The 276238-nt window shown below is 31.6% G+C and overlaps 13 protein-coding genes, 4 long non-coding RNA genes and 2 other non-coding genes across 27 annotated transcripts; 11 read left to right on the top strand and 8 right to left on the bottom strand.

Moving 5' to 3' along the window:
• Positions 1-65851: 65851 nt before the first annotated feature.
• Positions 65852-143022, top strand: LOC123271151 (homeobox protein cut-like). 8 transcript variants are annotated; one of them, XM_044737386.1, is made up of 9 exons: positions 65852-65973; positions 70821-71960; positions 105180-105365; positions 133621-133936; positions 135086-135823; positions 139267-139618; positions 139710-140364; positions 140425-140698; positions 140768-143022. In XM_044737386.1, exons 2-9 carry the CDS (start codon positions 71850-71852, stop codon positions 142372-142374), a joined length of 4239 nt encoding a protein of 1412 aa, XP_044593321.1. In that variant the 5' UTR covers positions 65852-65973; positions 70821-71849; the 3' UTR covers positions 142375-143022. The 8 variants fall into 8 exon arrangements, with proteins under 8 accessions (XP_044593321.1, XP_044593316.1, XP_044593318.1 ...); XM_044737381.1 differs by having other exon boundaries at positions 134702-135823; positions 139279-139618; XM_044737383.1 differs by having other exon boundaries at positions 134702-135823; positions 139734-140364.
• Positions 143023-149931: 6909 nt separating this feature from the next.
• On the top strand, positions 149932-151836 carry LOC123271691. Its single transcript, XM_044738075.1, has one exon. The coding sequence runs from the start codon at positions 149932-149934 to the stop codon at positions 151834-151836; it is 1905 nt and encodes a 634-aa protein (XP_044594010.1).
• An 829-nt stretch (positions 151837-152665) lies between these two features.
• On the bottom strand, positions 152666-154522 carry LOC123271690. Its single transcript, XM_044738074.1, has one exon. The coding sequence runs from the start codon at positions 154520-154522 to the stop codon at positions 152666-152668; it is 1857 nt and encodes a 618-aa protein (XP_044594009.1).
• Positions 154523-154577: 55 nt separating this feature from the next.
• LOC123271689 lies at positions 154578-156317 on the bottom strand. Its single transcript, XM_044738073.1, has one exon. The coding sequence runs from the start codon at positions 156315-156317 to the stop codon at positions 154578-154580; it is 1740 nt and encodes a 579-aa protein (XP_044594008.1).
• Positions 156318-156385: 68 nt separating this feature from the next.
• Positions 156386-158167, bottom strand: LOC123271687. Its single transcript, XM_044738072.1, has one exon. It carries the CDS (start codon positions 158165-158167, stop codon positions 156386-156388), a length of 1782 nt encoding a protein of 593 aa, XP_044594007.1.
• Positions 158168-158261: 94 nt separating this feature from the next.
• LOC123271672 lies at positions 158262-160099 on the top strand. Its single transcript, XM_044738059.1, has one exon. It carries the CDS (start codon positions 158308-158310, stop codon positions 160063-160065), a length of 1758 nt encoding a protein of 585 aa, XP_044593994.1. The 5' UTR covers positions 158262-158307; the 3' UTR covers positions 160066-160099.
• Positions 160100-163359: 3260 nt separating this feature from the next.
• LOC123271452 lies at positions 163360-164895 on the top strand. The gene is made up of 2 exons (XM_044737786.1): positions 163360-163525; positions 163588-164895. Exon 2 carries the CDS (start codon positions 163594-163596, stop codon positions 164827-164829), a length of 1236 nt encoding a protein of 411 aa, XP_044593721.1. The 5' UTR covers positions 163360-163525; positions 163588-163593; the 3' UTR covers positions 164830-164895.
• Positions 164896-173451: 8556 nt separating this feature from the next.
• On the bottom strand, positions 173452-183701 carry LOC123271789. The gene is made up of 5 exons (XM_044738201.1): positions 183685-183701; positions 182927-182941; positions 180145-180470; positions 175516-180073; positions 173452-173752 (listed from the first exon to the last, which is right to left on the bottom strand). The coding sequence occupies exons 2-5, from the start codon at positions 182927-182929 to the stop codon at positions 173501-173503; spliced, it is 5139 nt and encodes a 1712-aa protein (XP_044594136.1). The 5' UTR covers positions 182930-182941; positions 183685-183701; the 3' UTR covers positions 173452-173500.
• A 1982-nt stretch (positions 183702-185683) lies between these two features.
• Positions 185684-241930, top strand: LOC123271778 (ankyrin repeat domain-containing protein 6). Of its 2 annotated transcripts, none has more exons than XM_044738194.1 (7): positions 185684-186070; positions 200954-201059; positions 202552-202650; positions 211577-211678; positions 239912-240121; positions 240180-241626; positions 241712-241930. In XM_044738194.1, exons 2-7 carry the CDS (start codon positions 200967-200969, stop codon positions 241864-241866), a joined length of 2106 nt encoding a protein of 701 aa, XP_044594129.1. In that variant the 5' UTR covers positions 185684-186070; positions 200954-200966; the 3' UTR covers positions 241867-241930. The 2 variants fall into 2 exon arrangements, with proteins under 2 accessions (XP_044594129.1, XP_044594127.1); XM_044738192.1 differs by lacking the exon at positions 185684-186070 and adding an exon at positions 196546-197661.
• On the top strand, positions 204954-205026 carry Trnar-ucg. The gene has a single exon. It is a non-coding gene; the product is annotated as a tRNA-Arg (tRNA).
• On the bottom strand, positions 209172-210158 carry LOC123271784. Its single transcript, XR_006510953.1, has 2 exons — positions 209455-210158; positions 209172-209393 (listed from the first exon to the last, which is right to left on the bottom strand). It is a non-coding gene; the product is annotated as an uncharacterized LOC123271784 (long non-coding RNA).
• Trnal-caa lies at positions 213901-214016 on the top strand. The gene is made up of 2 exons: positions 213901-213938; positions 213972-214016. It is a non-coding gene; the product is annotated as a tRNA-Leu (tRNA).
• Positions 241931-241994: 64 nt separating the features above from the next.
• Positions 241995-243792, top strand: LOC123271782. Its single transcript, XM_044738198.1, has 6 exons — positions 241995-242372; positions 242540-242629; positions 242695-242731; positions 242797-243263; positions 243336-243482; positions 243545-243792. The coding sequence occupies exons 1-4, from the start codon at positions 242322-242324 to the stop codon at positions 242934-242936; spliced, it is 318 nt and encodes a 105-aa protein (XP_044594133.1). The 5' UTR covers positions 241995-242321; the 3' UTR covers positions 242937-243263; positions 243336-243482; positions 243545-243792.
• Positions 243793-245118: 1326 nt separating this feature from the next.
• LOC123271785 lies at positions 245119-245931 on the top strand. The gene is made up of 2 exons (XR_006510954.1): positions 245119-245304; positions 245825-245931. It is a non-coding gene; the product is annotated as an uncharacterized LOC123271785 (long non-coding RNA).
• Positions 245932-245998: 67 nt separating this feature from the next.
• On the top strand, positions 245999-251315 carry LOC123271686 (prion-like-(Q/N-rich) domain-bearing protein 25). Its single transcript, XM_044738071.1, has 4 exons — positions 245999-246068; positions 246144-246413; positions 250679-250945; positions 251062-251315. Exons 1-4 carry the CDS (start codon positions 245999-246001, stop codon positions 251313-251315), a joined length of 861 nt encoding a protein of 286 aa, XP_044594006.1.
• A 196-nt stretch (positions 251316-251511) lies between these two features.
• On the top strand, positions 251512-252157 carry LOC123271786. The gene is made up of 3 exons (XR_006510955.1): positions 251512-251794; positions 251962-252051; positions 252117-252157. It is a non-coding gene; the product is annotated as an uncharacterized LOC123271786 (long non-coding RNA).
• A 5628-nt stretch (positions 252158-257785) lies between these two features.
• On the bottom strand, positions 257786-258171 carry LOC123271787. The gene is made up of 3 exons (XR_006510956.1): positions 258145-258171; positions 257888-257977; positions 257786-257822 (listed from the first exon to the last, which is right to left on the bottom strand). It is a non-coding gene; the product is annotated as an uncharacterized LOC123271787 (long non-coding RNA).
• Positions 258172-266169: 7998 nt separating this feature from the next.
• LOC123271783 lies at positions 266170-269357 on the bottom strand. The gene is made up of 3 exons (XM_044738199.1): positions 268840-269357; positions 266522-266647; positions 266170-266418 (listed from the first exon to the last, which is right to left on the bottom strand). Exons 1-3 carry the CDS (start codon positions 268918-268920, stop codon positions 266311-266313), a joined length of 315 nt encoding a protein of 104 aa, XP_044594134.1. The 5' UTR covers positions 268921-269357; the 3' UTR covers positions 266170-266310.
• A 331-nt stretch (positions 269358-269688) lies between these two features.
• LOC123271779 (prion-like-(Q/N-rich) domain-bearing protein 25) lies at positions 269689-272224 on the bottom strand. Its single transcript, XM_044738195.1, has 7 exons — positions 272058-272224; positions 271751-271996; positions 271452-271700; positions 271051-271296; positions 270744-270989; positions 270050-270295; positions 269689-269981 (listed from the first exon to the last, which is right to left on the bottom strand). The coding sequence occupies exons 1-7, from the start codon at positions 272218-272220 to the stop codon at positions 269731-269733; spliced, it is 1647 nt and encodes a 548-aa protein (XP_044594130.1). The 5' UTR covers positions 272221-272224; the 3' UTR covers positions 269689-269730.
• Positions 272225-276238: the final 4014 nt, after the last annotated feature.

Raw genomic sequence — 276238 nt, 5'->3', positions numbered from 1 at the left:
AATTGCCGAGCCTACAAAATCTGAAGATCATTTAAATAACGGGGATTTTAGGTCAAATTAACGAAGAAAACGGAATTTTCATTTCTTTAACAGAATATTTTAGTAAGAAAATGTATTAAAGAGCTTTAAACAGTGAAAATTTTATTAATTTGTCTCAATTGGCACTCGAACAAGGGACTAAGCTCTCTTTAAGGGTCAAGGATTTAAATTTTATAGTTATATTAATATTCATTTAAGCACTTAAATTTATTAGAAAATACCCGAAACATTTATGAATAAAATTATTTACCAGACATTCCATAAAAAAAAAGTTATTGTCAGAAAAATTTAAGCTAGAAAATTTTCTCTAAATTGGCTAGAATATGAAGTGAATATATTTCGGCTTTTAAAGAATCATTCGACCAAAACAACAAAAAAACTAAAATTGAAAAATAAAAAATAAATTAAATTTTATTATCTATTTTTTTCATATCGAAATAAAACTTCAATTAAATTTAAAGTAAATCGAGCAAAGCTTAGTTTAATTTCGAACGAAAATAATTGTCTAACATTTAGAAAAAATTATCAAATCAAGTGTGAGAAGAAAAACCTACAATTTAATAAAAATTGAAATTGATTATAAAAACTTGGTTTGAAGTTTCTGAAAGCGAGAAGAAAAAGCGCCACGGCGCCGCCTAGCGGCCATTTTTAGAACTAATTTTTTTTCTGCCGTAAATTGCTATAGTAACTTAATTATGATGGTGTAAAGGTTAATATTAAAAATAATTCTTTTAAAAAATAAGTATTTTTTTATTAATAAGAGATAATCAAATAATCTAATTTTTTTTTATTTTTTAAATTATTATTAGTTATTTTAGAAAAATTCAATGAGAGACAAGGCTAACCTTAAATTTAGTCATGTTAAATTTTATTATTTTTATTTTTCGATTAATTGTTTATAAATTTCAAGGGATGAAATTATATTTAAGTATTATTATTTCATAATACATAAATAAAAATTCAAATTAATTTAATTGATCTCAAAATGTTCTCAAACATTTAGATTTATGACAAAAATATTTAAACAATTTATTGACATCAAAATATTGCGCCTGTACAAATAATGAGAACATTTTAAATCGTGGTAATTTTGAGTAAACAAAATAATAATGCACTGGAAAACATTTTCTTTTTCTATGAGAATATCTTTATTAATAAAATGTTTTAGAGACGAGAAAAGAGTGTAAAATTTTATTAATTTTTCTAATTTTGGCGCTCGAACAGTAATTAAAATTTCTTGTTAAGAGTTTAATTTTTCATAAATAAATTTTTAATTCACAACACTATTAAACATATTCTAGAATATTTAAAAACTTGATAAATTAGTAAGCAAATCTTTAATTTAAACTATAAAGTCATTCCATACAAAACCAGTGTGTCAATTAAAAATTTTGTCTCAATTTGTTAGAATGTCAAGAGGATTCTTTTTGGCTTTTTCTAAAACTTTAGAAAAACTGGAATTTTTTAAAATCTTTTTTTTGAATGTCTTAAGATTTTAGTAAATCAAAAAAAAAAGATTGTGTAATTTTTAATTCAACAAATAACCATTAAAAGTTTAACAAGTTTATTAATAAAATAATAAGAAACAATGAATTCCACTTTAATTTAATGAATTCAATAGCAAAAAAAAACAAAAAATTTAATTCTTCCTTTTTTATAACTTCAAAGAAAATAAATTTCAATTACAATCAAGATAAATTGATTTAAACGCAATTTAATGTCTAACGAAAATTATTTTCTAATAATAATAATAAATTATAAAATTATTAAGCTTAAATTAAAAGAAGAAAAACGCACAATTTAATAAAAATTAAAATTGATTATAAAAACTTGGTTTGAAGTTTCTACAAGCGAGAAAAAAAGCGCCACTGCGGCGCCTAGCGGTGATTTTTAGAACTAAATTTTTTTCTGCCGTAAATTGGTAGAGTAACTTAATTATGATGGTTTAGAATTTAATATTAAAGAAAATTCTATAAAAAAAGTAATTATTTTTCCATTAATAAGAAATAATCAAATAATTTTATTTTCTTTAATTTTTTAAATAATAATTAATTATTTTAAAAAAATTTAACGAGAGACAAGGTTTACTTTAAATTTAGTAATTTTAAATTTTATTATTTTTATTTTTGGATAAATTGTCTATAAATTTTAAAGTATGAAAATATATTTTAATAATATTTGTGGTTCTGTAACAAGAGGTATAAAAATCAATATACAAATTAATTTAATTGATCTAAAAAGGTTTGTAATGATTTAAAATTGCAGAAAATATTTTCATGATTTATTTACAACCAAATCATCGTGTCTACAAGGCCTTTGATTCACACAGCCCGTAAAATTATTTTTTTTTTTTTTTTTCTAATATAGAATATTCTATTAGGAAAATATTTTGGAGAGCTTGAAACAGTAAAAATGTTATAAATTTTTAATATTTTGGCACTTGAACAGGTACTAAGCTCTACCAGCCATCGTTATTAAATAAATTCAAATTAATTTAACACTATTAAATATATTTTAAAGTAATTCATAACTTTATAAACTTTTAAATGAGATTATTTAAATGATAAAACATTTTGAAATGGAAAAAAATATGCCGATAGTAATCAATTTCGTCTCAATTGTCCAGAATGTTTGAGAATTCTTTTTGGCCTCCACTAAAGACAGCAGATGAAAAAACTCATAAAAACTGGGAAAATTTTTAAATTCTTCTTCTCAATATTTTTTAAAAACAACTAGACCACAATTACGAATACCAATTTCAAAATTGTTACAATATTAACGGCTTTTATGAAAATTCTTCTGACAAAATTACAGTATTAAAAATTATCTTAACCAAAAAAAAAAATCAATAATCACAAAATTTAATTGTAACAATTTTTCTAACATCAAAAGAATTAAATACCAATTAAAATTTAAGTAAATTAAAAATAATGCAATTTTTTTCCGACTAAAATTATTTTTTAACAATTAAAATAAATTACTAAATCAAGTGTAAGAAGAAAAACGCGCAATTTAATAAAAATAAAAATTGATTATAAAAATATGGTTTGAAATTTCTGCAAGTGAGAAGAAAAAGCGCCACTGCGGCGCCTAGCGGTGATTTTTAAAACTAAATTTTTTTTTTGCCGTAAATTGCGTGAGTAACTTAATTTTAATGGTCTAGAGCTTTATATTAAAGATAATTCTATTAAAAAATTAGTATCAACTGATTATTGTTATTCAGTGACATCCGCAAATTATTTCAAAATTTCTTTTAATGGATAGAGTCACAAGCAATGACAAACTATTTTACTAAAAGAAGAACAAGGGTGAAAAAATTCAATTCTTCTTATTTTCAATGAAGAAATAAGTATATTGAATTAAATCTCTCTGATTGCAATTTATTTTCTAACGAAAATTATTTTCTCAGAATTAGAAAAAATTATTAAATCTTACTGATTAAAAAATTATTAAATCTACATGTTCAATTCACTGTCGTTAAATTATTATTTATAAAAAACTAATATAAGACTGTTAATTTTTTTGTATATTTATCTATACATTTTTATTATAGTATTTTTTTTCCTCACCTTAGAGTTATGGCGCCACTAAACCATAGCAAAGTTTTCTATTTTTTATTATTTTGCTTTTTATCTTTTATTTTAATCAATTTTATTGTGAAAGATGAGATTATGAGGCGTGCACTTTTGGATTTTCCAAACTTTTATAAATTACTAGCCGTTACCCGCCCACTTCGCGTGGCGTACAATATACGCCAGGCGCAAAAAATATTAATTTTGTTATCTAACTACGTAAGTAGTTATATCATAAATGAATTTTATGAAATTTACACACTCAGATAATAAATTAGGGCATTATAAATTTATATGAGTTGAAAATAATGATTGACACAGCTTTCCACATCACCATGGAGGTACGTCATATCACTCCGTGTATTTGTATATCTATATTCACAAATATAGGTATACAAATACAGAGTGATCATATAATGGTACATGATCATCTATTAGGGCTTTTACCTTATATAAAAATTTTTAATTTTTTTTATATTTAATGCCTTCTTATTATCCTTTAGGAATTGAATTTTATAATTTTTTAATTAACGCCCACGCAAGGATTTGTGAGGGTGGCATTTCGTAAAATTAATTCTTTACAGCTCAAAAACTCCAAAAAAATCAATCTGGCCAAGTTTCAATCCTTTAGCTGCTATAGATTAAAAGGTACAATTTCTTTTAATTTTACGCCCACGCACGGACATGTGGGGGTAGAATTTAATGAAATTTATTCTTAACAGCTCAAAAACGCCAAAAAAGCATTCTGGCCATGTTTCAAAGTATTAATAGCTATAGATTGAAATTTACGAATTTTTTCTTAATTTGACGCCCACGCACGGGCACGCCAGGGGTGTGGAATGTCACAGAATTCGTTTTTAAAAAATTTCTAAATGTAATTTGAAACATTCTGACCAAGTTTTGAACTATTAAAAGCCATAATTGAAAAATATGAATTTTTTTTCGTGAACACCCCCGCAACCCCCCTTGTGGGTGGAATTTCGTGAAATCCGTTCTTAGCTGACCTCTACTTGGCAAAAGGAATATTCCTGCCAAATTTCAAGTCTCTAGGCCTTATAGTTCCAGAGATATCGTGATGAGTGACTATCTATATCTATAGAAAGTCTCCTATATATATATATATAGATTTTAAATAACAACACTTATGTAAACATGAAATTATCACGTAAACATCCCATACAAAAAATGAAGATCGGCCCGATACTGGGCCAAGACTGGTAACCGATCTTTAAGTATCGGCCGACTATCGTGAAATATCGTTGGGCCAAGACTGGGCGAGCATCGGATGGTAATATACATAGTATAGACCGGATAGCTCAAATGGTAGAGTAGCCGACATGTCTTCGGAAGGTTCTGGGTTCGAATCCCAGTCCGAGCTATCTAATAATTTTTTCTCGCATATTCTATAAACTCACATTAAGATTATCCTCTCCACATTCCTTTCTCAATCCTTTCCTACCAATATCCTGTTACGTGAATGTGGAACGCTTTACGTAATAATTACCGTAACTCCTATTCTTTCCCGCTTCACAGCATTATTTATATTTGTAAATAATACAATAAATACATTTACACCGGATTTTTACACGGATTTATTACACCGGATTTATTACACCGGATTTTTAACACCGCAAAAGAGCACTGCTACACCGGTGTTAAAATACACAGATGTTACATAGCGGTGTTAAAATGAGTCCATTTTAACACCGCTTTTTTTACAGCGTAATAGATGACCGAAGTCATTTATTGATGGTACAACGGTGTTTTATTGTGCCAGTATCTGACCGGTCGTTGAATTGCTATTTATTTGATTGTTTTTGTCAAATCTTATTAAAAGATTTGCTAAGAAACTATTAAAGAATACTTCAGAATTTAATTTGGCAAGATTAACCTAATAGAAACTTTTTTGTTAACTAAAACATGTAGTCGCCTCTCAGATACTCTACTATAGTAATTGACCGATTTTAGTCAGATCATGCGGTGAAAAATTTTCATGAATTATTTTCGATGTTCTAAAAATTTAATAATATTTGGAATACCTATTCATTGTAATGATTATAAGTTTAACAATAGTTAAAAATAAATTTCAGGGTCATAAAAAATGCAGTTAATAATCATTTTTGGACTTTTTTATGAAAGCGGTCAACTACTGGAACATTTACCCTAGGTAATTAAAATTTTTTTTTCTCTATTAGAATATTTTTATTTATTAAGAAAATGTTTTAGAGCAGTGGAAGAAGTGAAAAGATTTATTAATTTGTTTCTATTGGCGCTCAAACAAGAATAAAGATCTCTTGTTAAGAGTTTAATTGTTCATAAATGAATTTTAAATTCACAACAATCTATAAAACCTATTTTAGAATTTCTAAAAACTTGATAAACTACTAAACAAATTTTTAAACTATTGAAACATTTCACCCGAATAGAATATGTCAATCCAAAATTGTGTCTCAATCGGTTAAAATTTATTTAATGTTTTTTAGTAATAAAAAAATTAAAATTAGTAATTTTTTATTCAACTAACAATGATTAAGGATATTATTTCACAGCAAAATGTCTACATGGTCATGATATTAATTATTTTAACGAAATTTATTATCGGAATGGAAAACTGTCTTCTTACAAGAAATGTAAGAAACTATAAATTTTATTCTTAAAATTAGAAGTAATTTTTAACGTCAACCGTAATAAATTTCAATTAAAATTCAAGTAAATTAGAGATATTGCAATTTATTTTCCGAATAAAATTATTGTCTAACAATTAGAAAAAATTATAAAATTTGTAATTGTGAGGAGAAAAATCTGCAATTTAATAAAAATTAAAATTGATTATAAAAACTTGGTTTTAAGTTTCTGCAAGTGAGAATAAAAAGCGCCGCGGTGCCGCCTAGCGGTCATTTTTAAAACTATTTTTTTTTCTCTCGTGTAGAGCTTTATATTAGAGATAATTCTATTAAAAAATTATTATGCTTAAAAAAATAGTATTTTTTTATTAATAAGAGATTATCAAAAATAATTTTATTTTTTTAAATTATGATTAGTTATTTGAAAAAAATTTAATGAGAGACACAAGACTAACCTCAAATTCAGTAGAGTTAAATTTATTTAATTTTACTTATGTAATAATTGTCCATCAATTTCAAAGTTATATATTTTGTGATATTTGTGGCGAGCCTAACAAAATAAAAATTATAAACATAAAAAAAGAAATTAAAAGCCCTAACAAAGTTTTCAGGCCTTAAAAAATACTACAACAAATTGTCATGGCATATGTGCACAGAATTGTGAATAAATTTATCATTTTTTCACGCTTTAGTAAAAAATAAAATCGTTCAAATCTGGAAGATTCGAAAAAGTCGTGGGAAATATTGAGGATTTAAATTATCATTGTATTAAAAAAATATTGTAAAACTCATGAAGAGTTGTTAAATCCTTTCGGCTTATTAAGGACAAAGCGATTCTAAAAAGTAAGATTATTAAAAAATTTTATCTTACTAAATTGTTTTATTTGGGTCTTTTCGATAAATGTTTCAACTGAGAATTAAAAATTACTCAAACATAAATTTGAGAGGCATACATAGATTCATCAAAAATTTTTAATCTAGCTAACACAGTTACGGATATTGTTTCACATTAACTACTGAAGCTATTGTTTAATATTCTTTCAATGAATTGCTTGCCAAAGGATGAAAAACTATTTCATTAAAATCAACAAAAGGAAATTTCTAGTTTTATTCTCCTTTTTCAAAGCTCAATCCAGAAATTTTATTTCATAAAAAAGTATATCCACACAACCGTTATTTATATTCGAACGAAAATTATTTTCTAACAATTAAAATGAATTATTAAATTTTAAAACGTGAGAAAAAAAATTCTACAATTTAATAAAAATTAAAATTGATTATAAAAACTCGGTTTGAAGATTCTGCAAGCGAGAATAAAAAGCGCCACTGCACCGCCTAGCGGTCATTTTTGGAACTAAATTTTTTTCTGCCGTAAATTGATAGAGTAACTTAATTATAATGGTTTAGAGCTTAATATTAAAGATAATTCTATTAAAATATATGTATTTTATTATTTATAATAATGATCAAATAATTCGATTTTTTTCAATTTTTTTTTTTTTTTATTTATTTATTTAAGGTCGCCTTGCAACTACAAGATTATTGACGACCACCTAATTCGTTACATAATATTCAACAAATACAAAGAATAACAGAACACAATTAGAGTTGTTTTTTTATTTTTAAATTTCATTAATTATCTTGACTTCTTTGAGAAACCTGAACGTCTTGTAGCATCCACTTGTTGTGTTGAGACAGTCCTTGATTTTTTAAAAATTATAATTAGTTATTTTAGAAAAATTTAATGAAACACAAGGCTCACCATGAATTTAGTATTGTTAAATTTTATTATTTTTGTGTCAAATTCAAATTAATAATTAAATTGATCTAAAAAAGTTTTTAAGCTTTTAGAATTTTTACAAAAATACTGTTATAATTTATTTACACCCAACTATCACGTCTACAAAAAAGGAAGACTCTCAAGGTCATACAAAGATTTTAAGAGAAAATATACACAGTATATCTAATTGTTTTTTCTGCAATAGAATATTTTATAAATAAAATATTCTTAGAGAGCTGAAAAAAGTAAAAAATACAAATTTTCTCATTTTGGCGCTCGAACAGAGGCTAAGCTCTCTTGTAAAGGGTTTAATTGTTCATAAATATATTCAAATTTAATTAAACACCTAAATATATTCACAACTACCTAGAAAATTGATAAACTGTTGTATCAAATTTTTTGGCAAATAAAATATTGCAAAATAGATAAATATTGTATCTATGAGTTAAATTTACATAATTCTTTTCGCCTTTTGTTTATTAAATGTTTTTAAAAAAAAATCTAGAAAATATTCTTAAGTTTTTAATCCAACCAATAGCGATGACGAATATTATTTTACAGTAATATTCAAGCCGTTATAATAATTCTTTCAGTGAATTTGTTGACAAAATATCAAAAATTAACTTGTCTACAAAAAATTAGTAAATAAACAAACTTAATTGTCTTTTTATTTCATATCGAAAAAAATGCTCTACTAATTTTAAACTACTAAAACTTTTCAATTTAAAAAAAACTCCAAAGAAAATTTTTAAAAGCGGACTAGAATACTATATCCAAAAATTAATTTAATATTAAAAAAAAAAAAATAAAATCAATTTTAAAATTATTAATGTTCAGTTCCATTTAGTAATTATTTCGATGAATTCATTGTTAAAGTATGGACAACTATCTTATTGAAACATAGGTAAGAAAACAGAAATTTAAATAAATTAATAATATTGCAATTTATTTTCCAAATAAAATTACTTTCTTACAATTAAAAAAAAATTATTAAGTTTTTAATTGTGAGAAGAAAAAACTACAGTTTATTAAAAATTAGAATTGATTATAAAAACTTGGTTACAAGTTTCTGCAAGCGAGAAAAAAAGCGCCACGGTGGCGCCTAGCGGTCAGTTTTAGAACTAATTTTTTTTCTGCCGTAAATTGCTAGAGTAACTTAATTATGATGGTGTCGAGCTTAATATTAAAGATTATTTTAATAAAAAATAAGTATTTTTTTATTTATAAAAGATGATTAAGTAATTTTATTTTTTTAAATAATGATTAGTTATTTTCGAAAAATTCAATGAGTGTCAGGACTAACCTTAAATTTAGTAATGTTAAATTTTATTATTTTCACTTTTACATTCCCGTGTAAAAAAAAAAAAGTTCCGGAAACATTCCTCAGTAAAGTTCTGATTATGAGACGATCCTGAACTTTTCCGGAACTTTTCCGGAATTTTTCCGGAACTTCTCCGGAACTCTTTGGAAACAACATTAAAAAAGTTTACTTACAAATTTTTGAGTAACTAAAAATTAGAAATTCTTAAAATTTTTAAGGAACTTTTCCGGGACTTTTGCGGAACTTTTTCGGAACTCTTTGGAACAGTATTAAAAAAAATTTATCTACAAACTATTGAGTAACTAAAAATTTGAAATTCTTAAAATTTTTTAGGAACTTCTTTGGAACTTTTGCGGAACGTTTCCGGAACTCTGTAGAAACAGTTCAAAGAAAGTTCCAAAAAGCATTTAAAAAAAATTCCGGAAAGATTCCTGAAAAGTTCCAAATAAGTTCCTAATAAATTTTAAATTTTTGGTTGCTCAAAAATTTTTAAGTAAACTTTTTTAATGTTGTTTCTGCAGAGTTCCGCAAAAGTTCCGGAGAAGTCCCTAAAAAAAGATTAAAAAAGAGTTTTTTAAATGTTTTTAAGTAATGAAATTAATAAAACTGAAAATTTTTAATCTAACTAATAACGATTTCGGATATTTATTTACAAAACATCGCTTTGCGATAATAAAATTTCTTAATACATTAAAGATTTAATGAAATAAATGAACAATTGTTACGAAAATTAAATGAATCAAGTGTCAAGGTAAACATAAATTTAATTCTTTTTTTTTATTCAACGTCAAGTAAAATAAATATCAATCAGAATCAAATTAAATTGACTAAAACGCAATTTAACTTCTAACAATAAAATTATTTTCTAATAATTATACTAAATTATAAAATTATTAGACTTATATTAAGAAAAAAAAATCGACAATTTATTAAAAATTAAAATTGATTATAAAAACTTGGTTTGAAGTTTCTGCAAGCGAGAAGAAAAAGCGCCACTGCACCGCCTAGCGGTCATTTTTAGAACTAAATTTTTTTGTAGCGTAAATTGCTAGAGTAACTCAATTATTATGGTTTAGAACTTGATATTAAAGATAATTCTATTAAAAAATAGGTATTTTTTTATTGATAAGAAATAATCAAATAATTTTACTTTTTTTAATTTTTTAAATAATAATTAATTATTTTAGAAAAATTTAATGAGAGACAATTACCTTAAATTTACTAATGTTAAATTTTATTATTTATACTTTTGGATATAAATTTCAAGGCATGAAAATATATTTCAGTATTATTATTTAATAACATTTTTGGTTCTTTTAACAAGAGGTATAAAAATCAATATTCAAATTAATTTAATATTTAATAATGATCTAAAATTGTACGAAATAATGTTCTAATTTATATCCACTAAATTGTCGCGTCTACAAAATAATAAAATTCACCCTAATAGGGTAATTGTTTTTTTTTTCTAATATAGAATACTTTATTAATAAAATATTTTAGAGAGCTTAAAACAGTAAAAATGTTATGAATTTGTGACGAGCACGTAATCTATGTAAATTATTAACGATATTTATTATTTTAAAAAGGTAATAAAGATGTATTTATTTTATTGAAATAAAAGTGAAAAGAATTAAAATAAATAAGAAAAAAAAAAAAAGAGAAAAGAAATAGAAAGAGACGAGCCAGCGCGAGCGACCCGAGAGACGAGCGCGCTGAACGAAGATGAGAAAGCAGAAACAAGAAGAGTGGGATTGGGAGTTAGTGTGCGCGCGCCGCTGTTGGAGAGAGAGAGAAAGTTAGTTCACCGGCCGCCGCTAGGCGTCGCAATTTAGCTCGCGCCGTCCCAAGGCAGAGCGGCTCGCCGAGTACTTAACTGCGATTTCTCCGGCAGTTTTAGTCAATCTTATCTGAACTGTGCAGTGTGGTGTGTCTCGCTGAGCAGGACTAGAGTGTCGAGAATCGGAAACAGGTATTGTGCTCCAGTGTTCCTTCACTCTTTTTGACCGCCGAACGGCCCGTGTATACTTTAATTGAGGGTATTCCCCACGATTAAATATACACCCTAGTAGGAGAAGTTGCCTGGAGGGTGGTATTACGCTCTTCGAGGTAATTCTCATTTATCGTGTGATAGCTGGAGATTACGATCCAGGTGTCTCTGGAACGTATCTTCATTGACGCGTCTTTGCCCAGAACCTAGGCGGGGTACTTCCTGGATTGGTTTGTCTAATCGGGGTACTCAGGTGGGTACGGAGAGGTTGTGGGTGTTTCCTACGTCTCCCGTGACTCTTTTGGCTACAGAGCTTCACTCTGTAGGTAGAGGGGAAAGGTACAAGTCCGTTAGAATCGAGTAAGGGTTAGCTTTTCGTGGAACGCGTCGCGAATCCCGGTATAGAGGTCGCGGCTCGTCTCTCATAACACGTGTACAAAGATTGTGTATGTTACTTGTATATATATTTATTTAGTCGTTATTATAATTATTAGAATATTTCAATCAACAAGTTGTAAGGTGTGGCTAAGTCGCGAGATTAAAATGTTTATAACCTTTTCTTATTATTTTATCATCTAGTTATTAATTATTATTTAATAAAAGTACACTATCATTTTATTCTCATTATTTATTTAATTAATAAACCTGACACCTTAGGATTAGAAGCATGGCTTTAGTGTAAAATTAGTAAAGTTATCTGTAGTTGTGTGATCCTCCAAATGAACTCTGGGTCCGGCGAGCTATCCCACCGGAGGAAACCTTCGATATACTTTCGGGGTGAGGCCTTCCAGCCTTCCGCAACGTTACAGGTTAACTTTTGGCGCTCGAACAGGGACTTAGTATGTAGATATTTGCTTAAAGTAGTCTTAGTAATGAATTAATATTTCTTACGGATTTTGTTATTATTAAATTAATTGCTCTCTTTTTGAAAAAACTAAAATCACGCACTGAAAAGTCGAGTCAAGTTCCTTATTCAAAAGAGATTGCATCGGACTCTTATTAAAATTCAAAACGACCACACGGTCACTTGAAAATTCAGTAGAGTACGACTCATGTAGATTCTATATCACCTCAGATGACCGAATCTTTTAATTTAAATACAAAGTCCAGATATTATCCCAATTAATTACTGAGACAAACTTATTCTTAATTTAATTTATTTTTAATTTAATTTATCAGTTAGCATTTCTGTAAAAATGTCGGTCAGACATAGTCCCCCGTGTAAAACGTCTTTCCTTTGGAATTTGAAAAAAGCGGATATTATTGAGGAGTTAAATAAGTATCAAATAGAATTTGATCCAGCAGCAACGCTGGCGGAATTGAAATTACAATTACGCGATTTCCTAAAATCTAGTAGCAAATTAGGTAGTAAAAATAGTTTAGCTGACAAAGACGACACTATAAAAGAGACCGACAGAATACATTCAGATAATAAAAGCGAATTTCCGATTAACGCAGATGTACGCGTTTCGCGCAAGACAAACTCCTCACAGTCGACACCGGTCCTACGTAGGTCAGAACGTGTTGAAAACGCAGCACAAGTCTCAGCGTCGGCTGAGAATTTAACAGAATTTCAATTCTCGGAAGAGTCAGAGGATGATGACGAAGTAACTCTTCACGAGTTAGAAAAAGAAGTAGAGGCTCAAGCTAGAAAAGAGCTGGAGAGAGAAAGATTAGTTCGTCAAGAAGCCGAGAGAAGACTGAGAGCCGATTTTGAAAGAAGAGAAGCGGAGGAACGCGAGAGACAAAAGAAAGCTGACAGAAAACGTAAAAAGACCGAGTTGAGAGAAAGACTGTTAGGGTTATTAGGGAGACGTTCAAACACAGAAAAGCAAGTTAAGCGGACGGAAAGTCCAGAGGAAATGCGAGCTAGGATAGAAAAAGAGGTTAGAGCCGAGTTAGAAAAAGAGTATAACTCTAACCGTAATCAGCAGGTAATTAATCAATCTACAACGAGTTATGTACCGATTAGACGCAATGATTTAGATATTCGCGATCAAGTTCGAAAATGGGGGGTAGCATTCGACGGTGGTAAAGGCATCTTAGATTTCATCGAGAGAATAGAAGAGATGAGTCTAAGCTACGGAATTGACAGCGATCAATTAGTCAAATGTATTCCAATTTTATTAAAAGAGAAGGCTTTATTATGGTACAGAAATAATAAACAAGACTGGAAAACATGGGAAGAGTTCGTAAAAGACCTTAAAATGTTCTACATTCCAGCCGGTGTAGACATACAGTTAGAAGAAGAAATTCGCAATAGGACGCAAGGGTTAAAAGAACCAGCGAAAGAGTATATTACGAAGCTCCAAACTTTAATGCGTAGACACGGTAGCATGAGTGAGAGTGCGAAAATCGAACGTCTATACCAGAATCTGCGTCCAGAATACAAACGGTACATAAAACGTACAGAATTCACGAATGTAAATGGTTTAATGTTGCTATGTGATTCTTACGAGCAACTATTAGTACAAGAAGCTGCATATAAACCTCCGAAGAATCAGTCGGTGATGCCAGAGACTAGTTACAACAACAACCAATCGAAAAAACGCAAAGAGAATGATCCGATAGTAATTAACGAGTACGATCATCGTTCAGATTGTTGGAGATGCGGGGAAAAAGGACACAGACAACCGGCATGCCCAAATCCCAAAATTCTAATGTGTGTTTTCTGTGGAACAAAAGGAGTCAGTACGAGTAATTGTACTTGTAAGCCATCGGGAAACGGACAGAGGGCCGACACGCAAAAGGGGGGTCGGCCCCAGAGTCAAGAAGAGAACGAGAACGAGACAACAGGTCAGGCAAACCAAAGCAACCTGAAAACAAGCCAGTCATTCGCGAGACCACGAGGAAAGAAGTGGATTCCTCGAAATCAGTACCAGTCGTTCCGACAAACACAAAACCCGCATATACAGAACCAACAATCCCAGAGCCAGCAGTCCCATCAACATCAACAGGACCAACCGTCAGCGCCTTCCACCGATTCAACGCTGAATTAAAACCGGTAGATCCCCGGCCATATATCGTTGCACAAATGGGAGACAAAACATTATGGTGTCTCGTTGATACTGGGGCTACAAAATCAGTAATTAGTCAAGAGCTGTGGAATCATATCAGAGCTAAGAATTGGTACACTCATTATGTACCAATTAATCAAACAGCTACGGTCATTGACGGTCACGAAGTGCAATGTATAGGATTAGCACAAGTAAAAATAAAGGTAAAAAATGAGGATCGCGTGTTACCATTTCTCGTTATGCCCAAATTTAGTAGAGACATTCTGTTCGGGGTAGACAACCTGAGAGAAATTAAATATAGTATCAGTTGGGACCATCACGTTAGTAATTCGCAACCTGAAGTGAGTATGTACACATTCGTTGACCCCATGACCAAAGCTAGAAACGAGATTCAAGCTGAATTATGTAAAAATTCAGAGGTCAAAGGACCAACAACCTTAGCAGAGCACAAAATCAAAGTCAAACCAGGTGTTGAACCGATTAAGTTCAGGTATTCACCTAGAAACCCGGCTATGCAGAAAGTAATTGACGATGAGGTAGAGTCAATGTTACAAAAAGGAGTGATAGAGCCGTCGAGTAGTCCATGGAGCTCACCAGTAGTCCTGGTGAAGAAAAAAAACAAAAAGTATAGATTTTGTATTGATTTTCGCAAAATAAACGAGGTTTCAGAAAGGGACGCCTATCCACTCCCACAAGTCAACGCTACCCTCGACAAATTACGCGATGTTAAGTATATTTCGACTATCGATCTAGAGAATGGATACTGGCAAGTACCTTTATCCGAAGAAAGTAAACCGATAACCGCTTTCACCGTACCTGGTAGAGGGTTATTCCAGTTTAAAGTAATGCCGTTCGGGTTACACTCAGCATCCGCGACGTTTCAACGGTTGTTAAACAGTATCATAGGGCCAGAGTTAGAGCCATATGTGTTTGTATATCTCGATGATATCATAGTAATTGGCAATACGTTGGAACATCATATGAGAGTGTTAAAAGAAGTCTTTAGACGCCTGGAAGAGGCCAACTTGAAAGTAAATAAAGAAAAAAGTAAATTTTTGGAGACAAAATTAGTTTATCTAGGTCACGTAATAGACGGTAACGGGATTAGAACAGATGAGGAGAAAGTTAGGGCAATAAATGAATTGAAGACACCCACTTGTGTCAAGGAAATACGACAGTTCATCGGAATGGTGTCCTGGTATCGTAGATTTATCCCTAACTGTGCCGACCTGACGAAACCGCTAACCGCTCTATTGCAAAAACGTAAGAAATGGCAGTGGGGAGAGAAAGAACAAGCAGCGTTCGATGAATTAAAAAATCGATTAAGATCCGCCCCTGTTCTGATACCACCGGATTTTGATAAGCCATTTAAATTGCAGACCGACGCAAGCAAAGATGGGTTAGGCGCCGTACTAACTCAAGAAATCGAAGGAAACGAACACGTAATAGCATACGCGAGTCGTTCGTTAAATAAAAGCGAGTTGAACTACACAGTAACCGAGAAGGAATGCTTAGCTGTAGTTTGGGGCATTCAAAAGATGCGCCCATATTTAGAAGGTTATACCTTCACCGTGGTCACTGACCACCAGAGTTTAAAATGGCTAACGACACTAGAGAGTCCAGCAGGTCGGGTAGCCAGATGGAGTTTGTACTTGCAACAATTCGACTTTGTTGTTGAGTATCGGAAGGGTAAACTAAATAAAGTAGCGGACGCGTTATCCCGAAGCAACGAAAGGCAAGCCGAAGAAGATAATGAGAACCTACAAGAGACCATAGTGATGGCTTTCTCAGAGGTTAAAGACAAGTGGTACGCCCGGGTCGTTGAAGGAGTAACGAAAAATCCAGAGAAATACCCTTTATTTTGTTTAAAGAACGGTAACTTGTACAGACACGTACACCACAGCCTAAATTACGCGGAGCGTTGGGATGTGTGGAAATTATGCGTTCCGGAGCAATTGAGAGATAAAGTCATGTATGAGAACCATGACTTACCTACAGCAGGACACCTTGGAGTAACGAAAACAATTAATAGGATCGCGAGAACGTATTATTGGCCGAGAATGTATCAAGACATAGGGAAATACGTACGTAGTTGTAAGAAATGTCAGGAGTACAAACCTGCACAAACACTGAGTCCAGGTAAAATGGGGACAGTGAACGCTACGCGCCCTTGGGAAGTGGTCTCGGTAGATATAATAGGTCCAAAGCCCAGATCCTCAAACGGAATGTGTTATGTTCTAGTTCTCCAAGATAAATTTACAAAGTGGGTAGAAATGCAGCCGATGAGGCAAGCTAAAGCAGAAGTCGTAGTCAAGATCTTGAAAGAGAGAGTCTTGCTACGATTTGGTCAAGTCCGAGTTGTCATGTCCGATAATGGCAGTCAATTCATTAGTAAAGAGTTTACGTCATTATTAAAAGAGTATGGTATCGAGCACCTACGGACACCGCCCTATTCACCACAGTGTAACCCTGTGGAGAGGATGAATAGAGTCGTAGGTACAATGATATCCCAATTCATTAAGAAAAATCAAAGGTCATGGGACAAATTATTGCCAGAACTAGCGTTCGCAATAAATACGTCAAAACACGAGTCGACACAATTTACGCCTGCATACTTAAACTACGGACGTGAATTGTCACCACCAAATACGTTACGCGACAGATTAGAGAAAGGGCAACCAATATCAGAGTATAATCATACAGATAGTCTCAGTAAATTATCAGAAGCAATGGAATTAGTTCGTCTAAATTTAGCCAAAGCATTTTCTAAACAGAGTTATCATTATGATCAAAGACATAGCTGTTGGGAACCGAAAGTAGGTGATTTAGTCGCGAAAAGAGAGCATTATTTGTCATCAGCTGTTGACAAATTCTCAGCAAAACTTGCAAATAAGTATACTGGCGGTTTTACGGTTAAAAAGGTCGTCAGTCCGAATGTATTCGAAGTAACCCGAGGTGAGGAATCACACATAGTACATATTAAGGATCTCAAACCGTTCATTGAACGAGAGACTCCGTTAGTTATTATAGATTCATTTGAGAACGATTTTTAAGCGCTTAGACACAACCATTTTGTTATTTCTCATGTTAAACATTGTTATTTTTGTTTATTTTGCTTGTATTATTTTTTGTGTTTTGCTTTTTGCTTTAAAATACCAAACAGCATAATGGGTGGAGATAATTCATCGTCGGTGATTCAAGAGGGGTCGTTAGAGGAGGAACTGAGAGCATTAGAGGCAGTAGTAGTCGCCGGGGTAAATTCTGAAGTAACAGTTGGTGAAAAAAAGGAATCTAAAGGCAAGAAGAATCTAAAACAAGTGCTTTTCAACCACCGGTGGGAGCAGCAGAAGCAAATCCTTAAACGTCAAATGAATAAACGCCTCGAGGAACACAAATTGAAGAGGGTCGCTAAGTCCGCGAATTTGTCTCAAACTATCGCGCGATTACATAAATTGGCCAATGATCGAAACGTCCCAGAAGAATCTGGCTGTAGTAAAGCCAACCCTACGACGAAGAAGGACTTCACTCGGCACGCCACCATCGCCTTAACAGACCGAAGGCGCGACAAGTGGGCCCTCGAGTCCTTGTCCGCAGCACCAGTTCAAAGGCGATCGGTAGGCAAACCAATCAATCAAGCGGCATCGGGTAAGAAGGCGATCTTAATCGACAACCCGCCCTTACCCGCGAGAATTAAAAAGTCTGTCAAGCTACTAAAGGAAGTTAATCCAGGGCGTGTAGATCCCGTCCAGGCATCCGGTCCAGTTGTTGAGGCCGCAGAATCCAAGGTGGAATCGGAAGTAATGGAGGTGGATCCTCCTAGTCAGTTAAACATGAAGGAAGTAGCCATCTTCCCACCGAACCAACCAGTAGTAAATCTTTTACCCCGATCAGGGTTAGTAATAGGTGCTATCCCTCATCAAAGAGTCCGAGAAGTCAGAGCATATGAACCCATTCCAATCACGGGACCAGCTCAAGTAGTTTTACCAGCAATCGCTTCACCAGCTGTTAACATTTCAGACCCCATGCCCTCGACGTTCTGCAGTCAGAAGCGGAAACGCAAGCCTCGCTCGAACCGTCAGCAGCGACACGTCCGGGTGAATGAGGACGGCATGCTGATACAGTCATATCGGAAGAAAGATGGTACTCTGGTAGAGTATGTAAAGGGTCCCGATACTCGCCAGCCAAAGGGAGCAACGCAACCCAAGAAGTCATAGTCCCAGAGACTTTAAAAAAAAAGTTTTTTATTATTATTATCATTTTATTTTTTTGTTTTTTTTTATGTAATTTGAAAGTTTTATCATGTATTTATTGGTTAATGATTAGTTTTATTTCTTTTTTAAAAGAGTTTTGATCTCAGTAACATGTATTTAAAGGTTAAGAATTGCGCTCTAGTTTTAGAATAAAAGTATTACTTGTTTGTAAGAAAGAAAAAAAATATATATAAAGATATCGAGATTAACCTAAAAGACATGTGATACTAGAAGTAAGTCATAATACAGAGTGTTAAAGAAAAGAATAGAAATTAATTTTTCCCAGCCATTTTTAAATATAGTAAAGAAAAAGACCGCAGAAGAGTTCACAGCCTTTTTCTTTTTTAAGAAAGGGGGGTGTGACGAGCACGTAATCTATGTAAATTATTAACGATATTTATTATTTTAAAAAGGTAATAAAAATGTATTTATTTTATTGAAATAAAAGTGAAAAGAATTAAAATAAATAAGAAAAAAAAAAGAGAAAAGAAATAGAAAGAGACGAGCCAGCGCGAGCGACCCGAGAGACGAGCGCGCTGAACGAAGATGAGAAAGCAGAAACAAGAAGAGTGGGATTGGGAGTTAGTGTGCGCGCGCCGCTGTTGGAGAGAGAGAGAGAAAGTTAGTTCACCGGCCGCCGCTAGGCGTCGCAATTTAGCTCGCGCCGTCCCAAGGCAGAGCGGCTCGCCGAGTACTTAACTGCGATTTCTCCGGCAGTTTTAGTCAATCTTATCTGAACTGTGCAGTGTGGTGTGTCTCGCTGAGCAGGACTAGAGTGTCGAGAATCGGAAACAGGTATTGTGCTCCAGTGTTCCTTCACTCTTTTTGACCGCCGAACGGCCCGTGTATACTTTAATTGAGGGTATTCCCCACGATTAAATATACACCCTAGTAGGAGAAGTTGCCTGGAGGGTGGTATTACGCTCTTCGAGGTAATTCTCATTTATCGTGTGATAGCTGGAGATTACGATCCAGGTGTCTCTGGAACGTATCTTCATTGACGCGTCTTTGCCCAGAACCTAGGCGGGGTACTTCCTGGATTGGTTTGTCTAATCGGGGTACTCAGGTGGGTACGGAGAGGTTGTGGGTGTTTCCTACGTCTCCCGTGACTCTTTTGGCTACAGAGCTTCACTCTGTACGTAGAGGGAAAGGGTACAAGTCCGTTAGAATCGAGTAAGGGTTAGCTTTTCGTGGAACGCGTCGCGAATCCCGGTATAGAGGTCGCGGCTCGTCTCTCATAACACGTGTACAAAGATTGTGTATGTTACTTGTATATATATTTATTTAGTCGTTATTATAATTATTAGAATATTTCAATCAACAAGTTGTAAGGTGTGGCTAAGTCGCGAGATTAAAATGTTTATAACCTTTTCTTATTATTTTATCATCTAGTTATTAATTATTATTTAATAAAAGTACACTATCATTTTATTCTCATTATTTATTTAATTAATAAACCTGACACCTTAGGATTAGAAGCATGGCTTTAGTGTAAAATTAGTAAAGTTATCTGTAGTTGTGTGATCCTCCAAATGAACTCTGGGTCCGGCGAGCTATCCCACCGGAGGAAACCTTCGATATACTTTCGGGGTGAGGCCTTCCAGCCTTCCGCAACGTTACAAATTTTTCTCAGTTTGACGTTCGAATGGACTCAGCTCTATTATGCAAAAATATATCGTTCTTAAATAGATTCGAATCAATTAAACAGTCTATTACATATATATTTTGAAATAATTGGTTCTAATGAACTACTTACAATAATTATATCAATAATAAAACATTTTTAAATGACGAATTATATTGCAACAGCAATCGATATGAAATTTTGTCTTAATCGCGAAACAGTTCCAGAATTTTTTTCGGCCTTTAATGAACCCTATAATTATAATTAAATCAGTTATTTTTAATCCAACCAAAGATTACGGATATTTATCTTATTAACGACTGCTAAATTCAAAATTTTTCCAATAAATTCACAAAGTATGAATAATTATCTTAACCAAAAAAAGTTATTGAAGGAAAAGTCAGTACATATAGATTTGATTCTTCATATTGCAATATACCAAAAGAAATAAATTTAAAATAAAATTCAAGTAAATTAAGGAAATTACTAATTATTTTCCAGCTTAAATTATTTTTTAACAATAAGAATAAATTATTAAAGCAAGTGTGAGAAGAAAAACCTGCAATTAAACAAAAATTAAAATTGATTATAAAAACTTGGTTACAAGTTTCTGCAAGCGAGAAGAAAAAGCGCCACTGCGGCGCCTAGCGGTGAGTTTAAGAACTAAATTTTTTTATGCCGTTAATTGCTAGAGTAACTTAATTATGATGGTTCAGAACTTGATATTAAAGATAATTTTATTAAAAAATAAATATTTCTCTATTAATGAGAGATAATCAAGTAATTTTATTTTTTTTAAATAATAAATTTTTTTTTTTAAATTTAATGAGAGACAAGGCTTACCTTAAATTTAAAAATGTTAAAAGGAAAAGATTTTTAAGCTTTTAGAATTTTCACAAAAATATTCTAATAATTTATTTTTTTGCCCTCCGGGCGGAAAGTGGCAACTTTCGTCCCGCTGCGCTAAACTAAGTTGCCGCTTTCCGCCTTCGTCGGACAAAAAAATAGTATACACTCCTCGGGAAGTAAATAAGAAAGCCTCAGATCACATGTTTGTTGACCTCGGCTTCGCCTCGGCCAACAATTACATGTGATCTGAGACCTTTCTTACTTTACTTCCCTAGGTGTGTAATATACTATTACACCTAACTATTGCGTCTAGACAAATAATAAAGACAATTTTAATCTATTCGTTAAATCAATGCGTTTTATTTCTGTACTATAATAATGCTAAATTAAAGAAATGTCTTAAAGAGCTTAAAACATTTAAGCACCCAAACAGCGCCAAGATTTTTGATAAAGAATTTAATTGTTCATATATAAATTATAAACAATCAAATATTACTAAATATATTTTGAAATACAAAAAAAGGTTAAATAAACTGTATTATTTAAAGAAAAGTAAGTAAAAATAAATTTGATTCTCCATATAGCATAATAACCAAAAAAAATAAATTTCAATTAAAAATAAAATTAAATTAATAATATTGTAATTTATTTTCCAGCTGAAAATATTTTTTAAAAATAAGAATAAATTATTAAAGCAAGTGTGAAAAGAAAAACCTGCAATTAAACAAAAATTAAAATTGATTATAAAAACTTGGTTACAAGTTTCTGCAAGCGAGAAGAAAAAGCGCCACGGCGCCGCCTAGCGGTGAGTTTTAGAACTAAATTTTTTTCTGCCATTAATTGCTAAAGTAACTCAATTATGATGGTTTGGAACTTGATATTGAAGATAATTCTTTTAAAAAATAGGTATTTTTTTATTAATAAAAAATAATCAAATAATTTTACTTTTTTTAATTTTTTAAATAATAATGAATTATTTTAGAAAAATTTAATGAGAGACAATTACCTTAAATTTAGTAATTTTAAATTTCATTATTTTTACTTTTGGATATAAATTTCAAGGCATGAAAATATATTTAAATTTTATTATTTAATAATATTCTCGGTTCTTGTAACAAGATGTATAAAAATCAATATTCAAATTAATTTAATAATTAAAAATGATCTAAAATTGTACGAAATAATATCCTAATTTATATGCACAAAATTGTCGCGTCTAAAAAATAAAACAATTCACCCTGATAATAAAATTGTTTTTTTTTTTTTTTCTAATACAGAATATTAAGAAAATATTTTAAAGAGTGTGAAACAATAAAAATGGTATGAATTTTTTTTATTTTAGCGCTCGAACAGGATCTAAGCTCTATTATGCAAAATTCTATCGGACTCAAATAAATTCAAAAAAATTAAAACCTCTATTAAATATATTTTCATATAATTAAAAATATATTAAACTGTTTAATATAATTATTTAAATGATAAAACATTTTAAAATGACGGAAAATCTACAGACTGTACACAAATTCTTCTCGTCCTTTAATCAACACAAAAAGGAAAATATAATTAGCAATTTTTAATTCAACCAACTGTTACAGAGATTTATTTTAATATTTTACATTGTTTACTACCAGTATTAAAATTCTGCCAATAATTTTACAAAGTATATAAAATTATCTTAGCCAAAAGAAAATTACGCCATAATAAATTTAATTGTCATTATTTGTCTAACGTTGAAAGCATTGAATACGAAAATAAGTTCAATTAAATTAAAAATGAAACAATTTCTTCTCATCTTAAATTATTTTCTAACTATCAAAATAAATTGACAAATTAAATGTAAGAAGAAAAAACCTAAGATTACATGAAAATTATAATTGATTACATAAGAATATCACAAAAACTAAAATATTTTTAACCTCTTTCAGAATGTTTCTTAACACTAACAAGGAACGAGTTCAAAAATTTTTTATCCTAGAAACGACGAATTTTGCTAATTGTTTGCGGAATTATTTATGCAATCTGATAATTCTTTTAATAAATTTATATTCTACTTTAAAAAAAATACTGGCTTATTGAAAAAAAAAAATTAATAAACATAAATTTGATTCTTCATATTGCAATATACCAAAAGAAATGAATTGCAAATAAAATTCAAGTAAATTAAGAATATTACTAATTATTTTCCAACTTAAATTATTTTCTGACAATAAGAATAAATTATTAAATCAAGTGTGAGAAGAAAAACCTGCAATTTAATAAAATTGAAATTAATTATAAAAACTTGGTTACAAGTTTCTACAAACGAGAAGAAAAGGCGCCACTTCAGCGCCTAGCGGTCATTTTTAGAACTAAATTATTTTCTGTCGTAAATTGAGTGAGTAACTCAATTTTATTGGTCTGGAGCTTTATATTAAAGATAATTCTATCAAAAAATAAGTATTTTTATTAATAAAGGATGATCGAATAATTTAATTTTTTTTTATTTTACTAATAATGATTAGTTTATAAGAGACAAGGCTAACCTCAAATTTGACAATGTCAAGTTTTATTGTTCAAATATCAAAAATAATAAAACCAAATTTTATTATCTATTTTTGCCATATTGAAAGATATAGACTTTCATTAAAATTGAAGTAAATCGAGTAAAACTCAGTTTAATTTTGAACAAAAATGATTTTCTAACATTTAGAAAAAATTATTAAATTTTTCAGTGTGGGAATAATGTGCAATTTATTAAAAATTAAAATTGATTATAAAAACTTGGTTACAAGTTTCTACAAGCGAGAAAAAAAGCGCCACTTCGGCGCCTAGCGGTCATTTTTAGAACTAAATTTTTTTCTGCCGTAAATTTTTAGAGTAACTTAATTATGATGATTTAGAACTTGACATTAAAAATAATTCTATAAAAACATTAATATCTTTTTCATTTATAAGAAATAATCAAATAATTTTAATTTTTTTAAGTCATAATTTATTATTTTAGAAAAATTGTATGAGAAACAAGGCTTACCTTAAATTTACTTATATTAAATTACTTTTAGATAAGTTGTCTATAAATTTAAAGTCTTTATATTAAAAAAATTCACCCTTATGATAAAATAATTTTTTTTTTCTATTATAGAATATTTTATTAAGAAAATATTTTAAAGAGCTTGAAACAGTAAAAATATTCTGAATTTTTTTTAGTTTAAAGCTCGAACATCAGCTAAGCTTTACAAATATCGTTCTTAAATAAATTCAAATCAACTTAACACTATTAAATAAATTTTAAAATAATTTACAAATTAATAAACTGTTAATACTCTAAAATCAACAAAAAATTAATATCAAATTAAAATTTTATCGAGAATGTTTGAGAATTCTCTTCAGATTTCAATGAAGAAACCATAAGAAATATATGGAAAAAAATGAGAAAATTTAGAATTTTTTTCACTCAATATTTACTAGAAATCAAAGAAAATGAATTCAATAATTTTTATCAAACCAGCAATCACAAATATTTATTTCAATATTCTACAATATTTACTACCTTTATTAAAATTCTTCCAATTAATTTTGAAGAAGTATAAAAAATTATCTTATCTAAAGAAAACTATGGAATCGTAAATTTAATTGCTATTATTTTTTTAACATCAAAATAATTAAATTTCGTTTTAAATTCAAGTAAATAAAAAAAAACAAAACAATTGATTGACGACTTAAATTATTTTCTAACAATCAGAATAAATAATTAAAATAAATGTAAAACGAAAAACGTGTGATTAAATTAAAATTAAAATTAATTATAAGAAAATATATTAAAAACTGAAACTTCATGAACCTCTTTCTCAATGTTTCTTGGGGAAAGTGAAGACAATACCGAAATTTTTTATCTTAAGATAAATGGCACGATGGATATGGATAATTATTTGCAGCATTATTTATGCAATCTGATAATTCCTTTAAAAAATTAATATTCCACTATAAAAAATACTGTCTCATTGAAAAAAAAGTCAGCAAACTAAATTTGATTCTTCATATTGCAACATATCAAAAGTTATAAATTTCAACTAAAATTCAAGTAAATTAAGAATATTGCTAATTATTTTCCAACTTAAATTATTTTCTAACAATTAGAATAAATTATTAAATCAAGTGAGAAGAAAAACCTTCAATTTAATAAAAATTAAAATTGATTATAAAAACTTAGTTACAAGTTTCTACAAGCGAGAAGAAAAAGCGCCACTGCGGCGCCTAGCGGTGATTTTTAGAACTAAATTTTTTTTTGCCGTAAATTGCTATATTAACTTAATTATGACAATGTAAAGCTTAATATTAAAGATAATTCTATTTAAAATTAAGTATTTTATTAATAATAAGAGATAATCAAATAATTTTTTTTTTATTTTTTTAAATAATCATTAATTATTTTAGAAAAATTTAATGAGAGACAAAGCTAACTTTAAATTTGATAGTGTCAAGTTTTAACTTTTTTATTTTTGTGTCAATTGTCTATAAATTGCAAAGCATAAAAATGTATTATTTTATAATATTTGTGGTTTCTGTAAGAAGAAGTACATAAATAATAATTCATTATAATTTACTTGATCTAAAAAAGTTGTCAAGCTTCTAGAATTTTTACTAAGTTACCATGAAAATTTATTCAAACCGAATTTCCGCGTTTGCAAAATTTGAGGACTAAATCACGGGGATTTGAAAAAAAATTGTGCGGAGACAAAAAAATGTTCATTTCACTATAAAATATTCGATTAATAATATTTTAGAGAGCTTAAAACATTGAAAATTATATTAATTTGTCTCAATTGACACTCGAACAAACACTAAGCTCTTTTGTCAAGGGTTTAATTTTTATCAATATATTAAAATTCATTTTAGCACTTTAATTTATCAAAAAATACCTAAAACATTTATAAACTGTTAATGAATAAAATTATTTACCAGACAGAACTTCAGACAGATTTCCACAAAAAAAAAAAAAATTATTATCAATAAAATCTTAGCAATAAAATTTTTTCTAAATTAGCTAGAATGTGAAAAAATTATTAAATTTTTAAATGTGAGAATAATGTGCAAGTTATTAAAAATTAAAATTGAATAAAAAACCTTGGTTTAAAGTTTCTGCAAGCGAGAATAAAAAGCGCCACGTCGGCGCCTAGCGGTGATTTTTAGAACTAAATTTTTTTCCGCCGTAAATTGCTAGAGTAATTTAATTATTATGGTCTAGAGCTTAATAATAAGGATAATTCTATTAAAAAAAATTCTATTGAAAAAAGACAAGGCTTACCTTAAATTAAATTTAGTAATTTTATATTTTATTATTTTTAGGATTGGGTCAATTTTTTATAAATTTAAAGGCATGTAAATATAATTTAGTACCATTATTTCATAAAATTTATAGTTCCTGTGACAAGAAGTAAAAAATTTAAATTAATAATTAAATTGATCTAAAAAAAGTTTTTAAGCTCTTAGAATTTTTACAAAAAAACTGTTATAATTTAATTATACTCAGATCATTAAAAAATAAAGACAATAAAATTTATATGAAGATTTTAGAAGGAAAATTAAAGATAGCAATGGTATGAATTGTTTTTTCTCCAACAGATTTTATTATATAAATGTATTAGAGAAGTTAAAACAGTGAAGATTTTATTAATTTTTCTTATTTTGGCGCTCAAATTAGGGACTAAGATCTCTTGTGAAGAGTTTAATTGTTTACAAATATATTTAAAATCTAACAAACATTCCATTAAATATATTCAAAAATACATAAAAAGTCAAGAAGTTGAACAAAATTATTCAACTTACAAAACATTCAAAAAAATGGAAAAATTAATAAGTTTCACGTAGTAATTACCGTAACTCTTATTCTTTTCCGCTTACAGCATTATATATATATGTTTTCCTAAATTTGGTGCCGTAAATGTCTACAATATTAAGTGATTTCTTTTCGGCTCTCGATGAATCTATCAAACGAGAAATCATAAATTATTAACAAATCTGCCAGCGTAAAAATTCTTTCAATGAATTTATTATCAAAGTATAAAAAACTATCTTATTTAATTAACGCTGAGAAAATGAAAATATAATTCTTCTATTTTTTAATGTCAAAAGAAGTAAATTTCAATAAAAATTTATTTCCCTGCTAAAATTATTTTCTAAATAAGAATAAATTATTAAATTTAATTGTGGGAAGAAAAATATACAATTTATTAAAAATTAGAATTAATTTTATTTTATAGTTGTATTAAAATTCATTTAAGCACTCAAATTTATCAGAAAATACCTAAAATATTGATTAACTGTTATAAATAAAATTGTTTATCAGACAGAACATTACATAAAAAAAAAAAAATTATCAACAAAATCTTAGCAATTAAATTTTCTCTAAATTTAGTAAAACTCAGTTTCATTTCAAACAAAAATAATTTTCTAACATTTAGAAAAAATTATTAAATTTTTAAATATAAAAAGAAAAATGTGCAATTTATAAAAAATCAATATTGATTATAAAAACTTGGTTTGAAGTTTCTGCAAGCGCGAAGAAAAAGCGCCACGGTGGCGCCTAGCGGTGATTTTTAGAACTAAAATTTTTTCTGCCGTAAATTTCTAGAGTAACTTAATTATAATGGTCTAGAGCTTATTATTAAAGAGAATTCTATTTAAAAAAATTTTATTGAAAAAAAACAAGGCTTACCTTACATTTAGTAATTTTTAATTTTATTATTTTTAGGATTGGGATAATCGTCTAAAAATTTAAAGACGAAAATATAATTCAGTATTATTATTTTATAATATTTGTGGTTTCTGTAACAAGAAGTAAATAATAAGAATTTAAATCAATAATTAAATCGATGTAAAAAATGTTTTTAAGCTTTTAGAATTTTTACAAAAATATTATTATAATTTAATTATACCCATGTCTCTAAAAATGAAGACAAAAAAGTCATATGAAGATTTTAAGAGAAAAAGAACAGATAATTTTAAATTAATTATTTTTTCTTCAATATATTTTGGTATAAAAATGTTTTAGTTATTAAAACATGTTACATTTATTTTTCTCTTCGAACAGTGACTAAGATCTCTTGTGAAGATTTTAATTCTTCACAAATTTATTTAAAATCGATTAAACGCATAATTAAATACATTTGAAAATACATTAACCTAATAAATTGTTAAATATAATTCATTTTCCGTCGTATTAAAAATTAAAAAATCAAGAAAAATTTATATATAAATTTTGTTGCAATTTTCTACAATGTTAAGTAACTTCTTTTCGGCTATCGATGAATCACCGCCAAAAGATCTGAAAAACTGGAATTACTTTCAATTTTTCTGGTAAATTTTTTTCGAACCAAAACAAAATGCAATCAGTAATTATTGATGTCCATTTCAATCCGGTAATTTTCTTAATAAATTTATTGACAAAAGATTAAAAACTACTTCATTAGAAAAAATGGAATGGACAACACAAATTTATTTTTCTCTTTTATCCATGTAGTAATGAATAAATTTCAATTAAAATTAAAGTCAATTGAGTATCACTCAATTTAATTTCAAACGAAAGGATTTTCTAATAAATAAAAAAAATTATCAAATATTTAAGTATGAAAAGAAAAATGTGCAATTTATTAAAAATTAAAATTGATTAAAAAAACTTGGTTTGAAGTTTCTGCAAGCGAGAATAAACAGCGCCATTGTGGCGCCTAGCGGTCATTTTTTAAACTAATTTTTTTTTTTATTTTTAATTAACAGTGCTTAAAGTACATGTAAATTTTTATGTATTATTTTTTTTTATATTTTTAAGGAAAAAAAAATTAAACATTGAAAAAAATAATTTCCGCTACGTAAGCTTTTTAATTACAATAATTCCCATAATGTTCCATCGATTTCCTAAAATTAAAATTGATTATAAAAACTTGGTTTGAAGTTTCTGCAAGCGAGAATAAAAAGCGCCACTGTGGCGCCTAGCGGTCATTTTTGGAACTAATTTTTTTTTAATTTTTTTTTAATTAGTAGTGCTTAAAGTACATATAAATTTTTATATATTACAATTTTTTTAATATATTTTTATGACAGAAAAAAATGAATTAAAATTGACAAAAAAAATTTTACCGCTACGTAAGCTTTATAATTATAATAATTCCCATAATTTTTTATTGATTTCCTTGGAGGATTAAAAAAGAAAATTTCAGTAGCTATATATATATATATAATATATAAAAATATTTTTTTCTATACAAATTGATTGATTACCACCCACCGGAAACGGATTAAAAGTATTTTATTTACTTAATGATAGTTTAATATTTAAGATGAAAAATAGCCTAAGAAATATATAATAAGAATGAAAAAAAATAACAAATATCCAACGTCAGAGTCAGAGAGTCGAATAATGATCAGTAAAAGGTCGGGGCAGGGGGAGGAGGAGGGGGATAAAAGAAACAGGTAGTCATCCACCTGTTCAGTTATGGGAATTATGGGTAGTATGAGTAGTGAGTAGTGAAGATTATGCCAGCTGTTTAGGTATGTCGTTACAATTCTTATTATTTGAGGCATTAGAGCGGCTTAGGGCGACACGAAGACCTTGTTTGAGGGGTGGAGGGGAAAGAGAAGGAAAATGGGGAGAGAATGCAGAGTGTAGATGGTTAATTGATTGCGGTATTGGGTATTGGTAATAATAATAATAATAATATGTAAGAGTGCACCGGGTCAGGCAGGTGAATTTCTTTTTAACGGTGGCTTTTGCACCTGAATCTTGGAAGTGTTTTTACAAGAATTTTTTTAATAAATTGGAAAATTTTGAATTTTGTACGAAGTTTTTGGAAAATTACAGAAAAGTGGAAGGAGCTTGTAAAAAAATGGAAATTTTTGGGAAATTATTCGGGTAAGATTTTTGGGAGTTTGGAGGAAAATTTGGAGAAAGTAGAGGAGGAAATTTTCCGGGAAATTATTTTAAAAAACATGAAATTTTTGTAGAAGTTCATTTTTTATGGAGTTAGGAGTGATTTTTAAAGAAAAATGTTGAATTTAGGGAATTGTAGGGTTTGAGGTGAAAATTTTAAAGATTTTGAGGGAAAATTTGGAAATTTTTGAGTTGAAAATTTTCCAGGATATGATTTTAACATCCTCCACATTTTTCTTGATTCTTGATTTTTAAGAAAATGTAAAAAATTGAAAAATTCGGGAAATTTTTAGGTTTTTAATTGGAAATTTTCCGGACTACAATTTTCAATTCTAAAAAATTTTTCGAGTTATAGTTACTTCAAAGGAAAACTCACTAATTTTCAATGTTTTATATCAGAATTTTCTGGAAAATTCAAAAATTTTTCATTACAGTTGAGATGATTTCAATTGTAAATTTTTCAGACTTTGACATTGAATTCTTAAAAAAAAATTTCATGGAAATTTTCCGGGAAAATCAAAAAATTTTCCATTACAATTGGAATGTTTTTGATTGTGAATATTTTGGACTTCAATTTTGAATTTTAAAAAAATTTTCCATGTTTAATGACTACCATGCATGATTTGGTAACTATCATGCATGATTTTTTAATTTTATGCATGATTCGAGAACTACCATGCATGATTCGAGAACTACCATGCATGATTTTTTAACTATCATGCATAAATTAATAACTACCATGCATGCTTTAAAGAATACTTTGCATGATCATGTTAATACTATGCATGTTTTGTAACTAACATGCGTAAATTGATGACTACCATGCATAGTTCAAAAAATTCTTTTCAAGATCATGTTATTACTATGCATGATTTTATAACTATCATGCATAAATTAATGACTACCATGCATGGTAACTGACTACCATGCATGATTGTATGACCATCATGCATGATATAAAGACTACTTAGCATAATTTTGTTACAAGTATGAATGGTACCGTAACTATTATTGATTTTAAGCCTATGATGCATGATTTTTCAATACTATGCATGATTTTGAAACTACCATGCATGGTTACTAACCACTATGCATGATTTCATAACTACCATGCATGGTTACTAACCACTATGCATGATTTCATAACTACCATGCATGGTTGCTGACTACCATGCATGATTTTATAACTATCATACATAAATTAATAACTACCATGCATGATTGTATGACCATCATGCATGATATAAAGACTACTTAGCATAATTTCATTAATACGCATGGTATCGTACCTATTATTGATTTTAAGCCTACCATGCATGATTTTTTAATACTATGCATGATTTTGAATCTACCATGCATGGTTACTAACTACCATGCATGATTTCATAACTTCCAAGCATGGTTACTGACTATCATGCATGATTGTATGACCATCATGCATGATATAAAGACTACTTAGCATAATTTTGTTACTACTACGCATGGTATCGTAACTATTAATGATTTCAAGCCTACTATGCATGATTTTGAAACTACCATGCATGATTTTATAACTACCATACATGATTTCATAACTACCATACATGGTTACTGACTACCATGCATGATATTGCATTTATTTATGGCTCAGAAAATACTTAGCATGATTTTGTGACTACCATGCATGATTTTAAGACTACCATGCAATGTTTTTTACTAACTATTGCTACAATTAAATACTTTAAGACTATTATGTCACATTTTGTCACAACTACTAAAACTATATCTTACTTCGGATCAATTTCATGAAGACTTTAGACTCAAACTTTTAAAAATAATTGATGAATAATATTTTTTATCTCAATAAATTAATAAAAAATTCTCATTAAAAACTGAAGAAAAATTTAATGGAGAAATAATAATAATATATCAAGAGTTGTTTGAGTATGCGCTTTCCGGTAAAATTACTTTGCGGTAGATTGTCATTACATCTGCGATAGGGTTATAAGGGAATCCCTTTAGTTTTATCGTTTCTTGTGTATTTCTCTTTTACTTTTTTTATTTCTTAGCTTGGGTTATTCGCAACAGTCTAAACTATTTTTTTCTTGTGATGCGAGAGACGCTCGGAGCCAGCCTTGAATCCTCAAGAAACAAGAAAATGAGCAGTCATGTCAGAATTGACCTCTGGAATAATAGTTTTACGGAGAATGTGGAACCGAGAGACTCATTGCTGTTGCTCTACTCGGGTTCAATAACTTTTTTCAATTATTCTCAGGGTATGATTCGCATAATGAGCCGCGGTAGGTCGCGTTTTAAAGCTAAGATCTCAAGCTACAAATTTTGTTTTAGAAATTTTTTTCTAAAATTAATATTTGTCGAGATATTTAAAATTTAAGTTACTTTTTGCGAACCGAAAATTGATAACTTGCTTTTCCAATTTTCGGATTTAAAAATTGCTGTAACTTATGAACTAATCAAAATAATTGATCGTTTAAGGACTCATTGGAAAGGTCATATCTTAAGCTACAATTTTTGTTTGAAAATTTTTCCTCTAATATCAATATTTTCCAAAATAAAAATTATCAAAATGACCTCTTGCGGAAAATGCAAAATTTGGATTTCCAATTTTCGGATTGAAAAATGGCCATAACTTTTGAACCAATCAAAATAATTAATTGTTTGAGGACTCATTTTTAAGGTAAGAATTCAAGCTACAATTTTGGTACTTAACTTTTTTTTTACAGTCGAGAATTTTCGAGTTATCAATTATTAAAGTGGCCTCTTGCGAAAATTTAAAAATTATTATTTCCAATTTTTGGATTAAAAAATGGCTATAACTTTTGAACCAATCAAAATAATTGATCGTTTGAGGACTCGTTTGAAAGCTAAGACCTCAAACTACAATTTTATCCCAAAAATTTTTTTCTAAAGTCAATAAATTTGGAGTTATCAATTATCGAAGTGACCTCTTGCGGAAAATGCAAAATTTGGATTTCTAACTTTCGGATTGAAAAATGGCCATAACTTTTGAACCAATCAAAATAATTAATCGTTTGAGGACTCATTTTAGAGGTAAGATTTCAAGCTACAATTTATATCAATTTTATTTTCTAAAGTCGATAATTTTCGAGTTATTAATTATCAAGTGACCTCTTGCGAAAATTTCAAATTTATCATTTCCAATTTTCGGATTGAAAAATGACCATAATTTTTTAACCAATTAATATAATTGATCGTTTGAGGATTTATAAGAAAGCTAATATTTTAAGCTACAACTTTTATTTGAAAATTTTTTCTCTCATGTCAATATTTTTCAATATAAAAACTATCAAAATGACCTCTTGCGGAAAATGCAAAATTTGGATTTCTAACTTTCGGATTGAAAAATGGCCATAACTTTTGAACCAATCAAAATAATTAATCGTTTGAGGACTCATTTTAGAGGTAAGATTTCAAGCTACAATTTGTATCAATTTTATTTTCTAAAGTCAATAATTTTCAAGTTATAAATTATCAAAGTGACCTCTTGCGAATATTTCAAATTTATCATTTCCAATTTTCGGATTGAAAAATGACCATAATTTTTGAACCAATTAATATAATTGATCGTTTGAGGACTTATTGGAAAGCTAATATCTTAAGCTACAACTTTTATTTAGAAATTTTTTCTCTAATGTCAATATTTTTCAAAATAAAAATTATCAAAATGACCTCTTGCGGAAAATGCAAAATTTGGGTTTCCAATTTTCGGATTGAAAAATAGCCATAACTTTTGAAGTAATCAAAATAATTGATCATTTGAGGGCTCATTTGAAAGCTAACACCCTAAGCTACAATTTTTGTTTGCGTGTTCTCTACTTCCGACGTCTTGTTTTCGAGATATCAGGCCCGAAATCATCCGAGTAAAGAAAACAATAGTCGTGACTGTTTATTGGAGAGTAAAAAAAAGTGTATGCGTAAGTAAAGTTAATAAAATAATTATTTAGTATTTAATGTATTCTTCGAAGTCATGATAATTCAATACTCCCGTCCGCTCATTGTCTGTTTTATTTTTCTATTCAACGAGAAATCTTTCGAATGGAAATTATTACGTGCTAACTGGAGGTTATTTTTTTCCTGTTTAGTGCCCGGTGAGTGAACAGAAGAGGACAATAATAAATATAATATATAATAATCGAGAGTACGAACAATCAGGTTAAATCTTTTTGTTTCTTGGTAAGAATTTTTAGTCACGGAGTCACGCGCAATAACTGTTAACCTCTTATTTGTCATTGTTATTTTATAAGACACTACTGTTATAAATTTTTAATGATAATTATCTTAGATAATTGATTATTATTGTTATTACTGTAATTATCCTGAGTCTATAAAGTGTGAGAAATTTTGGTGAAAGTCAACTTTTTTGTGCTTCGATATCTCCGAAGCTACTGGTCAGAAGGAGACGTTTAACGAGTGAAACTCGAACGCCAGAGTCTCACCTGTCGAATGAACCCTTCAGCGACCTTCTGGCTTAATTAGTTCACGAGTTATAGGCTTTTGAAATCAAAAAGCTGCAAATTTGGATAATTTTTAATCTTAGAATTTTTGGAGTTAAATTTTGTACGAATTTACGAAAATTTTTGGAGAAATTGGGAGTGTTTAGGATCGGAAATTTTCCGGGCTATAATTTTGTAATTTATCAAAATTTCCAGAAATTAAAATTCTCCGAGTTATGAGCAATTGAAAGAAAAAAGTAACAATTTTAGAAGAGTTCTAGGAATTTTAGTTTTTGTACTTGAATTTTAGGAGAATTTAGAAAAATTTTTTAGAAAGTAGGAAGTGTTTGGGATTGGAAATTTTCCGGACTATAATTCTGTAATCAATAAAAATTTTCCAGAAATTAAAATTTTTCGAGTTATGAGTGATTAAAAGAAAAAAGTATAAATTTTAGAAAAATTTTAGGAATTTTAGTTTTTGAACTTGAATTTCAAGAAAATTTATGGAAATTTTTAGGGAAGTGGGGTGTGCTTAAGATCGAAAATTTTCCGGGCTATAATTTTACCATCAATGAAAATTTTCCGAAATGAAATTTTCCGAGTTATAGCCATTTAAAGTGAAGAATCATCTTAAAATTATGGGAAAAATTTTCAATTTTTTCATTTTAGTACTTAAATTTTCAGGAAAATATGGAAATTTTCCAGCATAATTGTAATTAATTAGATGGAAAATTTTCCGGGTTACAATTTTTCATCCTTAAAAAATTTTCCAACTCAATATTTTCTGAATTACAGCGATTTAAAGTAAAGAAAAATTTTTTAGTTTCAGAAAAATTTTTAATTTTTCATCTTAATATTTTAGTTTCTAAGAAAATATGAAAATTTTCCAGGAAAATTGTAATTTATCAAATAGAAAATTTTCCCGGCTACAATTTTCGATTCTTAAAAGAATTTTCCAAAACTTTATTTTCGGAGTTACAGCCATTTAAAATGAAGGAAAATTTTTAAAAATATTTTTAATTTTTCATCTTTGTGTCGAAATTTTCCAGGAAAATTGTAATTTACCAAATAGAAAATTTTCCGAGCTACAATTTTCCTTCCAAAAATCGATATATTCTCTAGTTACAGCCATTTAAAGTAAAGGAAAATTTCATAATTATCAAAAAAATTTTGAATTTTTCAATTTGTATCCAAATTTTCCGGAAAATATGAAAATTTTTCAGCATAATTTAAAATAATCAGATAGATAATTTTCCGGGCTACAATTTTGTATTCTTAAAAAAGTTTCTGAAACTTCATTTTCCAATTTACAGCTATTTAAAGTAAAGAAAACTTCCAAATTGTCAAAAAAATTTTCAATTTTTAATCTTTGTTATCCAATTTTCTCAAAAATACTAAAATTTTCCAGGAAAATTGTAATTAGTCGAATAGAAAATTTTCCGGGCCACAATTTGATTCTTAATAAATTTTCCCCTTTAATTTTTAAAAAAATTTTCAGTTTTTTATCTTTGTAATCAAATTTTCCGAAAAATATGCAAATTTTCCAGGAAAATTGTAATTTACCAAATAGAAAATTTTCCGGACTACAATTTTCCTTCGTTAAAAAATTTTCCAACTGAATATTTTCCGAATTACAGCCATTGAAAGTAAAGGAAAATTTTAAATTTTTGAAAAATTTTTTTATTTTTCATCTATATGATTAAATTTTCCAGAAAATATGAAAATTTTCTAGGAAAATTGAAATTAATCAGATATAAAATTTTCCGGGCTACAATTTTTAATTCTAAAAAAATTTTCCAAAACTCTATTTTCCGAGTTACAGCCATTTAAAGTAAAGGAAAATTTTTTAATTTTTCATCTATTTAATCAAATTTTCCCGAAAATATGAAAATTTTCCAGGAAAATTGAAATTAATCAAATATAAAATTTTCCGGGCTAAATTTTAGGTTTTTAAAAAATTTTCTAAAACTTAATATTTTCCGCCCGTGTAAAAAAAAATTGTCCCCAAATTTTCCCAAAAATGTCCCAAGCGTGGGACATCCAAACGTGACACAATTTGGGACATTTTTGGGACAATTTTGGGACATCTTAAAAAAAATTAAAAGTTTTAAAATAGTGCGTTTAAGTAATTTTTCGTCGATTTTAGGTATTTTTTTGAAGATTTTCAGAAAAACTTCATAATTTCATGACAATTTTACTACAATTTTAAACGGTTTTTAAATGATTTTGAAGAAGATAATTTATTTTTGCACAGCTGTAGATTTGTCTAGAAATTAATGGATGAAACATTTATTGAACATTTTTGGGACAATTTTAGGACATTTTTAGGACATTTTTGGGACAATTTTAGGACATTTTTGGGACAATTTTAGGACATTTTTTTAATATTTTTAGGACAATTTTGAACGTTTTTCAAATAATTAAAAAAAAAAACAATTTATTTTTGCACAGTTGTAGATTTGTCCTAAAATTAATAGATGAAAAATTTTAGGACATTTTTGGGACAACTTGAGGACATTTTTGGGACAACTCTGTAATGTTTCAACAACAAACTTTGAACATTTTTAGAACTATTTCACGACACTATTGAAAAAATATTTAAAAAAATATTTAAAAAATATTAAAAAAATGTTCCGAAAATTTCCTAAAATTGTCCTAAAGTTGTCCCAAAAATGTCCTAAAATTGTCCCAAAAATGTCCTAAAATTTTTCATCTATTAATTTTAGTACAAATCTACAAGCGTGCAAAAATAAATTATCTTTCTTGAAATCGGTCAAAAGTGTCGTGAAATAAAAGTGTCTAAAAATGTTCAAAGTTTGTTGTAGAAACATTACAGAATTGTCCCAAAAATGTCCTAAAAATGTACTAAAATTGTCCCAAAAATGTCCTAAAGTTGTCCCAAAAATGTCCTAAAGTTGTCCCAAAAATGTCCTCAAGTTGTCCCAAAAATGTCCTAAAATTTTTCATTTATTAATTTTAGGACAAATCTACAACCGTGCAAAAATAAATTGTTTTTTTTTTTTAATTATTTGAAAAACGTTCAAAATTGTTCTAAAAATATTAAAAAAATGTTCCGAAAATATTCCAAAAATGTCCTAAAATTGTCCCAAAAATGTTCAATAAATGTTTCATCCATTAATTTCTAGACAAATTTACAGCTGTGCAAAAATAAATTATCTTCTTCAAAATCATTTAAAAACCGTTTAAAATTGTAGTAAAATTGTCATGAAATTGTGAAGTCTTCTGAAAATCTTCAAAAAAATACCTAAAATCGACGAAAAATTTCTTAAACGCACTATTTTAAAATTTTTAATTTTTTTTTGAGATGTCCCAAAATTGTCCCAAATTGTGTCACGTTTGGATGTCCCACGCTTGGGATATTTTTGGGACAATTTTTTTTTACACGGGCGAGTTACATCTCTTTAAATGAAAACAGACCCCCGAAAAATGAAAAGAAAATTTGGTAAAATGGAAAACAAATACTCGTAAATTATATCCAGGGCGGCGAAACACTTGAGTATACGCGATGTGAGAACGAGCATGAGTTCTGGAATGAAATTAATCTTATTCAGTGGCTCCTGTTGTATTACTTGCCCGCGGTAATAGCAATAGTAATAATAATAATCGTAACAGTATTGTAATATTGTATAGCAAAGTTGGGTCAGTTATTACTCATTCGACAGAAGCATAACCGGGAAGTGAACTCCAGTTGTGTTTTACGTTCTCAGTAAATTGTAATTATAACATTGGTAAGTAAATTATAATATATAATATGATATAGAATTTGTGAATTACCTAGAGTAGGTAGATTTAGGTATTCATAAGATAAACACGGGGTTTTACTTACCGAGCCGTTGACTGAGAAGTTGTTGATTTGGTCAGTCGAGTACTTCTCCTTCCTCCTTCCCAGCTTCAATGCTATTCCTTCATTCCAAGTCGACAACTTCCACCACAAAATGGAACCCGCTTGACCTCCGGCACTTTCCCGGCCTTTTCCCTATTATTTAACTCCTGCAATAATAATACCCTCAGTTATTGTTATTCTTTTTCCGGGAAAACTACAATTAAGTACCTCGGAAAATTTTTTTTTTAGATTTTTCTGGGTGTATTAGTGTAGCCTGCAAAATTTCAGATTTAAAATATTTTTATTGTAATGGAAAATTTTATTAGATTTTCCGAAAAATTTGGACATGAAACATGAAAAATTTTCTTCAGCATTAAAAATTTAAGTTCGGAAAATTTCAGATTGGAAAAATTTGTAATTTAATAGAAAATTTTTTTGATTTTCCGGAGAATTCTGATATGAAATATGAAAAATTATTTTTAGCATTAAAAATTAAAGTCCGAAAAATTTCAAATTGGAAAAATTTTAAATGTCATGTAAAATTTTTCGAATTTTCCGGAAAATTCTGATATGAAATATAAAAAATTTTTTTAGTATTAAAAATTAAAGCCCGGAAAATTTCAGATTGGAAACATTTTAATTATAATGGAAAATTTTTTTAGAAGTTCGGAAAATTTCCAACCGACAATATCTTAATTGTTATGGAAAATTTTTCGAATTTTCCGGAAAACTCTGATATGAAATATGGAAAATTTTTTTTAGTATTAAAAATTGAAGTCCGGAAAATTTCATTTTAGAAAAATGTTAGTTGTAATAAGAAATTTTTTGAATTGCACTATTATGCATGGTAGTTACGAAATCATGCATAGTATTAACAAAATCATGCATATTATTAACAAAATCATGCAAAGTAGTCTTTACATCATGCATGATGGGCATACAATCATAGTAGTTACAAAATCATGCATGGTAGTCATTAACTCATGCATGATTGTTATAAAATCATGCACGGTAGACAGTCACCATGCATGGTAGTTTCAAAATCATACATAGTATTAAAAAATCATGCATGGTAGTTACGAAATCATGCATAGTAGTCATGAAACCATGCATTGTAGTTACGAAATCATACACAGTATTAACAAAATCATGCAAAGTACTCATTAAATCATGCAGAAATGCATGATTACCCATGATAGTTACGAAATCATGCATGGTAGTAGCAAAATTATGCATAGTAGGCTTGATATTATTAACAGTTTTGATACCATGCATAGTAATAACAAAATCATGCAAAGTATTCTTTACATCATGCATAATAGTTACAAAATCATGCATAGTATTAACATGATCATGCAAATTATTCTTTAAATAATGCTTAATTGCATTATTGTGCATGATAGTTACAAAATCATGCAAAAAATTCATTAAATCATGCATAATGATTACAAAATCATGCATAAATGCATGATTACACTCGGCAGTTACTAAATCATGCATAATAGTTACAAAATCATGTACAGTATTATCATGATCATACAAAATATTCTTCAAATCATGCATAATTGCATTATTTTTTATGGTAGTTTCAAAATCATGCATGGTAGCTACTGAGCCATGCATGTAAATTATAAAATCATGCATGGTAGTTATGAAATCATATATAGTATTAACAAAATCATGAAAAGTAGTCATTAAATCATGCATGAATGCATGATTACGCACAATAGTTACTTAATCATGCATGGCAGTAACAAAATAATGTATGGTAGTCATTAAGGTATGCATGATAGTCATCAAGCCATGCATGGTAGTTACAAAATCATGCAAAAAATTCATTAAATCATGCATAAATGCATGATTACGCATAGTAGTTACTAAATAATGCATGATGTTTACAGAATCATGCATAAATGCATGATAGTTACTAAATCATGCATGATAGTTACTAAATCATGCATGATAGTTACTAAATCATGCATAAGGGCAATATTGTGTGCATGATATAATCATTATATCAGGCATGATAGTAACACAATCATGCATGATAGTAACACAATCATGCATGGTAGTGACAAAAGTAATAGAAAATATCAATATAGTAACTCTAATAAAAAATATTTTGTATTATTAGTAACTAAAAAAGCATGCACAGTAGTAGTATTATTACTATTACTACTAAAGTAATCGTATTAAATTTATTCCACCATTAAATGTAAATATATTTATCGGTTTAAAATCACAAGTTTTATAATTTATATAAATAAAGTATGACTCCTTAGCGGGTGCCCGCGGGGTTGAGGAGGGGGCCAGGGGGTGGGAGGCGTGAGCTGTGGAGCGGATCAGTTTTAGCGCGAAGAAACTCACGACGCCCGATTACAATCATCGTTGGTTGTTGGTTGGTTTGTTGTCGCGGATCGCTGGTCAGACATATGCGTCCACGCGTGACGCTACCACTATACATATATATATACATATATATATAGATATATATGTTATTCTTGTTCCCCATATGTGTTATATTTAATATATATGTATGTGGATTATGCCAACTGATTACAATTAAAGATGTTGAGTAAGTAAGTCGGAGGGATCGGAATTATTTTAAGTGCCGATGGCTTTATTGAGTTAACTTATATATATAAAAAAAAAAAAAAAAAAAAAAAAAAAAAACAACTTTGAAAAAAGTTTCTGCAAGCGAGAATAAAAAGCGCCACATCGCCTCCTGTCGGTGTATTTATGAACTAATTTTTTTTTTAATTCTAAAGTTTTGTAATCTAATCTTCTTTTCAAGGTTTAATATCATTCGCACCAACAATTAATTTATGACTATAAGTATTTAAGCTGCATTCAAAAATGCTTTATCTCTAGATACAAAATTAAGAAATGACCCTGTATCTCGTGAACTATTGACATTTTTAAAGATATAAGCTCATCATAATGTTACACTCATCAAGACCTTTCATTTGAGTACCCACATCAATTTTTCATATATTTTATATATTTATATATATCACATATATGTATATATGAAAAATATATCAAAAATGCATTTGGGTACTCAAATGAAAGCTCTTGATGAGTACAACATCGGGATGGGCTTATATATTTGAAATATATATTATATATATGTATATATGAAAATATATCAAAATTAAATGTTATTAAAATAAAAATAAAAATAATTTTTAAAAAATTGCATATTTTAGTTTTAAAAATTTTTTTTGCTATTGTTTATTTGTTATAAATTCTATAAAATTATTAAATATATTCTCAAATAATTTTTATTAATTAAGAAATGACCTTGTATGTTGTGAACTATTGACATTTTTAAAGATATAAGCTCATTCTAATGTTACAATCATCAAGACCTTTCATTTGAGTACCCACATCAATTTTTCATATATTTTATATATTTATATATATTATATATATGTATATATGAAAAATATATCAAAAATGCATGTGGGTACTCAAATGAAAGCTCTTGATGAGTGTAACATCAAGATGAGCCTATATTTTTGAAAATGTTAATAATGAAGAAATGACCCTGTATCTTGAGAAATATTAATATTTTTAAAGAAATAAGCTCATCCTAATGTTACAATCATCAAGACCTTTCATTTGAGTACCCACATTAATTTTTCATTTATTTTATATATTTATATATGTTATATGTATGTATATATGAAAAATATATCAAAAATGCATTTGGGTACTCAAATGAAAGCTCTTGATGAGTACAACATCGGGATGGGCTTATATCTTAAAAAATGTCAATGTTTAAGAAAGTACAGTGCAATTGAACAAAAATCATTATTTGATAAAACAAAATTTTGTAAGTGAATTGTAAGCAATTTAAATAGATTTTTAATAATTTTTATAAAACTAATAATAATTATAAAATTTTACTAAAATTATAAGCAAGAATTATGAGTTATAATTTTTTTAAGATATTCTAAAATAAAAAATTAATAAAAAAACTTTAGGAATAATAATAATAATAATAATAATAATAATGTGGAGGGAATATTACGGTTTATTATTTCTCGCAAATAAAGGAATTCCGATGATGGATATATAAAAGAGTTTAAGTTGTGAGCTCGATGTAAAAATAACGACCAATGTTGGCGAATGGGAAGAGGGAGAAGAAAAAAAAATAAACGAAATGAAAGAGACGTTGTTAATTGTTGTCGTTGTAATTGAAAAGAGTAACATATGGATTTCTTTGTATCTTCTCCGGTGGGAATATCCCTCAAAAATTCCCATTTAAATTTTTTTTATGACGATTAATTATTAATTATCTGGGGACAATGGAAGGAATGATGCTACTATGGAGGTCATTGGGGCGTTTGAGGACTTTTATTTGAGGTTTTATTGGTTATATTCAAGATTTTTGGATTATTATGGTAGTTTTAGTAGCTACAATTGCGAATAAGTCATTTATTAGGTCTACTATGATAATTTTTAGAACTACTATAATGATTTTTAGGACTACTAGGATAGTTTTTAAGGTTACTATGATACTAATAATAACTACTAGTGGAAATTTTTATTTATTAGGGCTACTATGATAATTTTTAGGACTACTAGGATTATTTTTAGGACTACTAGGATTATTTTTAGGACTACTAGGATAGTTTTTGGAACTACTAGGATGCTCCTAGTAACTACTACTGCAAAATTTTTAATTATTAGGACAACTATGATAATTTTTAGGACTACTAAGATAATTTTTGAGACTGTTATAATTATTTTTAAGACTACTAGGATAGTTTTTTCGACTACTAGTGCGAATTTTTAATTATCAGGACTACGATGATAATTTTTAGGACTACTAGGATCATTTTTAGGACTACTATAATGATTTTTAAGACTACTAGGATTGGTTTTAAGATTACTATGATACTATTAATAACTACTAGTGTAAATTTTTAATTATTGGGCCTTCTATGATAATTGTTAGGACTACTAGGATAATTTTTGAGACTACTATAATGATTTTTAGGACTACTAGGATAGTTTTTTGGACTACTAGTACGAATTTTTAATTATCAGGACTACGATGATAATTTTTAGAACTACTTTAATGATTTTTAGGACTACTAGGATATTTTATCGGACTACTAGGATGCTATTAGTAACTACTATGGCGAATTTGTATTCATTAGGACTACTAGAATAATTTTTAGGACTACTAGGAAAGTTTTTAAGACTACTATGATAGGTTTAAGGACTACTAGGACAGTTTTGAAGACTACTATGATGCTATTAGTAACTACTATTACGAATTTTTAGAATTTATTAGAAATTATTAGAATTATTTTTAAGACTATTAGGACTGCAAAAATATTTTTTCAGACTATATAATAGTTTTAGTGCCTACTATTCAAATCTTTAGTGTATTAGGACTACTAGGAAGTTTTTTATGACTACTATGATAGTTTTAGAGTAATAATTGCGACTATTAGGGTCATGATTGGTTGCAAAAAAGGTCATATTAGCTACTACGAGGTTCATAGTAACTACTATGAAGGTCATAGTTGCTACTAGAAGGGTCGTAATTGCTATTAGAGTCACAGTTTATACTATTAGTGGCGTAGTTGTTACTATTAGGAACATAGTAGCTATTAGAAGAGTAATAGTTGCTGCTATAATTAAAATAAAAACTATAAAAATGTAATAGTATATCTTAAACACTAATAATATCAATAGTTGTGACAAAACTTGCCATAGTAGCACTAATAAACGTCATAGTAGCCCTAAAACTCTTCCTAGTAGCAATAGTAACCCCAAAACTATGCATAGTAGTTAAAATACTATGCATAGTAGTCATTATGACTACTAAAATCACCAAAAAATCATCCTAATATTTAAAAAAAAATTAATTTAGGCTAAAAAAATATCAATTTTGAAAGCTACACTCTTTCTCAAGAAATCCTCTGTTCTTAATTACGATGAAGTCACTGATTAATAGAGAAGATAATCAGAGGAAGTAAAAAAAAAGTCCCCTCTATTCCCTCTCCCCTTCTCCGCCTACAGGCGGCCTCGGTCTTGATCTTTGTCTGGTCTTTGTATATTAGCAAAAAATGTATTTAATAATATCATAATGTTCGTATCAATTGTTCGTAGAATAAAGACCAATTTTAATGAATTTATTGCGAAATAAATTTTTATAGAGAGGGGGAAGGTACTGTATTTTTTTTATATTCATCAATAATAATAATAATTTAAAAGTCATATATTTTATGAAATGTACTGTGATCTAGATCCGTTTTTGAGTGGTTGAAAGGTTTGTTTGATTGTTGTGCAGTTCAAAGCCGAAGATCTATCAGAGATGATATAAAGGAGGGGGAGCAGTAGTGTGTAGGCAGTTTTCCTGTCATTAGTCGAGTATTTCAGAGTGGAAGAATGTAATGATAGTGGCGATGCCGTTTCTGGGTGATCGCTGGTGTGTGAGAGGGTGAGAAGTGATGGAAGATAAAATAGATATAGTTTAAGAAGTCGGGACTGAGGTCACTGACTTTTTACTGATCAGGAGTCCTTTACAAATTAGGAGTCCTAATAATTATCCTAGTAGTCCTAAAAATGATCCTAGTAGTCCTAATACATTGAAAATTTACAATAGTAGTTACTAAAACTATCCTAGTAGCAATTATGCTCTTTTATAGTATCAACTATAACCCTAATAGCAATTATTACCTTCCTAGTAACAACTATAATCTCCCTAGTAGCAACTATGACCCTGCTAGTAGCTACTATAACCTCACTAATAGCAATTATGACTTTAATAGTCATAATTATTACCCTAATAGTGTCAACTATGACCCTAATAACAATTATTACCTACCTAGTAACAACTATGATCTCACTGGTAGCAACTATGACCCTTCTAGTAGCTAATATGACCTTACTAATTGAAATTATGACTCTAATAGTTGCAAATATGACACTTAGTCGCAATTATTACCCTAATAGTATCAACTATGACCCTAATAGCAATTATGACCATCCTAATAACAACTATAATCCTCCTAGTAGGAATTATGACCTTCCTAATAACAACTATAATCCTCCTAGTAGCAACTATGACCGTCCTAGTAGCTACTTTGACCTTGCTAATAGCAATTATCACCCTAATAGTATCAACTATGACCCCAATAACAATCTTAACTTTCCTAGTAACAATTCTGACCCTCCTAGTAGCAACTATGAGCCTCCTAGTAGCAACTATGATCCTCCCAATAGCTACTATAACCTTCCTAATAGCAATTACGACCCTAATAGTATCAATTGTGACCCTAATAGCAATCATAACCTTCCTAGTAACAACTTAGATTTCACTAGTAGTAACTATGACCCTCCTAGTAGCTATTATAACCCTCCTAGTAGCTACTATAACCTTCCTAATAGCAATTACGACCCTAATAGTATCAATTGTGACCCTGATAGCAATCATAACCTTCCTAGTAACAACTTAGATTTCACTAGTAGTAACTATGACCCTCCTAGTAGCTATTATAACCCTCCTAGTAGCAACTATGACCCTCCTAGAAGTAACTAATACCCAAAATTCATCTCCTTAAATTCTTCTAACTTATCAAATAGTCCTTAAAAAAAAAAAAAAAAGTAATTTTAAGGTAAAAAAAAAATCAACTATAGACCCGAAGAAGCGAAATAAAAATGTCCGATTGTTGGACTGTTTGACATTGAACCAGTTGGCAGGTGGAACAATCGCTCGTCAACGAATGAATCGAGACTCTTTTTCTCTCTTTCTCACATATGTTGATATATGTACTGTACCCATACCCATACAGTCTACAATGTAGAGTCTATAGCCGAGTAAAGGCTGATATTTACAAGTAAAGAGACTCTTTATGTATCTATATATCTATAGATCTATGTATATACATACTATATAGATATACGGCTATATAGAGCTATAGACAGTCATATCCGGCGGGTACCGGCAATTAATAACTCGCCGGGGCCTATTAATGCCATTGTTCAGAGACGCGTGACGACGTATTAACTCCTCGTATTATATATATATATATATGTTTCTATACATCATGTCTATATTCTCTACACTACTACATATTCTATATATCAAGCACATTCGTGATATATTTACACTAAAATTAGGAAATTCAATTTGTAACCTTACAAATAGCTTTTTTCAATTTTTTTGGAAATTTTCTCCCTTTTTCTGGAAACTTATGGAAATTTTTCTAAAATTGTTATGAAATTTCAAAGAAAATTTTTCACTCTAAAGAAAATTTCTTATAAATTTTCCATAAATCGCTTTATTTTCCAGATATTTGGAGTCAAAGTATGACTAATACGGAAAATTAGAAAAATTCTTGTAGTTTTTGGGAAGTTTTTTTTTTTTTCTAAAAATTGATAAGCTTTTTTGGAAAATTTAATATGAATTTTGATTGAAAATTTTCCGAGCTACAAAAAAAGTCTTTTGAAAAATAGTATTTACAAGTTTTTTTTATTTTTTTTTTAGAAAATAACAAAATTTTCCGGAAAATTATCAAGTTTTTTTATTCAAAATTTTCCGTACTACAATTTAATTTAATTTTAATTTAAAAAAAAATGGAGTCTGAAAATTTTCTCATTATTTTTACCGTTTCTTTTTTGTTTTAACCCAGCTAAAAAAATCTCTAAAATCAAAATTTTTTAAATTCCGTACGTGCAACAATAACTACATTCTTACTGATTAAAAATCAATTTGGGTTCTTATGTTCAGATGATCCGTTTTTGAGTTATCTAATTTTTTCTAGTGCTCTACGAAATTGTTAATAACTTTGTAATAATTAAATATTTTTTAATAAAAATTTAGAGTAATAATTTTTAATGTACCCTTAATAAAATAAAGAAAATTCGATCTCTAAATTCCTTTATTTTCCCTGTCAAAAAAATTCTCGAAAATCACGTTTTTTTTCGCAGTTTTAGCCTCTATGTGCGCATAATTGTGTACATATGTGTGTATATGTGCGTCGACACACAAAATAAGGTCGATGATCGTCAGGAATGGCAACAGACAGCGCCAGGTGATCCAAATAACAAACCGTTCTAGGTTTAATCGCGTCGAACATCTATCGATCGATATCAAGATCAATATGTATATGTATATATACATTTATAAGCACGCCGGAGATTTTATCGCAACTCTGGCACCCGATGTGTTGCGGCAGCTGACTGTAATTTTAGTTCCGTTCATTACGGGCGTGTTTTTCGGGTAATTATGACATTAGGGAGAATTTTTAATAGAAACTTTCGAAATGTTTGATGTCTTTTTTTTTGTTATGGTCAAAGATGAACGAAATTTTATTTATTTTTTTAGGTAGTAGACGGCTTAGTAAATAGTTGGACTTTAAGGCTGCTGGCGCCATCTATTGGGAATATTTGAAGAATTGGAATTAGATTGCAGGATAGAGAATAAAAAAAGAATTTTTAAGAATGTTATTCCGAAAATAAACAATGTAATTTTTTTTTAAATTGATTTATAAAAATTTCAAAATTACCCATAAAAATTTCCTCAAAATAACCCATAAAAATTCTTCAAAATAATCCATAAAATTCTTCAAAATGACCCATAAAAATATTCTTAAAACAATTGATTAAATTTCCCTCAAAATGACCCATAAAAATTTCAAAATAGTCCCCAAAAAAAATTACTCAAAATTACTTATAAAAATTTAAAAATGATCCATAATAATTTACTCAAAATAACTTATAAAAATTCAAAATCAATTCTAAAAAAATTCTTCAAAATGACCCATAAAAATTTTCTTAAAAAAATTGATTAAATTATTCTCAAAATTACCCATAAAAATTTCCTCAAAATAATCCACAAAAATTTTTCAAAATCAATCCTTAAAAAATTCTTCAAAATGACCCATAAAAATTTTCTTAAAACAATTGATTGAATTTCCCTCAAAATAACCCATAAAAATTCAAAATTGATCTAAAAAAAGTTCTTCAAAATGACCCATAAAAATATTCTTACAACAATTAATTAAATTTTCCTCAAAATGACCCATAAAAATTTCAAAATCGTTCCTGAAAAAATCCTTTAGAATTACTTATAAAAATTTTAAAATGACCCATAAAAATTCAAAATCAATCCTAAAAAAATTTTTCAAAATGACCCATAAAAATTTTCTTAAAATAATTGATTAAATTCTCTTCAAAATTACCCATAAAAATTTCAAAATTATTCATAAAAATTCAAAAATTACCCATAAAAATTTCTTAAATTTAATTACGAAAAATTCCTCAAAATAATTCACAAAATTTTTTTAAAATAACTGATTAAATTTCCCTCAAAATTACCCATAAAAATTCTTCAAAATTACTCATAAAAATTCAAAGATGACTCATAAAAATTTTCTCAAAATAACCGATAAAAATTTCAAAATGCCTCATAGAAATTTCAAATGGTCCATAAAAATTCTTCAAAATGACTCATAAAAATTTCTTAAATTTGATCCAGAAAAATTCCTCAAAATAATCCATAAAATTTCCTCAAAATAACTGATTAAATTTCCCTTAAAATTCTTCAAAATTACTCATAAAAATTCATAAATGACCCATAAAAATTTCCTAAAAATTCCCCATAAAAATTCAAAAAAAATTCTTTAAAAATTATTCACAAAAATTTCTTAAATTTGATCCAGAAAAATTTCTCAAAATAGTCCACAAAATTTTTTTAAAACTGATTAAATTTTCTTCAAAATTACCCATAAAAATTCTTCAAAATCACTCATAAAAATTTAAAAATGACTCATAAAAATTTCCTCAAAAATTCCCTTTAAAATTTCACTTCCATTTCCAGAAAAATTATCCAAAAATTTTTTCTCATTACCTTCACTCTATATAACAAATTTTCTTTGTAAAAATCCACTCCAATAATCCAAAATAACCAAAAATCTCCATTCAACCATAATAATTTAATCCCCACCACCCAAAAAGTAGCCTTAAGCCCCAGCTGAAAACTTGCAATTAATCACAAAGAAACTCCCGAGCACAAGAATAATTAGAGGCCATAAATAATTATAAGTCCCCGAGAGTCTCACGGTGCCGAACAGCCGAAGAATCTCTCAAGTGGATGCTAATCCTAATGACGGATTTCGACCCTAAAACTCAATATTAAAGCAATAGTGTCACCGCGATCACTAAAACTCCTCTTATTCCTTATAACCCCCTCTCCCGGGGCCCTTTGGATCCACCTGGCCCAATAAAATACAAATGGGCCCACTGTGTACATTAATATCAACAACAACAAACAAGATAACACACGAGTATCTCGAATATGATAATTAAACCCCGATATGGAAATAAGGCCCAAAATCAGGATTGGGCCTCATGGGCCCAATATGGGAACTCCCGAGATTTATTACCCAAAATATCTATTGGTACATTTTATTATCCCAAACTTGTAAGGCCCGGGGCCTTATCGGGCCCGGTTTGAAGTTTCGAGTGGCGCCGACGTTTTTTTTTTTTTTTTTTTTTTTTTATTACTTAACAATCATCTGCAGGTTCAATTGTAAGAACTTTTATTGTTGGGATTGGTGCAATATTTGGTTAAGATAAAAACTCAGAAAATCGAGAAAATGTTTACGAGAAATACCGGATAATTTTGATCTTATCTGGCAAACACACCTGTCCACAAAAATATACTTTTGAACCTGTTTTTTGGATCAAATATGCCGCTGAGACTTTGTGAGTAATGTTTGAAAAATTATCCAGAGGTTTATGTGTTTGTTTGGGTGATAAAAGCAATTGATGGCATTTTTAGGGATAAGGGGGTGTTAGTAGTGAAGAGAGAAACAGATTTTAAGGAAAATTTTTTAAAAATGGTTGGATGCAAGCCCTCGAAGGAAAATTCAAACGGAAATTTTAAAATAGATTAATTTTATCATTTGAAAAATATTTTTTAAATTTTAGACCATAGTAGTGTTTTAGAACGGAAATTTCCGGGTCTAATGGAATAAAAAATTTTCAAGAGAAAAAATATTTTTTTCTTCAAAATGACCCATAGAAATTTCAAAATAACAAATAAAATTTTTTTTTTTATTTTTCTAAAAATGACCCATAAAAATTAATTTAAAATTCCCCACAAAAATTCTTTCAAAATGACCCATAAAAATTTGCTCGAAAATTATTAAAAATGACCCATAAAAACTAATTCAAAATTCCCCATAATAATTCTCTCAAAATGACCCATAAAATTTTTTTTTTATATTTTAAAAATGACCCATAATAACTAATTCAAAATTCCCCATAAAAATTTAGTCAAAATGACCCATAAAAATTTTTTTTTTAATTTTTTAAAAATGACCCATAATAATTTAATCAAAATTTATTAAAAATTACCTATAAAAATAAACTCAAAATTTACCATAAAAATTATCTCAAAATTCTCCATAAAAATTTTCTCAAAATGACCCATAAAATTTTTTTTTAATTTTTTAAAAATGACCCATAAAAATTTACTCAAAATTTATTAAAAATTACCTACAATAATTAACTCAAAATCAACTATAAAAATTTTCTCAAAATGACCCATAATTTTTTTTTTTAATTTATTAAAAATTGCCTATAAGAATTCATTCAAAATTCCCCATAAAAAATTTTTCCAAATGACCCATAAAAAATTTCTTTAATTAAATCTTACAATTTCACTAAAATATTACATAAAAATTTCAAAATGACCCATAAAAATTCCTTAAAATAATTTATTAAATTCTCTCAAAATTACCCATAGAATTTTCATTAAAATTTTATTAAAATGACCGGTAAGATTTCCTAAAAATATTCCATAAAAATTTCAAAATAAAAATTTTTTTTTTCAATAAATCTCTTAAAAATCGATATTAAAAAATCTTTAATTAAAGTTTTTATTTTTTTTTCATTTAATATTTCTAACGATAGATTCCGTTTAAGATTTTGACATGGATAGTTGAGCTGTTGACGTAAAAAAACAAGCAAAGTCAAAAATTCCTCCAATCACTTCGGAATAAAAACTGACTGAGAGTAATAAAAAAAGTTAAAACCGATGACTCGCCGGTGCATTATTGAAGCTCAGAGAGCGTACCTATGTTAATCTAAAAAAAGTGTAAACAACGCTGACAAAGACTCGAGCAAACTGAAGTAAACTCAAGCAAAAGATATTGAGTGTAAGCGTAACTGGAATAGTACCTGGGATTGATTATTGTGAGGGTGCGGGTGCGTCGATACCGAGATCAAGATCCTCAGGGCCACAGAATAATGTATAATATATAATACTGCATAATAAGAGACACCGAAGTTGAGTGATGTAAGAGTGGGAGAGAGAGAAAAAAGTCAGGTAAGAGCTTATTGTATTACTCACCAATGGGATAAGAATATAGAAGGTGGGTTATGGCTTAGTTATATATCCTCCAGCACAAAAGGACGATAGCCAACAATGGGACCAGGTAAAAACACTTTTACAGACGACGCAACTCGAATTATTTATTAAAATTAATATCATCTGATCGGCATTCACTCGGCTCCCGATTCTCGAGTATTTGGGTCACCCTTCGCATACTTAACTATGAGAAAATCAAACACCGTGAATTATTTCACGACTAATTTTATTTACTTTCAACCCTTTTTCTTATTCATTTTTATCAGTTATTATAAATCGTCATTTCGGAAAATTTCTTATGGGTCATTTTCAGAGAATTTGAAATTAATTTTTATGGGTCATTTTTTATTAATTCTAAGCTAATTTTTATGTGTCATTTTGAGGGAATTTAAAATAAAAATTTTTTTTTATTTTGAAATTTTTATGGATCATTTTTAAAAAATTCAAATTTTTATGGGGAATTTTGTAGAAAATTTTATGGGTCATTTTAAGAGGATTTTTATGGGAAATTTTGAGAAATTTTCATAGGGAATTTTGAGAGAATTTTTATGGCTAATTTTTAGTAAATTCTAAGCTAATTTTTATGGGTCATTTTGAGAGAATTTTTATGGGTCATTTTGAGAGAATTTTTATGGGAAATTTTGAGAGAATTTTTAGTAAATTCTAAGCTAATTTTTATGGGTCATTTTGAGAGAATTTTTATGGGTCATTTTCAGAGAATTTTTATGGGTCATTTTGAGAAAATATTTATGGGGAATTTTGAGAGAATTTTTAAGAGTAATTTTTAGTAAATTCTAAGCTAATTTTTATGGGTCATTTTGAGAGAATTTTTATGGGTAATTTTTAGTAAATTCTAAGCTAATTTTTATAGGTCATTTTGAGATAATTTTTATGGGGAATTTTGAGAGAATTTTTATGGGTAATTTTTAGTAAATTCTAAGCTAATTTTTATGGGTCATTTTGAGAAAATTTCTATAGGTCATTTTGAGAAAATATTTATGGGGAATTTTGAGAGAATTTTTATGGGGAATTTTGAATTAATTTTTTTGGGTCATTTTTAATAAATTTCAAGAAAATTGTTGTAGTAATTTTTAAAAAAATTTCATGAACTAATTTTAGGAAATCTGATGAACCATTTAAAGACAATTTTATGAGTTATCTTGTAAGAATTTCTAAGTTATTTAAAAATTTTTATGGAATATTTGAAAGAAGTTATAAATGGTTTAATATAAAGAATTTTTTATAGGCCATTTTTAGGAAAATTTAATAAATTATTTTGAAATTTTTATGGAATATTTTAATAGAATTGTATGATTTAATCAAAGAAATTTTTTATGAGTCATTTTGAGGAAAAATTTATGGGTAATTTTGAACTTTATATAAAAACATCTAATAAAAATAAAAACAAGTAAACCGACTAATGAATAATTCAAAAAATTCGATACTACAATCAGAATAATTATTCACAAATAATCTCAAAAATTAATTATTAAGTTAAGCCACGACATTGATTAGCATTAACTCCAAATAAATAGCACAAAAAAAATAAAACTAAACAAAGACAAGTTGTGTTCGATATCGCAACTATAACTTTAAAAAACTCGCTCCAATTCATTATTTCACTTCCCCTTTGCCTGATAAAAAATATACACAAATATATCAGACGCCTAAATGTCTCGTACTATTTTTCTCATGTGTTGCGTCGGTTGGGGGAGGAGGTGAAGGGTGGGGGGATATGGTAATCGGTGGCGGGTATCAGCAGACAGCCCACGTAGGCAAAAAAAGCTTTGATAGTTTGCCGAACTGGTTTCGTGCTCACGTAAACAAATTACCATTTACTTTTAAGCCGTTTTCAGTCTATTTCTATCGGTACTTGCTTTTTCGGCGATTAAAGTACCGGAGTGGGAGGGGGAGGGGGGAGCCTTGATTGGGAACATGTGGGGAACAATCTTTTTATTTTTTTACTCTATATCTTGCGAACGGTAAGCCCGATTGTCGTGTTATAGGGGTGATTTCGAACAGAAATTTTCTGGAATAAAAATTAAAAATAAATTTTCTTAATTATTTTTAAATGGCTCAAAAAAATTTTATTCAAAAGTGACTTTAATGTTTCAAAAAAATTACCTCAAAATATTTTTCAAAAATTTTTTTAAAATGTAACCATAAAAATTTTGAAACAATTTGAAAATTTACTATTAAATTTTTCTCCAAAATAACCCATAAAAATTTCTACAAATTTTGAGTCATAAAAATCCCTTGAATTGACTCATTAATTTTCTCAAATTAATTCATAAAAATTTCCTCAAAATAACTCAGAATTTTTATTAAAATTTTACTAAATTAACTCGTAAAATTTCCTCAAAATATTCCATAAAAATTTCAAAATGACCCATAAAAATTCCCTAAAAATGGCCCATAAAAAATTCCTTAAATTAACTTATTAAATTCTCTCAAAATTAATCATGGCATTTTTCTTAAAATTTTACTAAAATAACCCGTAAAATTTCCTCAAAATATTCCATAAAAATTTCAAAATGACCCATAAAAATTCCCTTAAAATGGCCCATAAAAATTTCCACAAAGTAATCTGAGAAAATTTTTTCGCTCTGACTAATAAAAAATTCAAAATGACTCATAAAAATTCCTTAAATTAACTTATTAAATTCTCTCAAAATGACTCATAAAAATTCCCTAAAAATGGCCCATAAAAATTCCTTAAATTAACTTATTAAATTCTCTCAAAATGACTCAGAATTTTCCTCAAAATTTTATAAAAATGACTCGTATAATTTGATAAAAATATTTCATAAAAATTTCAAAATGACCCATAAAAATTCCCTGAAAATGGCCCATAAAAAATTCTTTAAATTAAACCATAAAATTATCTTAAAATATTACATAAAAATTTCAAAATGACCCACAAAAATTCCTTAAAAATGAACCATAAAAATTCTCTCAAAATAGTCCATAAAAATTCCTTAAATTAACTTATTAAATTCTCTCAAAATGACTCATAATTTTCCTTAAAATTTTATAAAAATGACTCGTATAATTTGATAAAAATATTCCATAAAAATTTCAAAATGACCCATAAAAATTCCTTAAAAATGGCCCATAAAAAATTGTTTAAATTAAACCATACAACTATCTCAAAATATTCCATAAAAATTTCAAAATGACCCACAAAAATTCCCTAAAAATGACCCATAAAAATTCCTTAAAATTAACCTGTTCAACTCTCTCAAAATGATTCATAGAATTTTCATTAAAATGACTCATAATTTCCAAAAAAATTTCAAAATGACCCATAAAAATTCTTTAAGCTAACCAAATAAATTTTCTCAAAATATCTCATAGAATTTTTCTCAAAATTTTATTAAATTAACCCTTACAATTTTCTTAAAATATTTCATAAAAATTTCAAAATGACCCATAAAAATTCCGTCAAATAATCTTACATAATTTTTTTCTACTAAACAAAATCCCAAAAAATAAAAAAAAATTTTTTAAGTATTCTTTAGCTTACCATAGATAGTATAAAATAAAATCCGTCCAATCGAAGCCCTTGAAAAAAACTTACAAAATTAAAATAAAAAAAAAATCTCAGAAAAAAAACAGAGGGAAGTTTAAAATTCGTATGGAAAGTAATAATGCGCATTAGTTCACTATTTAACCCACAGAATAATGATATTAAACATATATAGAAAGGAAATGTATGAAAGGATAAAAGTGCCCGACACCCTTCATAAAGAAAATAAAAAAAAAACTAAATAAAATAAAAATAAAAATAATAAAATGATTGAAATTGATAAAAGTTGCGGATGAGGATGCAAATTTGTTGTTCCGATCGTAAAAGAAATATTCAAATAAGGGAGCATGTGCTCGAACCCTTTCTTATATATTTTTATTGTCAATGTAAGAATAAGTTGGGAAGAGTTTTTTGTGCCCGATCTGGCCGGTCAATAACAATGATAATAGTTATAATAGTCGAATGAGGGGAAAGTGGGGGGAAATATAAGCGTCCCTATTAAACCGTACGATCGAATATTTGCATACAGCGCGTTTATTTCCTGTCATTTTATTTATACAGGGGTTAGTCCTTTTCTCTCTTTCCTCTCTTTACTCCTGAATCAAAGGATCTGATTTAAGAGAAGAAAGAGAGAGTACTAAATATCTTATAGACCTTGAGGTGGCTATTGAGTTTTAGTTTGGTCCAGATGCTGATCCATTAATCCATCCGTGTCACAGTAATAATATTATATTTATAAGAGTAAGAGATTTTTCATACATATATATGTACAGTTTACACGTATAGTTCCCATGACGGGGACCTAGTTTTTTGTTTTTTTCGGACCAGTTCGACGGGTGATATCATTTAAAAATCTAACTGTGGTTTTGATTCAAGAAAATTTTTTCAATTTTATTTTTTACAAGAAAATTTTATGGCGAATTTTGAGAAAAATTTTTAATAAATTTTAAGCGAATTTTTATTGGTCATTTTGACAAAATTTTTATGGGGAATTTTGAGAGAATTTTTATAGGGAATTTTGAAGTTTTTTTTTGAGGAAACTTTAATAAATTTTAAGCAAATTTTTATGGGTCATTTTGAGATAATTTTTATGGGCAATTTTGAGAGAATTTTTATGGGTCATTTTTAATAAATTAAAAAAAAATTTTTATGGGTCATTTTGAGAGAATTTTTATGAGGAATTTTGAGAGAATTTTTATGGAAAATTTTTAATATATTTTAAGCAAACTTTTATGGGTCATTTTGAGAAAATTTTTATGGGGAATTATGAGAGAATTTTTATGAGAAGGTTTAAAATATTTTTTTTTGAGGAATTTTTAATAATTTTTATGGATCATTTTGAGAGAATTTTTATGGGGAATTTTGAGGGAATTTTTATGGGTCATTTTTAATAAATTAAAAAAAAATTTTATGGGTCATTTTTAGAAAATTTTTATGGGGAATTTTTAATAAATTTTAAGCAAACTTTTATGGGTTATTTTGATAGAAATTTTATGGGGAATGTTGAGAGAATTTTTATGAGGAATTTTGAAATATTTTTTTTTGAGGAATTTTTAATAAATTTTAAATAAATTTTTGTGGGTCATCTTGAGAGAATTTTTATGGGGAATTTTGAGAAAATTTTATGGGTCATTTTGAAAAAATTCTTATAGGGAAATTTGAAGTAATTTTTAAGCAAATTTTTATGAGTCATTTTTAATAAATTAAAGAAAAATTTTATGAGTCATTTTGAAAAAATTTTTATGGGCAATTTTTAATAAATTTTAAGCAAACTTTTATGGGTCATTTTAAGAAAATTTTTATGGGGAATTTTGAGAGAATTTTTATGGGTCATTTTGAGAAAATTCTTATAGGGAACTTTGAAGTAATTTTTAAGCAAATTTTTAATAAATTTTAAGTAAATTTTTATGGGTTAATTTGAGATAATTTTTATGGGGGATTTTAAATTAATTTTTATGGGTCATTTTTAATAAATTCTAAGCAAATTTTTATGGGTCATTTTGAGGAAATTTTCAGAAAATTTTTGTCATTTTCAGAGAATTTCTATGAGGAAATTTGAGAAAATTTTTACGTGGAATTTTTAATGAAATAAAAAAATTTTATGGGCCATTTTGAGAGAATTTTTAAATAATTTTTAATAAATTCTAAGCTAATTTTTATGGGCCATTTTGAGAGAATTTTTAAATAATTTTTAATAAATTCTAAGCTAATTTTTATGGGTGATTTTGAGGGAATTTTAATTTGTTATTTTGAAAATTTTTATGGAGCATTTTTAAGAAATTGGAATTTTTATGGGGAATTTTGAGAGAATTTTTATGGGGAATTTTGAAGTAATTTTTATGGGTCATTTTTAATAAATTCTAAGGTAATTTTTGTGGGCCATTTTGAGAGAATTTTAATTTGTAATTTTGAAATTTTTAAGTGTTATTTTCCATTTTTAATTTTTCCAATAAATTTTCTTAATTAAAATTCATTAGGATAATTTCCACCCCTTAAAACTTTCCCACGTTTGCGCGAATAACTTCAATCTGAACAAACTAAATAAAAAAAAAAAAGAATTCCCGACATCGATCACCGAACGTCTCGCAATTTGAATTGTAATTCACATAGAAATGACTAAACAATAAAAACCTTAACCGGTAGCTGGTATGCAAAGCAGCCCTTAGATACCTTCAGAAGCCTCCTCGCATCCGAACAATATTATATATTTATATATAATATATATCATAGGACGTACCAAAACGAACCAGTTTGTTCTTTTATCTTGTTCCATTAGCAGACAAAGCGGCTCAATGTTCTCTGTGAGACTCAACGAGCAGCGCCTTTATTAAAATGTGACGCTGCACCCGATATTACATCCACCAAATAAACTCAAGGGTACTTTCTGATATTTATACACCCATCATTATTAAATTATTAAATTATTAAATTATTCTCGATATGCTAAAACATACTCCACATTATTCTCCAGTTAAATTAATACCAAATTAATATTTATGCCAAATTTTAAATACTAAAATTCCCCTACCCCCCTTAAAAACGCGTTTTAAATCCTGGACCAGAAATAATAAATTACAATTAAAATAAAACCGTAGCGATTTTATTTGAATTTATTTATCAGAGCTGCCTTTTTTTCTCACGTTTATTGGACATAAATTAATTATTAAATTTAGGGCCCTATTTTTGGGCCCTTGGATGCAATTTTAAGGGGTAAGATAATTTATTTATTAAATTTATTTAATGATAATTAATTTTTGAATTTTAACGGACGATGGTGAGAATTTTTTTGTCCTGGATTTAAATTGAAAAATTCGCGGAAGGGATCGAGAGATTTAGAAAACTAGGGAGTGTTTAAGTTAGGAAATTTTCTGGGAAATCATTTTGGAATCAGTGAAAATTTTTCAGAAATTGATAGGTTCTGAGTTATAGCGATTTTAGGAAAAGAGGAATTTTTTTAGGAAAATTTTGAGAATTTTTTAGGATTTAAAACTTGAAATTTTAAAGGTTAGATTAAAATTTTGGGAGAATTTTGGAAAATTTTAAAAAGGAAATTTTATAAGCTACAATTTTGTATTCTGTAGAAATTTTCCTAAAATCAATATTTTCCGAGTTACAGCCATTTAAAAGAAAAACATAATTTTCTAAGTTTTTAAAAATAATTAAAAAAATTTTTAAAATTAAACTAATTTTCCAAAATTTTTCTACACTTAGGTAGTGTTTTGAATCGGAAAATTTCCGGGCTTTAATTTTCTATTTTTCAAATTTTCCTAAAATCAATATTTTTCGAGTTAGAGGTATTTAAAAGAAAAACTTTATAATTTTCTAAGTTTTTAGGAATAATTTTAAAAATTTTTAAAATCGCACTAATTTTCCAAAATTTAGTTTAGACTTGAGGAGTGTTTGGAATCGGAAATTTTCCGGGCTATAATTTTCTATTATTAAATTTTCCTAAAATTAATATTTTCCAAGTTATAGCCATTTAAATGTAAGAAAAATTCTTTATAATTTTCCAAATTTTTAAATTTAATATTTAAAATTCAAAATTCAACCTAGTTTTCCAAAAATTTTCCAGACCTAAGTAATGTTTTGAATCGGAAATTTTCCGGGCTATAATTTTCTTTTTTTTTTTAATTTTCCTAAACTCAATATTTTCCGACTTATAGCCATTTAAATAAAAGAAAAATTCCAATTCTCCAAATCCTAAAATTCAATTTTAAAAATCCGAAATTCGAGCTATTTTTCCAAAATTTTTCCAGACCTGAATAGTGTTTTGAATCGGAAATTTTCCAGGCAATAGTTTTCCATTTTAAAAATTTTCCTAAAATCAATATTTTCCGAGTTACAGCCATTTAAATGTAAAAAATTCTAATTTTCCAAATTTCTAAATTCAATTTTAAAAATCCAAAATTCAAACTAATTTTCCAAAATTTTTCCAGACCTGAATAGTGTTTTGAATTGGAAAATTTCCGGTCTATAATTTTCAATTTTTAAAATTTTCCTAAAATCAACATTTTCCGAGTTAGTTAGTTTTAATGTAAAAAAAACTCGGAAAAATTTCGGAAAATTTGATAAAAAACTCTTAAATTTTCCATAAAAGTACTAGTAGATTATTAAATACATATATAATTTCAAGATATGGAAGCATAAAAGGTGGGATAATAAAAAAAAGAATAAAAGAGTAATAGGATTTAGCAAAGATGGATGTTTGTTAAATATTAAATATTAAATCGTGCTGTGACTTGAAACCGTTGTTTATAATTATTATTAACAGCATCAGCAGATCTCTTAAGTCATACTCTAAGATCGGTTGTGTGTATATATATATACATAAATATATATATAGAGTAAAAGAGCGGAATTCTTTAGCAGCAATTATTTTGTTGGGCATTACAAAACAATTGGGTTGTGTTAGATTATTCGATGCAATGTAGACGCTACTGCAAATGAAACGTGAGGAAACGCCACTGTAATGGATGAATAAATTACTTTTGTTATGTAACTTCTATTAAATACTTTTTTATAAATGTTATTATTACCTTTTATTACATATTTTATTTTTTATTCCGTTTTACTAAAATTGAGTTTCGCTTTCCTAACTTGGAGATTATCTTTTAATTGGCTGTAACTTGGAAAATATTGAGTGTAGGAAAATTTTTGGGATAGAAAAATGTAGCCCGGAAAATTTACGATTTTAAATACTACTCAGGTCTGGAAAAATTTTAGAAAATAAGCTTGAATTTTTTATTTTTAAAATTGAATTTAGAAATTTTAGAAAATTATTAAGAATTTTTTTATATTTAAATGGATATAACTTGGAAAATATTGAGTTTAAAAAAATTTTTAAGGAATAGAAAATTGTAGTCCGGAAAATTTTCTATCTTATAGTAGGCTTAGGTCTAAGAAAATTTTGAAAAATAAGAGGAATTTGTGAATTTGAAAAGTGAATTTTAGAAATTTTTAGAATTATAGGAAAGTTTTTTTTGTTTAATTAGCTGTAATTTAGGAGAAGTATTGAATTTAAGGAAAATGTTTAGAAATAGAAAAATGTAGCCCGGAAAATTGACTTTTAAAATACTGAAGAATTTTCTGAAAATATTTATTTAAACTCAAAAATTTCAATTTTAAATTGATAAAATTTAATAAAAAATTCCAGTTTTTTTTTAAATCTGCCATAAATCGGAAAATATCTTTAGGAAAATTTTCAGTCAATACAAAATTATAATCCGGAAAATTTTCTAACCTAAAACGTCCCATGTAAAAAAAAATTGTCCCAAAATTGTCCCAAAAATGTCCCAAGCGTGGGACATCCAAACGTGACACAATTTGGGACATTTTTAGGACAATTTTGGGACATCTCAAAAAAAAAATTAAAAATTTTAAAATAGTGCGTTTAAGTAATTTTTCGTCGATTTTAGGTATTTTTTTGAAGATTTTCAGAAGACTTCACAATTTCATGACAATTTTACTACAATTTTAAAGGTTTTTAAATGATTTTGAAGAAGATAATTTATTTTTGCACAGCTGTAGATTTGTCTAGAAATTAATGGATGAAACATTTATTGAACATTTTTGGGACAATTTTAGGACATTTTAGGACATTTTGGGACAATTTTAGGACATTTTGGGACAATTTTGAACGTTTTTCAAATAATTAAAAAAGAAAAACAATTTATTTTGCACGGTTGTAGATTTGTCCTAAAATTAATAGATGAAAAATTTTAGGACATTTTGGGACAACTTTAGGACAATTTTCAGAACATTTTTTAAATATTTTTGTAAATATTTTTTCAAAAAGTATCGTGAAATAGTTCTAAAAATGTTCAAAGTCTGTTGTAGAAACATTACAGAATTGTCCCAAAATGTCCTAAAATTGTCCCAAAAATGTCCTCAAATGTCATCTATTAATTTTAGGACAAATCTACAACCGTGCAAAAATAAATTGTTTTTTAGTATTTGAAAACGTTCAAAATTGTCTCAAAAATGTTCCAAAAATGTCCTAAAATTGTCCCAAAATGTCCTAAAAATGTCCTAAAATTGTCCCAAAAATGTTCAATAAATGTTTCATCCATTAATTTCTAGACAAATCTACAGCTGTGCAAAAATAAATTATCTTCTTCAAAATCATTTAAAAACCGTTTAAAATTGTAGTAAAATTGTCATGAAATTATGAAGTTTTTCTGAAAATCTTCAAAAAAATACCTAAAATCGACGAAAAATTACTTAAACGCACTATTTTAAAACTTTTAATTTTTTTTAAGATGTCCTAAAATTGTCCCAAATTGTGTCACGTTTGGATGTCCCACGCTTGGGACATTTTTGGGACAATTTTGGGACATTTTTTTTTTTACACGGTACCTTCTGATTTTTCCAAAAATTTTGATTTATTTCCAAGAAATTCACGATTTACATCAAAAATTCCTGGAAACTTCCTGAAACTAGTTTTTCATTAAAACTTTCCATAACTTAAAATTTCTAGAGTTGATAGTTTAGAAAAATTTTTAATCAATACAAAATTATAGCCCGGAAAATTTTCTATTCAGAACATTCCAAAGTTTTCCAAAAATTCCTATTTATCTCGTAAAATTTCTAATTTAAAATTCAAAATCCTCAAAATGTTACTTTTTTTTTTTAAATCGCTCATAATTACTTACCAGCAAGTTGTTCGTCGCAGCCTACGTTAACAGACTTCCGGAGAGTGTGCTACGAGTATTTTTTGAGTGAGGACAATTAGTGACTTGTAGTGTTTTAGAATTATGGAAATTATTAAGATTTATTGTATTTATCTTATTTATGATATCGATCTAATTTAATTTAATATTCAAATTATTTATTTTGTTTTCACTACGTTGATTCAATATAGTATTGAAATAATTAATATTGTTTAAATAAAAATAATAGTAATAATAATAGCTAAAAAATTATCAATTTCTGGAAAATTTTCACTGCTTCGGAAAATTTACCGAAAATATCTTAATAATCTCAAGAAATCCTTAGCCAAGCTCCGTAATTTTATCCAACGGCGTCTAACGTAAAAATTTTTTAAAAATTAGTGTAAAACTTTTAATTTTCCTTTTTCCGAAACAAATAAAAAAAAAGAAAAACGGAACAACACAAAGGTTACATAATAACTTCGTCCACATAAGATCCAAGGGCTTTAGGGAAACGGTAAGAGCCATAGACCGACTTGAACTTGGTTTTGTCTGGATTGAAATTTAAACGGTTCGTATCCGGAAACGTGTTGAGATTAAATAAGGGAAGAAAGAGTGACGTAAACTCAAGTTTTAGATTTTTCAATGGCAGAGAGAGAGTGAGAGTAGACGTGGCAAGGCTCGACCCGAGTAGAGGGCCTTCGAAGGGATAGAGAATAAAAGAAAAGGATATTTTGTACAGTTTTAGAAGTGAAGTCTAGGATTTGGTTCACCTCACCACATGACACTTAACTGACCATTAAACGCTACAGTTACCCAAATTTTAGAATCATTATTTATGGCCGGTAGCCGCAGAGACAAGATAAATTTATCTGTCATAAAAATATTTTTACGCTCCATTTTCGATTTTAAAATATTCGTTTTAAACTCGGTGAAAGTTATTTGGAATTTTTTTATTTTATCAAGAACTATAAGTTATTTTTTTATTATTAAGGAGTGTTTTGGTTAGGAAATTTTCCGGGCTACAATATTATTTTGGTTAAAAATTTTCCTAAAATTGATATTTTATGAGTTGTAGAAGGTTTTAAGGAAAAACTGGATTTTTTGAAAATTTCGGATAAAAATTGTAAATTTCTTGAGAATGAATGAAAATTTTTGGAAAATTTAGGAATGTTTTGGTTAGGAAATTTTCCGGGCTACAATTTTGGAGTCAGTAAAAATTTTCCAAAAATTGATATTTTTTTAGTTATGAGCGATTTAAAAAAAAAAAAAATAAAATTCTGAATTTTAAACTGGAAATTTTGAGAGAATAATAGGAATTTTTTGAAAACTCTGAAAAGCTTGGAGTAGGAAATTTTCCGGGTTATAACTTTGTATTGATTGAAAATTTTCCTAAAATTTATATTTTAGGAATTATGAAAAATTTTAAAGAAAAATGGGAATTTTTTAGAATTTTTGATAAAAATTGTGAATTTCTTGGGAATGAATGGAAATTTTTGGAAAAGTTGGGAGTATTTTGGTTAGGAAATTTTCCGGGTTTTAATTTTGTATCGATTGAAAATTTTTCTTAAATCAATATTTAACGAGTTATGGAAGGTTTTAAGGAAAAAACGGGAAGTTCTTAGGAATTTTTGAAAATTTTGGATGAAAATCGTGAATTTCTTGGAAATGAATAGAAATATTTGGAAAAGTTAGGAGTAATTTAGTTAGGAAATTTTCCGGGTTACAATTTTCTATGGATTGAGAATTTTCCTAAAGATATTTTCTAAGTTATAGAAGGTTTTTAAGAAAAAATTAAAAATTTTTAGAAAATTTTGAGAATTTTCCATAAAAATTGTGAATTTCTTAGGAATAAATGAAAATTAAAAAAAAAAATTAGGAGTATTTTAGTTAGAAAATTTTCCGAGTGACAACTTTGTATTGATTAAAAATTTTCCTAAACTTCCAGAGTCAAATGTCCCACCAGTCATTATGGAATGCCCCATAAGTATTTCGGCTGCGTTTGAAAATGCTCTATCTATAGATACATAATTAAGAAATTACATTATATCTTGTCAACTATTGACATTTTTAAAGATATAAGCTCACTTTGACATTACACTCATTGAGATTCTTCATTTGAGTACCCACATCAATTTTTCATATATTTTATATATTTATATATATTATATATGTCTATATGAAAAATATATCAAAAATGCATGTGAGTACTCAAATGAAAGCTCTTGATGAGTGTAACATCAAGATGAGCTTATATCTTTAAAAATGTCAATAATTAAGAAATGACCTTGTATTTTTTGAACTATTGACATTTTTAAAGATATAAGCCCATCCTGATGTTACCCTCATTAAGACCTTTCATTTGAGTACCCACATCAATTTTTCATATATTTTATATATTTATATATATTATATATGTATATATGAAAAATATATAAAAAAATGCATGTGGGTACTCAAATGAAAGCTCTTGATGAGTGTAACATCGGAATGAGCTTATATCTTTAAAATATATATTATATATATGTATATATGAAAAATATATCAAAAATGCATGTGGGTACTCAAATGAAAGCTCTTAATGAGTGTAACATCGGAATGAGTTTATATCTTTATAAACGTCAATATATAAGAAAGTACAGTGCAATTTAACAATATTCATTATTTAATAAAGCAAAATTTTTTTTTTGATAATAGTTAGACGCCGCTGGATAATATTACTAAGCTTGGGTAAAGATTTCTTGAGATTATTAAGATATTTTTCGGTAAAAAATTTTCCGATCTACAATTTTGTATTTTATAAAAATTTTTCTAAAATCAATAGTTTTTAAATTATGACCTAAAAATTAAACCAAGTCCCTTAAAAAAGAATTGTAAATTTATAAATCCGCGACTTCACGGCTTTGCACCTTTCCAATCACCTATTGAACTCACCAATATCGCCAATAACTCGTCTCCAATACCCTTAAAGTCTCCAATCACCCATCAACGCATGCGTACCTTCACTCCTAAAAAATTCCCTGGAATAAAACCCAAAAATTAAACTGCAAAAAAAAAAAACATTTTTTTTTTTCATTTTCTTAAAAAAAAATTTCCTAAAAAAAATGACCAATCAATTTCTCTGGAATTAATTCTCCAGGATATCGCCCTATAAAATCCCCTAGTTCCTATTTTATCCACCAGGCGGCGCCACTACACGGGCTTTGTAAAATCGAGCTCTCACTCGGCAAACTCCGGCGGATAAATTATTGTCCAGCGCTTCGCGCTCCCGCCGACAAAACTTCGCTGAATTCCGGAAGAATTTTCCCCACTTGAGAATAAAATTTTTCTTCTTAAAAATTAGAAAATTTTTCTGGAAAAATTTTCTCAAAATATTGAATTTTAAGGAAAATGTTAGAAAAAACTTTTGAAGAGTTGGGACAAAATTTTTCCGTGGAATTTCATGCGTAAGAGGGATGACCCGTGAGGGGGCTGACAACACGCCTCGCGGTTAGTCTTGGCCAGAACGCAGGCCGTGTGAGAGTTCGTACTCAAGCTCGTGTTGTAAAAATTTTCTTGGAAAATTTTTTTATGGAAAATTTTTTTTAATTAATTTTCCAATAAACGGTCGCGATAATTTTTAGTGGAGGTGAATTTTTTATATTTTATTTTTTTGTGATGTGACGTGTTGTGAATTTTATCAAAAAAATTTTTTAAAAAAATTTTCCGGAAAATTCCGGTTTTTTTTTTAAATTCCCGTGAATTAATTTTCAACCTTAATTTTCTCGGAAAATATTACTCGGATCGAAAAATACATTCCAGCAAAATTTGTAGGAAATTTTCTAAGCTTTTAAGAAATATCCCTAGGTCTTCAAAAAAATGGCCCTAAAGGCCCTAAATAGGCCCTTAAGGCTCAAAAAATAAATCCGTGGATTAAAAATCCGTAAATTAATTTTCAACTTTAATTTTCTCGGAAAATTTTCATTCGAATTGGAAAACTCCTAGACAAAATTTCTAGGAAATTTTCTCAGCTTTCTAAAAATATCCTTAAATTTTTCAAAAAAAATTTCCTTAAGGCTCCTCAATGGCCAAAAAGCCCTTCTCGGCTTAAAAATCCACTTCTCAACTTTCAACCTTGATTTTCTCGGAAAATTTCACTCGGAACGGAAAATTTATTCAAACAAAATTTCTAGGAAATTTTCTCAGCTTTCCAAAACACACTCCGGATTTCCAATTTGACTTTTCCAAGCCCGGAAAACTCGGAAAAACCCGACCGCGAAAAAATCCACGGATAAAAACCGCGGAATTTGTTCTTTCTTGATTATCTCGCGAACTATAACTCGGATCAAAAAAATTTAAAGGACCAAAATTGTAGCCCAGATCACGGCGTTTCCAAAAAGTGGGTTAGGATAATGGAAATTTTGAGTCAGAGCCGAGTTATGAGCTGAAGAATTTAGAGATTAAAAAATAAATCAAGAATCAGCGAATTGAGTGTTTATCATTATACATACCGAGTTTGTGATAATAGAGACTTAAATACGAGACAGGAGGATCTTGACCGCAAAGTAGAATTTTTAATCTGATAAACGCGATAGTTTTTAAGAGCTGCTGAGGTTTATTGTTACAATCGTCGGCTCGGATTGTCATGAGTTGTTATTTTAAATGAAGTTGTTTTAAATATTTAATACAAAGATGATATATTAGTTTGTTTTTTTTTTTTTTATTGTGATGTTGTTAGTGGCATTTAATATTTTTTTATCGGGGTATATGGATATGGAGACACGGAGATAGAGATAAAGGATAGGTAGAAGCAATAGTAGAGAACTAACTCGCTATTGAGTACCGTGTGACCGAAGAAATGATGAGTATAGAGTATTTATTCCGCGTAATTTATGAGATACATACTTCAGCAATTTTTATTTTTTTTTTTATTAGGAATTTTTTTTTTTTTTTTATCTGTGAAGTGAGAAAATTTTGTGTTCCTTTTGTTAAAAAGGAAAAATTGAGAATTTTTTGGAAAATTTAGAAATTTTTAGGAAAAGTCAAAATTTTTTGTAATTAAAAAAAAATTTGGAAAATTTTTAGAGAAAATTTTGGAAAAAGTAAAAATTTTATTGAAAATTTTTAGTTAAAAAAAATAGTGGAAATTTTTAGGAAAAGTGAAAATTTAAATTTTTTGTAATTAAAAATTTTGGGAAAATTTTTAGAAAAAATATTTTTTAGAGGAAAAAATAGTGGAAATTTTATTGTAAAATTTAGATCGAAAAATCGTGAGTTATAAATTAGAAAAATTCGAGGAAAAATAAAAATTTAATAATTTTTTAGTAAAAAATTATTTTTTATTTTTGACAGGTGAAAAGTGGAAATTTTTTAGTTTAAAATTTTCGGAATACTAAGAATGATTTTTCGAGTGCAAAAAAAAATAAAACGTGTAAAAAGTGGAAAATTTATAGAAATAAATGTTGGAATTTATTAAAAGCAGAAAAATAAATAAAAATGGTTGAGAATTTTCTAAGAAAGATAATTTGTGATTTTGGTGGAAAATTTTGAAAATAATGAAAAAGAAAATAAAGAAAAAGATACATTGAAAAATTGAAAGTTTAAAAATTAACTTGAATTGTTTTGAGAATTTGCGGTAATAATAAAGAGTTAGTATAATTCGTGTGAAAATTAGAGAAAATTATTCGGTGAGTTTTCTTACGTAAGAATTTAAGAATTTTCTCGGGAAAACAATTGAATTTTGTAGTGGAAAAGATTTATGAAATTTTCGTAGAAAATTTTTAGTGTGTTAATTAAATAGAATAAACAAACGAAAATAAATTAAATTGATTAAAAAATTTATTGAAGAAAAATTGTGGACTTAAAAAATATCCGAGAAAATTTTCTAGTATTTAAATTCGGAAAATATTTAATTTTATAAATTTTTTAAAAAGACCAGACTTTTCTTAATTTTACGAGCGATAAATTTAAATTGCTTCTTAGAAAATATTTGTTAACTTTGTATGAAAGATCTTCGAAAGAAAAATTACGTGAAAAATTTGTCGTTAAAAAATACGATAGGCAAATTATATTATCGAAAAACTGAAAAGTGAAGTTTGAAAAATTTTTACTAGTGATTCTTTAAAAATAACAATTGTATTTTTAAGTAATAAAAAGAAATTTCAAAACAAAATTAAAAAATCGCAAAATCGTGTGATAGTATACAGTGACTTTAATGAAAAATGTAAAGAAAAATTACATTTATTTTACGGTGAAATTTAAATATTGGTGTTCAATTTTCCTAAAATTTCTTGGATATTTTATTAAATGTAATTAATAAAATTTTTATCGTAAAAAGTTGTAATAAAAATCGAACAAATGTCCGTCTACAAAATCGAAATTTTGTGAAAAGTGTTGAAAAATTGTAATGTTCAATTGAAAAGTTAATTTTCCGATAGAAATTCCGAAATTTTCTCGAAATTTAACAGAAATTATTTAGCTGTTTTTATTTTCCGCTGACGGGACCTCTATTGAACTCTTTGACTTATTTAAAAATGTCTTCATAAAAATCACTTAATTTTCCTCAAAATTTTCCAATTTTCTTACAAAATATTCCCACAAAAATTCTTCAAATTTTCTTCTGAAAAATTTTGTCACAAAAAAAAATTTTGTCTTCAAAATTCTTAAAAATTAAAAATATCAAATAAAAATTTTCCGTAAATTTTCTTCCAGCAAAATGCGATAAATTTTGCGATAAATCTTCCAGAAAATTTTCTCAATAAAATTTTCTCCAAAACTGCGTAGATTTTCCAACAATCACTTCGGCCCGTAACAAAATTCCGCCGTCTTATAATCATTAAACTTTCGTAAAAAATACGAAATTTCTCCATGAATTTTCCAGATTTTTCGGTAAAATAAAAATTCTGTGAAAACTTGTCGTAAAACCACGTAAAGATGAATTTTTTTAGTGTACGTGTGTTTAAATAGTGTGTTGTTAAAAATATCTTCGAATCCAATCTAAATGTTTCTCAATACATCGCACAGTATTATTGCGAGCGATTGCACAATATTATCATTATTCGTTTAATTTACAAAATAAACGTATCGAAACATTGAAAGTGCGTGCCAATTTACGTCTGTTACGTAAAAAAAAAATTAAATAAAATACATAAAATATATAAAATAACAATAATACGGAAAGATATATTAGATTATTATTTTTTTGATAATATTTTCACAACCGTCACATATAGTTTTATTTTAAATTATAAGTTTTTCCTTCTTACAATCGACAATTTTAAATTTTCTTTAGAAAATTTTAATTATCTTTACAATTTTCCGTAAAAAAAAATTTTTTAAAGGAAAAGTGTCTTAAATTTTGGAAAAATTATTTTTTTAACAAAAAAAGTGTTACAATTTTTCCATAATAATTTTTCTAGCCGGAAAAGTGTCAAAATTTTTTAGAATAAAAAGTGTCTTAAATTTCTACAAAAAAAAATTTTTTAAGTAAAATTTTTATGGAGAATTTCAGGAAAATTCAATTTCCTGGAAAATTTTTCCAGCTGGAAAAATTTCAAAATTTTCCGGAATAAAAAGTGTCTTCAATTTTGCCAAAAAATATTTTTTCTGAAAAATTGAAAATTTCCTGGACAATTCCAAGAAAATTTTAATTTTCCTGGGCAATTCTAGAAAAATTGAATTTTCCAGAAAATTTCTCCAGCTGGAAAAACATTAAAATTTTTCGAAATAAAAAGTGTCTTAAATTTCTACAAAAAAATTTTTTTCTAGAAAATTGAAATTTTCCTGGAAAAAAAATTTTTGGTACTAAAAAGTGTCTTAAATTTCCACAAAAAAATTTTTTTTCTGAAAAATTCAATTTTCCAGCCGGAAAAACATAAAATTTTTCCGTAACAGAAAGTGTCTTAAATTTCCACAAAAAATTATTTTTTCCGGAAAAAACTGAAATTTTTCTTAAAAATTCAAAATCCTCCCTAAAATATTTAGTATATAAATAATCCTTAAAAAAATCTTATCTAATAAATAAAATAGTCGATCGTAAGAAGGAGAAGGTCGGAGGCGGGTAGATCTTTATTAGAGTTTTTGCCTGTTGTGTGCCCCCTCTCCTATCTCCCCGGCCTCTGGTGGTCCCCTCTCGAATAATAATGAAAAAAGGGGTTACAAAAAAAGGAGAGGGAAGCAATAAGTCCTCAGTGGGGGAGGGAAATATATCGAGATACAGAAAAGGAACCAGCCTCCGATTCCGTCCCAATGTAACATAACGTCTTTACCCCGATCCTTTATAACTCCAACCCGTTACCCGTTGATCCCTCCCCACTCCCTACAGATCATAGCATCCGTAGCTTTGGCACGTCTGGGAGGCGGAGTTAGCCGGTAGTGGGGCGTTGAACGGCGCTCTGATTGGCGGGGACGGCCCCTACCTCTCTAGGTCACGCCTCTTCCCCACCACCGACAAGCACCGCCTACTTGATCTGCATCAAACCGTTGACTGGCTCTTAGTTTCAGGTTAGAAGCCTGTCCGAGCGGGTCATCCAGCCGTTCCAGTTTATTAGTATCAATACTAATCAGTTTATCAACCGATTCTGAAGATAGTGTTAGTGTTTTGTGATTATAACGTTGATTTGTCAAGTTTACATCAAGCCAGCTGATTGGTTTTTAACATTCTGGTTGATAATCACCTTCAGACAGTCATCCAAACCCGGTACCACTTGATAGAACCCAAAATCACCAACATCATCTGGAATCTCCAACAAGTTTCAGGATTCCTGATCGTCTGGTACTTCGGGTAAACTCGGACAACATCGGAAAAGTTTTGGGTGGTGCTAACGAAGAGATTGATACCCATAAATTCTAAGTTCCATGCACCAGACACCTGGAAATCCTAGATTTCATCAAAAAACGTTGGATCCCTGGAAGACTATCAACAAGTTGGACGTCTTTTTTGTTCCTACACCTGGAAAAAAGTGTCCCGAAGGTTCTCCAGCTGGAAAATCCTAACTTGGAAGCATTGTCTGTGCTACTAAGCCGTTTAATTGGTGATAAGTTGATGATAAGCACCAAGGATTTAAAGTGATGGTGTACAAACAGTGAGTGAAGTGATAAGACAGTGGTAAAATGCTACGTCATCGAGTACGTCGCCGTTTTAAAGTGTGATAAGTGGTTTTTGTCGAGGTTGATAGTACTTATTTAAGTTTTGTTGATTTTTTGTTTGTTTGTTTGTTGTTGTTGTTGTTGTTAATAGTTGCTGTTAGATGATAAATTTAATGGTAAAGGCGTTATAAAAACGTCAAAGTGGCTTCGTCACTGGGTCTACAGGGGCCGTCAGCGCCTATCGGTGCCCAATTATTGGCATCATCTGCGTCCGCGGCCTCAAAGAACGATCATGATAATATTTTACCTTATCACGGGAATTTATTGACTGGTGTTAATAGCACATTTGTAGCAACACTTGCTAATAATAATAGTTCTAGTGGTAATAATAATAATTTAAAAACGGTTGTTAATCCGCCGGGATTTAAGCCAAATACGATGCAGGCCTCGGCTGCAGAGGCCAATACTCTCGATCTACAAGCTATGCAGTCTATGGATTGGCTGTTTAAGAAGGAGAGGATTTTTCTGCTTGCACAATTCTGGCAACAGGTAAGAAATTTTTATTAGATTAGAATAGTGAAAAAAAAGTCCTGAGGATACTTTAAGGGGTTATATCTCCGGAAATTGTGGAGCAAATTTACGACCTAGGGTGCTTTTTTAGACGGAAATTTTCTGCTCTTTAAGATACCGGTGACCGTTTTTCCCGGTGGAACATCAAATTTTTCCAGATTTGATGGAAAATACAAAAAAGTCGGAAAATTTTAGGAAAATTACCGGAGAAAACTTCCGCACAATCTATTTTAAGTTAGAAAATGTTGAGAAGTTTTGCGATCAGAAAACCGGGTGGAAAAATAAGCGTTTGCTGGAAAACTGCGAGTGCGCGAAGGTAAAATAAATATATTGTTAACATTACAATCGTTCGGCAGTGATTGGTCCGGTTAAAAGTGCACTACGCCTTTCGGGTTTTGTTTTTTTCTTGTTGGAAATTAGTGGAGATTTTCCGAAGAAAATTTTGGAATTTTAAGGGACCTAGGGAGGTTTTCAGATAGGAAATTTACCGATCTAATGATCGCTGTCGTCAAAATCCCAAAATTTTTGTAATGAGTAGAATAATTTGGATTGAAAGTTAAATTATAAATTTGCAATTGAATATTTTGGTGGAAAAATATAACGAGAGTAATAAAAAATGATGTATTGTAATAAGTTGAGACATGAATTTTAAAAGTTTAAATTGTAAATTTCCCCTTCTCAGGTCAATCCCGCTCCCGACCCCTTTCATCTTGTCTGCCCCTACTTTAAGGGAGAGAGAGAGAGTAGTAGATACCAGCAGTTCGAGAAATTCCCATCTGGTGGCGACACCTTACAAGCTGGAGCGTTTGTGCGTATAAGACTCCCGGCAGAGCCAGATCGCGGATCACACTGAATACAGGCTAGGGTAATTCAGAAAGATTCTATGGATTATGTATGCTAAATAAGGAGAGAGTATTACAAGAAATCCTGTTGATGAGTCATATACTCATTTATTTATTCTTTTTAAATTTTAACCCCTTCAAATTGATATTTTTCTGAATATTAAGGTGTTATTTTCTTCAACGTAAAATTCTCTACAAAAAATGTGTCTTTGAATTTTCCTCTAAACTCAATAATTTTCCCAAAAATCGGCATTTTTCATCTTAAATTTTTTCTAAATCAAGTTTTTTAATATTTAAACTTAAAAAACTTTTCCTGTAATTTTCCTAGAAGAATTTTCTATGGCTTATTCGCTTCCCCGGAAAATTCTCTACTAAAAAAGTGGCCTAGGTTACTATCTTAAACCCGAAATTTTCCCGGAAAAGCTCGATTAAAAATTGGCTAATTTTTCAAAATTCGTAAAAATTCATTTTTTTCATTAAATTTCCATAACTTCCGTTCTAATTTTCCTGGAAAATTCGGCCTAGACTCATTTTCTTCTTCGGAAAATTTCCTATGAATTCATCCATTGAATTTTCTCGTAAATCTAATAGTTTTTCTGAAAACTGCATTTTTGTATCTAGAAATTTTTCTAAATTAAGTTTTTCACTCTTTTAACTTGAATAACTTTTTCTGTAATTTTCCTAGAAGAATTTTCTTGGTCTCATTTTGTTCCCCGGAAAATTCTCTACTGAAAAAGTGGCTTATCTTGTCATCTTAAACCTCATAGTTCCCTTGAAAATCAGCGTCAAAGTATCGGAAAAAATTAAATCGTAATTTAATGATCTGGGAGTTAAAAATTAACACAATACTCCCGTATCTTTGAGAATGTCGCTTATTATTGATATATATCATTATCACTATTGTTATTAATAGCCCGTATTGACACGATTATTAGCTGATACGATTATTATATATGTATTTCCTAAGAAACTAATGAATCTCATGTTTAAAGATGACTCATCTCCAACTTGGTCTTTCTCTCATTCGTTTCTATTATATTTTATTTTTTGTTTCGTCTCCTTCCATCTCTTATTCTCCCAGCTGACAATGAGAACAAAGAATTCAAGTTTTAGTTTTTATTTCAATAAAAAATCATGAGAGATTATTTTTAAATATGATTTACTTTAAAAATATTTAATTTAGGAGAAAATTTTAAGAGACCTTTTTTGTAGAGAATTTTCCAAAGAAGAAAATGAGCTATGACCAAATTTTTCACAACAATTATAACAAAAGTTATGAAGATTTAAAAAATTAAAAAAAAATTAATTTTTACGAATTTTGAAAAATTAGGTAATTTTTAAATGAGCTTTTCTGGGAAAATTATGGAGTTAAAATAGCAATATAGGCCACTTTTTCGATAGAGAATTTTCCGGGGAACAAAATGAGACCAAGAAAAATTTTCTAGGAAAATTACAGGAAAAGTTATTCAAGTTTAAAGAGTGAAAAACTAATTTTAGAAAAATTTTTAAAATTATAATGGCGATTTTTGGGAAAATTATTGACTTTAGAGGAAAATTCAGAGATTTTTTGTAGAGAATTTTCCGACGAAGAAAATGAGCCCAAGAAAAATTTTTAAGGAAAATTGGGAAAAGAGATATGGAAATTCAAAAATTAAAAAATGAATTTTTACGGATTTTGGAAACAGGTGATTTTTAATCGAGCTTTTCTGGAAAAATTACGGGGTTAAGATAGTGACCTAGGCTAGTTTTTTGATAGAGAATTTTCCGGGGAAGCGAATAAGCTAAAGAAAATTCTTCTAGGAAAATTACACAAAAAGTTATTCAAGTTTAAAGAGTGAAAAAATTAGTTTAGAAAAATTGCTAGTTGCAAAAAAAGCGATTTGTGGAAAAATTATTGACTTTAGAGGAAAATTCAAGGAAAGCTTTTTTGTAGAGAATTTTCCAACGAAGAAAATGCATCCCTATTTGACTATATTGAAACAATAAGTCTTGAAATAATTTATTATTAAAAATCAATTTATATTTTTTGTGTTAAATGTAAAGTAGTTATGGAATGTGTCTCGATGTTTGAGTATATTTTTGGAATTAGGATGAATCATTGGCCGACAGTAAGAGCCAAACACACAGAGTATAACTCCCTCGACTACATTAAATCACTCATATCAGAAATAACGCTTTTAAATTAATAATCTCACAGTTAAATTTCACAGTTACTGACTAGGGCCAACGTTTATTTCAAATTTTATTTATTACATTTACTCACTCGCTCCCTCTTAAATATAAATTATTTTTACATTAACATTACTTTTATACCGAATAACTACATCACACATAACATTTCATACTTCGATTTTCTATTTGGCAATTAAACAAATCTTGTTTATAAATAACAATCTTACAACACGTGTATTTATCGTTAAAATCAATCCTTTCTGTTCATATTTTTTAACATTATTATACATCATTTTCTTCTTCGAAAATTTCTCTATAAATGCTTTTTTTGAATTTTCCTCTAAACTCAATAATTTTCCCACAAATCGCCTTTTTTGTAACTAGCAATTTTCCTAAACTTAATTTTTCACTCTTTAAACCTCGATAACTTTTCCTGTAATTTTCCTAGAAAAATTTTCTTTAGCTTATCCGCTTCCCCGGAAAATTCTCCATCAAAAAAGTGGCCTATATTGCTATCTTACCCCCGTAATTTTCCCGGAAAAACTCATTTAAAAATTACCTAATTTTTCAAAATCCGTAAAAATTCATTTTTTAATTCTTTTAATTTCTCTTTTCCTAATTTTTCTAAAAAAATTTTCTTGGGCTCATTTTCTTCGTCGGAAAATTCTCTACAAAAAAACTTCTCAGAATTTTCCTCTAAACTCGATAATTTTTCCAAAAATCGCCATTTTAAATTTAAAAATTTTCTTAAAATTAAGTTTTTCACTCTTTCAACCTCGATAACTTTTCCTGTAATTTTCCTAGAAAAATTTTCTTGGTCTCATTTTGTTCCCTGAAAAATTCTCTATCAAAACAGTAGCCTAGGTTACTATCTTACTCCTATAATTTTCCCTAAAAAGCTCGATTAAAAATTGCTGGTTTCCAAAATCTGCAAAAATTAATTTTTAAATTCTTTTAATTTCCATAACTATTTTCCTAATTTTCCTAAAAAAATTTTTTTGGGCTCATTTTCTTCGTCGGAAACTTCTCTACCAAAAATCTCTAAATTTTTCTCTAAACTTAATAATTTTTCCAAAAATCGCAATTTTAAATCTAAAAATTTTCTTGAAATTAAGTTTTTCACTCTTTAAACCTCGATAACTTTTCCTGTAATTTTCCTAGAAGAATTTTCTTGGTCTCAATTTGTTCCCCGGAAAATTCTCTATCGAAAAAGTGCCCTATGTTGTTACTTTTAATCAAAAAGTTTCCAAGCTAGAGCCTTCCGAAGTTTTCCAAAAAAAAATTTAGAATCTAAAAATAAGAAAACCGGAATTTTCTCGGCGACTTTTGTAATTAATAATCTAATTATCAGATGCATAGAGTAGCGACAAGTACAAATGTACTAAAAATTCCATCGGAAAATGGAGAGGTAGAATAAAATAAAATAAAAAAAAATAAAATAAAATTTGTTATTATTTGCAACAATTAACATGTGTAACATATGTGGTATAACAAGCGAGCAAATGTATATAAACTTCGAGGAGTATTAGACGAACTACGAGCCGGAAGGTCCGAAGTTCGCGACCCTAATGTCCCATAGAAGCCACGGGTTCGCGTGTTTGCCGCATCTGTTGCGCACACGCAACACACACGCACACACATATCTATTTGTGTGTCTCGCTTTGGTCTTTGATAGTGTTTCTAAGGGGAGAAGAGAGGGGACGCCAAGTATTTAACGTGCGTGTGGTCAGTGCCAATTTGCCTTCGATAAACGCTACGAATCAACTTTGTTAATGTGTTTAATCTTGTAAATACATTTTTTTTAATTAGATTAGACAAATAATTACCTTGCAGTCACTACGTGACTGCCGTGACTTGTGAAATAAAAATAAATAAAATTTTGATTTATTAAATAGTGACTTTTGTTAAATTGCACTGTATTTTTTTTAATATTGACATTTTTTAAGATATAAGCTCATCTTGATGTTACACTCATCAAGAGCTTTCATTTGAGTACCTACATGCATTTTTGATATATTTTTTATATATACATATATATAATATATATAAATATATAAAATATATGAAAAATTGATGTGGGTACTCAAATGAAAGGTCTTAATGAGTGTAACGACAGAATGAGCTTATATCTTTAAAAATGTCAATAGTTTACAAGATACAAGGTCATTTTTTAATAGATCATATATATTTTGAAGATATGAGCTCATCCCGATGTTAGACTCATCAAGAGCTTTCATTTAAGTACCCACATGCATTTTTGATATATTTTTCATATATACATATATATATAATATATATAAATATATAAAATATATGAAAAAATGATGTGGGTACTCAAATGAAAGGTCTTGATAAGTGGAATGTAAGGATGAGCTTATATCTTTAAAAATGTCAATAGTTCACAAGATACAAGGTCATTTGTTAATTAATGAAAATTAATTGAGCATATATTTAATAATTTTAAAAAATTTAGAGCCAAAAAATTTTCAAAACTAAAAAATGCAATTTTTTAAAAATAATTTTTGTTTTTTAATTGAATAACATATTAAATTTTGATATATTTTTCATACATACATATATATTTTAAAGATATAAGCTCATCCCGATGTTACAATCATCAAGAGCTTTCATTTGAGTACCCACATGCATTTTTGATATATTTTTCATATATACATATATATAATATATATATAAATATATAAAATATATGAAAAATTTATGTGGGTACTCAAATGAAAGGTCTTAATGAGTGTAACGACAGAATGAGCTTATATCTTTAAAAATATCAATAGTTTACAAGATACAAGGTCATTTTTTAATAGATCATATATATTTTGAAGATATGAGCTCATCCCGATGTTAGACTCATCAAGAGCTTTCATTTGAGTACCCACATGCATTTTTGATATATTTTTCATATATACATATATATAATATATATAAATATATAAAATATATGAAAAAATTGATGTGGGTACTCAAATGAAAGGTCTTGATGAGTGGAATGTAATGATGAGCTTATAACTTTAAAAATGTTATTAGTTCACAAGATACAAAGTCATTTCTTAATTATGTAATATATATAACATATATTGAAGATATATAAGCTCATCCCGATGTTACTCTCATCAAGACCTTTCATTTGAGTACCAACTTGAATTTTTGATATATTTTTCATATATACATATATATAATATATATAAATATATAAAATATATCAAAAATTGATGTGGGTACTCAAATGAAAGGTCTTGAAGAATGTAATATCAGGATGAGCTTATATCTTCAAAAATGTCAATATTTCACAAGATACAAGGTTATTTCTCAATTATAAGTCAACTTAAAACTTACTGGGGTAATTTGGTCATAAAATAAATGATCTTAGTGTCTTGTAAGTACATAAATAAATGCCGATTGTCAAAATAATAGCTTGGTGAAGTCTCTTAGCCTCAGTTAATGATATCGAGTTATTTAAACTAACCTAATGGAAATAGTTAATGGTTATAGATACTTAACCGAGTGAATTCGAGATCTATTAGAGTGTCAGAGTGGATTTAAGGTGATGAGGACAAGTAGCCGTGTTCGATGAACGTCTTCGGGTTTTTCCTCCTAAATCACCCTAAGTGCGTTAAAGCACTCACTATAGACACTATAGATATCCCAGACTAGGACTTAACTATAACGTTTATTTAGCTCAAGAGTTAACGGCTTACTCTCTTAACTATGCGCTGTTTTTAAATTCTTGGACCTCGTCCAAGCGGCCTCAGGATTTTCCGATCCCATCAAATAGGGTAACTTTTAAAAACGCCAGAACCTGGACAAGCGATTGGTTGACCTGGCGAGCCGATTGGAGCTAACCTGAAGCGCTTAAGGGGGAAAGAAAAAAAATTAACTCGGTTGGGTTGCAACCAAAAATGCAATTTATGTCACTTGGACAGTCACTGGAACAATTCACAATGTAAGAGTGTGTTACGTATGGTGGAGGAAAGAGGAGGAAACTAGTCGAGGCCCGGTGAACAGCTGTCAGGTTGTGCGTTCAAGTGACAACATAAAAACCCCCTTGTAACCGTTTCTAAATATTAGATCCAAAAAGTTAGTCATAGCTCGGGTTTTAATTGTCCTATCAAGTCCTAGAAGGTACCAATTGATTTGTTGGGAAAAATACTGTAAATTTAGTCTTTGAATTTTTAGGAGCGATAGTTTAAAAGTTATCCTGATTAAAAAATCGAAAGTGATGCAAGGCACATGCTACCAAGCATCCTGCTAATTACATAAATGAACATATCTCTGGTTCTAACTGTCCTATCGAGTCCTAATAAGTCTCACTCGATTCCTTGGTCTTAATACTAAAAATTAAGTAATCAACATTTTTTTTCATAGGCTCGATAGTTTAAAAGTTATCCTGATTAAAAAATCAAAATAGTTAAATCCTCAAATCACCCTATCGAACATAATTAATTACAAAAATAACGATAACTCCTAATCTAATCAACCGATCAACTCCTACCAAGTATCATTAAATTCCTTGTCCTACATACTACAACTTTCCTAATAAATACTTTTTTCCTAGGAGCGATAGTTTAAAAGTTATCCTGATCCAAAAATCAAGAGTTGATGCATGCAACCCGTTACCATGCATCCTGCTTACTACATAAATTACGATAACTCCTAATCTAATTAGCCGATCGACTCCTCGAAGGTCTCATTCGATTCCTTATTTCAAACACTACAAAATTATCCATTGACTTTTTCTCTAGGATCGATAGTTTCAAAGTTATACTCATTTTTTTCCAAAAGTCCCCAAAAAAGCCAAGGGCCCATAACCTGTAGCACGTAAGAAGTACCGAACAATAACCCGAAATATCGTTAATATAAATGGTTAAATACATATATCTCGGGGATTTATAAATTATATCTATTGGTCCGTCGCGATTGAAAGTAATTGAATGAAGCGGACGGTTATTTACGAATGGAATGGAATAACGTTTTATAACCAGGAGCATCAGCATCACCGTTTTAAGCCAGCCACACTATCTGTCCATTCATTCTATTCGTCTGTCCCTTCATTCATTCATCATTCATTTGTCGACATATAATATATCTATACATATTAAATGAAGGCTGATGCGTGTATAGCCAGTATAGTAGTAGCCCATTCAATTGATCGGTGATTGTCTAAATTATAAGATTGCTATACAATGGCTCTCATCTCGACCTATTGGGGTCCCGTTTAAGGTTACGTCATCACTTAGAAGCTTTCCATCACACACACACACACTAATATGTCATCATCAGATCACCGGCATTTTTTATTTTATTCATTTATATCCTTATAATTGTAATTAATCACTCTTGTCACTTATCTCCCCGATTTCCGGTTGAAAATGAGCTCGGATTTGAAAACTTCCCAAACATTTTTTGTAGTGTTCAAAACAACGAAACGAATGAGCCCAACCCGGTCAAGATCGGCAAATTAGCCTCCAAGTTATCGACAATTAAATTTTTACTCTTTATTAAGTTGCGATATTCGCACTCGATTTAAATAACAATACCTCAGAAACTATGCGAGATATTGAAAAAGTGATAAGGACTTTTTTTGTAGGCAAGAGTCTGAAGACTTAGATAAAATATTCATAAGTCGGGAAAGTTGGACAGGTTTCTAAAAAATTTGAGTTTAAATTTATTTTTAGGGTCAAAATGACGAAATTGAGGATTTTAGGGATTTTAAAAACTAGAGAATGGTTTGTAGTCTCACGAAATAGACTTAGTAAGTTAAAGAGTTCATAATAAACTCGGTAATTAATCTAGTATTACAATTACTGAGACAAACATCCGGCAAAAGCAGAAACTCTGACTCAGATCCGTTTTGTAGGACTCCATTTCTCCATTAGTGACTCCATTAGCCGGACGTACGTGTCCAGTATTTAGCGTTAATTTTAAATTGGCTTACTGGATTTTCTTTAACAAGATTCGGAGATTTCCGTCAAGAATACAATTAATCCCATTTTTTTAGTTTCAAATTCGTCTAGCTCCACAACTAACCATCTAATTTTTACCAACTAATTTTTTTTAGAATATTTAGGTCCTAAACTACCAAAAAGGTCCTTACAACCTTTTTAATCCGATCAATAGTTTCCAAGATATTGTCAATTTAGAAAATATCCTCCGCTAAATTCGAATTTTCCACAAAAATAATTACATTTTTGGTCATATTTTGAAAACTAATCGTCGCATTTTAACCGGACCAAATTTTTTAGATTCTCTGACTTAAGGACTACAAAAAATGTCCTTATCATTTTTTAAATATCTCTCATAGTTTCCGAGATAATTGCTATCAAAGTCGGGTGCAAATAGAGCAACTTAACAGAGAGTAAAAATTCAATCGCCGATAACTCGAAAGCTAATGGTCTGATCTTGACCGGGTTGGACGCATTCGATTTGTTGTCTCAAGCACTATAAAAGTGTATATAGCACTTTTCGATAGAACCGAGCTATCGGGGGTAAATTGAACCATTTTTGTGGAAATCGCGGAAAGAGATATCGGAGAGGATTTAAAGGCATTTAAATATGTAAAAAAAATCTAAAATCAATAGTTTGTACTCGAAAAATGGGACTGTATCGGCGATAGACCGGAGCACCGTTAGTAACGCTTGGTCGCGGTTACCATCCGGTTGCTTATCAACGTGCGTTCTTTTTTCCCATATTTTTATATTTAATAATAATAACAATAGACGCTAGTGTGGCTTTTGTGATATAGTTTTTCGGTACTTTAATTACCGACAATTCCAATACAAACGAGTTTATTTATTCACGAGGATTTTATCGGAGATTTTTTTATTATTTTATCGTTAAATCATTATCAGTGTTTGAGTGGCTATAAATCTGAGCTACACTAGTCTCTTTCTGAGGTTTATTACTCTTCTCAGAATATTCAATAATTTTTTTTTTTACGTAAAAAATATATATAAAAGCCCCAATTATTGACAGGGGTCTAAATATTGTCACCTTAAATTATTTTTAAATATATTTAATTATCTTTCATAAGAATAACTATCATATAAATTTTTATTAAATTCTAATTAATTAAAAAATTGAAAAAAATTACTCAGTTCAAAATATTAAATATTAATTGTTAAAAAAAAAATAAAGCACCAGTTGATCAAACCAGCTCATAACTTTGTCTCTTATAGTGTCAATAATTGGGGCTCTTACTTTAGATATAATTTATAAATTCCCGAGATATATGTATTTAATCATTTATATTAACGATATTTCGGGTTATTGTTTGGTACTTCTTACGTGCTACAGGTTATGGGCCCTTGGCTTTTTTGGGGACTTTTGGAAAAAAATGAGTATAACTTTGAAACTATCGATCCTAGAGAAAAAGTCAATGGATAATTTTGTAGTGTTTGAAATAAGGAATCGAATGAGACCTTCGAGGAGTCGATCGGCTAATTAGATTAGGAGTTATCGTAATTTATGTAGTAAGCAGGATGCATGGTAACGGGTTGCATGCATCAACTCTTGATTTTTGGATCAGGATAACTTTTAAACTATCGCTCCTAGGAAAAAAGTATTTATTAGGAAAGTTGTAGTATTTAGGACAAGGAATCTAATGATACTTGGTAGGAGTTGATCGGCTGATTAGATTAGGAGTTATCGTTATTTTTGTAATTAATTATGTTCGATAGGGTGATTTGAGGATTTAACTATTTTGATTTTTTAATCAGGATAACTTTTAAACTATCGAGCCTATGAAAAAAAATGTTGATTACTAAATTTTTAGTATTTAGACCGAGGAATCGAATGAGACTTATTAGGACTCGATAGGACAGTTAGAACCAGAGATATGTTCATTTATGTAGTTAGCAGGATGCTTGGTAGCATGTGCCTTGCATCACTTTCGATTTTTTAATCAGGATAGCTTTTAAACTATCGCTCCTAAAAATTCAAAGACTAAATTTATAGTATTTTTCCCAACAAATCGATTGATACCTATTAGGACTCGATAGAAAAATTATAACCTGAGCTATGACTAGCTTTTTGGAACTAATATTTAGGGGTATCAATTTCTATTTTTTTTTTTATAAAAAAAAATCCTCTCACGAGTTTCGGAATAAATTTCGTCCGAAGGCGAGAAAGATAACGAATTTAGGTTGTTAACGAAAATCGATAAAACTCGGAAGTAACGTATGACGTTTGTATAATAAACATAACGTGTGTTGAGTGGATGTGAGAGCTGGTATGCTTACATGCTATCATTTTACGCATGTAAATTCGTCCGGACGTGACGTGACAAGTACGGGCACACAGGCCATCTGTACCAATCGCTGTCTATTATAGCCGACGGTTCGAGGGCGCCCTTTTACGTTTCCCTCCTCTTTATTATTCTTTCATAGTTTTTATTTTTAAACTCTTAACGATATTATTTTTCATTTTACTAACTATTATTTATCGGGCCCGATAACTCGGAATCTATTGTCCCTATCAAAAAGTTACTAAGACTTTTTTTGTAGTAAATGTCCCAAAGAATCCAAAAAAAATTATTTGGTTCAAATCGGCAAGTAAGTTTTTAAAATAGAGCCAAAAAAGTGATTTTTTTTTTGTCAAAATTACGAAAATCGGAAATTGAAGTTTTCTAAATTGACGATAACTTGGAACCTATGGGTCAAATTGAAAAGGCCATTGAGCTTTTAGATAGTCCTTGACCCAAGAAATCCAACAAAAATTATTTAGTTCAAATCGATAAGTTAGTTTTCAAATTAAAGCCAAAAAAGTGATTTTTTTGGATCAAAATTACGAAAACTAGAAATTGAAGTTTACTATTTTGACGATAACTCGGAATTTATGGCTTGGATAAAAAATGTCATTGACCTTTTGAAAAGTCCTTGATCCAAGGAATCCAAAAAAAATTATTTGATTCGAATCGGCAAGTAAGTTTTCAAAATAGAGCCAAAAACGTATTTTTTTGGGTAAAAATTACGAAAAACAAAAATTGAAGTTTTCTAAATTGACGATAACTTGGAACCTATGGGTCAGATCAAAAAAGTCATTGACCTCTCAGATAGTCCTTGAGCCAAAGAATCCAATGAACTTTGGCCGATTCAGATCGGCCTGTAAGTTCCGGAGAAATCCGCGATCTTATAAAAGAAACTCTGTGTTAAGTTGCGATCTGACTTTTGAACTTTGACCGTGGATATCTCGGGACCTATCGGTCGGATCGGAAAACTAGTAAGGACCTTTTTGGTAGTCTTTGAGTCAATAAATCGAATGGACCCTGGCCGGTACAGATCGGCCTGTAAGTTCCGGAGATATCTGTAATTTTTGTAAGAGATTAAGTGATAATTTGGTATTTTGAGCACGTGCGAGTCATTATCTGGTACTTAAGGCTTGAGACAGTGAAAAACTAAGGCAGAGAATGTTTTTCAAAGGTAATTTAAAAAGTACTTATCAATATTCACCCCTCGGAACCGTGAGACGCGTCCGGGCATCGAAAACAAAAAAAATCACTCATCTAATGTTTTTTTTCTTTTACTTATAAATCATTAAGTGCCTCGCTGACGTGTGATTATTGCATTAAAGGATATACGCTTCACTGCACACCCGCCATTACTGCAGTCTTGAAGTTTTTTTTTTTCAAGCCGTTTAAAACAATAATGTAATTACTCATGTGTTACTTTTTACTTTTTTTGGTTTTGCTTTTAAATAATAAGAAATTTCAAAAAAGTCATAGGGACAAAAATTGTCGGGCGGGAAATTTACGAACGAATTGACTTTTCAGAAAATTTATTTTTCCAATAGAATGGCGGAAAATTTTAAATGACCTTGAGATAAAATATCTTTTTACATGAAGCTGGGTACAAAAAGTGCGATATTGTGAAAAATATTGAGTTTAGGAAAATTTTGATCTTAGGTAATTATTACCCGGAAAATTTCCTAACCAATAGTATCCTAAGTTGTTGATTTTCAATGATTTTTCGGCGAGAAATAGCTTTTTTAAAAACAAAAATTAGGAAATTTTACAAAAATTCGAGTTTTTAATCTTTAAAGCTCAATTATCTGGAAAACTATTAATTTTAGGAAAATTTTGTTTCAGATTAAAATTGTAGCCTGGAAAATTTCCTAACCAAAAACAACCTATTTTTTTATAATTTTCTGCATTTTCCAACGGCTTATAGAGTTTTCTATGAAAAATTTTGTAAATTTTTCGAAAATTTTAATTTTTAATCTTTGAAGCGTAATATCTATAAAAATATCAATTTTAGGAAAATTTTTAGAGAAACTAAAATTGTAGCCCGGAAAATTTCCTATTTTCCATTACTATCTGCATTTTCCAACGTCTTATAGAGTTTTCTAAGAACAAAATTTAGTAAATTTTCAAAAAAATTGCTTTTTTAATCTTCTAAGTTCATTATCTCGGAAAATATCAATTTTAGGGAAATTCTCATTCAGACCAAAATTGTAGTCCGGAAAATTTCCTAACCAAAAATCTCCTATTTTCTATAATTATCTGAATTTTCCAACGACTTATAGAGTTTTTTTTAAACAAAATTCAATAAATTTTCCAAAAATTTGATTTTTCAATTATTGAAGCTCAATAACTCGGAAAATATCAATTTTAGGAAAATTTTTACTCAGACCAAAATTGTAGCCCGGAAAATTTCCTATCCATTGACATACTCATGTGTTGACTTTAACACAGAAAAATCGTTGAAATCTCATTGGAAAATGTCGCCTTGAACTTTTGCAGCAAATAGTATATTTGGTAGCTCATTTAATTTCACATCAGACAATGCAATAAAACATTTAGTTTCTAAAATAAAGTCATTGAGATAATGGACATCGAATTGTAAAAAAAGACATGCGCGATGACACGCGAATCTTTAACAAAAAACTCCGCCCACTTGGTCTCAACCACGCCCACACACTTTTTTGTAATCTATTGTATCACAATGTAACGTTAAACACACGATAACAATAAATAATGTATCGTTGTAATGTAATTATTGGTAATTTTACGTTAATTGCCTATTTTTTACCGTGATCTGCTACTTGCTCGTATTAAAACTTACGTATCTATTATTCTATTGTAGCTAATATGTCATTTAACTACATTTCCGGTTAAGGATTTCAACAGATATTAGTTTTTATCCCTAGAAATTGGTTTCAGATGATAATCTTTCAGATTTTTGCGATTAAACATCGGAAAATACGAATTTTCGGAAAATTTTGTGGCTTTCTATTTTTCTTCAATTTCTCAGTAAAAAATCAATCCGAACAAAAACAGTTTCACTGTAAAAAAATCGCGCCAAGTCCACGTTCATAAGACTATTAAGAAAAAAAATTTTTTTGCCCTCCGGGCGGAAAGTGGCAACTTTCGTCCCGCTGCGCTAAACTAAGTTGCCGCTTTCCGCCTTCGTCGGACAAAAAAATAGTATACACTCCTCGGGAAGTAAATAAGAAAGCCTCAGATCACATGTTTGTTGACCTCGGCTTCGCCTCGGCCAACAATTACATGTGATCTGAGACATTTCTTACTTTACTTCCCTAGGTGTGTAATATACTATTTATTTCTTTACAAAAAGATATAAAATAAAAAATTAAAAAATCCAAGTAACCGATATGGTTGTATATGATTTTCGGAAATTAAAAAAAATTTTGTTGTAAATTTAAAAATTAAAAGAAACAATTTTGGAACGTATTTAGTGTGCGTGGTTACGAAATATTTCACTTTTTATGAAATTCCTAAAATCTATCTACTAGGACTTTTAAAAAAAATTGAAGTACACAATGACGCACACCAAGTACGTTCCAAAATTGTTTCTTTTAATTTTTAAATTTACAACAAAATTTTTTTTAATGTCCAAAAATCATATACAACCATATCGGTTACTTTGATTTTTTAATTTTTTATTTTATATCTTTTTGTAAAGAAATAAAAATTTTTTTTCTTAATAGTCTTATGAACGTGGACTTGGCGCGATTTTTTTACAGTGAAACTGTTTTTGTTCGGATTTCAGTATTTTTTGTAATTATAATAAAAATTTGCAATTGGTACCAACTTAAATCTCAAGTTGGCTGCATTTTTTATAGCAAACTATCCCCTTGAAGCTACAGTTTATGTAAAAATAATTGCAGCGCACCCTGGCGGGTGTAGATGCAAGCTGTAAAATTTATTTTTTTAACTGTAGTTTCCCATCTATTGGACTATTACCATGCATTCTCGAATTACTTAGTCTGTGGCATGTCACTTTTTACATCGAAAAAAAGTCAGGATCGAAATTTTTGAGCTTGCTATAGTTTGTGCTGATAAAATTTAATAATTTCAAGTAGATTAATTGTTATAATTGAATATAATTAATTGATATCAGTAAAATAAAGTATGAATTACTGTTGTAATATAAAATTTAGGAACAAGAAGTACCGTAGAATTAAATAAAATTTTGCAACCTCGAAATACCGTTCTGCTTACAGTAAACACACTCGGTAGTCTGGCGCTCCGTTTACAACGGATTTGAACGGAACTTGGCGCCAGATTCTACCGAATCTGTGGATAAAAGTTTACAAATTATACTGTTGTAAGTTAGGAAATTTTCCGGGCTACAATTTTAATCTGAGTGAAAATTTTCCTAAAATTGATATTTACTGAGATATTGAGCTTAAAAGATAAAAAGTCAGATTTTTAGAAAATTTTCTAAATTTTGTTTGTAGAAAACTATAAATTGTTGGAAAATGCAGATAATTATGGAAAATAGGAAATTTTTGGTTAGGAAATTTTCCGGACTACAATTTTGGTTTGAATGAGAATTTCCCTAAAATTGATATTTTCCGAGATAATGAACTTAGAAGATTAAAAAATCAATTTTTTTGAAAATTTACTAAATTTCGTTCTTAGAAAACTCTATAAGACGTTGGAAAATGCAGATAGTAATGGAAAATAGGAAATTTTCCGGGCTACAATTTAGGTAATTAAAATTTTTCCTAAAATTGATAGTTTTTCAGATATCAAGCTTTAATCATCAAAATGTCAAATTTTCGGAAAATCTATTTTTCTTCGCTTTTCTAAAAGCTAATTACTCCGTAAAAAATAAATAAAAATTTAAAAATAATACCATCATAAGTTAGGAAATTTTCCGGGCTACAAAAAATGTTTAGTATAATTTTTGCTAAAATTGATAGTTTTCGAGATATCAAGCTATAAAGACCAAAAACTCGAAAATCTTAACAAATAAAGGAATAACTAGCTAAATAATAATTAAATAGAGGGTAAGTATTTAGTAAGTAAAGAAGGCCGGGGCAAAAAACGTATAGACGTAAAATAAAGTTAAAAAAAGCTAAAAAATGCAGCTGTATCGGTTGCACGTGGCTTTAAGTCTTCCGATCATTCGTCTAAGCCGTTTCCTCTTTTTCTTGTGACCTTTTTACTTTTATTATTTCGTCTTCTTAATCTTTTTCTTTATTTTTTCGAAATACACATATATTTTTTTTTAATTCTCATCCTATCCTTTCCACAACTCCGACAGACTCCAAAGATCTTCTTCTCACGTCTAAAAATATTTTTATGGCGCCCCCGCTGCGATTTCCTCTTTCATACCCACAGGCATCACATCATGTGTTTTGACACACACTCGATACTACAATCCTCATATGTTAAATTTTATTATCAATATCTACCGTATTTATTTTTTTAAATAATATTATTGATTTTTAAAAACTTTTTCTCATTTTTTTGTCATTTAATTTTGCTTTTTCAAACTTTAAAGCTTTTTATCTCGGAAAATATTGATTTTAGGAAAATTTTTAATCAGGCTTAAATTGTAGCCCGGAAAATTTCCTAACCAAAAACCTCCTATTTTCCATACTTCCATGGATTTTTTAAGGACTTATAGAGTTTTTAAAAATAAAATTTTGTAAATTTTCCAAATTTTGACTTTTCAATCTTTTAAGCTCAACATCTGGAAAACTATCAATTTTAGGAAAATTTTTGTTCAGACCAAAATTGTAGCCCGGAAAATTTCCTAACCAAAAACCTCCTATTTTCTATACTTCCATAGATTTTTTAAGAACTTATAGAGTTTTTAAAAATAAAATTTTGTAAATTTTCCAAATTTTGACTTTTCAATCTTTTAAGCTCAACATCTGGAAAACTATCAATTTTAGGAAAATTTTTGTTCAAACCAAAATTGTAGCCCGGAAAATTTCCTAACTAAAAACCTCCTATTTTCCATACTTCCATGGATTTCTTAAGGACTTATAGAGTTTTTAAAAACAAAATTTTGTAAATTTTCCAAATTTTGACTTTTCAATCTTTTAAGCTCAACATCTTGGAAAATATCAATTTTAGGGAAATTTTTAAAGAATCAAAAATTATAACCCGGAAAATTTCCTAACCAAAAACTTCCTATTTTTTATAATTATCTGAATTTTTCAGTGACTTAAAGTTTTCTAAAAAAAAATTTAGTAAATTTTCCAAAAATTTGATTTTTTAATCTTTTAGGCTCAATAACTCGGAAAATATCAATTTTAGGAAAATTTTTGTTCAAACCAAAATTGTAGCCCGAAAAATGTCTTAACCCAAACACTCCCAACTTTTCTATTTTCATTTATTTTCTACCATGCAATCATCATTTAAAAAGCAAAAGTTAAGAAATTTTCCAAAAATTCGATTTTTCAATCTAAAAAGCTTAATATCTGGAAAACTATTGATTTAAGGATAATTTTTAAAGAATCAAAAATTACTACCTAGAAAATTTTCTAACTAAAACTATGGTATAGTATAAAAAACAATAAATTAGATTAGTCACAGCAGTAAATTACTAATCTCCTTAATTTATAAATTATTACCAATTGGAAGAAGTTAGAAAATCTCATGGTCAATCGATCGTAATTGATATATACGATGTCCCAATAAAAAAATATGAAGAATGATTTTCTTTTATTGAATGAAAATAAATGTATGTTATATATAATCAACCCTTATACATATATATTTATGTGTATAATTTAAGTTATAAATATATAAAGAGACGGATAATGTGTATTGAGACTAGAGTGGAAATAAAGACAGTATTGGAGTTGGTGTAACATATAACATATAAGCGCAAGTGCCGAGTCACGCCTTGACAAACAGGGATCTCAAACATCTGGATGTCTCATCCTATATGTCTATATATAAATATATATGTAAGTATATATCTATATTGGAGAAAAAAAATAATAATTTTATGTGTGCCCGTATGTGGAGACTCTCATAATATTTTTTAAAAATTATTTTAAATAAATTATTTAATTGATTTTAGTTTTATTAAATTTGACTGAGAATAATTTTTTTAAGTAATTTAAATGGTTGGAAAATTTGAAGAAAATTATGGGACATTTGAAGAAAATTTTCGATCAAAAAAAATTTTGAAAGATTTGAAAAAAAGGAAAAAATTTAGAAAAAATCGAAAAATTTAATGGAAAATATCGGAAAAAATTGGAAAATTTATGACCTAAAAAAATTTTAACAAATTTGAAAAAAGGAAAAAATTTTGGAAAAGTTAAAAAAGTCGGAAAATTTTGTGGAAAATTCGGGAAAATTCTAGGAAAATTGTAAGGAAAATTTAACAAGGTAGATAAAAATAGTGAAAAATATTTGAAAGACTCGGAAAATTTTGATTAATTGCTGGAAAATTCAGGAAAATGTAGGAAAATTCAGACAATTAATGCGTAAGAAAATTGTGAAAATTAGTGGAAAATTTAGAGATTATTCACTAGGAAAAAAAGTAAGTTTGTTGTAGAAATACTGAAAATTATGAGTCGGAAAAATTTTTTTTAATAATGGAAAATAATGAAAATTCCGGAAAATCAGGAAAATTCTATGGAAAATTTGAAAATGAAAATTTTGTTTTTTAATTGGTATTTTGTAGGGATGAAAAATGAATTTTTTAATGAAAAAAAATTACGAAAAACTGGAAAATTCGGGAAAATCTTTGGGAAATTCTTTAGAAAATTCGTAAAATTCTCAAAAACTTTAAAAATTGTAAAATTTTAGTATTATTTATAATTTATAAAAAAAATGTTCATAATTTTCTATCTGCTGAAAATTCGGAAAATTCTCTGGAAAATTCGGGAAAATCTTTAAAAAATTCGGAAAAATTTTTAAAATTGTGAAATGTTAGTATTGATTACAATTTATTAAACACTTTTTTATAATTTTTCAACTGTTGAAAATTCGGAAAATTCTGTAAAAAATTCGAAAAAAAAAATGAAAAACAGAAAAATTTATTAAAAAATCTTTAATATATAAAATTTTAAATAATTTCTATCGGAAAATTTTATAAACTAAAAAATTATAAAAAATATTTCAATAATTATTTTTTATACTATTAATAATGATTAAAAGAATAATAAAATAAAAATGATGATAATTAAAAAAATATGACAATGATATATAAATTCAATAAACAAACATACCAGCCGTAAATATAAGTGACAAGAGCTAACCATAAACCCACTTTCTTTATCTCCGTTATTTGAAATTTGATTTCTTGTATCATCAAAAAAAATAATTATTGAATCATGTAATATAACGTTAACACATTCATAAATCCTTCTTTAAACATTCATCATAATAATAATAATAATAATAATAATAATAATAATAATAATAATAATAATAATAATACTAGATAACAAAAAACTAATTTGGAAGCTTCTCGATTCTCGGTTCTACCCAAATTAAATAATTAAAAATAATAATAAATTTTTTTTCTAAACTTCCGTAGTGTTGATTGTCCTCAATAATGATTATCTCATTCCGAGTAATCAATCGTGATTGTTCTTCCGGTTTAAACACATATACTACGTTATTTATTATCGGTTTGATATTCGTAAACATACAAGCCTCTATTATAATTTCGATAAACATATATATTTATGTATAACAATAATATATCACCGAGTAACAACTCATTGAAAATTGATACTCTAGATTTCAATAAAATATTTTTATATTGATTTTCTGGGGCTTCTATTGGTCCAAATTATACTTTTTGGGACCTTTTTGAAAACGCCAGAGCCTGATCTATGAGCTAAGCCCAAAAAAGTTCAGAAATTTTTATTAGTTTAAAAGTTATGGATTTTTAAAACTTAAGTATTGAAATTTTCTTAAAATTTAAGATTTTTTATTTTAGGTCCAATTTTTAATCAGCTATATCTTGGAACCTATGGGCCCAAATTACACTTTTTGGGATCTTTTTAAAAACGCCAAGATCTGATCTTTGATATAAGCTCATAAAAATTCCCAAAATTTCCATAAACTCAGAAGTTATGAATTTTTAAAACTAAAAAAATCAATAAATTTCATTTCGGAATTTTTAGGCCTTTTTAAATCAGCCATATCTTGGGACCTATCGGTCCAAAATGAACTTTTGGGGACCTTTTTTAATACGCCAGAGTCTGATCTTTGATTCGGGCTCAAAAAAGTCCCAAAATTTTAATTAGTTTGGGAGTTATAAATTTTTAAAGATTAAAAATTAATAAAATTCATATTTTTATTTTTAGGCCCAATTTTAAATCAGGTATATTTTTGGACCTATGAGACCAAATTTCACTTTTTGGGACCTTTTTGGAAACGCCAAAGTCTGATCTATCCTATGAGCTCAAAAAAGTCCCAAAAAAAAATTTTCTTGGGTTAAAAAAGTTATGAATTTTTTAAACTAAAAAATCTAGAAATTTTAAGATTTTTGTGGTTTAATTTTAAATCAACTATATTTTGGGACCTATCGGTCAGAAATGAACTTTTGGGGACCTTTTTCGAAATGCCAGAGTCTGATCTTTGATCCGGGCCCAAAAAAGTCCCAAAATTTTAATTAGATTGGGAGTTATAAATTTTTAAAGATTAAAAATTAATAAAATTCATATTTTTACTTTTAGGCCCAATTTTAAATCAGCTATATTTTTGGACCTATCAGACCAAATTCAACTTTTTGGGACCTTTTTGGAAACGCCAAAGTCTGATCTATCCTATGAGCTCAAAAAAATCCCAAAAAAAAATTTTCTTCAAAAGTTATGAATTTTTTAAACTAAAAAATCTAGAAATTTTAAGATTTTTGTGGTTTAATTTTAAATCAACTATATTTTGGGACCTATCGGTTAGAAATGAACTTTTGGGGACCTTTTTCGAAATGCCAGAGTCCGATCTTTGATATGAAGTCATAAAAATTTCCAAAAAATCATTAGTTCAATAGTTATAAATTTTTGAAACTAAAAAATCATTTTTGTAGGCGTTTATCGCTTCCGTTGATAATTATTATCAATATTTCCTTCCTTTGCGACAAAATAATAATAATAAATAATTGAAAAAAAAGAATTGTTTTATAGGGTGACAAGTCAGACTAGAGCTCAGACGTTGACGTGTGATGTAAAGGTTTTATTTTACAAGTAGGATGTAATTATTGTACTATTCAAATCACTAGCACATTTTAATAATAATAATTATAATAGTCCCAGTGGCTATTCATCGAATTATAATGAACAATTCCGGGCAAATAATGCTAACAAAATCGAGGAATTTTAAATGTAATTCGAACCCTGTGAACATACGTCTGATCTTAATTCTTCATACAATTTTTTTTTCTGGTGATAATTATTTCGTTTGAATTCTCACTAAAAAATTCACACGATGTTTTTTTACAATTTACGAGGTTCTAATTAAAATAAATGGAGACCTAGGGATATTTTTAGTTAGGAAATTTTCCGGACTACAATTTTGGTTTGAATAAAAATTTCCCTAAAATTGATAGTTTTCCAGATATCGAGCTTGAAAGATTAAAAACTCAAATTTTCGGAAAATAAATTTTTTTTTGCATTTCTCAAAAGCTATTTACTCAGTAAAAAATTGATGAAAATAAAAAAACAATACTGTCATAAGTTAGGAAATTTTCCGGGCTACAAAAAAGGTCTAAAAAATTTTTCCATAAAATCAATAATTTTCAAGTTATAGTTCAATTTATAAACAACTACAATTATTAAAAAATTTCAAAATATTTTTAAACTAAAAATCTCGATAATAAAAATTTTTTTTTTATTTAACAAGCGTCATTCAAGCACTTCCGGTCCTCAGTATTCCAAACATAATAAGATAATAATCGCCGAAGAACAAAAGCGCGCGAACGTGCGCACATAGAGCGCGAATTATAGAAAAAAATTGTAAAGAATTATTGGATTTAAATTTGAATATAAAAAAATCTATTCGATTGAATTTTTTAACAATAGACGAAAAATTTGTTTAATTATCAACGGCCTCGGATTAATTCGTTAATTAAATGTCAAATGGCTAGCTTTGTTTCTCTGTTGATGCCTCCACAATTTACTATACATGTCATTTGCATACAATAAATAATACAAAATAATTTCAATAAGAAAGAATTTTTTTTTATTTTCATTTTTTTGAACCTCTATAACTTCTTATCTAATTGAGCTAGAGGGTCAGATGGGGGTATTTTTTGTAGCCCAGAGTCTGCTCTACAACTTTTGTTTGACCGGTCACTAGATCCGACAATTAGGAGCCGAGATATCCGGCCTCAAAGTGGGAAAAACTTAAAATTTTGAGAAAAATTGAATTTTTATTTTTTTACAAAATTTTTTTTTTTTATTTTTGAAATGGAAAATTAGAATTTTGCTATGGGAAATTCGGAAAATTCCTTGGAAAATTTTTTTAGTAGGAAATTTTGAAAAAAGGTTGGAAAATTTTCTAAAAAATTTTTTTTTGAAATTTTTAAACATCTGTAACTTTTCACCTAATTGAGCTAGAGGGTCAAATATGGAGTGTTTTTTATAGCCCACAGTCTGCTCTACAACTTTTGTTTAACCAGTTAGTAGGTCCGACAATTAGGAGCTAAGATATTCGGCTTTAAAGTGGGAAAAATTTAAAATTTTAAGAAAAATGAATTTGTCAGTAATTATTTAATTATTTATTATTTATAAAGTCTCTAATCTGTCAGAAGAAACCCGATGAAGAACAAGAAGGGGAAATGAAGGGGTTAAAGGTCGTGGATAATTACCCACATGCCTGCAATACGTTCACTTTGATCAACTCTCTGTTTTTCTTTGGATCGGCTATCAGCCCCGAGTTTTCCTTCTTCAATCTTTTTATCTTCAAAACCCTCTTTTATGCTTACTTGTGTCTGTTTAGTTTTTTACTGGCCTTAAGGTCCACTGGGATCCTTTTGTCTACCTTTTAATTACTTCCTCTTATTTTCTCAGTCGGAAAACTCATTTAAAAATACACATTATTCTTTGCTTGTACTTTTAGAGCACTCTAGCTCGGAAAATATCGATTTTTTTGAAAATTTTTAAGAAACTTTTTTTGTAGCTCGGAAAATTTCCTAATCAATAATATCCCTAGGTGTCTATTTTGGTCTTCAAAATCTGAAATTAAGAAATTTTGAAAATTTAGTTTTTTTAGAAAAACGATAGTCTGGACTTAAATGCATTTTCCGGGAAAACTATCTGTCAGATCGGAAAATTTCTTAAGACTTTTTTGTAGCCCGGAAAATTTCCTAACCAAAAACAACCTATTATGCATACTTTTTTCAATTTTTCTTGAAATTAGAGGGTCATAAAAATTCCCCCTTATATTTTATTGAAATAATTCTTAAAAAAATAAAAAAGTATATGATTAAATTACATAGCATGTTGAATAATCGATAGAGGATATAAAAGGTCGGAGTGTGTTGCATCCTCTTTAGTCTACTAGTCAAGTATCCGAGTATATTGAGGGTTGAGAAATCGTTAACGAATATTACTTTCAATATTTTTTTATCTCTTTTATCACCTCGATACCACAATATCATGGTAATAAATATGCAACAGAATATAAAGAGTATAGATACTAGAGTCGAGTAGAAGCAAGAGGGGGAAACAGAGAGAAGTGGGGGTGAGATGAGACTCAGTCAAGTGGCCACTTGACGACGATACGTATCGGTATTGAGTAGTCATGTTCCTAACGTAGTCCTACCTCGGGTAAATTGATACATGCTTCCATTGAATTTCTGAGTACTGAGTAATGAGTCGCTAATTGATCGTCTGCATTCGACATTCAATATTCAATGCAAAATACTCAATTATTTATTGAATCTTTCATTAAAATTTTACCTATTCATCATCTTGGTACCTGGTCTCAATTATTTCAGGCTGTTTTAAGGGAAGGCAACGTCGGATTGTAACTCTTAGGGATAGTTTTGGTTAGGAAATTTTCCGGGCTACAAAAAAGTCTTAAGAAATTTTCCGATCTGATTGATAGTTTTTCCGGAAAATCCATTTATGTTCAAGCTATCGTTTTTCTAAAAAAACTAAATTTTCAAAATTTTCTAATTTTGGATTTTTAAAACCAAAATAGATAACTAGGGATAGTTTTGGTTAGAAGATTTTCTGGGCTACAATAATATTATTAAAGTTTTCCGATCTGACAAATAGTTTTCCCGGAAAATGCATTTAAGTTCAAACTTTCGTTTTTCTAGATGAATTAAATTTTCAAAATTCCTTAATTTTGGATTTTAAAAACCAAAATTGACATTTAGGGATATTTTTAGTTAGGAAATTTTCTGAGCTATAAAAAAGTCCTAACAAATTTTCCAATAGGACTGATAGTTTCCAAGTTACAGCAGTTTGAAAACAAAACTACTAAATTTTGAGTATTCGGCATTAGTCGTCAGTATCTCGGCTCCTATTGGTCAAAAGTATATCAACTAGGACCTTTTTGGATTCGCCAAAGATCTGATCTAGAACCTTAGCTTATCAGCTTGTTAAAAAAAAATTTTCCCTAGCTGGAATAATAATTTAAAGTTGGACTATAGAATTTCAAGGTCTGAATTTGAGGACAGAAGCGGAGAAATTTAATAATTATGATTGAAAATTTTAATTTATCTCCGTAAAAGGAAAATAATAATAATAATAACATATTAAATGAATTTAATATAATAATAATGAGATGATAGAATAGTTAAAGCTGAGTAAGGTCCAAAGAATGGTGGGGAGAGAGCGAGGGGGTGGCAAAGGAAAAGCGTACGGATGAAAGAGAAGAGAAACTAGATGAGATAAAAGTTAAACGAATGAGAATGAGAATGAGACTGGAAGAGTTAAAATTGTGCGATTGATACAAGGACGTAGTTTTGTGTCCATAGAGTGCGGGTGAGGGGCGTTGGGGGGAGTATTGGGGAGAAATAAGAGAGGGATGTAGACATTTGGAGATGGTTACGAATGAAAAGCAAATGAGAGAAATGTTGAGAGAGATGACGATTAGGTTGAGGGAGAATGAAGGATAGAAGATGGAGGATCGAGAAGAGGATCAGAAAGCGGAACGTATTTGGTAGAGAGTCCTAATTAGCTAAGTAAAGCCGTGGCATTATCACTCATTTTCAAACCCCTTTTCCTAACTTTATCATTCGAGCTTCTATCCATCTGCTTTTTCCGAATGCTTTTTATTTTTTTTCCGACGTCTACCAGTCGACGTAAGTGTTTAATATTAACAATTAAACGCTGAGTTTTCAAAAAAAATTTTTTAATTAAAAAAAAAAATTTTTTTGTGACCATATATGATCACATGTGACCATAATATGGTCATATATGACCATTTATGACCACATATAGTCTATTATATGCAGCTATTTTTGGTCAAAAATGATCATATATGATCATAAGTGGTCAAATACGATCATAGGTGGTCATATGAGACCAAATATGGTCATAAGTGGATAATTATGACCAGATATGGGCATAGGTGGTCATATATAACCAATTATGACAATATATGATCATTTAAGATCATATGTAACCATTAATGATCATATTTGGCCATTTATGATCATATGTGACCATTTATGGTCACATAAAGTCCGTAATATACAATCAAAGTTGATCATATATGACCAGATATGGTCATAAATGATCATATATGACCATATGTATGTCATAAGTGGTCATTAATGACCCAATATGGTCATAAGTGTTCATATATAACCAACTGTGACCATATTTAATCCGGTATTTATAATTAAATATGATCATGTGATCATTTATGACCATGTGTGACCATTTATGACCATGCGTGGCCATATATGATCACATGTGACCATATATGGCCATATGTGACCATTTATGACCACATATAATCTTTCATATACGATTAAAATTGGTCATAAATGATCATATATGATCACAAGTAGTCACATATGATCATAGGTGGTCATATATGATATTCATTATTATGTGGACATATATGATATTCATTATTATGTGGACATATATGATATTCATTATTGATAACTAAATATGATCATATGTTACTATTTATGATCATGTGACCATTAATGATCATATGTGACCATTTATGGTCACATATAGTCCGTTATATATGATTAAAGTTGATCATATTTGATCAAAAATGGTCATATGTGATCACATATTATCACATGTTGTCATATATGATCAGATATGATCACATGTTGTCATATATGATCAGATATGATCATGAGTGGTCATATATGATCATACCTGATCCATTATTTCTAACTAATTATGATCATATGAGATCATATATGATCAGATATCATCGGAATAATTATGTGTGACCATATATGATCATATAAGTCCATTATTTGTGATCACATATACTAAAATATGGTTACAAAAATCTATGTGATCATATATGACCAGATATAACCACAAATGATCCATTATTTATGATCAAAGTGATCATTTGTGATCATAATGACTATATGTGGGCATAAATGACCATACATGTGATCATAAAAATTTACAGATGATCATAAATAATCCATTATTGATAATATTATTGGGTCATAGGTTATAAAAGGTCACATTTGGTCATAAATGATGATAAATATCCCATAAAAAAAGTCAATTGATAATAATCGCGATAAAATTGTAGTAAATTGATGGATGTCGTTTCAAATAAATTTAATTAGCCTAATGCATTAAAAAAGAAAAAAAAAGAAAGAAAATGAGTATAGATGCGCTGAATTTAATGCAAAACAGTGTTTTTATGTGGATAAATTCCTTCCTTTCTTTTAGAAGCGTGTGTGAAAAATAAATAAAAAGGTCGGAGCCAATTTGAATGTGTTGAGTGTTAATCCCCGTGTTTCCGAGTCGTGTTTCAGATTCTATGCTTTTCCAAGCTTTTTTTTTTCTTTATTCTCTGTTACTTTTTCATGTTTTTTTGTGTCACTTTGACGTTCTGATTCATTGACGGGTTTGAAAGAAAATATAGGGGCTGGAAATATGAATAAAAACCCCAGCAAGGTGGAGGATGAAATTGAGATTAAAAATGGTGTTTTAGAACAAAGTCTGCGAGGTTCAGGGTGAGAATTAAAGGCTCAAAATCCACGGAATTTAATTAATTTCCAATCTCTTTATTCTTTTTCAGACTTGAATTTTCAGTTTTATTTTCAAAAATTCATATCTCGAGATCTATTGCTTTGATTAGCTCCCACTTGGGCTCATTTTTTTTCTTGATCCAAGGACCACAAAAAAGGTCCTGAGAGTGATTTTCCTCTGACCAATAGTTTCCGAGTTATCGCGTAACAAAGCAGGAGCCAAAAATTACCTTATCATTGACCTTGAAAAATAACCTTTTTTAAATGGCTACCACTCAGAAACTACTGGAGCGATTTGGTCGCGCTTGGACTCAATCTCTTCTGTAAAGATGACCCTAGGTCAAGTCAGCTGCATTTTTTATCCCAGTCCCAAGATACGGCCCTCTGAAGTCCAGCCTTTGAGACCAGAAAAATCTCCGAATTTTCATAGGAAAAATGGTCATATCTCGAGACCTAATTGGCCGATTTACCCCCGCTTGGTCTCATTGTCTTTGTGCATAAAAAGGGCTACTAAAAATATACCAAACTTTTTTTTTAGGCCTTATAGATTCCAAATTACAGAAGCTTTAAAATGGAATTAATAAAAATGGAAGTTTTTTGTCAATCAAGTATCTTTTTTCTGACAGCGTAACTTTTTTTTCTATCCGTTTCCTGTTTCTCCGGTGTCTTTGCTACCCTCAGCTTATTCACCCTTTTATTTTAAAATCAAACGTCCATTCTAAATTTAGATCCGAATAATAACAAATATATCAAATAATATGAAATATTATAATAAAAAATAGCCGCAACTCTATTGTTACAGCTTATTTACTCTTTTTTACTTATTTTAAATATATATATTCTCATTCTCAGTACTTGCTATTATATTGTTGCCGTTATTTCAATAATATACCGCTCAACAATACACTCTTACCCAGTAATTCTAGAATGAAATCCGTTTTTCTATCGAGGGTGTAAACAACCCACTAGCGTCAGCGTCAATATCTCCGCTATTGTTTTACTTTTTTTAAACTTTTATGACCATTCTGATCAACGCTTTATCTTAACAAACTTTTATTGGTGATAAATTTTTTGAAAATCAATATTTTTAAAATTAAAGCCAATTTTTTTAACATACTAAAAAATCCAAAAAATTAAGACTAATTTTTGAGTTTGAAAAAAATTTTAAAAATAATCAATATTTACAAAGCTAGAAAAGCATTTGCGACTTAGGTTTGAAACAATGCAAAAATATTTATAATTCAAAATTCATCGTGAAAGATCAAAGCATTGAAATTCACCAGAGCAAGCGAAAATCGTAAATTAAATATCCCGTTTTGAACATATTGCCAACAACTAAACCATTCTGTAGCCCTCTATCCTCCCACCCCTCCCCCCAACTCCACCCCCGCTTCCATAGCCTTCCACTTAGCATGTGGTATTGCCATCGATTCAATGTAAATTGTGACAATGCGTTCTCATTCTGTCCTACACATCATATTCCTCCCCCAGAAATTTCATATGGTCCTCGGGCGGTCTGGCGATCCGACACATCGAATCTTCTATTGTTTCATCGCATTATCAACTTTTATCCATTTTCCATTGTCTAAATCCTGCCGTCTCTACTCTGCCGCAGTAGCTTTTAGGATCAAACCATCACCCGTCATCAAATTACCTTACAATTATAATTACACGCAGTTCTGTTAAATTCATTCAACCAAAAGACGTTTCCTATTACGAGTTTTTTTTTTAAAAAAAAACCTTCATTTTACCAACTCCTTCCTCTTAAGGCCGTAATTTTTTTTTCTAATTAGCCGATTGGCTCAAACTTGAGCTCATATTCTTCTTTGATCCAAGGACCACAAAAAAGGTCCTGAGAGTGATTTTCCTCTGACCAATAGTTTCCGAGTTATCGCGTAACAAAGCAGGAGCCAAAAATTACCTTATCAATGACCTTGAAAAATAACCTTTTTTAAATGGCTACCACTCAGAAACTACTGGACCGATTTGGTCGCGCTTGGGCTCAATCTCTTCTGTAAAGATGACCCTAGGTCGAGTCAGCTGCATTTTTTATCCCAGTCCCAAGATACGGCCCTCTGAAGTCCAGCCTTTGAGACCAGAAAAATCTCCGAATTTTCATAGGAAAAATGGTCATATCTCGAGACCTAATTGGCCGATTTACCCCAACTTGGGCTCATTGTCTTTGGCATAAAAAGGGCTACTAAAAAAATTTGAAACTTTTTTTTCTAGGTCTTATAGTTTCCGAGTTATCAGCCCCGGAAAATTGCCAGCTGATAAAAAATTCAATTTCCCGTTAAACAAAAGAGATTACACGGAAAAAAAATGACAGTAATAAATAAAAAAAAAAAAGGTATATTTTTTTTTCATTTTAATTCAACGCCCTATCATCACCCTCGGAAAATATTGGTTGTAAGTTCTGATTAGACGTAGAATTAATGATTCGAAAATCAATACACGGTGTTCCCAACGGTATTAAGACACTCGAGATAAAGGAGCGAGTGAATAAGAGACCGAATGAGCCTACAAAGAGCCGGGGGAATATTGAGAGGGGAAAGGGGTGTTAGGGAGGGTAAGGATCCCGTTGAAATGAGGGAAAATTTTAGTAGGGCGAGATCCAAAGAGACTTCTATACTATTTTGTCACCAAACCCTTCTTCGCCCTTTGATAACTAATTAGTGTTTTACCCCTTCCCCTTTTTCTCTCTTATCCTCCCCCTAACCCATTCTCACCCCCGCTTTATCGTCCCCAATCAGTAGGCTTAGTCCCCCAGAGAAAATCGGAAGAAACCCTTTCTCTTGTGCTTCAGCCCTTTTTGCTTTCACCGCCACGCGAAACTAACGCAGTAAACGCTAAAGATGTCAATGACATCAAACCGCTAGTCTAAAATCAAAGGATTCTTTTTTTTTTCAATTTGTTATCCTGACTTTGCTATTGACGGAAATTTCACGCTTAGGGACACTTTTGGTTAGGAAATTTTCCGGGCTACAAAAAACTGCCTAAAATTTTCCAATCTGACTGATAGTTTTTCCGGAAAATGCATTTGAATAAAAAAACGCGAAAAATCTTTATGAGTCATTAGTAGAACGCCTTAGTAGGCTAAACTATCAGTCGGATCGAAAAGTGTCAAAAACATTTTGATAGGAAATTTTTCGAGCTGCAAAAAAGTCTTAACAAATTTTTCGATAAAACAGATAGTTTCCAAGTTACAGCAGTCTGAAAACAAAACTACTAAATTTTGAGTGTTCGGCATTAGTCGTCAGTATCTCGGCTCCTATTCGTCAAAAGTATATCAAATAGGACCTTTTTGGATCACCAAAGATCTGATCTAGAACCTTAGCTTATCAGCTGGTCAAAAAAAAATTTTCCCTAGCTGGAATAATTATTCAAAGTTGAACGATAGAAATTTGATTTTTCAAAACTCCCCAATTTTGGGTTCCAAGGGTCAATTTGCACTTTTTAGAACATTTTTAGTTAGGAAATTGTCTAAGGTACAAAAAAAATATTTTTCAATCTGATCAATAGAGAGTTTTAGGGCTGAGAATAAAAATTTTGGATTAATCCAAGCTTTGATCTTGTAATGAAAAATTAAGCCGCTTAAAAATCTTCCCCTTGATACTCAATATTAAAATCTACGAGGTATAAAACCGTAAAAAATGACAAGGTAATAAATAACGAGTGTCTTATATTTTCATCAGTATCATTAAAATTTATGTTTATAAATAAACATACCCTGACACGGGAAAGTGATCCATGAACATGAGGGTGGAATCTGCAGGGAGTCGCCACCCCCTAGATATTCCCACTATATAAAAGCGTCAAATATGGCCCAACTTGAAAAATGTTGCATTTAGATATTTTTATTTTTAAATAATGTTATAAGTTCGCGGGTAAGACTCCCAAGTAACGGGAAAGGGGAAAAGGAGGGAGGAAAATAAATGTATGAAGGGTGCGGAATATACCGAAAACAATGACGTCTACTCGGAATCTATTCTTTTGTTTTGGGCTCGAGTCTTTTTTGTCCATGGGGTGCCATTAGATCCCTGCGGCGGGCCATAAAAATATACCGGCATTGTACGGCTACTCAGGTAGCGATTTTTTACTCGGGAGTGAGGCTACGCAAACTGGAAACTCATTTGCATTTTCTTCAACGGCCATTGTACGGTTTATTGTATTGCTTGCGTTTATTTGTTTCGGTTTTTATTACCGAGATTAATTGGGACCCTGGATATGGAAATTTAAATATTGATTTTTCACTTTTTGACTTCATATCTCCAGATCTATTGCTTTGATTATCTCTTACTTAGGCTCATATTCTTTCTTGATCCAAGAACTACAAAAAAGGTCCTGGGAGTTATTTTCCTCCGACCAATAGTTTCCGAGTTATCGCGTAGCAAAACAGGAGCCAAAAATTACCTTATCAATGACCTTGAAAAATGACTTTTTTTAAATAGCTACCACTAGGAAACTACTGGACCGATTTGGTTGCGCTTGAGCTCAATCTCTTCTGTAAAGATGACCCTAGGTCGAGTCAGCTGCATTTTTGATCCCAGTCTTCCCAGTCCCAAGATACGGCCCTCTGAAGTCCAGCCTTTAAGACCAGAAAAATCTCCGAATTTTCATAGGAAAAATGGTCATATCTCGAGACCTAATTGGCCGATTTACCCCCACTTAGGCTCATTATCTTCGGCATAAAAAGACCTACTGAAAAGATTCTAAACTTTTTTTTCTAAGTCTCATAGCTTCAGAGTTACAGGCGTTTGAGCAGTAATAGTCGATTTTGAGTTATCATTAGCAGAATAGTTTTATAAAATAATTAAGAAACAATTCTAAAATTACAGCCTTGGAGTAACTTTCCCACCATAAAGATAGTTTTTAGCTCTGTTAAAATAAAATAAAAAAAAAACCTGGAGCTGATATGAGAACAAAAAGAATGGATGGAGTTTAAGAAATCGTAAAAGGAGAAAAAGACGGATAATAAGAGCCAGACAAACTATTTCTACAGATGCTCATCAGTAGCATTGATCCTGTGTTGATCATGTGTTTCTATAGCTCAAGATCCGCTAGTGTGTATTAAAAGTGCGTTAGTACTTGTAAGTCGTTAGGTGCTTAATGTTGTCTTGTGTAAGTATACATGTATATATATGTGAGTATATATATACATGTATCTTCAGTTCACACGGGATACCCTACTCTCAAGAGGGTATTTAGGTATCAAACATACAAGTTGTCTCTTTCTAAACTCTCGACGCTCGGTTACTCACTCGCTCTCTCAGTCTTTAGTTGTGTACACACGCAACAGCTGGCGAGGATCGCCAACTATCTCGCCCTGTCAAGCTCAACATTCCTTTAATCGAGATTCTTTATATTTAAATCCGTCGTTTTTTTTCGCTATAAACTTTTCTATAACTTTAATTTTATATCAAAAAGTAACTTTTTTTTGCGAATTTTAAAATTTTTTTTTTAACGCTCTCTATCTCAAAAACTATCAGCGGCGGTATGGGTCACCAAAAGGCTTTTTTGTAGGGGCGGTGATGCTCTACAAAAAAGTCCTTTGACACTTTTTAATACGAGCAATATTTCTTGGACTTTTCACCCCCGGAAAAATGCCAGAAAATGAACCAAAATTTTAAAGTTTTTTAAATTTGCGATTTCTGGCTAAACTATAAGTCTGAGCAAAAAACTTTTAAATAATACTTTTTTATAACCCGGAAAATTTTCTACAAAAAAGTCCTCTATACTTTTCTCTACTACTGATAGTTCAAGAGTTACAGCCTGTTAATAATTTTTTTTCTCGTTTTTTGTTACAGAGGGCAACGCTAGCAGAAAAAGAGCTGTCGGCACTGAAGGAAAAATACGCAGCGAGTGATAATTCAAAGACTGAGGGACAGTTGCCCCAAAATGCACTAACCAGTACTGAGCATAATTCCACAGAGAGCAATCCAAGGAGGTCACCCAGCAACTTGGACCAGGAGCTACAGGCCAAAGATAAAGAGGTAAATATTTTTTTTTCGAGATTAAATTTAGATCGATTGATTATTTAAATTGACATCCTTTTTATATTTTTTATCAGTTTCCGCTCATGTTTTATGAGCAGTACATTTTCAAAAATTTATAAATAAAAGCTGAAAATTTTCTCTAGAATTATTCAAAGGTTTACCTCTGAGTTATAATTGATAGAGTTTTTTAAGTGAGATTTGTGGCTAAACTATCAGTCAGAAAAAAAAATTTCAAATATTCTCATAATTGACAATCTAAATACCAACTAAAAATTCAAAATAATCATCAAACATCACTTTTGCTCTTCAATTCGATGACATTATTTTTTCAACGCCCTCTATCTCGGAAACTATCAGCGGCGGTATGGGTCACCAAAAGGCTTTTTTGTAGGGGCTTTGATGCTCTACAAAAAAGTCATTTGACACTTTTTGGTACGAGCAATATTTCTTGCCCTTTTCACCCCCAGAAAAGTGCCAGAAAATGAACTAAAATTTTAAAGTTTTTTAAACTTGCGATTTTTGGCTAAACTATCAGTCTGAGTGAAAAACTTCCAAATACTTTTTTGTAGCTCGGAAAATTTCCTACATAAATATTTTTTGCACTTTTTATTCCGACTGATAGTTTAGCCTACTAAGGCGTCCCACTAAAATTTCATCAGGATTTTCTTGAATTTTGGATCGAATCATATTAAGGCTCAAATAAAAGCTTGAATCTTCATAATTTTTTTCTCTTTTGAAGTATCAGTGGTCCGACGACCATCGAAGATATTAAGCTCTTTATTTTAAAACAATATTTTTTACTGGTTAATAAATAGCACAATAAAAATGACACTTAGCTACTTATCTTTGATTTATCCGGCAGTAAAAACCAATAACATAATAGACAATCGGTTCGAAGAGTCCTTGAAGCAATTGTCATTCCGTCAAAGAGACTCTCGTTCAACTTAAATTTCTTTTTTTTTTAATTCCACGCCGATAATCGTCGATTCCCCTTCAAGAGGGTTTATTTTTTCCTCCGTTATCATTGTCGCGGAAAAAGCTCTATTTTTTTCCCCGTAATCGTTCGACGATCCAGCTTTTATTTTATTTTTATTCTCCACTTAAGGCCGCCTGTTAAATATTATATTAATAATTGATACATATAAAGGCGTTAAAAAAATTTTCAACCCTTTTTTAAGTGCTCGGACACTGGCCTTTCCGCTAGCGAACAATCGCGTGTCGAGTGCTATTTACTCTTTTTTTACCCTACTGCATTTAATTGATTTTTTTTTGTTGTAAAACAGACTGATAGTTGTCTTTTTTAAATCGCTCGAATTCAAGGGAAATTTTAGAGATAATTTGACAGTTAGGGATATTTTTGGTTAGGAAATTTTCCGAGCTACAAAAAAGTGTTTGCAAATTTTTCACTGCGACTGATAGTTTAGCCAAAAATCGCAAGTTTAAAAAACTTAAAAATTTTGCATCATTTTCTGGCACTTTTCCGGGGGTGAAAAGTGCAAGAAATATTGGTCGTATCAAAAAGTGCCAAAGGACTTTTTTGTAGAGCATCAAAGTCCCTACAAAAAAGCCTTTTGGTGACCCATGCCGCCGCTGATAGTTTCCGAGATAGAGGGCGTTGAAAAAATAACATCATCGTATTGAAGAGCAAAAGTGATGTTTGATGAGTATTGCGGATTATTAGTTGGTATTTAGACTGTGAATTATGAGAATATATGAAAAATAGTAATAATGATGATAATAAAAAAAAAATACCGCAATAGCGTGTGTAGGCTGTGGCCACGAACAAAAGTCATGACGATACGCCATCGCCGGCGGTTTCTATAAATCTCCTGTGACCCGATAAGAAAAGATTACCTACTATATCGATGAGTGTATAAAGTTGGGCTGTACAACAGAACAGGCCCGACCCCGTCTCAGTAGGTGGTACGCGACATAGACCTCGCGTGTTTCTTGAAATACATTTAAAACAGTAATTACGATATAATCAACAGGCCGTGACCAGATACGCATCTGGCAATACCCGGCTCAACTTTTCTTAAAAAGCTTTCAGGATATTGCACAAAAAATAATAATCGTTAACTCTGTTATCAAAAACTCAATTTTTTTACCCTTTATTACTCGGAAACTATCCATCTTAGGCAAAAAGAAAGACTTAGGAAGAAATTTCTTAGGAAAAATTTTATAGAGCATAAAATTGTTAACAAAAAAAATATCTGGTCAATAAAAGCCAACTGGAATATTTTTTAATAAAATAGTTAATTACGTAGAGTTAAATAGCAACATATATTCGCTGAGATAAATCGAAAGGATTCAGTGGTTGAGAGATAGCGTATAAGGGTTTGGTCTGTCTGGCTCGAAAAAAAACCTGGAAATATTTGCACTCGAGTGAAAATTACGCGGGTAATGTGCCTCTGGATCTGTTTATAGTAGACGGAATATGGACGAGTACTTACCACAGATGAAATACAGATTGAGGTTTAGATAGAGAGAGATAATAACAGAACAAAAAAAAAGAGACCCAATATCGTTAGATATTCATTTCGTAAGTTTCAAGTAGAAAAAACATCCAGAAAACGAGTAATTATTACCTCCTCATTTTTTTATCAACATTTAATGAGCTTTTTCCTCGTACCGTTCGAGATACAACGTCCAGTTTTGATTCTATGCTGGATAATTTTTTTTCTCAATCAAAATCCTTTGAATTAGTGAATTGGATTAAAAAGTGCCGAGGATTGTTTGATAGAAAATTTTCTGAGCTACAAAAAAGTATTTGGAAGTTTTTCTCTCAGACTTATAGTTTAGTCAAAAATCGCAAGTCTAAAAAATTTAAAAATTTTGCATTATTTTCTGGCACTTTTCGGGGGTGAAAAGTACAAGAAATATTGATCGTATCAATAAGTACCAAAGGACTTTTTTGTAGGGCGTCAAAGCCCCTACAATAAAGCCTTTTGGTGACCCATACCGCCGCTGATAGTTTCCGAGATAGAGGGCGTTAAAAAAAAAAATTCTCAAATTCGCAAGAAAACTGACTTTTTAATATAAAATTAAAGTTATAGAAAAGTTTATAGCGAAGAAACGACGGATTTAAATAGTTTAAGTGATTTTTGATAACTACTGCGGATTATTAGTTGGTATTTAGACTGTAAATTAGGAGAATAAATGAAAAATAAAGTGCCAAAGGATATTTTGATAGGAAATTTTCTGAGCTACAAATAATTCTTTTCGAGTTTTCAATAGGACTCATAGTTTAAGTCCTAGGAATTTCCTAAAATCATCTTTTACATTCCAATGAGACTAATCTTGTATTTTGACTCCTAACTCCTAAAGTATGAGTCTTATCGAAAGATAACTTATGAGCTTTTTTGTAGAGCAGTAAATTTCCTACAAAATAGACTCCAATTATTTGATTTTAGCTTGAACAGAAACGCTCGCAGTTAACTTTGTAGATCTAAAGACATCTGAGAATAATGTACGGGTATTAAACTATCATTACACACACTTTAAATGACGATAGACGATGGCGAGTTGATGCCAATGTAAATAAAACATCAAACGTTCCTTTAAAATACGGGTTTAAACATGTTAATGTACTCAGTACATACATATTGTTGATATACGATATTTATAATTTGTTATTACACCGTATTAATTGTTTTATTGCTATTCAAAGTTTAAACTCATAATTATCGTCGGCCATCTTGTATCAGTTTTTAATGGAATTTATTATGTTTACACTGATATCATTTTATGATAATAATAATAAAGATAATTCATATCTTTACGCAATAATTATTTTTTTTATCACTCATGTTTTCATTTTTTACGCTCTAGTGTACACGCCTATTTTCAAGCCTCGATAACTCATGATTTGAAACGTAAAAATTAACAATTGAGTAGCTTAATAAATAGAAAATTTTATTACCTACAAAAAAGGTTTGAAGGTCCTTTTTGATAGAGTCAATAGTTTTCGAGATAATCTTAGATTTATCACTGGTACCAGATTTCTAATTTTTTCAAGGTCATTCCTAAAGTTTATTTTCAAACAGCTATAACTCCTAAAATATCACTCATATTGAAAAATTACTAATAAATTTTTTATAGGAAATTTAACTTCCTACAAAAAAAGTTTCTTTAAATTTTCTCCTAAAATTGATAGTTTCTAATAAAATCACAAAATTAAATAGGTAAGTAAATAATCGATTTTTTAATTCCTAGGATTGATTTTTCAACGTTCCTCCTAAAATATTACTCTTATTGAAAAGTTACTTAGAAACTTTTTGATGATATTCATTTAGGCTGCATTCGAAAATATCTCTAGATACATAATTAAAAAATGACCTTGTATCTCGTGAAATATTGACATTTTTAAAGATATAAGCTCATCCTAATGTTACACTCATCAAGACCTTTCATTTGAGTACCCACATCAATTTTTCATATATTTTATATATTTATATCTATTATATATATGTATATATGAAAAATATATCAAAAATGCATGTGGGTACTTAAATGAAAGCTCTTAATATGTGTAACATCTAAATGAGCTTATATCTTTAAAAATGTCAATAATTAAGAAATGATCTTGTATCTCGTGAACTATTGACATTTTTGAAGATATAAGCTCATCCTTACATTCCACTTATCAAGACCTTTCATTTGAGTACCCACATCAATTTTTCATATATTTGATATATTTATATATATTATATATGTATATATGAAAAATATATCAAAAATGCATGTGGGTACTTAAATGAAAGCTCTTGATATGTGTAACATCTAAATGAGCTTATATCTTTAAAAATGTCAGTATTTAAGCAAGTACAATGCAATTTAACAAAATTCATTATTTAATAAATCAAAATTTTATTTATAGTTCACAAGTCCCAACAGTCACATAGTGCACATAGTGACTGCAAGGTTTCTCGTAACAAAATAAGGGTAAATAGGAGGAGGAAAATGCCTTTGGTTGTCAGTATTAACTCGCAATTGCCGAAAAGTCTGACGAATTTGTCTGGTCTGCTGTCTTCTGTCTTTGTCGTAGAGCTTTTGATGCTTTTCATTTTTGAGGGACGACGTCCTCTTCATCCATCCCCTTTCCCAGTTTTAAATTTTTTTTCTGTCCCATCCTTCGGTCGGAGGATAATGCTCAAACCAAAGGATAATTCCCCCCTTCCGATATACACCACCGGAATCTGCGAGGCCAAAAAACTCTTATTTAAAAATTTATTTACTCTGTCGAGTAGCAATGTACTCGCGCAAGCGCCTTTTTTTGTCAACCAAACTTTTGCCCACTAAAACTCAAGCTTTTGTCTGTTGCACCACAAACTCCGCTTATAAATCCCCGCTATTTTTTTGGGTCAGTTTTTAACTTTCAAGACTTTTTTCCGGAAAATCAATCTGGTTTTTTCATAAACTATCGATTTTCAGGAAAACTATCAGTCTGAAGTAAATTTTCATTAGAGCTTTTTGTTCTCCGGAAAATTTCCTAACCAAAAATATCCTCAACTTTTAATTTTCCTTTAATGGTTACCAAGTTAGAGCCCTTCAAAGTTTGAAAAGCGGAAAAATTGTTCCAGTAAGTTTTCCTAAACTTTAAAGACCTGGAACTCTGGACTTACTGGAGGAAAATCGACACTTGAGGATAGTTTTGGTTAGGAAATTTTCTGGAGAAGAAAAAAGTTCCAGTGGAAAATTCACCTCACTGACAGTTTTTCCGGAAAATGCAAAAGTGCACAAAAAAAATAATTTTCTTTATAAATTCGCATTTTCCGGGAAAACCATCAGTCTTATCGGAAAACTCTAAGGAACATTTTTGCTCTCTAGAAAATTTCCTAACCAAAAATCACCTATTTTGCCTAATTATCATCGTAACTTTGGCTAAAATGTGAGTTTAAAAATCGATATATCGCCTGTGGAAGAAAAGCGATGGAAATAGAGATATAAATGAAAATGAAAATGAAAATGAAATGTATAAAGTTAGGTAGCTAGTACCGGGGAAAACTAATAGGACGATTTTCACGGCGAGCGTTTAATTAAATTAATTATATGCGCGCACCTTATAGCATAGCTGGGCTACGCTCGGTCCTGGTTGGCTGGTAATATAAATTGTGAGAGGGACCAAAGAGAGGAGAGATGAAGACCGAGGAGGATGAACCAGGCGTTGGCAGTAACGGCATTGAGACTGTCTGAAAAGGTGGATCAGATGAAATGGGCACGGGTTGATATTCCTCTGATGATATCCCGCTACAGCGAAAATCCCTCTACTCTCCGATTCCTAACTTTGATAGTTACATTTATATCCATATCTATCACTATATATATTTATTTCATTTATATACTGAATATATATCTCTAATCTATCTCTCTTATTTCGGTATGCGTCCCTTACTTTTTGTTATTTTAAGCCATTTTCCGGGAAAACTAGCAGTCGGATCGGAAAACTTCCAAAGACTTTTTTGTTCTCCAGAAAATTTCCTAACTAAAACTATCATTAACTATCAAGTTTCCTTCAATAGTTCCTAAGTTATAACCTTTGGAAAATTCAAAAAACCAAAAAAGAGCTTAAAAAGCTAGTTTTTACACAAATTCGCATTTTCCTGGAAAACTATCAGTCGAATCGGAAAACTTCTAGAGTCTTTTTTGTTCTCCAGAAAATTTCCTAACCAAAGGTATCCTCAACTATCAAGTTTCCTCCGATAGTTCGTAAGATATACCAAAAAATAAAAATAGTAAATAGCGTAGAAAAACGAGCTTAAATAAATGAAGTATTATTATGATTATAATGAATTGTCTGAAATAAAGGAATTTATTATTTTATCCGTATTAAATATAATATTAAATAGAAAATATATATATTAAATAGGTATAACTTTTTTAAGCCTCTTGGACGTCTCGCTGAGCTTTTGGCCAGCGCAAGTATATGATATTTAAAATTAATCCTTCCTTTGTACCTCACTCATACCCGAACCCACGTCCTTCTATCCTTCTATCTTTTACTGTCTGTCTTTTTTATTATTATCATTATTATTGTTATTATTATTATTATTACGAGCGGTATAAATTTTAGTCTATTATATTAAATATAACGGCGGTAGCAGTCGCGGTAGAGAAAAGGCTGCTAAAGGGTGAAAAAGAGACTCCGAGTGTGAGACGTCGCATTGTCTTTATTCCACCTCATATATATATTATATTATATCAACCATATATATCTATAATATATATAACTTATGATTTTAAAATCAATTTTACGCTTAATTTTTGCTTCGACACTTTAAAGGGATCTAGCTCCTAAAATATTGAGTTTAGGAAAATTTTGTAAGAATTCTTTTTTGTTCTCCGGAAAATTTCCTAACCCAATGTACCCCTAAGTCTAGAATTTTCTTCGATAGTTCCAAAGTTACAGCAGTTTGAAAATTAGAAAAAATATCGTTTTATGTCCTTTTTGGATTTTTGAATTTTCCAAAGGCTATAACTTGGGAATTATTAAAGGAAACTTGATAGATAGGGTCACTTTTGGTTAGGAAATTTTCCGGACTACCAAAATATTCTTTAAGTTTTCCGATCTGAATGATAGTTTTCCCGGAAAATGCATTTAAGTTCAAACTATATTTTTTTTTACTATTAAATTTTCGAAATTCCCTAATTTTAGATTTTGAAAACCAAAATAGACACCTAGGGATATTTTTGGTTAGAAAATTTTCCGGGCTACAAAATACCTAATACAATTTTCCAATCTGACCGATAGTTTAGCTAAAAATAATTTTTAAAGATGAGCCATTAAAAATTCTCCGGAAAAGAAATATCTATTTCTTAGAATTTATTGGTAAATAATCACGCTAGAGCCAATAGACCGAAACGATGACCCCTCTAAGACGATCGAATAACATCAATAGCGATAATAAGCACCCAATTTGACTAATAAATAATCACGAGCTATTTTAATCAGCGGTTATTGGCGCCAGTTTTATTCACTGAGCTAGTTATAAGAAAAAATAAAATAATAATTTATATTTTAATTTTATTCTGTACGATATCTGATGAAGGGTTGAAATTTGCGGAAGGATAAGACAACCGGAAGTCACCGCAATCTGTCTGACCAATGTCCTTAGGCCAACAATCTTGAGCAAATAGGAATTTAGGAAGATGAAGATAGAGATAGGGACATTTAAGGGAGACTAAGACTACAAATGGATTTAAAGGTTTGTGGGGATGGTTCGGGCATTTGCGATTCCGTTTGCGGATCCATATTGAGGTATCGGTGGTAGAATACGGTTTGGTTTTAGTAAATGGTTAGTGGTCCTTTGGTGTTTAGTCAAGCCAAAACCTTCGTCCGTTATCGGTTTTCTCGGACAGGACGTTTTCCTTTTTTGTTTTTTGATTATTGTTATGGAAGGAGTGAAAATAATTTAATTGGTTAGGATATTTTCCGGGGAACAAAAAAGGTCCTGTGGAAAAATTCACTCAGACTTGTAGTTTTCCGGGAAAATGCATATTTGTGAAAAAAAGTATCCCGTTTTTTAAATACAAAATTACGCAATTTTGAAAATTAAGTTTATCTAAAAAAACGATAGTTTAAATTTAAATGCGTTTTCCGGAAAAACTATTAGTCAGATCGGAAAACTTTTAGAATATTTTTGTAGCCGAAAAATTTCTTAACCAAACATATCCCTAAGTCTGTATTTTGGTTTTTAAAATCCAAAATTACGGAATTTTGAAAATTTAGTTTTTTTTAGCAAAACGATAGTTAGAACTTAAATGCATTTTCCGGGAAAACTATCTATCAGATTGGAAAACTTTAGGGATATTTTTATAACCCGGAAAATTTCCTAACCAAAACTATTCCTAAGTGTCCATTTTGGATCTCAAAATCCAAAACTACGGAATTTTGAAAATTTAGTTTTTTTAGAAAAACGATAGTGTGAACTTGAATGCATTTTCCGGGAAAACTATTCGTCAGATCGGAAAATTGTATTGGACTTTTTTGTAGCCCGGAAAATTTCCTAACCAAAAACATCCTATGAAGCCAACTTTATCTTGATAGTTCGGCGACAATGAACCCCTAAAAACTGGCACCCACGTCAACAATAAACCCAGATAATATTTTACGCGTAATAAAGCAAGTAAGAAGGCAGTAAGCTAGTATCGATTTCTGAAAGGTGGCATTGACGCATTGATGTCATCGAGTTCGTTATTTAGTGGCTTACGTGGCCCGATCGCGTTAGTTCATGTTTATTTAAGCGAGTTATAGGTTATAGCATTTGATACGTAAGGTCTGAAGCTACTTGTTCGTTCGAACTTATTCGATCACACTGTTAATAAACTACTCCCTCTCTTCCTAGAGAGCTAGTGGTGACACGTACACGTATACGTACCACGTGTTCGAACCCGATAAGCTATTGTCTATTTCCCCGAGCGCTGAATGGTAACCTAAAAATTATTAGTAAGGAAATCGAGAAGCCTGATAGATTTTAAGTAAAATAGCGATTTAAGTTCGGCTCACGGCCAACGGACATTTATAGGTCGGCTAGAGTCGATTGCGTTCGACTATGTAAATAACCCTCCGGTCATTTCTCTCTCTGTCACGGCGAGACTCTAGTCACGCGACCTAATATACTTGATTTATATTTTTTAAGACAATTAAAAATTGTTTTTATTGATTTTTTTTATGAGAATTAACAAATTTGCTGCTCTTTGATCTTCTCGGGGTGAAAAGTCTGAAAAATATTCGTCGTATCAAAAAGTGACTAAGGGCTTTTTTGTTCCTTATTTTATGGCCTACAAAAAAGCCTTTTGGTAAACTATGCCGCCGCTGATAGTTTAGCTGGAAATCGCAATTTTATGACACATTGATCATTCCTAATTTTCTGCTAATTCTATAGGTGTGAAAACTCATAGAAATATTGGTTGTGTCACAAAGTGCCTAAAGACTTTTTTGTAGGAAATTTTCTGAGCTACAAAAAAATAATTGAGCACTTTTTTCTCCGATTGATAGTTTAGTCACAAATCGCAAATATATTACACCACTTCAAAATTTGCTGTTTTCCTTCACTTTTCCGGGGGTGAAAAGTCCAAGAAATATTCCTCGTATCAAAAAGTGTCTGAGGACATTTTTGTTTCTTATTCTATGGCCTACAAAAAAGCCTTTTGGTGATCCATACCGCCGCTGATAGTTTAGCCAGAAATCGTAAATTTATAATAAAATTAAAACTTGTTTATAGAAAATTTTTGGGCGACAAAAAAATCCTTAATAATTTTCCTCTCCCAAAAAAACGGGAAATATTATAGTACAAAAAATAACCGATTTATAAATACAAAGTAGCAAAAAATATCGGATCCTTAAAATTTTTATGTTTAATCACAGTATAAATATCCGATACGTGATAAAAAATGATGGGACAGTACGATCGGAAAGCTACTTGAGTGTTTTTATCCCACATCGATATTCCATTGCATCGGTATCATCCAGAGAGTCCTCAAGCTGAAGCCCGTGCTTGGATTATTATTATGCTCGTAGATTTAAATTATATTTTTTTAGTGTGGTCGTTCTCACACCCTAACACCCTCGCTGGTGGCATACAGAGAACCGGAGATTTTTGCTCTTACCATCCTGCTAATCCATCCCCTTGACTAGAGATAGCTGGGTATCGATAATCGATAAACACCGCTATAAGAGTACCTCGGGGAGCGCAAACCGTGATAGAGATAGTGATAGGCAGTGTAACTACAAGCGAATGTGTGCCCGGTACTCGTGTTATACCCCGAGGGGCTAATCTCTTTACATACCTATGCTCTGAACGTGTCGCTCCTCAACAGGCTATAATCTCAGATCAAACTAATTTTCTATGATTTGTTTGACATTAAAATTGATTCATTATTATTAAAACCATCATTAGATAACTTTTACTCGGGAAAAACAACATTCCGTACGTGATTTCAGTATTTTTTATATTAAATTGCGATTTATGGCTAAACTATCAGCAGCGGTATGGTTTGCCAAAAGGCTTTTTTGTAGGCTATACAATAAGGAACAAAAAAGTCCTTAGACACTTTTTGATACGACGAATATTTCTCAGACTTTTCACCCCCGGAAAATAATAATGGTATTAAACCTCAGCAGTGATTGCCCGAAAAAAAACGTTTAAATAAACCGATTTAAATCGGAATTAATTTGCCGGTAATTTATCTCGGCATCGGGCAGGTTAGGGCTGAGAAAAAAAAGTAGTTAAAAGTGTACTGGGGTGTAAGGTCTCACTTACCCTCGAGGGTAAAACCCAATAAGATTTTTGTTCGTCTTGAGTCTTTTTTAGTACTTTATTTCTAGATCATAAAAATTAATACATTTTTGTATAATTGACAAATAATTTTAATTGAAAGACTGTAACACTTTTTAAAATGATAATTAATATTTAACCAAGAATAAAAACTGTCACCATTTTATAAAATTGTGATAAATAAAGATATTATTTTATAAATTGATTAATTAATTACATTTTTACATTGAAATATTGTCGTTTAACAAAGCTATTAATAAAAAAAAAAATCGGGTTTGACAGGTTGTAGCTCAAATAAAAATGAAATAAAATTCACGGATTACTAATTTATAATACGACGTTAGTGTCAATATTATTGGATAAATTAATTGCATACTCTTGTCAGTTCAATTAAAAATTAATGGCATTTTTTGCACATCCAGTTCGCCTGGTCGATAAGAAATTCATATTTATAAATTTATTATTAGCTGTAGAGGTTGAATTATTAGTTAGAATTGATCACTTCCTCTATGTTATGATTAGAAAATTTTTGTGAGTAACGAAAAAGTCGACTTGATTGAAAGTTTGATCACAAATCCTGCTAGAATGGAAAAATCAGCAAAAATCCTGATAAAATTGTAGTGGGACGCCTTAGTAGGCTAAACTATCAGTCAGATCGAAAAACACGAAGAACATTTTGATAGGAAATTTTCCGAGCTACAAAAAAGTCCTTGGAAGTTTTTCTCTATGACTGATAGTTTAGCTGAAAAATTCATTTGAATAAAAAAACGCGGGAAATCTTGATGAGTCATTAGTGAAACGCCTTCATAGGCTAAACTATTGGTCGGATCAAAAAGTACTAAAGGACTTTTTTGTAGGAAATTTAACAAACTAAAAAAAAGTTTTAGACAATTTTGTTCTAAAACCAGGTGGCGCTGAGTTATAGGCAAATAAAGATGAGTGATTATTTGGACTGAAAATATCTTAGGCAACGAAGCGGAAAATAGTGTCCAATATATACCTCGAAGCCCGCGGGGTTGGAGACAGTGGTATAAAGGTGGTTTTAGGGATTGGGATCGTTCTCGGTAATTTTACGATTTTATGGGAATTTAAGAATAATTCAATTAGGTACTGGGGATCACTTGCCGAGATATGCTAATTCTAGAGTAAGAGAGCTCTGAAAGTCGATGAGGGAAAAAATAATTACGGGGGAGTCTTACCACCAGCAATTTTAAAATCTAATCTTCAATAATCGTTTCCAGTGTCCACGATGGGGCAATAAAATATCATTCTGTCTCCAAGCATGGGCTTCAACCTCATTCGCGCTGATTAAATTTAAATTGGTTAGAATATCTATTTATAATTATTTATTTGAGACTTAAAAAAAAATGAGAAAATTCGGATTTCAATTTTCCGGGAGTAAAAAGTTTAAGAAATATTCGTCGTATCAAAAAGTGTCTTAGGACTTTTTTGTTCCTTATTTTATGGCCTACAAAAAAGCTTTTTGGTGAACTATGCCGCCACTGATAGTTTAGCCGGAAATCGCAATTTTATGACACATTGATCATTTCTAATTTTCTGCTAATTCTATAGGTGTGAAAACTCATAGAAATATTGGTTGTATCACAAAGTGCCTAAAGACTTTTTTGTAGGAAATTTTCTAAGCTACAAAAAGGTTCTTAGAGTTTTCCGATCGGACTAGCAGTTAAGCCACAAATCGCATTGGATGAAAGAATAGGGAAAATCTTGATAAAATTTTAGTGGGACGTCTTAGTAGGCTAAAATATTGGTTGGATCACAAAGTGCCTATAGACTTTTTGATAGGAAATTTTCCGAGCTACAAAAAAGTAATTGAGCACTTTTTTCTCCGATTGATATTTTAGCCACAAATCGCAAATATATTACACCACTACAAAATTTTCTATTTTCCTTCACTTTTCCGGGGGTGAAAAGTCTGAGAAATATTCTTCGTATCAAAAAGTGTCTTAAGACTTTTTGTTCCTTATATTATGGCCTACAAAAAAGCCTTTTAGTGACCCATGCCGCCACCTACAAGAAAAAAGATATGAGATGTTTTATAAAAAAATTTCGGGTAATTGATATCTCATCGATCGCCACAACTCTTAAATGGTAAATAAAAATGTTCTTTGTTAGAAATAATAATTTAATAAATCAATAACAAAATTAAGAGGTTAAAAACGAACTGGTGGTAGCTGAAAAAAGGGTTTACTATCGATGAATAAATAACGAGATAATGACTTGTGAGTAATTTTTTAGGTGGAAATAAAAAAAAAACTAGTAATTCTTTTTAAAACTCGTTATTTATTCATATACATATATGCTGGTGTGAACACGGTGGGTTGAAAATAATATTTTAGTCGATGGGCGAGTGAAGAATAAGAGGAAGCAGCCGGCAGTTGTCGATCGAGGTCAATGGACTCATTTGATTGACAACTACAACAGCTACTGTACTGCTACGGACACCCACGAAAAAGAGATTCATGAGCTTCTGTAATCTCTCAGGTCATTGTAATTAACGCCCGCATACGAAAAATAATATATTTACAATAATTATCGTTCCCCTATATTTAGATTTTTGATTTATGAGGAAAATATCAGAAGAAAATATCGGAGAAAAATTTGGTAAGCTTTTTTAAGGAAATTTTTTTTTGGTCGAAAATTACAAATTTTTTATTTATAAAATTGCCGCGAAAATATCAGCGGCGGAATGGGTCGCCAAAAGGCTTTTTTGTAAGGGCTGAGGTAAGGAACAAAAAAGTCCTAAGACACTTTTTAATAGGAATAATTTTTTTTTTACTTTTCACCCCCGGAAAAGTGCCAGAGAATGGCCCAAAATTTTTAAGTGTTTTAAACTTGTGATTTTTGGCTAAACTATAAGTCGTAGAGAAAAACTTCCAAATACTTTTTTGTAGTCCGGAAAATTTCCTACAAAAAAGTCTTTAGGTACTTTGCGATACGATCAATATTTCTATGAGTTTTCACGATTATAAAGTCATTAGAAAATTAGGAATGCTTAATATGTCGTAAAATTGCAATTTCCGGTTAAACTATCAGTGGCGGCATGATTTACTAAAAGGCTTTTTTGTAGCTCGGAAAATTTCCTACCAAAAAGTCTTAGAAGAAAATTGTCTATTACCAATAGCTCGTGAGTTTTCAGCCCGGAAAGTTTTTCCGTAGTGGTGCTACAATTATCGAATTGCCCGGCATTAAACCAGACCCGAAACCGTGGGAAGACGATTAGTGTCATTTGTAGAATGTCGGCGGCACTTTTTTAGCTAACAACCAAAGGATACTCGTTACGAGGTCACTGAAATAGTTAATTTATAACAAATCTTAGTATGGTATTTTTAACTTTATTGTTAGAATTTATTTATTTAGTCTTTCCGGTAGTTTGAAAAAATAAAAAAAACAACTTCACTTTTTACTTTTTACGATACATAATATAAATCTGAGCAATACACTCTTGAGGGACCCCCGGGCGTTTGTCTCCTGCCGAGCAAACGACGGCCTGATAAAAACTCCAGAGCTTATACTCTTTTTTATTTATTATTAAATTTCTTTATGGGTTTACAACTGGCTGCCAGTGCACACACACACTCTTATATTTATATTACTTATTTTTATTGCCATTACTTTGATAAAAAATTCCGCTAAGTTTTTAAAATCTATATTGCAGCTTTAATTTTTAGAATTTTTCAACACCTGAGTAGTTTTTTGAATAGGAAATTTTCCGGGCTACAAAAAAGTATTTGAAAGTTTTTCCCTCAGATTTATAGTTTAGCCAAAAATCGCAAGTTTAGAACACTTTAAAATTTTAGGCCATTTTTGGCACTTTTCCGGGAGTGAAAAGTCCAAGAAATATTGATCGTATCAAAAAGTACCAAAGGACTTTTTTGTAGAGCGTCAAAGCCCCTACCAAAAAGCCTTTTGGCGACCCAAGCCGCCACTGATATTTTCGCGGCAATTTTAAAAATAAAAAATGTGTAGTTTTCGACCAAGAAGAAATTTCCTCAAAAAAGCTTCTAAAATTATTTTCTCTACTTCTAGATTCTCTTAAAATGTTATAAAAGTCTAATAAAAAAAATTTTTTTTTGTTACAGGTGAGTGGGGAGTCGCAGGTGGTTAGTAATGAGCAGCGGTCGAGGGTAAGCAGGATTATCAAGGTGAAATCCTAAAATCTATTGACTTAAGCCATAAAAAGCATCGAAAGCTCTGTTTAGTTTTGATTTAAATCGGCCGGTAGTTGTTTCTCCAAAGGGGAGGGTAGAGAGGGGGGGAGTAAAGGGTGGATAGAATCAAATCGATAGCAGACTAAGATATACCTATCAGTCTAATTGTCAGTAGAGAAACGGGCCGATGCAGAAAGGGGAGTGATAGGAATAAGGCGAGGGTGGAAGTGGGAAATATATCGAAGGGTGCGCGGACACCCAACCAAAGGGGTAGTATGAGGTTAGCAGAGGGAACCAGAATGAGAAGCTTTTGAGAATGAGTAGGATGAGTAGCCCCGGATATATCTATACCGGTATAGCTTAATCACCCCCTCCCCCACCCCTTCAAGTTCTTCACCCTTTACACTCGGCCCCACAAGCCCCCACCGTCTCTAGACCAAGCAAAATCCACCCGTATTGGTACCTACTCAGTTCTGAAGCTCGATCCTACAACGGAGAAGCGAGGAACCGATAAACCGAGTGAATGAGTGAGCGAGTATCTCACTTTTACATCCCCGTACTCTGACGCCCTTCTTGCTATGCCATGATGCAAGAGTTCCTGCCCTTCCACAGTCCAATAATCAATAATTATGTGAAAATAAAGACCGGATGAGAAAGGGATCAAACATCGTACCGATACTCGGACTAGCAGATATACTGCAGGGGAATTTTTTGGGGGTCTAGGAGGCTTGTAATTGACCACAGGTGAAATTTTTAGTGTTCAGAAGGAGAAAAAAAAATTTTAGAAGCTTTTTGGAGGAAATTTTTTTTGGTCGAAAACTACAAATTTTTTATTTTTAAAATTACCGCGAAAATATCAGCGGTGGCATGGGTCGCCAAAAGGCTTTTTTGTAGAGGCTGAGATAAGGAACAAAAAAGTCCTGAGACACTTTTTGATAGGGATGATTTTTCTTGGACTTTTTATCCCCGGAAAAGTGCCAGAAAAAATGCGAATTTTTAAATTTTCATAAATTTGCGATTTTTCGATAAACTATAAGTCTGAGAAAAAAATAGTTGGATAATTTTTTGTAGAGCGGAAAATTTTTTATAAAAAAATCTTTAGACACTTTTCATTAAACCAATATTTTAAGAATTATTCAACTAAAAAATATTCTACCGCTTTGACATCCAGAGTTCCAAGATGCCATTCGGCAAAACTTGGATCTTTGGCTCTTATTAGGTCATTTTGGACTTTTGAAATTATTTTATAGAAATTTAGCACCCCCGTGAATCAGTCATGAACCTAATCGAAAATGCAGCAGCATACCTCAGCCTCAACCAAATCAATTCGGCTCACCGATCTCAAATTGATTTTATATCCGTTTCCTGTGGATTGTGCCGAACATGAAAGGACTTTCCTCTAAATTGGCGGCAACGTCACCAAATCTTTGCATCGATAATCGGTAAATTACCTCTGAATGGCACCCTTTCATTCATTCTCTACGAATTCAGCTCTATCACGAATGTGTCCCTCTCATCCTCAAGACAAATTCATTAATTATTTAAATATCACCGCCTCCAGCTAGCTCGGTCTGGATGAAAAACCCACCTATCAAAGTTATCCGCTCATTATACAGCGGCTGGACACCCAAAGGGACAAGTAATGAAACCGCGGCAACCAGCAACACACGTACCTTTTTTACGGTAACGAGCGCCTCAAAGCGAGATATTAAAATTATAGACATCCCTGCAGAAAAAGCATGCAAAATAAGAGGATACTCAATTCTAAATTCTGAAAATTTTTTTATTTTTCCGGGAGTAAAAAGTTTAAGAAATATTCGTCGTATCAAAAAGTGTCTTAGGACTTTTTTGTTCCTTATTTTATGGCCTACAAAAAAGCTTTTTGGTGAACTATGCCGCCGCTGATAGTTTAGCCGGAAATCGCAATTTTATGACACATTGATCATTTCTAATTTTCTGCTAATTCTATAGGTGTGAAAACTCATAGAAATATTGGTTGTATCACAAAGTGCCTAAAGACTTTTTTGTAGGAAATTTTCTGAGCTATAAAAAGGTTCTTAGAGTTTTCCGATCGGACTAGAAGTTAAGCCACAAATCGCATTGGAATGCAAGAATAGGGAAATTCTTGATAAAATTTTAGTGGGACGTCTTAGTAGGCTAAAATATCGGTCGGATCAAAAAGTGCCTTAAGACTTTTTGATAGGAAATTTCCCGAGCTACAAAAAAATACCTGAGCACTTTTTTCTTCGATTGATCGTTTAGCCACAAATCGCAAATATATCACACCACTTCAAAATTTGCAGTTTTCCTTTACTTTTCCGGGGGTGAAAAGTCCAAGAAATATTCCTCGTATTAAAAAGTGTCTTAAAACTTTTTTGTTCCTTATTTTATGGCCTACAAAAAAGCCTTTTGGTGAACTATACCGCCGCTGATAGTTTAGCTGTAAATCGGCTTAAAATAAAAAAAAACATCAAAAAGTCTCCAAGACCAGTAGGACAATTTTTAAACTAATTTTTATGACGCCACGTCAGGTAACGACGTCCCAGCCAATCAATGTCTAAAGTTAATCATTCATTAGTCCCAACCCTCATGGTTTTTTTTCGTTTCTTAGGCAGCCGTCAGTTCGGTGTTGATTATAATCGGTTGCGTGTCGATTTTATTGTAAATTATTGATTGAACCCGACGAGTGATCGGGCATCAGCCGATGATTAAAAAATGATAACGAACAAATAAATATAAATATTTAATGAGGTTGTGCGTGAGTGCCCTATACGGTTTATCTTGTTTTCACATCAGTATATTCCTCCATTTTACTTTTAATAGCGGCATTAAAAAAAAAGTCGTAGCATGACGTCAGGAGACAAGAGGGGGGGCGGTGGGGGTCGGAGGATAGTATAACTACGGCCGGGACACTAACTACGACATCGAGAGTTTAAAGCACCCTTCCACCCGTCCACCCTTTATTATTGGTATTCTCTGCGAGGGTTCCACCTCCTTTCTCATCTCTCGTTAGCCCTAGCCTCATATATGACTGCCATATCCTTCACCTCCTCCTCCTTCGCCTTGATGGCTCCCTGGCCTCCCCCATCTCCTCTTACTGGGTTGCCGAACCTCGGTGGTGATCCAGCTCTTACCCTTTTTTTAAAAACCCCTATCAGCTACCCTTCGTACGAGCAACCACGACGCTACGAGCAACAAACTCGAGCAACCGTAAGGGGACGTTATTCTCACGTATGCAAACCTTTTTTTTTATTCTATTTTTAACATTTTTATTGTACTGTCATTTGTCTCGAGTTTCTCGCGGCGAAACTAAAGGAAGGTCCTTTGAATATATATTAAATCACCAAGTCAAAAGGGTGAAGATAAAAAATTAGTCATGCTAAAATTTTTTAATTTTATTAAAAGGATACTTTTTTTTCGGCCGAGGGATGGATTTTCGGGGGAGATGTTGCGACAAAGACACGAGGGAAATGCTAAAATGATGGAAAAATTGCGATTCAGAGAAGCCGGGGTTTAGAAGTGGCTGTGGGATTTTTTTGTGGCTTCCGGTGGGCTAGTGGTAGCTTATGGCTGACTTAGGGGGCGCTAAATTCCGAAGAAAAAATTATAAAAGTCGGAAATCACCCGACAGGAGCGAGGGATCCAAGTGGTGCTGAATGACATCTAGGAAGGTTGGTTGGAAAAGTGGTGTTAAAATTTTTTTATGCTTTCGATGAAGATGGATGTCACTTGGGAGTGACCTGGAGGGACCGAAGACGTGATAGAAAATTTCAAAAATCCTAAATTGGACCAATGGTAGCTAGAAATCAAAGTTGTCTTAAATGACACTTTGGAGACTTTTGCTAAAAAGGTTGTAGGAATTTTTTTATGGTTTTGATGGTTGTAAATTTGACTTAGGACCTTTTAGGAGGCTCCTAGGAACCTGGAAAGAAATTTAAATGTCCTCAATTGGACCAATGGTAGCTAAAAATCAAAGTTGTCTTAAATGACACTTTGGAGACTTTTGCTAAAAAGGTTGTAGGAATTTTTTTATGGTTCCGATGGATGTAGATTTGACTTAGGACCAATTAGAAGGCTCCTAGAAACCTGGAAAAAAATTAAAAATTCTAGAAATGGAAGCCAGAAATCCAAAAATTGAAAAAATCTGGTGGAAATTAATTAGTAACAATGAATAAACAGCGTGAAAATGATGTATTGTTGATGGTACTGAAAGTTTAGCTGGTATAAAAGTGGCAGCAAGTTTGTGAAGGAGCGTGATAGGTAAAATGGTGGAAAGGGTCGCGCAAAAAGGCCATCAAGTGAATGAGGAGACGATATAGAAAAGAGAAGAGACGCAACAGCACTACCACCGAGAGTTTGAGTAGTTGAGCCAGAGAAGCTGTACCAGCAGTAGCATTTATTTCACAATCAGCAGCTCTCGAATCGTTGGCATTGTTGCCAGTCGCTTATTGACAGAATAGCTCGATACGAAACGCTCAGCCGCTAATCTCTGACATTTAATGCGCGCTTCTTGCGCTTATATACGCGAGACGTTTTCACATACACTCTGATCTCCTGTGTCTGATTCTCATTGTTTCATACCCCTATATAATGCACATACTCATACAATTATTCCCTTAGTTTTTAAATAATTACCCAATATTTATCTTGTCTCTCCTAATGCTGCTATTATCCTCTATTTCGAATTCTGGCTTCCATTCCTAGAATTTTAGAGTTTTTAATTTTTTTCCAGCTTTCTAGGAGCCTCCTAATAAGTCCTGAGTCAAATTTACATCCATCGAAACCATAAAAAAATTCCTACAACCTTTTTAGCAGGTCTCCAAAGTGTCATTTAAGACTACTTTGATTTCAAGCTACCATTGGTCCAATTTAAGACATTTTAATTTTTTTCCAGGTTCCTAGGAGCCTCCTAATAGGTCCTAAGTCAAATTTACATCCATCGAAACCATAAAAAAATTCCTACAACCATTTTAGAAGTCTCCAAAGTGTCATTTGAGACAACTTTAATTTCTAGCTACCATTGGTCCAATTTAGAACTTTTAAAATTTTCTGTCACGTCTTAGGTCCCTCCAGGTCACCACCAAGTGACATCCATCTTAAACGAAAGCATAAAAAAATTCTAACACTCCTTTTCCAACCACCCTTCCTAGATGTCATTCAGCATCACTTGGATCCCTCGCTCCTATCAGGTAATTTCCGACTTTTATAATTTTTTCCTAGGAATTTAGCACCCCCCGAGTCAGCCATAAGCTACCACTAGCCCACCGGAAGCCAAAAAAAAATCCCACAGCCACTTCTAGACCCCGAGTTCCATGATGCTTATCTAAATCGGAATGTTTCCTACATCTCACCACTCAAACCCAATCCAACGATTCTTAATCCGTCTTCATCCGTCCCAATTAATTCAAAAATATTCGTAATCCATAATTAATACCAGGTATTAATAAAAAAATGATCATACTTAATGAGATTCCACGGCATTAAAATAAAAGAGTAATAAGAATATAAATAAAACCTCGTGAACGTTATATAACTCATAGATAGAATAATAAAATACTTTTCCTCTACTCGTCGAATGTGCCAATAAATTTAAAAACTCACGTCCGGAATATTCTTTCCTCAATAATACCTTCCACTCATTTCGACTCTTATCCTCTTTTTAACTCCAACAATTATTATTATCATTATTATTTTTATTATTATTTCATTTCTACCCTTTCTTTTTACCAATCCTTTTTGCCCCCTTTCCTTCTATCCTTATCCTTTTTTTCTATATCGGACGTTGCGGACATTGCGAATTTCATAGAGCATTACGTATGGTAGAACAGACATCTCCGGTGTCTTCTCCCCTGACGTCGAAAGCTACCACTTCTCATACCAACCACTCATATATGCCTTTTTACCTCGTTCCAGTATCCACCAACCTCTTTTACATCGTCGTATTCTACCGTTCGTTCTCCCTCCTGAATCCTCTCCTCTAGCTCGATCTCCATCTCCAACTACGGCTCTGGGTTTTCCTCAACCTCCATCTACGGCTCCTCCACCTCTACCTATGCCACGTCTTCTCATACCCGGGTACTCTTTACCCGTTCAATATTTCTCTCTGGTGAATATCCCGAGCTAATATATGGTTTCTACCGTGCTACGCACTCACCGAACCATGTATTGCATATATACATGCATACACACACGAAGATTATATTCATAAACGCCCCGCGACCATAATGCAAATCAGAGACTTTGTGGTTCGATATTCATTTTATCTTATCATATTTTATAACTTACTGACCTTTCGGACGTTCTTCAAATACAAATCTCTGATCCTTTGCGAGGTGCTTAATCACATCAGATTTTACCTCTGATCACTCCTTTACTACAAATTATACACCATGCAGTTTCAGAAGCCTAAGGAACATCAGCTTTTGCGTAATTAACAGGAATAAGAGGTTAAATTAGGACCTACTAAGCTGGACCCAGATATTCTTGACCTCTAATCATCAGATCTTGTTCTCAATCCTTACAATTGTTGAATTGGTAGCTTTAAAAGGCTAACGAACACCAGCTTCTTGCTAATTAGCAGAACCTTGACCTCAAGAAAGGTCTGAATAACCGGGACCAAGTTAATCTTGATTTCTAATCATCAGATCTTGGTCTGAATCCTTACAATTGTTGAATTGGTAGCTTAAGGAGGCTCAGGAACACCAGGTTCTTGCTAATTTGCAGGATTTTGATGTTAAATAAGGAGCAACTAGGTTGGACCAAGCTTTCTTCGATGCTTAATCATCAAATCCTGGTTTCAATTCTTCTGATTGTTGAATCTATAGCTTCCAGAGGCTAAGGAACACTAGCTTCTTGCTAATTAGCAGGACCTTGACCTCAAAAAAGATCTGAATAACCTGGATCAAGTTATTAATGATCTCTAACTAGCAGATATTGGTCATGATCTTTCTGGGTGATGATTTTGCAGCTTCTAGAGTCTAAGGAACACCAGCTTCTTGCTAATTAGCAGGACTTTGATGACGAATAAGGTCTAAATAACCTGGACCAAGTTATTTTCGAACCCTAGTCAGCAGAAATTGGTTCCAATTCTTCTGATTGTTGATTCTATAGCTTCTAGAGGCTAAGGAACACCAGCTTCTTGCTGATAAGCAAGACTCGGACGTCAAAAAAAATTCCAATTTTAGTTCAAATAACCTTCTACATTGTATTCTTTATCAAAAATAAAAACCAGCAAACAATGTAATATCCTCGTTTCATTATACCACGGTTATTACTCACATCCATATTTTTTATTAAGTTTAAACATAACGATAAGTTAGCCTCGGACTTGTAACAACCCCCATCGGCAAGGTGCTTCGTAATAAGCATAAATCCTCAGCGGGCTTATCTAGCCCGCTAAAATAAAATATCACAGCCCTTAGACTCGCCCTCACCCTTTCGAACCCTTTACCGCTCTGGTCATTTTTTCTCATGCCTCCCCAGAGAGACTAGACCGTCCACCCCCTCCTGATAAGTTTGAATAAAGTGGACTTGTTCCTAAAAATAAAAAAGCTAAAAATTCACAATCAGTTGAATTGAATGTATTTTCACCGTTAATTAGCCTGTAGGCCTCCAAAGAGTAAAAGAGAGAGAGAGATAGAGAGAGAGAGAGAGACCCAAACCACGAGGTGTTTTGATCAGAAAGGGGTAGCAAGTTGCCCGATGCCCAGAAGGGGAAAGCTAAGGTTGAAGGCACCAGGGTTGGAAGCCCGATCAGTCATTAGACAAGTGGGTATTCACATATATCGAGTTGTAAAATCGATAGGGGTGTCCGTTACCCGTATCCATAAGGGAGCTCTCTGTCTCTCTTTATCCCCGCTCATTCTTACTATTGTCGTAGCTCATCTTCCGAGTGGTGGCTCGCAACCTACTGATGCTTCGTACTTCGTATCGCAGCATCCTTCAACCCCCACCCCCCTTCTCTACATTAAATCACCCTTCCACCCCTTCTACCACCCCCCGACGCAGAACGTATCCAGTCCTTGCATATTAATCCTGCCCATAATTCCCACTTCCAGTTTCGGGCAACCCTTCGCCTCTTTCCTGAGGTAGGGGGAACCTCTATCACCCTCAAAAGCTACCACCCGGATCTACTCCGCACAACACTGAATAAGAGAATGACAAAGATACGATACTAAAGATAACGCGCGGCATGAATGAGATGGAATAATGTATATAAATGTTTTAATATATATATAGAGGAGAGAGATAGAAAGAGGGGATTAGAAGGGAGGACAATTGTGTTTTTTATCATGATAGGGGAGTGAAATATTTCGTGGAATGATTGGATGAATCATAGAATATTTTTTAATTATTATTGATTTTTAGGCCCAATTTGGAGTTTTTGAGGCATTTTGAGACTAGTTAAGAAAAAATAGTCGGTTTAATTTTAAATAAGGCCCATTTGGGACACTTGAGCCCAAATGGGCCTTAAGACTAAATAAGGAATATTGAGTGACCTTGAAACAATTTCTAGGTAAAGAATTCCAGTTTAAGAGTTTAAATGATAATGGAGGAGTTTAAAGGATTCGTTGGAGCTTAATTGTGCTCACTTAGGATATTAAGGCCCATTTTAGGAGTTTTTGATATCTTCTTAAAAATTTTTTTCTGCAGTTTTGAGTATACATGATTATTTGAAAGTTTTTTCTGTCAATTTAGGAGTTTTGTGCCTATTTTGGAGTTTCAAGGTCATTTTATACCCGTTTTAGAAACTAATAATGCCCATTTAGGAGTTTTATGTCCAATTGGGAAATATCAATGCCTATTTTTGAATTTTATGATTATTTGAAAATATTTGTATGCCTTTTTATAGTCTTTAGATAGTTTCAGGACCTATTGATGTCTATTTAGGGACATTTTCGTTTTTTGGGACTTACTGATACCCATTTGTGAATTTCAAGGTCATTTTATGCCCATTTAAGTCTTAACAATGCCCATTTGGGAGTTTCGGGTATGTTTTAGGATATTTTCCCACCTTTTTCGAAACTAAGGCCCATTTTAGGAACGAATTATGCCCATTTAGGAATTTTGTACCCAGTTACGAATTAATTATGCCTATTTTTGAATTTTATGCCCACTTGATAATATTTGTATGCCTTTTTCAAATTCTTGAGACAGTTTTAGGAACTATTAATGCCTATTTAAGAGTTCATTGCCTATTTGAGAATATTTGTAGGATTCTTTAAAATTCTTAGCTCATTTTAGGATCTAATAATGCCCTTTTAGAAATTTTATGTCCAATAAGGCATTATTTATGACTATTCTTGAATTTCAAGGTCATTTGAAATTTTTGTATGCCTTCTTCGAGTCTTGAGACTGTTTTAGAAACTATTAATGCCCATTCAGGGCAAGTATGCTCGTTTTAGAACTTACTGATGCACATTTAGAAGTTTACTGCCTATTTGACGATATTTGTAGGCTTCTTTTTAATTTTTAGCCCATGTTAGCATCTTTAGATGCCCATTTAGGAATTTGAAGCCTAATAAAGAATTTCAAGCCCATTTAGACAGGTTTGACTTGAAATAGATCAAAAAGTCTCCAATTTTGAAAAAGATGCCCATTTAAGACCTAAAAAAAAATTAATACTCAGTAAATAACGAATGGGTCGATTTAAAGCCCCCGAGGTGATCCTTCATCCCCATCAGCCGTAAGTTAAAAAAATAATAAACCTCGCCATCTTGAATCATATAAGCATAAATGAGTTCTGACGTGATTCTGATAGCACTTGGGAGTAAGACAAAGACGAAGGATATTCTCGGCGTTGTTATGAATACATGTAGAGAATAAAATACAAACGTTGCGTGGGTTCGTGAGGGACTATCGTAAGGGGGTGCCGTTCTCGGGTTACGCGTGTGCGCGCAACGGAGATTGATTATACTAGAGTAGAGAAAATGTGATCAATAGGGACGGGCAAACAAAAGCCCGGTCACGATGCAGATATGAAAAATTTTCGCTTGGGGATTAACCCAGGGGGATGTCCTGCTTCGATATTCGTCATCCAAAACCGCGTCGACTTATTTTACTTCTGTTCCAATCCTTCTTCCTCTTCCTCATCATCTTCTTCTTCTTCTTCTTCTTTAGGATAGTAATCGAAGGAGTTGTCCAACTAGAGTTATACTAACAAACTTGCCACTTATGATCGCACGTTAATAGTCTTCGTCATTAGTAAGCGTTATTGAGGCTTCAAACCCTCAGGGAAGGACAGGTGGAAAATTAACACTCCAGACGATCGATCCACTCCATCTACCAAACTATTTTCATTATCAATATCAGTTTGTAATTATTTCGATTTTCTCTGGTTTGTTTCATGTACGAGCATAATTACTTCCCGGCCTTTAACTTTTAGCTTTATAATTTTTTTTAGATCCCTAGGATCTCCCTAGTAGGTCCTAAGGTCCTAAAAAGCTAAAGAACCCCAGCTTTTGCGTAATTAACAGGAATGAGAACCTACCAAGCTGGACCAAGATATTTTTGACCTCTAATCATCATATCTTGGTCTCAATCCTTACAATTGTTGAATTGGTAGCTTTAAATGGCTTAGGAACATCAGCTCCTTGCTAATTAGCAGAACCTTGACCTCAAGAAAGGTCTGAATAACCTGGACCAAGTTATTTTTGACCTCTAATCATCAGATCTTCGTCTGAATCCTTACAATTGTTGAATTGGTAGCTTAAGAAAGCTAAGGAACACCAGCTTCTTGCTAATTAGCAGGATTTTGATGTTAAATAAGGAGCAACTAGGTTGGACCAAGCTTTTTTCGATGCTTAATTATCAAATCCTGGTTTCAAATCTTCTGATTATTGAATCTATAGCTTCTAGAGGCTAAGGAACACCAATTTCTTGCTAATTAGCAGGATTTTGACCTTAAAAAAGGTCTGAATAACCTGGACCAAGTTATTATTGATCTCTAACTAGCAGATATTGGTCATGATCTTTCTGGGTGATGATTTTACAGCTTCTAGAGTCTAAGGAACACCAGCTTCTTGCTAATTAGCAGGACTTTGATGACGAATAAGGTCTAAACAACCGCGATCAAGTTATTTTTGAACCCGTCAGCAGAAATTGGTTCCAATTTTTCTGATTGTTGATTCTATAGCTTCTAGAGGCTAAGAAACACCAGGTTCTTTCTAATTAGCAAGATTTTGACGTCAAATAAGGTCCTACGGCCTTTTTATTAAGACTTGCTAATTTTTTTCAGAGTCCAACGCTTCTCTAACCCTCCGCAAATTTCCTCCCTCTCTAACAAAAAACCCCAGAAGTTGTTTAAAAACGCAACCCAATATCATTATTGATTCCAACCCGTTAATTTGTGATGTTGACAACGACAATTACGTTTTAGTAAAAAAACAAACGAACATGCAATGTTAAATTATTGATTCCCACAACTAAGGACAATCGACACGTAATATACCCTCTTTGTCTATGCTCATTTCTGATGTACGGCTTGGATAAATAAGCCTATACAAACACTAGTTCGTGCGTCAAGGTTCATCGATCTCCAGTATCTTAGCGCCAACTAATAACAACAACAATAACAATAACTAAATAAAATCCAATATCTGAAACATTAATCTATTCCGTTAATTTATCAACATGTTGCCTGTAAAATTGAGCTCCGCGATTAACTCATCGAACCAAACCAAACGCGGAAATGGGAATAATAGGAGAAAACAATTCCCGCGATCGTTTACCCCACCGTTTACTGTTGACTCCTGATGCTCCTCCACCTCCCCTAGTAGAATTCGCACACGGGACGGTTAACGCATTCGTGATTACTCGTGCAAATATATTGCGTATTGATACCATTTAAATCCAATTCTCTTTATTACACTTTAACCTATTTCTGAACGGGATAGCAGCAATATCACGCATCGGGGATATCAAATTTGGTTTGTTTTTAATTATTAAATCTTTCTTCGATGCTTCGTCACCAGATACTGGTCGCAATCTTTCTGATTATTAAATCTGTAGCTTCTACAGCCTAAGGAACACCAGTTTTTGCGTAATTAATAGAAATTAGAGGTTAAATTAGGACCTACTAAGTTGGTCCAAGATATTTTTGACCTTAAATCATCAGATCTCGGTCTCAATCCTTACAATTGTTGAATTGGTAGCTTTAAAAGGCTAAGGAACACCATGCTAATTAGCAGAACCTTGACCTTAAGAAAGGTCTGAATAACCTGGACAGAGTTATATTTGACCTCTAATCATCAGATATTGGTCTGAATCCTTACAATTGTTGAATTGGTAGCTTAAGGAGGCTAAGGAACACCAGCTTCTTGCTAATTAGCAGGATTTTGATGTTAAATAAGGAGCAACTAGGTTGGACCAAGCTTTCTTCGATGCTTAACCATCAAGTCCTGGTTTCAATCCTTTTGATTGTTAAATCTATAGCTCCTAGAGGCTAAAGAACACCAGCTTCTTGCTAATTAGCAGGATCTTGACCTTAAAAAAGGTCTGAATAACCTGGACCAAGTTATTATTGATCTCTAACTAGCAGATATTGGTCATGATTTTTCTGTTTGATGATTTTACAGCTTCTAGAGTCTGAGAAGCCCCAGCTTCTTGCTAATTAGCAGGACTTTGATGACAAATAGACCTAAATATACTGGACCAAGTTATTTTCGAGCCCTAGTCAGCAGAAATAGGTTCTAATCCATCTGATTGTTGATTCTATGGCTTCTAGAGGCTAAGGAATACCAGCTTCTTGCTAATTAGCAAGATTAATAAACGACATGCCTGATTTTAATCAACTGTTTTACTTTGCAGATCAACCAGCTAGTGGAGGAGGTAACGAGGCTACAGCAGAATCTCCAGCGACTCCAAGAGACCACCGCAGCAGCAACTGCCAGACTAGAAGAAGAGCTAGAATCCAGGCGCCAGCATATCAACCGGCTCGAAGCAAAACTAGAGCGGCAACGGGACTACGATGACCTCAAACGTGAAATCAGCGTTCTTAGATCAGTGGATCTGTCCCAAATTCCAACTGGAGAACCTGGAAAGAGTCTTGAGCACCTGCTGATGGAGCGTAACAAAGCTCTTCAACAGGCGGAGTCTCTTAAATCCTCAACGCCTGACACCGTCGGTAAGTTTTGTAACTAAATAAGTCTCTAATCGCCTACGATTCACTTTCGAGCTAACAATTCATGACTCCCAGCGTAATAACACGATCATTATGATGATGGATTTACAATTTACCCAAGAAAATATCATTATTTAAGCTAGACTAGTAGAGTTCAATGACCTACCCGACTCGGACAATTTATTTGGTACTGGTATTATGACCATAAAAACAAGACTAAATTAATTTTAAGACTAATTTTAATCCTGACTCTCTTTTCTCCTGGTGAAAGGCCTGAATTTTATTTATTTGTTTTTTTTTTTTTTTAAATTACGCATACACAATAAATATCGTAAAAATAACTCGGCTTGCTTGCTGTTGTGTCACTTAATAACTCTATTTTAGTCTCCACGTCATTCTCACTTGATCGCTTATCCATTCTCATTCCACACTTAAATAATGTATTTACAGTACCCAATCATTTGTTTCAATATAACAACATGTTGCCTCATAAATGAGAAGCCACTGTAATGACGCTATGCACTAACTCAGCCCGCAAATTCCTCGCCCATAAATTTTCCAAAGGGGTTTGATCCTTTTTTTCCGCCTTTTTTCCTCCAATCCTTCCAACATTCTTCCTTAGACGCAATCCTCTGTATTTTTACTCCAAGGTCAAACCAGCGCCCCCAAAATAAAGAGAGTCTGGATTCAAAGGCTCCCCTCCCAAAAAGCTCGAGGTGTTCGTGGGTGAAATCAGGCTCGAATGAAAAAACTATTTGGTGGTTGCAGGTGGACTAGCTTCGCCCCTGCACCGCGCCTCAACCGCGTCACCCCACATCGGAGGTGTTGGTATTAGCGTCGGTGGTGGAAGAAGCTCAACCCCCGCCCACCCATCAGCCTCCCGCCTGACCCCAACTCCAACAGGGGCCCAAAACCTCTTGTTCCCACCTCCCCTCCAGAATGTCGAGACCTTTGGGTCATTTCTGGGCGAGGAGATTGTCGCTAATTGGCGGCGATCTTTAGAACGCTCGATAATGAGCCAACAGAGCTCGACTGGGCAATCAGTCGCGGTTCAGTCCCTGAGTATCCAACAGAATTCCGCCACTGGGGCAATAGTAACCTCACAAGTTAACGCAGCAATTCAATCATCAAATCACCCATCTCCATCAACAGATCCAGTATCAGCGTCGACGACGTCAGTGACAAATCCACCACCCGCTAAGTCAATTACGCCGATATCCAGCTGCGTTGACGCGTCAGAAAAAGCCCCAACACCAATTCCTGGTCATGAGACACCAGCACCTCCAACGCCGACGTCAACTGGGGCGTTGACGTCACCCAGTGCTGCGCCAACCAGCCAGGAGGCTCCCAATCCTGTCAGCTTCAGCGTCAATGGCTCCATCATTGGACCCAAGAGTCCTGACGAGTGCCACAACAACAACAACAGCCATCACCTCACCAACAACAACATTGGACTCAGTGTTCTGGACAGTCTCAAGTCTCCATTCAGGTTCGATGACAGGAACCACCCGTTCCGATTTGGTGATGAGTTTGGAGCTGCTGGAATGGCTGGTCGTCTTGGTGAGTCCTTGATCCCTAAAGGCGACCCGATGGAGGCCAGGCTTCAGGAGATGCTTCGCTACAACATGGACAAGTATGCTAGCCAGAACCTGGACACTCTTCACATTGCCAGGCGTGTTCGTGAACTTCTGTCCATTCACAATATTGGCCAGCGGCTGTTTGCCAAGTATGTCCTGGGACTCAGTCAAGGCACCGTCAGTGAGCTGCTAAGCAAACCCAAACCCTGGGACAAGCTGACGGAAAAGGGCAGAGATTCGTACAGAAAAATGCACGGATGGGCCTGTGATGAAAACGCCGTGCTGCTTCTCAAGTCCTTGATACCCAAAAAAGGTGAGTGGTTATTTGTTACCTTACCTTTATCCTGAACCAAGTCCTTGGCAGTGGTTGGATTCTGGTGTGTGTTAGCCTAGCTTGGAGCTGCTACGGGATGGGAGCACTATTATTGGACATTGGGCAGCATGTTCCTGATCTTGATCATCAATCATTTAGATAATAATAAAATTAACACGCTTACTAATCCAACCTTTGCCAATGACTAGCACTTGCTCATCATCTAATCTGATACATAAGATTTGTAATTATAAATATAATTGTAGATGAGATTAATTAATACGAAACCAGTTGGGTACCTGGTCGCTATTGATTGTTCTGCTTTTGGCAGCCATATTGTTTAGACTAATAGCTCCTGGGAATAGGCTGAAGGGTGTGAGGAAGAGATGAACGTAGTTGAGGGTTTGACGGGTTTGAGGGTTTCTATTTCTATCTCTCGATATATTCTTACCCTCTCACCATTTAAATTAGGGTTTACTATTCCCTACTATTCCAAGGACGTATTACAGAATCATATTTGCCTGAATAAATCGATTTTATGTGACAATACTTATTGCTACTGACAGACTTTACACTTTTTTAATTAACTTTTATTTTAATCGACGGAAATTTAACTTTTAGGATTTTTTAGGTATGTTTTTTTTCCGCTCTACAACTTAAGTCCTCAAATTTTGTCCTAGGACCAACGGTTCCTAAAATAATCCACAATTCAGTTTATCATCACCATCATCATCATTTTTTGCTCCTGATGCAGGTTTTAAATTTTAAAAGGTCATAACTTGGATTCTAATCAGAATAAAAATCAATTAAGAGGTTTAGTAGTTAGGATTTTCCCCCTCTACAAGTTTAGTCCGCATAAATTTTGTCCTAGGACCAACCGTTCCTAAGATAATCCATGATTTAGTTAGACCATCATCATCATCATCATCATCATTTTTTGCTCCTAAAATTTTAAAAGGTCATAATTTGGGTTCTAATTGGAATAAAAATCACTTAAAGGGTAGAATTGTTAGGATTTTTCCCGCTCTACAACTTTAGTCCTTATAAATTTTGTCCTAGGACTGACCAATTCTGAGATTTAAGAGCAAATTACGACTTTGGGTGTCTAATGACTAAAGAATGATTGTTTAAACTAAAAATATTTACGCAACCCATATTTTTCGACGATTAATCAACATTCTTTAATACAATGGTGTCCTTGTTGATATCCGGTGGAATGGTTAAATATGAAGCGAATATTAGTCCGGACAGCTAATGAGTACATATCGTCGTGCGTCAATGGATTGTCGGTTTCCGTTGGGCAAACTGATAATTTTTCGCGTCATTTATTAAAATAAAAAAAAAGGGAAAAGATAGCCTATAATTAAAAGTATTATTTAACTGATTGGGCAATCGATTTTGAGTGATTTTAACCCCAAAGTTTACCAAGTACCGCAAGTTCAAGAAGTCCCTGAGAAGTCAAGGAGCCACTGAATTGGGAATAAGAGGCAGCCGCTCGTGGTTTTCTATTATCCTCGAGTGACAAATCTCAATAACTTTTGTCTTTAAACCCTTGAAAGCAATAATTGAAATATTAATACAACACTCGAATTAAAAATAACAAAATAAAATAACTTTTAAATGTGTAACCGAGCATAAGACAATGAGACAAAGACTCGAATATATAAATCACAATATCGAATCATTTCTTTTTTTTTATTTATTTTTATTATTATTGTTACTTTTTTACTCTGCTCGGTTTCTTTTTATCGTTTGTGGTTTGTTTGCGCGCTAACGAGCCCCTTTATCGCGATTGAACGGCTTTCTATTTTTTTTATAAATTATTTTTATTAATAGTTTTGTTTCCTTTGATAGGCAACGCCTAGACGATTAATTAAATTACTCACAATCACTTTTTACTTATATTTTTTTTACAAAAATCGATTTTAAGATCATCTAGCTTTTTCAAAATTTTGAACTTCGATATCTTGAGAACGAATAGGCCGATTTTCGTCCGGTTTCCGGCAATCGACGCGATTTTTTGAGCCTAATCAGAGCCCAGTTTTGAAAAATCAACTTTTTCAAAAATTCAAGCTTAGTTTCCAAAAAAACACTCTTTTCAAAATTTTTGGACCTCCATATTTTTTTACCAAATCGGCCGATTTTGGTCCGGATTGAAGCAATCAGCGCAGTTTTGCAATTTCAAAAACTGACAGTAAATTTAAATCAATCGAACCGATGGTTCAAAAGTTATTCCTAGAACACGCTTTTTTGGAAAATTTTGAATCATCATATATTTTGACCTAACCAGCCGATTTCTTCGTTCTTGGCGCCATTCGACGCAGTTTTTTAAGCACAATTAAGATATGGGTCAAAAAAATTAATTTAAAAATAAATTCATCCTTAATTTCCAAAAAAACATTTTTTTTTAATTTTTGAACCTCTATATTTTTTGACCAAATCAATAAATTTTGTTTTTCTGGTCAATAGTCAGCTCTGCTCATCAATCTCAAGAATTTTATGGACTTTTAAATTAATCTGAACAATAGCTTGAAAGTAATCCTCAGAATATATCTCTCTTATCAATAAAATTTCTCAAAATCTAGCTAGTAAAAATTAAATAATTCACTATTGTGAAACTAAGTAACGAAATATATTTTTTTCTAGTCCAAAAGAGGTGAGAAAGTAAAAGAAAAGATTATTACAAAACGACAAATTGTTACCGTGAGAATATTCTATATATATAAATATATATATATATATATATATATATATATATATTTATGTTGAGTGAATAATAAGAATTATTTATTGAGAAATACAATTGTTAGCAAGCTTAAAGAGATTGTCTATCGGGACGTAAATACAGTAATACAAGACTAGTGTATAGTATCCGTGCGAGTAGAGTCGGTTCGCCGCGCATTGTTGCGCACATCATCATCATCATCATCATCATCATTATCATCATCAACTTCTGTTCGTTTTCGTCTAACTCGTTTCAATCATTCAGCACAATAACATTTACAAACACAATAACGTCTTAGAAAAAAAAAACCTCAAGTCGTAAAACCTCGATAAAATCTCTTAGCTAATTAACTCAACTGTATTAGTGACTTGGACTAATTTGTCAGAGAAATTTTATATTTTATACCCAATTGTTCTCGTAAGATTTCATTTTATTTCTGATTCGAAAGTAATTAGCTCATAGGTCAATACCAGGTTTTGATATTTGATTCGATGAAGACTTTGAATGACTGATGACACCTCTTTAGTAGCTCCCCTCCTTCCGTATTGAGTCAACTTACTCTTTAGGCGTCATAAATCACTGATAATTAACAAACTTTCACAATTTACGACACCCGGGCAAATCTAGCTGTTTAAGACGAACCAAGTCACTCATCACTTAGGATAGTTGCCAAAAAAAAAAACTTATAACACCGCCTTAAGTCGTGCCTTACTTACAGATTATGTTTCAGGCAAAGAGCAAGGCATCCCACCGTTTGCTCGAGCGACAACAGAAGGTCCAGACATCAGCGACGACAGGATCGCTCACATGTTCAATGAATCCAGTCAGCATTTGCAACAACTCTCTCGAGAGCCTGAGACCTCCAATGACGCTGATAGCAAGAGTCCAAGCCGACTGGGGTGTCCAAGTCCGTTTGGCAAGGACAGGTATGACTCCCAAAACCGGAGGATCAAGAAGTACGAGAACGATGACATTCCCCAAGAAAAGGTCGTGAGGATTTACCAAGAAGAACTTGCTAAGTTGATGGGCCGACGAGTAGACGACATCCGGCCGCGAGATTTCCCACCAAGGTAAGATATCTAAAAATTAAAAAACTCCATCTTGTCTTGAAGCTCTGCTAAGGTTAACCTTCAATGAGGACAGCTGTAACGCGATTAATAGTGCGATGTTCTCTCACTTTTTCAGCGCCCAGAATCTTGGGATGGAGCGGAGCCAGGACGATATCAGAATGGCTCTAGACGCTTACCACCGGGAGCTCCAGAAATTAAACGCTCCTGGTCAGAATCCTGCTCTGACAGGAATTCCAGGCCTGCCGTCCCTTCCAGGCCTTTTGGCGTTGCACCAACAAGCGCTGCATCAGAACCACTTGTCTGCTAACGGAGCAGGAGTCCAGGACCTTAGTCTGGGTAAGGTCGACGCCAGAGGCAAGCTGATGAACGGAGTCTCTGAGGAGGACAAGGAGAAGATGGAAGAAGCTATGCGTCACGCTGGAAGCGCGTTTAGCTTAGTGAGGCCCAAGCAGGAACCTGGTACCCAGTCAACTCCTGGTGGTTCCAGTGCTAGCTCACCTCTAGGCAACTCTATTCTCCCTCCAGCGATGACACCCAGTGAGGAATTTGCTGGTACAGCAGCTGCAAGTCCTCTTCAACGCATGGCCTCGATTACCAACAGCTTGATCAGCCAACCGTCCACCCAGACCCACCACTCAGCGAACCAGCGGCCACTCAAGGCGGTTCTTCCTCCAATCACCCAGCAGCAGTTTGATCTTTACAATAATCTTAATACCGAGGATATTGTTAAGAGGGTAAGGAAATACGTAAGTTTGTGTTTGCTCCTGGTGTTGACTCACCATTCTAAACTGATGTTCGTTTTACAGGTCAAAGAGCAGCTGTCCCAGTATTCCATATCCCAGAGACTGTTTGGCGAGTCCGTTTTAGGACTAAGCCAAGGGTCAGTTTCGGATCTTCTGGCCAGGCCGAAGCCCTGGCACATGCTGACCCAGAAAGGCCGCGAGCCTTTCATTAGAATGAAGATGTTCCTGGAGGACGAGCAAGCGGTCCACAAGCTGGTTGCTAGCCAGTACAAAATAGCGCCTGAGAAGCTGATGCGGACCGGAGGCTACGGCGGCCTGCCTCGTAAGTTTAGCCCAGGTCGTCTTTTTTTTCCCCCTTTGCTCCCGAAACTCCTAACAGCTATCTAACTTTCTTTTAATGTTACAGCCTGCGGAACACCAATGAAGCCAATGCCACCAACGAAGCTGGTCCAGGAGCAGCTCCAGAACGCAGCAAAGGCCCAGGCAGCGGCTCAAGCAGCAGCTCAAGCCCAACACGAGCTCCAATTAGGGCCGCCACCCACCCAGATACCTCAACCACCTCCACCGATGATGATGACTCCGACACATCACCCTCACGTCCAGCTTACCATGGAGCTCCAAAAGAAGCAAGCACAGCAGCAAATAGGTCTCCACTCTCCCCATCAAATGACATCACCACTCCGGAGCTTGCACCCTCACATCTCCCCGAGTGTCTACGAAATGGCCGCGCTGACCCAGGACCTGGATACCCAGACCATCACTACCAAGATCAAAGAGGCCTTGTTGGCGAACAACATCGGCCAGAAGATCTTCGGTGAGGCCGTTCTGGGTCTAAGCCAAGGATCCGTCAGCGAATTGCTGAGCAAACCCAAACCCTGGCACATGCTGAGCATCAAGGGCCGCGAACCCTTTATCAGAATGCAACTGTGGCTCTCAGACGCTCACAACGTCGACAGACTCCAGGCTTTGAAGAACGAGCGGCGCGAGGCCAACAAAAGAAGACGTTCTTCTGGTCCAGGCCACGACAACAGCTCAGACACCAGCAGTAATGACACTGCCGAGTTCTACCACGCGGCATCTCCAGGTCCAGGTCCTCCTTCAGCCAAAAAGCAGCGCGTTCTGTTTTCCGAAGAGCAGAAGGAAGCTCTCAGACTGGCCTTTGCGTTGGATCCGTACCCCAACGTAGCGACCATCGAGTTCCTGGCAAGCGAACTAGCGCTGTCTTCCAGGACAATCACCAACTGGTTCCACAATCACAGGATGCGGTTGAAGCAGCAGACTCCCCACGGCCAGCCTGAGCCGCAATCACCACGTGAACCTGGTCAGCCTTTCGATCCAGTCCAGTTTCGGTTGCTCCTGAACCAAAGACTCCTAGAAATCCAGAAAGAGCGGCTAGGACTCGGCAACATGCCTATCCCCTACTCGCCGTACTTCAACCCGAACCTGGCTACCTTGATGACCAACGCCTTGAAGGAACAGTGCTCGGGCCTGGACCTTTCCATGGGATCGCTTAAGCGCGAACCCAATCCGGAGTACGAGGATGATGATGGAGACGACATGAGCAATGTAGGCAGTGAAGATTCTGACGCTTCTGGTGGAAGCATCAAGCGCGAACCTGATCTCAATCAACAAGCCAGTGCTCCTGCTGGAAGATCCAGCAGACGCAAGCCTGCTGCTCCTCAATGGGTCAATCCAGAGTGGCAGGAACCTGCCAGGACTGGGGATGAGGTCATCATCAATGGTGTCTGTGTTATGAAGACCGATGATTATGGCGTCAAGCGCGAAGCCGAGGAGACTGTCAGGGTAGAACCTACCCCTGTTTCGGACAGATACGATGATGATGCTGCCTCCGAAGCCTCCTCTGTGTCCAATGCGCCTGAGCGAGACGTCCCCACTCCCAGTCCCAGTCTCAAGTCCCAGGGCCAGGCCTCCCCTCCTCCCTCCCCCAGGCCCGAGGGAAACGAATCGCCCAAAGAGGTTAAGCACGAGCCCGACGAGACCTGGGACTACTGAGGGCCTTCTTGCCAAATAATGTCTCCAAAGTGATGTTTTAAATATAGTTGCAAAGATTTATCGTGTATATATATGGATATATATATAAATATATACATATATATATATATATATACATATAGGATTTTTTCATGGCTAAGCCTGCTAGATCCCTAAGCGTATTATTTAATACACGAGTCCTGCCTACTGACTTATTGGGCATTATCAAGATTTAAGTGAGAATTGCATTATCGACTGATGGTATAAATGTTTTTTTTTTATCGTTATCATGATCATTGTGGTTATTATTATTGATAGGGGTTAGGTTACAGAGCTTAATCAAACTCGAAATAGTATTTAATGTCTTCCGGACGATAATCCCGTTCGAATTACGGTTATTTATATCCGAATCAAAAGGACTTTACGGCGGACCCAATAGAACAGGGTTCGATACCAGTGCAATGTAATTTTTTTTTTTTTTTTTTTTTTATAGTGGGGGTTTGTTAGGTATATTATGTACATATAGGGAATTTAATTTTCTTTTTGTATAAATGATAGTAGTATTGAAATGTTATTGAGTTATTGATTAATTAGTTGTGTAGGGTATTAGTTATTAATGTTGATGTTATATATTTGTCAATCCGCCGATTTTAAATATTATAATTATTATTATTATTATTGATTTTGGATATGTTATTATTATTATTATTATCATTATTATTATTAATACTATTATTATTAATATTATTATTAATCATTATCAGTTTTGATTTATATTTTTGTTCTTATCATTATTAATTATTATTATTATTATTATTATTAATTTTAAAAAATGGTCCAACGTCGTCTTCTTGCCGAAAAAAAAAAAAAAATAATAAAATTATTTTTAAAAAGTAAGAGACGGTAATTAAATAAATAATTAGGAAAATTACTTAAGACCGTTACCAATGTTATTATTATTCTATTTTATTTTCATCATTATTATTAATTATTATTAAAATCATTACTATTATTATTATCTTTATGATTATATTATACACTATCAATTTCATGAGTAGAAAAAATGAATAAAATATTAAAAATTATTATTTTTTGTTTTAATTTGTTTTATTAAATTAATTAAATTTTTAATTAACCTTAATTAATAGAACAAGTTAACAATAGTTTCATTTAAAGGAAAATTAATCACTGTTAATGTTACTGTTAATTATATTAATTTTGATAATTGTTATTGTTATTATTAAAACAATCTATTGATTAATTGATTAATTAATTAAACCTGAATTTCCAATGGCATTAATAAAAGTATAAAAAAATATTTAATGTAATATTAATTAAATTTTGAATGTTTTCGCATATTAAAAATTTATTATTTAAATTAATTTTTGAAACTATGTTAACATTTCTATTAATTTAATAGATTAATAAGTTAATTTTTATTATTTTTTTATTATTAGTAAAAATTAATAAAAGTATACATAGTTTAATAGGTTAATAAATTGTGATAGGGTTTTTTTATTAAAATCCATTAACATTCTATTATTAATAATCTGATTAATGGAATCCATTAATTATATATTTAATGGTCTACTAATTCATTTAATTCATAAAAAAACTAATTAATGGAATCTATTAACTATCCACTAAATTAGCATTCTGATAACGGTCAAATAAATAGAATCCATTAACCTTTTAATAAATGGAATCCATTTGTAAGGCCTCTTAGATATCTGATTCAATAGAATTTATTAACTACCCAATTAATGAATTCCATTAATCATCTATTAGAATCTATTAACCATCCATTTAATGGAATTTATTAAAACGGTCTATTTAATGGTCCATTCATTAGTCAATGGATATAATTCATTATAATTAATGGTGTCTATTGATCTTCTTATCCATTTAATGGAATCTATTAATTATTTATTTAGTAAAATTCATTAACTATTTATTCAATATAATCTAATAACTGTAATTAATAGAATCTATTGATTATCCATTTAATGGAATCCATTGAATATCTAATGAATATCTAATTGAATATTGAATATCTAATTAATAGAATCTATCAAATATCTCATTAATAGAATTCATTAAGTACCAATTGAATGGAATCCATTAACTGGTTAATTAATAGAATCTATTAACTATCCATTTAATGGAATCCATTTAGAAGGTCTATTAGATACCTGAATAATAAAATTTAAAAGTTGATCTTTTAATAGAATCTATTAACTATCTATTTAATGGTCTATTAACTACCTATGAATTTAACCTACTAATCTAACTAATGGATTCCATTAGAAATCTAATTGACAGATTCCATTAAATATCTAATCTATAGAATCCATTAAATATCTAATTAATGGGATTCATTAGATAATTAATAGATTCCATTTTTTTCTAAATTAATGACATCTATTTACTATCTAGTTAATGGAATTTATTAAATACCTAATTAATCAAATTCATTAAATACCAAATTAATGGAATCCATTAAATATGTAATCAATGAAATCCTTTAAAAATCTAATTAAATCCATTAAAAATCCTATTAATAGAATCCATCAAAAATCCAATTAATGGAATTTATTTAAAATTCAATTAATAGATTCTATTAAATATCCAACCCATAAAATCCATTAAATAATTAGTAGATTCCATGAAATACCAAATTAATGGAAATAATTAAAAATCCAATTAATGGAATCCATTAAAAATCTAATAAATAGATTTCATTAATTTATAATCCATAGAATCCATTAAATATATAATTAATGGAATCCATTGAATAATTAATAGATATTTATCAAATACCAAATTAATAGAATCCACTAAAAATTTAATTAATTAAATCTATTTAAAATTCAATTAATAGAATCTATTAAAAATCCAATTAATGGAATCCATTTAAAATTAAATTAATAGATACCATCAAATATCCAACCCATAATATCCATTAAATATCTAATTAATGGAATCCATTAGATAATTCATAGATTTCATTAAATACCAAATTAATGGAATTCATTAGAAATCCAATTAATGGAATCCACTAAAAATCTAATTAATAGATTTCTTTAATTTCTAATCCATAGAATCCATTAAATATCTAATTAATGAAATCTATTAAATAATTAATAGATTCCATTAAAAACCAAATCAATTATATCCATTAAAAATCCAATAAATAGAATCCGTTAATGACTTTCTCTTTAGTCATAACGTCTAAATCTCACTCAGTAATTACAATAGTCCAATAAATTCCATTAATTGGTCTATTAATGGATACCATTACTTCCCCAAGTATCATAATTATCATCTAACATCACAAAAAATATCCATTGGAAACAACATAGTGATGTAATCTACTAGATGGCGCTACTAATGGACCAATCAATAGTCCATTAATCCATTAACCAATCAGATAGCGCGAAAATGGCACAAAATTTGAAATATACGTCTAATTAAAAAAGAATATCTACGAATAGTTAACTTAACAATTAATGCGAAAATAAATTAATAATTATTATTTTTCTATTAATTATTTATTTAATAATTATATCATCAGCGGTAATGTGAATGTGTGATATAACATGTATGACTTGAAATAAAATATGTATGAAAGTATCTCCCGATGCGTGAATCAAAATAATTAATATTAAGTAAATAAATTATTAATAACTAACAATTAATTAATGATTAATGATTAATCAATTGTAAATATATCAATTTATAAAAACTTTTTTTTTTGTAATTTTTTTTGTCGAAATTAAAAAATATGTAAATAATTGCTTATATTTACAATAAAAAAAATCTATCAAGGTTTTAAACATCGAAAAAAAAAATTTTTTTTTTTATTTATTTATTTTTGGTTTTTTTTTTTCAAAAGGACGGAGTGATGAAATCATATCGTAATTAGTAAATTAAACATATTTTACATTAAAAAAAAATTGTACGAACATTAATTGTAGATAGTATGAAAGAAAAAAAAATTATCATTAAAAAAAAAGTAATTATCAAGATTATCATTTATCTAAAATTTACAATATTATTAATAATTCTCGTAATAAATATAAATAAATAATTAATAACGCCCTTGCATTAAATGATTAATGATTAATGATGGTAATTAATAAGTAATTAAAGATCAAAATACGGACTCTGTCAGTAGTGGATATTAATATGATTATATGTAATAATTAATGAACTATGATTATACTACTAGATATTAATTTATTAAGTAATTAACGAAACTATTAATAGTATTAATTAATGGATATATTAATTTATAATTTATAATTTATTATTTCTTCAATATAACTGTATTATATAGTATATTTAATGATGGAAGAAAAATTTATGCGTAATAAATAAATTTAAAAAATAATTTAATGTTTTTTTTTTCATTAGTTTTCGTAATATGTCCCAAATATGGACCATGGTCCAATTATCAATCATATTTTAAACAACAATTTAGTCCCAATTATTAACCAAGTTTCAATTTTTAAAAATGTCACATTTCTTAACCTTGTCCCAATTATGGACCATGGCTCATTTATCAATCCTATATCGAATGACAATTATTTCCCAATTATTACCAACGTTCCATGATTAAAACTCTCTCGTTTCATTGGCATAGCCCAAATATGGACCATGGCCTAATTAACAATCTTACTTTAAATAACAATTTCGTCCCAATTAAAAACAATGTTTCAATTCTTAAAAATGTCTCATTTCTTGACCATGTCCCAAATATGGACCATGGTTCAATCATACTTTAAATAACAATTTTGTCCCAATTATTAAAAATTTTTTAATTTTTAAAAATTTCCCATTTAATGACGATGTCCCAAATATGGACCATGGCCCAATTATCAATCTTATTTAAAATAACAATTTCGTCCCAATTAAGAACAACGATTCAATTTTTTTAAATGTCCTATTTTTTGACCACGTCCCAAATATGGACCATGGTTTAATCATACTTTAAATAATAATTTTGTCCCAATTATTAAAAACTTTTCAATTTTAAAAAATGTCCCATTTTTCAACCATGTGCCAAATATGGACGATGGTCTAATTATCAATCATATTTTAAATAATAATTTTGTCTCAATTTTTATCGTTTCAATTATTAAAAATGTTTCATTTTTTACCATGTCCCAATTAATGGACCACATCATAAGAAAAATGTCCCATTTATTAACAACGTCCAAATTCTCAACCTTAACTCATTGAATATCCTCTAAATAATCACCTTGTTCTACTGATTGACCATGTCCCAATTCTAAGCCGTGTCCCAAAACTTAAACATGTCTCAATTAATTCTAAAAAAATAACTATTATCAAAATTAATAATTTAAAAAAATCCTCGAAAAATTCTTATAATAAAAAAATCCAATTTTTTTTCCATCTTAATTAGAAGTATCTTACCTTTAACTTTAAAACATGCTTTAAATCATAAATAAAAATCAACAATATTTTCTCTATATAACTATCTCCTAGTGTCAAATATCGTAACACTATCCTGTGATGCTCCTATCTTCAAACTGCTATTTTATCATCAAAAAATAAAAACCTGCATACCTGCATCATCTTCCTCAGATCATCAACCTTTAGCAGATCAGCATAAAAATTTAAGGTAACATTTATGATAACATACCGACTGCAGGTTTGATAACCCTCGATGTTAACATTCTTTTCTAGCTTACCATCACTACTTATCAAAGTATCCTTCATTATCAACCCTAGCTTCCAAATATTTCTCGATTACCAACCACAGTAATCATCAAGCCCAATTGGTCCATCAAAATCCGCTATCGATATCTGACCATAAAAAAAATTCACTCAATTACCATAAAACCTCTAAAAATTTTTATTTTCGCTATATATTAGAAGAAAGCAATGTTTTCTCACAAGAAAGTCTTTCAAATAATCCTATTAGCACTAGTGCTAGCTCTAATCATCAACCTGGTCCTTGATCTAATCCGTCAATACAAATACCTATCATCCCAGCAGTACCTAATCGACCAGGCCCATGACACTCTTCTGCCAATCACAGTGCACGCGATCCACGTGCGGAGCATCAGCGAACCTATCCAACCTATCCAACCTATCCAACCTATCCAATCCAGCCAATCCAACCAATCCAACCAAACAATCAACCTAGACGACTCATCAACCGAGTCGTTGATAATCGACGTCAAAAAATCAATGCAAAACCGCAGCAGACAGGAAGGAACAGTGCTAAATGCTTCCTACAACCTGTCAATCCCTCGCAAATACACCTTCAGAACCAAGAAATCACTAACGGAGCTGTTTGACTTGATGCTGGACAACCGCAGCGAACTGGAGAAGCTCTGCGTCGACGGAATCCGCAGACTGGAAGGCTATATCACCTACGGCTATGGTTTGAACAGCTTGATCCAGGTCGCAGGGATCATCAAAGGGTTCTCCAAGTTGCTGGACAACGTCTCTGCTTCGGAAGCCTGGATCCTGGATGACAGTTCAAAGAAATACTGGTTTAGATTCGTGGTTTACTTGACCAGGTTGCTGACCATGTACCAGTTCATCGGCAATGACAAAGTCATCAAAGACATCTGCGTCAAGCTGGTCTCCAAGCTGGTTTCTGGAATCGACCAGGCCATGGGTTGGAAGCTGCAAGGTTCAGAGGTCGTCTACATCGCAATTCCGCGGGTGCTGAACGTCCTGTACATCAAGGACTTGATGTTCCTTACAGAGATCAGCAGCTACAAGTTCAAATCCTTAGAACAGTACTTAGACACTGACCCAACGTATCCTTCCGATGATCTGATGGAGTTCGAAGGGTTCTACAAGAATCTTTACAACACTTTTAACAACTACGTTTGAAATTAGAGAATTATTTGACGAATTTTCATTTTTTTTCTGCTATTTATTAGAACCATGGCATACTTCCCCAAATTAGCGCCAATCATCACCCTGATTTTGATCATCATTATTTCGCTGTACATCCCGTACTTCATTTTGTTAAGAATCTTCTCTGCTGATATTCTTGCGATTAAAGGAAACTTGGACCAAATAGAGACCAATCGCTCAGAAATAAAGCAGTGCTTATCATCTATCAGCAACCGCGTGCGTAGTATTGGGCAACACTACTCAACCATCATCGATTCTTACGAGAAGTTGCTTATTTCAAGATTTCCGTAAAAAATTACACTATTTATTAGACCGGAATGGAAGAAATATTAATGAAATACAAAACCGCGTGGATCGTAGGGTCCATGCTGATAGTCACCTTGTTAATTCTGATAGTCTTCTACTTCGTAACCCAGAACTTGTCATCGCACATCAGCGCCATTGGCACCGGGCTGTCTGACATCGCTAAGCTCGGTGAATCAATGATGTCCTACCTAAGCTCCTATGAGCATAAATTAGCCGCGATAGAAAAGCATTTGAAAGAAGCCTCTGATGTCTGCGTAGAATTCCTTGGCAGGGACCATATTTAGATTCAATTGATGCAATTACCAATTTTTTAACTGAGCTTGATGATTTTTTGAAAAAGTTTCGCTTATTATAGTAAAGAAAACGATAATGGCGAAATCTAATTCGAAATACTTCATCATCTTGCTGATAATCACAGCAAGCTTGATAACTGGTGTGATAATCTGGTTGAGGAGGTGGTCAATACCAATTGACGACACTATAAGAGCGGTTCAAGCGGCTTTGAACCTAGGTTCAACGAGTCTTAGCAACGGAGAAGTGGATAAATGCACCGCTTACCAGAACCGCGAGGACAAGTTCGCCGAGGAACAGTTTTCCGGTTGGGACAACGACTCTGACAAGCTGAGTGAGTTCGCGCTCTTTGGAGTGAAGCTCCTGGACTTTTGTGCGACCTACAATTCGTCTTACTGGGATAACTACCAGAAGATTGTCACCAACATGGTGGAAACCTTGATAGCCAGGTTGGAGAAGGTGAACCCCAAGAAGCTGGAGTTTGAAAAAGCACCTTGGGGAGAGAACCGATTTGCTTTCTTCGCGCATGTCACCCGGTTCTTGGCGATGTACGAGTACGTTGGAGAAGAGGACTATCTAAAGTGGAAATGTCATGACCAGCTGATGCTGATGGTTCCGACGATTGGACGGGCAATGCGTTCTATTGAGTTGGAGAATGAAGAAGGAATGAATCTGCTTTATCAAGCGGTTCCTAGACTCTGCTCCAACTACATGTTCGACCGGGAGGAGTATCAGCGGGACCTCGATAATCCGAACTTCATCAAGTTGAAGAAGTTCATGAGCTTCGAACGGGTGCTGCAGGAAAGACCTACTACTAATGGAATCTACCGTGATGACTCCTGGGTGATCAATGGCAACGTTCCGAGCTATAGTGCGTTGCTTAGGTTCTACAATTATCACGAACGAGTTTACCAAGCTCTAGGGTTCAAGACTCCGATCAGGGAGATTGCTAAGTCGGTGTTGGAGAAACTGATGCATCCGACGATCAAGTACCAGCCACTGGGACTGGTCAACAATCATGGAGAAGTTTTCAATGATAGATCATACTGGGGCATTGTCCCGTCAGCTAATGGGGTGAACATCATGCCTTTCATAGGTTTAGCGGTCTTCAAGACTGACGAGTTCCTGTTTCACATAAGGGTTCAGCGACCTCAGTTGGCTGCTTTTGAAATTGAAGAGTATGTTGATGTTAAATTGGGTATTGGCGCGCTTCAGATGAGGAAGATCTACCTAACTAATGGGAAGTACAATAAGATTTTCAAGTGGAATGATTTAAAATGCCAACCTGGTATGATGAGCTTGGTCAATGAAGCCGATATAGATTATAGCGGGGAGCTGAAGCTTGACAAAAATTACAAAATCAAGTCTATCTTCACTCGTCAGGGGGACATTACTTCCTGCATTGGACGCCTGGATGACAAACTGGTATTCTGGTACAACTATTACTTCTTCTCACCTTATAGGGTATTTGTTACCGAAGTGGGGGTCGTTACCAGTAAAGGGGTTCAGACTTGCTTTCAAATTGATAATACGTTCAAAAACGACCTGCAGTTTGCTTGGAAGGATGATGAGGCTCGGATTTCTTGCCAAGTTACTTCTTGCAAAGATCGCCGGCGTGATGATATTTATGCCGCTATGACGGAAGTTACTTTTGCACGAAATGATAAGTTTATCAAGTACAAGGCGAAACATATAACGCTTTTACAGTGGAAAATGATGCTCTCTAACAGTCCTGATGATTATGAGGTTAATTTAGAACCAAAATTTTCCTTTAAGTATAATAAAGACAAATACGAAGTAACTTTCGATGAAAAAGGCAGGTACTATGTCAGCAAAGGAACCACTGTTATTCTGGGCGGGTCATCGAGCAGTAACCCCATTGACTCTTTTACGATTCAAATTACGCTAAATCCTATTTATGGTAAATATAAATTTACCAGAAATCCAAAAACAATGATGTACAATCCTGAATTGGTTAGTTAAAATTGGGATTCTATTGAAATTGATTATTTTTTTCAAAAAAAACAGGCTCAAATCGTCGTTCAAAATTCAAGGTCAAACTTCTAACTATGATTTTTTTAAAATCATTGATCTAGTTAAAAAAATTAGCAAAGCGGTTGACCCTGAAGGTCATCCCTGCAACTTCTCGCTAATTTCATACCTAAGCGCTTAAAATTGCACTCATGACGTTTTTGAGCTCTTCGAGCTCAAAAATACTATTTATGTGTTATTTTGAGCTCTCCAAGCTCAAAGAGATAGCTTTTCTATGCTTTTGAGCTCTTCGAGCTTAAAAATCTTATCAAAGTTCGATAAAACACTTTTTTAATTTTCAAACTGCTATAACTTTTGAATGAATTAACCGATTTTCACGCGATTGACGGTGATCGATGTAGTTTTTTAAGCTCTATAAATAATTTTGAACAAAAAAATTAATCTGATGAAAAATTTCGGAGTTATTACAAAAAAACACTTTTTTCGATTTTTTTTCGACAACGATATCTCACGAATGCATCAACCGATTCTGACGCTTTTGGTGGCGATCGATGCGGATTTTCAAGGTTAAGAATTGAATAGTTTTTTAGGACGATCGGTTTAGCCATTTCGGAGATATTTTCAAAAAATGAAACAAGAACAACTTTTTTTTTCACTTCTTTTGCAATTTCTCGAAATCTACTGAAAGTTACTGGTAAAATACTACTGAAAAATACTGGTCCGAATCGATGAAAGCTCGATTTTTACAAAACGGACTGAAAACAATAATTTCCCGATTTTCTTAGCGGGAAGTTAAAAAATATCAATTGTTCAATTATTATCAATGAGTCTCACTAGGATAGTACATAAAATTGTCCTTATTCCTGACAAATGTAACATTGTCAAACTCAAAAGAGTGCTCCGGGTTGCTGCTGGAGCTTCCACCGGCGATGATATGATTGGTCTCATTTCTAACCACGAAGGTTCCGTTGCGTTCAACAGTCTGTACCTCGAAAGTAACACAATCAGTTCTAAATTTGACCTTCCTATCAGAGCATGTTATTTTACCTCTATTATCTTCCTGGATCCCGACCGCCCACTCTATTACTGTCTTGGCTCCCACAGGAATTTTAACAACATTGTCAACTACATAATACTTTATGTCATAATAATTAAGAAAATAAATATTATAATAAAGATAATGCCCCGATTTCTTAACTCTGAAGGCCAATTCTTTGCTACTCTGATTATGAACCTCCAACCGAAGTGAAATGGTAGTGTCCCAGACTATGCCAATGTCAGTAATGGTGCAGTCGCGGTAGACTTTGCTGAATTTATACTTGTTCTTCCAAAAGAGAACATCCCTGTCCTTGGAACTTCTTATGGTTCCAATGAAGGAATCAATGGACCCATCATCGGCGTGATAGGCTATCAGCTTTTCATTACTGGACGACAGAACGTTTTTTGAGTAATCCTCATCTTTGATCAGCAAGAGTCCTGGAGATTCCATCAACGACTTAGCAGTGAGCGTAGCGTCATAGTCTGTGAAGCTCTTGTAGTTCCTTAAGTAGATTTTGGGCAGCTGGATCCAAGCCAGCGCGAATATCTTCTCCGTATCAAAGGAATTTGTGACGTAAGCTGCAATCCCAGGTCTTTGAACACGGACGTAGAAAAGGAAGTCGGGAGTTTTGAAGACTCCAAACCCGATAAAAGGCATGATGTGGACTCCAAAGCTGTTAGGGACCACGTCCCAGTAGTTGGTCCTATTGAAGATGACGCAGTTTCGTCCAGAGAGCCCGAGTGGCCGGTAAGGGATCTGTGGGTGCAGAATTTTGGGAATTATTGCCTCTGCTAGCTCACGGATTCGGTTGGTGTGACCTAGAGCAGTATAAGCTCGCTCGTGGAAGTTGAACAGTCCAAACAGGAGTTCGTAGGTCGCTACGTTAGTGAAGTGGAGCCAAGAAAGATCTCGGTAAACGCCGCTCTTTGGCTCGTCGACCTTTACTTCCTCAAAGCTGAGGAATTTCTGAACTTTGATGAAAGCAGGAGTCTTGATGTCAACGTTGTAGGCGTTAAAATCGAACATGAAGTTGGAGCACAGTCGTGGAACCGCCGTAAAGTAGATGTTCAACGTGTCGTAGTCTTCCGAATCCGGAAGCTCGTGCGTGGTTCCGACACTAGGGATGATTCTGACCACCTGGTCATGACACGCCCGCTTCAAATCCGGTTTATCTCCAACGTACTCGTACATCACCAGCATCCGTGTGACTAACGCGGAAAAGATATACCAGTTGTCCCCCCACGGGACCTTCGACATGTCAGATTGCTTCAGCTTCCCGACAACCTGAGTTACCACTGACTCGGCTATCTCCGGATAATTCCGTGATTTTTTCCGTCCGTAAGTCACCCAGAAATCCAGAAGCTTTATTGCGAACAGAGCTAACTTCTTCAGCTGGTCCGTGCTCTGGTCCCATCCTGGATACGCATGATCCGCAAAGTCCTTCAAGTTGCTGTAGTTGGTGTCAATCAGACTCACAAATTCGGAACTCAGCACGACTCGTGGGAGGATCAACGCCTTCTTTATTGGGATTGTTCTAGGATCATCTTGAATTTCGCGCTTCGAGAGAATGGCCCAGTTTATTGCTCCCACTAAAATGCCAGCTGCTAGGCCAATTAGTAAGAACTTTTGAAATTTCATTGTTTTATCTAATAAATAGCTTAAAAAATATATTAATTTTATTCAAAATTCTCAATTACTTTTCGTACATCATTGTTTTAGAATTACGGGTGTATTTTTTTGTTTCGTAAGTAATCTCACTGGGAATTCTGCTGCTAGACGAACCCAGCAGTGTCGTTGAGCCACATGTGACGACATATGGCTCGTTGTCGCCTTCAATTGTCTTGACTTCATACTTTTTACTTGGCGGTATCTCAAATTTCATACCCGTTGCAGTTATCTCAACTTTATAATTAAGCACTGTGTCTGCCATGGTCCAGGTGAATTCCTTGGATCCCCTCGGAACATTAAAGAAGTCTCGAGAACCTTCAGGTGTAGTATGGCATTGTTTAAATAGAGGGTCCGTATACCGAAATTTAAAAATCTCATTTGAATTGTTATCAATTTTGTAACATGCCTGGAAGCCACTAGCAGTGATGACACCGGCTTCGGTGATAGTAACGTCACCAAACAGCTCAATAAACTTGTAGGAGTTTTTCCAGAACATAAGTTTGTCTATACAGCCAATGAAAGAGCTGACGTCAGAGCAATAAAAGCCTGTTTTGTCTGTCAACTCACAAACACTCCCGTTGGCCTTGGATAGCACTCCTGGCTCATCCTTTAAATTAGCCTTCGTCAAATTTCTTGGATAGGTATTATTATCCTTGCGGAAAATCCTCCGGATCTGAATACATCCTGCTGCCAATTCGGGAATCGCGGTGTAATTAGGATGAATTAAAGGTCTCTGGACCCTGACGAAGAACATGAAGTCCGGACACTTGAAGACTCCGAGACCTATGAAGGGTATCAGGTTGATCTCAGTATCAGAAGAAGTCCAGGACCACGAGCGAGCAATTCTATCTTTGCTGTTCCGAAACAGGCCCAGAGGGGACCAATGAACTTTCGGGTGAGTCAATTTTGGGAATATTGTGACCGCCAGGTCCTTAATGTTCGTTTGCAGACCCATACCACGGTATGCGCTCTCGTAGAATCCAAGCGTACTTTCCAACCTTTCGTAGCTAGCGAATCCATCCAGGATCACTGATCCATCATTATAATATCCGTCCTGGACTGTATAATCTTTAATATGCTTCAAATTCATGAATTCCTTGACCTCTGCAAATTTTCCGCTGGTGACGTCCTGCCTGAACTTGTCCGGGATCAAGTAAGTCACGCACAATCTAGAAACCGTCGCTTTGAAGAGAGTCAACCCCACGAGCGGTTTTTTCAGACTAACGCCCACGCTAGGCAGTATCCTTAGGATCTGCTTTTTGCATCCTTCTACTAAATCTGTCTTGGTCCCGATGTAGACGTAAAGAGCCAGGAAATAGGTCAGGATGATTGTAGTTTCGTACCAGTCACCTGGCCAAGGGTTCACTTCAAAAACTTCTCCCTTGATTGGACCCAACTTCCCTAATAGTTTAGTGACCATCTCGTCTGCTATTTTCAATCCCACTGGCTCATTCTTCATCAAGTGGAACTCCAAGAACTTGCATCCGTCAAGGCACATCTCTTTCAGTTTCACCGAATTGCTGTCCCAATTTTTATACTCCTCCTCTATTTTCACCTCCGTGTTCTTATATTTCGTAATTTTACTCTGCTGATTTGTTGATAGCGACGTTTTAGGATTTTTTATCGCTGTCCTTATTCTGTCAATCCGCTCCTGAACCGTTAGCTCTTTGGTTGTTGTTACGTTTTTTTTGTTCCTAAACCAGAAGTAGGCAAACCCAAAGCCTGCTAGTATCAAAATCAACACGATGAATTTCAGTATATCCATTTTTTCTTAACTATAATAAGGCTCGAAAAAAAAAAATTTTTTTCAATTTATTAATTTATCAATTTCTCTTAAATAGGCTTTGCGTAAAATATCTCTGGTTTAGCGCCACCTATGAGCTTACAAGACTCATTTACTGATTCAACTGTTACCTGGTAAGTCTTTTCAAGGAATTTGAAGGACATGACATTATTCTCAAATTTAACGTCGTAATCATTTTCTTCGGTAAGCATTTTCCATTTAAATTTCGAGGGATTGTTGGCTGTAGTAATAGGCACCGTATGAAAAGGATCTACACTGCTGCCATTTACTGTCATAACTCTCCAATCAGTCTTTGGATCTTTGTAATTGAACCTCAGCTCTTCACCTGATTGATTATTAATCGTATAATGAGCCTGGATCCCTTTAGAAGTGACAACGGCGACCTCTGTAATCGCAACTTCTTTATTCTTATAAGCTTTAGGAAAGGTGTAGCTGTTTCTCCAGAAAAGGAGCTTTTTATCCATGTCAGTCTCATTTTTATTAACCTGCCCAATAAAGGAGTTTACATGCTCGGGCCAGAAAGGATTAAACTCTTCAACTTCATCCTCCTTGAAGATTTTAGGATCACAGTTACTTTGTGGATTGTTCTTGAAGATCAGCAGCCCGGGTTGCTCTTTGAGTCTATTCCAGGTCATTTCTTCCTTGTAATCCTTAAGTTGAGTGTCTCTATGATGGTAAATCTTGCGCATTTGAATCCAACCAAGAGCCAAGTCCTTGGAGCCTTCGCCTTTCTTGATTTGGTAAGCGACAATATTAGGCCGCTGGACCCGGACGTAGAAGAGACTATCGTTAGTCTTAAAGACACCGAATCCAATGAAGGGAGCGATGAAGATTCCAGTGCTTTGGAAAGCCAAAGAGTACACACGATAGTTGATAAGGTGCCCAGTCCGTCCAAAGAGCCCAAGTGGTACGGCAGGGACCTTAGGATGCAGGATTTTCGGCAGCAATCTTATCGCAGCATCTTCCAACCCAGTTGAGAACCTAAAGGCGCGGTAAACGCGGTCGTGGAAGTTGTTATAGAGTCTTAGGAGAGCATACGAGGCGACATTATCACTGTAAATGCAAGAATCATCCGTGTAGAACCCTTCGTTGACAACGTAAGTGGTCATTGGTATAAACAGCAAGTACTGCTGGAGTTCCTTGAATCTTCGTGTTTTAAGATCATTGTCGTATCCATTAGGATCAAACATGTAGTTTGAACAAAGTCGCGAAACTGTCATGTAAAACAGATTGAGCTTTTTATGAGGTCTTAAATTTTGCCTCAGTGATATTCCTATCTCAGGAATGATTCTGATGATCTGCTTATGACACTCGTACCCAAGGGACGTGTCGTTTCCGAAATACTGGAACAAAATAAACAGCCGGGTGACGTAGACTGAAAATGGAAACCAGTTATTTCCCCAAGGAATGCTCTTGCTAAAAGCCTTATTCTTCAGCTCGTTTTTTAGGTTTTCGATAATTTTCCTAACTACTAAAATGTAGCTTGGAATCTCCTGCTCACCATTAGCTATCACGAATTCCATCAGATTGATCGCAAAGAGCACAAGCTTGGTTAAGGCATCAGAATGACTATTCCAATGAGCGAATTCGACAGTCAACAGTTCATCAATGTTGTTCACGTACTGTTCTGCTAGATCGTGATTCTTAGGATGCACTGCTGTCTCATCTACCTTCATCGCTTCGCGAATTTTCTTAGTGGTTTCATCTTCCCTGGCTTTGACTCTAAGGACCATAAATATTCCTATCATCAGACAAGCTATCAAAACAGCTGCCAGGACAAAGAGTACCCAATTTTGTTTTTTAGCTACCATTATTAATTAATTTTATTAAAATTTTCAGAGCTTTCGCTTTACTATAATAAGCGAAAAAAAAAAATAAAATTTCTTTTTATTAGAAACCAAACATGATTTTCAGAAAAGTAAAACTATTACTGATTATTTACATTATTGTGATGACAATAGCAAGCATTGTGCTGCTTAATTGTGACACCATCGATAGAACCGATCGAATTCCACTGATCCGAGCAGCAATGGTGTCATCCTACCCCAACGATTTAAGACTTTGGACCGAGGAGATTGCAATGACCAAAGCCTGGGTCTTCATGATAGACGATGATGATGCTGAAGGAGTTCCAGTATCATCCTTTGAAGCCTGGCGTTGTGATGATGAGGTCTTCAAGAAGTTTTGCGATTTTGGCGCCAAACTTCTGGTGCTCTGGGCCAGGTCTGGATCCCTCAAGAACCTTTCAATCGCCGAGGACATAATTCGACGATCATTGATAACCATGAGAAAGTTCGAGTACCTGCTCCCGAATCCTTGGGGAGAAAACTGGTACGCGTTCAGCGTAACATTACCCAAATTACTGTCAATGTACATCTACCTGGGAGACATCGAAGAGCTGAAGCGCGAGTGCTGTAGGCTGATGATGAAACTGGTTACCAAGTTAGACAGGTCGCTCAGCGTTAATAGAAACGGGATGAACGTTGCATACCTAGGAATCCCGCGTCTCTGCGCGACGTACTACTTCGAGAAAAAAACCTTCGAGCAAGACACCCAAGAGAATGAGAATCCATTCATCAAACTCAAGGAACAGTTCAATGTTAATTTAAACAGAAGCCCCGCGATTTTCGACGGAGTTTACGGAGACGGCACCTGCATTGAGCACAAGAACGTTGCGACTTTTTCTTATTTTGTAACATTGGACGGGTTTTACGAGTCTGTGTACCACGCACTGGGTCTCCTTTCGAATGTCAGAGACATAGCAAACCTCATACTCAGCAAAGTTCTGCATCCCGACATTCCTTGGCTTCCCTTTGGGCTCTTTGGTCGAACGGGCGACAGGTATCGCGGCAAACAATGGTGGAACATCACCGGGACCAAGGAAGGAATTGAGCTGATGCCTTTCGCAGGAGTCGCCGTGTTCAAAACTCCGGAGTCCATGATCTCCATTCGGGTCCAACGACCTGGCTTCACTGCTTACGAGACAGACAATGCGGCAAAGGGTGAGTTTGCTCTAGGGTGGATCCAGTTGCGCAGGATTTACATCAAGGGCGTTGACTACCCACGCGAACTTAAGTGGGATGTCCTTAAGGACGAACCAGGGCTGATTATTCCAGCTGATGGTCAGTTCCTTCCGTTAGTTATAGGGAAGGATCAGACGACTCTGTGCTACCAATGTGAACCTAACTCTATCAATTCCTTCGTTGGAAGACTCGATTCAGAGCTGCTCTTTTGGAAGAACGAGTACAACTTCAGGTCTGCGTACAACGGAGATTGTTTCGTCAAAGAAGCTGCTGTTGTCACTGCTCATGGCCTGGAGGCTTACTATGAGATAGAAAATAATTCTGGGAAGGATCTAAAGTTCATCTGGAAGGATAATAAGAACAATCTGGCTGTCAATGATGTCTCCGTTGATTATCAAGGAAATTTTGTGCCCATACCTTCGGGTGAGACAAAGAAATTCAATTGGCGCATGCTTATCAGCAAAGGAGTTGATAGCAAGGTTAGGGTTGAACAAGGGAACATGACCTTTGAGAGCGGAGGTGTTTACACGGTAGAGGTGTTGAAGAAAAATGAGGAATTCTTGGTACTGAAAGGAGACAAACCGGTTCTCATTGGGACTAATAGCAGTGTGCCTAATGATTATGTTCTGTATAAAAACAAAAAATATCGACGAGATCCTAAGAATTTTATGTATCGGTTAGAGTAGAATTTTAAAGATTACAATTGAGATTTATTCTTTTGCGTAGCGATAAGCAAGTGACAATTTTTATAGTGTTACGGTGGTTATAAAAATAACGTTTGGAATAGAAGGAAAGTTACGTTCGAGGTGATTAATTAAATTATCGTTAAGAATAATAAAATATCTAACTTTTAAACTATAAATAAAATAAATGAATAAAATTTTGCTTTATTGAATAATGACATTTGTTAAATTGCACTGTAATTTCTTAGATATTGACGTTTTTAAAGATATAAGCTCATCCTGATGTAACACTCGTCAAGAGCTTCCATTTGAGTACCCACATGCTTTTTTGATATATTTTTCATATATACATATTAGGGTGAACCAAAAAAACTAACCTATCGAATTTATGGGTTAAAATGAACCTATATATCGAAAAAAATTTCCTTGCAAGGCAGGATTTTTAGCTCAATTTGAAAGATGTCGGTGAGCATTCAATGTTTCCCATTTAAATAACACGTAAAAAAATCTTTTTTCATTAAAAATAATATAACTTTTGAACCGCTTGAGATAAAAATTTTTTGACGGTGGATCCTTAAAGGGCATTAAATTTCCTACAAAATCATGCCTAGTTCCATTTTTTAATTAATAAAATTACAATTATAAAATTAACTGGAACGTCACACTAAACTAATACTAAACGCGAAAAATGACATAGCAGCAAGTTTTTCTGTCAGATACAATAAATGTCGCAAAAATGATGATACAGTAGCGTTCGAAATTTTTTTATTATTATTTTGATAATTAATTAACTTTTTCAAGAAATCTAAGTCTTGAGCTGGAGCGCTTATCGGACAAGGAGCTTTAAACCACGCATTTACACAAATAATACTTGTATAACCCCCCCTCCTAATTGTCTAGTTTCAAAGTAATTTATTTCCTTAAACCCTAGCGGTATCGACGACTCAGAGTAAACTCGGAGTTTACGCGGAGTTACTATGGAGTATACTCCCTCTTGGAGTTTAATCGGGGTATAAGCGGAGTTTACGCGGAGTTTTAGAGGTGTATGCAAGGAGTATTGTGTGCAGTTACGACACGGAGTCACAAAAGTGTATTATTGGAGTTTTCGAGAAGTTTTTGACGAGTTTTTTTGGAGTCGCTATGGAGTTTTCCTCGCGTTTTTGTCGAATATTTTCGGAGTTACAGTGGAGTTTTTTTGGCGTTTTCGTCGAGTTTTTGTTGAATATTTTCGGAGTTGCTAGGGAGTTTTTGTCGAGTTTTTTTCAATGTTTTGCGGAGCTTTATAAGAGTTTCGCTGGTGTTTTTTCGGAGTTTTGGTAGTGTTATTGTGGAGTTTACTCGCAATTAATAATACTTCACGGCATGAAAATTAATTTTAATTTCACAAAGATGACTATAAATAAATCATTTTTCAATTACGGTGTACTTTTTATTAATTAATTTATTTATTTACAAGTTGAAATATATTTATCTACATAGAATATGTTATTTAATAAATATATTATGAAGTTTATAAGTAAAATATATGATATATAAAAAAAATGACATCATAATGAAATTGTCAAAAGTTTACAGTTGTTACACTGAATCAATATTATCATAACTAAAATTAGAATTTTATCAATACATAAAGCGATTCAAAACTTTTTCGGTTTCCGTAAGATAGACAGTGTTGTTTATTACTTGGTGGGTCTTATTATGTGACTAAATAGTTAATACTGATAATGTCTAAGATAGCTTGACCGATTGAGCCCTTGGCTAGAAATCAAATAGTCCGGGTTCGAGTCCCGGTCTGTACGAATTATTTTTTTCGGTTTTTCATTCATTATCCATCAAAAACTCCGATGAAACTCGCAAAATACTCTTGGAAAGCTCCACAATAGCTCGGTAAAGACGCTGACTAAACTCGACAGAAAACCCGTAAAAACACTGATAAAACTCGGGGAAAACTTCATGAGAACACCAGCAAAATTCCAACCAAACTCCGTAACGATCTCAATTAAAAACCTATTAACCACTATCGTCTTTATGTGTCACAACTGCACACAATACTCCAAGTTTACTCCCCATGTGCGCTGACTATACTCCGTCGTTACGCTGAGTTTCGGACGAGTTTCCACAGAGCTTTATCGGTAGCACCGAAACCGCTAGGGAATATAAAAATTTCTAACATTAAATGCCTAAAATTGCTTATTTTGATTTTTTTGCTCAATTTTCATGACCAGTAAATATATGAATTTTTGACTTTAAAAAATGAAACCAGGCATGATTTTGTAGAAAATTTAATGCCCTTCAAGAATCCGCCGTCAAAAAATTTTTATCTCAAGCGGTTCAAAAGTTATATTATTTTTAATGAAAAAAGATTTTTTTACGTGTTATTTAAATGGGAAACATTGAATGCCCACCGACATCTTTCAAATTGAGCTAAAAATTCTGCCTTGCAAGGAAATTTTTTTTTCGATATATAGGTTCATTTTAACCCATAAATTCGATAGGATAGTTTTTTTGGCTCACCCTAATACATATATATAATATATATTTTAAAGATATAAGCTCATTTAGATGTTAGACTCATCAAGAGCTTTCATTTGAGTACCCACTTGAATTTTCTATATATTTTTCATATATACATATATATATATAATATAAATAATGAAATATATGAAAAATTGATGTGGGTACTCAAATGAAAGGTCTCGATGAGTGGAATGTAAGGATGAGCTTATATCTTTAAAAATGTCATAAGTTCACAAGATACAATGTCATTTTTTAATTATGTAATATATATATAATATATATTTTAAAGATATAAGCTCATCCGGATGTTGCACTCATCAAGAGCTTTCATTTGAGTACCCACTTGCATTTTCTATATATTTTTCATATATACATATATGTAATATATATAAATATATAAAATATATGAAAAATTGATGTGGGTATTCAAATTAAAGATCTCGATGAATGCAATATCGGGATGAGCTTATATTTTTTAAAATTTCAATAGTTTACAAGATACAAGGTCATTTCTTAATTATGTATCTAGAGATAGAGCATTTTCGAATACAGCCTAAATACTTGAAAGTAGGCACAAATTTAAATCGACCTTTGCAATGACATTAAATTTCATGGAAAAAAAATCGATTTTATCATATGATTATCCTAGGCACAATCTTTTATTCTCTTAATAATTAATATCAAATAGTGCTTAAAATTCTAATCAAGTACATGAAACAGATGAATGAGGTTATGGGTGTTCCTTCAATTTTTTTTAACTCAAGAAAATTTGAGACCTTGATAAGTAAAACTCTAGCATTTGGATTGATAATCCAAAGGATTATTCAGAATGTCGAACCTAGATTGTTTTTTATAAAACAATTGAAAATCTTTAGTAAACAATTTCAGTCTTAAACTTTCAGGCAAGACGTCAAAATTTTCTAGCTTTTCAAAATTTCCTGTTTTGGTAAGTAAATTTTCCGGAGAAAATCCATAACAAACTCTAATAAGCTTACTATGTCTTTAAAGATCACAATGGACGTACAAGAAAGGTCAGTGGACGCAGCGCTCAATCATGTCTTGCGCGCCCTCAACCGCGTGAGACACATATCATCAACCGGAGAGTTAAACGACCTGTCCCACGTCATCAGGGAATTCAGTCCTTTATTACCTCCATTACCAGCTGAGGATCCAGCGATCGATTTGCTGGAGACAATAATCCAGGAATCGAGTTCTAATTTATCAGCACGTCAGAGTGTCGAAAGCAACCCGGTATCACCTAAGCGGAGCTTCTGGTCCAAGATATTTGCGAAAAAGTCCCAGGATGGAGCGTCGATAGCGTCCATTGGGTCAGGAAATGACTCATCAGCTTCATTGACGGCGTTGAAGGCCGCAGAAGAGCAGGTCGCTCAGCTGGAAGCTTCTGGCCCCGCGGATCTGACTTCGGTGAGCGCTTTGAGCCGGGAAATAAATCGTAAGATCTGCGTCTGGTCCTCCGGAATGTCGCTGAGGCACGAGGTTGGCGCCTCAAGACCCGGAGAGCCTCTAAACGTTCAATTTCACACCCAGCCTGAGGATATAGTGGGCCACTGGAGTCTCCTGGGAAATTTGGACCCCCAGGAAGCTTCTAGCGGTCTCAACGACTGCCTTTTTAACGCCATAGCAGCCCAGACTGGTCTGAGACCCGCAGAATTGAGGGAAGTGACCGTAGCGCGCATGAAAACCAACATCCGGAGCGTGGCACGGAGGATCCAGGACCTGGCCCGTCAAGAGTCCTGTGATAGGATTGTCCTGATGGTAGGCGGCGCCAGGTACCATGGATCCACGGCTAAAGATGCTGGACGCGTCCTAGACAAGTCTCAGCAGGGACGAGGACACCCTAGTCACGCTCATGGACACCCCAGGGGCCACGCTTCCAATGCTTCAGCAACCGGTCCAACGGCCAGCGCAGAAAACTACTCCCGTGATGGTTGGAAGACTGCCTTTCTGTCCGTAGATGATCAGGATGACGTTGGCAATCGGGCCCTACGCACAGAACCCGCAAGACGCGCCATGGAGGTCCTTAATGCTGGTGGTACCCGACAAGTTGTCACCATCGACGCATCGGAAGTACCTGGATCTCTTCCCCAGGGTGCACATTTCAATGATGGCCGGCGAGGAGCCATCCAAGACATCAAGGACCTGGTCCTTGTCCTTCAACATCACGCCGGGCATCAGTCTGACCCCGACTATGATGTCTTCGTCCACACTTTCTATCCCCGTTTAGGGTAAATTCAATGTGTCTGCCTTTTTTTTCTAAATCCTGTAATTTTTATTTGAATAAATTTTTGGAAACGTATTTTTGCTCTTTTTTTCTGACTACAGGATCAATAAAATGGATATTAGTGATTCTAGTGATGATTCTACCGTATCTGATGATGAAGATCTGTCATGGTCATCGGAATCATCAGACTCGTTAGATTAGGATTAAGATAAAAGCCCCAATTATTGACACCAAGATACAAAGTTATGATTTCATTTTTTTTAAGCAATAAAATATCAATATCATTAAATTTTGGCTGTGGTTATGTCTTAAGTAATGTTTTAACTAATCAATTTATATAAAATATAGGCTAAATTAATTTTCATTAATTAAGAAATGACCTTGTATCTCGTAAACTATTGACATTTTTAAAGATATAAGCTCATCTCGATGTTACACTCATCAAGACCTTTCATTTAAGTACCCACATCAATTTTTCATATATTTATATACATATATTATATATATGTATATATGAAAAATATATGAAAAATGCATGTGGGTACTCAAATGAAAGCTCTTGATGAGTGAAACATCGGGATGAGCTTATATCTTTAAAAACTTCAATAATTAAAAAAGTACAGTGCAATTTAACAAGTAATTATTTATTCAAGTAAAATTTTATTTATTTACAGTTCACAAGTCGGCAGTCACATAGTGACTGCTAGTAATTAATATTCAATATTTTGTACTGATAGTGATTTTTTTCAAGTTTTTAACTAAGGTAAAAGTCCCAGTTATTGACACTGGCCTAGTTGATTGACACTTGCAATTTTCTTCTAATTAAAAAAATGAAATGTTCTCAAAAAACCAATTATCTTAAAATTTATAATTCAAAAATTATATTTATTAAATTATTAGAGTCGATTTTTTTTTTTATTAAAATAAAATTGCAACTGTCAATAACTGGGTCTTTTACCTTAATTAGTATTAGAATTTAATAAAAATTTATATGATAATTATTTTTATTACAGATAATTAAATATATTTAAAAATAATTTAGGGTGTCGATATTTAGACCCCTGTCAATAATTGGGTCTTTTACCTTACTTATACTTATTTATAATCATCTGATGAAGTCAGCTGAGGATTGATAATCTTATAATCTTAACAATCTTAAAGTTCAAACTTCAGTTTTTTAAAAATGACGATCGTACAAAAATAACACAATTTAGTTACAAACATCTAAAAATATTTTGGCAGCAACAAAATTACAAAATTACCTCAAAATTTATTTTTCGGTAAGTAAATTTAAAAATTTCAACCCTCCAGAATTTTAAACATCCCTTTTTTTAATTAGGGTTAAAAAAAAATGGAGACCAACAACGCAATGGACGAAACTATCGACACGGTGATCAACGAGGTGCTGAGCGCGCTGGAGCATCCACAGCACGTGTCATCTACTGGTGAGACTTACGACCTATCCCACCTGATCACAGAATTGGGTCCATTGCTGTCTCCTCAACCAGAAGACTCCTTCGTCGACTTACTGGAGTCAATCATCCAAGAATCCTCAGCATCTCCAGTAGTGTCAGAGCGCCAGAGTGTTGAAAGCAACCCAGTATCACCCAAAAGGAGCTTCTGGTCTAAATTATTCTCCAAGAAGTCCCACGATGGCGTGTCACTTCCCTCAGTTGGCTCCGGGAATGATTCATCAGCATCTGAGGCAGCTTTGAAGGCCGCTGAGGTGGAGGTTGAATCCCTGGAAGCTTCTGGCCCAGCGGATTTGACGTGCTTGAGCGCGCTGAGCCGGGAACTCAACCGCAAGATCTGTGTCTGGTCATCCGGGATGTCCTTGAGGCACGAGAGCGGAGCAGAAAGATCAGGAGATCCGCTGAATGTCCAGTTCCACTCGCAGCCGGAAGATGTCATGGGCCACTGGAGTCTCCTTGGAGATTCAGACCCGCAGGAAGCCGAGAGCGGGCTGAATGACTGTCTGTTCAACGCCATAGCAGCTCAGACCGGAATCAGACCTTCTGAGTTGAGGGAGGCGACCGTAGCAAGGATGAAGACCAACATCAGGAGCGTAGCACGCAGGATCCAGGAAATAGCGCGTCAGGAGGCTTGCGATCGGATTGTCCTGATGGTTGGAGGTGCCAGGTACGTTGGACGAGGTCCTGAAGACGCTGCTAGGATCCTGGACAACTCCCAGAGGGGGGAGTCTCACCCTAACAAGTTCCCTGGACACCCTAGGGGTCATGCGTCGAATCCTGGAGCTACTGGACCCTTGGACAGTGCGGAGAACTACTCACAAAACCCAGACGCTGCTAATTACGACGAGGCTCCAGAAGATGACACCGGCTACGACTCAGACACCGCTCACGGCGCCAGTTCAGTTCCTGCTGGAAATCGCCTTCCTGTCCCGGAAAATCCTGATGTAGGCTACGGATCAGCGGGATCTGCAGGAAACAGTCCTGTTGAGCAGGGATCAAGGTTTCCTCCAAGGAGGCCACCAGGCGATGATCCGCGCAAGTATTGGAAAGCTGGATTCCTTTCTGTTCAGGAGCAGGACTATTTGGCTCATTTAGTGCTGAAATCTCCTGAGGCTCAGGAAGCTATGAAGAGGTTGAACGAAGGGATGGGCTCTGAGCTGGTTAGGGTTAAACCCGCGTCGTTGCCTTGTGAGTCCCCCATGGGGGCTAATTTCAATTACGGATTTATGGGAAGACCTAATCCTATCTCTGAGCTGGTTATTATTTTAAAGCATCATATGAACAAGAAGGGTGATCCTAATCATGATGTCTTTGTGTTTACTTTCTATCCGCGGTTGAAGAAATTGTAAGTTTTGCTGTTCTGTTAGTTGACCTTGAGATTAACCTTGTTAACTTTCCACTAAGAAAATCGAAGATTTTCAAAAATCAGAAAGTTATTCGGCTGTCTAATTTCAAAACACAGTAACTAACACTCAATTTTTCTTATTAAAAAAAAGTTGGTGCCCACCAAATTGATGAAAAATTTGATTTGTGAGAAGAAAATACTTGAATATAAATATTTTTAAGAAAAAATACTTGAAATTGAAGTCTAAAAGTTATAAAAAATGCTATCAATACTAAAAAAAATCAGGTATAAAATTTTTGCAGTTACTGTGTTTTATAATTGGGCAGCCGTATTGTTTTCACCGCGTTTTGCAAAAATCGAGTTTTCATCAGATCTCGACGTTTTAAGGTTACAAGAAGTATGTGAACCGCTTATAACTTTTGGACGGCTCATCCGATTTTATCGCAGTTGGTGCCATTTGAAACGGCTTGGCCAAACTTAGATTTTGAGTATAATTTGGAACGATTCGGTACGGTAGATTTTGAGAAATTGCAAAGAAACTATAAAAAAAAATTTTTTCAAATGTGGTTTTTTTGGAATAACTTTTAAACGGCTTTACCGATCAATTACAAAAACTAATCAGCTTTAAGCAATAAAAAACCACGTCGATCGCCGCGAGTCAGGTCAAAATAGATTAATTCGTTCGTGAGTTATCGTTGACGAAAGAAAACCAAAAAAGTGTTTTTTCGGAATTACTCCGAAATTTCTAGTTCGATAAATTTAAACCTGAAAATTCTATATGAGGCTGATAAAATTGCGTCGAATGCCGCCAACCGCGTGAAAATCGGTTGATTCAAAAGTCATTAAGGTTTGAAAATTCCAAAAATAAGGTAAAGGGCCCAGTTTCTGACACTCTAAGAGTGACGCAGAGGTTATAATACAATAATTATTACAATATTTAATTGGGGTAAATAATTTTTGCTTCATAAAAAAATTTAGAATTTCTTTAAAAGATTATCAACGCGAAAGAATGATATGGGACCAGTTTATATTTTAAATTAATGTTTTAAACATTAACGTTGTAGGACCTAGTTTCTGACACTAAATTTCTTGTGGTGTAGTTTCTGACACTGACGTCGGCCTAGATTCTGACACTTATTTATAAAAATTATTCATTACTGGTTAGATTTACATTATTCAATTAAAATAAAATAAAATCATTCAATAAAAGATAAATTAAACTTGTATTATAATTAACGCACTTTTTTTATGTTAAAAAAAAATTTTAATGTTAATTTAACTCTACGATTATAAATAAAAGCATATTATTATAATATATTAAGTATAATAAATATAAATATTTAAATATATTTCATTGAAACGTCAACAACGAAATAACCTCGATAATAAGTTAAAATTCGGGTGTCAATAACTGCGGCGTTCTTAAAAAAGTCGACCTAATTATTGACACCCACATTTTAATACATAAATGTCATTTAAAGCGATATATTATAATTAAAAACTAAATAATGTATAATAATTAACTAATTTATATAGTTTTTATTATATTTTTATACTTTTATGATAAATAGTTGATTGATTCGATAGACGAATGCTCTTACGTATACTCCTTAGAATATACCTTAAAAATGACTTCCACAGTCACTCAAGACTTAAAGAATTTTTAACTTCCCGCTAAGAAAATTGAAAATTTTCAAAAATCGGGAAGTTATTGGTTTTACCCCGTTTTTCGAAAATCGAGTTTTCATCAGATCTCGACGTTTTGAGGTCCTAGGAAGCTTTCCTGACTATTCCCGCGAGGGTGTCACTATGTCTGTATGTATGTGTGTGTGTGTAAGTATGTAAACCTCTTATAACTTTTGAATGGTTGAACCGATTTCATCGCGGTTGGTGCCATTCGAAAGGGCTTCGCCAAACTTAGATTTCCTGTTAATTTGAACCGATTCGGACCGATAGATTTTGAGAAATTTGGAGAAATCTAAAAAAAAGTAGGAAAAAAATTTTTTTCTGAAGTGGTTTTTTTGGGATAACTTTTAAACGGCTCAACCGATCGATTCCAAAAACTAATCAGCTCTCAACCTTGAAAAACCACGTCGATCGCCGCCAATCCGGTCAAAATCGGTTGATTCGTTCGAGAGATATCGTGAACGAAAGAAAACCGAAAAAAGTGTTTTTTCAGAGTTACTCCGAAATTTCTAGTTTGACCAATTGAAACTTAGAAATTATTTATAAGGCTTAAAAAACTACGTAGAATGCCGCCAACCGCGTAAAAATCGGTTCATTCATTCAAAAGTTATTGCGGTATGAACATTCAAAAAATAGTGTTCTATGAAACTTCTATCAGACTTTTGAGCTCAAAAGCATAGAAAAGGTATCTTTTTGAGCTCGGAGAGCTCAAAACAACACATAGATTGTACTTTTGAGCTCGAAGAGCTCAAAAAAGCGGCCAGGTATTAACGGAATTAGCGGGAAGTTGCAGGGATGGCCTTTAGGATCAACCGTTTTCCTAATTTTTTTTAATAAGTTATTTTTTTTTCACGGTTGGAAATATAATTAATTCCGTACATAATTAATTAATTTTGATTTTTAAAAAATTTATAAAACTATTTAATGAAATGTTTTTATTTTTTTAATTCAAAATAACGTTAGAAGTGTCAGTAACTGGGTCAGTGTCAATAACTGGGTCTTTTATCATAAGTGTAATTTCAAGCGTTTAGGTATAAAATTAGCGGGAAGTTGCAGAGATGGCCTTCAGGGTCAACCGCTTTCCTAATTTTTTTATTTTTTCAGGTTCAAGAAACCCCGTGCGAGGAAGGATAAACATACTAAGTTGGCAGAACGTGAAGCAGCAGCAGCAGCAGCAACGGAGAATCAGGAAGCTGAACAGGGTGAGTTTTTTGTTCAGGAGTCTCAGGGGCCGCAGATCTCGGAAAGAGACGGAAGAGGTCAGGGTTACTTCAGTCGGGGGTCTTATGACCAAAGAGGAAGAGGGTCGTTTGATCAAAGAGGCAGAGGATCCTTTGATCAAAGAGGTAGAGGTTCCTTTGACCAGAGAGGAAGGGGATCCTTTGATAGAGGCCGTGGATCATTTGATAGAGGGCGTGGAAGCTGGCGTGGATATCAAGGGCCTGATAGAGGAGGTTACCAAGGACCACCTATTCAAAGGGGCGGTTATCAAGGACTACCTAGTCAGAGGGGCGGTTATCAAGGACATGATCAGAGGGGCGGTTATCAAGGATCTGATCAGAGAGGAAGCTATCAAGGTCACCAGAATTGGCAGGGTTCTCATGAGCCTGGTGGTGGTCAACCTTTAAGAGCTGATAGCCAGGAGTTTGTTCCTCGGAGTTATCAAGGCTTGCAACAGAGCTGGAGAGGATCCCAACAAGGTCCTGGGCAGCCGTTGAGGCCAGATGGTCAGGAGTTTGTTCCGCGGAGTCATCAAGGCTCCCAGCAGAGTTGGCGCGGGTCTCATGGTTCTGGGTATGATCCAAGAGGTCGAGGGTATCGGGGACGAGGATATCAACAATGAAATGTCTCATTTTTTTTATATTCTTTATTTGTAAATTTTTACAGTGTATTTTTAAAATATATTAAATTATAAAGTGATTGGTTTTTAATTCTGTTCTAATTGAAGGTAGGTTATTAAATTTTACTAACCTTGCAGTTACTATGTGAACTATAAAAAAAAATTTTGATTTATTAAATAATGAATTTTGGTAAATTGCACTGTACTTTCTTTAATATTGACATTTTTTAAGATATAAGCTCATCCTGGTGTTACAATCATCAAGAGCTTTCATTTGAGTACCCACATGCATTTTTTATATATTTTTCATACATACATATATGTAATATATATATAAATATATAAAAAATTGATGTGGGTACTCGAATGAAAGGTCTTGATAAGTGGAATGTAAGGATGAGCTTATATCTTTAAAAATGTCATTAGTTCACAAGATACAAGTTCATTTCTTAATTATGTAATATATATTTTAAAGATATAAGCTCATCCCACATCAATTTTTCATATATTTATATATATGTATATATGAAAAATATATAAAAAAGGCATGTGGGAACTCAAATGAAAGGTCTTGATGAGTGTAACATGGGGATGAGCTTATGTCTTAAAAAATGTCAATAGTTCACGAGATACAAGCTCATTTCTTAATTATGTACCTAGAGATAAAGCATTTTCGAATGCAGCCAAAATACTTATCATCATAAATTTATTATTGGTGAGAATGATATGGAACCTTGAAAAGACACAACTCCAGATCAAGACTTTTCCAACGATACTAAATTTAACCATAAAAACCCATTTTATCATATAAATCCACTGGCCAAAAAATTTTGCTTATTCTCTTAATATAGATTATCAATCCAAAGATTGCTCAGTTGAAAAATAAAAACAATTGAGTAAACAAAGTTTTGTAAACAAACTGATATTTGGCAGCTGCAAAATCTGAAAAATTGACTCAAAATTTATAGGTAAGTCCTGAAATAAAATTGAAATATCAGCAATACTGAAGGCTTATTTTTCAGTATTAAAAATGGAGCAAAAAAAGAGTGACGAATCGATTGACATCGCCATCAACCATGTCCATCACGCGCTGGACCACCCGCGATACATAGAATCGACTGGAGAAACCAACAACTTGGCGCACGTCATCACAGAAGTAAGCTCTCAGGTTCTAGCCTCAGCAATTGGAGACCCAGCGACTGATTTGCTGGAGACAATAATCCAGGAGTCAAGTTCTAGTTTATCAGCACGTCAGAGTGTCGAAAGCAACCCGGTATCACCTAAGCGGAGCTTCTGGTCCAAGATATTTGCGAAAAAGTCCCAGGATGGAGCGTCGATAGCGTCCATTGGGTCAGGAAATGACTCATCAGCTTCATCGACGGCGTTGAAGGCCGCAGAAGAGCAGGTCGCTCAGCTGGAAGCTTCTGGCCCCGCGGATCTGACTTCGGTGAGCGCTTTGAGCCGGGAAATAAATCGTAAGATCTGCGTCTGGTCCTCCGGAATGTCGCTGAGGCACGAGGTTGGCGCCTCAAGACCCGGAGAGCCTCTAAACGTTCAATTTCACACCCAGCCTGAGGATATAGTGGGCCACTGGAGTCTCCTGGGAAATTTGGACCCCCAGGAAGCTTCTAGCGGTCTCAACGACTGCCTTTTTAACGCCATAGCAGCCCAGACTGGTCTGAGACCCGCAGAATTGAGGGAAGCGACCGTAGCGCGCATGAAAACCAACATCCGGAGCGTGGCACGCAGGATCCAGGACCTGGCCCGTCAAGAGTCCTGTGATAGGATTGTCCTGATGGTAGGCGGCGCCAAGTACCAGGGAACCACCGCTGAAGATGCTGGACGCGTCCTAGACGAGTCTCAGTACGGACAAGGACACCCTTCTAACGCGCCAGGACACCCCAGAGGCCACGCTTCGAACCCCAGAGCTCAAGGGATCATGGAGAGCGTTCAGAACTTCTCTATTAGCGATGTCAAGGCGGGTTTCCTCAGTATCGAGGACCAGAACCACGCTGCTAACCTTGTCCTCAACACGGATGCCTCTCAGCACGCCATGATGGCGCTCAACGCCGGCTGCACCCGAGTCGCCATCAGCATCCCAGCTTCCGCCATCGACGGCGAGCTTCCCAAGGCTGCTGAGTATGCTGACGGAATCGCTGGACCCAGCAAGGACATCAAGGACCTGGTCCTCGTACTCCAGCATCATGCTAATCATCAGCAGGACCCGGATTATGATGTGTTTATTCACAGTTTCTACCCAAAATTATGAGACTATTTTTTTTTTTTATAAATATCTTTATTTTACATTGTATTCAATAAAGTATAAATTTACAAGTTTAATTGCTAGCTTTTATAATCATCTGGATCATAAACTCTGCGTGGTCTTTAAGAGCTTTGTCAGTGGTTCCTAACCTAGATTTAGATAAGTGCTTGAGAATATTTATAAGAGTGCCAACAACTTGGCGGTTACGCTGATCAATCTTGGGTGCTAATTCATGCAGCCAGTTGAAGAGACTGTACTCCTTGATCAGGATGATGCTGGATCGGGGAATCTTCACTGTCGCTTCGATGATCTGGAGGATAAGAGCCTGCACGGAGAAAATTTTATAGTTTATTATCTAGTTATCGTAAAATCTATTAACTGAATTTAATAGTAGTAAATATTATTTAAATAATTAAGTGAACTAAATTGTAGTATTTACCATCCTGATGGTAACTACTATTATGATGGTAATCACAAACAATAACTTCTATTATTTTAATTAATTACTACTATTATAAAAATTGTAATTCCTAATATAACCTGATGGTTGAAGTTACCATCAGTAATAATAATAGCTACTATCTAAGCTAGTAAAAACTATTTAAAAAATAAAGAATCTGCGTTACCGTGGATATGCATTTCTGAATAAACTACAAGCAGCTGTAGCGCAGTGTAGTCCACAAAAAAAAACAGGATTAAATTTATATTTAAATTTTTATTTGTCTAAAACAAGTTTCAACGGGAAATTTTTCAAAAAAATTTGAAATTTCTAAAAAATTAAAATTTTCAATAAAATTCAAATTAAAAAAAAAATATGGATATAAAGGATTCAATTAAGTTAATTTATATTATTTTTTCTTTGAGAATTTTTAAAATCTGAGATGGTTACAATTACCATCTTCAATTATAATAGTTGTAATTTTTAATAATTACAATTACCATTTTGGATAGTAATCTTTACTATCATTAATAGTAACTATTACAATTGTCAATTATACAACCTATTATTTTATAACTAATTAATTTTATTACCATTTTCGATAGTAAGAGTAAATATTTTTGTATAAGGTAAAAGACCCAGTTATTGACACTGACTCAGTTACTGACACTTCTAACGTTATTTTGAATTAAAAAAAAAAAACATTTCATTAAATAGTTTTATGAATTGTCTTAAAATAAAAATTAATTAATTATGTACGTAATGAATTATATTTCCAACCGTGAAAAAAAAAATAACTTAATAAAAAAAATTCTTCAAGTCTTGAGTGACTGTGAAAGTTATTTTTAAGCTATATTCTAAGCAGTATACGTAAGACCGTTCGTCTATCGAATCAATCAACTATTTATCATAAAAGTATAAAAATATAATAAAAACTATATAAATTAGTTAATTATTATACATTATTTGGTTTTTAATTATAATATATCACTTTAAATGACATTTATGTATTAAAATGTGGGTGTCAATAACTAGGTCGATTTTTTTAAGAACGCCGCAGTTATTGACACCCGAATTTTAACCTATTATCAAGGTTATTTCGTTGTTGACGTTTCAATGAAATATTTAAATATTTATATTTATTATACTTAATATATTATAATAATATGCTTTTATTTATAATCGTAGAGTTAAATTAACATTAAAAATTTTTTTTAACATAAAAAGAGTGTTTTAATTATAATACAAGTTTAATTCATCTTTCATTGAATGATTTTATTTTATTTTAATTAAATAATGTAAACCTAACCAATAATGAATAATTTTTCTAAATGACTGTCAGAATCTAGGCCGACGTCAGTGTCAGAAACTACAACACAAGAAATTTTGAGTGTCAGAAACTAGGTCCTACAACGTTAATGTTTAAAAAATTAATTTAAATTATAAAATGGTCCCATATCACTCTTTCGCGTTGATAATCTTTTAAAGAAATTCTAAATTTCTTTATCATGCAAAAATTATTTACTCCAATTAAATATTGTAATAATTATTGTGTTATAATCTCTGCCGTCACTCTTAGAGTGTCAGAAACTGGGCCCTTTACCTTAGTAAGTAGTAATTAATTTTTGATGACTGGAACTTAAACTCACCTTGGTATCCTGATCAGCTAGCACAGATCCGTAGAAATCCATGATCATCTTGAAGATACTCATCTTGAGCGCCAGCTTAACATCATAGTAGCTTTTAATTCCATCCCTAACGCACTCCAGCATCCAATGCCGGTAGCTCTTGTGGTTGACATCAGAACTGTGGAACAGGGTTAGGAACTCGGGGACAACTTTAAGATCCAACGCCTGCTTGGCCATGAAGTACCCCTGAATTGGCGCGAACATAACATTGCCATCTTTAGCAGAAATAAGGGAGGTACGCGCAAGGAAAGTAGTAATAAGACTGCTGAGCCTTAAGGTCTCTAACTTAGCCTCCGGTCCAATTAATTGCGCGACTCCGTTGCGCAACGCATCAATACATCGAAGCCAGATCATCTTGTCCTTGTTCTTAGCCGCGTCAAAGTGGTAGTAGAACTGGCTCAGCGCGGTGAAGGCTGCTAATCTAACGTCCGAGTGGTTGCTAGCGCAGGAACTCAGCACCAGAGCCATAGCTCCGCTTTTAACCAACTTATTAGTCGGCAGGAGCTTGTCTGCTGTTGACAAGGTCACCATCAATGGTAAATAGAACGCCGGGTCGTATATTTCGCTCTCAAACTCTAAAACTTCAGTAGATCTTAATCCGCGATCTATTGGGTAGAATTTTACAGTTCGCGCGACTATTTCCGGATCTAAAAGCTCTAAAGTCTGGCTTGCGGTTATTTGGCGCCAAAGGTTAGTGTCTACGTCACCACCCGTGTGGTTGGTCGCCCCCCGGCCCCAAAGAAGCCCAGTTTCTAGGTACAACCCGCGGGATTCATAGAACTGCAGAATCATCAAGATCAACTGGTCCCCGGGGTTCAGGGTTGCTTCATAAGCTCTCATTAACAATTTCAAATCTTCTGATTCGATTTTACCCGGGACCTTGCGAGTCATCGTTAAAAACAGTCGCAGGAGGGAAACTTTGGTCGTCGATTTGCTTAAAATCACTTCTTCAAAGTTGGAATTCGTGCGCATCATATCGTAAATTTGTTCCGCGTAATTGTCACTGGTGCTGTTGGAATACGCTACATTTAAAAGCTTGCTCAACACATCTAATATCGAGAACGACTCCACTGGAGTCTCCTTCACCTCATCTAGCTTTAGCAGAGCTTCCAAAGAATCCAACGAAGGCATCACTTTATCTTTAGACAAGGAACTTGAAGGAACATCAACTTTAAGCCCATGCTTTAGAGAATAATTAACCAGCTGCTTAAAAGCATTGTTCCTAACGACCTTCTCAAACAAGTAACCCTCAGGCTTCAACTTCTCCAACTTGTCCAAAGCTTTGACCATGCAGCTAGTGACAGCATCCAACCTCTCGCCATCTTTCTTGGCTTTCTTCAAAGCGCTGACCGCAATTGGTAGCAAAATCTGCAAGTATTCCTCTACTGTCTCAATCGGGGACTCAAATTCCGCGCGCTTTTCCCAAACTACGCTCACCAGCGCCAAGTAACTGCTGTTAATCCTCTCCAGCTTCTCCCTACTCTCTAATAACTTGTCTGCAACCTGCTGACACTGTTCCTTAGTGAACTTCTTGCTGATCAGAAACTGGGCCGCTAAGGGGAACTGTTCAATCCAAGGGTTTGTAACTTCGTCGAAGTACTCTAAGATTTCAGGTGCGTAGTTTTCAAAAATAGTCGTTAATAACTGAGGTTTTAGCTTTTCTAGGTTAGGTTGCATCAGCGGGAACAAGATTTCAGGATTTTTGTGCTGGGTTAGCAAGAATTGGGACAGTGGTGCCACCAAAGCGGGGTTCTGCTTCACCAGAAGATTCATTAAAGCAATCGTAGAGACTCTAAGGTCAGTTAGAATCATTTTGAACTGTTGTTTATCAATGACCACCTCGTCCCCATCCAGGAACATCAAGATCGCTGATTCCCAAGCGCTGGTATCGATTTTCTTAGCCTTGAGCTTGCCAAGATGCCTCCAGAATTTCATTACAAGGTCAGTGTACTCAAAATCTAGCGTTTTAATCGCCAGAATCTCCAGCAGCTTGCTCACTAATCTCCCTAGAGTCGTCAGTTCATTTTGGTAAAATTTGCTGCTCTTCAATTCTAAGATTCCAGAAAGCAACTCGCTAATTTCTTTCCCAGAAATCTCAAAGATATCAAAGTACTCTATCTTATCAATGATTTTATCAGTAAATTTTTCGTCAATTGCTTTAGATAAGTCACTTAATACTTTATCTTTATAAAAATCAAGGTCTGGAATCAGCTTGAAGATATCAAAGCATTCCTTGCTGATAAAAGTCTCAGCAAAGTTTTCCGTAACAATGAACGAAAAGTTCTTTAAAACTACTGGATGCTCCGCAAAAAGCTTAGCAAACATTCTAAACCTCTTTTGAACCTTAGTGTTACCCTCAGGAACATCCTCAGAGCTCTTCATCAACTTTAAGATCCACAATAGCGCCACCTTGCACTTCCTAGCTCCAGTTTCCTGATTCGCCTTCACCAAATTCGTAAAATAGAACAAAATCATATAAAACAAATTCTCCTTTTGAATTTCCGTGCAAACTTCCAAGCTCTCTAACGTTTCCAAGCTAATATCCTTCTTGGACAGCAGATACTTGCTAACACTGCTCATTAACTCACACGGAAAGTCCTTAAGCTTCCTAACCTCGCCATCTAACCACCCTTTAAGGTACTTCGTCATCAAATCAGTATTCTCTACCAACTTCGCTAATATCCTTGGATCCCTTAATGAATGCAGGGTCAGAATCGTCACGTAGCCCAAGAAAACATTGACAGTTTCATCAAAGCTTTCCTTTAAGGAGCTTACAGCCGCTACAAAAACCATCGGGACAAGCTGCAATTCCTTCTCGCGTTTCAAAGCCTTTTCCACATCCTTCAGGACATTCGCAAACTTCTCCGGACACTTGGACATCTTGCGCAAAAGATTCACCACCCATTTAGCCAACCCAGCTCTTTTGTCCTTAGAGATCCATCTCAGCGCCTGGATCCAGATGTCCAAGTGCTCTGGACACTCTTGGAACGGCTTCAAGGGCCCTAGGACTGTCTTCAAGGTTCCAACTAAATTTTCCGAACCTTCTAAAGACTCAACCAAGAACGTCAAAGAGCTGCTAAACAGTTTCTCCTTTACCTCATAAGCTTTCGGATCTAGCCAGTAGTTAACTTCAATGACCCTGACCTTGGTTCCAAGGTTAGGGTTCTCTGCATCAAAATCAAAGTCTAAGCGGCCCCCAGGTTCCTGATTACACTCCCGATAGTTTTCCAACAAGCTTAAAACCGCGTCTAAGTACTCAGTAGGTTCTTGAGGAAGGAACTCTTGATCAAGTGACTCCCCAAGAGAGTTCCTAAGCTCGTTCCAGGCCCTAAGGACCTCCGCTACCTTAGGAAGATGCTTGGCAAGGTAGTTTTGGATAGACACCCGGTAACTTTCGGCATCCTGCTCAGAAAAATGATCATCGATCACCGCAAAGAACCTCCTGACCTTACTTAACATCGCTCCTAGGGTCAGGAGCCCTTGGAACCTAACCACCAGGTGTTCTGAACCAACCGAAGGCCCGATGGCTCTCAAGACACTGGCAGGCGCAGCAAGAGTCAGAGTTACGCTTACGCACTGCTGGACGCTCAAAGTTACTAAAGTGTTCCGGATGGAATCTAAACTAAACTCCAAGATGTCACGGTAGAAAGACACAAGGTTGATCCAGTTTTTATTAGGTCTAGGTTCGAAGAAGGGCTCGCTGGTTCCTAGGACCAGTTTGACCAGGTCGGGGCAGGAACCTAGAATCCGGGTGACTAATTCACGAGGTCTTGGGTGGTTCCAAGGCTTGTCCAGGTTCTGGATGACCCTCGCGACACGGGAATTGTGATCCTTGCGCGTTCCAAGGTTCTGGTCTCTAAAAATGATCCCGTGCTTCGCGGAGGTTAGAAGGGTGAGCAAAAACTCGTGAGTGGCTGAGACTACTGTCTCTTTGTCATTAACTAAAGGGTCAGTGGGGCCTTGGTTCTTTCGGCGGGAATCAGACCAGGATCTAGGGCCGCGGTAGTTGTAGAGTTGAACAATTGATTCTATCACCTGGACGCTGAAGAGGTGGTGCTTTTGGGTCTTGGACACCGCCGGGTTCTCCAGGAGGTACTTCTTAAGGACGTTTAGGACCAAGTGGACCAGGTTCGCGCGGTCATAGGTCAGTTCCGGGAAGATTGAGGCCAGTAGCTCGGATTTGTCGACTAAACAGCGGACCGTCCAGGGTTCGGTGTCTATTAGGAACGCCAGGAGGAAGTTTATGAAGCAGACGCGGACGCTTTCGGGGTCTGAGGGCTTCGTTTGCTTGGCTAGTAAGCTGATTGTTTCCCGGTCGAAGGTCAGGTGGGTCAGAATGTTGCGCGGGAGAGAGTCCCCTAGCATCACCATTGATGTCAAAAGCTTCAGGGCGGATTTGCGTTGTCGCGGGAAAACTGACTTGGACATTAGTGAGCGTAATAGGGAGATGTGGGTGTTTAGTATGAACCGGCAGGCTTGAATTGTTGAAGGCTGCTGTTGCGGGTGGGTTGCTATCGTGCTGAGGAAGGCAGAGGGTTCTAGATCATTTTGTTAAACTTGGAGGTTGGAGGAAAGATTGTGAGCACTTACCGCATGATGACCAGTGCTGAGGCGTTGAAGACCAGCGCAACGTCGTTCAGCCGCTTCTTGTCCAGTCCGTCCAGCAGTCGCAGGATCTCCATAACATTTCCGCCGGAGTCTAGGTAGTCGGCGAGGATTTGAGCGGGGGAAGTTGAACCCAAAGCTACGAACTTGCGAAGCGCGCCGAAGGCATTTGGGCTGGTGAAACTGTTCCGGAAGTATTTTACGGTGAGTTGCTGGTCTTCGGAAGTTAAGGCTTCGGGTTCTTCCGTGTCTTCGGGGTCGCTGAAGGGTTCTGTGTTGGGGTCCTTTGGAGGACTTGGGTCAGAAGTTTCCTGGAAAATTTGGGGAGTTAAGAGTTTTGTGAATTATTTTTCTTTATAATTTAAAAAAAAAATTAGAAAAACGGTAGACCCTGAAGGCCATCCGTGCAACTTCCCGCTAATTCCATACCTAGGTGCATAAAACTGCACTAATGAAGTTTTTGAGCTCTTCGAGCTCAAAAATACAATTTATGTGTTATTTTGAGCTCTTCGAGCTCAAAAGTCTGATAGAAGTATCATAGAACAATATTTTTTTAATTTTCAAACGGCGCACTAACTTTTGAATGAATCAACCGATTTTCACGCGGTTGGCAGTATTTGACGCAATTTTTTTAGTTTCATGAAGAATCTTCAAGTTTGAATTGATAAAACTAGAAAATTTGGAATAATTCCAAAAAAACACTTTTTTTGGTTTTCTTTCGTTCATGATATTTCTTGAACGAATTGACCAATTTTGACCGGCTTGACGGCGATCGACGTAATTTTTTCATGCTAATAGCCGATTAGTTTTTTAAATCGATCAGTGCAGCCGTTTAAAAGTTATTCCAAAAAATGTCGGAGTTATGTTAAAAAAACACTTGTTTCCAAAAATTTTATCGAGGATATCTCTCGAATCAATCAACCGATTTCCACGTTTTTGGCGGCGATCGACGCGGTTTTTTAAGCTCTAAAATTATTCTATATCATCAAAAACGATCCGAGAAGAAATGACGAAGTTATGTCAAAAAAACACTTTTTTCGGTTTTCTTTCATTCACGATATCTCTCGAACGAATCAACCGATTTTGACCGGATTAGCGACGATTGGCGTAGTTTTTCAAGCTTAAGGACGGATTAGTTTTTGAAGTTGATCGATAGAGCCGTTTAAAAGATATTAAAAAAAAAACCACTTTCAAAAATGTTTTTTTCTTATTTCTATGAGATTTTTCAAAATTTCTCAAAATCTATCGGTCCGAATCGGTTCAAATTCTCAGGAAATCTAAGTTTGAGGGAACTCTTTAGAACGCCGTTTGGTACGTTCCGATCGGTTCAGTCGTTCAAAAGTTATAAGCGAGTCACATAGTCGAGATCTGATGAAAACTCGATTTTTGCAAAACGGGATGAAAACAATAACTTCCCGATTTTTGAAAATCTTCGATTTTCTTAGCGGGAAGTTGGAAAAAAAAAATTATGAATTTTTTTTAAATTGATAAAATTTTTTTCTTATAAATAAATTTAAAAAAATTTTCATACAGTAATTAGTAAATATTTTTTTATATCAATTAAAATTAAATTATAAATTTTTGAAAAAAAAATAAATTTATTTTTATTAAAGAATTAATATTGAAATAAAAAATTTTATAAAAAAGTTAAATTAATAAAAATTTTTTTAAAAATTGAAAAAAAAAAATAGTTTTGTTCTTTATTTTTTTTTTTTTAAGAATAACTGCTAAAAAAATTCTAAATTATAAACAGCAATTTTATTCATTTTAAATTTACTATTTCGTAAAGAATACTTAAAAAAAAAAAATTTTTTACCTCGCACTGATTTGCAATTAATATAATAAAAGTTTAAATTGATAGAATTTTTTTTATAAATTAATTTTTAAAAATTTTGAAATTTTGATACAATAATATTTAATATTTTTTTGTAAAAATTAAAATTTAATCAATATTTTTATAATTTCAAGACAGTTTTAAAAAAAAATAAATTTATTTCTATTTTATTAAAAAATAAATATTGAAATAATAAAAAAGTGAATTTTTAATTAAAAAAAAAAAAAATTATTTTTAATTTGTTGTTTTTTTTTTTTAACAAAATTTTAATTCTTGTTAATTTTTTTTCTGACCAAACATATAGTTTGACATAAACTAGACAGTTTTTACAATTTTTTTAAAAAAGAATCTAAATTTTATAAAAAATAAAAACCTTAGAAAAATATATTTTATTTATAAAATCATTTTTAAAGCTTTGAAAAAGATAACATTTATTATTTGAAAAAAAAAAAAAAAATAGCTTAAAATAATAAAATAAAAAAAAGCTTTTAAAATAATAATTTTAAAAAATATCTAAAAAATTATAAATTATAATCAGCAATTTTATTCTTATTAAATTTTCTATTTAATAAAAGAATAATTTAAAATTTTTTTCCCGATATTTGCAATTAAAATTATAAAAAAGATTTTTTTTTTCAATAAAATAAATAAAAAATTTTATCTTTTTCTAAGCCTTAAATTTTATAAGTGAAATTTTTTTTTTTAAGGATTTTTTTTTTCTTAAAATTTAGATTCTTTTTTAGAAAAATTGTAAAAATTGTCAAGTTTCTATTAATTTTTATGTCTGTTCAAAAAAAAATTAAGAAAGTCAGAATAATTGAGAATATTAATTTTCCGTAAGAAAAAAAAATTAAAATTTTGTTTTTTTGTTTTAAATTAGCGGTAAAAAAATCAAAAATAATTTTTTTTTTTTTTTTTATATATATACTTTACCATTAATTCTTGATCCTGCAACAAAAAAAAATTATTTTTATAATTATTTAAATTATTAATACTATTTTTATTAAAATTATTATTATTGTAAAATAATTTACAAAATTTTTGTAATAAATTAATAATAATAAAAATAATTGGCATGTAGAATTTAAAAAAAAAAAAAAAAAAAAAATTTTTTAAAAATAATGTTTTGGCGTAAATTTGCTTATTAAAAAAAATTTTCAAAAATAGTCAAGTTACTGCTAAATTTAATGACATTAAAGTTAGCAGACACTAGAAAATGTTTTAATTTTTTAACAAAAAAATTTTTTCAAAAAATTGTATTTTTAATTTTTTTTAATTTTTACATGTCAATTTTTTTATATTTTTTTTTTGACTATAATTTATTTGTTAAAAAAAATTATTAAATATCTCCTAAATTTATTATCATCTAAATTTAATGTCATTTATTATTATTATTAAAATAAAAATTAATAATATTAAAGTTAGTCAACGTTTCTAATTTTTTGATATTTTTTCAATTAAATTACAAATAAAAAATATTTTTTAATTATTGCACTTACAGTTTTTCAAGTTTTTTACAAATTAAATTTTTTTTTCATTTTTTTGCAATTATTTTTTCAATAAAAAAAAAAATTCTAAAAATTTTTAAATGTCGGCTAACTTTATTTTCATTAAAAATTATTATTATTAAAATTAAAATAATAATAATTATTATTATTAAAAAAAAAACTATTATTATTTTGATTACTCACGTGGTTAACCTCCAAATTTTCTTTATTTTTTTTGACCTCCGGTTGATTTTCAAAATTCTCCACATTTTCCAATTTTCTCTTCTTTTTTTTACTTCCTTCATTTTTCTTATTCTTCAATTTTTTAATTTTTTTATCACAATTATCACCTTGATTTTCAAAATTCTCCGACAATTTATTTACTTTATTATCCTCTTCTACAATCTTTGTCATCTTATATTTTCTATCTGTAAAAAAAGGATTACATTATTAAATTTCTTTACAAAAATAAAATTCAATAATTACCTTAATATTTATATAAAAAAAATTAATTAAAAAATTACAATCTAAAAGTCGGCCTGAGATGTAAACACTTTACACGTGAGATTTAATTTATTTTATTTATTGGTTATAATTATAATAATAATAACAATACTAATGACTCGAATGGTAACACAGTAATAATGGATGTTTACTTACCGGTTATCAGTGAAGCGCAGAATGCGCTTCTATTAAATTTAGTTGCCCGCGCATTTTTAAATTTGCGCGGGAAATTTATTCAAATTTAAAAATTAAAAAGTGTTTAAATTAATAATAATTATAATTATTGCAATAGTTTTAATAATAAATACAATTATTATAATTATAAAAATAATAATAATAATCATTATAATTATGATAGAAAAATTAATAATAATTATAATGATAATAAATTAATAATGATAATTTAAATAAATAAACAAAATTAGAGTAATATTATAATTAATTTAATAGCTAACAATTTTTTTTTAATTTTTATAACAATAAAATAATAAAACAAAAATTTAATGGAAAAATTAAAAAAAAATTGCAACTGCAAATTTTTAAAAATATTTTTTTTTATATATTATAAAATTATAAAAAACCAAAATTTATTAACAATAATACATTTTTAATATAAGTTTTTATTATGACATCAAATTAAATATTTTAAAATAAAATTATATTAAAGAATTTAAAATTATTAAAAAATTAAAGAATTATAAATAAAAATTAAATTTTTACCGTGCTATCTTGTTTCATATAATTTTATACAATAATATTTAACCATAAATTTACTTTTATAGATAATTATATATGAAATAATATGTAGTTAAAAATTATAAATTATATTATATATTTTTTATATTGCATATAATTTTTTACAATTATAATTAGATACTTTGTATATAATTATAAAAAACAATGTAAAATTATATAAAACAAAATTTATTTGTAATTACACTCTCTAAATTATATTTTATAATTTTTTTGATCTAGATACTCAATATAAAATTATATAAAGCAGTATAAAATTATATAAAAAATTTAAAATTATTATTTAAAAAATTATAAATAAAATTAAAATTTTTGCCGCGCTATTTTGTTCCATATAATTTTATACAATAATATTTAACCATAAATTTACTTTTATATATAATTATATATAAAATAATATGTAGTTAAAAATTATAAATTATATTCTATCTTTTTTATATTGCATATAATTTTCTACAATTATAATTAGCTACTTTGTATATAATTATAAAAAACAATGTAAAATTATATAAAACAAAATTAATTTGTAATTACACTCTCTAAATTATATTTTATAATTTTTATAAACTAGATGCTCAATATGAAATTATATAAAATTATATAAAGCAGTATAAAATTATACTTTTATGTTGCATATAATTTTTTATAATTATAATTAGCTACTTTGTATATACCTATAAAAAACAATGTAAAATTTTATAATAAAAAATTTATTTGTAATTACACATTATATATTATAATTTTTTCAAACTAGACACTTAATATAAAATTATATAAAATTATGTAAAATTATATAGAGCATTACAAAATTATATAAAACAATAAAAAAACTAATAAATCCAAAAATTATATAAATTTCCTACAAAAATGCCAGTGGGAGTGCAAGTGGGAGTGAAAGGCCCAACAGTAGTGGGGGTAAATAGAAAGAGGATCGATCAGCGGGGCCTTAGAGTGAACTTCAGTGTATCCTCGGCGTCGAGAACTTTCACCGCTCGCCCGTAGCCTTTCCACGAACCTAAAACGTACCAAAACAAAACAAAAATAATAAATTCCGAGAACTAGACGCCGATGCATTGGAAATCGACCCACTTGAGTCTATAAGTCAAAAATTCCTCAGTGCCGTGCAAAGTGTATCAAAGAAGTGTAAAAATTGGCCTTAATATCAAAACCCAGTGGGATAAAATTGTTTTTAATTGATATGTTCAGTGTGAGTGTATAACGGAGAGATCATGTTCTGATAAGCCGAGAATTTTTAGTGATTTGTGTTGCTGGTGCTGGTTTGTTGTTTCTCTTTAATTTGTGGACGCTGGGCCCCGGATTTAGACATTGATCGGTAGGTAAAAAGAAATTTTCCGAAGGAAAATTTCAAATTTATACTTCTTAAGCCGCTTTTTTGGTGTCCGGGCCCAGAAAGGAGTGGGGGAACTCAGCTTGGCTCCTCGTCGCGCCCAGTGTGACCAAACGGTCTTTTTTTGCAACGTTCAGGCGGATAAAAAATACTAAGGCCCATTTTTGTAAAAAAATCCTCACTTTTTTTGGTTAATTTAATTGGAGGAGAATGTTATAATTAGCGGCAATTATTGTCCTGATGAGTTTGATGACTCAATAAGATATTTAATGACCCGGAAAAAAACCGTATTAATTTATTAAATTTTTAAAATTGAAGATTTTTAATAAAGAAACTATTGAGACTAGAAAAAAATGTTTCAGACAAAAATTGTGGCTGTCTCTTCTTCAAGAAAAAGTTTAGCCCGTGTAGAAATTTTAATTAGGAAAAAAGTTATGAGTGATTTAGTAATGAGCTAGAAGTTTGAATTAGTGACTTGTTATGAATTTTCAATAATTAATATCTTGGAACATAATGAGTTTGGAAGAAAATTTTTGGGATAGAAATTGTAGATACTGGTGGCTTCTTTGCAACAAAATTTGCCCGGTTTCTTAATTATGATTAGGAAAAAAGTTACGAATTTTTAAAATTCACCCTCGGAGCTGCAAATCGCGCCCAAGTTCAAGGTCACTTACCTTCTAAATTAAATATCTCAGAAACTAATTGTCGGAACTAGGTACTGTAAAAATGAAAATTGTACCTCTAAGTGTCCTCTTTGATGTAAAATTTGTATGGTGAGGTAATTATAATTAGGATGAAAGTTATGAATTTTTTAAGTAACAAAACACGGTAAATTTACGAAAAAAATCGGTTTTTCAATGCGGGGGCGCTGAAAACTTTAAGAAAAACTGTCGAAATCGGAAAAAATCATAGTGAGTTTTAAAGCTGAGACTTTAAAGATTCTAAAAATCCCGGCGAAGATATAAAAATACTTCGGCTAATTACTATAATCCTTTGGCAAAGTTTAGAAAAGTTATTAGAGATTGTCAATATAATCTTCATTAGGAATTACACCCTTTTATTAATATTCATTATAGATAATAATAATAACAAATTCATAATCCCAGATAAAAATATGTAATCTTTGAGTGTCCGGTAAGTGTCCTGATAAATGTCCACCATATCCTGGTAGCAAAAGAAAAATAAAAATAAAACTGCCTCATCACTAATTTATTTATCAACAAATAAACCGACTTATTTTTATTTTCCCTCGTTTTATTTATTCGTCTTTAGATAAACAATTGTCTAAAATAAAAATTTAAGAGGGGGGTGATTTAGTTTCCGGCTTGGGGGTAAATTTACTTAAATTAACGGGTGATAATAAAAATAGCCGTCGGTCAAAATCTTGAGATTGAACTTTTAAATAACAGGATCGGTCAAATAAACCGACAATTAATAATTTTACTGCGAAAAATTATTAATTATAAAGCCGCTGAAAATTAAGTTCCATATTAAAACTACCTTTGGGAACTTTTCAAAGTTTTATAAAAAAATTACACAGAAATAAAGGTTCACTTGATCCAAGAAAATTTATTTAAGTCAAGAAAATCTTGTTGTTTTGAGAAAATTCAGCCTTGAAGCTTCAAAAAATTTAGTTCTTGATAGAAGTAAATTTTCTTGTCTTGAAAAAATTTCGCTCTTGCTCCAAAAAATTAAATATAAAGATACACGGAAGAAAATTAATTATACTACCTACTATACAAAAATATTAACTCTTACTATCTGAAATGGTAATAAAATTAATTAGTAATAAAATAATAGGTTGTATAATTGACAATTGTAATAGTTACCATTAATAATGGTAAAGATTACTATCCAAAATGATAATTGTAATTATTAAAAATTATAACTGTTATAATTGAAGATGGTAATTGTAACCATCTCAGATTTTAAAAATTCTCAAAGAAAAAATAATATAAATTAACTTAATTAAATCCTTTATATCCATATTTTTTTTTTAATTTGAATTTTATTGAAAATTTTAATTTTTTAGAAATTTCAAATTTTTTTGAAAAATTTCCCGTTGAAACTTGTTTTAGACAAATAAAAATTTAAATATAAATTTAATCCTGTTTTTTTTTGTGGATTACACTGCGCTACAGCTGCTTGTAGTTTATTCAGAAATGCATATCCACGGTAACGCAGATTCTTTATTTTTTAAATAGTTTTTACTAGCTTAGATAGTAGCTATTATTATTACTGATGGTAACTTCAACCATCAGGTTATATTAGGAATTACAATTTTTATAATAGTAGTAATTAATTAAAATAATAGAAGTTATTGTTTGTGATTACCATTATAATAGTAGTTGCCATCAGGATGGTAAATACTACAATTTAGTTCACTTAATTATTTAAATAATTTTTACTACTATCAAATTCAGTTAATAGATTTTACCATAACTAGATAATAAACTCTACTATAAAATTTTCTCCGTGTAAAAGTTAATTTTCATTAATAATTTTATTGATTATGATCAATACAATACACCGGAACACAAAAAAAAAAAAGTTGTCAGTACTTTTGCCGGGACCCATATATCTTTATGTATTTCGACCCGCTGAATCCGAATTTGAGGTCAGTTTGACCCGTACACCGTCAAATTTTCGAGAAAACTTTGAAAAACTGAAAAAAATGACGAAAATCGGCTGTTTAGGCGATTTAAAAATTTTTTTTGACCTTAACGAAGCTTGATTTTTATGTATTTCGATCCGCTTAATACTTATCTGAAGTTTATTTAGACTATAAGCTATTAAAAGTTTAAGTAAATTCCAAAAAACCCTGAAAAATTGCAAAAAAAGCTGAAAATAGCAAAAAAAGCTGAAAATTCCGGATATTGTGTTAAAAAAAATTTTATAAAATTACACAGAAAAAAAGATTTCTTGACTGGAGAATAAAATTCTTGGCTCAAGTAAATTTTCGGGTGCCCGAAGGAAGACCGAAGTTGTCTTGGCCGAAGTAAAAATTTTTCTTGAAATTCTATTCTTCGTGGAAGTAATTTTTCTTAATTCAAATTATTATAAATACTTGATACAATAAATTTTTATATTGGATCAAGATTTTTAGATACTTTAGGGAAGCAGCGCCACCTACTTCAGCTGAGAAAAAAATTTTCTCACCTTGAGAAAATTTTTCTCTTGAATATTTGATACCCATTTTAGATTATTTTAGCACGCAATTGAACATATTGAATGAAAGAAAATGGTTCAATATTATTTGATATATTATCCCATTTGATATATTTGTCAATAAAAATATTAATGAAAATTTATTATCGAGATATTTAATTTTTTGGAGCAAGATAAAAATTTTCTCAAGACAAGAAAATTTACTTCTGTCAAGAACTTAATTTTTTGGAGCAAGAGAAAAATTTTCTCAAAACAAGAAAATTTTCTTGATTCAAATAAATTGTCTTGGATCAAGATACGTATTTCTTGAAGCAAGAGAATTAATTTTGTTGGGATAAGTGAAATTTCTTGTGTCAAAAAAAAATTTTTTTTTCGCCCAAGAAAATAATTAGCAAGAAAAATATTTTCTTGGTTCAAGTGAACCATTCTTTCTGTGTAGATCAATCATGATTCTCATCCCGTGTAAAAAAAAAGTTTCCTGAAAAGTTCCGGAATAGTTCCTGGTCCGGAACGTTCCTATGATAAGACAATCCGGAACATCCCCGGAATACTTTTGCAATGTTCTCGAAATAGTTCTGGATCATTCATGGAACACTTCCGGAACATTTCCGGAAAATCTCCGACAGACTTATAAAACATCGCTGGAATACTTCGAGAATAAATTAGGAATACTTCCGGAACATAATCCAAACGTTTACCGGAAATGTTTCAGAAGTATTCGAGGATTTTTCCAGGAATATTTTAAACATATCCTCGATGTATTCCCGATATATTTTGTAACTATTCCCGATTTGTTCCAGAAGTATTTCGGGAATATTCCAGGAGTTAACTGGAGATGTTCCGGAAGTATTCCTAATTTATTCTGGAAGTATTCCAGCGATGTTCTATAAATCTACCGGAGATTTTCCGGAAATGTTCCGGAAGTGTTCCACGGATGTTCCAGAACTATTTCGAGAACATTACAGAAGTATTCCGGGGATGTTCCGGATTGTCTTATCATAGGAACGTTCCGGACCAGGAACTATTCCGGAACTTTTGAGGAAATTTTTTTTTTACACGAGATGTATTTCGATTTGCCGAATATAAATCTCGAATTTATATGGCTCAGACATCTCTAAAAATCTAAATAAATGGCAAAAAACCACAGAAAATTAAAATAAATCAAGTCCGTTATGATAAAAATTAATTTTCAAATAAAAATAAAAAATTTTTAACATATCCGATCTGTAGAATATAAATTTTAAATTTTTTGACCTAAATCCTCAAAAAATTTTATACATAAAGATATATGGGTCCCGTCAAAAGTACTGACAACTTTTTTTTTTGTGTGCCGGTGTTATTTTATTGATTAACATAAAATAATATAAGGTAAAAAAGACCCAGTTATTGACACTGACCCAGTTACTGACACTTCTAACGTTATTTTGAATTAAAAAAAAAAAACATTTCATTAAATAGTTTTATAAATTTTTTTTAAATTAAAATTAATTAATTATGTACGTAATTAATTATATTTCCAACCGTAAAACAAAAATAGGAATAAATCCTGAACAAAAAAACAGGATTAAATTTATATTAAATTTTTTTATTTGTCTAAAACAAGTTTCAACGGGAAATTTTTCAAAAAAATTTGAAATTTCTAAAAAATTAAAATTTTCAATAAAATTCAAATTAAAAAAAAAATATGGATATAAAGGATTCAATTAAGTTAATTTATATTATTTTTTCTTTGAGAATTTTTAAAATCTGAGATGGTTACAATTACCATCTTCAATTATAATAGTTGTAATTTTTAATAATTACAATTACCATTTTGGATAGTAATCTTTACTATCATTAATAGTAACTATTACAATTGTCAATTATACAACCTATTATTTTATTGCTAATTAATTTTATTACCATTTCAGATAGTAAGAGTAAATATTTTTGTATTAGGTAAAAGACCCAGTTATTGACACTGACTCAGTTACTGACACTTCTAACGTTATTTTGAATTAAAAAAAAAAAAACATTTCATTAAATAGTTTTATAAATTTTTTTAAAATTAAAATTAATTAATTATGTACGTAATTAATTATATTTCCAACCGTGAAAAAAAAATAACTTAAAAAAAATTCTTCAAGTCTTGAGTGACTGTGAAAGTTATTTTTAAGTTATATTCTAAGCAGTATACGTAAGAGCGTTCGTCTATCGAATCAATCAACTATTTATCATAAAAGTATAAAAATATAATAAAAACTGTATAAATTAGTTAATTATTATGCATTATTCAGTTTTTAATTATAATATATCACTTTAAATGACATTTATGTATTAAAATGTGGGTGTCAATAACTAGGTCGATTTTTTTAAGAACGCCGCAGTTATTGACACCCGAATTTTAACCTATTATCGAGGTTATTTTGTTGTTGAAGTTTCAATGAAATATTTAAATATTTATATTTATTATACTTAATATATTATAATAATATTCTTTTATTTATAATCGTAGAGTTAAATTAACATTAAAAATTTTTTTTAACATAAAAAAAGTGTTTTAATTATAATACAAGTTCAATTTATCTTCTATTGAATGATATTATTTTCTTTTAATTAAATAATGTAAACCTAAACAATAATGAATAATTTTTCTAAATAAGTGTCAGAATCTAGGCCAACGTCAGTGTCAGAAACTACAACACAAGAAATTTTGAGTGTCAGAAACTAGGTCCTACAACGTTAATGTTTAAAAAATTAATTTAATTTATAAAATGGTCCCATATCACTCTTTCGCGTTTATAATCTTTTAAAGAAATTCTAAATTTTTTTATGAAGCAAAAATTATTTACTTCAATTAAATATTTTAATAATTATAGTGTTATAACCTCTGCCGTCACTCTTAGAGTGTCAGAAACTAGGCCCTTTACCTTAAAATGGGTATCAAATATTCTCGAGAAAAATTTTATCAAGGTGAGCTAAGAATTTTGTTCTCCAGTCAAGAAATTTATCTTTCTGTGTATATTAGATTTATCTATAATTTAAAATTGAATAAAAAAAAGCGTAGGTAGGTGAATATTTACGACGGACGATACGAGATTCTGTTCGTGATTTTTAGACACTAAAAATTAGCCGTGACAATTTATAGACTCGTAAGTGTTGCTAGTGGATAAAAAAATGTTAATAATGGTCAATAATAAAAAGAAAAAATGTATGGATAAAATATAAAAGTAAATAACAAAAATGTGTTGACCATTATGGGAATGGACAGCCCGGCATATGGCGACGACGTCGGGAATGTGAAGGAATGTGCTAGAAAGAGAAAGAGTGAGGAGTGATAAAAGGGAGACGGAGAGAGAGGGGAGAGTAAGATGGAGATCGCGAAGATGGCGAGAGAGAGGTTAAGAAGGGATGAGTGGATAATTGTTGGGTATTTTAACCGTTCTGCAACTAGCCACTCGGGCCTTTGATCCGGATGCTATAAATTATTCAAAGTCGAGTATGTAATAAAATGTCCTCAATTTTTATTTACTGGATGTTGATATTTTTCGGAAGTCTGAGATAATATTTTTTCCGGGTTAAATTCAGAAAATTATGCACAAAATTGGGAATAGTTTAAAAATTTTCAAAATTTGGGACGTGGTCCAAAATTGGGACGGATAAAAATTATTTAAATTTGGGACATGGTCCAAAATAAACATGAGTCAAAATTGGAAATTTTTTGAAAATTTTCAAAATTTGGGACATGGTCCGAAATTGGGACACATTTAATAATGGTCCAAAATTGGGACGGATAAAAATTATTAAAATTTGGGAAATGGTCTAAAATAGCATGGGCCAAAATTGAAAATTTTTTGAAAATTTTCAAAATTTGGGACATGGTCCAAAATGGGACACTGTAATAATGGTCCAAAATTGGGACGGATGAAAATTATGAAAATTTGGGACATGTTTAACAATGAATATGGGTCAAAATTAGGAATTGTTTAAAAAATTTTTTAATTTCGGACATGGTCCAAAATGAGACACATTTAATAATGGTCCAAAATTGGGACGGATAAAAATTATAAAAATTTAGGACATGGTCCATAACGAACATGGGTAAAAATTAGGAATTGTTTGAAAATTTTAAGAATTTGGAACATAGTCCAAAATTGGGAATTGTTTGAAAATTTTCAAAATTTGGGACATGGTTCAAAATGGGACACATTTAATAACGGTCCAAAATGAAAATGGAGTCAAAAATTGTCATATGGTTGAAATTGAGATGTGTTTAAAAATGGTCAAGGGTTGGGACATGGTCCAATATGGGCATATGGTTCAAAATTAAGACATAATTGAAAATTTTAGTCATTTTTTGTCATGGACCAAAATTAAAAAAATTTTCAAAATTTGGGACATGGTCCAAAATTGGGACATGTCCCAAAAGTACAACATATTGGGAATAAAATAAAAAATTTTTATAAATTAATTGATTGGAGTATGGTCCAAAATTGGGACAATATCGATAAATTGGGAAATAATTAAAACTATGGCTTAATAACTGACCTACCGATTTCTAGTAAGCCATCAAAAGTCCGAAATTAAAAGGAAACTAATAGTTGATGATTCATGGCTGATGACTGATGATAAATCAATTAGAACCTTGATAGTAAACATTGATTACAAGTTTATCACCAATTAATATCGTTGAATGTAACTGTGCAGTCGTTAAGATAATCCGAAGGCTTTTAATGTTTTAATTACTGACACAACAGAGGATATAATACCAGATGGTTAAGATGTACACCAACACATTTATTTATTTAAACACACACGCACACACAAGAAGATAATGATAAAAGACGCCGGGGAATCATCTGGGCAGTCTTTATGGTATATAACATTCTGAATGAGGTAAATCACGAATAAGGTAGCTAAACGTTAATCGTGTAACAGCCGAGAAGAAAACCACGTAAATTCACATTTGCTGAACCCTTCTTATCTTCATTCGTTCCGTATTAACAATCCTCGTTAATAACCTTCAACTATTCCTGCATTACCGTCACCTCTTTAACCCATTCATATTATTTTTATTGTTATTGTTGCACATGTTCATTTCAGACCATGTCCTAAATTTTTATAATTTCTATCCGACCCAATTTTGGACCATTTCAAAATCAATCAATTTAGGCAAATTTTAGATTTTATTCTCAATATGTCTCGTTTTTGAGTCATGTCCCAATTTTAGACCATGTCCCAAATTTTGAAATTTCTTATAATCGCGTTAATTTTGGCCCATGTTAGAAAACAACTAAAATTTTCAATTGTCTCAATTTTGGACCATATGTCCATATTGAACCATGTCCCAACTCTTGACCATTTTTAACACGTCTCAATTTGAGCCATATGACAATTTTTGACTTCATTTTCATTTTGGACCATTAGTGTAAATGTGTCCCATTTTAGACCATGTCCCAAATTTTGAAAATTTTCAAACAATTCCCAGTTTTGACCCCATGTTCATTTTAGATCATGTCCCAAATTTTAATAATTTTTATCCGTTCCAAATTTTAATAATTTTTACCCGTCCCAAATTTTAATAATTTTTATTCGTCCCAATTTTGGACCATTATAAAGTGTGTCCCATTTTAGACCATGGTCCAAATTTTGACAATTTTTAAAAATTCCCCATTTTTTCACGTGTTTATTTTGGACCATGTCCAAAATTTAAATAATTTTTATCCGTACCAGTTTTGGACCATTATTAAATGTGTCCCAATTTTGGACCATGTCCCAAATTTCGACAATTTTTCAATAATTCCCAATTTTGACCCCATGTTAATTTCAGACCATGTCCCAATTTTTCATACTGTCCCAATTTTGGACCATGTCCTAAAACTTCCAATTTCCCATTTCTCAACCTTCAAAGCTCTATAACTTCTTTCCTATTCAGTTTACGAAAAAAATCTATCAGACCTTTTTTGTAGCCCATAAAATTTCTTTTCCACTTATAAAAAATCCTCCCCAAAAATTCCAGCCCTTTCCCTTTTAACCCATAAAAACATGAAAAAGATCCAACATATCACTCTCATAATAATTTACCAGTGGAGATTTTAATCTTCCTGAGTGATTAAAAATTTTTTGCCCGTACATATCAATTGCCTCGTCATTAAAGCAAGGTAATAAATTTTCACATTTACTCATTGAATTTCTATCTGTAAATAAACCCGGTAATAATACAAGCCTGAAAAAGGAAAAAAATATTGAAATGGAGGAGAAGAGAGCAGCAATCTTAACTTCGACAAATGACACGTTGCAAACTGAGGTTATTTTTTTATTTAATGTAGAGGAGTATGCAAACTGTATCCCATTTCCCGTGTAATCTAATAGTCGTGCCCGAGTGCTCATATATATTTATATTTCTATATGTATATGTATGGAGGTTGTTGATATACCCATGGTTTATGCATCGTATAACTACCGGATATCGGGTGCGTCTATCTTTTATATATTACAGATCGCCACGGGTTTGTCTTCAGTCCTCGCTCGTACTTTAGACGCCTTTACGGCCTTATTATTTAGCTTATTTAACAGTTTTACCTTTTTCTTTCGCCTTCTTCTTGTTTTTATGCTATTAAGTGAATTTTTTTAGGTTAAAATAAAGTCGTAATCGGTTTTCGCGGGAAATCATTCGAAAAATAGAAAAAAACGGTGGGATTACTTACGTTTAATTTCCTTTCAAATGTCGATTATAGTTATTATATGTAATGATCAGTGCGGAAGATATTTACTGCAAATTTTTCAACGGAAAATTTTAAACTTGAATTTTCCTTAATTTTCCGAATGAATTTTCGTATCATTTAGATTTTCCTTAAATTTCTACAAAATCATTTTAGAATAAAATTTTTCCTAAATTTTCTTAAAATTCCCTGCAAGAATTTCTCTTTCTCATGAATTCCCTGAATTCCCTCCTAAAAATTCTCAAATTACATTTCTTCTCCTAAAATTCCTAACAAAAATTTTCATCAATTTCCAGTTTTTCTATATTTCCTAAAAATTTCTCCAAAAATGCCTAAAAACCTCCAATTTACCTAAAATTCCTCCTAAAAATTCCCAGATTAATTTTCCTTTTCTGAGATTCTTATCAAAAATTTTTATTCTCCACCAGTTTTTTTTAATTTTTTATGACTCCAAATTTTCTCACAAAAATTTTCCCTAAAAATGCCCACCTACCTCCAATTTTCTCAAAGTTCCTCTAAAAAATTTTTATTCACCTCCAGTTTTTCTCAAAATTCCTAAAATTTCCTTCCAAAAATTCCCAAACTAATTTTTTTCTAAAATTCTCCTTAAAATTCCTCCTTACCTCCAATTTCCCTAAAATTCCCATTAAAAATCATTATTTACTTTCAGTTTTTCTAAATTTCCTATAAAACTCCAAATTTCCTCCGAAAAATTCCCAGACTATATTTTTTTCAAAAATACTCCTAAAAATTTCCACCTACCTCCAATTTTCCTAAAATTCCTCCCAAAATTTCCTATTCTCCCTAAAACTCCCATTAAAAATAATTATTTACCTCCAGCTTTTCCCAAAATTCCTGAAATGTTCACCTACCTCCAGCTTTCCTAAAATTCCTCCCAAAAATTCTCTACTTTTCTCAAAAGTCCCTATAAAAAATTTTTATTTACTTTCAGTTTTTCCCAAAATTCCTCAAATTTCCTCCCAAAAATTCATCAAATATTTTTTTTTCAAATCCTCTTTAAAATTCCCACATACCTCCAATTTGACTACAATTCCCATTTAAAATCTTTATTCACCTCCAATTTTTCCTAAAATTTCTAAAACTTCCTCCCAAAAATTCCGAAACTATATTTTTTTTTCTAAAAATCCTCCTAAAAATTCCCACCTACTTCCAATTTTCCTAAAATTCCTCCCAAAAATTCCCCACTTTCCCTAAAATTCCTATTAAAAATTTTTATTCACCTCCAATTTTTCCCAAAAATTACCAAAATAATTTTTTTAATCCTTGAAATTCCCACATACCTCCAACTTTTCCTAAAATTCCCATTAAAAATTATTCACCTCCAGTTTTTCCCAAAACTCTTAAAATTTCCTCCCAATAATTCCAAAACCATATTTTTTTCAAATAATCCTCCTAAAAACTCCCACTTACCTCCAATTTTCCTAATATTCCTCCCAAAAATTCTTCACCTCCAGTTTTTCCCAAAATTTCCTCCAAAAAAATTTCCCACTTTCCTTAAAATTTCGATTAAAAATTTGTATTCACCTCCAGTTTTTCCCAAAATTCCCTCCCAAATTTTTTTTTTCTCGGAGCGCTTCTCCGCCTAATTCTCCAAAAAAATAAAAAAAAAATGCCGGTACCACGTTCCGAAGTGTTATTAGACATGTACGGTGACGAAGATAATGGGATAACATACTCTTACCTCTTGTAAGTATATTAAATTCCCCATCTGAGTACATCTATATTCCCCACACAAATTATAATACCTTTCCAGCTCCCAGGAAGGAAAATAATATTTCGGATAAAAATAATTAATAGAGGTATTTATTGAACACGATTGACTGGGACGATAATCTTCATTTACTCTCGGACATCGTGTTCGATGTAACTAACCCTCGGGTCTTATTATTACCAACCTTACTGTATACTCTACACGATCCTACAGTACATAAGCGATCCTTTACTGGCTTTGTACGTTCATTTTTCTCGTTTGGCGACCAACACATTTACAACACACGTGTGTGTGGTAATGGAAGCCAACATATCTTCAACACTCACCAGAAGACTTATACATATACCCTGAGGATGCTTATATATACTTACAGGCTTATATGCACCTGCAATACTCTCAACTCATAGCAGTTCCTTGTTGTCCGGCGCCAATGCATTAAACGTCACTGTTTTTGTCTTTTTATTCTCCTGGTGGCTGCTAAACTCAATGCTTTGCTTTCAGAACAAGAGAAATATTAAGTTACAGTCCGACTAGACCACCAAGATCTTTAAAAAAAATCTAGAGAGTAAATAATTGCCTACTGTCTTAAATTTAATAAATAATTCCAATAATTTATCCTTAAATTCTAGTTTTTTGAACTGGGGGCGCTGAAAAGTTTAAGAAAAAAATTTTTTTTTCAAAAAAATTGTAGTGAACCTCAAAGCTAAGACTCTGAGGATTATAAAAATGCCGGCGAAGACATAAAAATAATTAATTTATTATTTTTAATTAAACAATTGAGGCTTAGGAAATTTTTTTTAAGAAAATAATGAATTTTGAAATTTGATCATTTTTATTAAATAAATTATTGACTTTAGAGCAAAATTTTTGAGACAAAAATTGTAGCTATAAGTATCCTTTTTAGGAAAAAATTTAGTTGGTTCCTTAATTTTAATTAGAAAAAAAGTTATGAATTTTTAAAGTGTAAAAAATGAGGAGAAATCAGTAAAATACCGTTTTTTGAATTGGGGGCGCTGAAAACTTTATTAAAAAATTTTGTAACCAAAAAAATTAATAGTGTATTTTAAAGTAGAGACCTTAAGGATTGTAAAAATGCAGGCGAAGACATAAAAATAATTATTTGTCTATTTTTAATTTTATATCAAAATTTAAAAAACTTATTTTTTGCTGAAATTCTAAGTTTTTTTAATTTCGACAATTTTTATTAAATAAACAATTGGTTCTAGAAAAAAAATTTCAGACAAAAATTCTAGCTTTTAGTCTCTTCTTTAGAATAAACTTTATCCGGTTTCTTAATTTTTATTTTAAAAGAAGTTTTGAATTTTTGAAATCCTAAAAACGTGGTAGATTTAAAAAAAATCTAGTTTTTTGAGTTGGGGGCTCTGAAAACTTTATTAAAAAATGTGAGAATAAAAAAAATTAATAGTGTATTTTAAAGTAGAGACCTTAAGGATTATAAAAATACCAGCGAAGACATAAAAATAATTAGTTGGCTAATTTTAATCATGCAATTAAGGTTTAAGAATTTTTTTTTAGAAAATAATGAGTTTTGAACTTTGATAATTTTTATTAAATAAATTATTGACTCTAGAGCAAAAATTTTGAAATAAAAATTATAGCTAAGAGTGTCTTTTTTTGAAAGAAATTTAGTTAGTTCTTTAATTTTAATTAGCAAAAAAGTTATGAATTATTAAATAATAAAAATTGGGAAATTTTACGAAAAAAACTAGTTTTTTGAACTGGGGACGCTGAAAACAATTTTAAAAAATTACTAAATTAAAAAAATTAGTACTGGGTCTTAAAGCTGAGGCTCTGAGGGTTATTAGAATGCCGGCGAAGACATAAAAATAATTATTTATATAATTTTAATTTATTAAGTTTTAAAAAATAATTAAAAAAAAAATTTTAATTGTTAAATTTTGCCAATTTTTATTATTTAAAATATTTGTTTTAATTAAATAGTGGTTAATTTTGGACGCAAGCATGCGGTATAAAAAAAAGAGGAAGATAATTAATTGGAAAAATTTAATGATCCATTAAATTAGTGTTTATTTAACGGTACTGTAACTGATGTAACAATGTTACTTTGTAGGGATATTGTTGCGCTGCAATATGTCCGATCTTATTATTAGTACGGTTGGATGGTTGTAAAGTCAATTCTACGGACAAGTTGTTGCGTTGAAGAAACAGAACCGCTATTTATATATATATTTATATAATGGAGGGAGGACTGCCAACCAGGCGGAACTCCTGTTCGATATAGATGTATAATAGTGCGTAAATCGGTTGTTAGCAAATTCATCTTTTGTTTGCAATTTTTTGTAAGCTTCATAAAAAATTTTTATTAATTAAAATTTTTTTTTAATAAACATAAAGTAAAAGCCCCAATTATTGACATGGGTCTAAATATTGACACTCTAAATTATTTTTAAATATATTTAATTATCTTTCATAAGAATAACTATCATATAAATTTTTATTAAATTCTAATTAATTAAAAAATTGAAAAAAATTACTCAGTTCAAAATATTAAATATTAATTATTAAAAAAAAAATAATGCACCAGTTGATCAAAACCAGCTTACGAGCGTCTATTTTCTTAACAACTTTGGTTAGAAAAGCAATTTTTTTAACTGCCGAGTTTGAATTAATTTCTTCATCTAATTAGATGATATTTTTTTTTTTTTTAATTAACAATATGTGAAAAATTTATAAAATTGAATAATCGAAATTAATTGTTTCCTTTATAATATTTAAATAATGGGTGGCAATAACTAGTTGATAATTTTTAAGTTGAATAAATTATTTTTAAATAAATTTTTATATTTTTAATAGTAATTAATTATTTATGGAAATTATTATTAATAAACTTTAATAATATTGATTACTTAATAATAAGTTTTGATAAATAAGAATAAGCTGATAATTCGACGCATAAGTAGTATAGGTGTCAATAATTGGGGCTAAGGTATGTCAATAATTAGATCAATCAGTTTTTTAACCTAATAATTGGTGTATCCGCTCTATTTAATTATTTAAAATTAATTAGTAAATATCACTATCATTTTAAAAAAAGAAATTGATTAGTTAAAACATTACTTGAGACATTACCACAAACAAAATTCAACGATATTAATATTTGATTGCTTAAAAAAAAATCAAATCATAACTTTGTCTCTTTTGTCAATAATTGGGGCTTTTATCTTAATTTTTTTTTTATAAAAAAAATTTTTCTTGTCCATATAAAAAAAAAAAATTTTTTTTTAGATGCATCGTAGGAATGGCAGAAAAGATACGGGAGGCGGCTGCACGCGGAGAAATTTCACGGCTAACAAGACTCCTAGATGATGGTATCAAGCCATTACCCGACGAGGTAAGCATTCGAAAATTCATTATCTCTCGATACATAATTAAGTAATGACATTGTATCTTGTAAACTATTGACATTTTTAAAGATATAAGCTCATCCTGATGTTACACTCATCGAGACCTTTAATTTGAGTACCCACATCAATTTTTCATATATTTATATATATATATATATATATATATATATATATATATATATATATATATATATATATATATATATATATTATATATATATGTATATATGAAAAATATATCAAAAATTCATGTGGGTACTCAAATAAAAGCTCTTGATGAGTGTAACATCAGGATGAGCTTATATCTTTAAAATATATATTATATATATGTATATATGAAAAATATATCAAAATTTAATATGTTAATAAATTAAAAAAAAAAAAAATTTTTTTTTTAAATTGCATTTTTTAGTTTTGAAATTTTTTTTGCCATCATTTATTTGTTATAAATTTTTTAAAATTATTAAATATATGCTCAATTTATTTTCATTAATTAAAAAATGACCTTGTATCTTGTGAACTATTGACATTTTTAAAGATATAAGCTCATCCTGATGTTACACTCATCGAGACCTTTAATTTGAGTACCCACATCAATTTTTCATATATTTCATATATTTATATATATTACATATATGTATATATGAAAAATATATCAAAAATTCATGTGGGTACTCAAATGAAAGCTCTTGATGAGTGTAACATCGAGATGAGCTTATATTTTAAAAATATATATTATATATATGTATATATGAAAAATATATCAAAAATACATATGGGTACTTAAATAAAAGCTCTTGATGAGTGTAACATCAGGATGAGCTTATATCTTTAAAATATATATTATATATATGTATATATGAAAAATATATCAAAATTTAAATGTTATTAAATTAAAAAAAAAAATTTTTTTTTTTTAAATTGCATTTTTTAGTTTTGGAATTTTTTTTGCCATCATTTATTTGTTATAAATTTTTTAAAATTATTAAATCTATGCTCAATTTATTTTAATTAATTAAAAAATGACCTTGTATCTTGTGAATTATTGACATTTTTAAAGATATAAGCTCATCCTGATATTACACTCATCGAGACCTTTAATTTGAGTACCCACATCAATTTTTCATATATTTATATATATTATATATATGTATATATGAAAAATATATCAAACATTCATGTGGGTACTCAAATGAAAGCTCTTGATGAGTGTAACATCGAGATGAGCTTATATTTTAAAAATATATATTATATATATGTATATATGAAAAATATATCAAAAATACATGTGGGTACTTAAATGAAAGCTCTTGATGAGTGTAACATCAGGATGAGCTTATATCTTTAAAAACGTCAATAGTTAAGAAAGTACAGTGCAATTTAACAAAGTTCATTATTTAACAAAGCAAAATTTTATTTATTTATATGGTTGCTAGTTTATTATTCAAAATTCTAATCTAAAATTAATTTTTTTTTTAGCATGGCCGATCGGCGCTCTTCATCGCTGCGGCCTCTGGACAGGTTCCAGCCTGTGAAATTCTCATAAAACATGGTCAAGATGTCAATACTCCGGACAACGTAAGTAAAGATTTAATATTTAATATTTAAAATTCTGATTTAAACATGAGCTATGATAATCCTGCTAATTGATTGCGGGCTAATCTTAATAAAGGTTGAGTCAATAAATAACCGAGCGATTAAATTTATTGCGATTCTAATCTCGGTAATTAATATAAAAAAACTACTAATTTATTTATGGTAATTTTATATGAATATTTATTGCTATAAATAGCGATTTTTTTGTTTGAGGCACGAGGCTTGATATTTGAGATATTCAAGGTGTCTGATAGAGGGGGGAATTGATAGAGAAAGATTTATTGGATGTTCAAGCCAAAATTTTGTCTTTTTTTATGTAATTTGTGAAATTTGAACAAAAAAAAAACAAACAATGGAACAAAGTAACATGTGAACAACAATAGAACAAAGTAACAAACAAACTAAGCAATAAAAACAGATGAACAAACAATCAAACAAATAACATGATAAAAACAACGTAACATGTGAACAAAGTATCAAATTATAAGAACAAACAAACAAACAAGCGAACATAGTTATGTAAGAACAAACAATGCAACAAATTAAACAAGCGAACAAAGTAGCATGATACAAATAAAGTAACAAATTGAACAAATTTACAGACAAAGTAACCATTTGAACAATGTAACAAGCAAACAAAGTTACAAACAAACAAACATGTAAACAAAGTTACATATGATCGAACAAAGTATGATAATTGAACAATGCAACAAACAATCATAGAAACGAACAAAAAAACAAACAAAGTAACAAATTAACAAACAAACAAAAGAACAAAGTAACCATTTAAATAATGTAACAAACAAAGTAACAAATAAATAAACAATCGAACAAAGTTACATGTGATTGAACAAAGTAATATTTGAACAATGTAACAAATAACTGTAGTAACGAACAAAAAAACAAACAAATTAACAAACAAACAAAAAAACAAACAAGCGAACAAGGTAACCATTTAAACAATGTAACAAACAAACAAAGTTACAAACAAACAAGCGAACAATGTTACATATGATCGAACAAAGTATGATAATTGAACAATGCAACAAATAACCATAATAACGAACAAACAAACAAAGAAGTGAACAAAATAACAAAGAAACGAACAAAGTAGCATATGAACAAAAAAACAAACAAGCGAACAAAGTAACCATTTAAGCAATGTAACAAACAAACAAACTTACAAACTAACAAACGAACAATGTTACATATGATCGAACAAAATATGATAATTGTACAATGCAACAAATAACCATAGTAACGAACAAAAAAACAAACAAAGTAACTATTTAAACAATGTGACAAGCAAACAAAGTAAAAAACAAACAAACAATCGAACAAAGTTACATATGATTGAACTGAGTATGATAATTGAACAATGTTACAAACAACCATAATAACGAAAAAACAAACAAAGAAGTGAACAAAATAACAAAGAAACGAACAAAGCAGCATATGAACAAAAAAACAAACGAACAAAGTAGCATATGAACAAAAAAACAAACAAGCGAAAAAATTTACATATGACTTAATAAAGTATGACAGTTGAACAATTTTACAAGCAACCATAGTAACTAACAAACAATCAAACAAACGAACAAGTAAACAAAGTAGCATTTGAACAAAAAAACAAACAAACGAACAAAATAGCATATAAACAAAAAAAACAAACAAGTGAACGAAATAACATATTAATAATATGATATTATCGAACAAAGTATGATAGTTGAACAATGTTACAAACAATGTAATTAACAAACAAACAAACAAATAAATAACATATAAACAAACCAAGTAATAAACTAAGCAACGTAACAAACAAGCAAACAAATTAACAAAAACAAAAATGAGCAAAATAACAAATAAACAAATGCATAAGTGAACAAAGTAACTAATGAACAAACCAGGCATCAAATAAATATAGACGCAAGCTTAGCAAAAAAATAAATAAATATCACAAAGAATTTGCAAATACAATAATAAACAGACAAACAAGAAAATTAATGAAACAAGGATACAAACAAAGAAACAAAGTAATAAAAATACAATCTTTTGAACAAAGTTATCTTAAAAATAACAATAAAAAAAAAAAATAAAAAAAAAAAAAACAAAGTAACATACTATTACATAAATAAAGAACAAGCTAAATAATATACGTTAAAAAATACGCACATTTACACTCAAAGGGACACACAAAGGTATAGATATAAAAACAGTGTCTTAAATAATCAATAGCAACCTTGTCTAGCAGTTATCAGCCCAAGGGGTAGCTTCTACCCCAACAAGGCCGTGTGGCCTAACGGATAAGGCGTCGGACTTCGGATCCGAAGATTGCAGGTTCGAATCCTGTCACGGTCGGCCACAAATTATTTTTTTTTTTTTTTTTTTTTGGAATTTCTTAAAATTCTTTGCACATTTCACTTTCGATAATTTTTCTCCATACCTTCTATTTAAATTTTATTATTATTATTTATTGTAATAAATAATAATAAGCGTAGGAGTGCACATAAAAGGTCACGGTCGGGGATTTTATTCCGACACCATAAACCGGCAATTTCATGGGAGAGAAACACACTCATGCTCATTGTCTGGGTTAACATTACATTCCATGCATATATTCATAGATTTAGTGCAATTATTGAAAATAAAAATAAAACTGGAAATAAATTCGAAGAAAAATAAAAATAATCGAAGAAGTGAACGGATTTTATAAAAAAAGGGATACTAAATTGAAAAACTAGTCTATCATTTTAAAAGTTGTCGTGTGATACTTGTCCTCGTTATTTATACTCTCCATACTGAGGTTGTTCCTCGTCTTAGAGACGAGTCTGAAAAAGAAGTTCCAGTTTTTGCGGCAACGCCTTTGCTGATCCGATAAAAATGTTTTCCATTAACCACTTAAATAATATATATAATTATAAATCAATAATATCATTATTTTAAAGTATCAAGACAACTCTTGAGTTCTTGACGAGTTAAAATAGAAAATAATTCATCTATTGATTAGGATAAATCTTGTATTAACGGTCTGAAGATTGCTTTTTGCGAAAATCAAGAGAATAATTGAGGAAACATCTGCACAAGCACCTGTCACCCATTTCCGTTCGAGAGATACTTCTTCGTTGCAATTATTATTTATAACTTGGTAAGAGTTGATAACTTTTTAAATATGAAGATTTTTAATAAAGAAACTATTGAGACTAGACAAAAATGTTTTAGACAAAAATTGTAGCTGTGTTTCTTTTCTTTAAGAAGAATTTTAGCCGGTGTAGAAATTTTAATTAGGAAAAAAGTTATGAGTGATTTAGTAATGAGCTAGAAGTTTAAATTAGTGACTCGTTATGAATTTTCAATAATTAATATCTTGGAACTTAATAAGTTTGGAAGAAAATTTTTGGGATAGAAATTGTAGATACTGGTGGCCTCTTTGCAACAAAATTTGCCCGGTTTCTTAATTATAATTAGGAAAAAAGTTACGAATTTTTAAAATTCACCCTCGGAGGCTGCAAATCGCGCCCGCGTTCAAGGTCACTTACCTTCTAAATTGAATATCTCAGAAACTAATTGTCGGAACTGGGGACTATAAAAATGAAAATTGTACCTCTAAGTGTTTTTTTTTATGTAAAATTTGTCTGGTGAGGTAATTATAATTAGGATGAAAGTTATGGATTTTTTAAGTAACAAAACACGGTAAATTTACGAAAAAAATCGGTTTTTCAACGCGGGGGCGCTGAAAATTTTACAAAAAACTGTCGAAATCGGAAAAAGTCATAGTGGATTTTAAAGCTGAGACTTTAAAGATTCTAAAAATCCCGGCGAAGACATAAAAATACTTCGGCTAATTACTCTAATCCTTTGGCAAAGTTTAGGCTACCTTTATAAACTTTTCAAACTTGTATAAAAAATTACATAGAAGCCATGATATAATAATACTTAGTACAAGGAAACATAAAACGCACATGGAAATACCCGATGTGTATAAGACTTCTCTGCCGCTCTCCCCACTCCTTCTTCACTCTTCCGCGCTACCCCCTCCCTACCGCTGTTTACTCACGAGTATACTGCACAGCAGTGTATTATATTCCACGCAAGGTTGTGTTGTCTGTATGCGTATCGTTTACTGAACTGTTGTGACTCCCAGCTCTTAAACTCTTCTCTTTTAACAGACTCGCTACATACAACCTCTCTACAATATACAATACCGCTACACTAGCCAGACAAAGATGGAGGCTACCAGTCAAACTGGTATCATTGTTCCGAGCACGTATGCGATTTCAGTCTCGTACAATCGATGTCGAAAGTCAATCCGTTGATTCAACAAATCTTTTTATTTTTATTCTTCGAGTTCTTCAGACACTTGAGATAAAAAAAAACTATTTTATTTTATTCTTACATTTTTTATATTGATTTATTAAGCTGAAAAAAATTTTTTAGACCCATCAATCTTGTCGAAAAAATTTCAACAAAAATTTTTTTTACTCGTGGGACAAAATTAAAAAAAGTTAAATAATGAATTTTATTTAATTACACTGTACTTTCTTAATTATTGACGTTTTTAAAGATATGAGCTCATCCTGTTGTTACACTTATCAAGAGCTTTCATTTGAGTACCCACATGCATTTTTGATATATTTTTCATATATACATATATATAATATATATTTTTAAAATATAAGCTCATCCCGATGTTACACTCATCAAGAGCTTTCATTTGAGTACCCACTTGCATTTTTGATATATTTTTCATATATACATATATATACTATATATAAATATATGAAATATATGAAAAATTGATGTGGGTACTCAAATTAAAGGTCTCGATGAGTGTAACATCAGGATGAGCTTATATCTTTAAAAATTTCAATAGTTCACAAGATACAAGGTCTTTTCTTAATTAATGAAAATAAATTGAGCATATATTTAATAATTTTTAAAAATTTATAACAAATAAAATTTTCAAAACTAAAAAACGCAATTTTTTAAAAATAATTTTTTTTTTTTAATTTAATACCATATTAAATTTTGATATATTTTTCATATATACATATATATAATATATATTTTAAAGATTTAAGCAAATCCCGATATTACATTCATCAAGAGCTTTCATTTGAGTACCCACTTGCATTTTTGATATATTTTTCATATATACATATATATAATATATATATAAATATATGAAATATATGAAAAATTGATGTGGGTACTCAAATGAAAGGTCTTGATGAGTGTAACATCAGGATGAGCTTATATCTTTAAAAATGTCAATAGTTCACAAGATACAAGGTAATTTCTTAATTATGTATCTAGATATAGAGAATTTTCTTATTCTTTTAATAATATAGATAATTTTTGTAGCAGGTAAACTTGTAGCGAATTTAATTGTAATTATTATTTACTATCATAAGCCGAATAATTGAAGGTGAGTGGACGATGATAGCCTAGAATTTATTTAGCTAAATAACGATGGAGGTTGGATCGAGATTCTAGTAATTACGACAAATTACACGTGTCCAATTGATAGTGGAGAGTAGAAGAAACATAAGAGATCCTATAAAAAAGGTTGTTATTTATTGGCTAGGTGTAAATTAATTGTGGGCTACTTCGTAAGAGGCACGTGGGCACTTTTTTTTTCAGCAAAAGCTGTATTTAATTGACTCCAAGCGAGATTTCGGAACGAGAATGCGGGGGATACTTCATATTAGAGGTAATTATGGAGAGGATCAGAGCAAAAGTTTATTAAATTCTATTTTAATGACTTTTCTAAACTTTGCCAAAGGATTATAGTAATTAGCCGAAGTATTTTTATATCTTCGCCGGGATTTTTAGAATCTTTAAAGTCTCAGCTTTAAAACCCACTATGATTTTTTCCGATTTCGACAGTTTTTCTTAAAGTTTTCAGCGCCCCCGCGTTGAAAAACCGATTTTTTTCGTAAATTTACCGTGTTTTGTTACTTAAAAAATTCATAACTTTCATCCTAATTATAATTACCTCACCAGACAAATTTTACATCAAAGAGGACACTTCGAGGTACAATTTTCACTTTTATAGTACCCAGTTCCGACAATTAGTTTCTGAGATATTTAATTTAGAAGGTAAGTGACCTTGAACGCGAGCGCGATTTGCATCTCCGAGGGTGAATTTTAAAAATTCGTAACTTTTTTCCTAATCATAATTAAGAAACCGGGAAAATTTTGTTGCAAAGAGGCCACCAGTATCTACAATTTCTATCCCAAAAATTTTCTTCCAAACCCACTAAGTTCCAAGATATAAATTATTGAAAATTCATAACGAGTCACTAATTCAAACTTCCAGCTCATTACTAAATCACTCATAACTTTTTTCCTAATTAAAATTTCTGCACCGGCTAAAATTCTTCTTAAAGAAGAGAATCACAGCTACAATTTTTGTTTGAAACATTTTTTCCTAGTCTCAATAGTTTCTTTATTAAAAATCTTCACTTTTCAGAGTTTAAAATGAAAGTTAATAATCACAAGAATTATTATTACAAAAAATTTTTATTAAAAATCATCTGGTACACAACAAACTTTTGGCTTATTATTAGAACTTTTACCGCACTGTGACATACGAAGATAAGCAACATCCTTCTGATAAAGTGGCACCGTTTTAATTAATCTCACCAATGGCGGGCAGTTTGCAATATTTATGCAAAGTCCTTGAAGTCCAGTTGGACTTGTACAGTCAAATTTCCTCTCGTTTTCTAAAAATTGAAAATAATTTTTCAAATACCCAATTAATAAAAATTATTATAATTAACTTACGTGCAAAAATTGTAACACTAGAAACTATAATTATTGTGAAAGTAATTGTAAGTGGCAATTTTAATCTGTCCATGATGGCAGCTTATTAAAGACTAAGGACTTTCCATGACCGCGACGAAATAAATAGTGAGTGATAATTATAATAACAATAATATTATTTAAAATTGTCGCAAAAAATATAAGGATTTTAAGAGGAAAGAAGCTGGAGATTCCCAAGGTTAAATGTGTAATATTATTAATGGTATTATGATGACTGGGTCTATAGTAAGTTGAATTTTAAAATATCTACTTGAATTAATGGACTGGAAATTCAAACAACTTTTATTAAGTGTTTACAATTCTTCTTTAATGATATTAGAAAAATTAATAGATTTCTCAATCTTAAGAATTAATGGCTGTTGAATGAAAATTTTAAGTCCACTTGGTATAAATGTGATCATTGTTCAAGATTTGATCATTGTTCAAAATGTGATCATTGTTTAGGAAGAGACCATTGCTTAAATGTGATCATTATTCAGGTTGTGATCATTGTTCAAGCTATGATCATTGTTCAAGATGTGATCATTGTTCAGAATCTAATCATTGTTCAAGGTATAATCAGGCTGTGACTATTGTTCAACATGTGATCATTGTTTAGAATCTGAACATTGTTTAGGATATGATCATTGTTCAAGATGTGATCATTGTTCAGAATCTAATCATTGTTCAAGGTATAATCAGGCTGTGATCATTGTTCAACATGTGATCATTGTTTAGAATCTGAACATTGTTTAGGATATGATCATTGTTCAAGATATGATCAGAATCTGCTCAATGTTCAGAATCTGAACAATGTTTAGGATGTGATCATTGTTCAGATTGTGATCATTGTTAAGAATGTGATCATCTGATCATTGTTAAAGATGTGATCATTGCTCAGGATATGATCATTGTTCAGAATCTAATTCTTGTTCACGATGTGATCATTGTTCAGAATATAATTATTGTTCACGATATAATCATTGTTCAAGATGTGGTCATTGTTCAGAATTTAATTATTGTTCACGATATGATCATTGTTCAGAATCTGAAAATTGTAAAAGATGTAATGATTGTTCAGGTTGTGATCATTGTACAGAATGTGATCATTGTTCAGGTCGTGATCATTGTTCAGAATGTGATCATCTGATCATTGTTAAAGATGTGATCATCTGATCATTGTTAAAGATGTGATCATTGCTCAAGATATGATCATTGTTCCGAATCTAATTATTGTTCACGATATGATCATTGTTCAGAATCTAATTATTGTTCACGATATGATCAAGATGTGATCATTGTTCAAGATTTAATCTTTGTTCAAGGTGTGATAATTGTTCAGAATCTTATCATTTTTTAGAATATGATCATTGATTAAGATCTGATCATTGTTTAGAATCTGAACATTGTTTAGGATGTGATGTTTGTTGAGGGTGTGATTTAATCATTGTTCAAAATATGATCATAGTTTAAAATTTGATCATAGTTAAGGATCTGATCACTGCTTAAAAAATGGTTATTGCTTAAGATAGTCATTGCTTAAAATATGGTCATTACTTAGAATAAGATCATCTTTCAGAATCTGATCTTTGTTCTAAATATGATCATTTTTCAGAATCTGATAATTGTCTAAGACATGATCAAAATTGGGATTTGATCAATGTTTAGCGTCTCATTACTGCCTAAGATTTGTTCATTGTTAACGACATGGTCATTTTTTAGGACATGATAACTGGTTTTGATCTGATCATTGTTTAAAAACTTTCCTATAAAAAATTGTCAAATAAAGCATTTAAGACACTGCTTCACTGTTAATTTACCATTTAATTGCAACGAAACGTCACAGATAATGATGTCAGTACATTCGTTGTCGCAAGTACCATTTAAGGCCACGTGACCACTATATAAATAAACAAAACTAGATTTACACTCGTAAATGTCTTAAGTTCGGTTTCTTTTATCAAATAATTCCTTATTTATTGAAGCTACAAGCCCTAATTAATAGCTATCCCAGTTCCCAGCAACTAAATAAATCCCTTTTAATTAAGTAGGAAAAGTCGATCACAGTTTTTTCATTATTTTATTCTCATTCCTTATTTTACAGACTGGAGTTACTCCCTTGCAAAAAGCCGCCGCTGAAGGACATCTTGAAGTCGTTGAGCTTCTGCTGAAGCATGGAGCTGATGTTTCCAAACAGGATAATGTTGTAAGTTTTGGAAGATTTTTTTAATTTTATAGAATTCAAAAGTTACTGGAAAAAGTTTGCTAGATCGAAGTTATTATAAAAAATCCCTAGATTAAAAAGTTATTGGAAAATATTCCCATATTAAAAAGTTACTAGAAAAAATCCCCATATTAAAAAGTTTCTAAAAAAAATCACTAGATTATAAAGTTACTAGAAAAAATCCCTAGATCAAAAAGTTACTAGAAAATTCACTAGATTAAAAATTACTAGAAAAAACGCTAGATTCAAAATTTACCAGAAAAATCACTAAAGTAAAAGTTACTAAAAAAGTCACTAGATTGAAAAGTTACTAACAAGTCCCTAGATTAATAAGTTACTAGAAAATTTCTTAGATTAAAATTTACTAAAAAAGTCACTAGATGAAAAAGTTACTAGAAAAATCCCTAAAACAAAAAGTTACTAGGGAAAAGGCCTAGATTGAAAAGTTACTAGAAAAATCACTAGATTAAAAACTACTAGACTGAAAAGTTACTAGAAAAGTCCCTAGATTAGAAAGTTACTAAAAAAAGTTACTAGTTCAAAAATTGCTAGAAAAGTCACTAGATTAAAAAATTACTAAAAAAGTCACTAGATTAAAGGTACTAGAAAAATCCCTAAAACAAAAAGTTATTATTATTATTATTATTTATTTATTAAGGCCATGGAGTCAAGACTCCTTGCGGCCCTCCAAGATAAATACAAAAATTTTCATACAATAGTGTAAAACAGTTTTAAACAAATTATAACAAATCATTATTATTAAATTACATTAGCTATTACGTCCCATCATCCATCAATTCTAAAGACCATCAAAAACATTCTCTTCACTCAGCAAAAACTCATAACAGGCTTGTCTGAAAGTTTGAAAGTTACTAAGTAAAAATCCCTAGATGACAAAGTTACTAGGGAAAACCCTTAAATTAAACAGTTACTAGAAAAATCACTATATTTAAAAGTTTCTCGAAAAATCCCTAGATTAAAGTTACTAAAAAAGTCACTAGAAAAAATTCCTAAAACAAAAAGTTACTAAAAAAATCCTTAAATTAAAAAGTTACTAGAAAAGTCACTAGATGAAAAAGTTACTAGAAAAGTCGCTAAAACAAAAGTTACTTGGTAAAACTCCCTAGATTTAGAAGTCACTAGATGAAAAAGTTACTAGAAAAGTCACTAGATTAAAAATCACTAGAAAAGTCACCAGATGAAAAATTTACGAGAAAAATCCTTAAAACAAAAAATTACTAGGGAAAATCCCTAGAACAAAAGTTACTAGGAAAAATCCCTAGATCAAAAAATTACTAAAAATCTCTAGATTAAAAAGTTACTAGAAGAAAATACTAAAAAAATTTCCTTTACAAAAAATTACCAGAATTAATTTTCTAGATGATTAAACTACAAGATAATTTAAAAATTTCATTAAAAAATTAACGAGTAGAAAATTATTTCAGAGACTGTTATTACGAATAAGACCCAAGTAGTCCAACGTGAATGGTCGCATCGCGTGTCGCATTAAACAAATACACGCGATATATAATATAATAATATATAAAATTACATTTAACCACTTGTTTTTATGATAATTTTGTTATAGTTCAACTTTTCTCATGCAAGTTCTCTCTCCCTTTAGCCGCTTTGAGTGTGTTAAAGTTGTTGAAGGTGCGATTTCCGAGCAAACACACGTCGTCAAGTATATTTATCGTTACAACACACCTTATATATAAATTACACACTGGTGGTCGTATTCTCGGTTTATTTTGAATATTTATTATTTTATGATTTATTTTCTTCAGGGTGGCTTATCAATAAAACATTTTATGTTTTTTTACGACCATTAATTTCTAAAATGCTCTATATTTTTCATCAATCCAAATTACATAAAAACCTTTCAAACTAATCCTATCAAAAATTAAATTTTCTACAAAAAAGATCCTTAAAACTCACGCCAAATCTTGTTTTTAGTAAATATGGATCATTTTCCATTAACACGATCCCAATTCGTCAATATAGACCATCAAATAATCTAAAAACTGCCATTATCTCTATAACTAAGCACCCTAAAAAAAACTTCAAGGTCACTAAACTTATAGAGAATCAAATTTCCCGCCAAAATCATTTTAAACCTAAATTTTGCAATGCAAAAATCGCAGAAATGCAAGAAAAGGCTGTCCGTAAGTTGAATAATGTAATCTAGCAGCAAAATTTTTAATGTCAGGATGGCCGAGCGGTCTAAGGCGCCAGACTCAAGGTTCAAACCTTCTCCACCAGGTGGGGCTGAGGCTTCTGGTCCTCTATGAGGGCGTGGGTTCGAATCCCACTTCTGACAAATTTTTTTTTTTTTTCTAAATCTTCAATTGATAATACATTCTTCAGACACTCAAGTATATCTTATCAAAAAGATCCTCGAGGTTTGTATGAAAATCTGCAAGAATTCACTTGAGATAAGATTTATTATATAGGTGGCATAGAATCTACATAATTCGATGTAGGAATGTATGAACCCGCATGAAAAAGTTATGTATCCTTCATCATATACAAAAAATTATATTTTACATATATAAAAATATATGTGATTATATAAGGACCCATATCCAAAATTTTGCCGTTTCATATATACAATAAAGATATATGTAGTATTATGTAATGATGTTATACTCATAACATATATTTCAATTATATTTTCAGCTATATATGATTAAATATATCGTACATGGTATAATCAACACTATATTATAAATAAAAAGTTTGGAAAATCCAAAAGTGCACGACTCATAATGCTCATTTAATTATGAAATATAAAAAAAAAAAAAAAAACTTAAGTCGTTCAAAATTAATTGCCGAAAAAACAGCTGTAGTAGGAAGGTACTGCACAAGCGCCCCTGGTGGAATAAAATGTACATAATATCTATAGATATAGATATATCACCATCCATGTTAATTTTACATGGATATTATAACCCAAAATTTTCAAGGGGGGTATACGGGAACTTAACTAAACTTAATTCTAAAAATAAAATCTGGATTATACTTCGTTATCTTTCCGATTCTTGGTCTCTAGTCTCGATAAAATAGGGCGCCAGGTAATTTTTAATCACTAGAATTACCAAACTAGTGAACACGGAACGTAAAGAATTTTTATTCGCTAGGAATTCTCAAACTAGCTAAACTTAAACGCAAACTCAAACAATATCAGAACTCAAACTTAAACTCAAACGTAATTAGATAATTTTTATTCGCTAGAAATTATCAAACTAGCTAAAACGTAAACTAAATCGAAAATACAGAAAACTTAACAAAATAAAGACCAAAAATCAGAAAGACAACGGAATACCTCGGGGTCGCTCAGTGTGCTGGTTTGTGGAGAGAGGGGGTGGTTCGGTTAGAGAGGATCCATAATTGTAATAATTTTATACGCAACACTAAAAATTTATCATTAAAACAAAATCGGTATTTATTCAGTAAACCGTAAACTTAATTAACAAACTCAATCTCAAATCCATATAAAATTACTAGAACGATATAGCTAACAATATCAACGCTATAGCCAAGTTACAGTACCTTATTCTTATAAAATAAAACAAATAAATAAATAAATCTTAATGACTCGAATAACAATCTCAATTAAATCTATCAACAAAACTCTAAATTCTTTATAATACAAAAGTTTACTATAAACGAGACTATCCGAGATCTCAAGACCAAAAACTAAATTATTAACGCTCAAATTACAATAAATAAACTAAAATCATACCTGATATAAACAATGCCGATGCTGAGTAACTTTTTATACTAACTTAAATAAACCTCATAACTATATTCATTTCTGTAACGTAAACTAAAATGCAAGAGACTAAACTCTTAACCTGTAGCTGCAATAATACGCACATCCGATCACTTGAAGTGATCAGAGGCGACTCTCCAACTCGACTGTCCTCTACGAGGTCTAAGACTCAACTCTGCTTAACAAAATCTAAAATCCAACTATCTTTAACAAAATCTAAAACCCAAGTATTCTTAAACGTGACTCACTCCCAACTAAAATTTCTATATTCAATTAATCCCCATAAACATTTTAATCTCTAAATCAAACAATTGAGGCTCGGAGTACGGATATTCCTTTAGTGGATGCTCTCCGGGAACTGACTACTGCTGGGATCGAAACCAAAAACGTAACTCAAAACGTAACTTAAACTCAAAATTAAAATATCAAAAACGTAACTTAAACGTAACAAAAACTTAACGAAAAACGTAAACGTAAACGTAACTCAAACTGATCCCATATGCTTTCGTCATGTTCCTCTACATCAGAGCGCTGGCATCTCAACCAGACCTAGGCATTCCACCTGGAAGTCTCAAAGGGTTAGACTGTCGTCTAGCATCAACCGAAACCGGGTGACTTATAGTCCCGCTCCACGGTAACGCTGATTTACCCACATACTCTGCAGCCTCAAAACCCAAAACTTAAAATTCGAAACTCAAAACTCAAAATTCAAAACTCAAAATAACTCAATAAAAACCTTAAATGACTCAACCTCAATATTTTCCAAAACTTTACTCTAAAACTGACTAATCTCAAAAATCTCAAAATCTCAACTGTAACTTTAACTCTCTAAATTCACACTAAAACTGTAGCTCCTCGTTACTCGGCATCAACACTCAGACTCTACTCACTAAAGACTCGCTATGAACTCGCTGAAGGTTCGCTAAAGACTCACTTTTAATCCTCTCAATTATTTTCTATAAAATTTTGGCCTTGGAATATCGACTTAAAATCACAAAAAATCCGTTGGCGCTAGTGACGTTCATTTTAAATAGACCCCGGTCAAAAAAATAACGTCACAATATATATAGATATACAGTCTTGTAGTTTTCGTTTTTTATTAATTGCAATTAAACGACACTGAATTAATTAATCATTCGCATTCAGTGACCTACAATCGTCGATTAGAATTTTTTTAAAAAAAATTTAACTCAAATAATGGATTTTTTCACAAGTTAGTGTTTTCGGGTTTCACACATGACGGACAGGAAAATTTTTTGACCTATTTTGGTGTTTTTTTCCAATTCTATTGCAGTAAATCAATTTTTAAAAAGTATGAAATTAATCTCCATTAAATTATCTCGACAATAGTATGCAAAATATCTTGATTCCGTGAACTAACAAGGCTATAATAATAAAAATAGCCGCCAAAATGAGGCGAAAAAAATTTTTCGATCGTAAAGCACTCTTTGATGCTTCGCATCATGAGTCGTGCAATAGTATAAGAACAATGTATTTTTTAGTATAATTTAAAATATACTTTAAATTATATGTTCAATATAATTTTAATATTGACATTGGTACCAAAATTACAATAGAATGCTGAGGCCAAATAATTCTCTGAAAAAAAGTTATAAAAAAAAAGAAAATATTTCGTGATGTGCTACAAATTTACTGAAATTCAGATTTGCTTCGACCGTAAACTCGATTGATCAAGTTGCTCTTGAAATATAAGATGTACGACAAACTATTAATTTTTTAACTTCCCGCTAAGAAAATCGAAGATTTTGAAAAATCGGGAAGTTATTGTTTTCACCCCGTTTTACAAAAATCGAGTTTTTATCATATTTCGACGTTTTGAGGTCCTAGGAAGCTTTCCTGACTATCCCCGCGAGGTTGTCACTATGTCTGTATGTATGTGTGTGTGTGTGTGTGTGTGTGTGTGTGTGACTATGTGACTCGCTTATAACTTTTGAACGACTTAACCGATCGGAACGTACTAAACGGCGTTCTAAAGAGTTCCCTCAAACTTATATTTCCTGAGAATTTGAACCGATTCGGACCGATAGATTTTGAGAAATTTTGAAAAATCTCAAAAAAAATAAGAAAAAAATCATTTTTGAAAGTGGTTTTTTTTAGAATATCTTTTAAACGGCTCTATCGATCAACTTCAAAAACTAATCCGCCCTTAAGCTTGAAAAACCACGCCGATCGTCGCTAATCCGGTCAAAATCGGTTGATTCGTTCGAGAGATATCGTGAACGAAAGAAAACCGAAAAAAGTGTTTTTTTGACATAACTTCGTCATTTCTTCTCCACGGAAAGAAAATTGAAGGAGTTTTTACTATTTTACTATTGTAATTTTTACTAAATAAAATAGTAACAGTGGACTATACTTCTCATTTAGTAATTTTTACGATCTACTATTGTAAATTTTATCCAACAAATAAGACTAGCAAGAGTCGTAAAAAGTCGAATACTATAGAGCAAATTAAACAATATGTGTTTGTGAACTTTACAATTCAACTATTGTAAAAATTTATAGTTGGTTTTTTTTAAAGAAATATTAAGGAGGGAGAGAGATAGAAGGTTGGACTAATTGGTACCTGTACAGTAATCGAAAAAGAAAGCGACATTTTCGTGCTATCTGGGAATCGAACCCAGAACTCTGTGTTGGTAGCCAGAGACTGTCCCTCTACGCTATCCGAGATGAACTAAGAAGCATATCCTTTAACATTTACATAAACTCGAAGTCTAGCGCTGTGCACGGCCATCACTCAAACTAATTGAGAAACATTCCAATTCAACTATTGTAAAATTTGCTATAGTTCTATTGAAAAGATACAGAGGCAGCACTGGAAATTTTCATCTCTTACTTTTTACAATAGTAATATCGTATTTTATCATGAATAAATAGTATTTTTTCTTCTAAAATATTTGACAATTAATAGTAATAAAAGTATAGTCCAGCTTTACAATAGTTGTATCGTAAATTTTCCCAGAAATTTTTTCCCGTGTCGGATCGTTTTTGATGATATAGAATAATTTCAGAGCTTAAAAAACCGCGTCGATCCCCGCCAAAAACGTGGAAATCGGTTGATTGGTTCGAGAGATATCCTCGATAAAATATTTTGAAACAAGTGTTTTTTTAACATAACTCCGACATTTTTTGGAATAACTTTTAAACGGCTGCACTGATCGATTTCAAAAACTAATCAGCTATTAGCATGAAAAAATTACGTCGATTGCCGTCAAGCCGGTCAAAATTGGTCAATTCGTTCAAGAAATATCATGAACGAAAGAAAACCAAAAAAAGTGTTTTTTTGGAATTACTCCAAATTTTCTAGTTTTATCAATTCAAACTTGAAGATTCTTCATGAAACTAAAAAAATTGCGTCAAATACTGCCAACCGCGTGAAAATCGGTTGATTCATTTAAAAGTTAGTCCGGTTTGAAAATTTAAAAAATATTGTTCTATGATACTTCTATCAGACTTTTGAGCTCGAAGAGCTCAAAATAACACATAAATTGTATTTTTGAGCTCGAAGAGCTCAAAAACGTCATTAATGCAGTTTTATGCACCTACACGGAAAAAAAATCCTATGAAAAATTACTATAGTAACATCGTAATCCAGGACTAGACTTTCAGTATCTCGATTTTTACGATGCTGCCGTCTACAGAATACAATTTGAATTTTTTATGGGAATTTAAGACAAAAAATAAGACTAAAATTCAACACAAAAAATAAAATAGATTTTGACGCAAAAAATGTAGGAATTTATGAATAAGATTGACAATAAATAATGAGAAAATAAAATATTATTATTCACATACCGTGATTCAAATAAAATCTTTATTTTAGAAGAATCATATCTACACGGTGAGAAATTTCTGTAGAAATTTACTATGCATACATAATAAGACTGAACCTTAATGACTCAATTCAAAATATTACCATAAAAATTTAAGAATATCATATTGTACCAATCAATATTTACTAGGGACCATAGTAAATTTGACCATGCAACTGTTACATAAACATATATAAAAAATTTTCGTAAACTGACAGAACAAAAACTGTTAGTGTGCTTAAAACTTTTCATTATAGTTTCATAGTAAAATTTCTGTTGCTCAGTCGACAATAAAAATTTATAAAAAAGTTTCACATTTAGTCACGTGTACTCGGTTTAAATTTAAAATTGTGACTATGAAATTTTCAAATGTCCCATAGTAAACGTATGCGCGTCAGTCGCGACGCGCGCTCTTTCATTTTTTCGTGCTACTTTGTTTTGTCAACATAAGTCTACAGACGCTATCAGTAGTGGTTAACGGTGTTAGGAAAATTGCAATAAACATTAAGTTTTAAATAAATATTAGTTTATAAATCCATCAACACATGAATAGTTAATGAAAATTTGTAAGATTCATAAATAATAAAATATTTAATAATTTACCGTGAAAAATTAAAATGAAAACAAACATTTGATGGTTAACCTGCAACCGACACTTCTAATAATAATAAAAAATAATTTAAAAGTTATATATTGTGTTTATAATTATTCATAATAAAATTAACTGCCAAAATAAATCCTACGTTCATTGTTAAAAATGAAAAAAAAAATAAAAACTATATTTTAAAAAATATTTTTAAAAATTATTGCAAACAAAAAATCTTGTTTGGTTTGATATTTTTTGATTGCTAAAAACATTTTTACTCTAAAATTATTTTTTACAAACGTTTTCTTATTTTTTTTGCTATAGTACATTCGGAAATTTAAATTATTGCATATTTCATTTTACTATGGTACATTTCAATTTCTACCATTTACTATGTCTGATTTCATTTGTTTCGGAAATTACTATGGGCCATTGTAAAATTTTATTCTGAGTCAATAAGGTTCACTAGTAATATGCACCATTGTAATATCTAAAATCCATGCAGAATAAAAAATAATGGAAATTTCTCACCGTGTAGAGAAATGTCGTTACTTAACAGAGTTTAGTCGCAGACTAACTATAATGTTAAAACTATTTTATTGAGGTCTAACCCTCTGTATTTTCCTTGTCCTTAGTAAAACACATGTTTTTCTTCTTAACTAACACCGTAATATTCGGTTGTACTGTATACATTGTAAGATAAGAAGTCCTTTGTATAACTCAAGTACCTAAGGTCATAAAATCAAGCCTTTATAGGCTTTCTTATTCTAAATGCACAAATGTGCCTTAAATGTGTTTTTCACATTTCAAAACTAATAAAATATACTATTTTTCTAAAATATATATCCTTTATTACAAAAAAAAAAAAAAAAATATTTAAAACGATTCAACCCATGCAAAATGTATATCTATATATTTGTCAAGTTGAATCGTTTTGAATCTTTTTTTTTTTAATAAGAGATTTCTGAGAACAAAATATCTTAAATATAAAACTAAAAGTTTTTTTAACTGGGATTTATTTTTGCTCAGAGAATCCAACAAGGAATTTATGGATTCATATAGAAATCTACATAGGAAGGTTTGGGTACACAGATAATTTTATGTGAATTTATACTTTTCAATCCATGTACCCATACCATCCGATGGAGATTTCTATATAAATCCATGAATTCTTACATTGAATCCTATATAATTCTAAGTGATAATTAGTTGGGTCTAAAATGATTGTAAGTTTATTAAAAACAATGTTTTACAAGAAAACGGCACGTGTTTTTCAAATGCTCATACAGAACTAACTTTCACACTCAGGTCAACTGACCCTTGGCACTAATCCCTTTCCTCACTCCTTGTACTTACGCTTGCATCTCTCAAAAATCATACCTACGTTTTCGTCAATACTCTCGTTCTCACTCTTTCTCTCTTGCACACCTACAATCCAGACATAGCATCTCACAACTAGACTTAATACTACCTAATAACCTTTATTGCACGCCTCATAGCGCGAAGCGCGTGAGGTTGTGCTTTATACTCGACTCGTCAAGTTCAAGCAATTTTGTGATCTTTAAATGCCTCTATCACAACCATATTACACTTATACAATGACTAGCCGTTACCCGCCCGCTTCGCGTGGCGTACAATATACGCCAGGCGCGAAAAATATTAATTTTGTTATCTAACTACACGGGAAAAAATTTCTGGGAAAATTTACGATACAACTATTGTAAAGCTGGACTATACTTTTATTACTATTAATTGTCAAATATTTTAGAAGAAAAAATACTATTTATTCATGAAAAAATACGATATTACTATTGTAAAAAGTAAGAGATGAAAATTTCCAGTGCTGCCTCTGTATCTTTCCAATAGAACTATAGCAAATTTTACAATAGTTGAATTGGAATGTTTCTCAATTAGTGTGAGTGATGGCCGTGCACAGCGCTAGACTCCGAGTTTATGTAAATGTTAAAGGGTATGTGTCTTAGTTTACCTCAGATAGCGTAGAGGGAGAGTCTCTGGCTGCCAACACAGAGTTCTGGGTTCGATTCCTATATAGCACGAAAATGTCGGTTTCTTTTTTCGATTACTGTACAGGTACCAATTAGTCCAACCTTCTATCTCTCTCCCTCCCTAATATTTCTTTTAAGAAAACCAACTGTGAATTTTTACAATAGTTGAATTGTAAAGTTCACAAACACATATTGTATAATTTGCTCTATAGTATTCGACTTTTTAAGACTCTTGCTAGTCTTATTTGTTGGATAAAATTTACAATAGTAGATCGTAAAAATTACTAAATGAGAAGTATAGTCCACCGTTACTCTTTTATTTAGTAAAAATTACAATAGTAAATTAGTAAAAACTCCTTCAATTTTATTTCTGTGTACGTATACAAATACACGGAGTGATCATATAATGGTACATGATCATCTATTAGGGCTTTTACCTTATATAAAAATTTTTAATTTTTTTTATATTTAATGCCTTCTTATTATCCTTTAGAAATTGAATTTTATAATTTTTTAATTAACGCCCACGCAAGGATTTGTGAGGGTGGCATTTCATAAAATTCATTCTTTACAGCTCAAAAACTCCAAAAAAATCAATCTGGCCAAGTTTCAATCCTTTAGCTGCTATAGATTAAAAGGTACAATTTCTTTTAATTTTACGCCCACGCACGGACATGTGGGGGTAGAATTTAATGAATTTATTCTTAACAACTCAAAAACGCCAAAAAGCATTCTGGCCATGTTTCAAAGTATTAATAGCTATAGATTGAATTTACGAATTTTTTCTTAATTTGACGCCCACGCACGAGCACGCCAGGGGGGTGGAACGTCACAGAATTCGAATTCAAAACAGGCCTAAATGTAATTTGAAACACTCTGACCAAGTTTTGAACGATTAAAAGCCATAATTGAAAAATATGAATTTTTTTTCGTGAACACCCCCGCAACCCCCCTTGTGGGTGGAATTTCGTGAAATCCGTTCTTAGCTGACCTCTACTTGGCAAAAGGAATATTCCTGCCAAATTTCAAGTCTCTAGGTCTTACAGTTCCAGAGATATCGTGATGAGTGACTACACGGGAAAAAATTTCTGGGAAAATTTACGATACAACTATTGTAAAGCTGGACTATACTTTTATTACTATTAATTGTCAAATATTTTAGAAGAAAAAATACTATTTACTCATGAAAAATTACGATATTACTATTGTAAAAAGTAAGAGATGAAAATTTCCAGTGCTGCCTCTGTATCTTTCCAATAGAACTATAGCAAATTTTACAATAGTTGAATTGGAATGTTTCTCAATTAGTGTGAGTGATGGCCGTGACAGCGCTAGACTCCGAGTTTATGTAAATGTTAAATGATAAGGGTCTTAGTTTACCTCGGATAGCGTAGAGGAAGAGTCTCTGGCTACCAGCACAGGGTTCTGGGTTCGATTCCCAGATAACACGAAAATGTCGGTTTCTTTTTTCGATTACTGTACAGGTACCAATTAGTCCAACCTTCTATCTCTCTCCCTCTCTAATATTTCTTTTAAAAAAACCAACTGTGAATTTTTACAATAGTTGAATTGTAAAGTTCACAAACACATATTGTATAATTTGCTCTATAGTATTCGACTTTTTAAGACTCTTGCTAGTCTTATTTGTTGGATAAAATTTACAATAGTAGATCGTAAAAATTACTAAATGAGAAGTATAGTCCACCGTTACTATTTTATTTAGTAAAAATTACAATAGTAAAATAGTAAAAACTCCTTCAATTTTCTTTCCGTGTATCTATATCTATAGAAAGTCTCCTATATATATATAGATATAAGTTGATGTACACCAAAAAAACACTTAAATTAAACCATCTTTTACTTTCTAAAATCATTTCATGTTGCTATTTTGAAAAAAAAAAAACGTTTTGAAAAAAATTTTACGTGGACGTCCGGATGTCACCCCATTTTGGATGTACCAACGATTACTCCCGAACAAATTGATATTTCAAGACCGGACCTTTTTTATTAGTTTAAGAATTCGATGAACTGGGTCCGTATTTAATATCAGTGCCCTAGTTTACGTATTTTTTGTTTAATTGAATTTTTATTAAAATTCATTACGATACAACCGTACAAAGCCAAATGAACTTTTCTTATTTGTCACGAGAAAACTATGGCGCCACTTGATCAAGCTAGATTTTTTTAGACTGCGTGCGCATATGACAAGAAAAAAGGGCGCCGATATTTAAAAAAAAGAAATAAAAAATACTTTGTAAGAAATGACTTAATTATAACTTTTTTTCTTTAACCAATTACACAATTAATTTATTTCTTAAAAAATGAATGAGCGTTATGAGGCGTGCACTTTTGGATTTTCCAAACTTTTTTTTTATTTTCGATATCACACTTAGGTAGATTCTTATTAGATTAAAATTCAAGACAAAAAATAAGACAAATCTTAAGACTAAAATTCAAGACAAAGAATACCCCCATAAAAAAAATATATAAAAAAAATATATGTCGAAATACATAAAAAATATATTTTAAATATATTAAAAATCTGTAAAAAATATATAAATTATGTATAGTAAATATTTTTTTGATAACTAACTTTTAGCCGATTTTCATATATATTTTATATATTTTAAATACCCGAGTAAAAACAGAATTCCGCCGCACCACCGCCGCAACACCGCTGCACGGCTTTTTAAGCGCCGCACCACCGCTGCACTACAGCCGTGGAAATTTTGGTTATTTTACAAGTGCCGTATCACCGCCGCACCACCGCCGTGACAAGTAAAGAATTTATCTATTCGCCGCACTACCGCCGCACCAGCGCCGAGACAAGTAAATAACTTGATATTCGCCGCACCACCGCTGCACCACCGCCGCACCACAGCTGTGACGGGACCGGGTAAAAATAAAATTATTAATTTTGACGAAAAATAATAAATTTCGTTCGACCGCCGCACCACCGCTGCACCACCGCCGCACCATACCACTGTTTGATGGTATATACATTGAAATAATATATTCGTTGATCATTCAAATAGCTTAACTAAATTTTTAAGTTAAGTATGGCTTGCAGTGCAGTTGGCAATGTTCGAGACTTCCATGCAGACGATCCAGGTTCGAATCCCATCACAGTTCAATTTTTAAAATTCTTTCAGAGTATTTCAATAGGCGTACCGCTTCTGTGCAACCCGAGGACGAAATTAAAAATCTACATCAACAATACGACTAAAAATCAATAATTTCGCGGTGCTTTGGCCTGATTTAAAAAATTTTTTTAATATTAGGCATTCGATTAAAAGGAGGTTGATCAATAGGTCTTACATAAAGATTTCTAGTCGCATTATTTATTAATTAATTATTGCGTGATAAATTAATTATGATACCATTTTTTGTGAAATTGTAGGTATGATTTAGCATTGGTGCGGCGGTGGTGCAGCGGTAGTGCGGCGATGCTAGGGGGAGTAAATTTTTAGCGTGCGGCGTAATAGTCCGCCAAACGGCGGTCGTGCAGCGGTGGTGCGGCGGTCGAACGAAATTTATTATTTTTCCGTAAAAAATAATAATTTCATTTTTACTCGGGTAAAATATATTTTTTATATATTTCGACATATATTTTTTTTTTCATGGGGGTAAGATAGATTTTAAGACAACAAATAAGACTAAATTTATTGTATAAATTTCTATATAAATCCATAAATTCCTAAATTGAATTTTTAATTAAAGTAAAATATATTTTACAGTAAGGTTTAAATTTCTCCTCTAATATTTAAAATTTCAGATGTTTTAGTTAATAAAAAAAAAATAAGTCTACAAAATTTAAGCCTCATAAAAATTAAGCGTTTTTTGTATAATTCAAGTGTCCTGGGTCATAAAAACAAAATTAGTATTGAATTTCTTTTTTTAAAGCGTTTAAACTAAATTTAAAAAAAATTAAAAATTAATATTTTGTTTTAAACTTTAAAAACGACAAAAAAATTGATTTTTGCTAAGAAAATTTTAAACCCTCGAAAATAAATTAGCATACAGCGTAGGTGTAATGAAATTAATCCGCGTCACTACAACATATTTAAGATTAAATTCTCAGCATATTTTATATATTTTTTTTTTTTTTTTAATTCTGTTTCATCTGTAATTTTATTTTTTCCTTCACATGTTCTGACGGTTTTATTAACAAGCTACTTTATCTCATAATAATAAAATTCACAAAATATATATATTAATAATTTAACATCTCGATTAACTTGTCTTAAAAAAAAGAAAAAAAAGTTATTGATGAGTTTTTAATCTTCCGAGGAATAAAAATGAAAAAATTATTACATTTTTATTCGCTAATAGATTTAATAATACGTAAAAATTTTTTGTCTCGTTATAAAACCATTAACACACATATGATCCGGTTGAGAGGTTAAGAAACACTAAATGACACTAAATTCGTCCGATTTTGATTGTAAAATAATATCAAGCTAACTGAACTTGAATTTTTTGTCGAAAGTTGAGAGTGTCAGGCGTAAATAATGTAGCAAACGAGAGAAGGTACTGTACTGCACAAGGTAGTGGTGAGGGAGTGGGGGGAGAGTGTAGGAGAGTGGAAGGGATACGAAGGATGGAATAGAGAGTAAAGGAAAGAAAGGTACTGTGAGTTTGTTTATGTTACATACTTCCTTGAAATGTTTTTAACGAATTTTCATGCACCAGATTAATACTTAAATTTATTTATTTACTTATTTACTAGAATTTATTAAATAATGACTTTTGTTAAATTGCACTGTACTTTTTTAAGTATTGATATTTTTAAAGATATAAGCTCATATTGATGTTACATTCATCAAGAGCTTTCATTTGAGTACCCACATGCATTTTTCATATATTTTTTATATATACATATATGTAATATATATAAATATATGAAATATATGAAAAACTGATGTGGGTACTCAAATGAAAGGTCTTGATGAGTGTAACATCAGGATGAGCTTTTATCTTTAAAAATGTCAATAGTTTACAAGATACAAGGTCATATATTTTTCATATATACATATATATAATATATATTTTAAAGATATAAGCTCATTTTGATGTTACACTCATCAAGAGCTTTCATTTGAGTACCCACATCAAATTTTTATATATTTATATATATTACATATATGTATATATCAAAAATATATGAAAAATTGATGTGGGTACTCAAATGAAAGTTCTTGATGAGTATAACATCAAAATGAGCTTATATCTTTAAAATATATATTATATATATTTATATATGAAAATATATCAAAGTTATATATGTTATAAAATTTAAAAGAAAAGTTATTTTTAAAAAGTTGCATTTTTTAGTTTTGAAAATTTTTTTTGCCATCATTTATTTGTTATAAATTTTTTGAAATTATTAAATATATGCTCAAATAATCTTCATTAATTAAAAAATGACCTTGTATCTTGTAAACTATTGACATTTTTAAAGATATAAGCTCATCCTGATGTTACACTTATCAAGACCTTTCATTTGAGTACCCACATCAATTTTTCATATATTTCATATATTTATATATATTACATATATGTATATATAAAAAATATATCAAAAATTCATGTGGGTACTCAAATGAAAGGTCTTAATAAGTAGAATGTAAGGATGAGCTTATATTTTTAAAAATGTCATTAGTTCACAAGATACAAGGTCATTTCTTAATTATGTAATATATATATATATATATATATATATATATATATATTAACGATATAAGCTCATCGCGATGTTAAACTCATCAAGAGCTTTCATTTGAGTACCCACTTGCATTTTTGATATATTTTTCATATATAATATATATAAATATATAAAATATATGAAAAATGGATGTAGGTACTCAAATGAAAGGTCTTGATGAGTGAAACATCGGGATGAGTTTATATCTTTAAAAATGTCAATAGTTCACGAGATACAAGGTCATTTCTTAATTATCTATCTAGAGATAGAGTATTTTCGAATGCAGCCTAATACTTATAATCATAAATTGACTATTGGTGAGAATGATATGAAATCTTGAAAAGGCACAACTCCAGGTCAAGACTTTTCCAATAATACCAAATTTAACGATAAAAACCCAATTTATCATATTAATACACTGGCTACAAAAGTTTTGCTTATTCTCTTAATAATATAGATTTAATTTCAATGCCAAGGCAGTATGGCCAAATGGCCACAGTATACAAGAAAAATAGTATTATAAAGTACACGTATAAATTATGAAGATTTAAATGGTATCAATAATTAATCTATCATATTCTATTAATTAATATCATATCTATATAATAATTAATATCATATTGATAATATGTAATTATGTACTTAATTACGATAGTCATTAGAGCACTTGCTCTAGGATCAAAATTTAATAAATAAATATGAAATTTTTAATTTTAAATATTGAAAATTTTTTTTTTTTTTTTTTAAATTTGGAATGTAATTATTATTGATACAAGAAAAGTATAAATTTGAATATAAAAATTTAAAAATTTTTATCAGTGATGCAAATACATAAAAATAATAAACTCGTGTAACATAAAATTTTTCTCGGGTTGCAGATTTTTCTGCAAAAACTTGGCAATTTTCGAAGTTTTTATTTTTAAAAAATTATTCTAGGGATTTTTACTAGTGACTTTTGTCTAGGGAATTTTTCTAGTAACTTTTTGACTCAGTGAACTTTTTTAATAACTTTTGTCGAATAATAAATTCTAGTAATTTTTGTCTAAGAAATTTTTCTAGTGAATTTTTAATCTAGGGATTTTTCTAGTGACGTTTTAATCAAGGTAAATTTTCTAGTAACTTTTCAATTTAGGGAATTTTTCTAGTAACTGTCGTCTTGAGTTTTTTTCAGTGACTTTTGTCTAGTGATTATTTCTAGCAATTTTTTTCTAGGGAATTATTCTAGTAACTTTTGAATCTGGTGAACTTTTCTAGTTACTTTTGAATCTAGGAATTTTCCTTAGTAATATTTTGTTTTAGGGATTCTTCTGGTAAGTTTTTCATCTAGTGATTTTTCTAGTAACTTTTTAATGTAGTGACTTTTCTAGTAATATTTTAATCTAGGGATTTTTTCTAGTAACTTTTTGTTTTAGGGATTTTCAAGGGAATTATTCTAGTAACTTTTTAATCTGGTGAACATTACTAGTAACTTTTTAATCTAGTGACTTTTCTAGTAACTTTTAAACCAGTGATTTTTCTAGTAACTTTTTAATCTAGTGACTTTTTTTAGTAAATTTTAATCTAGTGATTTTTCTAGTAACTTTTTAATCTAGTGACTTTTTACCTAGTAACTTTTAATCTAGTGACTTTTTACCTAGTAACTTTTAATCTAGTGAATTTTATAGTAACTTTTATCCAGGGATTTTTTTCTAGTGACTTTTCAATCTTGGTAATTTTTTTAGTAACTTTTCAATCTAGGAAAATTTTCTAATAACTTTTGGCTAGTGATTTTTTCTAGTAATTTTTGACTAGGGAATTATTCTAGTAACTTTTTGTGTCGGAAATTATTCTAGTAATTTTTTTATTTAAGGATCTTGTTCTAGTAATTTTTGTGTAAGAAATTTTTCTAGTCATTTTTGTCTAGTAATTTTTCTCTAAGGAATTATGCTAGTAACTTTTTGATCTAGGGAATTTTTCTAGTAATTTTCATCTCGGAATTTTTTCTAGTAACTTTTTGATATAAAGAATTTTTCTAGTAACATAAGTCTAGGGAATTTTTCTTAAAACTTTTAAATCTTGCACTTAAATTATCCCAACGCAAAAAATCACAAATAAATTTCTGACAAAAACTTCCCACTTCCATAATAAGATTTATAAATTTATTCAAAGTTGCGTCTGTAAGATCACCAGATAACCATGGACAAACGTATACCTATCCCCCTTTTCTTTATCCTCCACTCTTAGTCATGCATAGTACATTCACGTAAGTGTTTATATACGTAAAACCACCTTATCAAAATGGCGGTTGTTGCTTACTCGCATACTTAAGTAGTTTTTGTTTAATTCTCGAGTGAATATATCTCCAATTACCTCAAACACCGCATCGGTTATATTCCACTATTAAAGGCAATAATTATTTCAGAATAATTTCATTTTCGTAAAACATTATTAATGATTATAACCGAGACAATGATTAATGATAATGACATCTACCTGCTGTGTAATTTACTCCTGCCATTAAAAAACATTTTTTTTTTTTTCAACAGCCGATTAAAAATAGACAATTAATTATTTTTATATCTTCGCCGGTATTTTTGGAATCCTCAGAGTCTTAGCTTTAAGATTCATTATAAATTTTTCCAATTCCGCCATTTTTTTTGATAATTTTCAGCGCCCTCAAGCCTGAAGATTTTTCAGCAAAAAAAAACACCTTCGAAGGCTCCAAGCGGTTAAATGATGTTTTGTGTGCAAAAAATGTTCACTACAAGAAACCGCACGCAGTAGGAGGCCACGCCTTTACCTGCAGTTAGTCTGCGGTCGAGCAATTCGCGAGTTATCTTTTATTTTTTATTTATTTTTTTTAGCTTTAAATAAAAAATCTACTACAAATTTTGGTTTTTTTATTCTAACTCGACGAATAAATTTTTTTTCCAAATTTTAAATAATTATTTTGATAGGAAATTTAACGCTCTACAAAAAAGGTATCTTATAATTTTTTGATAAAATCAACCGTTTAAAAGATATTCAAGGTCAAAGTTGACTTTTTGGGAAATTGGGAGTTTTTTTGCGGGGGCGTAGAAAATTTAGGAAAATTCTCAGGAGATTTGAAAAAAAAGCACTTGAAATCTTAGTTTAGGGTCCCTAGATGATAATCCCAGTGCCGAAGACATAAAAAGTTTGGTCTTATATATTTTTTTGGGTCCTCAAAACTCAAAAAATACCTTTGGAGCCTATACACTGAAAAACAATTTTATTTAATATTAATCAAGTTTTATTTTTATTTAATAAAACGTTTATTTGGCTAATCCCAAATAAAAATTTAAATATTAATTAAATTTTCGTAAATACTAATAAAAATTTTCTTAAATACTAATATATGTTTTATTAAATACTAATAAAATTTTATTGAATACTAATAGATTTTATTAAATACTAATAAATTTTTCTTAGTATGTAAAAGATGTTTTCTGTCATAAAGACAACATAAAAGTCGGGAGTAAACAACTAGGTTAGGTTAGGATGTCTCGTTGAAAAATCTTAATATTATTTATTAAAAAATATTACTGTGAAAATATATTTGACTATATTATAATTAATACAAATTTATGTTATGTTATGAAACATGAATTATGTATTGTAATTAAGCACATTTTACTTTAATATGTTTATATGTCTTAATAAATTAAATTGATCAATATTAATTTTTTTTTGGAGATTATTTGCTTACCGTGAAACTTTTGGAACAAGTACAAACTACGCGTATTAATGACAGCAAACAAAAGCGACGCTTGTGGTTATTTTAATAAACACATATTAGTATTTAAAAAAATTTTATTAAGTAAGGTAAAAGACCCAGTTATTGACACTGACCCAATTACTGACACTTCTAACGTTATTTTGAATTAAAAAAAAAAAAACATTTCATTAAATAGTTTTATAAATTTTTTTAAAATTAAAATTAATTAATTATGTACGTAATTAATTATATTTCCAACCTTGAAAAAAAATAACTTAATAAAAAAAATTCTTTAAGTCTTGAGTGACTGTGGAAGCCATTTTTAAGCTATATTCTAAGCAGTATACGTAAGAGCGTTTGTCTATCGAATCAATCAACTATTTATCATAAAAGTATAAAATATAATAAAAACTATATAAATTAGTTCATTATTATACATTATTTAGTTTTTAATTATAATATATCACTTTAAATGACATTTATGTATTAAAATGTCGGTGTCAATAACTAGGTCGATTTTTTTAAGAACGCCGCAGTTATTGACACCCGAATTTTAGCCTATTATCGAGGTTATTTCGTTGTTGACGTTCGAATAAAATATTTAAATATTTATATTTATTATACAATGCCTTTCAATGATTCGCACCGGTCAAGAATTTTACGGAAAATGGAAACATCAAAATTTGGCCAACTCTAAATAAAGAAATCACTAAGTAAAAAATTTATATAAATATTATATTAGAAATAATAAAAAAATTATTTGTCTAAATAAGGATAATTCAAAATTTCGATAATAATAAAGGTAGTAATGTAAAAATTTAGTTACCAAAAAAATTGGAATTATTTTAAAAAAGATAAGCATAAAATTATAAAATTTAAAAATAAGATATCTATGAAATTAGACAAATCATAAAACAAACAAGTGAAATGACAGATATTTAAAAAAATGGAGAAGAATAAATTTAGACAAGTCAATAAAAAGACAATTGAAAATTTAGAAATATAAAAAAATTGACAGTTTTAATTATTCGTAAACTTAAAAAATATCCATCTCTAAATATAGACCAGTAAATTTAGATATCTTTAATTTTGGACATCTCTAAATATTTACAAATATAAATTTTTACAATTCATAACAAAGACGATTAAAAACATAGTAATCATGCAAAATAAGTACTAAGAAATTTAAAATACAAAAGATAGCTAAAAATTAATTAATTTTCCTGTGACCGCTGCTCCAGGAAGTTGTAGGTTATTTTTGATCGATTGTCTTTCAATTTTTAAAACACACCAATATTTTGCTTTTAATCTTAGTAAAAAATATTTTCGAGGACCCGGAACTACCAACAGCTCCTGTGACCACTGTTCCAGGAAGTTGTAGGTTATTTTTGATCGATTGTCTTTAGACAATCTCTTTTAGACAGAGTAAAATCTCTGTCGGTTTTTAGAATTACAGGACAATCGATCGCAAATAACTTTACAACTTCCTGGGGCAGCGTTCACAGGAGCTGTTGGTAGTTTCGGGTCTACATAAATATTTTTTACCAAAATTAAAAGCAAAATCTTGGTGTATTTTTTAGATTACAGGACAATCGAACGCAAATAACTTTTCTGCCCTCCGGCCGGAAAGTGGCAACTTTCTGGCCGCTGCGCTAAACAAAGTTGCCACATTCCGGCTACGTCGGCTTCGCCTCGGCCAACAATTACATGTGATCTGAGACTTTTCTTATTTTACTGGCCTAGGTATGTAATATACTATTACAACTTCCTGGAGCAGCGGTCACAGGAGCTGTTGGTAGTTCCGGGTCCTCGAAAATATTTTTTACTAAGATTAAAAGCAAAATATTGGTGTGTTTTAAAAATTGAAAGACAATCGATCAAAAATAACCTACAACTTCCTGGAGCAGCGGTCACAGGAAAATTAATTAATTTTTAGCTATCTTTTGTATTTTAAATTTCTTAGTACTTATTTTGTATGATTACTATGTTTTTAATCGTCTTTGTTATGAATTGTAAAAATTTATATTTGTAAATATTTAGAGATGTCCAAAATTAAAGATATCTAAATTTACTGGTCTATATTTAGAGATGGATATTTTTTAAGTTTACGAATAATTAAAACTGTCAATTTTTTTATATTTCTAAATTTTCAATTGTCTTTTTATTGACTTGTCTAAATTTATTCTTCTCCATTTTTTTAAATATCTTTCATTTCACTTGTTTGTTTTATGATTTGTCTAATTTCATAGATATCTTATTTTTAAATTTTATAATTTTATGCTTATCTTTTTTAAAATAATTCCAATTTTTTTGGTAACTAAATTTTTACATTACTACCTTTATTATTATCGAAATTTTGAATTATCCTTATTTAGACAAATAATTTTTTTATTATTTCTAATATAATATTTATATAAATTTTTTATTTAGTGATTTCTTTATTTAGAGTTGGCCAAATTTTGATGTTTTCATTTTCCGTAAAATTCTTGACCGGTGCGAATCATTGAAAGGCATTGTACTTAATATATTATAATAATATGCTTTTATTTATAATCGTAGAGTTAAATTAACATTAAAAATTTTTTTTAACAAAAAAAGTGTTTTAATTATAATACAAGTTTGATTTATCTTTTATTGAATGATTTTATTTTATTTTAATTAAATAATGTAAACCTAACCAATAATGATTAATTTTTATATATGACCCAGTAAACACGTTTACGTCAATGTGACGTCAAAATGACATTGGGCTATGTCAGGATTTACGTAAGATACAAGTCACGAATGAGTCATATGTGACTCATTATTTCACACTTCTTGACGTAAGATTCTGACGTAAAAATATGACGTAGTCATGACGTCAGTATTATGTCTCAATGACATTTATGACGTCAATATGACATACCTGTGATGTCTATATCATGATAATGATGTCATTATGACGTAAAAGTGATGTAAGTGATGTAAGAATTGTACCTCAGAAAAAATATTAAAAAAAATTTCTCAAAAATAAAAAGATGGCAATTTTGAAATTAATTATAGTGTTGTGGACTTATTACAGTTTGAAACACTAGTTATATGTTGATACTTGATGAAAAATCCTGAAATATGCTGGGCTCGAACTTGGGTCCTCACGTGTCGGAGTCTGGAACGCTGCTCACTTGTCCAAGTAACGGTTCATGTCACGAAGTAAATAACTTACGTGATAAGCCTTACATGACGAAAAATGCTTATTTCATATTTTTTCTGAGATTAAATGGATTTTAAGAGCTGGAATTGTATAAAATTCAAGTCTAATAATATTCATTAAAGGCTCTCTAGTGAAACTTGTGGTAATTAATAGACAATTTATAAATTTTCATAAGAATTGATTGAATCTTACACTTTCAAAAATTTTCGTCTAAAAGCGGAACCAGAGAACTTTCAGAGAGTGAAATTTTTCAGAGTAAACGATGTATCCGTGTCATTTGAATATTTTTAATACTTATTGATTTCTCAAGACTCGAATTTTTTTATTTAATTTTTTACGAAGATTTAATACTTTTCATTTGGATTTTTATTCTCCAAAATTTCAATTTACAAAATAAAGATTTTTTTTTTTTTTTTTAATTTCAACTCTTTTAAGTATACCATTTTTTTTTAATCTATATTTCTTTTTAATTTCAATTTTTTCGAAATTTGAATTTCTTTAATTTAACATACTAACAACATTATGAAACTTGATGTACACAGTAAAAATTTTGCGTCATTGTGTCAAAAATTTTGTGTTAAAATTTTATGTTAAATATTTAACATTTTTTATGTTGATTTAACACAATAAATGTTAAATTTACACTTAAAAAGTTAAATATTTAACACAAAAATTTTTAACACTAAAGTTTTTGACGCAATGACGCAAAATTTTTTACTGCGTAAAATACTATTAGTCTCGTCAATAACAATCATGGAACTGTTTGAATTATTTCAAATACAATGTTTCATAAGTAGCAGCACTAATGTCAGAAAATTATTTTTCAAGTAATAGTGCAATATTTAAATGACTGACATTTAATTTCTTGACGTGAAATCATAAGAAATTATATGTTTACTCGCTTGACGGTTTAAAAATTTAGAGTTCATGCCACATAAATTGAACTCGGTATTTTGTTATCAGTTTCAACCAAATCATTTATACCGAATGAAGTCGAAAATATTTTTACAATGGATAAAAGTACCTAAATTCATGAAAAAAATATAAGTGAGAAACATATGCAACGAAAAAAAAGTATTTCTTGCACCAAGAAAATTTTGACGGAGGCCGAAGTTATATTGGAGCAAGAAGTGTTTTAGTGTCAAGAAATTTTGACTTCATTCACGAAATTTTCAGTCATCTCTAATATATTCTTGGTCCAAAGAAATTTACCTTTGAGTCAAGATTTTTTTTCTGCAGTGTATGGAAACATACAAGCAAAGATACAAAAATTTTATATCCCACATGTATTTAATTTGTATGTTTTTTTCTTAAAAACGTAAATGAAAAATATTTTGTATGTTATTTGCTAATATGTTAGATATATTCATTAATATTATAAATTATAAATTTTTGTTATTAAAAGCGGACTTAAATTTACAAGGTACCAGCTTAAATCAGCTGTTTACCTCTTCCTGATTCTTACTAAATTTTTAAACCAATTTTCACTAATATTTAGCGATTAATTGTAAATTAGACATCTTGTTAAAGAAGTTTTATATTTGATAAATTTTGATCAATCGATAATATTAAAAAAATACATCCCCCAAATTTTATCAATATTATGGAAAATAATCGTTTGTCACTGATTTAGAAAATGACTTTCAAATTATGTCAGTATTATGTACAATTGTGACAAATTATTGATGTTAAATAATGACTCTCAGATGGTATCGGTATTACGTAAGACCATGACTTGTCACTGATGTAAACACATGATATTAATCTTACGTCAAGATTACGTACAACCGTGACTTGTCACTGATGTAAACGCATGATGTTAAACTTACGTCAAGATTACGTACAGCCGTGACTTGTCACTGATGTAAACGCATGATGTTAAACTTACGTCAAGATTACGTACAACCGTAACTTGTCACTGATGTAAATGCATAATGTTAAACTTACGTCGTTATGACATACAATGATGGCATTAATGTAACGTAATATTGTATTTTATATATTATGTCAGTTGTACGTAATATCTAAGTCATTTCCGTTACATCATAGAGAAGTAATAAACTTACATCAGTATGATGTCAAAAATATATCATATATTTTTACATCATAATTGGATCATTAAGACAGGTCAATTTTACGTCATATTTACGTAAAATATTGTGACATTCCTATGACTTATAAATGACGTCATATTGAAGTCATGTGTTCACTGGGGAGTGTCAGAATCTAGGCCGACGTCAATGTCAGAAACTACAAGACAAGAAATTTAGAGTGTCAGAAACTAGGTCCTACAACGTTACTGTTTAAAACATTAATTTAAATTATAAACTGGTCCCATATCATTCTTTTGCGTTCATAATCTTTTGAAGAAATTCAAAATTTTTTTATGATGCAAAAATTATTTACTCCAATTAAATATTGTAATAATTATTGTGTTATAACCTCTGCCGTCACTCTTAGAGTGTCAGAAACTGGGCCCTTTACCTTAACTTTTAACTTCCCGCTACGAAAATCGAAGATTTTCAAAAATCGGGAAGTTATTGTTTTCACCCTGTTTTGCAAAAACCGAGTTTTCATCAGATCTCGACGTTTGAAGGTCACAGGAAGCTTCCCTGACTATCCCCGCGAGGTTGTCACGGTGTCTGTATATGTGTGTGTGTGTGTGTGTGTGTGTGTGTGTGTGTGTGTGTGTGAAAGTATGTGAACCGCTTATAACTTTTGAACGGCTTGACCGATTTCATCGCGGTTGGTGCCATTCGAAAGGGCTTGACCAAACTTAGATTTTGAAAACTATTTGGACCGATTCAGATCAATAGATTTTGAGAAATCTTAAAAAAACTGAAAAAAAAAATTTTTTCAAATGTGGTTTTTTTGGAATAACTTTTAAACGGCTTTATGGTTCAATTCCAAAAACTAATCAGCTCTTAACCTCAAAAAACCACGTCGATCGCCACCGGTCCGGTCAAAATCGGTTGATTCGTTCGAGAGATATCGTGAACGAAAGAAAACCGAAAAAAGTGTTTTTTCGGAATAACTCCGAAATTTTTAGCGCGATCAATTTTAAATTTAAAATTCTTTGTGAGGCTTGAAAAACTGCGACGAATGCTGCCAACCGCGTGATAATCGGTTTATTCATTCAAAAGTTATTGCGGTTTAAAAATTCAAAAAATAGTGTCATCAAATCCCTATCAGACTTTTGAGCTCAAAAGCTCAAAAGCATAGGAAAACAATCTATTTGAGCTTGGAGAGCTCAAAATAACCCATAAATTGTATTTTTGAGCTCTAAGAGCTCAAAAACGTCATTGGTGCAATTTTAAGCGCCTAAGTATGGAATTAGCGGGAAGTTGCAGGGACGGCCTTCAGGGTCAACCGTTTTCCTAATTTTTTTTTTTCAAGTCCAAATAAACTTTTTTATTACTATTAAATAAAATTGTCTCTCAGTGTAGTGACCATTTTCAAAGCGCTCTAAGTCGTAAAATAATTATTTTTTCTTAAATGATTACAAAGAAAGATAAATTTCTTGACTGGAGAAAAAAATTCTTGGCTCAAGAAAATTTGTCGCGTGCCTGAAGGAAGACCGAAGTTGTGTTGGCCGAAGTTAAAATTTTTCTTTAAATTCTATTCTTGGTAATTTTTTCTTAATTCTATCATAAATACTTGATACAATAAATTTATATATTTGATCAAGATTTTTAGATACTTTAGGGAAGCAGCGCCACCTACTTCAGCTGAGAAAAAAATTTTTTTACCTTAAGAAAATTTTTCTCGAGAATATTTAATACCCATTTTATATTATTTTAGCGTGCAATTATATTGAATGGAACAAAAATGATGAAATATTTCTTGATCTTCCCATTAGACATGTTAGTTAATGAAAATATTAATGAAAATTTACTTCTATCTTTATATTTAATTTTTTGGAGCAAGAGAGAAATTTTCTCAAAACAAGAAAATTTACTTCTATTAAGAACTAAATTTTTTGGAGCAAAAAGCTGAATTTTCTTAGAACAAAATTTTCTTGACTTAAATAAATTTTCTTGGATCAAGAGACGTATTTCTTAAAGCAAGAGAACTAATTTTTAGAATAAGTGAAATTTCTTGTCAAAAAAAAATTTTTTTTTCTCAAGTGAACCTTTTTTTCTGTGTATAATTTTTCAATAAATTTAAAAAATGGGGGGCAGTGAAATCTTGATAAAAAATCTTAAAAATAAAAAATTCAACAATTTAATTTTAAAGCTAAAACTCTTAAGCTTCTATAAATACCGGCAAATACACAAGAATGATTAAACTTCCTTGATTAGTCAAGGCCTTGAAAGTGAAAAATTTTTTGCTCATTTATTTAAATTAAATATCAATTTTCTTGAACGTTTATTATCGCAATAAGAGGAGACATCGCATGATATACATCATTTAGATCGGTTGTTTTATATCTGTATATATAACCAAGTTGTTAAAGTCACAATTAACCGTGCGCAATTCTAAATAAAATAATAAATTTTAACCTTTATTAGCAATCTCCAGTAAAGACATAAAACCATTAAAGTAATCATTTATTTAATTACTTCATTTTATTAATTTATTTATACTATAAATACATTCTAAAAATTCTAAACTAGTTAAATTAAATCTAAGAAATTAGTCACGGTTAAATTCCATTCCAAGACTCCAGAAGCATTGATAATAATCCTATTTTTCAGTCTAAGCTTCATTATTTGGTATTTTTCATTTTCTAAACCAGAAATGAAGCTTAAGGAATTTTTTTTCTGCATATTTAGCTTCAGATCCTTGTTTTTTAAACTTTCAGCTTTCCAAAACACTCTTATTTTATTTTTTTATCTCAAAATTAACCCAAAATTTCAACGCCCCTTACTAAAAAACCAAAAAATTCCTTTTTTTAACTCTAAAACCGGAAATAGAGCTTAAGGAATTTTTTTCTGATTCTTTCGCTCCAGATTCTTATTCCTTAAACTCTGAACTTTCCAAAACATCCTTAATTTCTTTTTTTTACCTCAATTTCAACCCAAAATTTCAACGTTTCTAATTAAAAAACCAAAAAACTTCTTTTTCTAACTTTAAAACCGGAAATGAAGCATAAGAAATTTTTTTCCTGCATATTTAGCTCTAGAACCTAGTTGCTTAAACTCTAAGCTTTCCAAAACACCCTCAATTTATTTTTTTATCTCAATTCTAACCCAAAATTTCTACGCCCCTAATTAAAAAACCTACAAATCCTCTTTTTTAACTTTAAAACCGGGAATGAAGTTTAAGGAATTTTTTTTCTGCATATTTTTCTCCAGAACATTGTTCCTTAAACTCTAAGCTTTCCAAAACACCCCTAATATATTTTTTTATCTCACCATAAACCCAAAATTAAACTGCCCCTAATTCTACCTCTTTAAAATTTTCCAGCACGGAAACTCAGCATTGCACGAAGCGTGCTGGCGTGGCTACAGCCGAACATTGTCCACTCTATCAAAGTCCTTGGGAACATCTCGAGGTCCGCTGCACACGCGGAACTTCTCAGGCTTCGCGCCCCTGCACCTTGCCTGCCAAAACGGGCACAACCAAAGCTGCCGCGAGCTTCTGCTCGCAGGTTGCAACCCTGACCTTCAAAACAACGTAAGTAATCTCATAAACGCTCTAGATCATCACCAAGCTAATTTTCCCTCTTTTACAGTGTGGAGACACCGCTTTGCACACAGCAGCGCGCTACGGCCACGCAGGAGTCACACGAATCCTGATCTCAGCCCTCTGCCGGGTCTCTGACCAGAACAAGAACGGCGATACAGCGCTGCACATTGCTTCAGCAATGGGCCGACGGAAGTTGACGCGAATCCTTCTGGAGGCGAACTGCGACCGACATTTGAGGAACAAGCAGGGTGAGACTGCCAAGGACATTGCCAGGAGAAAGAACCTGACGGAGATCCTGGAGATCATCAACAAGGCGAAGAACAGGCCCAGGTCCCGATCCAAGACCCTGGATGACGTTGACTCCAAGGTTCCTAGCCCCAGTTCCAAAAGGAAGACCAAGGACCAGGTCAAGGATCAGGAAAAGACCAAGTCCAGCCTGAAGGACAAGACCAAGGACAAGGACAAGGACAAGTCCAAGGACAAAGCTAAGGTCCACTTTGAGCCGCAGAGGAAGTGGTCGCCGTACGGCTGCCACTACTACCCAGACCCTGAATCCTTTCCTAGTCCCAAGCTGGACTCCTTGCCAGCTGATCCTCTGGCTCGCGGGGAGCAGTACTACCTGGACCTGGCAGGGAACATCAGAAAAGGGCCAGTAGGGGTCGGCTACACCTGCTACTGCGCGCCGTTCTTCAGGCATATGGAGGCCAAGATGAAGCGGGACAAGGCTGAGCTTAAGGCTCACATTGATCAGGCTCACGAGCGGCTGGACCTGAAAGTCGCGCACCTGGAGAAGAAGACCAGGGGCCAGATTTCAGAACTGACCAGGCATTTTGTCCTGGAGAAGCACAGGTGCGAGGAGAAGCATGCCCATACCAGGTGGCTGACCCGCAATGCTGCTGGAAGACACTCCGAGCGGCCTGGACCAGTTTCCAAAGGTCCAGAGGGAATTGTTAGAGCTAAATCAGTTGAGGATCTGCTAGACGACCGCCAGAATGACCGCAGCTTTGAAATCCCTGGAGAAACCTCCGGCCAGCGGCTGGGCAGCCTGGACAATTTGGACATCCCAGCGATTCCTAGACTGAGCAAGAGCTTGAAGGAGCTGCCCAATGAGACTGTTCTAAGGGTCCTGGAAGTCGCTCCAAGGTTAAATGAGACTTTTGATGGGGTCATTGGGAGGAACAGACCTCAGGAGGTTGATCCTGGAGAAGATGATCAGGAACTCAGTCGCAGGAGTGTCCATGAGATGATCAAGAGGTTCCAGCAGGTCCCCAGGAAGAACAGGAGCGAGAGCAGTGAGGAGGAGCAGGATAAGTGTGCGGCTACCAATGGATTGGGGAGGGGGAACTATGAGAGCATTGCGCGCATGCCTTATAGGAGTCGCAGTGCTGTTTATAGCCCCACGCCCTTTCAGGGCCAGCATGATGCCCATAATGACTCCGGGTATAGCACTAGGATGTACGGCTCCAGCAAGGGGGCGTCTCCTTCTTTGTCAGGTAAGGATTGTGGTGGAAAAAGGGCGGGAAAATGAGAGGGAGGAATTAGAAGGGATTAGAGGAGTAATTGGAGGAATTGTTGCAGGACAATTGGACTGTGACCTTCAGGCCAGGTTCTCCAGCAGGGAACACCTCGCTGCGTTGATGGAGCAGCCCAGGAGTGGGGGGAGTCATGACGTCACTGGGTTTGAACGTAGTGCGGATATGGTTGTTAATATCGGCGCTGCTAGTCTTGTTTAGGTTATTTTGTAATTTATTTTGTAAGATGATTTATAAATAAATTTGTATAGTTCGAAAGATGTTTGATGATTTTTAGAAAATTAAAGTAATTGATTAAATAAACACATATCGTCAATTAAAAAGTTTTATTGTCTATAATTTTTTTGAATCTTATCAAGCCAATAAAGTCGTACTAAAAAAATGTTTTTTACCGAATTTTTGAGGAGTTCATCAGGCGCCGCTTGCACCTTTGTTCTATTTTCAAGCTCAAGATATTTTGTCCGCTGTTCAATTAAAAAACTAACCTGTTATTGAAGAGACTCTACCATTAAAAAGTAATTAGTCACTGCTAGTATCTAAAGAAGGCGTTGATTGATTGCAATTATAGTTATTGAAGCCAATTTATTTTAGTGCTTCGGGGTCGTTTGTTCAACAACGACTTATTTTTTCTAAGCTTATCTTACAAAATTTCCAACATGAAGTTATTGATCATCCTGCTGATGAATATCTACCTTGCAAAGTCTTCGGTGAGTATTTTCCGACAACAATCTTCCTACGGAGGCGCTCAAAATTAACTTTTATATTAAAGTTTTACCAAAAACAACCTCGGGGTTTCGAAGCTGAGAGCCTTGGCTCGAAGATCCCACCGCCGAAGACATAAAAAATTAACTATTTTTCTGTTGAATCCCCACAGGAGGACCAAGTTCTTATCCATGGTCCCAACACTCCGGTCTACAAGTGCAAACTTGTAAACGGACATGTTAAAGTTGAAACAGTGAGACAAGTAAGTTAAAAACTACAATAATTAATCATTAATTGTTACTTTATTAACCAAATTAATTATTACAGAAATTCGACAATAAGGCAGCCAAGTACTCCTACGATGGTAAGTCTCCCGATCAAAATCCCTCCCATTGAATTAAAGCAAATCCGGATTTTGATAACTTGCAGAAGCGATCCATCCAAAATTGCTGGTGGTGGTGGACTACAAGGACTACAGCAAGGACGGCGAGCAAAAATCTCTGGACAATGTAGTAGAAACAATCGAAAGTATCAACATCGATTACGAATTTGTAAATTCTACCCCGTAAGTTGAGGCGTTGCTGGCTGGAGTCGTCTTGATAACGGTTAGTGTGTCTTCAAACTCGAAAATTCAACCGGGTTTTTAATTAATGCCTCTTATTCCAGGAACGGGATGTCTACTTGCCACCATCGACTTTCGGGGTGAATATCAGCCCGAGCGTGTGCCTTCCTTCTAATTACGGAGGTCGATGCTTTACCCATTGGCTCTGTTGGACGCGGTCACCCTGGGATTATGCTTCATCTGAATCGGAACTCAAGAGGTTCAGCAATTGGTTCAAGATTACCGCGGAGCAATTCGAAGACTCGGACTACGATGCGTTCATCTATTCATTCCCGTGAGTATTTTAATCGCTAAATTATCCATAAAGATCAAATTGTTGATCTGTCTGTTATTTTCGAGTTCTCAGTGGATACCTTGCTGGAGGAAATCCCTGGGAAAGAAAAGCAGTGTGGTCTTTGTCCAGTGGAACAGTGTGTAAGTCAAAGCCTGGAGCGATTGTCACTAATCGGTTTGGGTATTCTTTCTATGGATTTTCAATGGAGCTTGCGTATTTGTATCATTTTTTTATCATCACGCTTAGTTGATATATTTAATGATATTTTGAGAAATTGGCAGACTTGGATTGACTCATAATGAAGACAAACTGGACTCTCATTGGTACACTTATGAAGAACATGATGTTATTTTTAAATTGGACAGGATAATAGACTGGAAGAATCAGACTGCTGGTATTATTAAAGATAATTACCGGCGTGGTAAGTACTCCTGTCTTAAGAAGCCTGTGAAAAAAAACGATGACTACGATTACGAATAATTGTCAGTATAATAATTTTGGAAATAAATTTGAGTATGTAATAAAATTACCAACAGCTGTTGTTACTATTCCTTTGTCCCCAATGTGCTGATACTTTTGTTAGAAACATTTTTTCCTTCGAGCTATAATTTATTTAATTAAAATTTCTAAAGTTAAAAACTCGCAATTCTCGTAAAAAGATATTTTAGACTTCATTGCTTGGTTAAAATTATACAAGTAATAATTTTTATGTCTTCGCCGGCATTTTTAGAATCTTCAGACCTTTAGCTATAAGGTCTACCTTGATTTTTTTTTATTTCAACTATTTTTGACAAAGTTTTCAGCGCCCCCAACTCAAAAAACCCTTTTTTTTTTAGAATTCTTCCATGTTTTTGTTCTTTAAAAATTCGCAACTTTTTTTCTAATCAAAATTAACGAATCAGAAAAATATTACGTCAAACAGGAGACTTAGAGGTTCAATTTTTATTTTTATAGTACTCAGTTCCGAAAATTAGCTACTGAGATATGAATATTGTGCAATTAATAATTTAAACTTGTGAATTTTCAGTGCTTCCGTAATGAAACTAGATGTTGCCCAGGTCTTACATGCGTCAATAAGGGTACACCCTCAGGTGGATATAAAGAAGTTGACATTATCGAATGCACTAAGAGCTAAACAGAAGACTAGGAAAATTAATCAAGAAAATAATCAGGAAGAAAAATATTTTCTTGGCTCAAGTGAACCTTTTTTTCTGTGCATACATTATTTTTATCGAATAATTATTTGGGTTTAGAAAAAAAAAGTTTTAAGAAAAAAATTGTAGCTAAAATTAAAAAAATAAAAAATTTATCTTTCGATTAAAAATAGATATTTATTTTCATGTCTTCGCCGGCATTTTAAGAATCTTCAGACCTTCAGCTTTAAGATCTACTATAAGTTTTTTTGATTCCGACTTTTTTCGACAAAGTTTTCAGCGCCCCCAACTCAAAAAACCCTTTTTTTTTTAGAATTCTTCCATGTTTTTGTTCTTTAAAAATTCGCAACTTTTTTTCTAATCAAAATTAACGAATCAGAAAAATATTACGTCAAAAAGGAGACTTAGAGGTTCAATTTTTATTTTTATAGTACTCAGTTCCGAAAATTAGCTACTGAGATATTTTAATACTTAAAAAATTAATAAATATGATTTAAAGTATTTAATAAAATTAATTTTAAAGAAAATTTTCCAAGTTATATTTTTTTATGCATTGTCTGATGCTTAGATTATCAGCAGCCACAGCGAGGTTCATGGAATCTCTTATCTGCAGTGACTTTCGTTCTTTTCCGGGTGATAGAATAGAAATCAATTACCCATAAAGCAATGATTATTCTAAGAAATATAAAAATAATCATTTTTATCCAAGCATTTTTGACTCATCTTCTGAAAAACGTGCGTCACAATAAGTGACATTGAGAGATAGTGCAAGCGCACCAGTGCCTGGTACCTATTATTACAGCTTCCTAGTTCTTTAGAAAATTTTTTGTATATAAACAATCGATTTTCAGCCTTGTTTATTCAGTGTTTTGGGGAAAATTATCCAGGTAAGTTGATAAAAATTATTTACTATAAAAACATATATTTTTTTAACGAAAAAAAACTTCCTTGGAATAATGAATTATTTTATTTTTAATTTAAGAAAGTTTATTGGTTGTAAGGGTAAGAAAAGTTTTTAATTTTGAGCAATAAATATTGAAAAAAGGAGATTTTTATTTTATTACGCTAAAACGCGGTAAATTCTTGAAAAAAAGGATTTTTTTCCTTGGGGGCGCTGAAAAGTTTATTAAAAATCGTCGAAATAAAAAAAACTCACAGTACGTTTTAAAGCTGAGACTTTAAGGATCATAAAAATCCCGACGAAGACATGAAAATAATTAGTTGTCTAATTTAAATCCACCGGTGAAGTTTTTAAACCATTTTTTTCACGTAAATTCAAACTTTATGACTGTCAATTAAATTAATCCCAAAAAAAATGTACGGGACAACTAACGAGTTATTTTACTCATCAATCAGCAGGCAAAGTATCTTAATACTAAATTAAATTACAAACTTTATTTTTTCCAGTTGATTATATTACTCCCTCTCAACACAACTATGTACACTTACGTGTTAATTTTGCAACTCGTGGCTGTCTCTTCAGTCCTAGCGGTTGAGGGTGAAATGTCTACAACCTATTCCTTAGGATATCCTTGCTCTACTGCGTTAGATTGTGGTGTCAAAAACTCTCAATGTTCTGTAATGATACAGACATGCACATGCAATTATGAATACTTTGCCGACAATGGTGTCTGTGTGAAATACGCTCAAAGTAATAACCCCTACACCAATCGATGAATTGTCCGATCGGAACAATTGATAAAATAAACTCTATTTCGTGTTTTAGAAGTCAACGACTCTTGTGAATTATCATTCCTCGTTTGTAAAGGCGTTAAGAATTCTTATTGCTACGAAAATAAATGTCAATGCCGTTGGGGATACACAAAAGTCGACGACAATAAGTGTTACCCGACCTTAAACGGTGCCTGTAAATTTAACAGTATTTCTCCAGAAGAAAAATGTTACGGAGACAATGTAAAATGTTCGGTAGACAATCAGTGCATATGTGAAGACGGATATGTTCAGCACATGCGTGAATGCTTGAAAAAAGCTGTAGGTAATGTATTTGCACCTAAAATTACCCTCTCTAAAATTAATTTTGATAAATAAGTAAATTACCTCCACACGGAGAAAAATTAATTATACTACTTACTATACAAAAATATTAACTCTTACTATCTGAAATGGTAATAAAATTAATTAGTAATAAAATAATAGGTTGTATCATTGACAATTGTAATAGTTACTATTAATAATGGTAACGATTACTGTCCAAAATGGTAATTGTAATTATTAAAAATTATAACTGTTATAATTGAAGATGGTAATTGTAACCATCTCAGATTTTGAAAATTCTCAAAGAAAACATAATATAAATTAACTTAATTAAGGTAGTACCCTCGCGACTTCCGTCGTCAAAAGTTTGTGCTAGAGTGTATGGTACATATACTTTAGAGTCATTATTGACAAGCCTAAAACTTTTTGCTGTTTATGTACTTATTTTAGCCAATCACAAACGAGAAACTGATCGTTTGAAAAGTCTGGCAACACTGCGTGAGCGTTAAGATATTTTATAGTGGTTATACTGTAGTGTTTTGGACTAACTGTAGATTAACCTCTGTTTTGACACATGCGTTTATTTATTTATTTACATACATTTATTCGGAAATATAATTACAATGTCTGAAAAATTGACTTATAAAGGACGATTCATAAAAAAAAGTCCTTGAAAAACGACAGAAATCACTAGCAAATATGCAAATAACAAATAGAAAAAAAATAATTGACAATATTGTTTTGTTTTTTCAGAAAAATCAGTAATTGAATTTTTTATGTTGATGTATTTACGGATTTTAAATTTTAGTATTTTTTATTATTTCATCTGACTATTATTTTTATAACTTATGAAAGATTAATATATATTATTATATTCAACTTATTAACTTTTGAATTTTTATAAATATAGAAAAATACTTATTTTCATGAAATAATCATTGTTACTTTTTTTTAAATAAATAAAATTAATAACTATAATGTTACACTTAAAGTAAATTAAACTTTTCAAATTTTTTGAGCGCATGCGCGTCTCATATTTTTTTCGCGGCTCACAAAACTTGCGTTGTTGCCACAGTTTTATTAACGTATCCCCTCCTCGGCTAAAGTCTGGTAAATTTTTCATTACTTATTAATAAATCTCTCTGAAACTGTGTGGTAATTATCAATGAAATTATTTTTAAAAATTGTTTAGTTGTTAGTTAATGTTACTCTAGTTTTTAAAAGAATCCTAAGAAAAGTTTCTGAGATATAAAAATGTTTGTAGGTAAACTTTTCGATATCCCGTATACCGCAATGTAAAAGAGCGTTCAAAACTCAAACTTTGAAATTAAATATCTCTGAAACTAGATGGTCAAAACTTTTCAAATTGCGCCAATCGACGCAGAATTATATGAATATTAATCTGCCAAAACTTTTAAAAAATCCTAAGAAAACGACTCTGACGAGGGTACTACCTTAAATCCTTTATTTATATCCATATTTTTTTAAGAATTTTCCGTTAGAAACTCGTTTTAGACGAATAAAAATTTAAATATAAATTTAATCCTATTTTTTGTGGACTACACTGCGCTACAGCTGCTTGTAGTTTATTCAGAAATGCATATCCACGGTAACGCAGATTCTTTATTTTTTAAATAGTTTTTACTAGCTTAGATAGTTGCTATTATTATTACCCTCACGGTTTTGGAAATGCTGTAAAGATTCGGTATTTATACGATATAAATGCTGTATTTTACCGTAATACTTCAGATATTTTAGCCAGTTTTTTTTGTCGAATTATTACGAAAAAATTACGAAATAAATTCAGAATATTTACGGCAATACAATAGAAAAATTACGGTATATTAACAGCATTTAAACCGTCAATGTACCGCATATTCACTGTATATCTGCAGGACTATTGCAGCAAAAAACCGGAAAAGAAGATCCCTAATTTCTATTACCGGCAAAATACCAAAAATATCCTGCTTTACTACTATTTTTCAATAGCGTAAAATTTTTTTTATAATATTATAAATTATCATGAATAATTTTTAAGAGGTTGATAAATTAATTTCTCTGTTACTATTATTATCATTTTTTTTAGTCCAGACCGGGATTCGAACCCGGATCATCTAGTTACGCGCCTAAGGCGCGACCAGTTGAGCTATCAGAGACACTATCCGTATCTATTCACTCAGTCACCTAATAAGACTCACCGAGTAATAAACACACCCGTCCATCTTACGGTAGAAAGCATTATATCTTTAATTATATCAGTATAAACGGGGCAAAATTGCAGTATATCTTTGGTATTTTTACCGTAGAAATACCATTTTATTATTGTAAAATTATAGTAATATTATAGTTAATACATAGATTTTTTACGGTAAAAGTTCTAGAGTTTTACGGTAATTTTATCGTTTTATTTCTGAACTTTGCAGCAAAAGTACGGTAGAAATGCTGTATAACTATAGTAAAAAAACTGGCCAAAATGACCACATAAATACCGTGTTATTTCAGAATTATAACGGTAAATTTATGGTAAACGCTTTAATACCGAAAATTTACGGTATTTCAATAACCGCGAGGGTACTGATGGTAACTGCAACCATCAGGTTATATTAGGAATTGCAATTTTGATAATAGTAGTAACTAATTACAGTAATAGAAGTTATTATTACTGATTACCATGATAATACCAGTACCCAGATAGCAAAATGACGTATTAAATTATTCCGAATGAGCTCAGATTTCTGATTTGGACGTCAGAGTCTACGTCTAAAAGACGTCTTTAAGACCTTCTGAAGAGGTCGAATGCGCCGCTTATTGTAGACTTTAAGAACTCATCAAAACGAGCTCTTAAAGAGCTCTTTTTTCTGAACTCGCACAAATGAATGATTTTTTATCTCTATACGCTATTATAATGATAACAATAATAAGAACACAACAAAAATAATATTAATAATAATAATAATAAAAGTAAATTATGAAAAATAATTCAGAGCTTCATGAAGCACCGATGCTGATTTCGAATGTTTATTATTTTAGTTAGACCTAATATTGTCGGTTTAAAGAGAGAAAGTGAAAATCGCAATTGCCGTAACTAAGATTCGAACCCGAGTCGCGCGCGTGCTAGATCGATACCTAACCCCCTACGCTGTTCAAACGATATGTCGTTACACATCTCATTATTCTTATAAGCTAAGTTTATATAGTGATGAAATGTTGCGATCATTGTCTATATTATTTATTCTATTTGATACTGTATATCGATAGAGAAAAAGTAACTTTTACGAATATTTATATACTAAAAAATATTCAAAAGTCTACCTGTAATATTTTTTTAAATAGTCTATATAAATTTTGTTTACTTTTCACAATATAAAATCTAATAGATAAATTAATTAATATTAAAAATTCAACAATAATAAATAAGTATATAGTTATAAAATATCGTTAAATTCGAATAAAATGTTTAAAATTGATACATGCAAAGTACTCCTTAAATGTAGAAAGTTCACATAATTTTTTCAGATTAGAATCCAATTTTATTATTTTATCTAAATTAGTTTGATTACGAACCAGATTTTAACATTATTGCCTATTACTTCATAATATAATTTAAAATTTTTGAAAAATTTAATTAACCTGGATTAAGAGAAATGAGTTAACCTATGCCAAGTGTATATCTAAATATTAATCTATTCAAATTGTTTTAAATCATTCAATTCAAATTATTTTTAATCATTTTCAATTAAATTTCTCAATCAGGAAAGTAATAAATGAAAAATGAATAAGATTTTGACAGCTTTATATTAAAAAGAAATTTGTGTTTTTGTTTATAATGTCTATAAGCTCATTATACGCAACTCAAAAAGAAGTCCAAAAAAGGGACTCAGTTAGATGTCAGAAAATTGACTCCAAACTTATGAGTTCATTAAGAGCTCTTAGTTCTGACCTCGTAAAAAAGAGCTCCTTAAGACGTCACATTAGGACTTCTATAAGAAGTTTTTTAAAAGACTTCATACTGAAATCTTTCTGACTTGGATGCTGACTGGGTAGTTGCCATCAGGATGATAAATACTACAATTCAGATGGTTCACTTAATTATTTAAATAATATTCACTACTATCAAATTCAATTAATAGATATTACAATAACTATGTAATAAACTCTGCTATAAAATTTTCTCCGTGTAAAATTACCCTTACTAAAAAATAATTTTGATAAATAAGTAAATTACCTCCAGATAAATGAATTTATTAACTTTTTTTTTTTTTTTAGGAGTCGATAAAGGAGCCTGTGTATTAGACATTCAATGTGCGCACCTACCAAATTCTTATTGTAATTTGACATGTCAGTGCATTCCGACTTATTCGCCTCAACTGATTTCTGGTAGTAGGACCCAATATGAATGTGTGAAGGCCTTTAATGCTCCATGCGGAGAAAAAATTGGTTGCGGATCTAAAAGTATGGTGTGCCAAAATAGTAGATGCAAATGCGCTGACTGGTACTACGAACACGGTGATATTTGCAATCTTCAAACTTACAGTAAGATAAATACTTATTAAATTATATAGCTTTATAGCTCGGAAAAAATTTAACTGATACATTATATTTTGGATAATTTTTTTCTGTACACTGATTATTATTATATTTTATTCCAGTCTTGAATGAATCCTGTTATTATCATAATGCTTGTGCGTATCCAAATTGGATTTGTTACAATAACCGTTGTCAGTGCGACTGGAATTATTTTGAGGAAGGTGGAAAATGTGTTAAGGGTTTACATGCCCCTTGTATTTTGGATGATGAATGTAAAAAAAAAAATTCGGTTTGTATTAATGAAAAATGTGCATGCAAGGAAAATTTCGTAGAGTACATCGGCGAATGTGAGAGTAGAACTTCGATCGGAAAATAAATACATCGTTAGAAGTCTTTTATTTATTTCTGTAGAAATAATTATTATTTTTTTTATAAATGTTTGATTAAATAAACACATTGTCAATTTCAAAAGTTTTATTGTCTATAATTCTTTTGAATCTTATCAAGCCAATAAAGTCGTACTAAAAAAATGTTTTTCACCGAATTTTTGAAGAGTTCGTCGAACGCCGCTTGCACCTTTGTTCTATTTTCAAGCTCAAGATATTTTGTCCGCTGTTCTATTAGAAAACTAACGTGTTATTGAAGAGACTCTACCATTAAAAAGTAATTAGTCACTGCTAGTATCTAAAGAAGGCGTTGATTGATTTAAATTATAGTTATTGAAGCCAATTTATTTTAGTGCTTCGGGGTCGTTTGTTCAACAACGACTTATTTTTTCTAAGCTTCTCTTACAAAATTTCCAACATGAAGTTATTGATCATCCTGCTGATGAATATCTACCTTGCAAAGTCTTCGGTGAGTATTTTCCGGCAACAATCTTCCTACGGAGGCGCTCAAAATTAACTTTTATATTAAAGTTTTACCAAAAACAACCTCGGGGTCTCGAAGCTGAGAACCTTGGCTCGAAGATCCCACCGCCGAAGACATAAAAAATTAACTATTTTTCTGTTAAATCCCCACAGGAGGACCAAGTTCTTATCCATGGTCCCAACACTCCGGTCTACAAGTGCAAACTTGTAAACGGACATGTTAAAGTTGAAACAGTGAGACAAGTAAGTTAAAATCTACAACAATTAATCATTAATTGTTACTTTATTAACCAAATTAATTATTACAGAAATTCGACAATAAGGCAGCCAAGTACTCCTACGATGGTAAGTCTCCCAATCAAAATCCCTCCCATTGAATTAAAGCAAATCCGGATTTTGATAACTTGCAGAAGCGATCCATCTAAAATTGCTGGTGGTGGTGGACTACAAGAACTACAGCAAGGACGGCGAGCAAAAATCTCTGGACAATGTAGTAGAAACAATCGAAAGTATCAACATCGATTACGAATTTGTAAATTCTACCCCATAAGTTGAGGCGTTGCTGGCTGGAGTCGTCTTGATAACGGTTAGTGTGTCTTCAAACTCGAAAATTCAACCGGGTTCTTAATTAATGCCTCTTATTCCAGGAACGGGATGTCTACTTGCCACCATCGACTTTCGGGGTGAATATCAGCCCGAGCGTGTGCCTTCCTTCTAATTACGGAGGTCGATGCTTTACCCATTGGCTCTGTTGGACGCGGTCACCCTGGGATTATGCTTCATCTGAATCGGAACTCAAGAGGTTCAGCGACTGGTTGAAGATTACCGCGGAGCAATTCGAAGACTTGGACTACGATGCGTTTATATATTCATTTCCGTGAGCTTCTTAATCGCTAAATTATCTATAAAGATCAAATTAATCTATCTGTTATTTCCAATTGTTCAGTGGCTACCTAGCTGGAGGAAACTCCGAGGCAAGAAGAACAGTGTGGGCTTTGTCCAATGGAACAATTTGTCAGTCAAAGCTTGGAGCGATTGTTACTAATATGTTTGGGTATTATTCCTATGGATTTTCACTTGAGCTTGGTTATTTGTGAGTATCATTACTTTATCTTCACCCTTAAGTGATCTTTATAATTATATTTTAATAAATTTGCAGGCTTGGACTAACTCATAGTGAAAACAAAGTGGACGCTCATTGGTACACTTATGAAGAAATTTATTTAAATTGGGACAAGATATCAGACTGGAGGAATCAAACTGCTGAAATTGTTAAAGATAATTACCAACGTGGTAAATACTCCTGTCTTAAGGAGCCTATAAGAAAGAACGATGACTACGAATACGAATCATTGTTAATGCATTGATAGAAAAAAATAGGTTGTTTTTTTTTAGGATCTTGGAAATAAATTAAGGTCTATAATTAAATTAACGACAGTTTTTATTATTCTTCTGTCCTCATTTGTTAGAAATATTTTTGCTTCGACCTATAATTTATTTAATTAAAATTTCTAAAATTAAATACCCATAATTTTCGTAAAAAGCTATTTTAGGCTTCATTGTTCAGTTAAAATTATTCAAATAATAATTTTTATGTCTTCATCGGCATTCTTGGAATCTTCAGACCTTAAGCTTTAAGATCTACTATAAGTTTTTCTGATTCCGACTTTTTTCGACAAAGTTTTCAGCGCCCCCAACTCAAAAAACCCTTTTTTTACAATTATTCCATATTTTTTATCTTTAAAAATTCAAAACGTTTTTTCTAATTAAAATTAACGAATAAAAAAAATTAGAAACACGGTAGACCCTGAAGGCCATCCGTGCAACTTCCCGCTAATTCCATACCTAGGTAAATAAAGGGGGCGTCCATTAATTACGTGAGGTGTTCTAGGGGGGGAGTGGATCAAGCTAAATCTTACCAAATCTCACTTAGGGAGAACGGGGGGGGGGGGGATTTTAACAAATATCACGTAATTTTTTCTCTAGCAGAAAGTGTAAAATTGCGAGAAATTGTATTTCTATAATAAAATATGGCCAAATTTGACACAATAGTGTTTGTCGTATGCGTCTGAACCCTGCAGAGCAGCAAAGTAGCGCTCGATTGTTTAATTTGATTATTGATCGATAGGATTCACTAATTTTTTAGGTAGATTTATTTAGAAATCTATCGGTGGTAGCCGGTCTCATGTAATTTTAATAAAATTTTGTCATAATATGTTTAATTATCTTCAATTTAAGCTATTGTTCGTCGACTTTTAATACTTTTTTCAATTTATTTCGTAGTTAAGAAAATTCAAAAAAAATCAAGAATAAATTAAATTTTAGCTTTTATCATCAAATGACTTTTATCTGTAAAAAATCTGATTTTTTAGGTAGATGTCTTTAAATATCTATTTGCTGTAGTCAGTCTCATATCGTTATTTGCAAAAATATAATAAAAAATAAATTTTAGGACATTACGGACTTTTAATAACGTGTTTTTTTCAATATTCAAACAAGAAATCTACCTATCCATGTCGGGTGTAGCCGAATGGCGCTTTTTTTTCTCAATAATCCAACACGTTTACAGCCAAAACATAAATTTTGAAGAATCTCGCGTGAGATTAGGGGAGGGGGGAGGGAGTTGGGGAAAATCTTACGAAATCTCATCAAGGGGGGAGGGGGGGTCAAAAAATTTTCAAAAATGCCTCACGTAATTTATGGACGCCCCCAAACGGCACTAATGACGTTTTTGAGCTCTTCGAGCTCAAAAATACAATTTATGTGTTATTTTGAGCTCTTCGAGCTCAAAAATCTGATAGAAGTATCAAAGAACAATATTTTTTGAATTTTCAAACCGCACTAACTTTTAAATGAAACAACGGATTTTCACGCGGTTGGCAGTATTTGACGCAATTTTTTTAGTTTCATGAAGAATCTTCAAGTTTGAATTGATAAAACTAGGAAATTTGGAGTAATTTGGCACACGTGTGAGCCAACTATAGAGAGCGAACGAGTGAGTGTGCATGTGCGTCGGTAAACGGCGGGTCGACATACGCCAACTCACCAATAATAAGAATAATACAAGTGTCGCATTCCATGACAAATACAAAAAAAAAAATAACAAATAACAAAAAAAACTACAAATCAAAATGCAGCGTAAAATGAACTCTTGTGTTAGATATATTTTTAAAGTATCTAGGCTGGAGCATGTCACGCCATATTATGCAAGATTAGGGTGGTTAAAACTTGATATCAGGAGAGATTATTTTATAGCTTGTCTTTTTTATAAAGAAATTGTGCTAAATTATCAGCAATTATTTAGGTATAAACTAGAGTTTTTGCCAGTTGCATTGCGGAGAGGAGATGTAAGAAATGATATTCTTAGATTACCTAGATCAAATTGTTGTATGTATGAGCGTTCATTTCTTATTCACGGCATACGTGTCTGGAATTCTTTGCCAGCAAATATTACTACGATAACCAATTTTGAAGAATTTCGCAATGCGTGCTTTAATTACTATACTGAGATTAGAAATTAACAAAATAATAAAACTGATAATATTGTATTGATTATTGCAGCATTTAGCTCTATACATAATTAACTCTGAATTTAATTAATTATCTATCATTGGCTATTAACTATTAACTATTGTCTGAAAAATATATAATATGTTTGCTATTATATTTTTCCCCACTTTAAGCACTGTATTTAATGTACACTAAATGTTAAAATTATGTAAAATTGATGGTCTTGAGGGAGTCTTGACTCCAAGATCAAATAAAACTTATTTATCTATCTATCTATCTATCTAAGTGAATATAATAAGATAAATGGACTTGGGTAAATTGTGTATTCTCAACATTCCCTCCATTTTCCCAGGTCCAGCTTCCAATGCGCTACTTCTTTCGATCATCGGAGTTTTCGGTAACATAGTGAAATAGATAATTATAATTAACTCTAAGTAAATTCTAGTAAGCTTCTAATTATTTTAATCTAATAACACCGGTACACAAAAAAAAAAAAAAATTAGAAAAACGGTAGACCCTGAAGGCCCTCGCGGTTTTTGAAATACGGTAAATTTTCGGTATTAATGCGTTTACCATAAATTAACCGTTATAATTCTGAAATAATACGGTATTTCTGTGGTTATTTTGGCCAGTTCTTTTACTATAGTTATATCGCATTTCTACCGTACTTTTGCTGCAAAGTTCAGAAATAATACGATAAAATTACCGTAAAACTCTAGAACTTTTACCGTAAAAAATCTATGTATTAACTATATTACTATAATTTTACAATAATAAAATTGTATTTTTACGGTAAAAATACCAAAGATATACTGCAATTTTACCGCGTTTATACTGATATAATTAAAGATATAATGCTTTTTACCGTAAGATGGAGGGTTGTGTTTATTACTCGGTGAGTCTTATTAGGTGACTGAGTAAATAGATGCGGATAGTGTCTCTGATAGCTCAACTGGTAGAGCCTTCGGCGCGTAACTAGATGATCCGGGTTCAAATCCCGGTCTGGACTAAAAAAAATGATAATAATAGTGACAGAGAAATTAATTATCAACCTCTTAAAAATTATTCATGATAATTTATAATATTATAAAAAAAAATTTTAAGCTGTTGGAAAATAGTAGTAAAGCAGGATATTTTTGGTATTTTGCCGGTAATAGAAAGGAGGGATCTTATTTTCCGGTTTTTTGCTGCAATAGTGCCGCAGATATACAGTAAATATGCAGTACATTTACGGTTTAAATGCTGTTAATATACCGTAATTTTTCTATTGTATTGCCGTAAATATTTTGAATTTATTTCGTAGTTTTTTCGTAAGAATTCGACAAAAAAACTGGCTAAAATAACTGAAGTATTACGGTAAAAATACAGCATGTATATCATATAAATACCGAATCTTTACGGCATTTCCAAAACCGTGAGGGTCGACCATAAATTTTTACATTGCTCAATCAGTTGAACCTATTTCTTTTAGTATTAAAAAAAAAGTATTTTAGCAAGAAACTAATGATTTTTAATGAATGATTCATTTACTCACAAATAGATTTATGAATATAAATAAAAATATACAAATATAAATATATATATTTATTTACTAATAAATCATTTATTTTTAATTAATTTTGAACTTCTTGCTTAAAAAATGAAGTTTTAAAAAACTGGGAAGTTATTTTTTATTATTAAAATTCAGAAATTGTTCAATTATGAAATAAATAGAAAAGTTCGTAACAATAATCAAGTTAACTCAATTATACTGAGAAAAATTGATTGTTGAACATTGAAATCATTAAACTAAGAACGTTACACTCAGATCAGTTAGCAGCGCCCGTGACACCGCTCGAGGCTTCCACGCAGACGGACCAGGTTCAAATCCCTCCACAACCGAATTTTTTTAGAATTAATTTCTATCAACCAGTAGTTCATCACCTCAGAATAATAATAATTCAAAAATAAACAACGAAAAAAAAATTTTTTTATTATTTTACCTAAAATTTGATTTTTTGCCTATGCTTGGCCGATGCTCGACCAATGCTTGGTTACTATGTTCGGCCGACGCTCAGTCGCCTATATCGGCTGGGTGTTACCATCCGATGCTCGCCCAGTCTTGGCCCAACGATATTTCACGATACTCGGCCGATACTTAAAGATCGGTTACCAATCTTGGCCCAGTATCGGGCCGATCTTCATTTTTTGTATGGGATAACCGTCTTTACATGTGCACTTGTTGTCTTCTGAGCATGTTTTATCGGTTCCGTAACTACTTTCTTCTGTGACAGTACTGTTAATTACACAGGCATCGTTTAAGGTCGGGTAACACTTGTCGCCGACTTTTGTGTATCCCCAACGGCACTGACATTTATTATCAGAGCAAAAAGAATTTTTAACGCCTTTACACTCGAGGAATGATGAAGCACAAAAGTCGCCGACTTCTAAAACACGAAATAGAGTTTATTTTGATCGGGAGAGTTACCATCGTAGGAGTACTTGGCTGCCTTATTGTCGAATTTCTGTAATAATTAATTTGGTTAATAAAGTAACAATTAATGATTAATTGTTGTAGATTTTAACTTACTTGTCTCACTGTTTCAACTTTAACATGTCCGTTTACAAGTTTGCACTTGTAGACCGGAGTGTTGGGACCATGGATAAGAACTTGGTCCTCCTGTGGGGATTTAACAGAAAAATAGTTAATTTTTTATGTCTTCGGCGGTGGAATCTTCGAGCCAAGGTTCTCAGCTTCGAGACCCCGAGGGTGTTTTTGGTAAAACTTTAATATAAAAGTTAATTTTGAGCGCCTCCGTAGGAAGATTGTTGCCGGAAAATACTCACCGAAGACTTTGCAAGGTAGATATTCATTAGCAGGATGATCAATAACTTCATGTTGGAAATTTTGTAAGAGAAGCTTAGAAAAAATAAGTCGTTGTTGAACAAACGACCCCGAAGCACTAAAATAAATTGGCTTCAATAACTATAATTGCAATCAATCAACGCCTTCTTTAGATACTAGCAGTGACTAATTACTTTTTAATGGTAGAGTCTCTTCAATAACACGTTAGTTTTCTAATAGAACAGCGGACAAAATATCTTGAGCTTGAAAATAGAACAAAGGTGCAAGCGGCGTTCGACGAACTCTTCAAAAATTCGGTGAAAAACATTTTTTTAGTACGACTTTATTGGCTTGATAAGATTCAAAAGAATTATAGACAATAAAACTTTTAAATTGACAATGTGTTTATTTAATCAAACATTTATAAAAAATATAATAATTATTTCTACAGAAATAAATAAAAGACTTCTAACGATGTATTTATTTTCCGATAGAAGTTCTACTCTGACATTCGCCGTTGTACTCTACGAAATTTTCCTTGCATGCACATTTTTTATTAATACAAACCGAATTATTTTTTTTACATTCATCATCCAAAATACAAGGGGCATGTAAACCCTTAACACATTTTCCACCTTCCTCAAAATAATTCCAGTCGCACCGACATTGTTTATTGTAACACATCGAATTTGGAACCGCACAATCATTGTAATGATAACAGGTTGCATTTAGTTCTATAATAAAATAAAATAATAATCAGGGAACGAAATTAAATGATCTTTTAGTTAATTTTTCCTAAGCTATAAAACTAATCTAGTAAATATTCATCTTACGAGTTACTTTAATTCGGCAAGAATCATTTACTTCGTAGTGCTCGGAATTGCATTGGCATCTACGATTTGTGCAATCCATGAAATAATAGCCGCAATCAGTTTTAACTTCGCACGGAGCATCTAAGCCCTTCACACATTTGTTTAGGGTAGAATCATAAAACCGTCCATCTAGATAAGTCGGTCTGCACTTACATGTTGTATTACAATATGAGTGTGGGAGGTGCGCACATTGAATGTCTGAAGAACATGTTTTGCCAAAGTCTAAAAAAAATAAGGTAAAAGCCCTAATTATTGACACTATAAGAGACAAAGTTATGATTTAATTTTTTTTAAGCATTTAAATATCAATATCGTTGAATTTTGTTTGTGATAATGTCTCAAGTAATGTTTTAACTAATCAATTTATTTTTTTTAAATAATAGTGATATTTACTAATTAATTTTAAATAATTAAATAGAGCGGATACACTAATTATTAGGTTAAAAAACTGATTGATCTAATTATTGACATACCTTAGACCCAATTATTGACACCTATACTACTTATGCGTCGAATTATCAGCTTATTCTTATTTATCGAAACTTATTATTAAGTAATCAATATTATTAAAGTTTATTAATAATAATTTCCATAAATTATTAATTTCTATTAAAAATATAAAAATTAATTCCAAAATAATTTATTGAACCAAGAGTTCTAACTCTTACAGTTAATTTTTTAGGTTAAAGTAAAAAAAAGGCGTTATAGCGCTACTGGCTGTCAATATGAGATTCAATTTAAAAATTATCAACTAGTTATTGACACCCATTATATAAATATTATAAAGGAAACAATTAATTTCGATTATTCAATTTTATAAATTTTTCATGTATTCTTAATTATCGCTAATTCCATACCTAGGTACATAAAACTGCACTAATGACGTTTTTGAGCTCTTCGAGCTCAAAAGTCTGATAAAAGTATCCTAGAACAATATTTTTTAAATTTTCAAACCGGACTAACTTTTAAATGAATCAACCGATTTTCACGCAGTTGGCAGTATTTGACGCAATTTTTTTAGTTTCATGAAGAATCTTCAAGTTTGAATTGATAAAACTAGAAAATTCGGAGTAATTCCAAAAAAAACACTTTTTTTGGTTTTCTTTCGTTCATGATATTTCTTGAACGAATTGACCAATTTTGACCGGCTTGACGGCGATCGACGTAATTTTTTCATGCTAATAGCTGATTAGTTTTTGAAATCGATCAGTGCAGCCGTTTAAAAGTTATTCCAAAAAATGTCGGAGTTATGTTAAAAAAACACTTGTTTCTAAATATTTTATCGAGGATATCTCTCGAACCAATCAACCGATTTCCACGTTTTTGGCGGCGATCGACGCGGTTTTTTAAGCTCTGAAATTATTCTACATCATCAAAAACGATCCGAGAAGAAATGACGAAGTTATGTCAAAAAAATTAGGAAAACGGTTGACCCTGAAGGCCATCCCTGCAACTTCCCGCTAATTCCATACTTAGGCGCTTAAAATTGCACTCATGACGTTTTTGAGCTCTTCGAGCTCAAAAATACAATTTATGAGTTATTTTGAGCTCTCCGAGCTCAAAGAGATTGCTTTCTTATGCTTTAAAGCTCTTCGAGCTCAAAAGTCTGATAGAGATTTGATGACACTATTTTTTGAATTTTTAAACCGCAATAACTTTTGAATGAATAAACCGATTTTTACGCGGTTAGAAGCATTCGACGCAGTTTTTTAAGCCTCACAAAGAATCTTAAATTTTGAATTGATCGCGCTAGGAATTTTAGAGTTATTCCGAAAAAACACTTTTCGGTTTTCTTTCGTTCACGATATCTCTCGAACGAATCAACCGATTTTGACCGGACTGGTGGCGATCGACGTGGTTTTTTGAGGTTAAGAGCTGATTAGTTTTTGGAATTGAACCTTTAAGCCGTTTAAAAGTTATTCCAAAAAAACCACATTTGAAAAAAATTTTTTTTTCAGTTTTTTTAAGATTTCTCAAAATCTATTGATCTGAATCGGTCCAAATAGTTTTCAAAATCTAGGTTTAGTCAAGCTCTTTCGAATGGCATCAACCGCGATAAAATCGGTCAAGCCGTTCAAAAGTTATAAGCGGTTCACATACTTTCACACACACACACACACACACATACATACATACATACAGACACCGTGACAACCTCGCGGGGATAGTCAGGGAAGCTTCCTGTGACCTTCAAACGTCGAGATCTGATGAAAACTCGATTTTTGCAAAACGGGGTGAAAACAATAACTTCCCGATTTTTGAAAATCTTCGATTTTCTTAGCGGGAAGTTAAAAACACTTTTTTCGGTTTTCTTTCGTTCACGATATCTCTCGAACGAAGAATATATGGTGAGGCTTTCACCTACCTCCGAAGAGGCCGTTTCCTGGGCTCAAAAGAGCTATACACGCACGTATATTTGTCCTACCCTCACATAGGAAATACACAGCCAAGTTTGCCGGCAAGGAAAAACCCTGTCCTCAAGCATTTACGCTATCATAGGACAGATGTGAATTGAGTTGATTTTAATGTCAATCTGTCCTCGTACTTAGTTAACTGTATCAACCCATTCAACGACTGCGTTAGCCTGATCGGTAATATAATGACAACCCGACCAGTTACCAGCGGGGCCCATGCGGGGAGGTGCAGCCGTAAGACCTGTGTGAGCTGTAACACCTATCCCCCCTTACAAGAGTCTCGTTCGTTCGTTCTTCTGTCTATCCTAGTCCCCGAATCTTTGAGCTTACCTGCGTTGCCAAATTATTTTGACAACGTCACGAGGCCTTGTTCAGAAATATCTCTCGAACGAATCAACCGATTTTTACCGGATTAGCGACGATCGGCGTGGTTTTACAAGCTTAAGGGCGGATTAGTTTTTGAAGTTGATCGATAGAGCCGTTTAAAAGATATTCCAAAAAAAACCACTTTCAAAAATGATTTTTTTCTTATTTTTTTTGAGATTTTTCAAAATTTCTCAAAATCTATCGGTCTGAATCGGTTCAAATTTTCAGGAAATCTAAGTTTGAGGGAACTCTTTAGAACGCCGTTTGGTACGTTCCGATCGGTTCAGTCGTTCAAAAGTTATAAGCGAGTCACATAGTCACACACACACGTACATACAGACATAGTGACAACCTCGCGGAGATAATCAGGGAAGCTTCCTGTGACCTTCAAACGTTGAGATCTAATGAAAACTCGATTTTTGCAAAACGGGGTGAAAACAATAACTTCCCGATTTTTCAAAATCTTTGATTTTCTTAGCGGGAAGTTAAAAAAGATCATTTAATTAGATGAAGAAATTAATTTAAACTCGGCATTTAAAAAAATTGCTTCTCTAACAAGAGTTGTTAAGAAAATAGACGCTCGTAAGCTGGTTTGATGAACTGGTGCTTTATTTTTTTTTTTTTTTTAATAATTAATATTTAATATTTTGAACTGAGTAATTTTTTTCAATTTTTTAATTAATTAGAATTTAATAAAAATTTATGTGATAGTTATTCTTATGAAAGATAATTGAATGTATTTAAAAATAATTCAGGGTGTCAATATTTAGACCCCTGTCAATAATTAGGACTTTTACCTTATTTAGGTAATTTACTTATTTATCAAAATTATTTTTTAGAGGATAATTTTAGGTGCAAATACATTACCTACTTTTTTTACGCATTCACGCATGTGCTGAACATAACCTTCTTTACATATGCACTTGCTGTCTTCTGAACATATTTTATCATCTCCATAACAACTTCCTTCTGTGAGAAAACTGTTAAATACACAGGTACCGTTTAAGGTCGGGTAACACTTATTGTCGTGGACTTTTGTGTATCCCCAAAGGCACTCACATTTATTATCAGTAGAGCAATAAGAATTCTTAATGCCTTTACACACAAGGAATGATGAGGCACAAGACTCGCCGACTTCTAAAACACGAAATAAAGTTTATTTTATCAACTGTTCCGAACGGACAATTAATCGATTGGTGTAGGGGTTATTACTTGCAGCGTATCGCACACAGAGACCATCGTCAGCCCAGTAACTTTCATAGCATACGCATTGTTGGTAACCATCATGACAATAAGCGTATTCAACACCACAATCTGACGTTTTAGAGCAAGGATATTTTAAGTTTTTAATTGTAGAAATTTCACCCCGAACTGCTAAGACTGAGGAGACAGCCACAAGTTGCAAAATTAACACGTAAGTGTACATAGTTGTGAGATAATCAACTGGAAAAAATAAAGTTTGTTATTTAATTTAAGGTAAAAGACCCAGTTACTGACACTGACCCAGTTACTGACACTGACCCAGTTACTGACACTGACCCAGTTACTGACACTGACCCAGTTACTGACACTGACCCAGTTACTGACACTGACCCAGTTACTGACACTGACCCAGTTACTGACACTGACCCAGTTACTGACACTTCTAACGTTATTTTGAATTAAAAAAAAATTATTTCATTAAATAGTTTTATAAATTTTTTTAAAATTAAAATTAATTAATTATATACGTAATTAATTATATTTCCAACCGTAAAAAAAAAAATAGGAATAAATCCTGAACAAAAAAACAGGATTAAATTTATATTAAATTTTTTTATTTGTCTAAAACAAGTTTCAAGAGGAAATTTTTCAAAAAAATTTGAAATTTCCAAAAAATTAAAATTTCCAATAAAATTCAAATTAAAAAGAAAATATGGACATAAATAAAGGATTTAATTAAGTTAATTTATATTATTTTCTCTTTGAGAATTTTTATAATCTGAGATGGTTACAATTACCATCTTCAATTATAACAGTTATAATTTTTAATAATTACAATTAACATTTTGGATAGTAGTCGTTACCATTATTAATAGTAACTATTACAATTGTCAATGATACAACCTATTATTTTATTACTAATTAATTTTGTTACCATTTCAGATAAGATAAAAGACCCAGTTATTGACACTGACCCAGTTACTGACACTTCTAACGTTATTTTGAATTAAAAAAAAAACATCTCATTAAATAGTTTTATAAACGTTTTTAAAATTAAAATTAATTAATTATGTACGTAATTAATTATATTTCCAACCGTGAAAAAAAAAAATAACTTAATAAAAAAAATTCTTTAAGTCTTGAGTGACTGTGGAAGCCATTTTTAAGCTATATTCTAAGCAGTATACGTAAGAGCGTTCGTCTATCGAATCAATCAACTATTTATCATAAAAGTATAAAAATATAATAAAAACTATATAAATTAGTTAATAATTATACATTATTTAGTTTTTAATTATAATATATCACTTTAAATGACATTCATGTATTAAAATGTGGGTGTCAATTAGGTCGATTTTTTTAAGAACGCCGCAGTTATTGACACCCGAATTTTAGCCTATTATCGAGGTTATTTCGTTGTTGACGTTCGAATAAAATATTTAAATATTTATATTTATTATACTTAATATATTATAATAATATGCTTTTATTTATAATCGTAGAGTTAAATTAACATTAAAAATTTTTTTTAACATAAAAAAAGTGTTTTAATTATAATACAAGTTTAATTTATCTTTTATTGAATGATTTTATTTTATTTTAATTAAATGATGTAAACCTAACCAATAATGAATAATTTTTATAAATGCGTGTCAGAATCTAGGCCGACGTCAATGTCAGAAACTACAAGACAAGAAATTTTGAGTGTCAGAAACTAGGTCCTACAACGTTACTGTTTAAAACATTAATTTAAATTATAAACTGGTCCCATATCATTCTTTTGCGTTCATAATCTTTTGAAGAAATTCAAAATTTTTTTATGATGCAAAAATTATTTACTCCAATTAAATATTGTAATAATTATTGTGTTATAACCTCTGCCGTCACTCTTAGAGTGTCAGAAACTGGACCCTTTACCTTAGTATAAAGATACTTTGTCTGCTAATTGATGAGTAAAATAACTCGTTAGTTGTACCGTACATTTTTTTGGGATTAATTTAATTGACAGTCATAAAGCTTGAATTTACGTGAAAAAAATGGTTTAAAAACTTCACCGGTGGATTTAAATTAGACAACTAATTATTTTCATGTCTTCGCCGGGATTTTTATGATCCTTAAAGTCTCAGCTTTAAAACGTACTGTGAGTTTTTTTTATTTCGACATTTTTTAATAAACTTTTCAGCGCCCCCAAGGAAAAAAATCCTTTTTTTCAAGAATTTACCGCGTTTTAGTGTAATAAAATAAAAATCTCCTTTTTTCAATATTTATTGCTCAAAATTAAAAACTTTTCTTACCCTTACAACCAATAAACTTTCTTAAATTAAAAATAAAATAATTCATTATTCCAAGGAAGTTTTTTTTCGTTAAAAAAATATATGTTTTTATAGTGAATAATTTTCATCAACTTACCTGGATAATTTTCCCCAAAACACTGAATAAACAAGGCTGAAAATCGATTGTTTATATACAAAAAATCTTCTAAAGAACTAAGAAGCTGTAATAATAGGTACCAGGCACTGGTGCGCTTGCACTATCTCTCAATGTCACTTATTGTGACGCACGTATTTCGGAAGATGAGTCAAAAATGCTTGGAAAAAATGATTATTTTTATATTTCTTAGAATAATCATTGCTTTGTGGGTAATTGATTTCTATTCTATCACCCGGAAAAGAACGAAAGTCACTGCAGATAAGATATTCAATGAACCTCGCTGTGGCTGCTGATAATCTAAGCATCAGACAATGCATAAAAAAATATAACGTGGAAAATTTTCTTTAAAATTAATTTTATTAAATACTTTAAATCATATTTATTAATTTTTTAAGTATTAAAATATCTCAGTAGCTAATTTTCGGAATTGAGTACTATAAAAATAAAAATTGAACCTCTAAGTCTCCTTTTTGACGTAATATTTTTCTGATTCGTTAATTTTAATTAGAAAAAAAGTTGCGAATTTTTAAAGAACAAAAACATGGAAGAATTCTAAAAAAAAAAGGGCTTTTTGAGTTGGGGGCGCTGAAAACTTTGTCGAAAAAAGTCGGAATCAAAAAAACTTATAGTAGATCTTAAAGCTGAAGGTCTGAAGATTCTTAAAATGCCGGCGAAGACATGAAAATAAATATCTATTTTTAATCGAAAGATAAATTTTTTATTTTTTTAATTTTAGCTACAATTTTTTTCTTAAAACTTTTTTTTCTAAACCCAAATAATTATTCGATAGAAATAATGTATACACAGAAAAAAAGGTTCACTTGAGCCAAGAAAATATTTTTCTTCCTAATTATTTTCTTGATTAATTTTCCTAGTCTTCTGTTTAGCTCTTAGTGCATTCGATAATGTCAAATTCTTTATATCCACCTAAGGGTGTACCCTTATTGACGCATGTAAGACCTGGGCAACATCTAGTTTCATTACGGAAGCACTGAAAATTCACAAGTTTAAATTATTAATTGCACAATATTCCTAAAGTTTACATTAAAAAAAAATCAGCCATATTAATAATGAGTAACTATTACTCTACTTACTCTATCACCTTCCTTAATGCAGTTGAACGGAGTGCAGACGTAGCTAATTTCACCGCCGTATCCACCTCTAGGTGCATTCTCCAAAGTGCAATCATAACCTTGGCAACAACTTCTATCATTCGTGCACTGAAAATTTACAAGTTTAAGTTTTTAATTGCACAATATTCAGACAATTTTATTTAAGGGGGTATTCTGGTCTAGAAGCCTAAATTTTAGGCATTTTTCAAACTAACATAAAAAAAAAATTAAGAACATTTTTACAATCGGTTTTTTTATATGATGTTTATCAACGTTTCAAGAATATAAAAAAAAATTGAAAAAAAAAAAAAATGATAAATTGGACAAATTACAGGTCGGTGAAGTGGGGGCTACAAAAAAAACGGTGCACCCTGGTTGACATGATTCCAGCCCTTGTAGTGATCTGAAACAAAAAAATTTGAAAAATTCTCAACCTGTAAAGATGTCGCTATCGCGTTGACTTTAGTCAAGAAAAAAAAAAAAAATTCACAAAATGGCGTCGACATGAAATATCAATTTTTTTTTTACCCTCTTTTTTTGACCTTTTCGAATTTTTTAAAAATACTCCAAATTGAAATTTTTTAAAATCCAAGGCAAACGCGATAGAGAGATATATAAAGAAGATTCCCACCAAATTTCAAAAGAATCGGTCGGGTAGAACTTGAGATATCATGTCAACCACTTCAAAAAAAGTAGTTTTGAGAAAAACGCGTTTAAAGTTTGAGAAACAATTATAGTAGAATAACTCGTATAATAACATTCAATACTCACTTTGGATTAATCGGCGATTCCAGATCCATACATTGGGCCTTCCTCAACTTCATATTCGATGTTTTGTGAAGTTCTTTCAGCTAATCGAGCTGTTCTGCCTTCTTTGGAAGCAGCAGTAGCTCGTAGCTCAGAGCGCTCAATCCGAACTTCGTTACGTCTGATAGCAAATGAAAGAGCTTCAGTACCAACGGTGATGCCCATAAGTTCCATCATTTTTAAGATGGGTAAATAACCTTCATTAAAAATGGCAACAGCTAAATAATTCGCAATTTGAATTGTTTGAGATCCAGCGTGAATATGCTTGGGAGCAAAAGTCCATATTAATGAATTGAGCGATTCATTGTTATTTTGAGTTTCGGATCCCAAACATTTTTAAGCAAATAAAAAAAACAAAATTTATTATTTCACAAAACTATCCACAGAGCACTTGTCTACTTCGCTTCAAGATTGAAACTAAACTGAGCAGAATAATAAATGATAAACAATATCAACATTATAACTTTCGCATTGAACAGTTCCTGGTATATTTAGTATGTATATTCCTAGTATATTAAGTATGTATAAAGGTATATATAGAAGTATAAAAATATATATTGAATATATATGAAGGCTTATGTCGAAAACAAAAGAGTTCTTGGAAAGAACGAGTGCTCAAGTCTTCCAGGAACTGCCACTGTTTATTGTGTGATTCGCGACGATCGGCCGGCTTAGATGCTGCGTCACAAAATCGACTGTATCTTCGAAAATAATTCGAATTTTGAAAAATCCATTTAAGGACATATTTTTAAGGGTCTAAACTTTGAAAATATGCAAAAAAAAAAAAATCGATTTTTTCAAATTTCTAGACCAGAATACCCCCTTAATAGTAATAAAAAAGTTTATTTGGACTTGAAAAAAAAACTTAGTTAATATTAATAAAATTATATTTCATATAAGTAAAATTTTCTTAAATACTAATATGTGTTTATTAAAATAACCACGAGCGTCGCTTTGGTTTGCTGTCATTAAAACGCTTAGTTTGTACTTGTTCCAAAAGTTTCACGGTAAGCAAATAATCTCAAAAAAAAAATTAATATTGATCAATTTAATTTATTAAGATTTATAAACATATAAAAACTAAATGTCCTTAATTACAATACATAATTCATGTTTCTTAACATAACATAAATTTGTATTAATTATAATGTAGTCAAATATATTTTCACAGTAATATCTTTTAATAAATAATATTAAGATTTTTCAACGAGACATCCTAACCTAACCTATTTGTTTACTCCTGACTTTTATGTTGTCTTTATGACGGACATCTTTTACATGCTAAGAAAAATTTATTAGTATTTAATAAATTTGATTAGTATTTAATAAAACATATAGTAGTATTAAAGAAAATTTTTATCAGTATTTAAGAAAATTTTATTAATATTTAATAAATTTTTATTTGGGATTAGCCAAATAAACGTTTTATTAAATAGTAATAAAATTTCATTACTATTAAACAAAATTGTTTCTCAGTGCATTAGTCTACTTACATCGCCATATTTTTCAATGCAAGAATATACATTCCATGCACATAGTATAAGCAGCAGACCAGTTGTTAAAAATTTTAACATGTTTACAGAATTACAACGCCTGAAATCAATAATGTATTTTAATAGCCAATAATTTTTTTTACAATCAAAATTGAGGAACCGGACGGATTTTTTCTTAAAGAGGAGTCATAAGCGAACAATTTTTACTTCTAACATTTTTTTCTACGACCAATAGTTTATTTAATAAAAATCGGTGAAGTTAAATCGAGGAATTTTTTAATGATTTTAAAAATTTTGACGGCTGATTAAAATTAGACAATTAATTATTTTTATGTCTTCGCCGGGATTTTTATGATCCTCAAAGTCTCAATTTTGAAATCCACTATGATTTTTTTTAATTTCAAAATTTTTTCGATAAGTTTTCAGCGCCCCCAACTCAAAAAACTTGTTTTTTAACGAATTTTCCGGGTTTTGTGTTCTTAAAAAATTCGAAACTATTTTTCTGATCAATATTAAGAAACCGGACTGATTTTATATTAAAGAGGACACTCTAATTGACAGATTTTATATAAAAATTTTTAATTTTAAATAATGACTTACTTTAGTTGAAGTAAGTTGAAGACTAAATTTATCACTAAAAATTACGAAATATATACTAAATATCCTGACTGTTATCAAACTGTATATTTATCAAGTTAATATTATTTAAAAAATTTTTTCCAGACTGTCAATTTAAGATTTCACAACCCACTTGCTATATTTTTTTATTCAGTCAACCATAAAATTAAAAAAAAATATTAGTTACATTTGACAGAATGATTAAACATTTAATCTTGTGTAATTGTTTAATAATTTTTATTTTTCAAGTTTCAAAATTTTTATTAAATTAATTTATAATGCAACACATATATTTATAGCTACAGAAACGAAACCGGGCTTGCATTGACACCTAAAGTCAATGCAGTGTGTGTTATCCGTCATGCATTGATCATCTCTCCAGCAATTTCCGCCCAGAGTCGGCAAGCAAGTCAGTTCACTGACAGCAATATGCTTCACGTTGCAGACACATCTGTTCTGGAAACACTTTGAATGCCAAGGCTCGCCACATTCAAGTGCATCTTCACAATAAACCAACGTAGAACCTGAAGAACAATTTTGTAAAGCCTTTTTCACGACAAACGAATAAAATAGCCTGTACTTGTGTACTTACGTTTTGCACACGACGTATCAGTAAGTGGCGCCCAATCAGAAATGCATTGACATTTATTCTCAAAGCAGTGCGACGCAAAGATGCCGCAATCGGCGGAAGACGAGCAAGTGGAGTTCAACACGTGGGTACAGGCTGACAGGGTCAATGCAAATGTGTCGGGTTTGCACGCACATTTCTCGTCAATGCAAATTGCATTTGTTATGTTCTTACAATCACGATCTGTTGCACAGGCTCCGCCTAACGTGGCTATAAATACAATTTTTAGGAGTACTGAGACCAAAAATGAGACTGCATTGATAATGAGGGTCAATGCAGCTCAAATTTAGTCTTTTTACAAATTAAAATGTTGCAATGAATACTAGGGAATCAATCAATGTAAAGTCTAGTGAAAATAGTTGTCTGCATTGACATCGAGTGTCAATGCAGTTCAAGTTCGGTCAGTAGCTCGAGATCAAGGTGACAAATCACACACTTGTAAGGTAAATAATGAGTGTATCGTTGGCAGAATCAGAGCTGTATTGACACTCGATGCCAATGCAGGCTAAATTTGTGTCATTGATGCACAATTCAGGTTATAAGTCACGAACTTGGCAGACAATGTAAGGCACATTGAATAATTAGAACTGCATGGACATTAGGTGTCAATGAAATAAAGTTGACTGTACTTAAAATTGCGAGTGAATTTTATACTAACCTGATAAGCAATCATTGTACAGCCCTCGGATAAAACCTCGGCTGCATTGACACTTATTGTTAATGCACCCAGAATTAGGGGTGGTGCAGGTTTCGTTGATAGTACAATACGCATCCAGAATACTAACACATAATTTACTGTTCATGCTGATGTAATTTTTTTTACAAACGCAAAATTGAAACCTTGAACAAAGTGTATTCGGAATTTCACAGTCATCGTTACTGTAGCAAATAACGTCAATGCCAGCTGAAAGTATCGATAAAAAGTGACGATGCAATTGGTGTAATTAAAAAAATTCAGTACTTACTCGGCAAACACTGTGACTCAGTATAAGAAACATAAGTCTCCAAGCATTGACACGTATTTTCAACGCAATTAGAATTGTAGACAGCACACTCTTTGTGTTCTGTGCAGCTTGTGCCAATCAGGGGCAAGCACTTCTGGTCGTCGAACTTTGTGTACCCTCGCCTGCATTGACATTTTTTGTTGAAACACTCAGCGTCTAATATTTTACTACAATCTTTGTGAATATCGCACTTCTGATCCAGGAACACTGCAAGGATTCGCTCAGAAAATTATCAATTTCCGAACGGGAATTGTTATTCGCTAAACTAGGCAAGGTAGAATTCTACTGCATCGTCACTTAAAGGCAACGCAGTTGATATTTCGAGTATCAATGAACAATCTTAGTCAGTCTCAGGAACTTACCAGATGAGCAGAGGTCATCAGAGCGCTGCGTGTATTCTGCGGAACAGTGACATTGGTTCCTGTAACACTCTGAATTGACAGTGACACAGTCCCTGTTGCTTGTGCAGTAACCTCCCAAAGTTGGCGAACAAGTTTTTGGGCCAGTTCGCTTGTAATTCTTATGGCAGATGCATTTTTCAGCGACAGAACACTTTGCGTAGGAGATGTCAATGCAGTCCTCGTCAATTCTGCATTGCTGTTTCAGGTACACTAAAAGCAAGCAAATTAGCAAAATATCTCAGCTGAGATCTAAGACTTACGTAAGACACACTCGTAGTTGGACTTCGGGAAGTAACTGAACTCGCATTGACACTTATGATCAATGCAGACCGAGTTCTCGGGAGCGCACTTCAGGTCATCAGAGCAGGTGGCGTTGAGCACCGGAGCGCATGTGAATGCATTCGTTTCAACGTGGTTGTAATTGCAACTGCATTGATTCTCAAAGCAATGCGCGTTTTTTATCAGATCGCAAGCGCTTTTGTCAAAACAAGGTGTCCCTAGTTCCACTAAAATTATTTTCAAGCAAGATGATAATTTTGTTGATCAGATGAAATTATTGTTACTCACTTGCTACGCATTGACTCTCGGAATACTGTATGTAGCCTCCATTGCATCGACAAGTTTTTTCAAAACAATGAGAGGATTTGACAGCACAATCTTTATTGACACTGCAACTCCCACCAAGAGCTTTTGCGCACGCAGTTGCATTGACATCGAAGTATCCGCTCATACAAGCGCATTGTTTATTTAAACACTTTGCAAAATTCACTTCGGAACAGTCTGAATCCTTACTGCATCGTCCCATCAATTGTTCTGCATTGACAATGTTTTTCAAAATTCGACAAGATTGTAAAAATATTATTTTTAAAGTTCTTACTTGGCAGACATTTTAACTTCCGCATCACATAGTCGGACCTGCATTGACACCGATTGTCAATGCAAAAAGATTCAGGGTCCAAGCACTCATCGATTGTTGAACAATACGTTGTTGTCACTTGTAAGCATGCATTTCCGTTCCTCAGCGCGTAATTTCGTCTACATTGACAGGTTCTGTTAATGCAGCGTGAGTCACTGAAATGAACAAAGCACTCCCTTGATTTATTGCAAGGCATTCCCATGAAGACTGCGGAAGAAAAAGCCATAAGCAATAATTGCCTCACTGCATTGACTCTCAAGATCAATGCACCTGGTATTTATAGTGACTGTCATGGGAATATTACTATTGTATTCTAAAACGGGTAATATTTGACTGCATCGTCATTCGATGTCAATGCAGAAAATATTGCTCTTGTCAACACAGTAATTTATCCTAAAAATCAAACTTACTGAGTCTACATTCGATCTCAGAGTAGGCAAAATGATTAGCTCTGCATTGACACTTATTGTCGTCGCACCAAGAATTTCCGGCAGCACAATCGTCATTAGTTTGACAAGTTTTTCCCAAACGTACCAAGCACAATCTTCCATTGATTGCAATCGCTTTTTGTGAGCAGGCACAAACATTGTTTGAAGAACACTTTGCCAATTTGACACTTGCGCACGCTGCATCGTCACTGCATTTCGATCCAATTACAACTGCAAGCACAGATTAATGACTCTAGTGTCTCGGAAAGTTAAGTTTGACTCACCTGGCAGACACTCGTTGGCCTCCGCTAAAAATCCGTCTCTGCATTGACACTCATTATCAATACACAGTGAATTCTCCGTCGCGCAGGTCTCGTTTTTCCAACAATAGCCATTCAAGATTGGGGCGCAGGCGTAGTCGCTAACTCTGACGTTGTTTTGTCGACACACGCACGTATTTTTCGAACATACGGAGTGCAGAATGTCAATGCAGTGAAATGTTTCTCGGCACGAGTCGTCCAGTTTTGCTTTTTCTTTGCACTCGTATCTGCCGAAAGTAATCGACTGGTCGCACTTGAGGTTTTCCCCGCAGCAACTACGATGCTGGTCACACTGCAAAATAAATCAGTGCATTGACGATCAAAGTCAACACACTTTAGGTGGCCAAAGAGTAATACTTACCGATCCGCCAAATTCTACGCAGCTCGTTAGTGAATCGGTCTGCGCTGCATCGACGCTCAAAATCACTGCAACCCCTGCTAGGATGATTACAACAATCTGACGTGGCATCTTTTAAATAAAATCTTACCTGAGTCTTCAATAAAAGAAGTCTGTACGATAACTAAGTGGATATTTCCGAGGCTATATTAAAACGCTTCAAAATAAATATTATTACTGTCACTAAACTCTGATAAAAATAAATTTTTGATAGCTTTTTTTTTTCAATAATAAATTGACAGTAAAATAAAGTTAGTGCCACTTATGTTTATTTAAAACTCTATTTTTTTTAATTCTTCTAAATTCTATGAAAAAAATATTTTCTCAAAACAGGCTAAATTTTTTTTGTTTATTGTTTTGATATTATTCTAATCGATACTGAGAATTGTAAAATGCTGGCAAAGACATAAAAATAATTATTATCAAGACAAATAATTTAAAAACTTCCCAAAGTTTTAATTGCGGATTAAAAATAGATAGCTAATTATTTTTATGTCTTCGTGACAGGATGATTAAATATTTCAATAACTAAAAATGTGTAATTTTTTTTATATTAAAATATTATTTCAAATCTAAAAAAATTTTAAGTTTCACAATTTTTATTAAATTAATTTACAGCCAAAAACAACAAATATCATTTTTTTAATCTTGCAACACACATATTTATAGCTACAGAAACGAAACCGGGCTTGCATTGACACCTAAAGTCAATGCAGTGTGTGTTATCCGTCATGCATTGATCATCTCTCCAGCAATTTCCGCCCAGAGTCGGCAAGCAAGTCCGTTCACTGACAGCAATATGCTTCACGTTGTAGACACATTTGTTCTGGAAACACTTTGAATGCCAATGCTCGCCACATTCAAGTTGATCTTTACAATTAACCAACGTAGAACCTGCCGAACAATTTTGTAAAGCCTTTTTCACGACCAACGAATAAAATAGCCTGTACTTACGTTTTGCACACGACGTATCAGTAAGTGGCGCCCAATCAGGAATGCATTGACACTTATTCTCAAAGCATTCCGACGCAAAAATGCTGCAATCGGCGGAAGACGAGCAAGTGGAGTTCAACACGTGGGTACAGGCTGACGGGGTCAATGCAAATGTGTCGGGTGTGCACACACATTGCTTGCCAATGCAAATTGCATTTGTTATGTTCTTACAATCACGATCTGTTGCACAGGCTCCGCCTAACGTGGCTATAAATACAATTTTTAGGAGTACTGTGACCAAAAATGAGTCTTCATTAATAACGAGTGTCAATGCAGCTCAAATTTAGTCTTTTTACAAATTAAAATATTGCAATGCATACTCGGGAATCAATCAATGTAAAGTCTAGTAACAATAGTTGTCTGCATTGACATCGAGTATCAATGCAGTCCAAGTTCGGTCAGTAACTCGAGATCAAGGTGACAAATCACACACTTGTAAGGTAAATAATGAGTGTATCGTTGGCGGAATCAGAGCTGTATTGACACTCGATGCCAATGCAGGCTGAATTTTTGTCATTGATTCACAATTCAGGTTATAAGTCACGAACTTGGCAGACAATGTAAGGGACATTGAATAATTAGAACTGCATAGACATTAGGTGTCAATGAAATAAAGTTGACTGTACTTAAAATTGCGAGTGAATTTTATACTAACCTGATACGCAATCATTGTACAGCCCTCGGATAAAACCTCGGCTGCATTGACACTTATTGTTAATGCACCCAGAATTAGGGGTGGTGCAGGTTTCGTTGATAGTACAATACGCATCCAGAATACTAACACATAATTTACTGTTCATGCTGATGTAATTTTTTTTACAAACGCAAAATTGAAACCTTGAACAGTGTGTATTCGGAATTTCACAGTCATCGTTACTGTAGCAAATAACGTCAATGCCAGCTGAAAGTATCGATAAAAAGTGACGATGCAATCGGTGTAATTAGAAAAATTCAGTACTTACTCGGCAAACACTGTGACTCAGTATACGAAACATAAGTCTCCAAGCATTGACACGTATTTTCAACGCAATTAGAATTGTAAACAGCACACTCTTTGTGTTCTGTGCAGCTTGTGCCAATCAGGGGCAAGCACTTCTGGTCGTCGAACTTTGTGTACCCTCGCCTGCATTGACATTTTTTGTTGAAACACTCAGCGTCTAATATTTTACTACAATCTTTGTGAATATCGCACTTCTGATCCAGGAACACTGCAAGAATTCGCTCAGAAAATTATCAATTTCCGAATGGGAATTGTTATTCGCTAAAATAGGCAAGGTAGAATTCTACTGCATCGTCACTTAAAGGCAACGCAGTTGATATTTCGAGTATTAATGAACAATCTTAGTCAGTCTCAGGAACTTACCAGATGAGCAGAGGTCATCAGAGCGCTGCGTGTATTCTGCGGAACAGTGACATTGGTTCCTGTAACACTCTGCATTGACAGTGACACAGTCCCTGTTGCTTGTGCAGTAACCTCCCATGTTGGCGAACAAGTTTTTGGGCCAGTTCGCTTGTAATTCTTATGGCAGATGCATTTTTCAGCGACAGAACACTTTGCGTAGGAGATGTCAATGCAGTCCTCGTCAATTCTGCATTGCTGTTCCAGGTACACTAAAAGCAAGCAAATTAGCAAAATATCTCAGCTGAGATCTAAGACTTACGTAAGACACACTCGTAGTTGGACTTCGGGAAGT

Source organism: Cotesia glomerata, linkage group LG9 (assembly GCF_020080835.1).
Source record: "Cotesia glomerata isolate CgM1 linkage group LG9, MPM_Cglom_v2.3, whole genome shotgun sequence".
NCBI lineage: Eukaryota > Metazoa > Arthropoda > Insecta > Hymenoptera > Braconidae > Cotesia > Cotesia glomerata.
Note: the sequence above shows the minus strand (reverse complement) of the source record. Positions and strands in the feature narration are given on the sequence as shown.

Bases quoted from the DNA above. Each gene is read 5' to 3' on its own strand.
- LOC123271151 (XM_044737379.1), top strand. From the start codon at position 71,850: ATGCAGGCCTCGGCTGCAGAGGCCAATACTCTCGATCTACAAGCTATG. The intron at 133,937-134,701 runs GTAAGTTTTGTA...TGGTGGTTGCAG, and splicing joins CTCAACGCCTGACACCGTCG to GTGGACTAGCTTCGCCCCTG. The intron at 139,619-139,709 runs GTAAGATATCTA...CGCGATTAATAG, and splicing joins CCGCGAGATTTCCCACCAAG to TGCGATGTTCTCTCACTTTT.
- LOC123271691 (XM_044738075.1), top strand. From the start codon at position 149,932: ATGGCGAAATCTAATTCGAAATACTTCATCATCTTGCTGATAATCACA.
- LOC123271690 (XM_044738074.1), bottom strand. From the start codon at position 154,522: ATGAAATTTCAAAAGTTCTTACTAATTGGCCTAGCAGCTGGCATTTTA.
- LOC123271689 (XM_044738073.1), bottom strand. From the start codon at position 156,317: ATGGATATACTGAAATTCATCGTGTTGATTTTGATACTAGCAGGCTTT.
- LOC123271687 (XM_044738072.1), bottom strand. From the start codon at position 158,167: ATGGTAGCTAAAAAACAAAATTGGGTACTCTTTGTCCTGGCAGCTGTT.
- LOC123271672 (XM_044738059.1), top strand. From the start codon at position 158,308: ATGACAATAGCAAGCATTGTGCTGCTTAATTGTGACACCATCGATAGA.
- LOC123271452 (XM_044737786.1), top strand. From the start codon at position 163,594: ATGGACGTACAAGAAAGGTCAGTGGACGCAGCGCTCAATCATGTCTTG.
- LOC123271789 (XM_044738201.1), bottom strand. The intron at 180,074-180,144 runs GTAAGTGCTCAC...TGCCTTCCTCAG, and splicing joins TCAGCACTGGTCATCATGCG to CACGATAGCAACCCACCCGC. The intron at 173,753-175,515 runs GTGAGTTTAAGT...TTCTCCGTGCAG, and splicing joins TAGCTGATCAGGATACCAAG to GCTCTTATCCTCCAGATCAT.
- LOC123271778 (XM_044738192.1), top strand. From the start codon at position 197,585: ATGCCGGTACCACGTTCCGAAGTGTTATTAGACATGTACGGTGACGAA. The intron at 197,662-200,953 runs GTAAGTATATTA...ATTTTTTTTTAG, and splicing joins ATAACATACTCTTACCTCTT to ATGCATCGTAGGAATGGCAG. The intron at 202,651-211,576 runs GTAAGTAAAGAT...CTTATTTTACAG, and splicing joins ATGTCAATACTCCGGACAAC to ACTGGAGTTACTCCCTTGCA.
- LOC123271782 (XM_044738198.1), top strand. From the start codon at position 242,322: ATGAAGTTATTGATCATCCTGCTGATGAATATCTACCTTGCAAAGTCT. The intron at 242,373-242,539 runs GTGAGTATTTTC...GAATCCCCACAG, and splicing joins TCTACCTTGCAAAGTCTTCG to GAGGACCAAGTTCTTATCCA. The intron at 242,732-242,796 runs GTAAGTCTCCCG...GATAACTTGCAG, and splicing joins AGCCAAGTACTCCTACGATG to AAGCGATCCATCCAAAATTG.
- LOC123271686 (XM_044738071.1), top strand. From the start codon at position 245,999: ATGATACAGACATGCACATGCAATTATGAATACTTTGCCGACAATGGT. The intron at 246,414-250,678 runs GTAATGTATTTG...TTTTTTTTTTAG, and splicing joins ATGCTTGAAAAAAGCTGTAG to GAGTCGATAAAGGAGCCTGT. The intron at 250,946-251,061 runs GTAAGATAAATA...ATTTTATTCCAG, and splicing joins TTGCAATCTTCAAACTTACA to TCTTGAATGAATCCTGTTAT.
- LOC123271783 (XM_044738199.1), bottom strand. From the start codon at position 268,920: ATGTTAAAATTTTTAACAACTGGTCTGCTGCTTATACTATGTGCATGG. The intron at 266,648-268,839 runs GTAAGTAGACTA...GTAAATTTTCAG, and splicing joins GCATTGAAAAATATGGCGAT to TGCACGAATGATAGAAGTTG. The intron at 266,419-266,521 runs GTAAGTAGAGTA...GTGAATTTTCAG, and splicing joins GCATTAAGGAAGGTGATAGA to TGCTTCCGTAATGAAACTAG.
- LOC123271779 (XM_044738195.1), bottom strand. From the start codon at position 272,220: ATGAGCGGATACTTCGATGTCAATGCAACTGCGTGCGCAAAAGCTCTT. The intron at 271,997-272,057 runs GTGAGTAACAAT...AAATAATTTTAG, and splicing joins CGAGAGTCAATGCGTAGCAA to TGGAACTAGGGACACCTTGT. The intron at 269,982-270,049 runs GTAAGTACACAA...ATTGTTCTTCAG, and splicing joins TGATACGTCGTGTGCAAAAC to GTTCTACGTTGGTTTATTGT.